Source organism: Scyliorhinus torazame, chromosome 13 (assembly GCF_047496885.1).
Source record: "Scyliorhinus torazame isolate Kashiwa2021f chromosome 13, sScyTor2.1, whole genome shotgun sequence".
Classification (NCBI taxonomy): Eukaryota; Metazoa; Chordata; class Chondrichthyes; order Carcharhiniformes; family Scyliorhinidae; genus Scyliorhinus; species Scyliorhinus torazame.
Window position 1 is genome coordinate 85,271,512 of NC_092719.1, and position 243,793 is coordinate 85,515,304.

A 243,793-nucleotide genomic window follows, 5' to 3' on the forward strand; every position below is an offset into this window, starting at 1 on the left:
AGGGAGTCTCTGGGAGTGGGGCAGTCTCTGGGAGTAGGGAGTCTCCGGGAGTGGGGGAGTCTCTGGGACTGGGGGAGTCGCTGGGAGTGGGGGGTCTCTGGGAGTGGGGGAGTCTCTGGGAGTGGGGGAGTCTCTGGGAGTGGGGGAGTCTCTGGGAGTGGGGGAGTCGCTGGGAGTGGGGGAGTCGCTGGGAGTGGCGGGTCTCTGGGAGTGGGGGAGTCTCTGGGAGTGGGGGAGTCTCTGGGTGTGGGGGAGTCGCTGGGAGTGGGGGAGTCGCTGGGAGTGGGGGAGTCTCTGGGAGTAGGGAGTCTCTGGGAGTGGGGGAGTCTCTGGGAGTGGGGGTGTCTCCAGGAGTGGGCTGTCTCCGGGAGTGGGGAGTCTCCAGGAGTGGGGGATTCACTCGGAGTGGGGGAGTCGCTGGGAGTGGGGGAGTCTCCGGGAGTGGGGGAATCGCTGGGAGTGGGGGAGTCGCTGGGAGTGGGGGAGTCTCTGGGGTGGGGAAGTCGCTGGGAGTGGAGGAGTCGCTGGGAGTGGGGGATTCACTGGGAGTGGGGGAGTCTCTGGGAGTGGGGGAGTCTCTGGGAGTGGGGGAGTCGCTGGGAGTGGGGGAGTCGCTGGGAGTGGGGGAGTCGCTGGGAGTGGGGGAGTCGCTGGGAGTGGGGGAGTCTCTGGGAGTGGGGGAGTCTCTGGGAGTGGGGGAGTCTCTGGGAGTGGGGGAGTCGCTGGGAGTGGGGTAGTCGCTGGGAGTGGGGGAGTCTCTGGGAGTGGGGGAGTCTCTGGGAGTGGGGGAGTCTCTGGGAGTGGGGGAGTCGCTGGGAGTGGGGGAGTCTCTGGGGTGGGGAAGTCGCTGGGAGTGGAGGAGTCGCTGGGAGTGGGGGAGTCACTGGGAGTGGGGGAGTCTCTGGGAGTGGGGGAGTCGCTGCGAGTGGGGGAGTCTCTGGGAGTGGGGGAGTCGCTGGGAGTGGGGGAGTCGCTGGGAGTGGGGGAGTCGCTGGGAGTGGGGGAGTCTCTGGGAGTGGGGGAGTCTCTGGGAGTGGGGGAGTCTCTGGGAGTGGGGGAGTCTCTGGGAGTGGGGGAGTCGCTGGGAGTGGGGTAGTCGCTGGGAGTGGGGGAGTCTCTGGGAGTGGGGCAGTCTCTGGGAGTAGGGAGTCTCCGGGAGTGGGGGAGTCTCTGGGAGTGGGGGAGTCTCTGGGAGTGGGGAGTCTCTGGGAGTGGGAGAGTCGCTGGGAGTGGGAGAGTCGCTGGGAGTGGGGGAGTCGCTGGGAGTGGGGAGTCGCTGGGAGTGGGGAGTTTCCAGGAGTGGGGGAGTCGATGGGAGTGGGGGAGTCTCTGGGAGTGGGGAGTCTCCAGGAGTGGGGAGTCTCCAGGAGTGGGGGAGTCGATGGGAGTGGGGGAGTCGCTGGGAGTCGGGTGTCTCTGGGAGTGGGGCAGTCTCTGGGAGTGGGGGAGTCTCTGGGAGTGGGGGAGTCTCTGGGAGTGGGGGAGTCTCTGGGAGTGGGGGAGTCGCTGGGAGTGGGGGAGTCGCTGGGAGTGGGGGGTCTCTGGGAGTGGGGGAGTCTCTGGGAGTAGGGAGTCTCTGGGAGTGGGGCAGTCTCTGGGAGTAGGGAGTCTCCGGGAGTGGGGGAGTCTCTGGGAGTGGGGGAGTCGCTGGGAGTGGGGGGTCTCTGGGAGTGGGGGAGTCTCTGGGAGTGGGGGAGTCTCTGGGAGTGGGGGAGTCTCGGGGAGTGGGGGAGTCGCTGGGAGTGGGGGAGTCGCTGGGAGTGGCGGGTCTCTGGGAGTGGGGGAGTCTCTGGGAGTGGGGGAGTCTCTGGGTGTGGGGGAGTCGCTGGGAGTGGGGGAGTCGCTGGGAGTGGGGGAGTCTCTGGGAGTAGGGAGTCTCTGGGAGTGGGGGAGTCTCTGGGAGTGGGGGTGTCTCCAGGAGTGGGCTGTCTCCGGGAGTGGGGAGTCTCCAGGAGTGGGGGATTCACTCGGAGTGGGGGAGTCGCTGGGAGTGGGGGAGTCTCCGGGAGTGGGGGAATCGCTGGGAGTGGGGGAGTCGCTGGGAGTGGGGGAGTCTCTGGGGTGGGGAAGTCGCTGGGAGTGGAGGAGTCGCTGGGAGTGGGGGATTCACTGGGAGTGGGGGAGTCTCTGGGAGTGGGGGAGTCTCTGGGAGTGGGGGAGTCGCTGGGAGTGGGGGAGTCGCTGGGAGTGGGGGAGTCGCTGGGAGTGGGGGAGTCGCTGGGAGTGGGGGAGTCTCTGGGAGTGGGGGAGTCTCTGGGAGTGGGGGAGTCTCTGGGAGTGGGGGAGTCGCTGGGAGTGGGGTAGTCGCTGGGAGTGGGGGAGTCTCTGGGAGTGGGGGAGTCTCTGGGAGTGGGGGAGTCTCTGGGAGTGGGGGAGTCGCTGGGAGTGGGGGAGTCTCTGGGGTGGGGAAGTCGCTGGGAGTGGAGGAGTCGCTGGGAGTGGGGGAGTCACTGGGAGTGGGGGAGTCTCTGGGAGTGGGGGAGTCGCTGCGAGTGGGGGAGTCTCTGGGAGTGGGGGAGTCGCTGGGAGTGGGGGAGTCGCTGGGAGTGGGGGAGTCGCTGGGAGTGGGGGAGTCTCTGGGAGTGGGGGAGTCTCTGGGAGTGGGGGAGTCTCTGGGAGTGGGGGAGTCTCTGGGAGTGGGGGAGTCGCTGGGAGTGGGGTAGTCGCTGGGAGTGGGGGAGTCTCTGGGAGTGGGGGAGTCTCTGGGAGTGGGGGAGTCTCTGGGAGTGGGGGAGTCTCTGGGAGTGGGGGAGTCTCTGGGAGTGGGGGAGTCGCTGGGAGTGGGCTGTCTCCGGGCGTGGGGGTGTCACTGGGAGTGGGGGAGTCGCTGGGAGTGGGGGAGTCGCTGGGAATGGGGGAGTCTCTGGGAGTGGGGGAGTCGCTGGGAGTGGGGGAGTCTCTGGGAGTGGGGGAGTCGCTGGGAGTGGGGGAGTCGCTGGGAGTGGGGGAGTCGCTGGGAGTGGGGGAGTCGCTGGGAGTGGGGGAGTCGCTGGGAGTGGGGGAGTCGCTGGGAGTGGGGGAGTCGCTGGGTGTGGGCTGTCTCTGGGAGTGGGGGAGTCTCTGGGAGTGGGGGAGTCTCTGGGAGTGGGGGAGTCTCTGGGAGTGGGGGAGTCACTGGGAGTGGGGGAGTCACTGGGAGTGGGGTGTCTCTGGGAGTGGGGGGTCTCCAGGAGTGGGGGAGTCTCTAGGAGTGGAGGAGTCGCTGGGAGTCGGGGAGTCGCTGGGAGTGGCGGAGTCACTGGGAGTGGGGTGTCTCTGGGAGTGGGGGGTCTCTGGGAGTGGGGGAGTCTCTGGGAGTGGGGGGTCTCTGGGAGTGGGGCAGTCTCTGGGAGTGGGGGAGCCGCTGGGAGTGGGGGGTCTCTGGGAGTGGGGTAGTCTCTGGGAGTAGGGAGTCTCTGGGAGTGAGGCAGTCTCTGGGAGTAGGGAGTCTCCGGGAGTGGGGGAGTCTCTGGAAGTGGGGGAGTCGCTGGGAGTGGGGGGTCTCTGGGAGTGGGGGAGTCTCTCGGAGTGGGGCAGTCTCTGGGAGTGGGGGAGTCTCTGGGAGTGGGGGTGTCTCCAGGAGTGGGCTGTCTCCGGGAGTGGGGAGTCTCCAGGAGTGGGGGAGTCACTGGGAGTGGGGGAGTCGCTGGGAGTGGGGGTGTCGCTGGGAGTGGGGGGTCTCCGGGAGTGGGGGAGTCGCTGGGAGTGGGGTGTCTCTGGGAGTGGGGGAGGCTCTGGGAGTGGGGGTGTCTCCGGGAGTGGGCTGTCTCCGGGAGAGGGGGAGTCTCCAGGAGTGGAGGAGTCTCTGGGAGTGGGGGAGTCTCTGGGAGTGGGGGAGTCGCAGGGAGTGGGGGATCTCTGGGAGTGGGGGAGTCTCTGGGAGTGGGGAGTCTATGGGAGTGGGGGAGTCTCTGGGAGTGGGGAGTCTCCAGGAGTGGGGGAGTCTCTGGGAGTGGGGGAGTCTCTGGGAGTGGGGGAGTCGCTGGGAGTCGGGGAGTCTCCGGGAGTGGGCGAGTCGCTGGGAGTAGGGAGTCTCTGGGAGTGGGGGAGTCTCTGGGAGTGGGGGAATCTCTGGGAGTGGGGGAGTCTCTGGGAGTGGGCGAGTCGCTGGGAGTGGGGGAGTCTCTGGGAGTGGGGGAGTCGCTGGGAGTGGGGGGTCTCTGGGAGTAGGGAGTCTCTGGGAGTAGGGAGTCTCCGGGAGTGGGGGAGTCTCTGGGAGTGGGGGAGTCTCTGGGAGTGGGGAGTCGCTGGGAGTGGGGCAGTCTCTGGGAGTGGGGAGTCTCTGGGAGTGGGGGAGTCTCTGGGAGTGGGGGAGTCTCTGGGAGTGGGGAGTCTCTGGGAGTGGGGGAGTCGCTGGGAGTGGGGGAGTCTCCGGGAGTGGGGGAGTCGCTGGGAGTGGGGGAGTCTCTGGGAGTGGGGGAGTCGCTGGGAATGGGGGAGTCGCTGGGAGTGGGGGAGTCTCCGGGAGTGGGGGAGTCGCTGGGAGTGGGGGAGTCGCTGGGAGTGGGGGAGTCGCTGGGAGTGGGAGAGTCGCTGGGAGTGGGGGAGTCGCTGGGAGTGGGGGAGTCGCTGGGAGTGGGGGAGTCTCCGGGAGTGGGGGAGTCGCTGGGAGTGGGGGAGTCTCTGGGAGTGGGGGAGTCGATAGGAGTGGGGTGTCTCTGGGAGTGGGGGAGTCTCCGGGAGTGGGGGAGTCGATAGGAGTGGGGGAGTCGATAGGAGTGTGGGAGTCGCTGGGAGTGGGGGAGTCGCTGGGAGTGGGGGAGTCGCTGGGAGTGGGGGAGTCTCTGGGAGTGGGGGAGTCTCTGGGAGTGGGGCAGTCTCTGGGAGTGGGGAGTCTCTGGGAGTGGGGGAGTCTCTGGGAGTGGGGAGTCTCTGGGAGTGGGGGAGTCTCTGGGAGTGGGGAGTCTCTGGGAGTGGGGCAGTCTCTGGGAGTGGGCAGTCTCTGGGAGTGGGGGAGTCTCTGGGAGTGGGAGAGTCGCTGGGAGTGGCGGAGTCTCTGGGAGTGGGGCAGTCTCTGGGAGTGGGCAGTCTCTGGGAGTGGGGGAGTCGCTGGGAGTGGGGGAGTCTCTGGGAGTGGGGGAGTCTCCAGGAGTGGGGGATTCGCTGGGAGTGGGGGAGTCTCTGGGAGTGGGGAGTCTCTGGGAGTGGGCGAGTCTCTGGGAGTAGGGTGTCTCTGGGAGTGGGCAGTCTCTGGGAGTGGGGGAGTCGCTGGGAGTGGGGGAGTCTCCAGGAGTGGGGGAGTCGCTGGGAGTGGGGGAGTCTCTGGGAGTGGGGGAGTCGCTGGGAGTGGGCTGTCTCTGGGAGTGGGGGAGTCGCTGGGAGTGGGGGAGTCTCTGGGAGTGGGGAGTCTCTGGGAGTGGGGAGTCTCTGGGAGTGGGGAGTCTCTGGGAGTGGGGGTGTCTCTGAGATTGGGGGAGTCTCCGGTAGTGGGGGTGTCTGGGAGTGGGGGTCTCTCCGGGAGTGGGGGAGTCTTTGGGAGGGGGGGAGTCTCTGGAAGTGGGGGAGTCACTGGGAGTGGGGAGTCTCTGGGAGTGGGGGAGTCTCTGGGAGTGGGGGAGTCACTGGGAGTGGGGAGTCTCTGGGAGTGGGGGAGTCACTGGGAGTGGGGGAGTCTCTGGGAGTGGGGGAGTCTCTGGGAGTGGGGAGTCTCTGGGAGTGGGGGAGTCTCCGGGAGTGGGGGAGTCGCTGGGAGTGGGGAGTCTCTGGGAGTGGGGGAGTCACTGGGAGTGGGGGAGTCTCTGGGAGTGGGGGAGTCTCTGGGAGTGGGGGAGTCACTGGGAGTGGGGGTGGGGCGCTGGGAGTGGGGGAGTCTCCGGGAGTGGGCTGTCTCCGGGAGTGGGGGAATCTCTGGGAGTGGGGGAGTCACTGGGAGTGGGGGAGTGGCTGGGAGTGGGCTGTCTCCGGGTGTGGGGAGTCTCCAGGAGTGGGGGAGTCTCTGGGAGTGGGGGAGTCTCTGGGAGTGGGCGAGTCGCTGGGAGTGGGGGTGTCTCCAGGAGTGGGGGAGTCCCTGGGAGTGAGGGAGTCTCTGGGAGTGGGGGAGTCTCTGGGAGTGGGGGTCTCTCCGGGAGTGGGGGAGTCTCTAGGAGTGGAGGAGTCGCTGGGAGTCGGGGAGTCGCTGGGAGTGTGGGAGTCACTGGGAGTGGGGTGTCTCTGGGAGTGGGGGGTCTCTGGGAGTGGGGGAGTCTCTGGGAGTGGGGGGTCTCTGGGAGTGGGGCAGTCTCTGGGAGTGGGGGAGCCGCTGGGAGTGGAGGGTCTCTGGGAGTGGCGGAGTCTCTGGGAGTAGGGAGTCTCTGGGAGTGGGGCAGTCTCTGGGAGTAGGGAGTCTCCGGGAGTGGGGGAGTCTCTGGGAGTGGGGTAGTCGCTGGGAGTGGGGGGTCTCTGGGAGTGGGGGAGTCTCTGGGAGTGGGGGAGTCGCTGGGAGTGGGGTGTCTCTGGGAGTGGGGGAGTCTCTGGGAGTGGGGCAGTCTCTGGGAGTGGGGGAGTCTCTGGGAGTGGGGGTGTCTCCAGGAGTGGGCTGTCTCCGGGAGTGGGGAGTCTCCAGGAGTGGGGGAGTCACTGGGAGTGGGGGAGTCGCTGGGAGTGGGGGAGTCGCTGGGAGTGGGGGGTCTCCGGGAGTGGGGGAGTCGCTGGGAGTGGGGTGTCTCTGGGAGTGGGGGAGGCTCTGGGAGTGGGGGTGTCTCCGGGAGTGGACTGTCTCCGGGAGTGGGGGAGTCTCCAGGAGTGGAGGAGTCTCTGGGAGTGGGGGAGTCGCAGGGAGTGGGGGAGTCTCTGGGAGTGGGGGAGTCTCTGGGAGTGGGGGAGTCTCTGGGAGTGGGGGAGTCGCTGGGTGTGGGGAGTCTCTGGGAGTGGGGGAGTCTCTGGGAGTGGGGGAGTCGCAGGGAGTGGGGGAGTCTCTGGGAGTGGGGGAGTCTCTGGGAGTGGGGGAGTCGCTGGGAGTCGGGGAGTCTCCGGGAGTGGGCGAGTCGCTGGGAGTAGGGAGTCTCTGGGAGTGGGGGAGTCTCTGGGAGTGGGGGAATCTCTGGGAGTGGGGGAGTCTCTGGGAGTGGGCGAGTCGCTGGGAGTGGGGGAGTCTCTGGGAGTGGGGGAGTCGCTGGGAGTGGGGGGTCTCTGGGAGTAGGGAGTCTCTGGGAGTAGGGAGTCTCCGGGAGTGGGGGAGTCTCTGGGAATGTGGGAGTCGCTGGGAGTGGGGGAGTCGCTGGGAGTGGGGCAGTCTCTGGGAGTGGGGAGTCTCTGGGAGTGGGGGAGTCTCTGGGAGTGGGGAGTCTCTGGGAGTGGGGGAGTCTCTGGGAGTGGGGAGTCTCTGGGATTGGGGCAGTCTCTGGGAGTGGGCAGTCTCTGGGAGTGGGAGAGTCGCTGGGAGTGGGGGAGTCTCTGGGAGTGGGGGAGTCTCCGGGAGTGGGGAGTCTCTGGGAGTGGGGAGTCTCCGGGAGTGGGGAGTCTCCGGGAGTGGGGGAGTCGCTGGGAGTGGGAGAGTCGCTGGGAGTGGGGGAGTCTCTGGGAGTGGGGGAGTCGCTGGGAGTGGGGGAGTCGCTGGGAGTGGGGGATTCGCTGGGAGTGGGGGAGTCTCTGGGAGTGGGGGAGTCTCCAGGAGTGGGGGAGTCGCTGGGAGTGGGGGAGTCGCTGGGAGTGGGGGAGTCGCTGGGAGTGGGGAGTCTCCAGGAGTGGGGGAGTCGCTGGGAGTGGGGTAGTCGCTGGGAGTGAGGGAGTCTTCGGGAGTGGGGGAGTCGCTGGGAGTGGGGGAGTCGCTGGGAGTGGGGGAGTCTCCGGGAGTGGGGGAGTCGCTGGGAGTGGGGGAGTCGCTGGGAGTGGGGGAGTCGCTGGGAGTGGGGGAGTCTCTGGGAGTCGGGGAGTCTCTGGGAGTGGGGCAGTCTCTGGGAGTGGGGAGTCTCTGGGAGTGGGGGAGTCTCTGGGAGTGGGGAGTCTCTGGGAGTGGGGGTGTCTCTGGGAGTGGGGAGTCTCTGGGAGTGGGGCAGTCTCTGGGAGTGGGAGAGTCGCTGGGAGTGGGGGGTCTCTGGGAGTGGGAGAGTCGCTGGGAGTGGGGGTGTCTCTGGGAGTGGGGGAGTCGCTGGGAGTGGGGGTGTCTCTGGGAGTGGGGGAGTCTCTGGGAGTGGGGGAGTCTCTGGGAGTGGGGGAGTCTCTGGGAGTGGGCGAGTCGCTGGGAGTGGGGGTGTCTCCAGGAGTGGGGGAGTCTCTGGGAGTGGGGGAGTCTCTGGGAGTGGGGGAGTCTCTGGGAGTGGGCGAGTCGCTGCGAGTGGGGGAGTCGCTGGGAGTGGGGGAATCTCTGGGAGTGGGGGAGTCCCTGGGAGTGAGGGAGTCTCTGGGAGTGGGGGAGTCTCTGGGAGTGGGGGTCTCTCCGGGAGTGGGGGAGTCTCTGGGAGTGAGGGAGTCTCTGGGAGTGGGGGATTCGCTGGGACTGGGGGGTCTCAGGGAGTGGGGGAGTCTCTGGGAGTGGGGGAATCTCCGGGAGTGAGGGAATCTCTGGGTGTGGGGTGTCTCTGGGAGTGGGGGAGTTGCTGGGAGTGGGGAGTCTCTGGGAGTGGGGGTGTCTCTGGGAGTGGGGGAGTCTCTGGGAGTGGGGGAGTCTCTGTGAGTGGGGGAGTCGCTGGGACTGGGGGGGTCTCTGGGAGTGGGGGAGTCTCTAGGAGTGGGAGTGTCTCCGGGAGTGGGCTGTCTCCGGGAGTGGGGAGTCTCCAGGAGTGGGTGAGTCTCTGGGAGTGTGTGAGTCTCTGGGAGTGGGGGAGTCTCTGGGAGTGGGGGAATCTCTGGAAGTGGGTGAGTCTCTGGGAGTGGGGGAGTCCCTGGGAGTGAGGGAGTCTCTGGGAGTGGGGGTGTCTCTGGGAGTGGGGGTGTCTCTGGGAGTGGGGGAGTCTCTGGGAGTGGGGGAGTCTCTGGGAGTAGGGAGTCGCTGGGACTGGGGGGGTCTCTGGGAGTGGGGGAGTCTCTAGGAGTGGGGGTGTCTCCGGGAGTGGGCTGTCTCCGGGAGTGGGGAGTCTCCAGGAGTGGGTGAGTCTCTGGGAGTGGGGGAGTCTCTGGGAGTGGGGGAGTCGCTGGGAGTGGGGGTGTCTCTGGGAGTGGGGGTGTCTCTGGGAGTGGGGGAGTCTCTGGGAGTGGGGGAATCTCTGGGAGTGGGGGAGTCTCTGGGAGTGGGGTGTCTCTGGGAGTGGGGGAGTCTCTGGGAGTGGGGGAATCTCTGGGAGTGGGGGTGTCTCTGGAAGTGGGGGTGTCTCTGGGAGTGGGGGAGTCTCTGGGAGTGGGGGAATCTCCGGGAGTGAGGGAGTCTCTGGGAGTGGGGTGTCTCTGGGAGTGGGGGAGTTGCTGGGAATGGGGGAAATCGCTGGGAGTGGTCTGTCTCTGGGAGTGGGGGAATCTCTGGGAGTGGGGGTGTCTCTGGAAGTGGGGGTGTCTCTGGAAGTGGGGGTGTCTCTGGGAGTGGGGGTGTCTCTGGAAGTGGGGGAGTCTCTGGGAGTGGGGGTGTCTCCGGGAGTGGGGGAGTCGCTAGGTATGGGGCGGTCTCTGGGAGTGGGGGAGTCGCTGGGAGTGCGGGAGTCTCTGGGAGTGGGGGAGTCTCAGGGTAGGGGTGTGTCTGGGAGTTGGGGAGTCACCGGGATTGGGGGAGTCTCTGGGAGTGGGGGAGTTTCTGGGAGTGGGAGAGTCTCTGGGACTGGGGGGGGGCAGTCTCTGGGAGTGGGGTGGTCTCTGGGAGTGGGGGTGCTGAGGATGTGGGAAAGCCTCGACGAGTGGGGGAATTTCTGGGAATGGTGGAGAATTACAATCCCGGATCAGACCCCTTCAGTTGCTTGGATACTGGACAGAAACTTAATTTTGTAAGACTGTGAGGAAAGGAAACAACGCTTCAAGAGTGATTGCACAAAGAATAGTGTTCAATTCTAGTCGCCACACTACCAGAAGGATGTGGAGGCTTTAGAGAGGGTGCAGAAGAGATTCACCAGAATGTTGTCTGGTATGGAGGGCATTAGCTATGAGGGGCGGTTGAATAAACTCGGTTTGTTCTCACTGGAACGACGGAGGTTGAGGGGCGACTTGATAGAGGTCTACAAAATTATGAGGGGCATAGACAGAGTGGATAGTCAGAGGCTTTTCCCCAGGGTCGAGGGGTCAATTACTGGGGGGCGTAGGTTTAACATGCGAGGGGCAAGGTTTAGAGTAGATGTACGAGGCAAGTTTTTTACACAGAGGGTAGTGGGTGCCTGGAACCCGCTGCCGGAGGAGGTGGTGGAAGCAGGGACGATAGTGACATTTAAGGGGCATCTTGACAAATACATGAATAGGATGGGAATAGAGGGATACAGACCCAGTATAGCCACTTAAAATGGCCAACTCCCGATTCAAAATGGCGAATGGCAAAGGCTGATGGGAAAGTCAGCCAACAGGAGAAAAATGAGCAGCTGCAGGTTGACTGTGCATTTACCTCTGGAAAGGCCAGACAAGATCGATACCAGCAACCATCAGCATAACAAAACACCAGCCATCTGCATACTAATGAGCAATCCCCGGGAACAATGAGCAACATTTAGACACATAAAGCAAAACCAGACTCTTCGCCGCCAGCAGAAGCCTACACAAAGGGAGGTGAACGAGCACCTCAAGACCGCCCATCGATCAGGGAACCTCTCCAGCAGTGGAGAGATTCGAACCAAGTGATTGGGACAAAGTCCAATCACTTGGACCAGGTACAGGGTCCGCCCCAAAAGGCGGGAAGCCCCTGGGGACTATAAGAATTGAGCCCCAAGTTCAAGGCTCTCACTTCCACCGCTTCCAGCTCTTCCTCAGCTCCAGCTCTTCACCACCGCTTCGCCAGCTCTTCAGCAGCTGGTCGAAAACTGTAAGTCTTACTTCAACGCTCGCTACGAGATAGGCACTCCTAGCTATCAATCTGTACCAACTTCGAATCCCGCAGGCTCAGAACCCGAACAAAAGGCCATTCGTTTCCCTGACCTGGTGGGCCAGTTCCAAGTTAAGTATAGGCCTGTTAGTTATAAGAAGTAGCTTAGACGTAGACTTTGTGCATGAGTAGTGATTACTCTGTATAGTAAATGTGCTTTGATTTAAAGCTTACTAATCGGTGTATCGGATTATTGATCATTACTTGGACTTGAACCACGTGGCGGTATCATAAATATACCTGGCGACTCAAGAGCAAAGGTAATAAAACAGCAATTAAACTAAGGCAAAAGTTAGCAACACCAGGAAGTGTAGAAGATTGTAGTTGAGTCGGGCAGCATGGTCTGCACGGGCTTGGAGGGCCGAAGGGCCTGTTCCTGTGCTGTATTTTTCTTTGTTCTTTGTTCTTTGTAAATAGAGATATGGTGGGCTGGATTCTCCTTCCCGCCAGATTTCTGGGGCGAGATTCTCTGACCCCCCGCCGGGTCGGAGAATCGCAGGGGGCTGGCGTGAATCCCGCCCCCGCCGGTTGCCGAATTCTCCGGCACCGGATATTTGGCGGGGGCGGGAATTGCGCCGCGCCGGTTGGCGCCCCCCCCCCCCCCGCGATTCTCCGGCCTGGATGGGCCGAAGTCCCGCTGCTAGAATGCCTGTCCCGCCGGCGTAGATTAAACCACCTACCTTACCGGCGGGACAAGGCGGCGCGGGCGGGCTCCGGGGTCCTGGGGGGGGCGCGGGGCGATCTGGCCCCAGGGGGTGCCCCCACGGTGGCCTGGCCCGCGATCGGGGCCCACCGATCCGCGGGCGGGCCTGTGCCGTGTGGGCACTATATTCCTTCCGCCTTCGCCACGCCCTCCACAGCGCATGCGCGGGTATGCCGTGAGCGGCCGTTAATGCTCCCGCGCATGCGCCGCCCAGAGATGTCATTTCCGCGCCAGCTGGTGGGGCACCAAAGGCCTTTTCCACCAGCTGGCGGGGCGGAAATTAGTCCGGCGCGGGCCGAGCCCCAACCTTAAGGTTTCCGCACCTTTGGGGCGGCGCGATGCCCGACTGATTTGCGCCGTTTTGGGCGCCGGTCGGCGGACATTGCGCCGATACTGGAGAATTTCGCCCCTGGTTCAGCACGCCAGCGGGATGCTCCGTTTCGTCGGCTGGTCAATGGGGTTTCTCAATGTGGGGCAGCCCCACGCCATCGGGAAACCCCCGGGCTCTGGCAAAATGGAGCATTCCGACAGTGGAGAATCTAGCCCAATATATTTAAAACAAACTTTTTTTATATATAAATTTAGAGTATCCAATTCTTTTATTCCCAATTAAGGGGCAATTTAGCGTGGCCAATTCACCTACCCTGCACATCTATTTGGGTTGTGGAGGTGAGACCCACGTAGACACGGGGAGAATGTGCAAACTCCATATGGACAATGACCTGAGCCGGGATCGAATCTGAGTCCTCAGCGCCGTGAGGCAGCAGTGCTAGCCACTGCACCATCATACCGCTCTATATTCAAACAAACTTTATTACCAATACAGTATTAAAATATTTAACATTACACCAGAAAATAGCTTAGAATTATCCCTTAAACAATGCTAATCAATACAGCAGCACCACAACCCTTAACTGCTATCTTTATTCCCACTCAAAAAAAAGCACCCCTGTTCTGAATCCACCCCGCGATGCTCCGTTGCCGACCGGACTCAGTCCGGGGCCACCACAGTCGGGGGAGGGCCAATCGGAGGGCACGGGGGGCTTCATTCGGGGCTAGGGGAAATAAGACCATAAGACATAGGAGCAGAATTAGGCCACATCGAGTCTTCTCCGCCATTCAATCATGGCTGATATTTTCTCATCCCCATTCTCCTGCCTTCCCCGCATAACCCCTGATCTCCTTATTAATCAAGAACCTATCTATCTCTGCCTTAAAGACACTCAGTGATTTGACCTCCACAGCCTTTTGCGGCAAAGACTTCTACAGATTCACCACCCTCTGGCTGAAGAAATTCCTCCTCGTCTCTATGTTAAAGGAGTGCCTTGAATCTGAGATTGTATCCTCTGGTGCTAGTTTCTCCTACAAATTAAAACATCCTCTACACAGCCACTCTAGCCAGGCCTCGCAGTATCCTGTAAGTTTAAATAAGATCCCCCTCATCCTTCTAAACTCCAACGAGTACAGACCCAGAGCCCTCAACCGCTCCTCAGAGGACAAGCTCTTCCTTCCAGCGATCATTCTTGTGAACCTCCTCTGGATCCTTTCCAAGGCTAGCACATCCTTCCTTACATACGGGGCCCAAAACTACTCACAATTGTGGGCTGGCAGTCCGGAGCATGCGAGCGGCCGATGAGAGGCACTACTTTGCCCATCCAGGTCCACGGGCTGAGTCCACCATGGAGCACAGTGTGGCCGCTGCCGTGCGCATGCTCGGCCTCTGACCCAGAAGTGCTGGGGGCCGTATCGACAGCTAGAGCTGCGAGATCCTGCTAGCCCCCAGCAAAACCTAGTGGGCAGCACGGTAGCATTGTGGATAGCACAATTGCTTCACAGCTCCAGGGTCCCATGTTCGATTCCGGCTTGGGTCACTGTCTGTGTGGAGTCTGCACGTTCGCCCCGTGTGTGCGTGGGTTTCCTCCGGGTGCTCCGGTTTCCTCCCACAGTCCAAAGATGTGCAGGTTAGGTGGATTGGCCATGATAAATTGCCCTTAGTGTCCAAAATTGCCCTTAGTGTTGGGTGGGGTTACTGGGTTATGGGGCTAGGGTGGAGGCGTGGACCTTGGTAGGGTGCTCTTTCCAAGAGCCGGTGCAGACTCGATGGGCCGAATGGCCTCCTTCTGCGCTGTAAATTCTATGAAAACGGGGAATCTGTGGCCTTTTGATGCCAGTCCCAAAAACGGAGAATCTCGCCCAAGGTTTCAGGACTATGTCAGAGACTTACCCTACAACTGCCCTTTATTTTTTTAAACAACAACCGGGGGAGGGTAGGGGGGGTGGGGAGGAGATGTGATGGACTATGCACCAGCTGTAGCAGCCTTATTCATGTTAAAAACAATATAAATAGTTTTGTGTTGTGAGCCTGTTCAATTTGCATGTTGTAAAATAGCTTGCATTCAGTGACTGTTCGTGCACATTATTCCATCTCAGTATCACTGGTTGTCCTAACTTCAAAGGAGAAGATGTGGACTGAGTGGTCACAGGGATACCGTGATGGCTTGGCTCCTTCAGGGGTCTTGTGCCGGGAGTGTGGTAGTTGTCCCAGAGTTTGGGCAGAGTTACAGCAGGTAACAGCTGCTCAAGGTATTTAATAAACTGTTGTTGATATAAGTCCTTGGCCGCCAGTCATTAGAACCCAGCACTTCTCCAAGAATAATGAATAAAAATCTAATTTAAAAAGAAGTTCCAGGCACAGTGACCCTCCTCAATTTTTAAATGCAATTTCAGAATATGTGTTTTGTTGACAAGGTCAATCATTGATTTTATTGATTAGATGCTATTTTACAGTTTGCTACAACCGCCTGTCTTAGTCTGTCACTACTGAACGCAACTGTGAATCAACGACATTGCTGTGGGTCTGGAGTCACATTCCAGAAGGAAACGACAGCTGCATGAACCAGACAAAGTAAGAACGGCAGATTTCCTTCCCAAAAGGACATTTGTGAAGCAGATGGGTTTTTACAATAATTAATGACAGTTCCATGATAACCATTACTGAGACTAACTTTATATTCCAGATTTATTAATTGAATTTAAATTACACCATCTGCCTGGGTGGGATTTGAACCTGTGCCTCACAGCTTTAACCTGGGCCTGTGGATTAGTAACATTACCACAATGCCCCAGAATCAGAGTCGATGTGGCCAGCAGATTTGCTTCTCGAGGACATTTGGGTTTTTATAATAATCTACTGTCACATTTTACCGAGAAGAATTTTTTAAAATTTTCAGGTTTGTGAAACATTTCAATCTCTTAAACTTCACCAGTAGAATTTGAACTCGACTCCAATAGCATGACCAGTGTGGCATCAAGGAGCCCTAGCAAAACTGGGGTTATGGAATCAGGGGAAAACTCTCCACTGGTTGGAGTCATACCTGGCACAAAGGAAGATGGTTGTGGTGGTTGGAGGTCAATCATCTCAGATCCAGGACATCACTGCAGGAGTTCCTCAGGGTAGTGTCCTGGGCCCAACCATCTTCAGTTGCTTCATCAATGACCTTCCTTCCATCATAAGGTCATAAGTGAGGATATTCGCAGATGACTGCATAATATTTAGCACCATTCGCAACTCCTCAGATAATTAAGCAGCCCATGCCCAAATATCCAGGCTTGTGCTGACAAGTGGCAAGTAACGTTTGTGCCACACAAGTGCAAGTCAATGACCATCTCCTACAAGAGAGGATCTAACCATCGGCCCTTGACATTCAATGGCATTACCATCACTGAATTCCCCACAATCAACATCCTGGGGGTTACCATTGATTAAAAACTGAACTGGACTAGCCACATTAATACTGTGGTTACCAGGGCAGGTCGAAGGCTAGGAATCCTATGGCAAGTAATTCACCTCCTGACCCCCAAAGCCTGTCCACCATCTAGAAGGCACAAGTCAGGAGTGTAATGGAATACTCTCCACTTACCTGGATGAGTGCAGCACCAACAACACTCAAGAAGCTTAAGACCATCCAGGTCAAAGCAGCCCGCTTGATTGCTCCCCCTTCCATAAACATTCAAACCATCCACCGATGAACAGTAGCAGCCGTGTGTACCATCTATAAGATGCACTGCAATAACCCATCAAGGTTCCTTAGACAGCACCTTCCAAACCCACAACCACTACCATCCCGAAAGCCAAGAGCAGCAGATAACTGGGAACCCACCACCTGGAGGTTCCCCTCCAAGTCACTCACCACCCCGACTTGGAAATATATCGCAGTTCCTTCACTGTTGTGGGTTCCCTCCCTAACAGCACTTTGGGTGTACCTACATCTCAGGAACTGCAATGGCTCAAGAAATCAGCTCACCACCACCTTCTGAAGGGTAATTAGGGATGGGCAACAAATGCTGGGAGCCAGCAACGGCCACATCCTGTAAATTAATTTTAAAATATCTTAGAGAGTAGGAAATTCTTATCAGCGCCCACTTTTTAAACATTCCAAATAAATAAATAGAATGAATCAGGAAGATGTTGAAAGTTTTACTATTTGATTGTTTTATTTCCTGCCTTGCAATAAGATTCATTTCAAACAGCTTCTGGATTTACATCAGAAAGTTTGCTCCAAGTGTCATTGTTGGCTTCGTTGTTTACAAAAGGCCGCAATTTCTTCTTGTTAAGTAACACTTTGTAATAAAAACATTTTTGGATGTAGTTACGATACCTCAGTCTGTTGAAAAATAATGAATCTGAGGTCCAAAACATCAAAGTTTTACTGCCCAGAGGTTTAGAAGAATGAATGGATATAGCAGCAAGTTATACTTGCCAATTTCACTTACACCCAAGGATATCCAAAGGAAGAGGATGGCTGATTGAATCCCCAGCATTGTTCCTTTGTTATTGTTGCTTTGTCCCATTCTTTTGTGGCAATATAGAAAAGGATGAGGAAGTTCAGAGTTAATCTGGAAATCAAGGGAGGATCTTGTTGACATATGCGACAAGGGAATAGAAAGAAGGAAAGAAATCATCACTGCAAGTTATATTGGCAGGCAACTAATACACAACAACCCAATTTTCATTAGGTCAGGAATGATTAAAAAAGTCATAAATGTGCAAAATACTTTGTATGATAATAGTAAGAAAATAAAATATAATTGTTCCTAACCACAGCTGACATTCAATCTTTGTGTACACGTGGACGGCAGGGTGGCACAGTGGTTAGCACTGTTGCCTCACATCTCCCCAGCGACCCGGGTTTGATTCCAACCTCAGGTGATTGTGCGGAGTTTGTACGTTCTCCTCATGTCTGCATGGGTTTCCTCCGGGTGCTCCGGGTTCCTTCCACAGTCTAAAGATGTGCAGGTTAGGTGGCTTGGCCATGCTAAATTGCCCCTTCGGGTGGGGTTGCAGGAAAAGTGTGAGGGTTTGGACCTGGGTAGAGTGGTCTTTCGAAGGGTCGGGGCAGACATGATGGGCCGAATGGCCTCCTTCGGCACAGTAGGGATTCTATGATTCCATGATGATTCTATGATACATGTGGAATTCAAAAAGATTTCTTTGGAAAGACGTATCAGAGAGATTGTGTGACCTGTGACCCCACAATTTCAGTGAGGTCTATATGCAAGCTTTATGTTAACAATATTCATAATCCACAGCGCTCAATCACCCATTTTGACTGCTGAGTCAAAAGATAAATCGATCCACCTGGCAATGCTCATCATCCCCATGCAACATAGAAGGAGGTTATTCAGCCCCTGTGTCTGTGAAAGAGTTATCAAGTTAGTGCCACTCACTTTCCCTCCCGTGCGAGGGAGATGGTGGTGCAATGGTAATATCACTATCCTAGTGCCATGGGGTTGATTCCCACCATGGCGAAATTAAATTCAATTGATAAAATCTGGAATGTAGTCTCAGTATTGATGACATTGAAACAATCATCGATTGTTGTAAAAACCCAACTGGTTCACGAGTGTTTTTAGGAAAGGAAATCTGCTGTCCTTAGCCTGTCTGGCTGACATGTAACTCCAGACCCACAGTGATGTGGTTGACTCTGAAATGGCCGAGTAAGCCATTCAGTTCAAGGGCAATTAAGGATGGGAAACAAATGCTGGCCCAGCCAGTGACTCCCACAACCCACGATGGAAAAGGAAATGATTCTTTCAAAGTATCAAAATTAAATTGTTAAACCTGCACTAAATATTTTCAGCATTTGGACTTTATCACTTCAGTGGTTAAAACAACAAATTTGTTGTTTCAAGCTGTGCTGAGCAATATCCAGAATTAAATCTATATTTTTTTATACTTTAGTGAGGTGTGAGCACTGTTAAGGCCAACATTTATTCCCGTCCCTAATTAGCCTTGAGAAAGTGATGCTAAACCACCTGGGAAGGTAAGTGATTTTTATTTTTATTTTTATTTTTATTACCTTTTCAAATTGTGTGGGGGGGGGGAACTGAAGTGACATCACAGTAAAGCTGTGACCTGATTGGCTGGTTGGGAATCTACACTAAATTTAAAAATTAAACATTGTTAAACTAGTTAAACATAATTATTTAATTATAATTTAGAAGGGTATCTAAGCCAGAGATCAGAGAGTACAGTATTTAGCTTTCACATTTATAGTAGAAATCTAGTGCTCGGAAACATATAGTTAACAGTAACGTGTTAAAAAACATTTTAAAAAATTTAATTTACTAATTAATTAACGCAATGTCAATTATAGGGGTGCAGTGCTCTGACTGTGAGATGTGGCAGGTCCAGGAGGCTTCCAGCGCCCCGGATGGCTTCATCTGCAGAAAGTGCACCCAACTAGAGCTCCTCACAGGCCGCATGGTTCGGTTGGAGCAGCAGTTGGATGCACTTAGGAGCATGCAGGTGGCGGAAAGCGTCATAGATAGCAGTTATATAAATGTGGTCACACCCAAGGTGCAGGCAGAGAAATGGGTGACCACCAGAAGGGGCAGGCAGTCAGTGCAGGAATCTGTGGTTGTCCACCTCTCGAACAGGTATACCCCTTTGGATACTGTCGGGGGGGATAGCCTATCAGGGGAAAACAGCAGCAGCCAGAGCAGTGGCACCACGGCTGGCTCTGATGTTCAGCAGGGAGGGTCAAAGCGCAGAAGAGTAATAGTCATAGGGGACTCTATAGTCAGGGGCACAGATAGGCGCTTATGTGGACGTGAAAGAGACTCCAGGATGGTATGTTGCCTTCCTGGTGCCAGGGTCCAGGAAGTCTCAGAACGGGTAGCGGGCATCCTGAAAGGGAGGGCAAACAGGCAGAGGTCGTGTACATATTGGTACTAACGACATCGGCAGGAAGGGGCATGAGGTCCTGCAGCAGGAGTTCAGGGAGTTAAGCAGAAAGTTAAAAGACAGGACCTCTAGGGTTGTAATCTCGGGATTACGCCTTGGGCCACGAGGCAATGAGGCTAGAAATAGGAAGGTAGAGCAGCTAAACACGTGGCTAAACAGCTGGTGTAGGAGGGAGGGTTTCCATTATCTGGACCACTGGGAGCTCTTCCGGGGCAGGTGTGACCTTTATAAGAAGGACTGGTTGCATCTAAACTGGAGAGGCATAAATATCCTGGCCGCGAGGTTTGCTAGTGTCACACGGGAGGGTTTAAACTAGTATGGCAGGGGGGTGGGTACCGGAGCAATAGGTCAGAAGGTGACAGCATTGAGGGAGAACTAAGGAATAGGGCCAGTATGGCTCTGAGGCAGAGCAGACAGGGAGAAGTTGCTGAAAACAGTGGCCTGAAGTGCATATGTTTTAATGCAAGAAGTATTACGGGTAAGGCAGATGAACTTAGAGCTTGGATTAGTACTTGGAACTATGATGTTGTTGCCATTACAGAGACCTGGTTGAGGGAAGGACAGGATTGGCAGCAAAACGTTCCAGGATTTAGATGTTTCAGGCAGGATAGAGGGGGATGTAAAAGGGGTGGCGGAGTTGCGCTACTGGGTAGGGAGAATATCACAGCTGTACTACGGGAGGACACCTCAGAGGGCAGCGAGGCTATATGGGTAGAGATCAGGAATAAGAAGGGTGCAGTCACAATGTTGGGGGTTTACTACAGGCCTCCCAACAGCCAGCGGGAGATAGAGGAGCAGATAGGTAGACAGATTTTGGAAACGAGTAGAAACAAGGTTGTTGTGATGGGAGACTTCAACTTCCCCAATATTGACTGGGACTCACTTAGTGCTGGGGGCTTAGACGGGGCAGAGTTTGTAAGGAGCATCCAGGAGGGCTTCTTAAAACAAAATGTAGATAGTCCAACTAGGGAAGGGGCTGTACTGGACCTGGTATTGGGGCATGAACCCGCCAGGTGGTAGATGTTTCAGTAGGGGAGCATTTCGGGAACAGTGACCACAATTCAGTAAGTTTTAAAGTGCTGGTGGACAAGGATAAGAGTGGTCCTAGGGTGAATGCGCTAAATTGGGGGAAGGCTAATTATAACAATATTAGGCAGGCATTGAAGAACCTAGATTGGGGGCAGATGTTTGAGGGTAAATCAACATCTGACATGTGGGAGGCTTTCAAATGTCAGTTGAAAGGAATTCAGGACCGGCATGGTCCTGTGTGGAAGAAGGATAAATACGGCAAATTTTGGGAACCTTGAATAACGAGAGATATTGTAGGCCTCGTCAAAAAGAAAAAGGAGGCATTTGTCAAGGCTAGAAGGCTGGGAACAGACAAAGCCTGTGTGGAATATGTGGAAAGTAGGAAGGAACTTAAGCAAGTGGTCAGGAGGGCTAGACGGGGTCACGAAAAGTCATTGGCAAATAGGGTTAAGGAAAATCCCAAGGCTATCTACACGTACATAAAAAGCAAGAGGGTAGCCAGGGAAAGAGTTGGCCCACTGAAGGACGGAGGGAATCTATGTGTGGAGCTAGAGGAAATGGGTGAGATACTAAATGAATACTTTGCATCAGTATTCACCAAAGAGAAGGAATTGGTGGATGTTGAGCCTGGAGAAGGGTGTGTAGATAGCCTGGGTCACATTGAGATCCAAAAAGACGAGGTGTTGGGCGTCTTGAAAGATATTAAGGTAGATAAGTCCCCAGGGCCTGATGGGATCTACCCCAGAATACTGAAGGAGGCTAGAGAGGAAATTGCTGAGGCCTTGACAGAAATCTTTGGATTCTCACTGTCTTCAGGTGATGTCCCAGAGGACTGGAGAATAGCCAATGTTGTTCTTTGTTTAAGAAGGGTAGCAAGGATAATCCAGGGAACTACAGACCGGTGAGCCTTACGTCAGTGGTAGGGAAATTACTGGAGAGAATTCTTCGAGACAGGATCTACACCCATTTGGAAGCAAATGGACGTATTAGCGAGAGGCAGCACGGTTTTGTGAAGGGGAGGTCGAGTCGCACTAACTTGATAGAGGTTTTTGAAGAGGTCACAAAGATGATTGATGCAGGTAGGGCAGTGGATGTTGTCTACATGGACTTCAGTCAAGGTCCCTCATGGTCGACTGGTACAAAAGGTGAAGTCACACGGGATCAGGGCTGAGCTGGCAAGATGGATACAGAACTGGCTTGGTCATAGAAGGCAGAGAGTAGCAATGGAAGGGTGCTTTTCTAATTGGAGGGCTGTGACTAGTGGTGTTCCGCAGGGATCAGTGCTGGGACCTTTGCTGTTCGTAGTATATATAAATGATTTGGAGGAAAATGTAACTGGTCTGACTAGTAAGTTTGCAGACGACACAAAGGTTGGTGGAATTGCGGATAGCGATGAGGACTGTCAGAGGATACGGCAGGATTTAGATCATTTGGAGACTTGGGCGGAGAGATGGCAGATGGAGTTTAATCCAGACAAATGTGCGGTAATGCATTTTGGAAGGTCTAATGCAGGTAGGGAATATACAGTGATTGGTAGAACCCTCAAGAGTATTGAAAGTCAGAGAGATCTAGGTGTACAGATCCACAGGTCACTGAAAGGGGCAACACAGGTGGAGAAGGTAGTCAATAAGGCATACAGCATGCTTGCCTTCATTGGCCGGGGCATTGAGTATAAAAATTGGTAAGTCATGTTGCAGCTGTATAGAACCTTAGTTAGGCCACACTTGGAGTATAGTGTTCAATTCTGGTCGCCACACTACCAGAAGGATGCGAGGCTTTAGAGAGGGTGCAGGAGAGATTTACCAGGATGTTGCCTGGTATGAAGGGCATTAGCTATGAGGAGCGGTTGAATAAACTCGGTTTGTTCTCACTGGAATGACGGAGGTTGAGGGGCGACCTGATAGAGGTCTACAAAATTATGAGGGGCATAGACAGAGTGGATAGTCAGAGACTTTTTCCTATGGTAGAGGGATCAATTACTAGGGGGCATAGGTTTAAGGTGCGAGGGGCAAGGTTTAGAGGAGATGTACGAGGCAAGGTTTTTACACAGAGGGTAGTGGGTGCCTGGGACTCACTACCGGAGGAGGTAGTGGAAGCAGGGACGATAGTGACGTTTAAGGGGCATCTTGACAAATACATGAATAGGATGGGAATAGAGGGATACGGACCCAGGAAGTGTAGAAGATTTTAGTTTAAATGGGCAGCATGGTCCGCACGGGCTTGGAGGGCCGAAGGGCCTGTTCCTGTGCTGTACTTTTCTTTGTTCTTTGTTTTTGTTCTTATTGAGTGGATTGGTAGGTTGTTAAGAATTGACTCCATTGCTACGTTAGTTAAAAATATTGCTCAAGGACACAGTACGAATGAGAAACAAACTTTGCAGCCCACCCAAATTACTCGAACTAAAATTCCTGTTGTGGCGCTAAGTTTCAGATTCTGCTCCCCACCCTATCTCCAATGCTGTATCCTTCCTCTCCTTCCTTAATCAGGATCACATCCGTTTCCTTCTCAGCTCGTTCAAATGCCTTTGTCCCCATGTTGTGTAGAAGCTGTGACAAAGCTACACCTCAAATCACACACTGCTCACGACACACCAAATCAAATCGATTCTGTTTCTCCATAAAACTCTTTCCATACTTCTGTGCTGTGTTTGTGATTATTTTTTGATAGTTGTTGATTAATCAAGAATAAATTAAGCTGTTAGAATCCTTCCCAAATCAGAGAATAGCTGGGAAGGGTTTTGATTCCCTCCCTTCCTCCCTCCCTCTCTCCCAAGAAAGGATGGGTTGGAGACGAGCAGTTGGTTGAAATAAGTAATTTTTAGATTGTGACTACTGTTCCCCTCCAACTTGCTTACTTCCAGTTTCACATCGCATTGGGTGCCTGCTGAATTTGGGGTTTTAATTCATGCAAGTGGGCAACAACTGAATGATCCTTCTCCAGCAGGACTGCAATGCAGTGACAGTCTGCTAGCTCTGCCTGTGAGAGCATATCACATTAACCACATCTGTTCTTACTGGCGATACACAGTACACATCTGCCCAGTGGCCCCATCCAAAGACCGTGGCTCCCCTTCCCTCTTTTCCAGTTTTGCCTTTAAGGAATGGAAGCTCACACACCTGGAATCATGGTTCCACATTTCCAATGTAATAACCTAGCTCGGCCTTCATAGCACAGGGCAGGAAAATGGTGTTGATGGGCAGCCATGATCTTATTGTATGGGAGCACTAACTGGCCTACTGCTGCTCCTATTTCTCCTATGTTCTTGTGACAGACACCACTGGAAAAAATCTGCATGGGATGAACACAATGGCGTTGCATGCTTGCAGCTGAGGGTTTGCGGATGATTCTGTACGGCTGGCGTTTGAGCTATGACTGTATGAGCTGCATTCAAAGGATGGCAGGTTATAGCTGTGCCTCAGTTTGCAACACTCTGAGCTGGAATATAGTGGATTCAAACTTAAAAGCAGGAACAGACTAATGAGTTGGATGATCAGCCATGACCACAATGAATGGTGGAACAGGCTGGATGGGCTGAATGGCCTCCTCCTCCTCCTATATTTCCACTCCAGAGACTTAACACAAAATCCAGTCTCACTCTCCAGTGCAGTACAGAAAGAGTATTGCACTGTCGAATGTGCCACCAATCAGATGAGTCATTAAACTGCTTTTTCCTTAACTAATATCATTAAAATTAATAACTGATTATTATTATACTGTGGAATCTTGCTCTGCACACGTTGGTTGCTAAATTTGCTGCATTAAAATAGTGACTGCGCTTGAAGAGTTTAGGGACATGCTAATTCTCTTTTTGATATATAACCCAGATTCAGGAAGAAATCAGGGAGACATTTTTTATTTATAGAATCATCATGAGACTGCCTCAGGAAAGGATGTGGACAAAGCTCCAAAACCTGAATGGATGACTCAGTCACAATGATCGACAGCTGTCTGTCAATCACAGCCTACACGCCATGCAGAGAAACCTTGGGATTCAGAAAAGGTTTGCATGTTCTAGAACATATGAACATAGAACATACAGTGCAGAAGGAAGCCGTTCGGCCCATCGAGTCTGCACCAACCCACTTAAGCCCTCACATCAACTCTATCCCCTTACCCCAATAACTCCACCTAACCTTCTTTTTTGGACACTAAGGGCAATTTAGTTTGGCCAATCACCTAACCTGCACGTCTTTGGACTGTGGGAGGAAACCGGAGCACCCAGAGGAAACCCACGCAGACACAGAAGAATGTGCAGATTGCACAGACAGTGACCCAGCAGGGAATCGAACCTGGGACCCTGTGAAGCCATGATGCTAACCACTGTGCTACCGTGCTGCCCACAAAATGTTTTGCATGAATTTCACATCCTTGTAACAATGTCAGTCGCAGTTAAGTGAAGATCATTGAGCTGCTAATTACACTGATGTGTTAGCCAGGATTATGTATTCAGGCCTCTCAAGTGGGACTTGCAACAGGGAGTTACCATTGAGGGCATTGCTAACAATGCTGGATTTGGGGCGATTGAGCAGTCTAGCCCCTTCTGTTTGTCCAAATGTGTCTGTTCCTTGTTCTCCTCCTGCAGAATGATGAGGTTTTGAGTTAGTGAACTAAACCATGGACAGAGATGTCAACAAATCATAGAATGGTTACAACACAGGGTACAATTCAGGCCATCATGTTTGTGTGGGCCCTTTGCAGGAGCAAATCTGCCAGTCCTGTGGTGATGTGCACATATGCATACCTGTATATAACTGTACATAATTGTGCAAATGTATAAAGCTGATCATCAGTACATGTATTGACAATTATGACCTCCAGCCAGTAGGTGTAGTCAGATGTACATCAGGCAACTGATGAGACGTAGCAGTTGGTAGCAGGACGGTGTCATTTTACAGTGGCTCTCAAGTAACTTAGATATCATTGTCTGTACGTAGGTTTGTTGGTTACCTTAACACATCTTTAATAATAAATACCTGTTATAGCTAAACACACATGTTCTATGCGTGTCTTCATGATCAGGGGAACCAGAGAACACAACAAGTCCCACTCCCCTGTAGCCCTGGAAACCTTTACTCTTCAGACAATTATGCAATTTCCTTTTAAAAGCCTGGATTAAATCTGCCCACACCACCCTCTCAGGCAGTGTATTCCAGATCCAACCACTGGCTGCACTAAAAACGTTTTCGTCACATCACTCTTGTTTCTTTGGCCTTAAATCTGCGTCCTCTGCTTCATGATTTTTGCACCTTGCACGGTTTTGAAGGCCTCTATCAAATCTCTTCTTGATCTTTCCTTCTCCAAAGGGACATCCACAACTTTTCAACATCTATCTATGCAACGGAAGCTCCTCATCTTTGGAACACCCATCGAGAGGGTGCAGCAAAGATGTTTCCATGGAGGAGGTTACATCACATGAATAGGCTGATGAAACTGGGCCATTTCTTTCTGAGGACTGGAAAGTTGAGGGGATTTGGTAGAAATGGTCAAAATCATGATGGGTCTGGACAGAATAGATCAAAATAAGCTGTTCCCATTGGTGAAAAGGTCAGGAACCAGAGGGCACAGAATTGAGGTGATTGGCAAAAGAATTAAAAGCAACATGAGGTAAAAAAAATTTACGCTGTGAATAGTTAGGATCTGCATTGCCCGAGTGCGGTGGAGGTAGGTCGGTCATGACTTTCTAAAGGGAATCAGATAATTATCTAAAGAGCAAAGATTTGCAGAGCTACAGGGAAAAGGTAGGGCAGTGGGACCAGCGAAGGTGCTCTCACAGAGAACTGGCATGGACATGACAGTTTGAATGGTCTCCTTCTGTGTTATTACCACTCTATATTTCTATAGAATCCCTACAGTGCAAGGCAAGTCTGCATTGATCCTCCGAAAGAGCACCCTACCTAGGACCACTCCCCCTGCCCTATCTCCGTAACCGACTTAACCTGCACATCTTTGGGCACTAAGGGGCAATCCTCCCAACCTAAGTGGCTCTTTGTGCACCTCATCAGTTATGGAGCCTTTGGCATTTGGCTGGGCCTTCGAGGGTCCAATATTCCATTGGATGAGCAACTCCAAGATGCCACAATAAGACACAAATGTTCAACACGCTCATTTCACTGCTGGTGTCTGGCTGAGCTTCGAGAGCCTACAGGGTCTTCATAATATGTGGGTTGTACTTGATAAAAACATCAGGAACAATTTAATATTTGCAACAAGAATACTTTACAGTTTCAGTTGCTCTCTTTCTGGGGCTCCAAGGTTTACTGGCATTGCTGGAACATATATTATCCCATTAACAAGGTGCCTAGAACATTAGAAACATGGGAAAGGCGTAGACATTTAGCCAAATGAACCTGTTCCATCACTCAATAGGATCATGCCTGATAGGGGAGACGGTGGCATAATGGTATTGTCACTAAACCAGAGACCCAGAGTAATGCTCGGGGGTCCCAGGTTCAAAGCCTGCAACTGCAGATGGTGAGATTTGAATTCAATAAAAATCTGGAATGAAAAGTCTAATCATAGAATTTACAGTGCAGAAGGAGGCCATTCGGCCCATCAAGTCTGCACCAGCTCTTTGAAAGAGCACCCTACCCAAGCCCACACCTCCATCCTATCCCCATAACCCAGTAACCCCACCCAACACTAAGGGCAATTTTAGACACTATGGGCAATTTAGCATGGCCAATGACCATGAAACCATTGTCAATTGTCGTAAAAAAACATCTGGTTCACTAATATCCTTTAGGGAAGGAAATCTGTCATCCTTACCTGGTCTGGCCGACATGTGACTCCAGACCCACAGCAATGTGGTTGACTCTTAACTGCCTCAAGGGCAATTAGGGATGGGCAATAAATGCTGGCGCAGCCAGCGACGCCCAACACCCAGGAACAAATTTGAAAAAAGGATCTGCTCCATAAACCTATCTTTGTTCCATATGTCCTGTGTACCTTAGGTAACAAGAATCTATCAATCTCACATTTAGAATTAACAACTGATCTAACAAACTTCTCCCACAGTTTGTGGACAGACATTTTTCCGAATTTCACTCCTGAAAATTCTGGCTCTAATTTATACGCTATTCCCCCTAGTCCTGGAATCTACAACCAGCAAAATTAGTTTTTCTCTCTCTACCCTGTCTGTTCCTCTTCATATCTTTGATCAAATCCCTCACTAGCCTTCCATATTCATAGCTTGTGTAATTTCTCTTCGTACGTTAACCCAGGGAACATTCTGGTAAATTTATGCTGGACTCCCTCCACGGTCAATATATCCTTCCTAAGGTCAGACGCCCAGAACTGCTCACAATGCCTTCAGGTATAACTTACCCAGGGCTTTGTTTGGCTGAAGTATGACTCCTACATCCTTGTACTCTAGTCCTCTTGATATAAAGGGCAGAATTCTATTAATCTTTTTGATGATTTTAAGTATCTATCTGTGCCATTTTAATGATCTATATATCTGCATGTCCAGGTTTTCGAATCTCCAATAGCTTTTCTCCATTTGGAAAATACTCTGTTCTCTCCATTTTAGGCCCAAAGTGGATGGCCACATATTTGCATACGTGGTATTCCATTTGCCACCGTTTTGCTTATTCATTTAATTTATCAACTTCTCTTTGCAATCTTACTCTTCATCTATACTTCCCACAACATGTGGCTTTCTATCACATTATCTGTTATTTATAAATATGGTGAATAATTGAGGCCCCAACACAGATCCTTGTAAGACACCGCTAATAATAATAATAATCTTTATTAGTGTCACAAGTAAGCTTACATTAACAGTGCAGTTAAGTTACTGTGAAAATCCCCTAGTCGCCACACTATGGCACCTGTTCGGGTACACAGAGGAAGAATTCAGAATGTCCAATTCACCTAGCAAGCATGCCTGTCAGGATTTTGTGCGAGGAAATGGGAGCACCCGGAGGAAACCCATGCAGACACAGGGAGAACATGCAGACTCCGCATAGTGACCCAAGCCGGGAATTGAACCTAGGTCCCTGGCGCTGTGAAGCAACAGTGCTAACCACTGTGCTACAGTGCGCACGATTCAGTGACCTTGTTGTGCCCAATGCGGAACCGGGTGTAGCGGGTGACTAGCGGGAGAGGCCAAAATCAAGATTTGTGTTGGGCACAAACCATTTTGAAATTCACCCAGCCCGCTCCCAATGGCAAGTTCCAGATCTCGCCCCAAAATGACGAGATATCATTAACCCTAATTTGTATTCATTTCAATCTCAAAAATGAGATTGAAATCAAATGCAGAGGCCTCCCGGGGATTACCCAACTCCCGAGGGGAAAGTCACGCGGGCATCATTTAGTACCCCTTTTCAGAAACGGGGACCTGCCGCAATGCCGACTGAGGGGTGATCTGTTAAGGAAGTTGGTTCAACGTTGACTGCAACTGGATGCAGTGAAACTAGAAACAGGTTTCTGACACAGGAGATGGTCCAACACTGTTTTATTGAACTTCCTGATTGCTGTACATAGTCTGCTGTGAGTTGACACTCTATCAATCTAACTGATAACCTCCTACTGGCTTGACCAGACTAACTCTCTACCTCATGGTGATAGTGCTCACTGGCTTGTGCACTCTTACTATCTCAGTAGCTGTGTCCTGTAGAGAGAGGGAGGGTCTAAATGCCCTGTGTGCTTTATAGTGGTGGTGTCCTGTCTGGTGATTGGTTGTTTTGTGTCGTGTGTGTTCATTGGTTATCCTGTGTGTCAATCACTGCCTGTCTGCATCTCATTATATACACGAGTGGATATTATGACATCTCCCCTTTTTGAAGTAAATTTTGGAACGTGGCGATCTCTTCATGCATGATTACATACAAGGGGTGAGTGAATGAACATATGTACATGGGAAGGTGTCTATCGTGCAGATACAGAGCAAACTGAACAAAATTTACAAGATTTAAGTCTATAGATTCAGTCTTTGTGGCGGGCGATGAATTCTTGTTGATCGCCTCAGAGGTGGAGGGGGGGACGCCGGCACTTGGACAGGCGGGTTTGCTGCCATGTCGGTTGCCTCATGGAGAGGCGGGATCACTGCCAGATCGATGGCCTCGTGCTGCGAGATGTCCGGAGGAGGCATGATGACATGCGGAGAAGTGCGGCCAGGCGGTGGGCAGGGAACTTTTTGTGGTGCCCTCCTGTTGCACCGTAGAATGGAGCCATCAGCCATTTGGACAACGAAGGACCTGGGGGTAGCCTGCCTGCGACAATAGCTGGGGCTGACCAACCTCCCTCAGGCAACTGGACGCGAACAACATCGTCTGGGGCCATCGCAGGTAGATCCTTGGCATGAGCATCATACGTGATCTTCTGCTGGTCCCTGGATCGCTGCACTTTCTGCAGCACCCTGAGGCGGTCAAGGTCTGGAACATGGATGGCTGGAAGAGTCGTCCTCAGGTTGCGGTTCAGGAGCAGCTGCGCCGGAGACAAACCAGTCGACAGAGGGGTTGCCCTGTATGCCAACAGCGCCAGGTTGAAGTCCGAGGCTGAGTCTGCAGCCTTGCACAGCAACCGCTTGACAATATGGACCCCTTTTTCGGCCTTCCCATTTGATTGCAGGTAATGGGGATTGGATGTGATGTGACTGAACATAGAACATAGAACAGTACAGCACAGAACAGGCCCTTCGGCCCTCGATGTTGTGCCGAGCCTTGTCCGAAACCAAGGTCAAGCTATCCCACTCCCTGTCATTCTGGTTTAGCACAGAGCTAAATCGCTGGCTTTGAAAGCAGACCAAGGCAGGCCAGCAGCACGGTTCAATTCCCGTACCAGCTCCCCGAACAGGCACCGCAAGTGGTAGGATCATGCAAAGTCGGACCACTCTTGGCTGTAGAAACATGGACCGTTGTCACTCATTACTGTCAGTGGTATCCCGTGCCTGGCAAATGTCTATTTGCAGGCTTTAATCACTGACTTGGACGTGAGGTCCGACAGTTTCACCACTTCCAGGTAGCTGGAGAAGTAGTCGACCAAGAACACGTAATCACGCCCATTTGCATGAAAGAGGTCTGTCCCCACCTTGGACCACGGAGAAGTCACGATCTTGTGCTGTTGCAGTGTTTCCTTGGGCTGAGTTGGTTGAAACTTTTGGCATGTTGTGCAGTTGAGGACCGTGTTGGCAACGTCCTGGCTGATGCCAGGCCAGTAGACTGCCTGCCGAGCTCTGTGTCGGCATTTTCCGACCCCAAGGTGACCCTCATGGATCTGTCTGAGCACCATGGCTTGCATGCTTCGGGGAATGATGATTCTATCTAGTTTAAGAAGGATCCCCTCAATAACCGTTAACTCGCCCTTAACGTTTAAGAACTGGGGCACTGCCCCTTTTGCTAGCCGAGGGCAAGGTGTTGCGTCACGCGCTGCAGTAAAGGATCTTTGGCAGTTTCTTCGCGTATCTGGACAACTCGTTCATCAGTGGCTGGAAGGTTGCTGGCACACAACTGCACCTGTGCCTCGATGTGGCAAATGAAGTCGCCCGGTTCACACGGTATGGTGATGGATCGGGATAGGGCATTCGCGACGATCAGCTCCTTGCCTAGTGTATAGACGAGTTCGAAGTCATATCGGCGGAGACGAAGGAGAATTTGCTGCAGCCGAGGTGTCATGTCATTTAAATCCTTCTGGATTATGTGGACTAAAGGCCTGTGGTCTGTTTCCACCGTGTACTTTGGCAGACCGTATACGTAGTCATGAAACTTGACTATTCCTGTCAGGAGACCCAGACACTCCTTTTCGATCTGGGCATACCGTTGTTCGGTCGGAGTCATGGCCCTGGAGGCATATGCCACTGGAGCCCAGGACGAGGAATCGTCTCGCTGGAGGAGCACCGCCCCAATGCCGTCCTGGCTTGCGTCTGTGGATATCTTGGTATCCTTGGTTGGGTCAAAGAACGCCAGTACTGGGGCTGTGGGAGCTTCGCCTTCAGCTCAAGCCACTCCGCTTGATGTGCGGGAAGCCACTGGAACACTATCGACTTTTTAACGAGATGCCGGAGGGCCGTGGTGTGGGATGCCATGTTGGGAATGAATGAATTTTCCGAGAAAATTTACCATCCTGAGGAAGCGGAGGACCGCCGTTTTGTCCTCTGGTGTCTTCATGGCATTGATTGCCAACACCTTGTCGGCGTCAGGTTGCACACCTTGCTGTGAAATGTGGTCACATAAAAACTTGATAACGGACCGCCCAAACGAGCATTTGGCCCTGTTGAGCTGGAGGCCATTTTCATGAATCCTCTGGAAAACCTGTTTGAGGCGAGCAATGTGATCCTCGGGCGTCGTGGACCAGATGATCACGTCGTCCACATAGACCCGCAGCCCCTTAATGCCCTCCATCATTTGCTCCATTATGCGATGAAATACTTCGGAAGCTGATATGATACCAAAAGGCATGCGGTTGTAGCAATACCTGCCGAACGGAGTGTTAAAAGTGCACAGCTTCCGACTGGACTCGTCCAGCTGAATTTGCCAGAAGCCACGGGAGGCGTTGCGCTTGGTAAAGAATTTGGCGTGAGCCATCTCACAGGTCAATTCTTCACGCTTCGGGATCGGGTAATGCTCTCGCATGATGTTGCGATTCAGGTCTTTGGGATCAATGCAAATGCGGAGTTCGCCAGAGAGTTTCTTGACGCAGACCATGGAGCTGACCCAGTCTGTGGGTTCCGTGACCTTTGAGATGATGCCCTGGTCTTGGAGCTCTCGTAGCTGTGTTTTCAGACGATCCTTGAGAGGAGCCGGCACCCGGCGTGGTGCATGGATGACTGGGTTGGCATTCGGCCTGAGCTATATCTTGCAGCAATATGGGAGTGTGCCCATCCCATCAAACACACTGTAGTATTGTGTGAGAATGTTGTCTATCTCAGCCTGGAGATTCGCATTGGGTGAGGCCGTCGCCGGTGTCGAGGACATAGCATGAACTCGCTGTCACAGATTTAGGAGTTTGCATGTGCGAGCACCGAGCAGGGATGCCTTGTCAGGCCGGACGATCTCGAATCTCAACGTCACCTTGATTGCCTTGTGAGACACCTAGCTGACACGACCCACTGGCAACTATGGCATTACCATTGTAGTCAATGAGCTGGCAGGCTGGTGTAAGAATGCTAGGTTGGTGTTGGATGCTGTCGAGGTCCGACTGTGATATGAGGTTCGCAGACTCGCCAGTGTCCAATTTAAATCGGATGCGAGACTGGTTGACCGTGATGATGGCACACCACTCGTCGTCAGGATCCACACTGAGGATCGAAAGGCAGTTGGCAGGCACGGTAGAGACCAACTCGCGTATGGTGATGATGCCCACCCGATATGGAGACTTGAGGCAGTCAACATCGGGGTCCATTGTGCTGTCTGGATCAGAATCCTGCATGCCTTGTTGTACGCAGCGGACACGTCTGCGCTGCAGCTGGGATCGCTGGCTGTTGTTCGGTGGAGCGGACCTGCAGAAGTGGCCAGGCTTTCCACACTGTAGACATCGCCTGCCTTTGGCTGGACATTGCCGCTTTAAATGGGCGGAGCCACAATTCGGAGACGTCATGAGCACGTTCTGTGCGCCATCGCGCACGCGCAGTGCGGGCGGCTGACGTTCGCGCATGCGCCTCAGGGTCTTCGGCCTCATCGTCAACCCGGTGGTGGCGCGCATGCGTGGGGACCCGAGAAAAGCGTGCAAAACGGCCACTCTCCTCGATGCTCAGGCCTTGCATTTTCGCTATGGCCTGCACCCTTTCTGCCTCATGGGAGGCCAGTTTTGCAGTTCTGCCGCCCTGATGCGGGAGTAGCGATTTCTGGTATGCTCATGGACAACGCACATTTCGATGGCGACGGAGAGGGTCAACTGTTTGATTTTGAGGAGCTGCTCCCACAGGGAGTCGGACTGGATCCCGAAAACGACCTGATCCCGAATCATGGAATCAGTCGTTGAGTCATAATTACATGACTGCGCTAGGATGCGGAGATGGGTCAAGAAGGACTGAAAAGGTTCATCCTTACCCTGAAGCCTCTGTTGGAAGATGGACCGTTCAAAGCTCTCATTCACCACAATGTCGCAGTGGCTGTCGAATTTCAGCAGAACTGTCTTGAACTTTGTCTTGTCTTCGCCATCGGCAAATGTTCGTGAGTTGTAGATGTGGATGGCGTGATCCCCGCAGTCTACAGGAACAGCGCGATCTTTCTGGCATCCGATGCTGCCTCGAGGTCGGAGGCCTCAATGTACAGAAGGAACTTTTGTTTGAAGACTTTCTAGTTGGCGCCGAGGTTGCCGGAGATCCGGAGTTGCGAAGGAGGCTGGATCCTTTCCATGTCACTGGATGGCTGCTTGCTGGTCGTTGCAGATGCACTCGAGGTAGGTTCGTTAGAATTAATAGCACTCTGGTACCATGATATGTTAAGTAAGTTGGTTCAACGTTGACTGCAACTGGATGCTGTGAAACTAGAAACAGGTTTCTGACACAGGAGATGGTCCAACACTGTTTTATTGAACTTCCTGATTGCTGTACATAGTCTGCTGTGAGTTGACACTATCAATCTAACTGATAACCTCCTACTGGCTTGACCAGACTAAATCTGTACCTCATGGTGATAGTGCTCACTGGCTTGTGCACTCTTACTATCTCAGTAGCTGTGTCCTGTAGAGAGAGGGAGAGTCTTGATGACCTGTGTGCTTTATAGTGGTGGTGACCTGTCTGGCGATTGGTTGTTATGTGTCGTGTATATTCATTGGTTGACCTGTGTGACAATCACTGCCTGTCTGCATCTCATTATATACATGAGTGGATATTATGACAAGGGGAAGTGAGGAGGGGGGAGGGAATGTGGGGCCTTAGTCCTTGGCCCTTGGCCCTTTGGGGGGAGTTGAGCTTGGTCAGGGGGGGCTAGAGCGTTCCAGGTCGGGGGTCGCCCCTTGGTCGCAGGGTGAGGAGCTTTGAGTCTGCGAGGCCTTCAAGCCATTTTTATATATTGTGGAGACCCATAACAGAGGCAGCCTTAGCTGCAGAATGTCTGTCCTACCAAACATTTCGAGGACAAAGTCCTGCTGCGGCTTCTATCCTGAAATTCAATTTCACCCCCTTTGACTGTGAGCAGCCTGAGAATTCACAGCAGAAGGCTATTTCAGAAGAGAAATTAGCCTTGTTAGTCATGGGAGCACTTCACATTCCCGAACTCTCAAGTGCCTCCTCGAAGGCATATGTGCCATGTCTGAGAGGATGATTAGTGGACTGGATCTCCTGCAACCTTTGATGCCTGAGCAGTGTGCCTGAACTCTCGGAGCATCAGCACGAAAGAGGCAGCTGCCAACAATCAAACACTAAAGAGCAGGACTTCACCACTGAGGATCCTCTTGTGACCAAAGGGCAAGTGCTTGGGTGAGTAGAGAGCAGCTGAGCATGACCTCCCTAATGTTCCTGGCAGGGATTTGGGGTTTAGGGACTCCTGACGTGGCCGAGGATGAGTTTGCAGAGCCAGGTTTGCCAACACAACTAGCTAGCTGGATGGCACTCTGAGAGAAGGTGGGACAGTCATGGTAAGGGATGGAGGGGGCTTGGGGGATTGGAGGGTGCTGGGATGGAATCCCTGACTTCAATTCCTTCCAGATGAGACAATGTTTGCTGGTGTGGATCCCACGGAGTCTGCCCTCACTGTGCTTGTGGCAGCCGAGGCGGGCAGCAACGCCAAGCGAGGCTGGAGGCATCACCCCATGTGTAGGGGGCCACCGCATACCCTGAATACCCAGCTCGGCGAGGGAGCCAGAAGGGGAGGCCCACGACGGCCTAAGGTGTACAGGCTTCGTTGTTCATTCCATGAGCCGACAGACAGCATAAGCTGCAGAAGACTCTGTCTCAGCAGAGAGACAGCGCGGCACCTGTGCCACGTCCTCACAGACATGACATCCCGTGGAAGAGGAGGACACCCCTCCACGGTGGCCATAAAGATCATTACAGCCGTAAACATTTATGCCACCAGGCCATTTCAGGGCTCGAGCATGGACCTGTGCAGTATATCCCAATCTTCCGCCCACAGGTGCACCTTCAACCTGGACCAAACCACCAAGATGCCTGGCTGCAGGATATGCTGCGATCACCGGGATGCCCCAAGTCCAGGGGGAGATAAATGACATATATGTCGCCCTGTGACCACCGGTGCATCATTGCCCTATATTAACAGGAAGGGGTTCCACTTACTGAATGTTCAGATCGTGTGTGACCATTACTTGAGGATCATGCATATGTGTGCCCGCTACCCAGGGACCGTGCAAGGCAGCTCCATCCTGGACATTGGCAGATCCTGGTGTTTTTGAGGACCACTCCGGATTGATGGGTTGGCTCATGGGTGACAAGGAATACCCGCTGAGGACATGGCTGATGACGTTGGTGCGGAGGCCTGCGACCAAGGCTGAGACCCACATTGCCACCCGTGCTGACATGGAGTGGTGCATTGGGCTGCTCAAGATGCGGTTCCGATGCCTTGACCACTCTGGCAGTGCTCTGCAGTACATCTCCCAGAGGATGTCCCACTTTGTGGTGATCTGCTGTGCCTTCCACAACCTGGCACAGCAGCGGGGCAACATGCTAGAGAAGGAGGAGGCAGAGGGACATGCAGCCTTTCTGAGGAGGAGGTGAACGACGAGGGGCTGAAGGATTACCCTGAGGAGGGGCTACAGGACGGAGGGCAGGCTTTGGCAAGGGTCTGAAATGCCAAAAGGTCCAGGGAGGCTCTCATCGTCTCCAGATTCTCCTTAGGATGAGGCTGTGTCCATCAGCTCAAACCCTCCCCCACCCCATTCCTCCCCCTATTTCCCCCCAATTTCCTACACCCCATTTACATCCGTAAATCCCTCCTTTTCCCCATCATTCAACCCCCCATTTCTCTCCATCCTCTCCCCAACCCCTCCCCCATCACACCGCTGCCTCCCCAACCACCCTGATCCCCCCCCTCCAAGGATCTGTGTAGCATCACTCCATGGTGATGGGCCTGCGGGTCAAGGCAGTAAGAACATAAGAACATAAGATAAGAACATAAGAACATAAGAACTAGAAGCAGGAGTAGGCCATCTGGCCCCTCGAGCCTGCTCCACCATTCAATGAGATCATAGCTGATCTTTTGTGGACTCAGCTCCACTTTCCGGCCCGAACACCATAACCCTTAATCCCTTTATTCTTCAAAAAACTATCTATCTTTATCTTAAAAACATTTAATGAAGGAGCCTCAACTGCTTCACTGGGCAAGGAATTCCATAGATTCACAACCCTTTAGGTGCAGACGTTCTTCCTAAACTCAGTCCTAAATCTACTTCCCCTTATTTTGAGGCTATGCCCCCTAGTTCTGCTTTCTCCCGCCAGTGGAAACAACCTGCCCGCATCTATCCTATCTATTCCCTTCATAATTTTATATGTTTCTATAAGATCCCCCCTCATCCTTCTAAATTCCAACGAGTACAGTCCCAGTCTACTCAACCTCTCCTCGTAATCCAACCCCTTCAGCTCTGGGATTAACCTAGTGAATCTCCTCTGCACACCCTTCAGCGCCAGTACGTCCTTTCTCAGGTAAGGAGACCAAAACTGAACACAATATTCCAGGTGTGGCCTCACTAACACCTGATACAATTGCAGCATAATCTCCCTAGTCTTAAACTCCATCCCTCTAGCAATGAAGGACAAAATTCCATTTGCCTTCTTAATCACCTGTTGCACCTGTAAACCAACTTTTTGAGACTCATGCACTAGCACACCCAGGTCTCTCTGCACAGCAGCATGTTTTAATATTTTATCATTTAAATAATAATCCCTTTTGCTGTTATTCCTACCAAAATGGATAACCTCACATTTGTCAACATTGTATTCCATCTGCCATACCCTAGCCCATTCACTTAACCTATCCAAATCCCTCTGCAGACTTCCAGTATCCTCTGCACTTTTTGCTTTACCACTCATCTTAGTGTTGTCTGCAAACCTGGACACATTGCCCTTGGTCCCCAACTCCAAATCATCTATGTAAATTATGAACAATTGTGGGCCCAACACTGATCCCTGAGGGACACCACTAACTACTGATTGCCAACCATAGAAACACCCATTAATTCCCACTCTTTGCTTTCTATTAATTAACCAATCCTCTATCCATGCTACGACTTTCCCCTTAATGCCATGCATCTTTATCTTATGCAGCAACCTTTTGTGTGGCACCTTGTTAAAGGCTTTCTGGAAATTCAGATATACCACATCCATTGGCTCCCCGTTATCTACTGCAATGGTAATGTCCTCAAACAATTCCACTAAATTAGTTAGGCACGACCTGCCCTTTATGAACCCATGCTGCGTCTGCCCAATGGGACAATTTCCATCCAGATGCCTCGTTATTTCTTCCTTGATGATAGATTCCAGTAGTGTGATGATAACTCACTGTGAGGTAAGCTCTGGTGCTCCTCAGTTTATGCCAAAGTCTGACTCCTGTCTTTCTGCTGACAGCGCGTCCACACCCATCCTCTGCATGCAGCCCAGCCCAGCCATCCCTCACACCCTTCAGACAGAGCACTGAGGCAGATCGGAACGTTGATCAACAGGTGTTTATTCTGATATGTACAAGTATTGTGCCCTGGCCTCTATTACTAACCTATGTGCTTCACCCGTGCCAATTTAACTGGTGTCTAACTTCCTAGCCCTATGTGTCCTGACGCTCCTTCTAGGTGGGTCCCCGGCCCCATTACCTCCTCCTCCCTTCGGGTGTCCGATGAGCCCAGGCCTACTCCTTGGGGCGGGGGTGCTGCTGGAGTAAACTTTGGAGGCTTCCCCACCACCTGGCACTACCAGTTCTGGAGGCCCACTCTCATCCCAACCATGGGATCAATGCTCACGACCATGGAGCACAGGGACTGTACCACATCTCTATGGGACTGGGCCACGTCATTCAATGACTGTGCAGGTCCATCTGTGACTGGCTCAGGTCAGCCAGTGCCAGGCCAATGCTCTCTATGCCTGTAGCCATGGCCCGTTGTGACTGGACCAAGCTCTGGAGCGCTGCAGCAATGTCCATGTGGCTCTGATACATGGCTGCCTGTGACATGGCCGCCCTGTCCTGTGCCTCGGCCACCGCCCGCACAGAGTGCCCCAGGACATCCTGAGCCATGGCTGATACCGTCATATCCAAGGCCACCATCGCAGACGTCACCCGTGCGGTGTTGGCCTGGGTGGCACGCATGGTCAGCACTGCCTCCTGCCCCTGCAGGCGTTTGGACTCCTCCAACTGCACCTGCAGATGCTGGATGATTTCTGACAACCCTTCATGTCGTCCCCAGCATTGGACCTGCATCTCCAACATCGATGGGACCACCATTTCCAGAAGCCCGAGACCCATCTGGACAGCAGCTAGTCCCTGGGTCGGGCTGCCCTCCGACCAAACGCCCTCTCAGCGGTTCCTACAGCTGGTACCGCTGCATGTGTGTGATGCAGATCAGTGCCCCAGGAGCCTTTTCATAACATGTCCAATCGAGGAATCGTGGAGGGTGCCGGTGACAGCAGTGACGAAAAGTCGGTGTCATCCCTGGATGAGTGTTCCAGGGTGCCGTGGGGCTGCGGCTGGGGGCGCAGGTTACCAGCACGTCTAGCCTCGTCACTGGATGGGTCGCAGGGTTGCAGCTGGGAACGGAGGACCCCAGATGGACCTGCATCGTTGCCAGGTGAGCCTGAAAGATTTAACGCAAGACACATGGTTAAACCATGGGTGGGGGTGGTGGGGTGGGGGGAAGGGGTGCGGGGTGGGGATGCCACATGTGCCATAGGGACATCGCTATTCACTGTGGGCTTGATGCCAAACTTCGCCTTGGCAACTGCCAGCTCTCTGACCTCACCGACCAGGTCCAATACCCTCTGCTCTGTGATGGTGAGGGGCCGCAGGTCCGGCGGGCACCCTCCGGTCTTTTCTCTCTCCCAGTGGCTGTGGGCCATCTTCTCCTGGGGGGACAGACAATGCACAGTGTGAGACACCTGGATGCGGGCAGAAGACCGGGTCCGTGGGTCGTGGTCTGTGTGTGCAGGGCACCTGGCCATGGTGGGCGTTAGGGGTGTTGGCTTGCAGTGCAGAGTAGGGCGTGTGCACTGACAGCGGCTGGGGTTCAATCAGCCTCTAGGTTACAGGGGGGGTGCTATGGATGGCGTTGGCGCCAGGGGCACAGCGGTGGAGGTGATATACTCTGGTTGGCCTGGGGGGGTTGCTCACCCTAGCCCAGTGCTGCCTACCGGTCCACCTGGTGAGGGCTGCATGGTGGGGTGGGGGGGGGGGGGGTTGATGGAGGTGGGGGATGTGGGGGGGGGGGGGGGGTTGGTGCCAGGGGCACAGTGATGGTGAGTCACCCTGGCCACCCTGAGGAGGTTGTGCAGCTTCTTTCTGCATGCTAGACAGACCTGGCGTGGGGCCCACGGCATTCAGCCTCTGTTACCTGTGCCCAGGCCCAGTTTTTTAAGTGATGGGTTAAGAGACATTGCAATTAGTTGTCTCATTTATGTTAAGTATCCATTAATTGACACTGATATGTAAAGGGGCTTCAGGTGGCCTCTATCAGGTGGTGTGTTGTTTAGAGTTTTGTGCAGAGGCTGTGGAAGTGAAATAAATGGTGTTTGGTGAAAAGGAACAAGAACTTGAGACTCTTCATTTCACAGCAACTAAAACGTCTAACAATTGGTAGCAGAGGATGGTTGCTGTGTAAATGTGAAGGTTTGAAAGATACAACTTTTCCTGATCAAACCAAGGAGAGAGTGAGAAGGAAAAAAAAAAAGATACATGGCTGAACCCAGGATAAAGATGGCTGGATATGACTATCCTCTCTTATTTTCTGAAAGGGAATTGTACGACCAATGGAGAAGTGCAGTAGTTATGTGGACTAAAGTAACTGCTTTGGGAAAGAGAAAACAAGGTACGGCATTGGCTCGTTCTCTACCATATGGCAGTAAAATCCGAAATAAAGTGCTTTCTGAGCTGGAATTGGAAGAGTTAGACTCAGAAGAAGGTCTGGAGACTTTATTACATTATATGGATAAGATTTATAAGAAAGATGACTTGTTAAGTGCGTATGAAGCATGGTCGGATTTTGATAAGTTCCGGAAAATGGAGGATATCTCCATGGAAGACTATATAATGGAATTTGGCAGACTATATAAAAGGCTGCAGAAACACAATCTGGAATTTCCACAGTCTGTGTTAGCCTTTAAATTACTTGACTGTGCTAGAGTGAGCAACATGGATAGGCTCCTGGTTTTGACAGGAGTTCAGTTTACTGATAAGGATACCTTATTCGAACAAATGACAAAAGCTTCACAAACGTTTCTGGGGAAACATTTGATTCCGATGGCTCTGATGACCCAAATAGGTCAGCCTGCAATAAGGCAGAATATGGAAGATACACTAGTAACAGGATGGCGAAATCGTATGGCTACGAACAGGGCTCAAGACTATAGACGCAGACCGAGACAAGGAAATTATGAAGACAGAAACCCAGTTAGAACCTACAATAGGAAGATGAACCCAGAAATGCACGGGGCATGATAAATCGATGTTTTTGATGTGACTCTCAATACCATCATGCTTTCAACTGTCCAACTCGTTATGATAGAGTGTTTGAAGTGAGAGATGACACGGAAGAGTCAGAAGAGGAAAATGATAGTGACCAGAAAGAAGTCATTGTCCCATTGACAAGCATTTTTACGCCGGTAATGAGGGTCTTGGTTGCAGAATCCTTCAACTGTGCTGTATTGGACAGTGGCTGCACATCTACTGTGTGTGGAATTGACTGGTTAAAATGTTACCTGGACTCTTTGAATGCTGAAAATCGTAACAAGGTTAAGGAATTTGAAAGTTCCACAAGTTTCAGGTTTGGGGATGATAATACTCTGAAGTCGCTGAAAAGAGTGGTGATCCCTTGCAATATTGCCAGAGTGAATCATTTCATTAGCATGGATGTTGTATCAAGTGAGATACCTTTGCTTCTGAGCAGACCATGGATGAAGAAAGCACACATGAAACTGGATATGGAACAGGATAAGGCAACAGTTTTTGGAAAGACGATGGACTTACAATTTACACAGTCGGGACACTATTGGGTTCCATTACTGACAAATAATTTTTCAAGTAGAGTGGTTAAGGATGTGTTAATGGCAGTTGAAAATGGGACTTTAGCTGATAAAAAGCTTGTGGTATTAAAACTGCAGAGGCAATTTGCACATCCGTCTCCTCGGAGGCTGAAAAATGTATTAAAGGATGCAGGGGTAAGGGATGACGGCTATACTAAACTGATAGAACAGGTTAGTGACCGCTGTGAAGTTTGTAGGATGTACAGAAGGACACCAGCACGACCGATAGTAACCCTACCTTTGGCCAGGGATTTTAACGACATTGTGGCCATGGACCTTAAGATCTGGGATAAAGCAAATAATATATTTATTTTGCATTTTGTAAATTTAGCAACCAGATTTAGTCAATCAACGATTGTACGAAATAAAGAAAAGAGAGTAATTCTGGATCAAATCGTGGAAAAATGGATAGGGACAGGAATGGGTCCACCGGCAAAAATTCCTTACGGACAATGGGGAGAATTTGCTAATGATGAGTGTAGGGATATGTGTGAAAACATGAATATCAGAGTTATGAATACGGCTGCAGAAAGCCTATTTAGTAATGGTGTCTGTGAAATAAATCATGCTGTCATCGATGACATGCTTCGGAAAATTTTGGCAGATCGACCAATTTGCAGGCTAAATTCAGCTTTAGCATGGGCAGTACATGCAAAGAATTCATTGCAGATGGTTGGGGGCTATAGACCTTATCAATTAGTGTTTGGTAGAAATCCTAAAATTCCGTCCATTTTGGATGACCAGCCTCCCGCTTGGGAGGGGACTACAATTAGCTCTGGTTTTGCTGAACATTTAAATGCATTACATAGCAGTAGAAAAGCTTTTTTGGAAGCAGAAGTCTCTGAAAGAATTCGCAGAGCTTTAAGACATAACGTACGGCCATCAGATGCCGTTTTTCAGCAAGGAGGCATGGTATACTATAAGAGAGACAATTCTAATGAATGGAAAGGCCCAGGGAAGATCATAGGCATAGATGGCAAAACAATTATTTTGCAACATGGTAATCAAACTGTTAGGGTCCATTCATCAAGGATAATGGGTACAGATTACAAATTTTCAAATTTAGACAGAGCAGACAGACATGACGAGGAACCAGAGTCATCTGGGACGCATGTGTTACAGAACTATGTGGACCAATTAACTGATATAGACAGGGTTTCTGTGGAGGAACACAACACTTCTGGTGAATTAAAACAGGCCATTTTTCCAAAAGGGCAACTGCCAAAAGTTGGTACAAAAGTGACATACTTGCCTGAAGGGTCTAGTCAATGGAAGGATGCAACTGCTATTAGTAGAGCAGGGAAGGCCACTGGAAAGTATAAACATTGGTTGAATGTACAGCATTCAGGGGAAGGAGTCAAGACAATGGATTGGGAAAAGGAAGTTCAAAAATGGAGGGCACAGAAATGCAGTGCCAGTTCAGATAGTACATTGGATAGTGAACAGGTCCACAGGAAAAGGTCGAGAACTATTGAAAGGACATCCCACAGCAGAAGGGAAAGATCAAGCAGTAGCAGTACAGAACGAGATACCAGGCGGGAGAGGGGACGTAGTTTGTCAAGATCTCGGAACATGAATAAGACTACGAATACAAATAGGAGTAGAAGCCCACATGCACGTGAGATTTTGGTGGCTTCAAATAAATTAGATGAAAAAGTTATTAAAGAAGCTAAACAGCAAGAATTGCATAGTTGGAGTGAATTTGGGATATACACGGAAGTACCGGATAGGGGACAAAGAGCTCTATCACACAGATGGATTTGCACGGAAAAGGTTCTTCCGGATGGAACTTATAAGGCAAAGGCCAGGCTTGTGGCAAGGGGATTTGAAGAAAACTTAGAAGATCAGGATTTAAGGATAGATTCATCTACAGCAGGAAAGGTTATTTTAAAGATCTGCTTGGCTCTATTGGCCACAAAGGCATGGGAATGCAAATCTATAGATATAAAAGCTGCCTTTTTGGAGGGGCATCAGCGCCAGAGAGACATTTTTCTCCGTCCTGCTAAAGAAGCAGCTAACACAGAAGGGGTATTCTGGAAGTTGAACAAATGTGTATATGGATTAAATGATGTATCTAGAGTCTGGTATTTTTCGGTAAGGTCAGTTTTGTTAAAGTTAGGCTGTTGCCAGTTGAAAGCATATCCTGCAATGTTTTACTGGCACTATAAAGGACATCTTTCTGGCATTTCTATGATGCATGTCGATGATTTTTTGTGGGGTGGGACTAGTGATTTTGAAGCTATTGTAATCTCTGGTTTGAGGAAAGAATTCAGGGTTGGAAGTCAGGCTTCCGGTGCATTTAAATATATTGGACTGGAAATTGGACAGACTAAGTTAGGGGCAACTTTACGTCAGCAATCTTATTTGGAAAGCATCACCCCCATAGCAATTAGTCATGGCCGAGTTTCACAAAAAGACGCAATGGTTTCAAAGATAGAAAAAGAGCAACTGCAAAGTTTAATTGGGCAACTGAACTGTTAGGTAGACAGACTAGACCGGACGTGAGTTTTGATGTCTTAGAGTTGAGTACAAAAATGAATGATCCCAAAGTGGAAGACATAATAAGAGCAAATAAAGTGATGGCCACAATGTAAATGATAGATGCAACTAAAACAGGTTCCATTGATTTCTCAATGACCCACAAAAACGTTTGTCCCACTGTGAGTCTACCAATCTCACTGAAACTTTGTCTTTCTCGTGAGGGTTTCCAATTTCCACCTTTGAAAATTTCTCCTTGGAATTCTCACTCACACTTGGACTACTTCAATGACTGCTCACTCCCAGGGTTTCAGTTTTATCTCCTCTGGATTCCAGAGTCTGCACTTTAGCCTCTACTTACTCAGGTAATTTCAGGACTTAGCTAGACAGCTTCACTGAGCTGGCACTGCCCCAGAGTTTTCCCCATATTTCTGTCTCCATGTTGTACCCAGTTATAGATGTCTCCCAGGGCTTCTTCTGAGCCCTAACCCTTTTCAGCACAAGGCCACTGACCTTCTGCCACTAGAATCATAGAATTTATAGTGCAGATGGAGCCCACTTGGCCCATTGCGTCTGCACTGGCTCTTGGAAAGAGCACCCCACTTAAGCCCAACCTCTACCGCATTCTCGCAGCTTCCCTGGATTTCTCTGAGCCCTAACTGCCTGAAGTCTGCTAACATCAGCCTTTCTCTTGCCTGGAGTCTTTTCTTCTGCTGCCACACACTTTGTCCTGTGGGCTTTCTTGTGCCCCAAGTCTCAGCTGCACTAAGCTATCAATAGCTCCCAAGGCTTCTCCTAAGTCTGAAGTCTCTCTCAGTAGCATTAGACTAGCAGATATCCCCAGGTGCTTCTTCTTAGCCCCAACTGCACGGATTACAAGATGGTTCCTAGGCCTTCACTGAGTCCCCAACTCAGCTCCTCAAAGCTAAAAGCAGCACTTTGGCTGAATGAAGCTTCTGGACTTCTCCTGAGACCATTTTACTTACAATCTGCTAACTACAGCCCTTTTCATGGGTTTTAATGACTGGGATCTGTTCCTGTCCCCTATCTCTGTGATGCATGCAGGTTGACTCCCCAAAACTGACTGACTCTGAATTGTTGAATTGATCTGCTGTCCTATCGCAGCACTCCCAGAGTGTCCCACCTTGTTACTCGGCAGGAACCAATGTAACAAGCTTTCAAATATTCTACATACTAAATATTAGGTTGTTCATTTTGGAAGGGAGAACCAAAGAACAGTACTATATAAATGCAGTAAAACTGCAGAAAGCTGCAACACAAAGGGACTTGGGGATACTTGTGCACGAAACACAGAAAGCTAGCACACAGGTGCAGCAGGTAATCAGAAGGTTAATGGAATGTTGGCCGTTATTTCAAGGGGGTTGGAGTATAAGAGGAGGGAGTCTTGCTGCAGCTGTACAAGGCACGAGTGAAACCACATCTGGAGAACTGTGAGCAGTTTTAACTCCTTATTTAAGGAAAGATATTGGGCGAAATTCTCCGGAAACGGCGCGATGTCCGCCGACTGGCGCCCAAAACGGCGCAAATCAGTCGGGCATCGCGCCGCCCCAAAGGTGCGGAATGCTCCGCATCTTTGGGGGCTGAGCCCCAACCTTAAGGGGCTAGGTCGGCGCCGGACGAATTTCCGCCCCGCCAGCTGGCGGAAAGGACCTTTGGTGCCCCGCCAGCTGGCGCGGAAATGACATCTCCGGGCAGCGCATGCGCGGGAGCATCAGCGGCCGCTGACGGCATTCCCGCGCATGCACATTGGAGGGAGTCTCTTCTGCCTCCGCCATGGTGGAGACCGTGGCGGAGGCGGAAGGGAAAAAGTGCCCCCACGGCACAGGCCCACCCGCGGATCGGTGGGCCCCGATCGCGGGCCAGGCCACCGTGGGGGCACCCCCCCTGCCATCCGGAGGGCGTCTGAACCCATCACCTGGCATCACATGCCAGCATCCATACCAGCCACCACGGGCAGGTGCCCTGCCCACTAAAGCTGCCCGCCCCCTGGATTTTCTAACATTGACCATTTTCTGTCCCTCCAAACACCCCCCCCCCCCCCCCCCCCCCCACCGCCGGTCTCACCCCCCAGGAGAAGGCTGCACACAAATGCCGGCAGCGGGAGAAGACTGGAGATGGACTGTCGGACCTGCAGAGTGCGCTGCACGTGGTCGTTGGGCCTGAGGAAAGGGCAGTGACTGGGGCGGGGGTCAGCATCGGGTGAGGAAGTCAAACCCGCTGAGTTGCAGTTTCCCAGGGCACCCGTCTCACCCACCCGACCCTCCCCCACCCCCCCACCCCCACATCCCAGCTACCCCCAACCCCCACATCCCCCCTATCCCCCACCTCCACGTCCCCGCTCCCCCCCACACCCCCACCAACCCCCCCACACCCCCCTCCCACCCCCCACCTCCACATCCCCGATCTCCCCCCACCTCCACATCCCCGCTCCCCCCCTCCACATCCCCGCTCCCCCCCCACCTCCACATCCCCGCTCCCCCCACCCCCCACCTCCACATCCCCGTGCCCTCCCCACCCCCACCTCACCCCCCCCACCCTCACATCCCCTCCCAACCCCCCCCCACCCCGCCACACCCACGCCACCTCCACATCCCCTCCCACCCCCCACCTCCACATCCCCGCCACAGCCCACGATACAATCATGCATCTTGCCTTGTGTCTTGCTGGAGCTGCTGGTGATGGGATGTGTGGGCCCTTCTGGTGTCCCCCACCCCCAACCCCAGTCACAGCCAGAACCCCATGTGTCAACCAGTGGAAATTAGGAGACCGACACCGTCAGGAGCCTGTAACCCGCACCCCGAGACACCCCGAAACTCGAGTCTTGAGTTGATACTGACTTCCCATCACAGCTGTCACCCTCCACCATCCCAGAGACACTCACTTCGGCTGGGTACTTTAGTGAAGAGGCTCCTGGGGCACTATCTGGTGCACATCACACACATGCTCTGGTACAGCAGGTGGAGGTAGGAACACCTGAGGGGATGGATGGTGAGAGGTCGACCGACCCTGGGGACTAGCGATGGTCCAGTCGAGTTTCGGGCTTCTGGAACGGATGGTCCCATCAAGAGTGGAGATGCAGTTGCAGAGCCAGGGAGTACATGAGGGGATGTCGACGAGGTGCAGTTGGAGGAGTCCAACCGCGTGCAGGAGCAGGAAGTGGTGCTGACCATGTATGCCACCCGGGCTAACACCGCACGGGCGGTGTCCGTGGTGGAGGCCTTGCGGGGCGAGGGTTTCAGCCATAGATCAGCATGTCCAAGGCCTGGGGCACTCTGTGCAGATGGTGGCCGAGGCCCAGGGCTGGGCTGCCGTCTCACAGGCAGCCATATGCCAGAGCCACCTGGACATTGCAGTGGCGCTCCTGAGCGTGGCCCAGTCACAGCGGGCCATGGCTGAAAGTGTCGGTGTCATTGCCCAGGTACTGGTCTATGTGGCACACACCCAGAGGGAGGTGGCCCAATCCCAGTCGCAGATGGCGCAGTCAATGGCTGATGTGGCACAGACCCAGCAGGTGATGGCACAGTCACAGCGTGATGTGGCGCAGTCCTAGATGGAGGTGGTCCACTCCCTGTGCTCCATGGCCACGAGCATACAGACCCTGGTCGAGAGGCGAGCAGTCCTCCAGGTCTGGCAGTGCCAGGTGGAGGGGGAGCTTCAGGGGTTAGGTCCGCTCACACCCCATTCGATGGAGTAGTCCAGGGGCCACTGGGCACCCAGTGGAAGGAGGAGGGGATGGGGCCCGTGCCAGTGACTCCCACAGTGGAGGTGCTGGAACACTGCAGCACCTCGGACTCCCCCCTCCTGGTGCATGCATCACATGGGCAGTAGGCAGAACATGGCAGCACCACGCCACCTGCGACACCCGAGCAGCAGCAGGGCCCATCCAGGCCCGCTCGCCTCAGAAGACAGCCGCCGACTTCCGGGTGCGGCGATGACCAGCTGAGTCGCACGTTTCGGCAGCTCCCGGTGAAACGGACTTTTGGGCTCTTGATAGGAGCCCCAACGGCAATTTTGACGGCTAAAAACACTGTGCGGTAAACCAGAAGGGAATCCCCCCTGGATACGGATGAAAAAAGGAGGAGAAAGTGGCCGGATTGCAGTGGATCCTTTAGAACAGCGGCAAGGAAGGCAAGCAAAAACCAAGATGGCGTCGGAAGGTGGCAGTTTAACATGGGGCCCTGAACAACAAGAGTTCCTGAAATGCTGTGTGGAAGAGCTCAAAAAGGAAATGAAGAAAGAGCTGTTGGCCCCGATACTACAGGCGATCGAAGGGCTAAAGGAGGAACAAAAGACCCAGGAGCGGGAGCTTCGGGTCGTGAAGGCAAAGGCAGCCGAGAATGAGGACGACATACAGGGCCTGGTGGTGAAGACGGAGATGCATGAGGCACATCAGAAACGATGTGTGGAAAGGTTGGAGGCACTGGAGAACAACGCAAGGAGGAACAACCTGAGGATTCTTGGTCTTCCTGAAGGTGCGGAGGGAGCGGACGTCGGGGCATATGTGAGCACGATGCTGCACTCGTTAATGGGAGCGGAGGCCCCGGCGGGTCCGTTGGAGGTGGAGGGAGCATACCGAGTGATGGCGCGAGGACCGAGAGCAGGAGAAATTCCCAGAGCCATAGTGGTGAGATTCCTCCGTTTTAAGGATAGAGAAATGGTCCTTAGATGGGCAAAGAAAACTCGGAGCAGTAAATGGGAGAACGCGGTGATCCGCGTTTATCAAGACTGGAGTGCGGAGGTGGCGAGAAGGAGGGCGAGCTTTAATCGGGCCAAGGCGGTGCTTCATAAAAAGAAGATAAAATTTGAAATGCTGCAACCGGCAAGACTGTGGGTCACATATCGAGGAAGGCACCACTACTTTGAGACGGCGGATGAAGCGTGGACTTTTATTGTGGAAGAAAAACTGGAATGAGCGGGTTATTAAAAAGAACGTTTGAACAAAGTGGTGGGGCGAATGTGGGGGGCGAAGAGGGGGGTTAAAAAGGGGGGAAAGGGGAGTTTTATGTACTAATCCTGCGATGTGGTAACTTTTCTCTCTTCCACAGGTGGTGATGGGGGAGGAGGGGAGGTGGAGGAGATGGGGCGTTGGCCATTGGGGGCGGGGCCAAGGGAGAAGCGCGGGCTTGGTTCCCGCGCTATGATAATCATGGCGGGAATAGAGAAGCAGGAAGGAGGGGGCGTCGCACGGTGCGAGCCGAGGTCACGGGGGGAAGCCGAGGTCGGCCAGAGTTTGCTGACTTCTGGGAGCAACATGGGGGGAGTAATTACGCTAGCGGGGGATCTAGCGGGGGGGGTGTTGGAAGGGGGAATTACTGGGTTGCTGCTGCTGGGGAGAGGGGGGAGCTGGTATGGGAGGGGATGGGCGGGGGGGCACCGCCTGGGGGAGATACAGCTGCGTGGGAACCGGGTGAGGAGCTGGAAAAAGGGGATGGCTAATCGACAAGGGGGGGTGGGGGGGGTAGGAAGCCCCCCAACCCGGCTGATCACGTGGAACGTGAGAGGGCTGAACGGGCCGATAAAGAGGGCACGGGTACTCGCACACCTTAAGAAACTTAAGGCAGATGTGGTTATGTTACAGGAAACGCACCTGAAACTGATAGACCAGGTTAGGCTACGCAAAGGATGGGTGGGGCAGGTGTTCCATTCGGGGCTAGATGCGAAAAACAGGGGGGTGGCTATATTAGTGGGGAAGCGGGTAATGTTCGAGGCAAAGACTATAGTGGCGGATAACGGGGGCAGATACGTGATGGTGAGTGGCAAACTACAGGGGGGAGACGGTGGTTTTGGTAAACGTATATGCCCCGAACTGGGATGATGCCAATTTTATGAGGCGGATGCTAGGACGCATTCCAGACCTAGAGATGGGAAAGCTGATAATGGGGGGAGATTTTAATACGGTGTTGGAACCAGGGCTGGATAGGTCGAAGTCCAGGACTGGAAGGAGGCCGGCAGCAGCCAAGGTACATAAAGATTTTATGGAGCAGATGGGAGGTGTAGACCCGTGGAGATTTAGCAGACCTAGGAGTAAGGAGTTCTCGTTTTTCTCCTATGTCCATAAAGTCTACTCGCGAATAGACTTTTTTGTGCTGGGAAGGGCGTTGATCCCGAAGGTGAGGGGAACGGAGTATACGGCTATAGCCATTTCGGATCACGCTCCACACTGGGTAGACTTGGAGATAGGGGAGGAAACAGGAGGGCGCCCACCCTGGAGAATGGACATGGGATTAATGGCAGATGAGGGGGGGGTGTCGAAGGGTGAGGGGGTGCATTGAAAAGTACTTGGTAATGGGGAGGTCCAGGTGGGAGTGGTCTGGGAGGCGTTGAAGGCGGTGGTTAGAGGGGAGCTGATATCAATAAGGGCACATAAAGGGAAGCAGGAGAGTAAGGAACGGGAGCGGTTGCTGCAAGAACTTTTTTTTTTTATAAATATTTTATTGAAAATTTTTGGTCAAAAAACACAGTACATTGTGCATCCTTTACACAATATTACAACAACACAAATAACAATGACCTATTTTATAAACAAAAAATGAATAAATAATAAATAACAAAAATCAAAACTAACCCTAATTGGCAACTGCCTTATCACAAGTAACACTCTCCAAAAATATAATTTAACAGTCCAATATATAATTATCTGTCGCAACGACCTATACATATTATACAGTATATATCAACAACCCTGAGAGTCCTTCTGGTTCCTCCCCCCCCCCTCCATCCCCTCCCCCCCCTCCCCCCCTCCCCTCCTCATCCCTCACTCCCCCTATTTCCCTCGCTGCTCCCCTTTTCCTCAATTGGTGTGCCAGCAACCTGCTCGCCTTCTCCCCATATCCGTACTGGTGGCCTTCCTCCATTGTGCCTCTGCAGTGCCCGTAGTCAGCAAGTCAAATTCTACATGTAGCCTTTGCCTTTCCCTGTACAGTCCCTCCTCCGGTGCTTCCGCATATTGTCTGTCCACCCTCAAAAGTTCTTGCAGCGACTTCCGGGTGCGGCGATGACCAGCTGAGTCGCACGTTTCGGCAGCTCCCGGTGAAACGGACTTTTGGGCTCTTGATAGGAGCCCCAACGGCAATTTTGACGGCTAAAAACACTGTGCGGTAAACCAGAAGGGAATCCCCCCTGGATACGGATGAAAAAAGGAGGAGAAAGTGGCCGGATTGCAGTGGATCCTTTAGAACAGCGGCAAGGAAGGCAAGCAAAAACCAAGATGGCGTCGGAAGGTGGCAGTTTAACATGGGGCCCTGAACAACAAGAGTTCTTGAAATGCTGTGTGGAAGAGCTCAAAAAGGAAATGAAGAAAGAGCTGTTGGCCCCGATACTACAGGCGATCGAAGGGCTAAAGGAGGAACAAAAGACCCAGGAGCGGGAGCTTCGGGTCGTGAAGGCAAAGGCAGCCAAGAATGAGGACGACATACAGGGCCTGGTGGTGAAGACGGAGACGCATGAGGCACATCAGAAACGATGTGTGGAAAGGTTGGAGGCACTGGAGAACAACGCAAGGAGGAACAACCTGAGGATTCTTGGTCTTCCTGAAGGTGCGGAGGGAGCGGACGTCGGGGCATATGTGAGCATGATGCTGCACTCGTTAATGGGAGCGGAGGCCCCGGCGGGTCCGTTGGAGGTGGAGGGAGCATACCGAGTGATGGCGCGAGGACCGAGAGCAGGAGAAATTCCCAGAGCCATAGTGGTGAGATTCCTCCGTTTTAAGGATAGAGAAATGGTCCTTAGATGGGCAAAGAAAACTCGGAGCAGTAAATGGGAGAACGCGGTGATCCGCGTTTATCAAGACTGGAGTGCGGAGGTGGCGAGAAGGAGGGCGAGCTTTAATCGGGCCAAGGCGGTGCTTCATAAAAAGAAGATAAAATTTGGAATGCTGCAACCGGCAAGACTGTGGGTCACATATCAAGGGAGGCACCACTACTTTGAGACGGCGGATGAAGCGTGGACTTTTATTGTGGAAGAAAAACTGGAATGAGCGGGTTATTAAAAAGAACGTTTGAACAAAGTGGTGGGGCGAATGTGGGGGGCGAAGAGGGGGGTTAAAAAGGGGGGAAAGAGGAGTTTTATGTACTAATCCTGCGATGTGGTAACTTTTCTCTCTTCCACAGGTGGTGATGGGGGGAGGAGGGGAGGTGGAGGAGATGGGGCGTTGGCCATTGGGGCGGGGCCAAGGGAGAAGCGCGGGCTTGGTTCCCGCGCTATGAAAATCATGGCGGGAATAGAGAAGCAGGAAGGAGGGGGCGTCGCACGGTGCGAGCCGAGGTCACGGGGGGAAGCCGAGGTCGGCCAGAGTTTGCTGACTTCTGGGAGCAACATGGGGGGAGTAATTACGCTAGCGGGGGATCTAGCGGGGGGGGGGGGGGGTGGGAGGGGGGAATTACTGGGTTGCTGCTGCTGGGGAGAGGGGGGAGCTGGTATGGGAGGGGATGGGCGGGGGGGCACCGCCTGGGGGAGATACAACTGCGTGGGAACCGGGTGAGGAGCTGGAAAAAGGGGATGGCTAATCGACAAGGGGGGGGTAGGAAGCCCCCCAACCCGGCTGATCACGTGGAACGTGAGAGGGCTGAATGGGCCGATAAAGAGGGCACGGGTACTCGCACACCTTAAGAAACTTAAGGCAGATGTGGTTATGTTACAGGAAACGCACCTGAAACTGATAGACCAGGTTAGGCTACGCAAAGGATGGGTGGGGCAGGTGTTCCATTCGGGGCTAGATGCGAAAAACAGGGGGGTGGCTATATTAGTGGGGAAGCGGGTAATGTTCGAGGCAAAGACTATAGTGGCGGATAATGGGGGCAGATACGTGATGGTGAGTGGCAAACTACAGGGGGAGACGGTGGTTTTGGTAAACGTATATGCCCCGAACTGGGATGATGCCAATTTTATGAGGCGGATGCTAGGATGCATTCCGGATCTAGAGATGGGAAAGCTGATAATGGCTGGAGATTTTAATACGGTGTTGGAACCAGGGCTGGATAGGTCGAAGTCCAGGACTGGAAGGAGGCCGGCAGCAGCCAAGGTACATAAAGATTTTATGGAGCAGATGGGAGGTGTAGACCCGTGGAGATTTAGGAGACCAAGGAGTAAGGAGTTCTCGTTTTTCTCCTATGTCCATAAAGTCTACTCGCGAATAGACTTTTTTGTGCTGGGAAGGGCGTTGATCCCGAAGGTGAGGGGAACGGAGTATACGGCTATAGCCATTTCGGATCACGCTCCACACTGGGTAGACTTGGAGATAGGGGAGGAAACAGGAGGGCGCCCACCCTGGAGAATGGACATGGGACTAATGGCAGATGAGGGGAGGTGTCTAAGGGTGAGGGGGTGCATTGAAAAGTACTTGGAACTCAATGATAATGGGGAGGTCCAGGTGGGAGTGGTCTGGGAGGCGTTGAAGGCGGTGGTTAGAGGGGAGCTGATATCAATAAGGGCACATAAAGGGAAGCAGGAGAGTAAGGAACGGGAGCGGTTGCTGCAAGAACCTTTGAGGGTGGACAGACAATATGCGGAAGCACCGGAGGAGGGACTGTACAGGGAAAGGCAAAGGCTACATGTAGAATTTGACTTGCTGACTACGGGCACTGCAGAGGCACAATGGAGGAAGGCACAGGGTGTACAGTACGGATATGGGGAGAAGGCGAGCAGGTTGCTGGCACATCAATTGGGGAAAAGGGGAGCAGCAAGGGAAATAGGGGGAGTGAGGGATGAGGAAGGAGAGATGGAGCGGGGAGCAGAGAGAGTGAATGGAGTGTTCAAGACATTTTATAAAAAATTATATGAAGTACAACCCCTGGATGGGAGGGAGAGAATGATGGGCTTCTTGGATCGGCTGGAATTTCGCAAGGTGGAAGAGCAGGAAAGGGTGGGACTGGGAGCACAGATCGAGGTAGAAGAAGTGGTGAAAGGAATTAGGAGTATGCAGGCGGGAAAGGCCCCGGGACCGGATGGATTCCCAGTCGAATTCTATAGAAAATATGTGGACTTGCTCGCCCCGGTATTGACGAGGACCTTTAATGAGGCAAAGGAAAGGGGACAACTGCCCCCGACTATGTCTGAAGCAACGATATCGCTTCTCTTAAAGAAGGAAAAGGACCCGCTACAATGCGGGTCCTATAGACCTATTTCCCTCCTAAATGTAGATGCCAAGATCCTGGCCAAGGTAATGGCAATGAGAATAGAGGAATGTGTCCCGGGGGTGGTCCACGAGGACCAAACTGGGTTTGTGAAGGGGAGACAGCTGAACACGAATATACGGAGGCTGTTAGGGGTAATGATGATGGCCCCACCAGAGGGGGAAACGGAGATAGTAGTGGCGATGGATGCCGAGAAAGCATTTGATAGAGTGGAGTGGGATAATTTGTGGGAGGTGTTGAGGAGATTTGGTTTTGGAGAGGGGTATGTTAGATGGGTGCAGCTGTTGTATAGGGCCCCGATGGCGAGCGTGGTCACGAATGGACGGGGATCTGCATATTTTCGGCTCCATAGAGGGACAAGGCAGGGATGCCCTCTGTCCCCATTATTGTTTGTACTGGCGATTGAGCCCCTGGCGATAGCGTTGAGGGGTTCCAAGAAGTGGAGGGGAGTACTTAGAGGAGGAGAAGAGCACCGGGTATCTTTGTATGCGGACGATTTGCTACTATACGTGGCAGACCCGGCGGAGGGGATGCCAGAAATAATGCGGATACTTGGGGAGTTTGGGGATTTTTCAGGGTATAAATTGAACATGGGGAAAAGTGAGTTGTTTGTGGTGCATCCAGGGGAGCAGAGTAGAGAAATAGAGGACCTACCGTTGAGGAAGGTAACAAGGGACTTTCGTTACCTGGGGATCCAGATAGCCAAGAATTGGGGCACATTGCATAGGTTAAATTTAACGCGGTTGGTGGAACAAATGGAGGAGGATTTCAAGAGATGGGATATGGTATCCCTGTCACTGGCAGGGAGGGTGCAGGCGGTTAAGATGGTGGTCCTCCCGAGATTCGTCTTTGTGTTTCAGTGCATCCCGGTGGTGATCACGAAGGCTTTTTTTAAAAGGATTGAAAAGAGCATCATGGGTTTTGTGTGGGCCGGGAAGACCCCGAGAGTGAGGAAGGGATTCTTACAGCGTAGCAGGGATAGGGGGGGGCTGGCACTACCGAGCCTAAGTGAGTATTATTGGGCCGCTAATATTTCAATGGTGAGCAAGTGGATGGGAGAGGAGGAGGGAGCGGCGTGGAAGAGATTAGAGAGGGCGTCCTGTAGGGGGACTAGCCTACAGGCTATGGTGACAGCCCCATTGCCGTTCTCACCGAGGAACTACACCACAAGCCCGGTGGTGATGGCTACACTGAAGATTTGGGGACAGTGGAGACGGCATAGGGGAAAGACTGGAGCCTTGGGGGGGTCCCCGATAAGAAACAACTATAGGTTTGCCCCGGGAGTGAATGGATGGGGGATATGGAATGTGGCAAAGAGCAGGAATAACGCAACTGAAAGATCTGTTTGTGGATGGGAAGTTCGCGAGTCTGGAAGCGCTGACCGAGAAATATGGGTTGCCCCAAGGGAATGCATTCAGGTATATGCAACTGAGGGCTTTTGCGAGGCAACAGGTGAGGGAATTCCCGCAGCTCCCGACACAAGAGGTGCAGGACAGAGTGATCTCAAAGACATGGGTGGGGGATGGTAAGGTGTTAGATATATATAGGGAAATAAGGGACGAAGGGGAGACTATGGTAGATGAACTAAAAGGGAAATGGGAAGAAGAGCTGGGGGAGGAGATCGAGGAGGGGCTGTGGGCAGATGCCCTAAGCAGGGTAAACTCGTCGTCCTCGTGTGCCAGGCTAAGCCTGATTCAGTTTAAGGTATTACACAGGGCGCATATGACTGGAGCACGGCTCAGTAAATTTTTTGGGGTGGAGGATAGGTGTGCGAGGTGCTCGAGAAGCCCAGCGAATCATACCCATATGTTTTGGTCATGCCCGGCACTTACAGGGGTTTTGGATGGGGGTGACAAAGGTGCTTTCAAAAGTAGTGGGGGTCCGGGTCGAACCAAGCTGAGGGTTGGCTATATTTGGGGTTGCACAAGAGCCGGGAGTGCAGGAGGCGAGAGAGGCCGATGTTTTGGCCTTTGCGTCCCTAGTAGCCCGGCGCAGGATATTGCTAATGTGGAAAGAAGCCAAGCCCCCGGGGGTGAAGACCTGGATAAATGACATGGCAGGGTTTATAAAGCTAGAGCGGATTAAGTTCATTCTAAGGGGGTCGGCTCAAGGGTTCACCAGGCGGTGGCAACCGTTCGTCGAATAACTCGCAGAAAGATAGAGGGAATGGAAAAAAGAAGGCAGCAGCAGCCCAGGATCGGGGGGGTAGGGGTTGGGGTGGGGGGGGGGGGGGGGGGGTTGGTGGGGGGGGGGTGGGAGGGGGGGGAACCAGAAGGACTCTCAGGGTTGTTAATATATACTGTATAATATGTATAGGTCGTTGCGACAGATAATTATATATTGGACTGTTAAATTATATTTTTGGAGAGTGTTACTTGTGACAAGCCGTTGCCAATTCGGGTTAGTCTTCATTTTTGTTATTTATTATTTATTCATTTTTTGTTCATAAAATAGGTCATTGTTATTTGTGTTGTTATAATATTGTGTAAAGGATGCACAATGTACTGTGTTGGTTGACCAAAAATTTTCAATAAAATATTTATTAAAAAAAAAAGAAGACAGCCGCCAAAGGGGACCCAGGTCACAGGGTGGGAATCACAGCAGTCCGCCTCCACTCCTGATGTACCACCTGAGGATCCACCGAGGCGTAGTGTTAGGGCCCATAAGGCCAAAAAAATAGACACCAGTTAAGTTGGCACACTGCAGGGCACAGTATAGTGTTAGGGGCTAGGGCACAAACGTGTATATATTTGTTCACATTAAACACCTGTGCACAACGTTATAACCTGCCTCGGTGCTCTGTCAGAAGGGTGAGAGGGGTGGGCTGGTATGGGCTGTCAGCAGGGGGGGTGGGGGGAATGGCGGACTGGGCCCAGGGACCATAGTTCAGCCAAAGCACACCGCTCTGGTGTCCCATCCCTACCCTCACCGTCCCGTCTATATCTTTCTGTAACCCAATACACTCAACCTCACTGATAGCCCCGCTGCCAATCTTGGGCGGGGAGGGGAGGGTGATATTTGTGGAGGTGGGATCCAATGTCCATGCCCCTGGCCAATCCAACCCTAGTCAGTAAACCGGGAGGAAATTAGAGCGACCCTTGCGGGCCGAACCTCAGACGCACACATTTTGCGGCTCTCTGTGCCTGCCTGGGCCCTGTGACCTGCCCATCCTTGCCGTCCCCCACATCCCCCTCGTCGGACGAGAACTGCCATTCATCCTCCTCCTCCAGCACGTCGGCCCTCTGCTGCGCGATGTTGTGGAGGACGCAGCAGGCCACCACGATGTGGGTGATCTTCCCAGTGCTATACTGGAGGGCCCCTCCAGAGCAGTCCAAGCGCCTAAACCATATCTTCAGGATCACGCACCTGGTCGCGGCATGGGCGTTGTATCGGGTCTCCGCGTCGGTCTGCGGCCTCCGGATAGGTGTCATAAGCCACGACCGCAGCAAATAACCCCTTTCACCCAGGAGACAAACCTCCTGCCGGGGGTGCACCTCGAAGAAACTGGGAATCGTTGAGTGTGTCAGGATGAAGGCATCCTGCACACTGCTCGCGTATCGGGTGTAGACGTGCAGGATGCACATCTCGTGGTCACACACCAACTGCACTTTCATCGAGTGGAACCCCTTTTGGTTTGTATACAGTGGTCTGTCATCTGCAGGTGCTCGCAGGGCGACATACATCCTGTCGGTCACCCCCTGGACATCCAGCGAACCCCGCTGCCCGGGCATCCTGGTGGACTCGGTCCACATTGAAATGGATGTATTGTGCTGACTGAGCATACAGGGCCTCCGTGATGGCGGGAATGCACCTATGCACCGAGCTCTGTGTGATCCCGGAGAAGTCCTCACTCAGCGCCTATAAGGACCCCGTAGCTAAATGTTCAGAGAGACCGTCGCCTTGACAGTCACCGGGAGCGGGTCACCCCCCCCCCCCCCCGCCATGCCAGGTGTGCCATGATCTGGCAGGTATGTCACACTGTCGCCCTGCTCAGCTGGAGCCTTCGACGGCATGTCCAGTCCAGCACTTGATTGAATGACAGGCGCTGCCGGTACACACAAGGCCTCATGCGGCGCCTCTTCCCACCTCCTCCTCCTCGGCCTGTTGGGCGGCCAGCTCTCCATCTTCACTGGCTGCCTCCTGTTCCTCTGGGGCAGGCTCCGCTGTTGCAGCCTCTTCCTCCTCGAGCTGCTGCAGCTTGTACAGTCTCAAAATTCCCCAAGGGCTGCGGCGACTAGGAGGAAGACCACCATTGCTGGTTGTATTCCAGTATCCATTGTCTGCAGGGGGTGAAAGGCCGACATGGTAGAATGGTGTGTATTCTTGTGCCCAAACAGGTCCACCGGGCTACACGGTGGCCCCGGCTGGCACTGCAGACCCTGCCCCCTCATGTGTCCCACCCCCCATTCCGCACCCTGGCCCCCATCAGTGCCCGGCACCATGGCCTCTGGCCCTGGTCCCTGTCCCTGTTACCAAGGGTACCCTTGGCTACTGTGGCCGTTACCCTAGGGTGGTCTGTCGGCAGCTGGCAGTCAGTAGAAAGTGGACATGAGGAATGTCGAATCAGCCATGATCCTACTGAATGATGGAGTAGGCTCAAGGGGCCAAATGGCTCACGCCTGTTCCTAATTCCTATGATCTTAAGTTCCACAACTGACAATGTAGCGCACAGGGACACAGAATTACTTGATTTTGTGACACTATGACATTCATTCCTACATGGACCATGACAACTGGATCTCACCCCTCCCACGCTGGGTTCATCTCCAGCCAGGAGGAGATGTCCTTAACCCTGGCCAGGGCAGGCAATCCAACTTTAGAGCTGCAAGGAACATTATCTATTCTGCTGACTATACTGTCCCCGAACGCTATCACATTCCTTTTTGCTCCCCCACTTGGTTGGCATCCAGCACCATGGTGCCCTGGCCAAATTGTTCATCACTCCTTTAGAGTACCCAATTCATTTTTTCCTATTAAGGGGCAATTTAGTGTGGCCAATCCACCTAACCTGCACATCTTTTGGTTGTGGGGGCGAAACCCATGCAAACACATGTGCAAACTCCACACGGATAGTGACCCAGGGCCGGGATCGAACCTGGGACCTCGGCGCCATGAGGCAGCAGCACTAACCACTAAAATAATCATACGTTAGCCTCCCAGCTTGCAGTCAAAGATAGAACACTCACCAGTTACTGGAGGTTGAAAAAAGGCATTAAAAAACAGCATCCGGAATTCTCTGGCCATTGGGATTCACTTTTCCCACCAGCAGCACACTCCCACCAGCAGGTTTCCCAGTGGCATGGGGTGACTTCAATGGGAAATCCCATTGATAAGCAGCGGAAAGGGATAATCCCACCATCAGCGAATGGCACATGGCCAAGAGACACACAGCTGCGGAACTGGAGAATCCAGCCCAGCATCTCTTTCCCCCCTCTACACCTGAATTTGCACTCATTTGATAAAGCATTCTGCCCTCGGTCCTTGCAACACTTTATGTTTCCTCACTCTGATACTGAATGGTGCTGAACATGGTGTGATCATTTGAAAACATCCCCATTTCTGACCGCATGATGGAAGGAAGGTCACTGATGAAGCAGCTAAAGATGGTTGGGCCTAGGACACTACCCTGAGAACCTCCTGCAGTGATGTCCTGAGACTGAGGTGATTGGCCTCCAACAACCATCACCATCTTCCTTTTGGCTAGGTATGACTGCAATCAGTGGAGAATTTTCCCCCTGATTTCTGGTGACTTTGGTTTTATTGCCATTCCTCTATGTGAAAACGTGGTCAAATGCTCCTGTACTATCAAGACCATTCACTTTCACTACATCTTTGGAATTCAGCTTTTTAATCAGTGTATGGACCGAGACTGAAATGAGGTCAGGAGCTGAGTGGTGCTGGGGTTGCCCAGATTGAGCTTTGATGAGCCAGTTATTGTGCAGTAAGAGTTGTTTGATAGCATTGTCAAAAACACCTTCCATCACTTTGCTGATGATTCAGAGTAGACGGATGGCGTGTTATTGGTCAGGTTGTACTTGCCTTGCTTTTTGGGAATAGGATGATTTTCTGCCACTGGAAACGTTTGTGAATTCAAATGGGAGAAATTGAATATCCTACTGTGTTCGATATATGTAACTGGGGTTGTTCCAGTCCATAACAGGGCATTTCCCATTTTGGGTTGTTATATAGGTGTTACATACAACAGATGGTTGTGTAGTGGTAATGTCAACGAGCTATGATTGACAGTTCATGACCACATCAAAAAATTAAGTGTTTTCTGCTGAGAAAAAGAGGAAGTGTAAGCACTTAATTCCTAGATGTTTATAAAAATTGTGGTTAGCTTCACATCAGGGTACTTGAATCCATTCAAGCGTGAAGGGAAATGAAAATAATCTATCCAGACATCTGGCTATCTGGAAGCTGTCAATTACAGGCTACTAAAAGCTATTTCTCTTTGAAGTGAATACAAGCCTTCCAGATCAAAGGATCTGAGGATTTTTACAGCCCTAATCCAAGTGCTTCTTTTCAGAACTGTTCCTGGGACTGGCCAAGGTGATCGTCCATGGGTCCAAGCAGGAGGTGGTTAAGAGGGTCTGTTCTGCGGTTGCGGTTATATTCAGACCAGGTGTCCCTGGACATGGAACTCACAGTGCTCACTGGTGCAATTGAGGCCTTGTGTGAGCTGTGGAAACCAGGGAACTGCTTCATTCCCATCCAGAATTGAACTTCAATTTAAATCTCCTTTTTTTTTCTTTTGAACAATTTTTTAGTGGTGCTCCTTAAAGCAAGTGTTGCTAACTTTTGGTTGGTTCAATTGGCTCTGTTTTCTAACCTTTGCTCTAGAGCCGCCAGGTATCTTTATGATACCGCCACAAGGTTCAAGTTCAAGTAATGATCACTAGCTCAACACACCAATTAGTAAGATTCAAATCAAAGCACATTTATTACACACAGTAAATCACTACTCATGCATAAACTCTACTTTCTAAGCTATTTCTATCACTAACAGGCCTATACTTAGCTTTGGACTGGCCCACCAGGTCAGGGGAACAAATGGCCTTTCGTTCAGGTCCTGAGTCTGCGGGATTCAAAGCTGGTATGGACTGGTAGCTAGGAGCGCCTATCTCGTAGCGAGCGTTGACTTGAGACTTAGTTCCTTGGAGGTCGCTGGACAGTTCACTCTCAGGGGTTGCTTCGCATTGCTGAGTGACCCTGTCAAGAAGAACGATTTGAACTTGGGGGCTATACTTTATAGTCCCCAGGGGCTTCCCGCCCTTCGGGGCGGACCCCGTACCTAGTTTCAAGTGATTGGACTTTGTTCCGGACAAATCCGGACAAATGTGAGGTAATGCATTTTGGAAGGTCTAATGCAGGTAGGGAATATACAGTGAATGGTAGAACCCGCAAGAGTATTGAAAGTCAGAGAGATCTAGGTGTACAGGTCCACAGGTCACTGAAAGGTGCAACACAGGTGGAGAAGGTAGTCAAGAAGGCATACGGCATGCTTGCCTTCATTGGCCGGGGCATTGAGTATAAGAATTGGCAAGTCATGTTGCAGATGTATAGAACCGTAGTTAGGCCACACTTGGAGTATAGTGTTCAATTCTGGTCGCCACACTACCAGAAGAATGTGGAGGCTTTAGAGAGGATGCAGAAGAGATTTACCAGAATGTTGCCTGGTATGGAGGGCATTAGCTATGAGGAGCGGTTGAATAAACTCGGTTTGTTCTCACGGGAACGAAGGAGGTTGAGGGGCGACCTGATAGAGGTCTACAAAATTATGAGGGGCATAGACAGAGTGGATAGTCAGAGGCTTTTCCCCGGGGTAGAGGGGTCAATTACTAGGGGGCATAGGTTTAAGGTGAGAGGGGCAAGGTTTGGAGTAGATGTACGAGGCAAGTTTTTTACGCAGAGGGTAGTGGGTGCCTGGAACTCGCTACCGGAGGAGGTGGTGGAAGCAGGGACGATAGTGACATTTAAGGGGCATCTTGACAAATACATGAATAGGATGGGAATAGAGGGATACGGACCCAGGAAGTGTAGAAGATTGTAGTTTAGTCGGGCAGCATGGTCGGCACGGGCTTGGAGGGCCGAAGGGCCTATTCCTGTGCTATACATTTCTTTGTTCTTTGTTCTAATCACTTGGTTCGATTTCTCCAATGCTGGAGCGGTTCCCTGATCGTTGGGCGGTCTTTTAAAAAATATATATATTTTATTAAAGTTTTCAAACACAATTTTTCCCCCTTACAAATCAACAAAAACGGTAACATGATAACTGATAGATAACATTGTTTAAATAAAATAGTGAACTAACAAAATAACACAAAATAGTGCTCCCCCCACCCCTTCACCCCATCTAGAATAAAAACAATTTACCCCTCCCCACCTTCCCTCCCTCCCCCCCCCCTCTGAGCTGCTGCTGCTGGCTATCTATTTTCCCCTAACGTTCCGCTAGATAGTCGAGGAACGGTTGCCACCGCCTGGTGAACCCCTGAGCCGATCCTCTCAGCGCAAACTTCATCCGCTCCAGTTTTATGAACCCTGCCATATCGTTTATCTAGGCCTCCACGCCGGGGGGTTTCGCTTCCTTCCACATGAGTAAAATCCTACGCCGGGCTACTAGGGACGCAAAGGCCAAAATATCGGCCTCTTTCGCCTCCTGCACTCCCGGCTCATCCGCTACCCCAAATATAGCTAACCCCCAGCTTGGCTTGACCGGACCTTCACCACCTTCGAGATCACTCCCGCCACTCCCCTCCAATACCCCTCCAGTGCCGGACACGACCAAGACATATGTGTGTGGTTCGCCGGGCTTCCCCCGCACCTCCCGCACCTGTCCTCCACTCCGAAGAACCTGCTCAACCTCGCTCCCGTTATGTGTGCTCTATGTAGCACCTTAAATTGGATCAGGCTAAGCCTGGCACGCGAGGAAGAGGAATTTACCCTACTTAGGGCATCAGCCCACAAGCCCTCCTCAATCTCCTCCCCGAGCTCTTCTTCACATTTTCCTTTCAGCTCTTCTACCAGCTCCTCCCCCTCTTCTCTCATCTCCCGGTATATTTTGGACACTTTGCCCTCCCCGACCCACACCCCCGAAAGCACCCTGTCCTGGATCCCCTGTGTCGGGAGCAGCGGAAATTCCCTCACCTGCTGTCTCGTAAACGCCCTCACCTGCATATACCTAAAGATGTTCCCCGGAGGCAGCTCGTACTTGTCCTCTAGCGCTCCCAAGCTCGCAAACGTCCCATCTATAAATACGTCTCCCACTCTCCTAATTCCTGCCCGGTGCCAGCTCTGGAACCCTCCGTCCAACATCCCTGGGGCAAACCTGTGGTTGTTCCTGATCGGGGACCACACCGAGGCTCCCAACACACCCCTCTGTCGCCTCCATTGCCCCCAGATACTTAGTGTTGCCGCCACCACTGGATTTGTGGTAAACCTTTTCGGGGAGAACGGTAGTGGCGCCGTCACCAGCACTTTTAAGCTTGTTCCTTTACAGGATGCCATCTCCAGCCTTTTCCACGCCGCCCCCTCTCCCTCTATCATCCACTTACGGATCGTCGCCACATTGGCGGCCCAGTAATAGTCGCCCAAATTCGGCAACGCCAGTCCCCCTCTGTCCCTGCTACGTTGCAGGAACCCCCTCCTTACCCTCGGGGCCTTCCCTGCCCACACGAAGCTCATGATGCTCCTATCTATTTTCTTGAAAAAGGCCTTAGTGATCAATATAGGGAGACATTGAAACACAAAGAAGAACCTCGGGAGGACCATCATCTTAATCGCCTGCACTCTGCCTGCCAGTGACAGCGGCTGCATATCCCACCTTTTGAAATCCTCTTCCATTTGCTCCATCAGCCGAGTCAGATTGAGTCTGTGTAGGGTTCCCCAGCTCCTGGCTATCTGAATCCCCAGGTATCGGAAGTTTCTTTCCACTCTCCTTAGCGATAGGCCATCTATCCCTCTACTCTGGTTCCCAGGGTGTATTACGAAAAGCTCACTCTTTCCCATGTTAAGCCTATATCCCAAGAAATCTCCAAACTCCCTCAATATCTGCATAACCTCTGTCATCCCTCCCACTGGATCCGCCACATACAGCAGTAAGTCATCTGCGTAGAGTGACACTCGGTGTTCCTCTCCCCCTCTGACCACCCCTCTCCATTTCCTGGAGTCTCTCAGCGCTATGGCCAGTGGTTCAATTGCCAGCGCGAACAGTAATGGGGACAGAGGGCACCCCTGTCTTGTTCCCCTATGTAGTCGAAAATACTCCAATCTTTGCCGATTTGTGACTACACTTGCCATTGGGGCCCCATAGAGGAATTGAACCCAGCTGACAAATCCCTCCCCGAACCCAAACGTCCTCAGCACCTCCCATAAATACTCCCACTCTACCCTATCAAATGCCTTCTCTGCATCCATTGCCGCCACCCTCTGCCTCCCCCTCTGCTGGAGGCATCATTATCACCCCCAATAGCCGTCGCACGTTGCCATTCAATTGTCTCCCCTTTACAAACCCTGTCTGATCTTCGTGCACCACCCCCGGGACACAATCCTCTATCCTCATTGTCAGCACTTTTGCCAACAACTTGGCGTCCACATTCAGGAGCGAGATAGGCCTATAAGACCCGCATTGCAGCGGGTCTTTATCTCGCTTCAGGATTAGTGATATCATTGCCTCCGACATTGTCGGGGGTAGGGTCCCTCCTTCTCTGGCCTCGTTAAAGGTTCTTACCAGCAGCGGGGCCAACAAGTCCACGTATTTCCTGTAAAATTCCACCGGGAACCCGTCAGGTCCCGGGGCCTTCCCTGCCTGCATGTTCCCCAGCCCTTGGTAACCTCGTCCACCCCAATTGGCGCCCCCAGGCCTGCCACCTCCTGCTCCTCCACCCTTGGGAACCTTAGTTGGTCCATAAACTGCTGCATCCCCTCTTTTCCCTCCGGGGGTTGGGACCTATATAACCTCTCATAAAAGGTCTTGAACACCTCATTTACCTTCCCTGCTCTCCGCACCGTGGCTCCCGTTTCATCCCTAACTCCCCCTATTTCCCTCGCCGCTGTCCTCTTACGAAGCTGGTGGGCCAACAGGCGACTCGCCTTTTCCTCATATTCATATCTCATCCCCTGTGCCTTCCTCCACTGTGCCTCTGCCCTCCCTGTGGTCAGCAGGTCAAACTCCATCTGGAGTCGTCGCCTCTCCCTATATAGTCCTTTGTCCGGGGCCTCCGCATATTTTTTATCCACACTCAAAATCTCCCCCAGTAATCTTTCCCTCTCTTTGGCCTCTATTTTCCACTTTGTGAGCCCAGATGGAGATCAACTCTCCCCTGACCACCGCCTTCAGCGCTTCCCATACTACCCCCACTCGGACCTCCCCATCATCATTGGCCTCCAGGTACCTTTCGATACATCCCCGCACCCTTCCGCAGACTCCCTCATCTGCCAATAATCCCACATCCAGTCGCCAGAGTGGACGCTGTTCCCTCTCCTCTCCTAGTTCCAGATCCACCCAATGTGGGGCATGGTCTGAAACAGCTATGGCCGAGTACTCCGTTCCTTCCACACTCGAAATCAGTGACCTTGCCAAAACGAAGAAATCTATCCGGGAATATACCTTATGGACATGGGAGAAAAAGGAGAACTCTTTGGCCAGCGGCCTAGCAAATCTCCACGGATCCACTCCCCCCATTTGGTCCATAAACCCCCTAAGCACCTTGGCCGCTGCCGGCCTTCTTCCGGTCCTGGATCTAGATCTATCTAACCCTGGGTCTAGCACGGTGTAGAAGTCCCCCCCCATTACCAGGTTTCCTACCTCCAGGTCCGGGATGCGTCCCAGCATCCGCTTCATAAATCCCGCATCATCCCAGTTCGGGGCATATACGTTGACCAGCACGACCTCCATTCCCTGTAGTCTGCCACTTACCATCACATATCTGCCCCCGCTGTCCGCTACAATGTTCCTAGCCTCGAACGACACCCGTTTCCCCACCAATATGGCCACCCCTCTATTCTTTGCATCCAGCCCTGAGTAGAACACCTGTCCCACCGATCCTTTCCTTAACCTAACCTGGTCCGCCACCTTCAGATGCGTCTCTTGAAGCATGGCCACGTCTGCCTTCAGTCCTTTTAAGTGCGCGAACGCTCGGGCCCTCTTAATCGGCCCATTTAGGCCTCTCACGTTCCACGTGATCAGCCGGACTGGGGGGCTGCCCGCCCCCCTCCCCTGTCGACTAGCCATCACCCTCTCTGGGCCAGTCCCACGTCCCAGTTCCGCGCACCCACCCGTCCCCCAGGCGACGCATTCCCGCCTCGACCACCTTTTCTCTTACCAGCTCCCTTTCGATCTCAGCAGCAGCAACCCAGTTGTCCCCCCCTCCCTCGCCCCCTGCCCCCCCCCGCTAGATCCCCATCTAGCATGGTTACTCCCCCCATATTGCTTCTGAAAGTCAGCTGACTTCAACTGACCCCGGCTTCTCCCGCCCTCTCCTTGACCCCCTCGTGTGAGGAACTCCCATCCTCCTTGCGCCTATCTTCCCGCCATCATCTCTCTGGCGTGGGAAAAGAAAAAGAAACCCCGCGCTTTCTAGAACCATCCCGCCCCCCATGGCGCAGCTCCCCCTACCGCCCTGTTCCCATTCCCCATCCCCCGCCTGTGTCTCTTTTTCCCCCCCACCGGCACCCACATTTCTCAGTGTCCCCCCCTCCCCAATTTACACCTCTATACATCAGCGTTGTCATTTCCCCTCCAGCATCAGTCCCTCAGTTCTGGTCCAGTTTCTCTTTTTGAATGAAGGTCCATGCTTCTTCCGACGTTTCAAAATACTAATGTCTATCCTGATGCGTGACCTATAATCGCGCCGGCTGCAACATCCCGAACTTCACTTTCTTCTTATGCAGCACCTCCTTGGCTCGATTGAAACTCGCCCTCCTTCTCGCCACCTCCGCACTCCAATCCTGATACACTCGTATCACCGCATTCTCCCATCTGCTACTTCGTACCTTCTTGGCCCATCTCAGAACAACCTCTCTGTCGGTGAAGCGGTGCAATGGCACGATCATCGCCCTAGGTGGTTCTCCAGCCTTTGGTCTCCTCGCAGGGACCCGGTGGGCCCCTTCCACTTCCAAGGGGCCCGAGGGGGCCTCAGCTCCCATTAGCGAGCGTAGCATCGTGCTCGCATAAGCCCCGCCGTCAGCTCCTTCCACTCCCTCGGGGAGACCCAGGATCCGGAGGTTCTTTCTCCTTGATCTATTTTCCAGGACTTCAATTCTTTCAATGCACTTCTTATGGAGCGCCTCTTGCGTCTGAATTTTGACCGCTAGGCCCAGGATCTCGTCCTCGTTGTCAGTTACCTTCTGCTCCACCACACGGAGCTCTGTCTCCTGGGCCTTTTGTGTCTCTTTAAGCCCCTCGATTGCCTGTAGCATCGGGGCCAGCACCTCCTTTTTTAGCAGCTCCACACACCATCTTAAAAATTCATCCTGGTCCGGTCCCCATGTCGCCTGGGCTCCCTCCGACGCCATCTTGTTCCTTTCTTTCCTCTGCCGCTGCCTTCGAGGATTCTCCGAGATCTGGCCGCCGCCGTCGATCTTTTTCTTTCCCACTGTGGGGGACTCCCTGTTGCTTCACCCCACACCGGGTTTCGTCGAAAAACAATTCCCGTTGGGGCTCTTAAAAGAGCCCGGAGGTCCTTCGAAGCTGGAGCTGCCGAAATGTGCGGCTTAGCTGGTCATCGCCGCAACCGGAAGTCGTTGGGCGGTCTTTAAGTGTCCGTTAACCTCTTTTGTGTTGGCTCCTGCTGGCGCCGAGGAGTCTGGCTTGGCTTTGTTTACCTTAAAATGTTTTGATTGTTCCCAGGGATCGCTCATTACTATGTAGATGGCTGCTACATTACTATGCAGATGGCTGCTTGTATCGATGCTGTCTGGGTTTCTGCAGAGTCTCATACACAGTAAACCTGCACCTGCTAGTTTTTGCCTGTGTTGGCTGAATTTCCCTTCAGCCTTTGCGGTTCTCCATTTTAAGTCGGGAAGTGGCCAACTCAGGTGGCTACACAGGGAGCACCCATCACTACTTAATTAGTATTTAGATAACAGTGGTAGAAAAGAGTTGCCTAGAAAGCAGTTTGAGGCTGAACCAAACTGTTTGCAAACTTGGTGTTATTTTTAAACAGAGGTAAATTCCCGGCATCTTTAAGATCAGCTACTTCTACCTCTATTTCCAACTCCATCACAATTACCTCGACTATTCTAATACACTCCTGGCCAGTCTCCCATATTCCATCCTCTATAAACTTGAGGTTCTCCAACATTCTGCTGCCAACTTCTTTATACACTGTATGTGTGGCAAGGCGGCACTGCTGCATCACAGCGCCAGGGACCCGCATTCAATTCCGGCCTTGGGTGACTGTTTAAAGTTTGCACATTCTCCCCGTGTCTACGTGGGTTTCCTCCAGATACTCCCGTTTCCTCCCACAGTCCAAAGATATGTAGGTTATATGGAATGGCCATGATAAATTGCCCCTCAGTGTCTGAGGATGTGTAGGTTAAGTGCGGTTACAGGGATAGTGTAGGGGAGTGGGTGCTCTTTCAGAGGGTCGGTGCAGACTCGATGGGCTGAATGGCCTCCTGTAGAGACTCTATGTCCTGTTCATCCATAACCCTGGCATTCACTCAGCGACATTACTTAACCAGGAGACAATGCCCCCATTTTCTTCCATCCTCACAACAATCTGAGATTCCTGCACTGGTCTAATTCTGGCCTCTTGAGCATCCCTGGTTTTAATCACATCTACCAAACCTGCAACCTCTACTGGCGGAAGGCAGATCTCTTGCAGGTAGGTCTAAGAAGTGCTAGTATGCAACCACTCCTGGTATCATGATGTGTTGGGTGTTCTGGATCACACACAGGTCACCAATACTTGAAGTAGTGCAACACTATTTTATTAAAAGGTTAACTATTTAAACATACTTGAACTGTGGGTAAATACGATACTAGCTTTAACTAAAGACCTTTGCCTTGTCCTAACCAGTTGATGCACTCGGCACATGGTGATTGTCTGTGTTGCAGGCTGTGAACTCTGTGCTCCTAGCTAGCTGCTACTCGAATGAGCGGGAACTCTGATGCCCCCTGTCTTTATAGTGCGTGTGCTCTCACTGGTGATTGGCTGCGGTGTTGTGTATGTTGATTGGTCCCACCGTGTGTCCATCAGTGTGTGTCTGCACCATGATATACTGGTGTATATTATGACAGAAGGTGAGCCCGGAAACTTACACCCTCATTGAGGATGCAGAAGACTTCGATGCGGCAATAGAGCTGGTAAAAGGACATTATATCCGCCCAGTAAACCAGGTCTACGCCCGACATCTGCTAGCAACGAAGCGACAAATACCTGGGGAATCGCTGGAAGAATTCTACCGTGCACTCTTGGTGTTGGGGAGAAACTGCAGCTGCCCGCAAGTTTCGGCGAGCGACAACACAGAACTCTTGATCCGAGACGCTTTCGTGGCAGGTATGCTGTCCTTCCAGATCCGCCAGCGATTGCTGGAAAAAGACACCCTAGGCCTCAAGGAGGCATGGGCCCTTGCCGGATCCCTGGACGTGGCCTCCAGAAACGCCCGCGCTTACGTTCCCGACCGCGCGGCAGTCCCCTGGGCAGCATGGAACCCCTCCGCAGCCAACCCCGAGACATCCCCCATCCCCCCACAAGCTTGTGCTGCAAGGCGGCCTGACAACCCCGGGGGCCCCCGCTGCTACTTTTGCGGGCAGGCCAAGCATCCCCGCCAGCGCTGCCCAACCCCCGCATCCACCTGCAAGGGATGCGGTAAAAAGGGCCATTTTGTGGTGGTATGCCAGGCCCGTGCGGTTGCCGCGGTCTCTGGCGTGAATGCGGACCGCCACCACAAACATCTCCACGGTCCCCGTGCAGCCAGCGGGCGCCGCCATCTTCCTACTCCAGGGCCACGTGCGGCCCCTGGGCGCCGCCATCATGTCCCGTGGACGCCACGTTAGATGGATGGGCGCCACCATTTTGTGCACCCCCAGCCATGTGCGACCAATGGGAGCCGCCATCTTGGATGGACTCCCAGGACCCCAGCTCGGCTGACCACACACCGCCCGAAGAGAACACTCAACTGCTGCGATTAGCCTCGGTGACTCTGGATCAGACCCGGCCTCGAACACTCTCAACTGCTACAACGACTGTACTTATCATCGGGCACGCGACGTCCTGCTTAATCGACTCTCAGAGCACGGAGAGCTTCATACACCCTGACACGGTAAGGTGCTGTTCTCTCCTCGTCCACCCCGTTAATCAAGAAATCTCCCTGGCCTCCAGTTCCCACTCAGTCGAGTTAAAGGGGTTTTGTGTAGCAAACCTCACGGTCCAGGGAAGGGAGTTTAAAAATTACCGGCTCTACGTCCTTCCCCACCTCTGCGCGGCCAAACTCCGAGGTTTAGACTTCCAGTGTAATCTCCAAAGTCTAACTTTCAAATTTGGCGGCCCTATACCCCCCCCCTCACTGTCTGCGGCCTCGCGATCCTCAAAGTCGACCCGCCTTCCCTGTTTGCGAACCTCACCCCGGATTGCAAACCCGTCGCCACCAGGAGCAGACGATACAGTGCCCAGGATTGGATCTTTATTAGGTCAGAGGTCCAAAGGCTACTGAGGGAAGGAATCACTGAAGCTAGGAACAGTCCCTGGAGGGCTCAAATAGTGGTGGTAAAGACCAGGGAGAAGCATAGGATGGTCATCGACTACAGTCAGACCATCAACAGGTTTACACAGCTGGACGCGTACCCTCTCCCCCACATATCCGACCTGGTAAACAGGATCGCGCATTACAAGGTCTTCTCCGCGGTGGATCTTAAGTCCGCCTACCACCAGCTCCCCATCCGCACTAGTGACCGCAAATACACTGCCTTCGAGGCAGATGGGTGGCTCTATGACTTCTTAAGGGTTCCCTTCGGTGTCACCAAGGGGGTCTCGGCCTTCCAGAGCGAGATGGACCGAATGGTTGACCGGTACGGTTTAGTGGCAACATTCCCATATCTCGATAATGTCACCATCTGCGGCCACGACCAGCAGGACCACGACACCAACCTCCGAAAATTCCTCCAGACCGCAAAGATCCTTAACCTTACATACAACAAGGATAAATACGTGTTTAGCACCAGCCACCTAGCCATCCTCGGCTACGTAGTGCGAAATGGAGTTAGAGGCCCCGACCCTGAGCGCATGCGCCCCCTTATGGAGTACCCCCTCCCTCACTGCTCCAAGGCCCTGAAGCGCTGCATAGGGTTTTTCAGTTACTACGCCCAGTGGGTCCCCAACTATGCGGACAAGGCCCGTCCCGTGATCCAATCCACAGCTTTTCCCCTGTCGATAGAGGCCCGCCAGGCCTTCAGCCACATCAAAACGAACATTGCAAAGACCATGATGCATGCCATCGATGAGTCCCTCCCCTTCCAGGTCGAGAGCGACGCGTGAGGCCACCCTCAACCAAGCGGGCAGACCCGTGGCCTTCTTCTCACGTACCCTCCATGCCTCCGAAATCCACCACTCCTCAGTCGAAAAGGAGGCCCAGGCCATAGTAGAAGCTGTGCGACATTGGAGGCATTACCTGGCCAGCAGGAGATTCACTCTCCTCACTGACCACTGGTCAGTTGCTTTCATGTTCGATAATGCACATCGGGGCAAGATACAAAACAATAAGATCTTGCGGTGGAGGATCGAACTCTCCACCTACAACTACGAGATCTTGTATCGCCCCGGGAAGCTAACGAGCCTCCTGATGCCCTGTCCCGCGCCACATGTGCCACCGCAAAAGTGGACCGCCTCCAAGCCCTCCACAAGAACCTCTGCCACCCGGGGGTCACTCGCTTTTTCCACTTTATCAAGACCCGCAACCTGCCCTACTCCATCGAGGAGGTCAGGACAGCCACCAGGGACTGCCAAATCTGCGCGGCGTGCAAACCACACTTCTACCGGCCAGAGAAAGCGCACCTGATAAAGGCTTCCCGTCCCTTTGAATGCCTCAGCATGGACTTCAAAGGCCCCCTCCCCTCCACCGACCGCAACACGTACTTCCTGAACATGATTGACGAGTACTCCCGGTTCCCATTCGCCATCCCCTGCCCCGACATGACCGCAACCACCGTCATCAAGGCCCTCCATAGCATCTTTGCACTGTTCGGGTTCCCCGCTTACATACATAGTGATAGGGGGTCCTCCTTTATGAGCGACGAACTGCGTCAATTCCTGTTCAGCAAGGGCATCGCCTCGAGCAGGACGACCAGTTACAACCCCCGGGGTAACGGACAGGTAGAGACGGAGAACGGAATGGTCTGGAAGACCGTCCTACTGGCCCTAAGGTCCAGGAATCTCCCGGTCTACCGCTGGCATGAAGTCCTCCCGGATGCCATCCACTCCATCCGGTCACTGCTTTGCACCACAAACAACCAGACACCTCACGAACGTCTCCTTGTCTTCCCCAGGAAGTCCTCATCTGGGACCTCGCTCCCGACCTGGCTGGCAGCTCCTGGACCCATCTTGCTCCGAAAACACGTGCGGGCGCCCAAGTTGGACCCTTTGGTCGAGAGGGTCCATCTTCTCCACGCTAACCCTCAGTACGCCTAGGTGGCGTACCCCGACGGCCGACAAGATACGGTCTCCCTACGAGACCTGGCACTCGCCGGAGCCCCACGCACACCCCAGCCACCAGTCCCACCCTCCCTCCCATCAGTGCACCTTACAGGAGGATCGGTCCTTCCGCCGGCCCCGTCTAGGCCCCCCCACCTACCGACGCACCCCGCAGACACACCCTTCCCAGGTCAACCGTTTTCCCCACCAGCGCCGTCTAGGGGTGTCGAAACTGCCACAGAGATCGAGGCCACGCTCCCTGAGTCACAGACGCCCGAGCCTCCACCAGAGTCACCACCGAAGCCCCGACGATCACAGAGGACGACCAGGGCCCCCGATCGACTGCTTCATTTTAAATTGTAAATTTAAATCATAAATTGTAAATAGTTAATAGAATTGTAAATAGTTACAAAACGCTGTACGGAGGTATTACGGTACCTCCATAACTAATTCTACCACGTTACCATGTTTGTAGTATCAGGCCACCACCCTCGCCGGACTCCTTTTTAACAGGGGGTGAATGTGGTAGTCTGTGTAGAGGTATTACGGTACCTGGTAATGCTGGAACACCATTGGTAGATGTTGTATGCTTACTATTGGTCAAGCTGTATGGTAGCTCCGCCCTGTTAGGCAGGGTATAAGAGCCCGTGCCGCCCCAGCAGCCTTCATTCTGTACCTGAGCTGCTGGGGGAAATATCTAGCTTATTAAAGCCTTCAGTTGGACTACAACCTCGCTTTAGTGGTCATTGATCATGCATCACTTTGCCTGTGCTTTTGCTGCAGCAATGTTTTCTGGAAAGTGTTTTACTTCCTTTTCCTCTCCTTGGAGACAGTACCAAGATGGCGCCGGAGCGAGGCGACTCTCTGCGAGCCCTCCCCAACAGATCCACATTTTACTTAATCTTTTCAAATTTAATTCTAAGACTAACATTATTACTAACCTCTATCTTTTATCTTTTCTTGCAGGCTTGAACATCCTCTGAGGCCCGTGGAGACTTTTTGACCCAACCTGACCTGGCCTCCACGACCTGTAAGTGGATCGGGCCCAAACTGGAAGTGAAACCCCGACCTCGATTTGGAGCCAACCCGGACCTCGGAGCTTCCAACCCGCCCTAACAACCGGCTCCAGCCCCCGGATCGCCTGGCCCAGTCCCTGGAGCTCCCGACCTGACCCCCGACGACGAGACCCGGCCTAACTAGACCCCGAAAGACCCACCCAGCAACCCGACCTACGTGGAGATGGAAGAAAGAAAAATCCACGTGGAGGCCCGACTGGGCCTACTTCAAATCTTGACCCACGGAGGGAACAGACCACGGGACTCAGCCCAACCTGCCTCAGGAAGCCCCTGCCCACGACCCAGGACCCCCAAAATGGCGGAGACTGCACGTGAGGACCCGAACGCGCTGCAAGGTATTCCCGTGCCCGCAGAATGCCGGGACCCATCCGAATCGCAAACATGCCCCCCTAGCAACCCCTCTACCTCAACCAGCATCCGGGACCCTGCCAGACGCGACCCCGGCAACGTAACCAGTGCCCTGGTCCCCGCCAGCGCCCTGGACCCCGTCAAATGCAACCACCTACCTTCCACAAGGGCTGACATCTCCCATCGGATCCCAGCACCGTCCAGCCACAGCCGCCGTCCGAGGAAGCGAGGGATACGCGGCGGTCTGTAGGTTAGACTGAAGCGACGCGGTTTCAAGACCCCTCTCCCCAGCATACTCCTGGCAAACGTCCAAGCGATCAAAAACAAGCTGGATGAACTTAACGCCAGACTTACCTCTCAGAGGGAAGTAAGAGACTGCTGTGTGCTCTGTTTCACAGAGACATGGCTCACCCCCGCCTCACCAGACTGTGCCATACAACCTGAAGGCTTCTCAATTCACCGGGCGGACCGCACGGCATCATCAGGCAAAGCGAAGGGTGGAGGGGTTTGCCTCCTCATCAACTCCTCCTGGTGCTTGGATGTGGCGACCCTGGCGACCTACTGCTCCCCGGACCTGGAATACCTGACCGTGAAGTGCCGCCCATACTATCTTCCACGTGAGTTCACTTCAGCCATTATCACAGCGGTCTACATCCCACCCCAGGCAGAAGTGAGGAAGGCGCTGGACGAACTATACACAGTAATAAACAACTATGAAACAGAACACCCGGAGGCCTTGTTCATTGTGGCTGGAGACTTCAACAAGGCCAACCTCAAGAGCGTACTGCCAAAATTCCACCAGCACATCTCCTGTCCCACCAAAGACGATAACACTCTTGACCACTGCTACTCAAAAATCAAGGGCGCCTACCGTTCCATCCCCCGACCGCACTTTGGGAAATCAGACCATAAGATGGTGCTCCTTCTTCCGGCATACAAGCAGAAACTCAAGCGGGAGAATCCATCTAAGAAGGTCGTGCAGTGCTGGTCCGAGGAAACAGAAGAGCTGTTACGTGACTGCTTAGAGACAGTGGACTGGTCCATATTTAAGGATTCAGCGACCAATTTGAATGACTATGCCACCACCATCACAGACTTCATCAGCAAATGTGTGGACGACTGCGTGCCAAAGAAAGCAGTACATACGTTCCCCAACCGGAAACCATGGCTCAATCGCGAGATTGACTCCCTACTGAAGGACAGATCTGAGGCGTTCAAGTCAGACGACCCTGCCCTATACAAGAAATCCAGGTACGACCTCCGCAAAGCCATCCGGAATGCCAAGAGAGAATATCAAACCAAGCTGGAGTCACAGACAGACTCTCGGCGGTTGTGGCAAGGACTAAACAACATAACGGGCTACAAAGCGAAGACGAACAGTATCTCTGGCAGCAGCGCACCTCTCCCCGATGAACTGAATGCATTCTATGCTCGGTTCGAGTAGGTAACCAACAATCCGCTGTTGAGTGCCCCAGCAGCCCATAATTCACCCATACCCACCATCACAGCTTCCAAAGTCAGATCGGCCTTCCTGAAAGTGAACCCTCAGAAAGCGACGGGCCCGGATGGGATCCCTGGTCGTGCACTCAGAGCCTGCGTGGACCAGCTGGCAGAGGTGTGCGCGGACATATTTTTAAAAAAAATGTTTTATTAAAGTTTTTCCAATAAGCGTTTTTATGTAACAAAAATAGAAATCCAAATAGTAATAAAAAATAACAATAAACATGTCCCAAAGCTTACAATGAAACTACTTACACAACAGAATTTTTTTTTAAAAAACAGAACAAGGTGGGTTTTGTCTCCATGCCCAACTCACATTATATCTACAGTACCCCCACCTGAACCACACACCCTCCCCCCCAGGATGCTGCTGCTGCTGCTGACACTTCCTGCTCCCCTAGAAAGTCAAGGAAAGGTTGCCACCGCCGGGAGAACCCCATCAAGGACCCTCTCAAGGCGAACTTTATTTGCTCCAGGCTGAGCAACCCAGCCATATCGCTAACCCAGGTCTCCACACCCGGGGGTTTCGAGTCCCTCCACATTAACAAGATCCGTCTCCGGGCTACCAGGGAGGCAAAGGCCAGTACCTCGGCCTCTGTCGCTTCCTGCACTCCCGGATTCTCCGCCACCCCAAATATCGCTACCGCTGGGCTCGCCTTCACCCGAGCGTCCAAAACCCTAGACATCACCCTTGCAAACCGCTGCCAGAATCCTTTAAGCGCCGGGCATGCCCAAAACATATGGGCATAGTTCGCCGGACTTCCCGCACACCTCGGACACCTGTCCTCCACCCCAAAAAACCTACTCATTCTTGCCGCCGTTATATGCGCCCGATGCACCACCTTAAACTGGATTAATCCGAGCCTGGCACATGATGAGGAGAAGTTCGCCCTGCCCAGGGCATCGGCCCACAGGCCCTCATCCAGCTCCTCGCCCAGCTCCTCCTCCCACTTATCCTTCAACTCCCCCACTGAGGCTTCCTCTACCTCCTGCAGCTCCTGATATATGTCCGACACCTTCCACTCCCCTACCCAGACGCCAGACACCACCCTACCCTGGATCCTACGTGGGGGCAGCCGCGGGAATGTCCCCACCTGTTTTCTAAGAAAGTCCCGAACCTGAAGGTACCTGAACGCATTCCCCGGGGGCAGGCCGAGCCTCTCCTCCAGTGCCTGCTTGCTAGGGAAAGTCCCGTCTATAAACAGGTCCCCCATCCTCCTAATACCTGCTAATCCCCCATCCAACCTACCCGGAGCAAATCTGTGGTTATTCCATATCAGGGTCCACACCGAGGTCCACACTGAGGCCCCCTCCTCTCCCCTGTGTCTCCTCCACTGCTCCCAGATCCTCAGTGCCGCCGTCACCACCGGACTAGTGGTGTATCGTGCCGGCGAGAACAGCAGCGGGTTCGCGGACATCTTTAACCTCTCCCTACTCCACTCCAAGGTCCCCACTTGGTTCAAGAAGACCACCATCATACCGGTGCCAAAGAAGAACCAGGCAACGTGCCTCAATGACAACCGTCCGGTGGCCCTGACTTCAGTCGTAATGAAGTGCTTCGAGAGGTCGATCATGAAGCGCATCACCTCCATACTCCCAGAACGTCTTGATCCACTGCAATTCGCATACCATCGCAACCGGTCCACAGCAGACACCATTTCCCTGGCCCTGCACTCATCCCTAGAGCATCTCGAAAACAAGGACTCCTACATTAGACTCCTATTTATTGACTACAGCTCCACCTTCAACACCATAATCCCAGCCAAGCACATATCAAAGCTCAAAAACCTAGGACTTGGCTCCCCACTCTGCAACTGGATCCTCGATTTTCTGACCAACAGACCACAATCAGTAAGAATGAACAACAACACCTCCTCCACAATAGTCCTCAACACCGGCGCCCCGCAAGGCTGCGTACTTAGCCCCCTACTCTACTCCCTGTACACACACGACTGCGTTGCAAAATTTGGTTCCAACTCCATCTACAAGCTTGCTGACGATACGACCATAGTGGGTCGGATCTCGAACAACGACGAGTCAGAATACAGGAGGGAGATGGAGAACCTAGCGGAGTGGTGTATCGACAACAATCTCTCCCTCAATGCCAGCAAAACTAAAGAGCTGGTAATTGACTTCAGGAAGCAAAGTACTGTACACACCCCTGTCAGCGTCAACGGGGCCGAGGTGGAGATGGTTAGCAGTTTCAAATTCCTAGGGGTGCACATCTCCAAAAATCTGTCCTGGTCCACCCACATCGACGCTACCACCAAGAAAGCACAACAGCGCCTATACTTCCTCAGGAAACTCAGGAAATTCGGCATGTCCACATTAACTCTTACCAACTTTTACAGATGCACCATAGAAAGCATCCTATCAGGCTGCATCACAGCCTGGTATGGAAACTGCTCGGCCCAGGACCGCAAGAAACTTCAGAGAGTTGTGAACACCGCCCAGTCCATCACACAAACCTGCATCCCATCCATTGACTCCATCTACACCTCCCGCTGCCTGGGAAAAGCGGGCAGCATAATCAAAGACCCCTCCCACCCGGCTTACTCACTCTTCCAACTTCGTCCATCGGGCAGGAGGTACAGAAGTCTGAGAACACGCACGAACAGACTCAAAAACAGCTTCTTCCCCACTGTCACCAGACTCCTAAATGACCATCTTATGGACTGACCTCATTAACACTACACCCTGTATGCTTCATCCGATGCCGGTGTGTATGTAGTTACATTGTATACCTTGTGTTGCCCTATTATGTATTTTCTTTTATTCCCTTTTCTTCCCATGTACTTAATGATCTGTTGAGCTGCTCGCAGAAAAATACTTTTCACTGTACCTCGGTACACGTGACAATAAACAAATCCAATCCAATTCCTCAGAAGCTGCGCCAGGCTCAGTGAGCTGCTGAGTATGTTCCCCCTGAGCTTTCATTCAAATGGCAGGAAATTTGCATGAATAGCGTAGCCACAGAAATACCTAATGAGACGAGCAGGATGGATCTTAATTGAGCGTGACATTCCAATCAACTCTGTTAGTATTCAAATTCATTCACTCACACTTCCATTCACACTTAACAACTGGATTTATGTAACGCCTCTAACGTAATAAAAATGTCACAAGATGCTCACATAAGCGTCATTAGATAATATACAACATAATCCCTAAGAAGGAGATTTTCAGATAGGTTTCCAGGAGCTTCTTAAAGAAGTAGAGAGGGTGGAAAGGTTGAATAGTTTAGGGAGGGAATTCCAGAACTGAGGTTCTTAATGGATGAAGGCATGGTCACGGATGGTGCAGTGAAATGAGTGAGGGTGGTGATTGGGTGAGAGCTCAAGCATTGTCAGTTCTGTCATTGTTAGTAACCCTCCGACACAGGCCATGATGGTAATCAGACACGGATTGGGCACAGAGAAGTGTGTTAGTCCCTAAATATTTAAAACATTTACTTTTTATTCATGTACAGGATGTGGGCATTGCTGTCTAGGTTAGCATGTATTGCTCACCTCTCGTTGCCCTTGAGAAGGTGCTGGTGAGCTGTCTTCTTGAACCGTTACAGTCTCTGTGGTGTAGTTATACCAACTGTGCTGTTAGGGCGGGAGTTCCAGGATGTTGCCCCAGCGACAGTGAAGGAACGGCAATATATTTCCAAGTCAGGATGGTGAGTGACTTGGAGGGGACCCTCCAGATGGTGGGGTTCCCAGATGCCCTTGTCTTTTTAGACGGTAGTGGTCACTTGGTTTTGAAAGTGCTGCCAAAAGAGCCTGCGTGAGCTCCTGCTTTGCAACTTATAGATGTATACATGGCTGCTACGCTACGGCAGCGTTGGGGGGAGAGAATGTTTGTGGAAGGGGTGCCAATCGAGCGAGCTGCTTTGTCCTGGATAGTGTTGAGCTTCGTGAGTGCTGTTGGAGCGGCACTCACCCAGGCAAGCAGAGAGTATTCCATCACACTCCTGACTTGTGCCGTGTAGATGGTGGACAAGCTTTGGGGAGTCAAGAGGTGAGTTACTCGCTGCAAGATTGCTAGACTTTGACCTGCTCATTTAGCCACAGTATTTTATGGCTAGTCCAGTTCAGTTTCTGGTCAATGGTAACCCCCAGGATGTTGATAGTGGTGAATTCAGTGATGGTAATGTCATTGAATGGATAGGGTTGACGGTTTGATTCTCTCTTATTGGAGATGGTAATTACCTGACACTTGTATAGCGTGAATGTTACTTGCCAATTGTCAGCCCAAGTCTAGATATTGTCCAGGTCTTGCTGCATTTGCACATGAACTGTTTCAGTATCTGAATGGTTGTGACTGGTGCTGAACATTGTGCAGTCATCAGTGAACATCTCCACTTCTGACTTTCTGAAGGAAGCAGCTGTAGATGGTTGAGCCTAGGACATTACCCTGAGGAACTCCTGCAGTGATGTCCTGGGATTGAAATGATTGACCTCCAACTACCACAACCATCTTCCTTTGTGCCATGTATGACTCCAACCAGCAGAGGCTTTCTCCCCTTTCCCCATTGACTCCAGTTTGGCTATGATTCCTTGATGCCATACTTGAGTCAAATGCTGCCTTAATATCAAGGTTACGCACTCTTAACTCACCTCTGGAGTTCAGTTTTTTTGTCCATTGTTGTAATGGGATCAGAAGCTGAGTGATCCTAGCAGAACCCAAACAGTGCCCGTGAGCAGGTTATTGCTAAGCAAGTGCCTCTTGATGACCTCTTCCATCACTTTACTGACAATCGAAAATAGACTGACGAGGGGGTAATTGGCCAGGTTTGATTTGTCCTCTTTCTTATGTATAGGACATACCAGGGCAATTTTCCACATTGCTGGGTAGATGGCAGTGTTATAGCTGTACTGGAACAGCTTGGTTATGGGCTCGGCAAGGTCGGGAACACATTCATAGAATTTTTTTTCATAGAATTTACAGTGCAGAAGGAGGCCATTCGGCCCATCAAGTCTGCACCGGCCCCAGGAAAGAACACCCCATTGAAGCCCACACATCTAACCCAACTAAACTTTTTGGACTCGAAGGGCAATTTTAGCATGGCCAATCCACCTAACCTGTACATCTTTGGACTGTGGGAGGAAACCGGAGCACTCGGCGGAAACCCACGCAGACACAGGAAGAACGTGCAGACTCCGCACAGACAGTGGCCCAAGCCAGGAATCGAACCTGGGACCCTGGAGTTGTGAAGCAACTGTGCTAACCACTGTGCTACCATGCTGCCATGTCTTCAGTATTATTGCCAGTATTGTTGCCCATGGCCTTTGCAGTATCCAGTGCCTTCAGCTGTTTCTTGATATCACGTGGAGTGAATCAAATTGACTGAAGATTGACATCTGTGAAGTTGGGGACCTCTGGAGGAAGCCGAGATGGATCATCCACTTGACACTTGTGACTGAAGATTGTTTCAAGTACTTCAGCTTTGTCGTTTGCACTGATCTTCTGGACTCCTCCATCATTGAGAATGGGGATATTTGTGGAGCCTCCTTGTTATAACCTGCCTACTTACCATTGGCTGGGGACTAATGACAATCCCACAATGAGGGGGGGCGGAGAAACCATTAGTAAACTCCAAGTATAAATAAAGCTGGCCAGTTTGGAAACAGCAGAAAGGAGTGTGCAGCAAGGGAAGTTGCTGCTGCTGTTATATATATATATGTTATTGTAAATAAATGTTATTACTTTGTATCCTTAAAACTCGTGCTGGATTCTTCGTGGCCCTCACAAAACTGGCGACGAAGGTTAAAGTGAATAGCTGTCTACACTGCTGAAGCCACCTCCCTGGATTTTTGTTGGATACAGGTTGGAAGTTGTTTTCTATTATACCATGCCTCTGTACGGATGTTTGGATGTTTTTGATGCTGCGCTGGAAAGCTGGAACCAGTACACACAACGGATGCTTTACTATTTCCGGGCCCGCATACATTTGGGGTAATTAGGAGCCTTACGTACCCAGCGTCGCCGGACGCCAAAACGTTTGATGAACTTGTGAATATAGTGGGGCAACATTTTAACCCAACCCTGTCCACAATACTCCAGTGTTGCCGGTTTAATACCGCTGAGAGGACCCCTGGAGAATCGCTTGCCGATTTTCTATCCAGGCTACGCAGGATTGCGGAGTACTGTGACTATGGTGAGACCTTGTCAGAAATGTTACGCGACCGTTTGGTTTGCGGTATTAACAAAGCGGCCACCCAGAGAAAGTTGTTAGCTGAGCCAACATTGACTTTTCAACAGGCCATTCAAATAGTATTGCCCCGAGAGAGCACAGAACGAGGAGTGCAGGAGCTACAGGGAATGGAAGTGCATGCTTTGGGGCGCAACCCCTTCCGTCCGAAAATGTCCCCCCGCACTCCTGCGGTACCTTGGGCGAGGCAACGTCCGGACCGACGCCAGTGGCTGTCGGACATTCCTCCCCGAAGGGAGCCTTCTCCAGAACCAATGGATGAGGAGCCATGTCCGTGTCAGACTTGTAGGCGCCGACCCCGTCGCGGACGGCGGTCCTGGGGGCGCCAGAGGCGGCGTCGTTCCGACCGAAACTGGGACCAGCCCAGGGGCCGTAACTGGGACCAGCCCAGGGGCCATACCTTCCATGTGGATGAATCTGCGGCGACTACTCCTGAGGACGTGGAGACGGAGGACGACTGCCTGCAGTTGCATTGTGTGGCAGCTCCCCGTGTGGCCCCCATTAAGGTGACAGTACGGGTCAATGGCCACCCGCTTGAGATGGAGTTGGACACTGGCGCAGCGGTCTCCGTGATCGCCCAGAGGACATTCGACCGCATCAAGCAGGGTATACAGACCCTTACATTAACCGACTCACAGGCCAGGTTGGCCACCGACACGGGGGAACCACTGGACATTGCAGGAACTACAACGACCCCTGTTGTTTATGGACGCCAGGAGGGCGTTTCCCACTTATCGTGGTGCGCGGCCATGGGCCCAGCCTGTTGGGTCTGGACTGGTTGCGCCATTTGCGGTTGCAATGGCAGCACATCCTCCAAACAGTTTCTGAAGGGTTGACTGAGGTGCTAGGACGATACCCAAATGTATTCCAGCCTGGTTTGGGGAAAATAAAAGGGGCCGTAGCCCGTATCCAAGTCGAACCAGGAGCCACGCCACGCTATTTCTGGGCGCGCCCGGTGCTTTACGCCTTGCTCGAGAAGGTAGAAGGGGAGCTCACTCGTTTGGAGAGTTTGGGTATTATCAGGCCCGTCCGTTTTGCTGACTGGGCAGCACCAATTGTACCTGTAATGAAGCCAGATGCCACAGTTCACTTGTGTGGCGACTATAAACTTACAGTGAATACGGCTTCCCGACTCGACCGATATCCAATGCCTCGCATAGAGGATCTCTACGCGAAGCTTGCAGGTGGACTCTCGTTCACAAAATTAGATATGAGTCACGCCTACCTGCAGTTGGAGCTGGACCCTGCCTCCCGACCATATGTAACGATTAATACACACCGGGGCCTGTATGAATATACACGGTTGTCCTTTGGAGTATCCTCTACCTGCGCAATTTTTCAACGTGTTATGGAGGGCATTTTGAGAGGTTTACCACGTATTGCTGTCTACTTAGATGACGTTTTGATTACAGGGATGTCGGAGCAGGAACATTTGGAAAATCTGGAGGCTGTCCTTAGACGCCTTTCGGAGGCTGGAGTCCGTTTACGTCGCACAAAGTGCGTATTTCAGGCAAAGGAAGTAGTCTACCTAGGTTATCGGGTGGACCGTGAAGGTTTGCACCTCGTCGCAGAGAAGGTCCCCTATTCAACAGGCCCCCGCCCCGACTGACACTTCGCATCTTCGTTCTTTTCTCGGTCTCGTAAACTATTACGGGAAGTTCCTCCCCGATCTGGCAACTACGCTGGCCCCTTTGCACCTCCTGCTAAAGAAAAATCACACTTGGGTTGGGGTCAGCCGCAAGAAACCGCTTTCCGGCGGGTAAAGCAACAATTGTCGTCGTCTGGGTTACTAACCATTATGATCCTGGGAAGCCTTTGCTCGTCACATGTGATGCATCCCCGTATGGTATTGGGGCCGTCCTGTCCTACAAGATGGAGAACGGGGCCGAGCGACCGATAGCTTTCGCCTCCCGCACATTGACTGCAGTGGAGAAAAGGTACGCGCAGATCGAGAAGGAGGGCCTGGCAGTGGTTTTTGCGGTGAAACGCTTCCACCAGTATGTGTATGGCCGCCATTTCACTATCGTGACTGATCATGAGCCTCTGCTGGGACTTTTCAGAGAGAATAAGCCAATACCGCCCATTGCTTCCGCACGGATCCAGCGCTGGACTTTGTTGCTTGCTGCATACAGGTATTCTCTGGAGCACAAACCAGGTACGCAGATAGCAAATGCTGACGCACTGAGCCGATTGCCTTTATCGACCGGCCCCATGTCGACCCCCACGACCAGTGAGATGGTTGCAACCCTAAATTTTATGGACACCTTGCCTGTCACGGCATCACAGATCCGTGAGTGGGCCCAGATGGAGCCAGCCCTGTCAAAGGTTCGGCACATAGTCCTGTATGGTGGGCAGCATAGACAGCTCCCAGGCGAGTTGCGGGCATTTTCCTCCAAGCTGTCAGAATTCAACGTGGAAGACGGCATCCTCTTGTGGGGGACGCGTGTGATTGTCCCGGAAGAAGGCCAGGAGCTGATACTAACAGACTTGCACAATGGGCATCCAGGTGTGACCAAAATGAAAATGTTGGCCCGGAGTTATGTCTGGTGGCCAGGCCTCGACACCGACATTGAGAAGGTGGCCCAAAACTGCTCCATTTGCCAGGAGCATCAGAAGCTTCCGCCGGCCGCGCCCCAACATCACTGGAAATGGCCAGGGTGGCCTTGGGCACGCTTACATGCAGATTTCGCAGGCCCTTTTCAAGGATCCATGTTCCTTCTATTAATTGACGCCTAGTCTAAATGGCTAGAGGTGCATAAAATGCAGGGGACAACGTCCTGCGCAACAATTGAAAAGATGCGTTTGTCGTTTAGTACGCATGGCCTCCCCGAGGTGCTGGTCACGGATAACGCCACTCCATTCACGAGTGAGGAGTTTGCGAGGTTCACAAAGATGAACGGCATACGCCATATCCGCACTGCCCCTTACCACCCGGCTTCAAATGGGTTGGCAGAGCGCGCAGTGCAGACATTCAAAAGAGGCCTAAAGAAGCAGTCTTCCGGATCAATGGACACAAGACTGGCTCGCTTTTTGTTTACGTCTAGGACCACCCCCCCATGCGGTGACTGGGGTAGCTCCCGCAGAACTCCTAATGGGCCGGAGACTTCGCACCCGCCTTAGTATGGTTTTCCCGGACATTGGCGCAAAAGTACGGCGCACACAAAAACGGCAGGGACAGGGATTTTCTCGGCATTGGCCGATTCGGCAGTTTGCGCCCGGTGACCCAGTGTTCGTTCGGAATTTTGCTGGTGGTGCCCAGTGGGTTCCTGGTGTAATCTTTCGCCAAACGGGCCCTATATCCTACCAGGTGCAAGCCCAAGGTCGTCTCCAGCGCAAACATGTAGACCACGTTCGGTCCAGAAGACTATCCCCTCAAAAGATTCCCCGCCCCCGGAGCTCATTTCTACAGCCGCAGAGACCAGAGACAAGGGAAGGTAGTCCTCACAATCTTCCTCTGGTGCCTCACTCAAAGCCTGCGCAGGTTGTTACAGAACCGAATGGAGATAGAGACGCTGACATAACGGAGGCAGCAGACTCTGACTCCGAGATGGAGACACAGGACGCATCAGAGGGGGAATCCTCGGGTCCACGGGCCGTGGATGTACAACTGTTGCGCCGTTCATCACGGAAGCGCCGGTCTCCGTCTCGTTACACGCCGCCTGATCCAGCACCGCGTGCAAATGGTGTCCGGCCTGTGGCAAAACGAGTCCGACGCCCTCCTTCGCCAGGGTCTTCGGTGGATTCCTTGGACTTTGGGGGGGGAGGGATGTTATAACCTGCCTACTTACCATTGGCTGGGGACTAATGACACTCCCACAATCCTGTGGGAGTATTAGCTTCCCCAATGAGGGGCGCGGAGAAACCATTAGTAAACTCCTAGTATAAATAAAGCTGGCCAGTTTAGGAACCAGCAAGAAGGAGTGTGCAGCAAGGGAAGTTGCTGCTGTTGTTATATATATCTGTTATTGTAAATAAATGTTATTACTTTGTACCCTTAAAACTCGTGCTGGATTCTTCGTGGCCCTCACAAAACTCCTCCTCCGGTGAGTTGTTTAATTGTCCGCCACCATATCATGTACTGCTGAGTCTTTGGCCCCAGATTTGTTCCTTTCTTAGGTTTTAACCTCCGATGTGCTTTCACAATAAGGTATTCTTCCTTATTTGCTGATGTACAAATGGTTGATGCAGTCGAAGGTGACCAGGTTGGGTAAATGTCGACTGACCAAACTCGCAGAGAGAGCTTAGCTGTGAGTTCACTGACCACCTCCAATATCTAGTCCCAACAGTACTTTTCCCAAACTCAGGAAAAACAACACGTGAAAAACATTTGCCCTGTTTATAATCCCTGAAGCAACGGACCACAAACCCTGGGCGGGATTCTCCACTCCCGTGCCGAAGTGCCCACGCCATCGTGAATGCCGTCGAGGTTCACGACGGCACGAAACGGCCCCTAGTGGTTTGCACTGCTGCCACACAGCACCAGGGACCCGAGTTCGACTCCAGCCTTGGATGACTGTCTGTGTGAAGTTTGCACATTCTCCCTGTGCCGGCGTGGGTCTCCTCCGGGTGCTCCGGTTTCCTCCCACAGTGCGACGCTGGCAACAGCAGAACGAAAGTACGGCCAAATCGAAATGGAAGGACTGGCTGTGATCTTCGCGGTGACGAAATTCACTATAATTACAGACCACAAGCCATGGCTGGGTTTGTTGAAAGAAGACAAAGCAATACCACCAATAGCTTTGGCCCGGATCCAACACTGGGCTCTACTACTGGCGGCGTACCCGTATCAACTGGAGCATCGGCCAGGAATCCGGGTGGCAAACGCCGATGCACCAAGCAGGCTGCCATTTCCGGACACCCCGCTATTAGTACCCAGAATAGAGGAAACTGTGATGACGTTACATTTCCTGGACACCCTTCTAGTGGCCGCACAAAACATTCGTTTGTGGACCCAAAGGGACCCGGTTTTATAAAAAATAAAACACATGGGGCGGGATTCTCCACTCCCACGCCGAAGTGGCCGCGCCGTCGTGAATGCCGTCGAGGTTCACGACGGCGCGAAACGGCCCCGATCCCGAACGATTCAGGTCCTGACAATGGGCTAGGATCGGGGCCGCATCATCTACACGCGCCAGGCCTTGTCGCCCGCGTAAAGGCGGCGCCGCATACATGACGCGGCCGGCACCGCATAACTGGCGTCATCCGCGCATGCGTGGTTGCCGTCCTCTCTAAGTCCGCCCCGCAAGAAGATGGCGGACGGATCTTGCGGGGCCGCGGAAGGAAGGAGGTCCTCCTTCAGAGAGGACGGCCCGACGATCGGTGGGCACTGATCGCGGGCCAGCCCACATTTGAGGTACCCCCCCGATGCAGGATCCTCCCTCCCCCCCCCCCCCGCAGGCCGCCCCCCCCAGCGTACCCGCGCTGTTTCCGATGGCAGCGACCAGGTGGCCCAATCAGGGAACCCTTTTCTGTGTATATAACAGGGAGTGTCAGATCCTCTGCACTCCCGGTGTAGACAGTGTAGCCACCTAAAATGGCTGATTCCCTATTAATTTGGCCAAAACCCGATTTAAAATGGATAACCGAAAAGGCTGATGGGAAAAGCAGCCAACAGGGCACAAACGGACAGCTGCAGACAGAATAGCGTATTCGGCTCTGGGGAAGTCGGCCCAGATCGATACTCAAGACTATTAGCAGCACATCAACCCAGTCATCTGCAGTTTAATCGGCTATCCCCGGGAACAATTGCAACATATTAGCAATTGAATGCCGGACCAGACCTGTTGGCGCCTGCAGTGGCCGAAACAAAGACAGGTGAACGACCACCCCCTGATCGAGGAATCGCCCCATTATTGGACGTATCGAACCCAGTGATTGGGAACAAGTCCAATCACTTGGGACTCAGGGTCAAGGGCCGCCCCGAGAGGCGGGAAGCCCCTGAGCCCTATAAAGTGAGGGGCCAAGCTCAGCTCTCTCACTCTCTCCCTTCTTCTCCTGCTCGAGACCTTCGCAAGAACATCGACCAGAAACTGTAAGTTTGACTCCAGCGATCGCTACCCGATAAAGACTCCTAGCCATCGACCCGTATCAGCCTTTTTGAATCCCGCGGGCCAGATCCGATTCGATAAGCCCTTCGTTTCCCTGACCTGGTGGGCCCTTCCTAAAGTTAAGTATTGGCCAGTAGTGGTAGGTTTCGATATAGATAGTAGGATTATTGTGTAAGCATTAATTGTTGCACATAAAAAATGACCGTTGATTTCAATCTTACTAAGCGGTGTGCTGACTTAATAATCATAACTCGAGCTTGAACCACGTGGCGGTATCAGAAAGATACCTGGCGACTCGTGAGCAAAGGTGACATAATCAGAGGTAATAAAACTAAGGCTAAAATGAGCAACAACAGCAGACTGAATGCTCATGGTTGTTCAGCTGTTGGGTTTGTAAATAAAAGGAATTCTGGTGACGGGACTTCTGTCTCCGTGGACTTATGACAGTAATGAACTAGAAGCTGAACTCATGATTGGAATCAGACCAGAGTGCCCTGAGGGTAGCCATGATGTGGAGATGCCGGCGTTGGACTTGGGTGAGCACAGTAAGAAGTCTTGCAACACCAGGTTAAAGTCCAACAGGTTTGTTTCGAATCACCAGCTTTTGGAGCACTGCTCCTTCCTCAGGTCACCTAGGAATAGGCTAGTGAGACACTGGACCCTTTGAGCTGTATATGTGATCATCCCTTTCAGCCAGAAACCAGGACGACCTGGGAATCTCCAAGATACGAACATAACAAATCACAAGCTAGGAGAGCAAAACTCAATAAGTGGGAAGCCCAGCTGAGGTAGCCCAAGATAGCACCCAGCATTCTTTCGCTTTGTTTCTGAATGAAACAAATGAAGAAAATACCACTACTTGAGGCCTTCCGGTGGTGGCCATGGAGTGAGTGGTCGCACATCAGGTGGCTCTCCCTCGAGGTGGAATTGCTTGGTCCTTTTTCGCCCTATTTAAGGGGTGTTTGCTGGTGTGAGGTGAATGAGCACTGAGAAGTAGTTGTGCTCCATCAGCGGGGCTGGTTTATGGCTTACCAGACAAGGAGTATAAAAAGTAGGAGACAGCAGCCCGGCCGAGAAGTTATTCAAGGTGCGAAAAGAAAAATATGGAAGAGGGTTCTAGGGTGGTGTTGACCGCCCAATGGTCTACTGAGCAACTGGTGGACATTCTGAATGCTAAATTCCAGCAGCAGAGGCAGGAGGCTTCAGAGGACCTGGTGAAGGTGGTGGAGCCGCTTAGGGCGGCTATCAAGAGAGAGGAGTAGCAGCTGGAGGTACAGAGTCTAGCACTTCAGAAGGTGGAGGAGTCGGTGGGTGAGCATGAGGACTGGCTGGCCTTGTTGGAGGCAGAGATAGTGCTTCTGGCAGAGAGCCAGAAGAAGTGGCTGGAGAAAGTGGAGGACCTGGAGAATCGTTCCTGGAGGCAGAATCTTTGGATTGTGGGGTTGCTTGAAGGGATTGAGGGAACGCAGGGCACAGAGTACGTGGCAAATATGTTCGAGAGCTTAAACCAAAAGAGAAAATGCTGGAAAATCTCAGCAGGTCTGGCAACATCTGTAGGGAGAGAAAAGAGCTGACGTTTCGAGTCCAGATGACCCTTTGTTAGACGGACCTGTGGCGGTTTGAGAGGCCGAGGGTGAAGGAGTTTTCGTATTTCTTGCATGTGCACTGGGTGTACTCCCAGATTGATTTCTTTGTCTTAGATAAGGCCCTATTGGCAGGGTGATTGGATCAGAGTATTCTGCGATTGTGGTCTCTGGGTGGGGGGGGGGGGGTTAGTGCAGCCGGGGAAGGCCCCAGCTCCAGATCAGTTCCAAGTCAGGTTCTATAAGAAGTTTGGGTTGGAGCTGGGGCCTCTGCTAGTGGAGATGTATAATGAGTCAATGGAGAGGGTAGTTTCACCTCACACTGCCTCAGGCTTTGATATCGCTTATTTTAAAGAAGGTCAAGGACCAGGATCAATGTGCATCGTACCATGATCTCGCTGTTGAATGTAGATGCAAAATTGTTGGTGAAGGTGCTGGTGACGCGGATAGATTGTGTGCTAGGGGTGATAGGTGCTTTAGCGCCTAAGGAAAATGTTTGGATGAATAAGGTCAGTTCGGATTATTTTGAGTTGCACAGGGGGACAAGGCAAAGATATCCATTCTCTCCTCTGCTCTTTGCCTTGGCGCTTGAGCTTCTGGCAATGGCGCTTAGGGGGTCGAGGGAGTGGAGGGGTATTGAGCTGGGGGAGGCGGTCAAGCACCGAGTTTCTTTGTATGCAGATGAAATCCTGCTGTATATTTCAGACTCGGTCGAGAGCTTTGATAGGGTCATGGGATTTTGGGAGAGTTTGGCCACTTTTTGAGCTATCAGCTTAATCTGGGGAAAAGCGAAGTATTCCCAATTAATGCATGGGGACAGGAGAGGAGGTTGGGGAAACTGTCACTCCGGTGGTGGGAGCGCGTTTTCACTACCTTGGGCCTTGGGACACAGGTGGCGCGGACAGTAAAGATGATGGTGTTGCCAAAGTTTTTGTTTGTGTTCCAAAAACTCCCGATTTTGGTGCCCAAGTCCTTCTTTAGGAAGGTCAATGGGATGATCTTGAAGTTTGTGAGAGCGGAAAAGGCTTCAAGGGTGTTTTTGGAGAGGGATCAACGCGAGGGTGGGGGGGGGGGGGGAGGGGGCGGGGGGTAGCATTGCCGAGCTTGTCAAACTACTACTGGGACAGATAATATTGCAATGGTTAGGAAATGGGCAGTGGAGGAATGGTCAGTTCGGGGCGGATGGAGGTGGCGCGCAAAAGGTGACCAGCCTGAGGGCACTGCTGATATCAGCACTGAGGATCTTGAACCAGTGTCGGCAGCACTTTGGATTGGAAGGCATGCCTTTGTGGGCACTGATTTGCGATAATCACAGGTTGTTCTGGGGGTTGGATGCGAGGTTCCGGGAGTGGCGGCAGGTGGGGATAGAATATTTTAGGGATTTGTTTGTGGGAGGGAAGTTTGCAGGTCTGGAGTAGTTGGAGGGGACATATCAGTTGCCGAAGGGGAATGGGTTCAGGTATCTGCAGGTTAGGGACTGAGAAAGGAGGCGCTGTTATTTCCGATGTTGCCGACCCCGGGGCTGCAGGATACGCTTCTGTCCAAGGATGAAATGGGGAGGGCAGGGATGTGGACATGTATGAGGAGCTGTTGAAGATGGAGTGTGCCCCCGTAGAGGAGGTTAGGCATAAGTGAAATGAAATGAAATGAAAATGAAAAATGAAAATGAAAATCACTTATTGTCACAAGTAGGCTTCAATGAAGTTACTGTGAAAAGCCCCTAAGTCGCCACATTCCGGCACCTGTTCAGGGAGGCTGTTACGGGAATTGAACCGTGCTGCTGGCCTGCCTTCAAAGCCAGCGATTTAGCCCAGTGCGCTAAACAGCCCCTTGTGAAATGAAATGAAAATCGCTTATTGTCACGAGTCGGCTTCAATTAAGTTACTGTGAAAAGCCCCTAGTCGCCACATTCCGGCACCTGTTCAGGGAGGCTGGCATGGGAATTGAACCGTGCTGCTGGCCTGCCTTGGTCTGCTTTAAAAGCCAGCGATTTAGCCCAGTGAGCTAAACCAGCCCCAAGTGGGAGGAGGAGTTGGGTGGGTGGTGGGGCCGGAGTATGGAGTGAAGCTCTGCCGAGGGTGAATGCATCCCCATCGTGTGCAAGACTAGGCAGTATCCAATTTAAGGTGGTGCACCGGATGAGTAGGTTCTTTACAGGGATGGAGGATAGGTGCGGGTGGTGTGCATGGAGGCTGGTGAATCATATGTATATGCTTTGGACGTGTCCGAGGTTGAGGGGATTTTGGAAGGGATTTTCAAACGTAATATCATAAATATTGGGGGTAGAGATAGCTCCGAGTCCAGGGGTGGCGATATTTGGAGTGTCATAGGATCCGGGAATGCAGGTGGGGAGAGAGGCCTTTGCCTCCCTGATAGCTCAGAGATGGATTTTGCTGTGCTAGCAAGACACGGAGCCGCTGAGTGCAGGGAGGCGCTGAGATATGGATGAGCGATTTGGCAGAGTTCCTGCATTTGGAAAAGATAAAGTGTGCCATTTGAGGTTCGGAGGAGGGGTTCACCTCGAGGTGGAAGCCGTACATCGATTTCTTTAAGGACTATCGAGTCATCAGCAGGGGGTGGGGGGGTATTTTTTTGCCTGGGTGGGGTGAAAAATTGGAAAAGGGGGCAAGCACCATGGTGTCAGCGGGGTGAGTGGGGGTTGTATGTTGAGGGGTGCAGGGAGGGAGGGGCTTGTTTCCTGTTACCGCGGTCGGCTTTTGTACTGCTTGGTTATGCCTTCAATAAAATGATTTTAAAAAAAAGAAAGTACCATTACACAGCAAGTAAATGAGGTAATGGACAATCGACTGGGATCCGCAGAATAGGCCCAAAGCAATAAAGGGACACCTGTGTCAGGCAGTGCTGGTGACAATGAGGGGGGCGGTGGGGGAGGGGGGGGGGCACAGCAGCCTCAATCTGCTCTCTCCAACACGTACCAGATATCTCCAGTATTCAGTGTGATTTTAACATGGATTCATAATTACATTCCCATTCAGGATGGTTACATTGACCAATTCAGCGCGCCAAACAATAACTTGCATTTCAACAGCGCCTGTAACATTGTAAAGATGTTCCTAGATGCTTTGCAGGATTGTCAGCTGGTAAAATTTGAGCCATTTAAGTAGATATTGTTTCACACAGGTAGGTTTTAATGAGAGAGAGGTCGAGAGATTGGAGGGTGGGGGGAGGGTTCCAGAGCTTAGGGCTGAGGTGGCTGAAGGTACAACCACTGGTGGCGGGTCAATGGAAGCGGGGGACACTCAATAAGCCAGAATTGGAGGAACATAGAAATTTCAGAAGGTTATTGGGTTGGGGGAGTCACAGAGGATGATAGGATGAAGGTCACAGAAGAGTTTTAAACATGGGAAATTACAGTTGTAATGTTGAGGCACTGCCAGATTGGCAGCGGCAATGGGTGAATGGGACTCACACAGCAGCAGAAGGATTTCACTCGCACGTCCCTGTTTCTTTAATCAGAGTGAAAGTTTCTCACAGTTTGTGTGTGATTTATCAAGGCTGCTGGGGGTTGATTCATAATGGGTTGGTGTTTGACCCAGTTTTTGTGACATCTGCTGTCTGAGGCTGGGATTTCTTCAGCTGCACTCAGGCAGTGGATGCAGACCATGGGGCACCTGAAGAGTTGTGTTCCCACCCTGCCTTTGTCTTCCCCAGGATGTCAAAAGGATGAAAACATATCTTACAACTCAGTGAGGTCTGCCATTGAGATGAATTTTTTGAGGTGAATGGGAATTCTCTCCACACTGTGTGTGTGTGTATGTTACTAACACAAGGGTGTCAGTGCAGACAGGGAACATGTTGCACTGTCTGGCGCTTGTTTAAAGTCTTTGGTGACTGGGAGGACCTTCTGAGGTGGCATAAACTCCTCCCTCGTGATGTTGAGCCTGAGTGCTGAGGTCCTGACGTCGAGTAGAGGTGGGAGCGTTGAGTGTGGACACTGGGCAGAGAGAAGGGGGGGAGAGACTTGTTTACACAGACTGCAGAGAGCCTGGGGAATAATGCGGAAAGGAAGTAATCCGGACCTCTTGTCTGCCTGATCCAGCTTCCTGCTCAGGAGGATCCAGTTACAGCAGCAGAAACATTTCAGACGTGTGTCAGCATGGAAAAAAGAAGCAGTTTGCATCGCTGAGCGGATCGGAGGGGCAACTCGGCCACCACACACAATAACAAAAAGGCTGCGACTCTCGGGTATGTGATCAGCACAACCTCAACCCCCAAACCCTGTCACTGAACTCGTCTCGGCAGCTGCGAGAGAGAGAGAGAGGCCGGATGTCCGAGACAAAGTTAGAGCGGGGGAGAAGTGTTAGTGTCTGGCTGAATGTCTCAGTCTGTCTCTCTCTGAAAGTTTGTTTGCTGCAAGTGAGGGTGGGATCTGGGCCTGGGGAGAAATGTCCAGATAGGAATTTGGACCGTGGGGGGACGGTGGTGAGATTTAGTCAAAGTTTCACTTTGCATGTTTGTCTACAATCATCATAGGGGGAAGGGGAACCCCTGAGAGAATCCTAGTTCGATGTGAGGGGTGTTTGGCGTTGAGGGAGCCAGGTATTTGAGGCTGGGAAATGGAGTCCCAATATGAGGGGGGGTTGTGGTTGTGGAGTTTGTGTGTGGGGTTTAAAGGCGGGGTTTGGGTATGTATGTTTGGTGTGGGCCTTGGGGCTGTGGGATTAGGCCGCTGTGGGATTGCTGTACGTTGGATCTTATGTACTTGAGGTGTGTGTACTTTTGAAGTGTGTGTACTTTGGGATGTGGGGTTGGGGCATTTAGGTTTGAGGGTGTGGAGCTTGAGGGGTACATCAGGTTTGAGGAAGGTGTGTGGGATTGAAGTGTGTGGTTGGGGAAGCTGCTTTCTGAATGTTCTTCGCCTGTCTAGAAACAGCAAAGACTTAATTGCTTTGAGCTTCCGGTTTAAAACTGGCAGCAACATACTGGGAGTGAGTCACTGGTGGAAACAAAGAGTCTCTTGGTCTCCAAGAGCAAGGGGCAGTGAGGTTAACTCTTTGCTCACCAGCTCCTGTCTGCTGCCCAAGGGCTGTGGTTGGGGGGAGTTTGACTAACATGTGTAGTCTGTATGTAATGCGATGCTCCACGCAGGATGTGAGTGGCGTTCCCTGAATTTTCCATTTGCATTAGAGAGTAGATTTAGTCACGATTTAGCAATGTCTGCACATACAGTACCTAAATCTCATTAAACTCTTTCCACTCTACAAGACTGTACTGTTTTGTACGGTTGGTAGAGAATATGTATGTCAGAAAATAAATGATGTTGGGCTTCCCCCTGGTCTGTTTGTTATTTGTGAAAGGTTGATGGCTACCAGACCCAGACTGGCCTGAACAACCATTCAGCCCCTCCGGCCTGTTGCACCATTTAATCATGATGGATATGTCGTTACCTTTCCCAATATTTCAGCAGAGGGTTGTTGCTGACCGATACTGCCACTCACAGAGTCGCTTTCTGTTCCATCTTGATCTTTACATTGCCTTGCGACCAATCGGACCCCTAGAGGTTGGCGCCTCCCAAATAGTAACAGCTTCCTGCTGTGTGATGGGAAAGTGGAGCTCTGCGTTTGTATTTTCACAGCTAGCCACAAGTGTTGATGATACATCAAGATATACTGAGCAGTATTCTCTGTAATATTTAAATTGGTACGTAAAAGAGAATGTGCATTTATATACCACCTTGCACATCCTTCGGACATTCCAAAGAACTTCATAGCCAATGAAATACTTACAAAGTGCGCTGTAATGTGGAAAATGTGGATTTACATATCGCCAGGAAGGGTTATTGGACCATTGAGGGGCACTGAGTGGATTTTAGCCTCTACTCTGGGCAGGCTAAAATCCTCTCGATCTCAGGCACAGTGTTATTGCAGGGCCGGTCGGTCTGAGTCTTTCCTGGTGCGAGGGTCACGCAGACTCTCCAGTTACGCAGTCAAGAACATGTACCTGGAACCCCTGCAAGGCAAAACTCTGCCCTCTGCGCAGCAAGATCCCACAACCAGCAATATAATCATGAACAGAGCATCTGTTTGGGTGATAGATGTTGGCCAGGACACCAGTAAAGGTATACTTGCAACAAATTTGAATCAGTGTTCGCTCAGACTCAGGATTGCCTGAATTGAACATTAGAAAGTGATCAGGTTGAGCCGTTCCTTGGCAGTGCTGTGCGCTGTTTTGGTTAACTCTGTGTTAAGCATCACCTGGTGTGTCTCAGGAAGCCTGCTCTGATCTAGCAATCGCTGCTGCATTTACTGCACAGGAAGACAGTGGGCTGAGAAGGTGCACGGTTCAGGTTCACTACAAGGGGTTTGAAATATGACATCTTTGCTCTAATCCAAACCTTATATAAACACCCACTGAGACGCAACTCTAAGTTTCTAACTGACTCTGACCCGAAATAGCCCGAAGACCACTGAGTGAGTTGATGAAAGAGTGCGAGCAACGTGAACCTTTTGAAATTTAGTTTGCACAAAATGATTTCTCCTATTTTCTGCAACTTTCCTGTGCAGTGCTGTGAAGTATAATGAAAGGAAGTCCACAGTTAGGCAGTTTCACAGCTTATTAAGCTACTGAACAGGCTGCAATCTGCAGGAAATGCTTTCAGGAAACTACTACCTAAATCCTGTTAATGACAAAACATGCAAAGAAATCAAAAAATCATTAACAATTTTTTCTAACAGAACATGTAGTTCTCAAATTATTTTATTAAATTTGCACACAAGAAATTAAAAATCAAATGACTGGGTAATTATACTAATATATGTGAATAATTCAGTATTGGACATGTTTTGTAAATTTACAAGTGTTGATGGCTTATATCCATATCTGTCTGGCATATATTGTAAGTCTTGTGTCTGTACACATTCCTGTCAACTTTTTCCACTATGAAATCCAGTATCACCTTTATAATAGACAATACGGTCTATGTATGGACGGCACAGTAGCACAGTGGTTAGCACTGTTGCTAACTGTTTCACAGCGCCAGGGGCCTGGGTTCAATTCCCGGCATCGGTCACTGTCTGTGTGGAGTCTGCACGTTCTCCCCGTGTCTGCGTGGGTTTCCTCCAGGCGCTCCGGTTTCCTCCCGAAAGACGTGAATTGGACATTCTGAATTCTCCATCAATGTACCCGAACAGGCGCTGGAGTGTGGCGACTTGGGGATTTTCACAATAACTTAATTGCAGTGTTAATGTAAACCTATTTGTGACATTAATAAAGATTATTATTATTTTAACATATCACACTGTCATTACATCTTCCTGCCAATGGTGGCATTGTAGTCCCACTGAGCACTGAAATTGTGCTAATCTTCTTGCAGGTAACACACATGTGCGTGTGTGTGTGGGGGGGGGGGGGGGGGGGAGTAATATTAACAACATAGAATGAGGCACAAACATTGAACCTTATTACTCTTTATGATGATTTTTGGTCATTTATTTTCATCAACATTTTCCACTTATTCCTGTTGTCAAATGTCACAACCTGATGCAGGTTCCACTCATCAGGTGGCTCCATGGAGCTGTGCCAATTTTGCACCTTACAGAAAAAAGTTGTATTCATAACTGACCTGTCAATGCCAGAGGCACTGTACTAATTATACAAACTGGAAATGTTTGAAGAACAGACTGGAGGGAACTTTACATGAGACTGAAAACACACAGGGAGGCCTCCTGCTGATTTAGTGTCCATTCGAAGCAAGAGACTGATCTGCTTTTCCTTCCCTGCCAACTTTTTCTCTGGAGCTATTTTCTGTTTCATCCATCGCCACCCTGTCTCTCCCTAGCTTGGAGGAGTTACTAAACCCAGGTTTATTCGGAGTTCAAGGTTTGTGGGTGAATTCAGAGTTATCTGCTCTGATAGCTGCATACCTGGCTTTGGACACTCGATATGGAGGTTGTACAGGAGGAAGGTTTTGAACTTCCAAATAGGATATTTTCCCCTAACCCCTTGTATATATAGTCAACTTTCAGTGCTCCAACCCACCAGTCAAATGCAAGCTGTTTAATTCTTTCAAATTCAAGGAAGATCTTTTTGTTTTATTCATTCAAGATATGGGCAGCATGGTAGCACAGTGGTTGGCTACCAGGGTCAGTGCCAGGGTCCCAGGTTCGATTCCCTGCTGGGTCACTGTCTGTGCGCAGTCTGCACGTTCTCCCCGTGTCTGCGTGGGTTTCCTCCGGGTGCTCCAGTTTCCTCCCACAGTCCAAAGCCGTGCAGGTTAGGTGGATTGGTCATGCTAAATTGCCCTTAGTGTCCAAAAGGGTTAGGACGGGTTATTGGGTCAGGGGGATAGGGTGGAAGTGAGGGCTTAAGTGCAAACTTGATGGGTTGAATGGCCTCCTTCTGCAGTGTATGTTCTATGTTAAGGTAGACCAGCATTTATAGCCCATCCCTAATTGCCCTTGAGAAGATGGTGGTGAGGTGTCTTCTTGAACCACTGCAGTCCATGTGGTGTAGGTTATCCACTGTGCAGTTAGGGAGGGAGTTCCAAGATTTTGACCCAGCGACAGCGAAGTAACGATGATATATTTTCAAGTCAGAATGGTGAGTGACTTGAAGGGGAACTTCTAGGTGGTGGGGTTCCCAGGTATCTGCTGCCTTTGTTCTCCTTCTAGATGGTAGTGGTCGTGCGTTTGGAAGATGCTGCCTAAGGAGCCTTGGTGAGTTCCTGAGTGGGCTTTTTACACAAATTCCTAGATTTCTGGCACTGAATTGTCAGCACTCATCATAGCACTTTTCACCGCTTCATAGCTTATAGATCGGAAGCATGGAATATACCTGTGGATTTCCCCTATGTAATAACTTTGCATTCGGAGAGTGCAAGACTCTGCTGGCCACTTTAACTGATTTGCCAGTTTCTCAAAGACTGTGAAGAAGGTTTCCACATCATCTTCAAATTTGGGGACTAATTGGGAACACCTTAAGAAATTAAAGCTTGGTTCTGATCTGGGGACAGTTGAATTCTAAGTGACATCTCCACTAGGGAAAGATAAGTTCTTCCTCACTGCTTTAACCTGCCTTAGTTCCCTACCCTTTTGTGCTTTTAATTCAATCTCAAGCTCCTCCAGTTGGAAGGCTCACTCCTCCTTTTGATTGTGGAATACGTTCTCCTTCCATTGCTAATGGGTCTCATAGAATCATAGAATCCCACCAATGCAGAAGGAGGTCATTCGGCACATTGACTCTGCACCGACCCTCCGAAAAGAGCACCTTACCTAGGCCACTCCTTTGCCCCATACCTGCATTGATCATGGCCAACCCACCCAACCTACACATCCTTGGACACATAAGGGACAATTTAGCATAGCAAATCCACCTAACCTGCACAACATCTTCTCCCTTTTTCTCCTGAAACTCTAACTATAGCCCCTGCTGTTCTGGGAGAAGTTTGTAAAAGGTAACCAGGGGCTGGATTCTCCGCCGGCAGGATGCTGTTTTGCTGCCAGCCCGGGGGTTTCCCGACAGCGTGGGACTGCCCCACAATGGGAAACCCCATTGACCGACCGGCGTAACAGAGCTTCCCGCCGGGGGGTGAAACAGAAATGTGGTGCGGCGGGGCGGAGAATCCAGCCCCAGGTCTATTTCAGGTTCTATAACTTCTGCCCATTCTATGTCTGGGGTGAGGCCCAAGATGTCAGACAGCATCGTTAGTACCTCGGGGCTTCTGTGCTTTATGACATATATTAAGTTATACCTTCTTAGCTTTGGCTTTCAGCAAGTCTGTGATTAGGGCTAATTTAGCCAATGTTAAATCCTGTTGCTTGAATGGTTTTACATTGAAATCATACATCTTACTTTATATTGTTCGTATTCACAAAGCTTGCTGCTATAATTTGTTTTGTGTTTATTTCAACAATTATCGTTAGGTCATGTTCTAACATCAAATGATCCTTTAAAGTCAGATTTGGCTTGTTTGCTGCAACGGATTTATATGCCGCTTGCAGCCAATTTAGTCTTTTCTTATCCTTTCAGTGAGTAGTCTAATTCATTTTTTCAGCAGCAAGCTTTCATGAGTTTAAAAATATAGAAGGTTACTTATTCTCACACTCATTTCCAGAATTATGCAGTATCATACGCTCAGTCTCACATGCAAGCACATGCACATGTGTGTATCTCACACACACACACATAAAGATTGAATGCATGTAAAGGCAGTGCACTTTTACAGATTGTAGTTACTTCAGTACTTGATTTCTGGTGTCCCAGGCGGCAGGCCTATGGTTGTGTGAATGAATTTGATGATTTAAAGTTGAAGTGAGAGTCTTGTAACAGGTTTACAGCAGATTGCAAGGTTTCTTGTTGTTGAATATTCATGAGGTTAGTTCTCAGGTGAACTTTTAAACTGGAACACGTTTGCAGCTAGTTTTAGAATAGGTTCTGAGGCTGACTGAAAATTGATGGTTCTGATCGATCTGCTGGGTACTGGGGTAGTAAAGCTGCAGACCGCTGGGTTAACACTTCTGAAGCCTACCCAGTATAGATTGAATGGGGGGAGAGCATTGTGATAAAATGGGAAGTTGATAGTGGTCATCTTCAGTTTCGTCTGGTGATAAACATGGAGACAGGCATTCTGGAGTAGAGAATTTCAAAGATTCAGAACTTTTCAAACAAAGATTTTTCTCCTCATTTCTGTTCTAAATGATTGATTTCTTATCCTGAAGCTGTGCCCCTGTGTTCTAAATTCCCAACCAGGAGGAAAGAATGTCTTCACCTCAGCCAATCCCTTACAGAATCCTGTGTGTTTCAGTGATGTCACTTCTCCTTCTAAACTTCTGAGAATATAGAACTTATTTACTCAGCTCTCATCATAGGGACCAATCTAGTGAACCTTTGCTGTTCTGCCTCCAATCCAAGTATATCCAAAACTGGAGACCAAAACTGCACATAGCACTACGAGTGTAGTCTCAACAAATTCCTGCAACATGTTAGCTAGACTCTTGTACTCCCCTTACAATAAAGGCCAACACTCCTTCCTAATTGCATTTTGTCCCTACATGCTAACATTGGCTGGAATTCTCCGGATGTTGCGATTCACTTTTCCTGCTGGCAATGCACTCCTGCCCACGGGTTTCCTGGCGGCGAGGGGTAGCTTCAATGGGAAATCCCATTGACAAGCGGGGGGGAAGACAGAATCCCGTCGCCAGCGAACGGCACTGCTGGGAAAAAGGCGGCTGGGGAATCGCAGAATTCTGCCCATTGTGTTCCTTATACCAATAAGTACTAAGTCTCTCTGAACATCAACACTCACAGGTTTCTACATTCTCCCCGTGTTTGAATGGGTTTCGCCCCCACAACCCAAAGATGTGCAAGGTAGGTGGATTGAACACGCTAAATTGCCCCTTAATTAGAAAAGAAAATGAATTGGGTACACTAAATTTATTAAAAAAGACACTCATAGGTTTCATGCCCTTTAAGAAATATTCTACTTTTCTATACTTGATAACCAAAGTAAACAACCTCACATGTCCCCTCATTATACTCCATTTGCCATCTTGTTGCCCGTTCACTTAATCTGTCGCTATGTCTTTGCAGCCTCTCAGTGCCCTCCTCACAGCTTACATTCCCACATTGCTTTCTATTATCAGAAAACTTGGATAGGTGAGTGGGCCAAAATTTAGCAGATGGAGTTTAACGTGTGAGGTTACCCATTTTGGTCAGAAAAATGGAAAGGCAACTTATTATCTAAATGGAGGGAAACGTCAGAGCGCTTTGGTGCAGAGGGATCTGGGTGACCTTGTGCATGAATCTCAGAAAACTAGTATGCAGATACAGCAGGAATAAGGAAGGCAAATGGAATTTTGGCATTTAAAACTAAAAGAATAGAGTATAAAAGTAGGGAAGTGTTGCTGCAGCTGTACAAGGCATTAGTGAGACCGCACCTGCAGTTTGGTCCCCTTATTTAAAGAGGGATAGCGGATTAATAATAATCTTCTTTACTGCCTCAAGTAGGCTTACATTAACACTGTAATGAAGTTACTGTGAAAAGCCACCACATGCCGGCGCCTGTTCAGGTGCACAGAGGTAGAATTCAGAATTCTCAGCTGGTACAGGAATTGAACCCGTGCTGCTGGCCTTGTTCTGCATCACAAACCAGCTGTCTAGCCCACTGAGCTAAGGCAGTTCAGAGGAGGTTCACTAGGTGGATTCCAGAGATGAGGGTTTTTTCTTATGAGGAGAGATTGAGCAGTTTAGGCCTATACTCTCTCACGCCTATTCTCAGAGGAGATCTAATTGAGACCTAATATAAGATGATAAAAGGCATTGACAAAGTCGATGTCAAGCGGATGCTTCCTCATGTGGGGTAATCTAGAACGAGAGGTCATAGATTTATGATAAGGGTAGCAGATTTAAAACAGAGATGAAGAAATTACTTCTCTCAAAGGGTTGTGGAATTCACTACCCCAGAGTGTAGTGCATGCCGGGACTTTGAGTAAATTTGAGGAGATGGACATTTTTAATTAGGAATGGGTTGAAGGATAATGGAGAACAGGCAGGAAAGTGGAGTTGAGATCAAGAGGCAATCAGCCATGATTGTATTGAATGGTAGAGCGAGCTCAAGAGGCTGAATTGCCTACTCCTAGTTCTTATGTTCTTAGTTGGTTTCACAACAAAATGCTCCCGGGAACTGTCATGGACTGTTTATTCTTTCATGGAATTTTGGTGTCAGTAGGAAGGCCTGCATTTGTTGCCCGTGAACTGACTGGCTTCTAAGCTAGAGGACAGTTAAAAATCAACCACATCACTGTGGGTCTGGAGCCACATTCAGGCCAGACCAGGAAATTATGGCATATTTTCTTTGCAAAAGAATTTTAGTGAACAGATGGGTTTTTACAACATTTGATGGGAGTTATCATAGTGTAGTTTTATATTACAGATTTTATTAATTGAATTTAAATTCCACCAGCTGCCATGCTGGGATTTGAACCCACATCCCCAGAACATTAGCCTGGGTGTCTGGATTACTAACCCAAATCTCTATCGTCCCCATACTCATTGCCTAGATCACCTTTATCAATCCGATTGCCCCAGTCTATTGAAGTTAAAACCCCCACAGTTATACATTCGGGAGGGTCTTGAGGTGCAGTGGTAGGGTTCCAGTCCCACTCCAGGACTTGATGGCCAAGGAAGGTCATTCATAATGCGGTGAAACGGGTTGATTATCAACCTATAAATCCTTCCAACACACACCAATGGCAGGTGGAAAGAGTTGGTTGCATAGATACATAGAAGATAGGAGCAGGAGGAAGCCTTTTGGCCCTTCGAGCCTGCTCCGCCATTCATCCCGATCATGGCTGATCTTCCAACTCAATAGCCTAATCCTGCTTTCTCCCCATAGCCTTTGATCCCATTCTCCCCAAGTGCTATATCCAGTCGCCTCTTGAATATATTCAAAGTTTTAGCATCAACTACTTCCTGTGATAATGAATTCCACAGGCTCACCACTCTTTGTGTGAAGAAGTGTCTCCTTATCACTGTCCAAAATGGTTTACCCTGAATCCTCAGGCTGTGACCCCTGGTTCTGGACACACCTATCATTGGTAACATCTACCCTGCATCTACCCTGTCTAGTCCTGTTAGAATTTTCTAAGTCTCTAAGAGATTCCCCCCCTCATTCTTCTGAACTCCAGCAAGAACAATCCCAACCTCTCCTTATCAATCTCTCCTTATATGACAGTCCCGCCATCCCTGGAATCAGTCTGGTAAACCTTTGCTGTACTCCCTCGAGAGCAAGAACATCCTTCCTCAGTGAAGGAGACCAAAACTGTATATAATACTCCACGTTTGGCCTCACCAAGGCCCTGTACAATTGCAGCAACATATCCCTGCTTCTATACTCAAAACCTCTTGCAATGAAGGCCAACATACCATTAGCCTTCTTTACCACCTGCTGCACCTGCATGCTTACCTTCAGCGAATGGTGCACAAGGCCACCCAGGTCCCGCTGCACACTCCCCTCTCCCAATTTACAACCATTCAGGTAGTAATCTGCCTTCCTGTTTTTGCTTCCAAAGTGAATAACCTCACACTTATCCAAATTATACTGTTGGATTGGTGTTGTGGATCACATTGGTGCGAGCTCCATTCCGGCTGGGGTGGACTTAGGGGACCCGCCTCTTTGCCCTACAGCTGGTGGAGATGACAGGGCTGTTGGTCAGACCTGCTTTCAGGCAGAGAACTGAAGCATTATTATTATCTTACCTTTGTTACAAGCTCCAATAATGTTTTGTTGAATGCTCTGTCCAATAGTATAACAACTGATAGGGGGGCTGTAAACTACTACCACCAAAGTTTTCTGACTCTTGCTATTCCTAACCTCCACCCATTCTGAATCTACTTCCTGATTTTCTGAGCTATGATACTTCTTCACTAATGTCCTTAGGTTATCCCTTATTATCAGGGCTACCTCCCTTCCCTCTCCTTTCTCCCTCTTCCTTCCCCCCCTTCTTTCCCTTCCATCCCTACCCTCCTCTTCAATTCTGCCTGTCTTTTTGAAATGTTGAGTTGTCAGGAATGTTTATTTCCCAACCTGGTAAACATGAGGGAGGACTCACTCGCCATTCCGAGATTTGGCATGTAATGCGCTTGGTCTCAAACTCCCACTGCCATTAATGCTCACTTGTCTTCAACCTGGCCAGGCACAGTTCTGCAGTGACCAGAGGCGATACTGCCCGGGCATGACTGCCCCCCCCCCCCCTCTCCTCCCGGGGCTGTACTCACCTTAAAGACCTGATAATGATATTTAACTTGATGAAAATTTGGATCCTGACTTATTCCCGTTACTTCATTGGTGGGCTGTGGGAAAAATCGATTGGGAAATCCCACTGGGTCAATAGCCATTTTGGGACTCCTGCGCTATTCTCTGACATTCCCACCCCCCAAAAACAGGAGGGGAAAATTCCGCTCTGAAAAGGTGCTTGGGTTTTCCCCATAAAGGAAGAAGGAGAGTCATTAAACGGCATTCTGGAGACAATCACAGGGCTCCCCCAGTGTTCTATACGGTCAGTCTGACCTGCTTCAAGCCCAAGCCAGCCAGGAAGATTTGTGTTGACTGGTCTCATCAAGGCTGTAGTTTGTGTTAATCCTGAATGAGAATTCCCAGATCTGTTAGTATCACAAAATGATCACAATGAGAATTGGAATTTTCTCTGGGGCCTCCAGGATTCCAAATGCTTCCACCTGGGCAGTGACAGAGGCAAAAGTTCAGACACCCTGTTATAGCAGGAAAAGACACCTTCAAGTCTTGCATGTAATTATTTGTAAATATATACATTGAAATGAAATGAAAATCACCACAATCCCCAAGGTCCATTGGGGAAGAGCTGACTGGTGGTGATTGAGAAGTTGGAGCTTTCATGAATAACCTCAGTTAATATGGGAATTGAACCCATGCTCTTGGCAACACTCTGCATCACAAAATAGCCATCTAACCAACTGAGCTAAACCAGCCATCATATATGTAGCAATGTATAGGTGGGTATATAACCCTCCAGAAATCTCTCCTGTTTGTTCCAGAGTGAAAACCTCGCCTCTCCCACTGGAGGTAATAAACACATGACTGAGAAACTCCTTCTGTTTTAAACACTAGAGAGAACACTGTACTCAGGAAGCTCACATCATCATGAAACACTACCTGGAGTGCAAATTCTCTTGCTTAATGTCACGGGCTGGCCTTTAGAATGTTTTGTCAAAATTTGCCATTGATGAATCATAGCCTGCGTACACTTTTCAACAGCTTCTCAAAGTACATATGTGTTCAGCTTCCTCCTCACAGCCTGAACACATCATCACCCGAGAGTTGCCATGGTGACTCACTGCCCCCTCACGCAGTGTCATACTCACCACTCTGGACTTTTCAGTTTGCTGAAAACAGTTTTCCCAACCAATGTCCCATCCATGCTGGATATCGATTAAAGGGAGAGTTAGGCAGTGTCATAACCCCCACGAGGACGCAGGGGAAACTATTATTGATATCCTCATGGGATTCTTGGAGTACGAGCTTAGAACATAGAACACCAGTTAGTTAGTTCAAGGTCAAGGGTACTTTATTTACATACAATCAGTGATGCAACATAAACACTACTAGGCAACTACACCTATTACTAAGACAACCTGTACTTAACTTCGGGCACCCGGTTTAGGTCAGGAAACAGTGGCCGCTGTTCAATTCTGGATCTCTCGGGTTTGAAGGGGTAACAGCTGCTCAACTGGGCTCATCCGTCTGGTAGTGGGCGTTGAACTCGAACTTGCTTCTGGTGTTGCTGCAGTTGGCAATGGCCGTGACCGGGGTACCAAGGCCAAAAGCGAGTGGACATATGGCAAACTCTTTTATATTCGGGGGGGGGGGGGGTCGGGGGGTCGTGCTCTTTTGGGCGGTCCTTCGATTTGAGCCTTACTAATTGGGTGATCCCTGATCACTCTTTTCGATTCCTTAGCCAATAAGTGGGCGGGGATCTGGATGGCTGGGTGTGTCCCAAGCAGTCATTGACCCCGTTGTTTGCGTTTCCCTTGGATAGGGAGTGGCGCCGAAATGTCTGGGACTGTCCCGGTTGCTGGAGTACCAGTCCTTTGTTTTGGGGAAAATGGGCCATCATCTGCTAATCGGCCTGATTGACATGCTAATGGGACGGAGTTTCGATGACGTCTGGACTTTGCTGACAAATATGCATTTCAGGCTCTGAGCCTGCCTGATTCTTGACTTGTCCATTTTACCCATCAGTCTTGCGAGTTGCTCTGTACCTAGTTGGAAGTGGCCATCCCAGATGGTTACACTCCGTCCTCTTGATCCTCAACACGAAGCGTGAAGGATCACAATACTGGGTCTTCTTTGTTCTCTTGGGATGCCGGGTACCCTAAACCGAGGACAGGTTCTACTCTACTCTGTCCTATGGGTCCAAAAACATTTACCTAATTTCCCTAAACAACACATGTCTAAGAATTTCTTGGGGGCCATTTAACATTCAGTAAAAGGGGAACTTCTACCTGTCTCTAACGAGACTACACTCATGTTGCTATTTGCAATCAAAGAACTTATCTTACAATACAAAACATATCCGATAGCAGCAACACATTTCTTCCTATCACTGACATTTACATACACAGAAAATAAACTTTATTAACAAAAACAACAACCGCGGAATTTATTAAAGAAAAAAGTTCAGAAGGAGTGTGGGGTTTGCTGGAGTCCAAGGAACTTGGCTCTAAATGTATATACTGGGGGGCGGGAGGCTCTCCGTCTCCATTTCCGCAATCTAATTGCCTGAATGGTTATTACTAGTAAGGCTTCCACTGTGTAGTGTTGCTGATTTTCTCCTTGGTTCAATTGCTCTGTTTTATTACCTTTGCTCTCGAGTCGCCAGGTATCTTTATGATACCGTCACGAGGTTCAAGTCCGAGTAATGATCAATAACTCAATACACCGATTAGTAAGATTTAAATCAAAGCACATTTATTATACACAGTAATCGCTACTCATGCACAAAGTCTACGTCTAAGCTACTTCTGCAACTAACAGGCCTATACTTAACTTTGGACTGGCCCACCAGGTCAGGGAAACAAATGGTCTTTCGTTCGGGTTCTGAGTCTGCGGGATTCGAAGTTGGTACGGATTGGTAGCTAGGAGCGCCTATCTCGTAGCGAGCGTTGAGTTAAGACTTACGGGTTTCGGTGATCACTGGAGTCACTGCACCGGTCACGGTCAATGTTGGTTCGTGTTGCTGGGTGACCCGGGCAGGAAGAAGAGAGCGATTTGAAATTGGGGCTCAACTCTTATAGTCCCCAGGGGCTTCCCGCCTTTCGGGGCGGACCCTTGTACCTGGTCCCAAGTGATTGGACTTTGTCCCAATCGCTTGGTTCGATTTTCTCCAATACTGGAGCGGTTGCCTGATCGATGGGCGATCTTGAGGTGCTCGTTCACCTCCTTTGTGTTGGCTCCTGCTGGTGCCGAGGAGTCTGGCTTAGCTTTGTGTGTCAAAAATGTTACTTATTGTTCCCGGGGATTGCTCATCAGTATGCAGATGGCTGTTACATTGTTATGCTGATGGTCGCTGGTATCGATGGTGTCTGGTTTTTGCAGCGGTAAATACACAGCAAACCTGCAGCCGCTGGTGTTGCTCTTATTAGCCTTAGTTTTATTAGCTCTAATTCTGTCACCTTTGCTCACGAGTCGCCAGGTATCTTTCTGATACCGCCACGTGGTTCAAGTCCAAGTAATGATTAATAATGCAGCACACCGCTTAGTAAAAGTTAAATCAACGATCATTTATTATATACAGCAATAAATACTTATACAATAATACTACCTCTAGACTATTACCTACCACTAAAGGCCAATACTTAACTTTGGTGATGGCCCACCAGGTCAGGGAAACAAATGGCTTATCGAATTGGGTCTGGCCTGCGGGATTCAAAAATGGCTGGTACGGGTCGATAGTCTGGAACACCTATCTGGTAGCGATCGCTGGGGTTAGACTTATTTGTTCTTTCGTCGAAGGGTCTCGAAGGTTGCGAGTAGGAGAAGAAGGGTCGATCTGAACTTGGCCCCTATCTTTATAGTTCCCAGGGGCTTCCCGCCTCTCGGGGCGGATCTTGACCCTGGTCCCAAGTGATTGGACTTGGTCCCAATCACTGGGTTCGATATGCTCCAATAATGGGGCGATTCCTTGATCGGGTGGTGGTCGTTCACCTTTCTTTGTCTCGGCCACTGCTGGCGCCGAGAGGTCTGGATCGGCTTTCAATTGCTAATTTGTAGCAATTGTTCCCGGGGATAGCCGATTAAACTGCAGATGACTGGGTTGATGTGCTGTTAATGGTTGCAGGTATCGGTCTGGGCCGACTTCCCCAGAGCCGAATACACTGCTCTGTCTGCAGCTGTCCGTTTGAGTCCTGTTGGCTGATTTTCCCATCAGCCTTTGCAGTTCGCCATTTTACATCGGGGTTTGGCCAAATTGATCGGGAATCAGCCATTTTAGGTGGCTACACTGGTTTCTGTCTTGTTGGCTGACTTTCCCATCAGCCTTTGCCGTTCGCCATTTTGAATCGGGAGTTGGCCACTTTAGGTGGCTACATTACCTCCTTGTGATCCTAACGCGAAGCGTGAAGGACCACATAACTATGTTGCTTTCCATTCCCTGACCTGGGGGGCACTTCTTTCATGGCCTCTACACTGACCATAACTATGCAAACATTTTTTAACTGACAATTCTAAGGGGCGCTATGTCAAACAGGGACATGCATTACAAAACAATAAAAATGGAAACCTCTAATTATCCTTAATACACTAACACTCACTTAAACATTTCATCATTCTACCTTCCTCAACAATACAAACAAAATCATAGCAGTTTATACACATTTTTCCTGGCTTGGCAGTCAAGCTCAGGATCGTACAATTTGCTCATGAACAGTTCTTTACATTTCTCTATTCACAATAAAACCGCAAATGAATGCTCTTTATTATAGATCGCGGGGGTTGGGGGTCTGGTCGTATCCGAAAATAGGGGATCTGATCCTAGATACCGGGGTTCGAGCGCGGTAGGCTCTCCTTCTCCATTTCCTTAGACGCATAGTCTGCACAATGCAGCAGAGTATCGCCAATACTAGTAAGGTTTCTATTACATATGACAGAGAGTATCAGGTTATAAACTTGGCACACCAAGATGGTGTGGTGTCGCTGGTGACTGGGCTCTGGGTGCTGTGGGGAAGTGAAATATTAACGGCTGGGGAGCTTGAAGTCATGGGGTTAACTTTCACGGGCAACCAAATGTCCATTAAGATACGCAATCCGGAGGATGTCTTCCTGGTGCTTGTTCTTTTCTTTCCTTCTCTTCTCCGGTCCTGGAGCTTCTGGAGTTCTGTGGAAACAAGCATAGTGTCTGTAACTATCTTGGTTTAACATCTCGTACGATAGTCTGTCTGTCCTTTAGTGCCAATTACTCCCTTTATGATTGGTCACTCTGTGTGACTCCCTCATTTTCTTTTTTTACAAAAACCGAATTTTAGGACAAGACACACTTCCAACTAATGAACCAGTGCGAGCCGTCTCGCAGACTGTGCAATTTACCATCCAAATGTTTCAGGATGTAAATAGCGTGTGGGCTGTTTAGCACACTGGGCTAAATCGCTGGCTTTTAAAGCAGGCCAGCAGCACGGTTCAATTCCCATATCAGCCTCCCCGAACAGGTGCTGGAATGAGGCGACTAGGGGCTTTTCACAGTAACTTCATTTGAAGCCTACTTGTGACAATAAGTGATTTTCATTTCATTTCATGTGGTTGGCAACCTAAGGGTTACCTGAAACAAAACAAAACTTTTTGAACTAAAATTTCCAAAATGAGGTGCGTATGGGCCGCGACGGGTAAGAGTTGGATGGAGTCCCCAGGTAGGACGGTAACCAATGCCGTGTCTCCCCTACCCGAGCGTAGTTGACCAGAGGGGGGTTCCCAGGCAGGGCGGGTCCCAAGCCGTTTCTCCACTACCTGAGCAACCGACAAGAACGGACAAGAAATGTAGTCATGGTGATGGGACTGCCGTAGTGGTTCTTTCCTTGAACCAGAAGAGCAGTTACGAACGGGCGTCTGGTACCGTAACAAGTCTCTGCAGACAAACTAGTTCCGCTGAACTAGTGTCTGGCAATAGCAAGTCTCTGTGGGCAAGTCCTCAGAGGTTTCGGCCGAAAAGGCGTGGGGCCGTGAAAATTTTTTGCGGTCTGACAAACAACATTTAACAAACTTACAAACAACATAAAACTGCTGCAGGTTCCATCAGAAAGGACGCCACTTCTCCCAAGCGGTTCCTTTTAAAACATCGGGTGAAATTCTCCGGAATCGGCGTGATGTCCGCCGACTGGCGCCAAAAACGCCGCAAATCAGTCGGGCATCGCGCCGCCCCAAAGGTGCGGAATCCTCCACATCTTGGGGGGCCGAGCCCCAACCTTGAGGGGCTAGGCCCGCGCCGGACTGATTTCCGCCCCGCCAGCTGGCGCGGAAATGACATTGCTGGGCCGCGCATGCGCGGGAGCATTAGCGGCCGCTCACGGCATCCCCGCACATGCGCAGTGGAGGGAGTCTCTTCCGCCTCTGCCATGGTGGAGACCGTGGCGAAGGCGGAAGTAAAAGAATGCCCCCACGGCACAGGCCCGCCCGCGGATCGGTGGGCCCCGATCGCGGGCCAGGCCACCGTGGGGGTACCCCCCGGGGCCAGATCGCCCCGCGCCCCCCCAGGACCCCGGAGCCCGCCCGCGCCGCCTTGTCCCGCCGGTCAGGTAGGTGGTTTAATCCACGCCGGCGGGACAGGCGTCCTAGCAGCGGGACTTTGGCCCATACGGGCCGGAGAATCGCGGAGGGGGGCTGCCAACCGGCGCGGCGCGATTCCCGCCCCCACCGAATCTCCGGTGCCGGAGAATTTGGCAACCGGCGGGGGCAGGATTCACGCCAGCCCCCGGCGATTCTCCGACCCGGCGGGGGATCGGAGAATCTCGCCCATCATCTGGACACCTCAGTTCTCGGTTGCGAATAGGGTCGCAAAGAGGTTCTCGGTTTGGGAGTCAAACCCAAGGTCGTCATCTTCTCCCGGGTGCCAAACTCTTGAGTGTATCAGGGCTGAAAGGGCTGCATGGTGTGAGGTGGGGTCGCTCTTGTCGTTGCGGACGAGTCGGAACGAGTTATCTCGGTGCCAATAGGTGGTGTCTAGTTGTGTGGGGACGGAATCGGGGTCGTCATGGTAGTTTGGTGGTCAGTGGTGGGGTTTGTTTAGGAAAGTGATCATGAAGGGATCAGTCGGATCGTGGCCGGATTCGCTGGGTGTGGGTCCTTTTGCATGGGGATAGTAGGGAGGTGTGCTGTGGCTATCGTCTGAGTCACAGTCGCTGTCTCTGCTGCTGCAGTCTGTGGGCGTTCCGGGGCGGAGTGTATATTTCGGGGGTGGAGTCGAGGTCGAGTCCGTGGCTGGGCTGGACGTGTTGGGGGAGGGTGGGGTTACGTTGGCTGTGGGCGGGGTGTGGTGTGCTGCGTCAAGCATGACGTGGTGTGCGTGGTTAGACTGTGTTCCATCTGCCTTCAGCTGGTTGATATGGAACCACGCAGTCTTACCGTTGGGGTACTTTATTTTATATTCGGAAGAGCTTACTTTGTCCGCAATGGAGTACGGACCCGAGTATTTTGGTGACAGGAATGTGCTGGGGTTATATACGGAGAGCATGACTTGCTGTCCTACACTGTACTCAGTCGCATGCACTGTCTTGTCGAAACAAGCCTTGCTCTGTTTCTTCCTTGTGCCCAATTTTACTGCGGCTGCTAGCTGAGCCGCTTTAACATTTTCAACTAATTGCTCTACTGCTTTCTCGTGTGTGAGGGCCGTCACCTCGGGGCTCGTCAAGTCTAAACCTAATAAATATTCTGTGCCTTTCATGGGGCGTCCGGTCATGAGAGTGTGTGGGGTGTAACCTGTGGAAGTAGAAATTGTATTACGCAGAAACATCAGCGCAAAAGGGAGGACTGAGTCCCAAGTGGTGTTGTTCTGCTGGACCATTTTTCTGAGGGTGGATTTTAGGGTCCGATTCATGCGCTCCACGATACCACTCGACTGTGGGTGGTATGCTATGTGGAATTTTTGGGTGATGCCAAATATCGTGAGGACGTTCTGCATGACATGTCCCATAAAATGGGAACCTTGGTCCGATTCAATACTGCGGGGGAGTCCCCACCTTGTAAAGATGTGGTGGGTCAAAACCTTGGCTGTGGTTTTTGCAGTGTTTGTGCGGGCTGGGAATGCTTCCACCCATTTCGTAAATGTGTCAATTACCACGAGTACATATTTATAGCCATTCCTGCAAGGGGGCAATGGTCCTATAAAATCGATCTGGAGGTTAGTCCAGGGGCCATTAACGGGTCGGGTGTGGCTGAGTTGAGCCTTTCTGGCCTATCTGTCCGGATTATTCTGGGCACAGATAAGACAATTCTCGATGTAGTGGTTTACATCGTCCTTTAAATTCGGCCACCAACAAAGCTGCTTGAGATTTGCTGTAGTGGGATCGATTCCCTGATGTCCATGACCGTCATGGAACAAACAAATCAGTTGATTCCTGTCCTGTTCAGGAACCACATAAAGGGTGTCTTTTAAAACCACACCATCATGTGTGGTCAGTGCATTTTTGAACCTCTCATAGGGGGCTGGATAGTTTCCTTTTACAATCTCGCTGAGATTGCTGTCCTGCTTCTGGGCCTCCACTAGATCCTCGATCTTTGTCTGTGAGACCTGAACTGCACTCACTGGTGCGCTTTCGGGGGGTGTCCAAAAATATCCATGTCTGGAACCTGCTTTAGCCAGTGCGTCGGCTTTCACATTTCCGGGGGGGAGGAACGATGGTGGCTGCGGACTTTGATTATCCCAAAAGTCCTGTTCTGGGCTCTCTCTAAAATGTGACGGAGCAATGGGGCTGAGGGGAGGGGTTTTCCGTCTTATGGAAACAATTCCTCTTGCTTTCCACAGGGGCAGAAATTCCGTGAGGCTGTTGCAGACATAGAGGCTGTCCGAGTATATGTCTGCTGGGCTGGGGAAGGAATCTGGGTGTTCCACTATATATGCGATGGCCGCAAGTTCTGCTGCCTACGCGCCTAAGTGGCCTGGCAGTTTTATTGAAATTTCCTCGAGGGCGCGTCCCTGCGCATCCTCGACATAGATACCGCAACCTGTTATGCGCTTCCCATCCAAGACTGTGGAAGATCCATCCACATAGATCTTTATGGGCTCACACGTGTCTGTGTGCTGGGGGCTCTGGGTTGAACTACCTATCTTTCTGGGGGTGTTTTAGCAATAAAGGGGCCTGTGTTGTGGTGTGGAGAGATAATTTCACATTCATGGGGGGTTCCGGGGTACTGTAAGTTGTCGGCTAAATAGGTGTGCGTCTTTGTCCGTTTAACAGTGATGTCCCGGCCCTGCAAGAGAAGGGTCCATCTCGCTGCACTAATCTGGCTAACTGTACCGTCCTTGAGTCGTCCGTCCAGTAAAAGTTGGGTGGGGGTGTGTTCAGTGAGAATTGTACTGGGGTTCGGTCCGGTAATATATGAAAAATTCTGCACTGCCCAAAATACTGCGAGCAGGTGCCTCTCACAGGCTGAAAATCCCTGCTCCACAGCATCTAAAATTCTGGAGGCGTAAGCTACGGGCCTTAACTGGTTGTGCCGTTCCTGGAGGAGCACGGCCGAAAGGGTGCGGTCTGTGGTCGCTACCTCTATGGCGTAAGGGTCTGGAACTTGTAGTGCGGGGGCTGCTACGAGTGCTCTTTTCAAAGAGTCCACAGCATCCGTATGCTGCGGAAGCCATTCCCAGGGGGCTCCCTTCTTTAGGAGGTCTGAGAGGGGTGCTGCCTTGCGGGCGAAACCGTCAATGTGGTTTCGGCAGTAGCCAACCAGTCCTAAAAACGACTGGAGTACTGAAACGTTCTGGGGAAGGGGCAATTTAGCAATTGAGTCAATCCTTTTATGCTCGATCTCGCGTTTACCATGTGTGATAATTGTTCCCAAATATATCACCTTATCTTCCAAATTCTGGGCCTTTTTGGGGTTGATTTTACAACCGATTGAGTGTAAGAGTTCCAGGAGTTCGGACAGAAGCTCGATGTGCTCTTCCTTGGCGTCTGTCTGAAGTAGTAGGTCGTCTAGGTACTGTACCAGACATTCGGGGCGAGAGAATTTGGCTAAACCATTTGCCAGCTGTCGGTGGAAAATGGAGGGGGAGTTGTGGAAGCCTTGTGGCAGGCATGTCCACGTGTACTGCTGTGCTTTAAATGTGAAGGCAAATTTGTACTGGCACGCCTTTGCCAATGGAATGGACCAGAATCCATTTCTGACATCCAAAACCGTAAAGAATCGGGAATTGAGTCCCTGCTTGAGCATGGTCTCGGGACTTGTTGCTACTGTGGGGGCTGCTGTGGGGGTGATTCTGTTGAGTTCCCAGTAATCGATGGTCAGTCGCCATGATCCATCGGGCTTTCTCACTGGCCAAATCGGGGCATTATTAGTGGTGGAGGCTACTGATCTAAGTACGCCCTGCTCTAATAAGCTTTCTATTACCGTGGAGATTTCTCCCTCTGCCTCTCGGGGAAATCCATACTGTTTTGGGGGTCTAGGGTCAGGTCCTGTTATTTGTACGGAGCCAGTCATCCGTCCACAGTCGTGCTTGTGGGTTGAGAATGCTGCCCTGTTCTTTTGCAGAACTGCCCTAACCTGCTTGTCCATACTAAGCGTGGTCGGGTTGAACCAAAACCCGCCTACTGTGCTAATTTTGTTCGCGTACTCTCCTATGTTGAGCGTTGCGGGGGCTCTTGCGGATTTTGCCATCTTCCAGACACACTGGTTGACTGGATCAAATGAAAGATTATGGGAATTCATGAAATCGATTCCCAGAATGTGTTCAGCTGTGTGGGGTAGGTCAACTAAAACTACGGGGTGCTTGGTGGTGATGTTACCAATTTGAATGGGTACAGGGGCTGTGATGTGTCCCTGCTGTGAGTGGCCTGTAAAGCCGCTGAGGGTGATAGTGGCTGTAGTGGGCCACGTGTCTTTTTGAAACAGGGTGGAGGAATTTATTGTGGTGCGGGACCCTCCTGTATCCCAGAGAAATTCGATGGGCTGTCCCCGAATTTTCACTGCAACTACCGGTCGTCCGGACCTATCCCAAAGGGTGTTGCAGACCCAACTGGGGGAGCCCGTACACCGTCAGTCCATTCCGGTCAAGTCCGTCTGATCTGAACGGGCGCTGATGCTATGAATGGGCTCTGTCTTTTTCTTACTCAGAGTGCCCGTCTGCTGGGCTCTCTGTGGCTTTTTAGGGGCAATGCACTCTCTTGCGAAGTGTCCCAATTGTCCACAGTTGTAACACTCCTGTGACTTGGGTGGGGGGCTGTTCTTTCCTTCATTTACCCATGCGGGGTTCTGGTGCGTTGTAACTGCCTGTATATCTGCGGCGGCCTGCTTTTCCTCGGGATTCTTGACTGCGGGTTTACTTTGTATAGATTGCTCCCAAGTGCGGGACAATCTTTTCACGACCCACTTCTCGTTATGGGCCTCCTCTGAGGGATCATAACTCGCGCAAGCTTTCTGTCCTGTTTCTGTGGCACGGGTGCGGGTCCATTTGGGCATGTTGTCTGGGGACAAATGGGCATGGTCTAAGTCTCCAAAGACTGCTGCAAAGTGGATCCACAGGCGTCCAGCAAACGCTGTGGGGTGCTCGGATTTCTTTTGCCTACATTTGTTGAGGCCATCTACGGGGTCACCCCGGTTATACCCGATCGCATCTAGGATCGGGGTATGCATTTCTGCAAGGGTGCCTCCTCCTACATTCTGTGGATCGGGAAGGGCTGCTGCTACTGAAGGATCTAAACTTAAAACGGTGAGCTTTACATGCTCTCGCTCATCCAGGCCGTACATGTTCGCCTGATGCTTGACTGTGGCAAAGAAATGGTGGGGGTCTGAGGTGGGAGGAATGGTGTGATCTTATTGCACGCGTCCCGTAATTGGGTCACTGTTAAGGGGGTGGAGTATAGAAATTCCGCATCGTCCGATGTGGCTGTGCGGAGGGTGGTTACAGGGTTCATTGGAGCTTGAACTATCTGCTGTGTGGGGGGTGGGGGTGCTTTCCTCTTTTGTGGCTTTCCCTGCGCACATGTTCCCTGAACATATTTCTGCACTGTTTCATTCAATTCTTCCCAATCAGGGCCATCTTCCTGATCTAATTTCGCTCCAAAGGTTTCCTGGAAGCCTTTCTGAACTGAAAGCAGCGACTGCAGCTCTGCAATCTGCTTCCGGCACTTTGCGTGATCTAGCGTGCTTTGTCTTTGTTCTGTGGTGGCAGCATGAAGTGCTCTTAATGCTGCCTTTAGGTCACTACACTGTCTCTGCAATGCCTCTACCTGCTTTTCTGTGTCTTCACGTACCAGGACTGCACGTTGCGTGTCCTGATAGGCCTTTTCATATTGAGACTGGAAGCTGCTTAGGTGCGCCAGACAAGACTGGTGTGCCCTTTTGGCATCCTCCACCTCTCCATCTTTTGCTGCCAACTTCCTTCTCAATTCCAAATTCTCCTTTTCTACCTCGCTTACATCAACCGTACTCATTCGATGTATGCCCTCAACTTCTTTCCGGAGCGTCCTAACGACCTCCTCTGTGCCTCGCAATTGTGCCAAGCAGGACACGATTACCATTGGCTTGCGAGCTTTCCCTAAGCTCTTTTTGTGGATCTCGTTCAGGTTCTCCCACCAAGTATGTCCTATACTCCCGGGGCCTGACTCCTCGTTGTCACAGAATTCATTCCAAAGGGGCCATCCTTTCCCTTTGAGATATTTCCTGATCTCTTCCTCCCAAATGGGACATTGTCCCACTCTACTGCTGCTGGTCGCTGCGACCGCAAATTCCTCTGGGTTCATTAGGCTCTGCATTGCCTTCTTTCCTATCCGAATGCTGCTCTTCAAATTTGGGACAGGAGTATTAAGGCGGTGCTGTAAATACGGGTACGGCTTTCGCTACTTTCCGATCTACAAACATCCGACAGTTTTGTCGCAACAAAAAAATCTATCAGTTTTACCTTATCGCCCTGTTAGTTACGCATGCATACACACACTTCCGAATTTATGAGTATTGATCAGAACTGCTTGAACACTTGTGGTTTTCTGTTTCCAATTGGATCTCTAATTCAAATTCTGGGTTCTCCCGGAGTGGTTTTCCACTTCTAGATCGGGTCCCGTCAGGATGTCGCCAAATAATGTTGCTGATTTTCTCCTTGGTTCAATTGCTCTGTTTTATGACCTTTGCTCTCAAGTCGCCAGGTATCTTTATGATACCGCCACGAGGTTCAAGTCCGAGTAATGATCAATAACCCAATACACCGATTAGTAAGATTTAAATCAAAGCACATTTATTATACACAGTAATCGCTACTCATGCACAAATTCTACGTCTAAGCTACTTCTACAACTAACAGGCCTATACTTAACTTTGGACTGGCCCACCAGGTCAGGGGAACAAATGGCCTTTCGTTCGGGTTCTGAGTCTGCGGGATTCGAAGTTGGTATGGATTGGTAGCTAGGAGCGCCTATCTCGTAGCGAGCGTTGAGTTAAGACTTACAGGTTTCGGTGATCACTGGAGTCACTGCACCGGTCACGGTCAATGTTGGTTCGTGTTGCTGGGTGACCCGGGCAGGAAGAAGAGCGATTTGAACTTAGGGCTCAACTCTTATAGTCCCCAGGGGCCTCCCGCCTTTCGGGGCGGACCCTGTACCTGGTCCCAAGTGATTGGACTTTGTCCCAATCGCTTGGTTCGATTTTCTCCAATACTGGAGCGATTCCCTGATCGATGGGCGGTCTTGAGGTGCTTGTTCACCTCCTTTGTGTTGGCTCCTGCTGCGCCGAGGAGTCTGGCTTTGCTTTGTGTGTCAAAAATGTTACTTATTGTTCCCGGTGATTGCTCATCAGTATGCAGATAGCTGTTACTTGGTTATGCTGATGGTCACTGGTATCGATGTTGTCTGGTTTTTGCAGAGGTAAATACACAGCAAACTGCAGCCGCTGGTTTCTGTCTTGCTGGCTGACTTTCCCATCAGGCTTTGCCGTTCGCCATTTTGAATCGGGAGTTGGCCACTTTACGTGGCTACATTAGGACAGTGAATACCACTTGATGAGGTTCTCACACCACAGAACATAGAACAGTACAGCACAGAACAGGCTCTTCGGCCCTCGATGTTGTGCCGAGCATTGTCCGAAACAAAGATCAAGCTATCCCACTCCCTGTCATTCTGGTGTGCTCCATGTGCCTATCCAATAACCGCTTGAAAGTTCCTAAAGTGTCTGACTCCACTATTACAGGAGGCAGTCCATTCCACACCTTAACGACTCTCTGAGTAAAGAATCTACCTCGGACATCCATCCTATCTCCCACCCTGAATCTTATAGTTATGCCCCCTTGTAACAGCTACATCCACCCGAGGAAATAGTCTCTTAACGTCCACTCTATCTATCTATCCCCCTCATCATCTTATAAACCTCTATTAAGTCGCCTCTCATCCTCCTCCGCTCCAAAGAGAAAAGCCCTAGCTCCCTCAATCTTTCCTCATAAGACCTATCCTGCAAACCAGGCAGCATCCTGGTAAATCTCCTTTGCACCCTTTCCAATGCTCCCACATCCTTCCTATAATGAGGTGACCAGAACTGCACACAATACTCCAAATGTGGTCTCACCAGGGTCATGTATAGTTGCAGCATAACCCTGCGGCTCTTAAACTCAAGCCCCCAATTAATAAATGCTAACACACTATAAGACTTCTTCATGGCTCTATCCACTTGAGTGGCAACCTTCAGAGATCTGTGGACATGAACCCCAAGATCTCTCTGTTCCTCCACATTCCTCAGAACCCTGCCGTTGACCCTGTAATCCGCATTCAAATTTTTGCTACCAAAATGAATCACCTCGCACTTATCAGGGTTAAACTCCATCTGCATTTTTCGGCCCAGCTCTGCATCCTATCAATGTCTCTTTGAGGCCTACAACAGCCCTCCACCTCATCCATTACTCCACCAATCTTGGTGTCATCAGCAAATTTACTGACCCACCCTTCAGACCCCTCCTCCAAGTCATTGATAAAAATCACAAATAGCAGAGAACCCAGCACTGATCCCTGTGGTACACCGCTGGTAACTGGTCTCCAGTCTGAAACTTTTCCATCCACCACCACCCTCTGTCTTCTATGTGATAGCCAGTTATTTATCCAATTGGCCAAATTTGCCTCTATCCCACACCTCCTTACTTTCTTCATGAGTTGACTATGGGGAACCTTATCAAACGCCTTACTGAAATACATGTATACAACATCAACTGCTCTACCTTCATCTACACACTTAGTTACCTCCTCAAAGGGCAGCACGGTAGCATTGTGGATAGCACAATTGCTTCACAGTTCCAGGGTCCCACGTTCGATTCCTGGTTTGTGTCACTGTCTGTGCGGAGTCTGCACATTCTCCCCGTGTCTGCGTGGGTTTCCTCCGGGTGCTCCGGTTTCCTCCCACAGTCCAAAGATGTGCAGGTTAGGTGGATTGGCCATGATAAATTGCCCATAATGTCCAAAATTGCCCTTAGTGTTGGGTGGGGTTACTGGGTTATGGGGATAGGGTGGAGGTGTGGACCTTGGGTAGGGTGCTCTTTCCAAGAGCCGGTGCAGACTTGATGGGCCGAATGGCCTCCTTCTGCACTGTAAATTCTATGAAACAAAGAATTCAATCAAATTTATGAGGCAAGACTTACCCTTCACGAATCCGTGTTGACTATCCCGGATTAAGCTGCATCTTTCGAAATGGAACTTATAGCCAAGGAACTTATAGCCAAGTTCCGCACACATGAGTGCGGCCTCAACCGGGACCTGGGATTCATGTCGCATTACATTCATCCCCCACCATCTGGCCTGCGAAATCCTACCAACTGTCCTGGCTTGATGCAATTCACACCTCTTTAACCTTGGCTTTGATCTTTGGGTCCTCACTGTCCACGGGGATAGTGCCAGAGGACTGGAGAGTGGCGAATGTTGTTCCTCTGTTTAAGAAAGGGAATAGGAATGACCCTGGTAACTATAGGCCTTTAACCTGGGGTCACCCCATCTCTGGATCTGTAAAGATTTAATCACCTGCTAATGGTCGCATTCCAAGCATTGTTTGGCATCTTTGAATTTGTCTATATATGTGTTTCTGGAACATACCTCTTCATTCACCTGAGGAAGGAGCAGCGCTCCGAAAGCTAGTGACATCGAAACAAACCTGTTGGACTTTAACCTGGTGTTGTAAGACCTCTTACTGTGCTCACCCCAGTCCAACGCCGGCATCTCCACATCTTTCGAAATGGTCATAAATCCTATCCTTCAGGACCTTTTCCATTAACTTACTGACCACCGAAGTAAGACTAACTGGCTTATAGTTACCAGGGTCATTCCTATTCCCTTTCTTAAACAGAGGAACAACATTCGCCACTCTCCAGTCCTCTGGCACTATCCCCGTGGACAGTGAGGACCCAAAGATCAAAGCCAAAGGCTCTGCAATCTCATCCCTTGCCTCCCAAAGAATCCTTGGATATATCCCATCAGGCTCAGGGGACTTGACGACCCTCAGGCTTTTCAAAATTGCGAATACATCTTCCCTCAGAACAGCTACCTCCTCCAGCCTACCCACCTGCATCACACTCTCATCCTCAAAAACATAGCCCCTCTCCTTGCTGAACACTGAAGAAAAGTATTCATTCAACGCCTCTCCTATTTCTTCTGACTCCATGCACAAGTTCCCACTACTGTCCTTGACCCACCCTACCCTCACCCTGGTCATTCTTTTATTTCTCACATAAGAGTAAAAAGCCTTGGGGTTTTCCTTGATCCGGCCCACTCATGCCCCCTCCTAGCTCTCCTAAGCCCCTTTTTTAAGCTCATTCCTTGCTACCTTGTAACCCTCAAGCAACCCAACTGAACCTTGTTTTCTCATCCTTACATACTCTTCCTTTTTCCTCTTGACAAGACATTCAACCTCTTTTGTGAACCATGGTTCCCACACATGGCCATTTCCTCCCTGCCTGACAGGGACATACCTAGCAAGGACACGCAGTATTTGTTCCTTGAACAAGCTCCACTTTTCATTTGTGCCTTTCCCTGACAGTTTCTGTTCCCATCTTATGCTCCCTAATTCTTGCCTAATCACATCATAATTACCCCTCCCCCAATTATAAACCTTGCCCTGCCGTATGGCCCTATCCCTCTCCATTGCAATAGTGAAAGTCACCGAATTGTGGTCACTATCTCCAAAGTGCTCTCCCACAAACAAATCTGACACTTGGCCCGGTTCATTACCCAGTACCAAATCCAATGTGGTCTCCCCTCTTGTCGGCCTATACACATATTGTGTCAGGAAACCCTCCTGCATACACTGTGCAAAAACTGCCCCATCCGAACTGTTCGACCTATAGAGGTTCCAATCAACATTTGGAAAGTTAAAATCACCCATGACAACGACCCTGAGACCTCCACACCTATCCATAATCAGTTTTGCAATTTCTTCCTCCACATCTCTATTACTATTTGGGGGCCTATAGAAAACTCCTAACAATGTGACTTCTCCTTTCCTATTTCTAACTTCAGCCCATATTACCTAAGTAGGCAGATCCCCTTCGAACTGCCTTTCTGCAGCCGTTAAACTATCCTTGATTAACAATGCTACTCCTCCACCTCTTTTACCACCTTCCCTACTCTTACCGAAACATCTATACCCCGGAACGTCCAATAACCATTCTTGTCCCTGTTCTAACCTAATCCACGCTCCAAGTTCATCTACCTTATTCCGGATGCTCCTTGCATTGAAGTAGATACACTTCAACCCACCTTTCTGTCTGCCAGTACACTCCTGCGACCTTGATACCCTCCTCAGTACCTCACTACTCTCGACACTGGCTTCTGGACTACAGCTCATTTTCCCGGCCCCCTGACAAATTAGTTTAAACCCCCCCGAAGAGCTGTAGCAAATTTCCCTCCCAGGATATTGGTGCCCCTCTGGTTTAGGTGCAACCCGTCCTGTCTGTACAGGTCCCACCTTCCCCAGAATGTGCTCCAATTATCCACGTACCTGAAACCCTCCCTCCTACACCATCCCTGCAGCCACGTGTTTATCTGCACTCTCTCCCTGTTCCTCACCTCACCGGCAAGGTGGGTGCCGGCAACAAACCAGAGATGACAACATGGTTTGTCCTGGCTCTCAGCTTCCACCCTAGCTCCCTAAATTCCTGTTTTAAATCCCCGTCCCTTCTCTTACCTATGTCGTTGGTACCGATGTGTACCATGACTTGTGACTGTTCCCCCTCCCCCTTAAGGATTCTGAAAACACGGTCCGAGACATCACGGACCCTGGCACCCGGGAGGCAACATACCATCCGTGAGTCTCTTTCGCTGCCACTGAACCGTCTATCTGTCCCTCTAACTATCGAATCCCCAATAACTATTGCTCTCCTGCTCTCCCTCCGTCCCTTCTGAGCCACAGGGACCGATTCAGTGCTGGAGGTCCGTTCACCAGGGCTTACCCCTGGTAGGTCGTCCCCCTCAACACTATCCAAAACGGTATACTTGTTACTGAGGGGAACCACCACAGAGGATCCCTGCACTGACTGCTTCCTCCCAGCCCCTCTCACCGTCACCCATCTATCTTGATTCTTCAGAGTAACTACATCCCTGAAGCAACTATCTATGACCACCTCTGCCTGCCGAATGATCCGAAGTTCATCCAGCTCCAGCTCCAGTTCCCTAACGCGGTTTCTGAGGAGCTGGAGATAGGTGCACTTCCCACAGGTGAAATCAACAAGGACACTGATGGCGTCCTTCACCTCATATATTCTGCAGGAGGAACATTGCACTGCCTTCCCTACCATTCCCTCTGGATAAAACAAGAAAAAGAAAGAAGGAGCTCACCTGTTATTCACTCTACCCCTTAGGTTAAAGGAGGTGGAAGGGTGGATGACACTGCAAGTGTCTTGACAACAGCTCCTCCACAAACCACCTTCAAGATACGGTGACAGCAATGCACTGATGCAAATTTTCTCCGCAACAGCCAATCAGAGCTTCCCAGATAGGGTACGGAGGCCACCCAGCAGGGGCACGTTATGATCGAAGATCAAAGCCAGCCCAAAGCAGGGCCTGGTGTGGTTAGTTCTCCCAGCAAGGACTGCACTGAGAGCGATATGCTGCCTTGAGCAGAACTTTGTAAATAGTTAAATAAAACTGTGCTCATTTACCGCCAGCTGCCTCTGAGTTACTAAACTGTCAACAGGGATTAAAGGAAACTCCGGACTCACTAGTAGATTTGCCTAGTTGTTGGACGTTCGCTGTGTGGGATGTAATGTTGTAGCAATTTAAGATGCCGTTATTTGGAATGTTGGAAGCCTTTGGCGCAGGCCTGGAAGATTGGAACCAGTATGCGGAGCACATGAGGCACTTTTTCTAGTGTCATGGGAATGTCACTTTAAGAAATGTTTGTCTGCTCAAGTGGCTGCAGTGATGTCAGTGTGAGTGGAGCTGAGCTCTGGCTCTGCTTTTTAGTTTCACTTTGAGGAAAAGCTTGGGTGTGTCTGTTTTTTTTGGTTTTTTAGCGTTGGAGCTGAAGCCAACCAAAGAAGGTGTAATTTTGATCTCTCTGCAATCTAAAGACTATCTCTAGATCATTAGGTGAATTCAGAGATATAACTGCTCTCAGTAGAGAATTTAAACCTGATGTGCTTCTGTAAAAAGGATTTTTGTCTTCTGGATGTTAAAAGGAAAGTTTCAGGATAACTTGGAGTGTTCTTTGGGGGGGGGTGTATTTGAATTGATGGTTGCTAAGATGTTCACTGTATGTTTTTAAAAGGTTAACTGAGTTCATAGAATAAACATTGCTTTAAAAATTACTTTCAAATTTCTGCTGCACCACACCTGTAGAGTGGGCCGTGTGCTCCCCAAACCACGATCTAGTAAAAGTCGTGGGTCAGGTGAACTCCATGATACACTTTTGGGTTCTCTAAACCCTGGCCCATAACAAAGCTCGAGGTGGATAAAAGTCTATCTATTGGATTGGCTTAGTGAACTTAAAGACAGTGATGGGTGAGCATATTGTGGGTGCTTTCCAGGTGTGGTATTTTAGTTTAAATAGGGAGTGTGTTGTGGACAATGGCTCTTTCAGAGGCTCTGAAGTTTTTGGGGGTGGAGCCGGTCACATGCAGTACCTTACCGGCCGGGACTAAAGCAGGTTTTTAGATTTGGCAAAAAAGTATTGCAGTTAATGTTACCTGACAAAATGTGAAACGATGAGGTAATTATGGTGGTGGCTAAGCATTTAAAATTGCCAGAGATACAGTTTGACTCGTTGGAAATGGCAAAAATTCAGTTGCAAATTGAACAAATGGAACATGATAAAGAATTAAAGCAGCTTGAATACGAAAGAGAGAGAGCGGAAAAAGAAAGAGAAAGAGAGAGAGAGGAAAAAGAAAAGGAGAGAGAAGAAAGGAAAACAGAAAGAATAGCCCTAGTAGAACAAAAAGAAAGAGAAAGGGAGATACAGATCAGGGAAAAAGATAAAGAGAGAGAGTTTGAACTTCAGAAAATGGCCATGAAATATGACAGTCAGTTAAAATTGGCGGACGTAAAGGGAAACATACAGTTGGAGGATAGTGATGAGGATAGTGAGAAAGAGCGTCATAATCGAAGGCTTGGTGGGGATCTATTTAATATGTCCACGCAGTGCCAAGGTTTGATGAGTAGGAGGTAGAAGCCTCTTTCATTTCATTTGAGAAGGTAGCTAAACAAATGAAATGACCACAGGACATGTGGGTATTACTGATTCAAACAAAGCTGGTAGGTAGGGCTAGTGAAGTGTTTGCCTCACTATCGGTGGCGGTCTCTGGGACGTATGAGGAAGTGAAAAAATCCATCTTAGGTGCATTGAACTAGTGCCTGAAGCCTACAGACAAAGGTTTAGAAATTTAAGGAAAGAATTTGGTCAAACATACATGGAGTTTGAAAGGATCAAACAGAGTAATTTTGATAGGTGGATAAGGGCTTTGAAAATAGACCAAACGTATAAAGCTCTCAGAGAAACTATACTTTTGGAGGAGTTTAAAAATTCAATTCCTTATGTAGTGAGAACTCATATGGAAGAGCAGAGGGTTAAAACTGCGAGGTTAGCAACAGAAATGGCAGATGATTATGAATTAGTTCATAAATCAAAACTTGGTTTCCGACATCAGTTTCAGCCTGTGAGGGATAGAAACTGGGGACATGAGAAATACTCACGTGGTAGAGGCAAAGGTGATCTGATGGGAGATAATAAGGAGAGTGTACCTCAGATTAAAAAAGGAATCCAGGAGGGTGATAGAGAAATGAAAAGTTTCAAATGTTTTCACTGTAATAAACTAGGCCATGTAAAGTCAGTGTTGGTGGTGGAAGAAAAGCACTGGGAAGGCTGATGTGGTAAAACAGGATAAGACAATGGGGTTTGTTAAAGTGTTTTTTTTTGGTTTTGTTTTAGTGTTGGAGCTGAAGCCAGCCAAAGAAGGAGTAATTTCGACCTCTCTGCAATCTAAAGACTACCTCTAGATCATTTGATGAATTCAGAGATATAACTGCTCTCAGTAGAGAATTTATACCTGATGTGCTTCTGTAAAAAGGATTTTTGTCTTCTGGATGTTAAAAGGAAAGTTTAAGGAGTACTTCGAGTGTTGCATTCTTTGGGGGGGTGTATTTGAATTGATGGTTGCTAAGATGTTCACTGTATATTTTTAAAAGGTTAACTGAGTTGAGAGAATAAACATTGTTTTGCTTTAAAAATTAGTTTTAAATTTCTGCTGCATCACACCTGTAGAGTGGGCCATGTGCTCCCCAAATCACAATCTAGTAAAAGTCATGGGTCAGGTGAACTCATGATACATTTGGGGTTCTCTAAACCCTGGCCCATAACACTAGGCAAACGGGATTTGGGGCAAAGACCGGCAGAAGGTCCACCTCTCGACCGCCTGCGGGACCCAGACGTTTGGGATCATAAAGAGTCTGACTTACCCGGCTGCACTAGACTCCAATTCTTTTGATTTTGGAACACTATGACTCAAAATCCTCCGTAATTAAGCAACGCTATCGTTTTAATATGGCACTGCGGTCTTCAATGGTTTAGCGGAAGGAACGGCCCAGACCTTCAAAATAGGATTGACAAAGCAATCCACTGGGTCCATGGACATGAGGCTGGCACAGTTCCTTTTTAGCTATTGCATGACATTACATGTGACAATGGGAATTGCCCGCGCGGAGCTGTAGATGGGCCGAAGTGTTCAAGAGTTGGCTGAGTCTGACAGTAGCGATGATGCAGAAGAGGCACCACAATTTGAGGGTGCCATGAAGGTCATTCCGTGCCGGAGATCAGACCCATGTTCGCAATTTTGGTTTGTCGCTCCCAGGAGTAGTGCTGGAACAAAAGGGTCTGATTTTGTATGAAGTCTAGGTTCAGGAGAAAGTCCACAAAAAGGACTTGAACCACATGCAAAAGCGAGAACCTGTACTTTCGAACACTCAACAGGCAGTAGTAGCACCTCCACCACACCTGGCACCACCCCGCAGCCTGGGGACCCAGCTGTCCAGGTCACAGCGGCTGGTCCAACAAGAGGAGGGTGACTCCGAATCCGAGATGGGCGCAGAAGAATCTTTGCCGGCGGACGAAGATGTTTCCAGAACCGAGATCCTGGCTGTGACTTTTGACAGTTGGCCAGGAAAACAGCGATCAGCACACAGATACACTCCACTCGACCTGCCCGATACAGAGCCGCCCCACAGGCGGAAATACAGCCACGCACGAAGTGGCGCAGAAAGCCCCCATCTCTGGTGGCTGAAGGTAGACTTTCGGATTTGGGGGGGGGGGGGGGGGGGGGGGAGGTGTCATAACACCCACCAGGACCAAGGGGAAACCATCATTGATATCCCCGTGGAATTGGTGGTGTATGATCTTCCCAGCTCGGGGGCGGGGGTCACCCATCTGGGGCTCATTATGATCTGAGCTAAAAACCAGCCCAAAGCAGAGCCTGGTGTGGTTAGTTCTTCCTGCAAGGACTGTACTGGGAGTGGTATGCTGCCTTGAGCAGAACTCTGTAAATAGTTAAATAAACAAATGTTAATTTACCACCAGCTTCCTTTGAGTCATTAAAGTCGGTATTGTACTGGGGGGGGGGGGGGGAGAGGGGAGGGGAAGGGGGTGGCTGTGGAGATTGGGGGTGAGGGGGAAAGCATTAGAAGGCGGATTTGTGGGCGAGACGGGGCTGTGCCTGAGTCCTGGTGAATTTCAACAGCATTCTGCAGCCTTTTATAAGGAGTCACTTTACTTTTGTCTTTACAGAGCCGGTGACCTGAGAGTTTCAGCTGAACAGTGAATTCACACTGCGCGGTGCATTGTGTGGTTCTTGTGTATCCCACCAGATTTTACACTTATTTGTTTCATTGGAACGACAGTCCCTGGGAGAGTTGGCGACGTCCAGAATTTCACCCCGCACTCGGTGCAGTTAATGCTTTAATACCCAGAACATCAACCCCAGTGGGTTTCAACTCCCAACCTCAAGGTGCATCACTGTCTGTTGCAGTACTAACTGTCTACTGGTAACTACAGGCACTGAATAAGGTCCCAATTTAGTGCTAAAAGTTGCGATACTTTTAAGGACTATTTTACAATGGCCTTTGTGATTTTCTGCTTTCGTAACCTCACTGGAATAAAAATGGATAGGGATGTAAAATATGCAGTAAATTAATTTTCACCCATTTTATGCAAAGTCAAGATCCACCATCCCCTCCCAGGAGGGCGGGGAAAAAGACTCCAAAATCATTTAATCTCAGACTCTTATAACTAGCCTCATCTGGAGGAGATTCAAACCCAGCAATTTATCTGTGTAAACTCAGGTGAAAAAAAATGGCTTTTCCCGCCATATTTTTTGACACATAGTTAAAAGATATTCAGGAGGTGGGTCCCGTAGCATCAGGCTGGCTAGGTGGGCTCTGAATGAACCCGTCCCGCCAGCAACCTTGGCTTTCAAGATATTGGGGTGCCATTTTAAAGGGAGCTGTGATCTAAAAAATAATTTAAAACAGAGCCTCCCACAGACACAGAAACCCCTCCCCCTACGGCAGACTCAGGACCCCCCTCCCCATGGACAGAAGGAACCCTCTTTCCCTCACTGATGCAGGGCCCCTACAGACACAGGGACCCCTCCCCCACTGAGGCAGGATCCCTCACGGACAGAAGGGAACACCCCTTCCCCAAAGACACAGGGAACTCCCCCATGGACCTCTCTAGTGTAAGCCCCCTCCCCCAGCAGAGTTCCCAGCTTTGCCCCCTCGCATTGCTCCCTGCTAGGAGACATTGCCTAGGCATGATCCCCCCATGTCTTCTGGGGGGCTGTACTTACCCCGTACACCCCCAGTGGATTCTCTGCGCCTGCTCCCCATCTGTCAGGACCTGTTGCAAACCTTGCCGATATGACGTCATGCAGAAGCGGGGGAGGGGGGATGTACATATGTGGGGGGACAATACAACGGGGAAATCTGCTACTTAAATGCAAATGTACAGTAATTGTGTTCCTGATATTTCATGGTGAGAACCCCATTGTCATTGGCGGAGAGGTAGGGACACTCTGAATAGGAAATCCCGTTGCTGTAAGAGCCGTTTGGGGTTTCCCATTGCATTCTCTGACCCCACCAACGTTCCCACCCACCAAACACAGGGTGGGGGGGGTGGGGTATCCTGGCCCAAGGAGTGTGCTTACTCAACTCTCCACTCCTCTACTGAGCAATTCCCTTATTTTTTGATGCGTACTCAATTTTTTCCAATATTTTCCATTACTTTCCTCACTCTCAACAGTTTTTGCAGGAATTGTCGCAGTTATTCTGTTGAACTGCCTGGACCCGAGGTGTGTAAGATGTTTGTTTTATTGGGAGTGACTGTAGGGAAACGGTGGGAGTTGGGCAATAGGCTGCAGGGCCACTGAGTGCCTCTCTTATATAGGTGTTAGAAATTGGTTAGATTCAGGATTCCATTTTGCATGTGCCATAAAGCCTATTAAAAATAAATACTCTAAAATCTTCAGGAGTCCTGAGACGGTTCCACAAACAAAGGTTTATTTGGTAAACAAAAGTAAAGGCCGCAATGCGGTATACAACACAGAAGTCCCAGCCGGGACTACCCCTCTTGCTGGTTCCAATCCAGGTCGGCTTTTAAGCACTCGATTCACGAGCCCCAGCTGCTAGGCCTCTGCCCCTCAGCGGGGAGCTCGTATTCCACGAACCTCCATGGGGAGGTCAATTGGGTCATTCCTGTGGTTTTCATGAGGGTTATTAGAAATACATTCAGATTGCAGTTACACCGTCAGATTTGTCTCGCTATCAAATGGTGTTTTTGAGCATCATCACATGACCCTCCAAAACAGATTTACCGTTTTGGAAACTGTTGGGGGAGATGGCTCACCAGGGGAAGGTGGCAGCAGCCAGGTTCATGGCACCGTGGCTGGCTCTGCTGCACAGAAGGGCGGGAAAAAGAGTGGCAGAGCTATAGTGATAGGGGATTCAATTGTAAGGGGAATAGACAGGCGTTTCTGTCGACGCAAACGAGAATCCAGGTTGGTATGTTGCCTCCCTGGTGCAAGGGTCAAGGATGTCTTGGAGCGGCTGCAGGGCATTCTGGAGGGGGGAGGGTGATCAGCCAGCTGTCGTGGTGCATATAGGCACCAACGATATAGGTAAAAAACGGGATGAGGTCCTACAAGCTGAATTTAGGGAGTTAGGAGTTAAACTAAAAAGTAGGACCTCAAAGGTAGTAATCTCAGGATTGCTACCAGTGCCACGTGATAGTCAGAGTAGGAATGACAGGATAGCTAGGATGAATACGTGGCTTGAGAGATGGTGCAAGAGGGAGGGTTACAAATTCCTGGGACATTGGGACCGGTTCTGGGGGAGGTGGGACCTGTACAAATCGGATGGTCTGCATCTGGGTGGGACCGGAACCAATGTTCTCGGGGGTGTGTTTGCTAGTGCAGTTGGGGAGGGTTTAAACTAATGTGGCAGGGGGATGGGAACCGATGTAGGAAGTCAGTGGGGACAGAAACAAAAGGCAGGAAGGGAGAGTGTGTAAAGCATGATCAGAGAAAGCAGGGCAGAGAGCAAGGAAGGTCTACATTAAACTGTATTTATTTCAATGCAAGGGGCCTGACGGGCAAAGCGGATGAACTCAGGGCATGGACGGGCACATGGGACTGGGATATTATAGCTATGACTGAAACATGGCTAAGGGAGGGGCAGGACTGGCAGCTCAATGTTCCGGGGTACAGATGCTATAGAAAGGATAGAACAGGAGGTAAGAGAGGAGGGGGAGTGGCGTTTTTGATTAGGGAGAACATCACGGCAGTACTTAGAGGGGATATATCCGAGGGTTCGCCCACTGAGTCTATATGGGTGGAACTGAAAAATAAGAAGGGAGAGATCATCTTGGTAGGACTGTACTACAGGCCCCCAAATAGTCAGCGGGAAATTGAGGAGCAAATATGTAAGGAGATTACAGATAGCTGCAAGATTAATAGGGTGGTAGTAGTAGGGGACTTTAACTTTCCCAACATTGACTGGGACAGCCATAGCATTAGGGGCTTGGATGGAGGGAAATTTGTTGAGTGTATTCAGGAGGAATTTCTCATTCAGTATGTGGATGGACCGACTAGAGAGGGGGCAAAACTTGACCTTGTCTTGGGAAATAAGGAAGGGCAAGTGACAGAAGTGCTAGTGAGAGATCACTTTGGGACAAGTGACCATAACTCCATTATGTGGAGATGCCGGCGTTGGACTGGGGTGAGCACAGTACGAAGTCTTACAACACCAGGTTAAAGTCCAACAGGTTTGTTTCGATGTCACTTGATGTGCATAACTCCATTAGTTTTAAGATAGCTATGGAGAATGATAGGTCTGGCCCAAGAGTTAAAATTCTTAATTGGGGCAAGGCCAATTTTGATGGTATCAGACAGGAACTTGCAGAGGTAGATTGGGGGAGACTGTTGGCAGGCAAAGGGACGGCTGGTAAATGGGAGGCTTTTAAAAATGTGTTAACCAGGGTGCAGGGTAAGCACATTCCCTTTAGAGTGAAGGGCAAGGCTGGTAGAAGTAGGGAACCCTGGATGACTCGAGATATTGAGACTCTGGTCAAAAAGAAGAAGGAGGCATATGACGTACATAAGCAACTGGGATCAAGTGGATCCCTTGAAGAGTATAGAGATTGTCGAAATAGAGTTAAGAGGGAAATCAGGAGGGCAAAAAGGGGACATGAAATTGCTTTGGCAAATAATGCAAGGGAGAATCCAAAGAGATTCTACAAATACATAAAGGGGAAAAGAGTAACTAGGGACAGAGTAGGGCCTCTTAAGGATCAACAAGGGCATCTATGTGCAGAGCCACAAGAGTTGGGTGAGATCCTGAATGAATATTTCTCATCGGTATTCACGGTGGAGAAAGGCATGGATGTTAGGAAACTAAGGGAAATAAATAGTGATGTCTTGAGAAGTGTGCATATTACAGAGGAGGAGGTGCTGGAAGTCTTAAAGCGCATCAAGGTAGATAAATCCCCGGGACCTGATGAAATGTATCCCAGGATGTTGTGGGAGGCTAGGGAGGAAATTGCGGGTCCCCTAACCGAGATATTTGAATCATCGGCAGCCACAGGTGAGGTGCCTGAAGATTGGAGAGTGGCGAATGTTGTGCCCTTGTTTAAGAAGGGCAGCAGGGAAAAGCCTGGGAACTACAGACCGGTGAGCCTAACGTCTGTAGTAGGTAAGTTGCTAGAAGGTATTCTGAGAGAGCGGATCTACAAGCATTTAGAGAGGCAAGGACTGATTCGGGGCAGTCAGCATGGCTTTGTGCGTGGAAAATCATGTCTCACAAATTTGATTGAGTTTTTTGAGGGGGTGACCAAGAAGGTAGATGAGGGCAGTGCAGTAGACGTTGTCTACATGGACTTTAGCAAAGCCTTTGACAAGGTACCGCATGGTAGGTTGTTGCAGAAGGTTAAAGCTCACGGGATCCAGGGTGATGTTGCCAATTGGATTCAAAATTGGCTGGACGACAGAAGGCAGAGGGTGGTTGTCGAGGGTTGTTTTTCAAACTGGAGGCCTGTGACCAGTGGTGTGCCTCAGGGATCGGTGCTGGGTCCACTGTTATTTGTGATTTATATTAATGATTTGGATGAGAATTTAGGAGGCATGGTTAGTAAGTTTGCAGATGACACCAAGATTGGTGGCACAGTGGATAGTAAAGAAGGTTATCTAGGATTGCAACGGGATGTTGATCAATTAGGCCAGTGGGCCGACGAATGGCAGATGGAGTTTAATTTAGATAAATGTGAGGTGATGCATTTTGGCAGATCGAATCAGGCCAGGACCTACTCAGTTAATGGTATGGCGTTGGGGAGAGTTATAGAACAAAGAGATCTAGGAGTACAGGTTCATAGCTCCTTGAAGGTGGAGTCGCAGGTGGACAGGGTGGTGAAGAAAGCATTCGGCATGCTTGGTTTCATTGGTCAGAACATTGAATACAGGAGTTGGGACGTCTTGTTGAAGGTGTACAAGACATTGGTACGGCCACACTTGGAATACTGTGTGCAGTTCTGGTCACCCTATTATAGAAAGGATATTATTAAACTGGAAAGAGTGCAGAAAAGATTTACTAGGATGTTGCCGGGACTTGATGGTTTGAGTTATAAGGAGAGGCTGGATAGACTGGGACTTTTTTCCTTGGAGCGTAGGAGGCTTAGGGGTGATCTTATAGAGGTCTATAAAATAATGAGGGGCGTAGATAAGGTAGATAGTCAACATCTTTTCCCAAAGGTAGGGGAGTCTAAAACTAGAGGGCATAGGTTTAAGGTGAGAGGGGAAAGATTCAGAAGGGCCCAGAGGGGCAATTTCTTCACTCAGAGGGTAGTGAGTGTCTGGAATGGGCTGCCAGAGGTAGTAGTAGAGGCGGGTACAATTGTGTCTTTTAAAAACATTTAGATAGTTACATGGGTAAGATGGGTATAGAGGGTTATGGGCCAAGTGCGGGCAACTGGGACTAGCTTAATGGTAAAAACTGGGCGGCATGGACTGGTTGGGCCGAAGGGCCTGTTTCCATGCTGTAAACTTCTATGATTCTATGATTCTATGACTGACCGCGTGACCCAAAAAATGCCGTCATTCTCTGAAAGCTAACTGCGTATTCACCTGCCACTGGCCTAATGTACAACAACTTGCATTTATATAATGCCTTTAACATACTAAAACATCCCAAGACACTTCACAGGAGTGTTATCAGACATAATTTGAACTGAGTCACATAAGGAGATATTAGAACAGGCAGCTGAAAACTTGTTCAGAGGTAGGTTTTAAGGGGCGGCATGGTGACACTGCTGCCTCACGGCACTGAGGTCCCGGGTTTGATCCTGGCCCTGGGTCACTGTCTGTGTGGAGTTTGCACATTCTCCCTGTGTCTGAGTGGGTCTCACCCCCACAACCCAAAGATGTGCAGGGTAGGTGGATTGGCCACGCTAAATTGCCCCTTAATTGGGAAAAAAGAATTGGGTACTCTAAATTAATTTTTAAAAAAGGAGTAGGTTTAAAGCAAGCATGTTGAAAAAGAAGCGAAAGAGAGGCAGAGAGGTTTAGGGAGACAATACTTTCACTCCCTTTTCCCGCCATTGACAGCAGGGCCTTCACCTCCATGATCTGGAATTTCCTCTGTAAACCCCTCTCCCTCTCCAATTCTCTCTCTCCTCAGTTAGGATCCTCCTTCTTTGCCCATCCCCTTAATATCCTCCTTCTTGGGTTCGGCATCCATTTATTTCCTGGTATTCCCGTGAAGGACTTGGTTTTGTTTTATATGTTAAGGGCTCTTTATAAATGCAAGTTTTTGTTGGAAGTCAAGCTTTGAGATTCCCTGCAAGAGGGGACTTCATACAACTTGAACTTGGCACCAGGATCCTGTATAACTCAAGTCTGCCATGAAACCCAAGTTTTAGTGTTCAAGTGATGCTAGGCACTTTCTAAACTTAGTACGGAGTCTTTCTAATGGTAAGAGAAAGCAGATGCTGCGATCTGATCTTTCCTAACATTAAAACCAGCTGGTGGAGATAGGGAGTAACAGACGTAAACTGAGGCCCCTTGTGGACGAGCAGAGCGGGTGGTGAAGTCCACAATGCAGACTTTAGATTCTTACTGATTCTGCTCTGCCGTCTCAAATTACCACTGTTAGATGTGTGGTGTAGTATAACTCTCATCCCAGCTAATGAGGCCGCATCTCTGTCCGTACTAATCTCCCTCACTCTCACCAATCCTGCAATGAAGTATAAATCTTGTGGTTACTGTGTGCTTTATTAGGAGGTGAAATTTGGTAAAAGTCTTAAAAAAATAATAATTGCATTTATATAGATCCTTAGGAACATAGGAAAGCCATTCAGCCTCTTGAGCCTGTTTTGCCATTCAGTTAGATATTAGCTGACCCTAATGGAGCTACCGTCATTCCAGAACCCTTACCATATTTATCAATCCCATTTCCACCCGTGCTGACCCCCCCTCCCCCTCCGGCTGGGGGTGAGAGTGTTCCAGATTTCTCTTGCACAGTGGTTAGCACTGTTGCTTCACAATGCCAGGGTCCCTTGTTCAATTTCCGTCTGTGTAGTCTGCATGTTCTCCCCGTGTCTGTGTGGGTTTCCTCTGAGTGATCCGGTTTCCTCCCACAAGTCCCGAAAGTTGTGGGGGGTGATTCTCCGCAGGCGGGATTCTCTGTTTTGCCGACGCCCGGGGGTTTCCCGACGGCATGGGGCTGCCCCGCAAAGGGAAACCCCATTGACCGGCCGGCGTAACGGAGAATCCCGCTGGCGGGTCGGGGCAGAAATGTGGCGGGGCGGAGAATCCAGCCGGTGCTGTTAGGTGAATTGGACATTCTGAATTCTCTCTCTGTGAACCTGAACAGGCGCCGGAATGTGGCGACTAGGGGATTTTCACAGCAACTTCATTGCAGTGTTAATTTTTAGCCTACTTGTGACACTGATAAAGATTATTATTATTGTGAAGAAGTTTTTAATGACATCACCCTGAATGGCCTGGCTGTCATTTGAAGGCACTGCCCACTTTCTCCCAGACTCCCAAACACCAGTGAAAATGGTTTCTCTTTATCTACCCGATCAACTCCTTTAATCATCTGAAACACCACAATTAGATCATCCCATAATCTTCTACATGCAAGGAAATGCAAACCTACTGTATGCAACCTGTCTTCATAATTTAACCCTTTTTAGCCCTGATAATGTGCTACGTCCCATCCAAGGCTAGTATTATTTTTCCTGAGATGCCATGACCAGAACTGAATGCAGTTACACAGATCGGGTCTAATCGGAGATCTGTACAACTGTAACGTAACTTTTACTCCTTTGTATCGATCTGCCTTGTGATGAAGGCCAACATTCCTTTAGTCTTTTAAGCTATTTTTGTAACTGTCTACCAGCTTTCATGATTTTTCTACCTGGATCTCAATCTCTCTGCGCTTCCACTCGATATTTAGAAAATGTTCTGATTTATCTGTCTTAGGACCAAAGTGGGTGACCTCATGCTTCTCCACATTGAATTCCAACTGGTACACTTATCCCCATTCACATAATCAATCAATGTCCCTTTGAAACTTACTGCTCCCAACTACACTATTTACCTTGCCACACGGTAGCACAATGGTTAGCACTGTTCCTTCACAGCGCCAAGGTCCCAGGTTCGATTCCTGGCATGGGTCACTGTCTCTGCGGAGTCTGCACGTTCTCCCTGTGTCTGCGTGGGTTTCTTCCGGGTGCTCCGGTTTCCTCCCACAAGTCTCGAAAGACGTGCTGTTAGGTAATTTGGACATTCTGAATTCTCCCTCTGTGTGTCCGAACAGGTGCCGGAATGTGGCGACTAGGGGATTTTCACAGTAACTTCATTGCAATGTTAAATCAGTGGCGTCAGGAAGCTTGGAGACACATTCTATTCCTTCATCCAAGTCATTTATTTATTTTTTTAAATAAATTTAAAATACCCAATTTTTTCTTTCTAATTAAGGGGCAATTTAGAGTGGCCAATCCACCTATCCTGCACATCTTTGGGTTGTGGGGGTGAGACTTATGCAAACACTGGGAGAATGTGCAAACTCCACACGGACAGTGACTCGGGGCTGGGATCGAACTCAAGCAATGCTAACCACTGTGCTACCATGCCGCCTCTATCCAAGTCATTTATAAATTATAATGAAGGGCTGGTATAGATGCCCAGCAGACACATCTGTCAGTTTGAGTATATCCCTTTATCCCTACTTTCTCCGAACCAGTTCTCCATCCCAGCCAATTGGTCACCTCCAATTCTCTGTTCCAGCCAATTGGCCATCTCCAATTCTCAGTTCCAGACAATTGGTCACCCCAGTTCCACACACTCTCATGTTTAATTGAAAGTCTCTTATGTAGAATCTTGTCAAATACCTTCAGGAGGTTCAGCTACCTCCTCAAAAAAATCAACTAATATAATTGGCCCTCGCTTACTCCTTTACAAATCCATGTTTCAGCTCTGATCAGTTCATAGTTGTTCAAATGCTCAATCACTCAGTCCCTAATAACAGCTTCTCATAACTTCCCTGACCTAATCAACTTATAATTTCCTTATCTGTTCCGCATACCCTTCGTAAATGATGGAGTGATAGCGGCATGTTTACAATCCATGGAGATAATTCCTGAATTGAGAGAGTTTTGAAAGATCATGACTAACACATCAACAATGTGTACCAGAGCAGCACAGACGCACAGTGGTTAGCACAGTTGCTTCACAGCTCCAGGGTCCCAGGTTCGATTCCCGGCTTGGTCTGTGTGGAGTCTACATGTTCTCCCCATGTCTGCGTGGGTTTCCTCCGGGTGCTCCGGTTTCCTCCCACAGTCCAAAGATGTGCAGGTTAGGTGGATTGGCCATGATAATTTGCCCTGAGTGTCTAAAAAGGTTAGGTGAGGTTACTGGGATGGGTTGGAGGCATGGGCTTAGGTGGGGTGCTCTTTCCTGGGGTCGGTTCAGACTTGATGGGCCAAATGGCCTCCTTCTGTACTGTAAATTCTATGAATTTCCCCACCTTTTAATACTCTGGAGTGAGAACCATAGGTCCTGGGGATTTGTCTATCTTTAATCTCATCAGTTTCCCATTATTTAATTTACATTGAATCTAGTTAATTCCTTCCAGATTTATTTTAGTTTGCCTTGTATTCCTTTTATTTTATCCTGCTCCTCTGTGAGGATGAAGATGTGAAGATCGATACGGAATTAGTATTAAGTCTGCCATTTCCTGATTTACATTCACAATATCATCATAAGGTCAGAAGTGGTCAGTTTGTCTTTATTCATTTACGGGATGTGGACGTCGCTGGTTAGGCCAGCATATATTGCCAATCCCTAGTTGTCCTTTAGAAGGTGGTGGTGAGTTGCCTTCTTGAACTGCTGCAGTCCCTGGGTGTAGATACATCCACTGTGCTGTTAGGGAGAGAGTTCCAGGATTTTGCCCCAGCAACAGTGAAGGAACGGCGATATATTTCCAAGTCCGGGTGGTGAGTGACTTGGAGGGGAATCTCCAGCTGGCGGGGCTCCCAGGTATCTGCTGCTCTTCTCCTTCTAGATGGTAGTGGTCGTGGGTTTGGAAGGTGTTTTCTAAGGAACCTTGGTGAGTTACTGCAGTGCATCTTGTAGATGGTACACATGACTGCCACTGTTCATCGCTGGTGGAGGGTTTGAATGTTTGTGGAAGGAGGAGCAATTAAGCGGACTGCTTTATCCTGGACGGTGTCAAACCTCTGAGTGTTGTTGGAGCTGCACTCATCCAGGCAAGTGGAGAGTGTTTCATTACACTCCAGACTTGTGCCATGTAGATGGTGGACAGGCTTTGGCGGGGGTCAGGAGGTGAGTTATTCGGCGTAGGATTCCTAGCCTTTGACCTGCCCTCGTAGCCACAGTATTAATATGGCTAGTCCAGTTCGTTTTCTGATCAATGGGTAACCCCCAGGATGTTGTTTGTGGGGGTTTCAGTGATGGTAATGCCAAGGGGTGATGGTTAGATATTCTCTTGTAGGAGATGTTCGTTGCCTGGCACTTGTGTGGCATGAATGTAACTGGCCACTTGTCAGCCCAAGCCTGGATATTGTCCAGGTCTTGCTGCATTTGGACATGAACTGCTTCATTATCTGAGGAGTCGTGAATGGTTCTGAACTTTGTGCAGTCATCCGCAAACATCCCCACTTCTGACCTTATGATGGAAGGGAGGTTGTTGATGAAGCAGCTGAAGATGGCCTGTTAATATATTTGTAAAAAAAAACTTTAGTAGTGTCCATGAAATCCCGTGCAAGTTGTTTTCTCGTATTTCTTTTTGAAGCTCTTGCGATCTTCATTTCAGATCTTTCTTTTTTGTCCCAGTCCGTAGAAATTGTGTTCTTTGCACATTTCATAAGCCATTTGATTTAGTTTAATACTGTCTCTCACATACCTTGTTGGAAAAGGTTGTGGAGTTCTTGTCCTTTAGGGATATTGGACTGGATTTGTTTATTGTCAGGTGTACTGAGGTACAGTGAAAAGTATTGTTCTGCGTACAGTCCAGACAGATCATTCCATACATGAAAAAAACATAGGGCGTACATAAATACATAAAAGTAAATACATAGACACAGGCATCGAGTGTAGCATACATGAGTGTAGTACTACTCAGAAGAGAGGATGTGTGAAGAGATCAGATGAGTCCATAAGAGGGTCGTTTAGGAGTCTGGTAACAGCGAGGAAGAAGCTGTTTTTTAATCTGTCAGTGCACGTTCTCAGACTTTTGTATCTCCTGCCCGATGGAAGAAGTTGGAAGAGTGAGTAAGCCGGGTGGGAGGGGTCTTTGATTCTGCTGCTCGCTTTCTCAAGGCAGCGGGAGATGTAGATGGAGTCAATGGATGGGAGGTGGGTTCGCGTGATGGACGCCGCTGTGTTCACGACTCTGAAGTTTCTCATGGTCTTGGGCCAAGCAGTTGCCATACCAGGCTGTGATGCAGCCAGAAAGGATGCTTTCCATGGTGCATTTGTAAAAATTGGTAAGAGTTAATGTGGACATGCCGAATTTCCTTAGTTTCCTGAGGAAGTATAGGTGTTGTTGTGCTTTCTTGGTCGTAGCATCGACGTGGGTGGACCAGTACAGATTGTTGGTGAAGTGCACACCTAGGAATTTGAAGCTGTTAACCATCTCCACCTTGGCCCCGTTGATGCAGACAGGGGTGTGTACCATAATTTGCTTCCTGAAGTCAATGACCAGCTCTTTAGTTTTGCTGACATTGAGGGATAGATTGTTGTCGTTGCACCACTCCACTAGGTTAGGAAATGTAGGGGTGTACCTTTAGGGATATCTAGAGATATGCCTTTTGGGATAATTAGGAGTATGTCTTTAAGGATATGTGGAGGTATGCCTTTTGGGATTTGTAGGGGTGAATCTTTAGGGATATGTAGGGCTATTTCTTGAGGAATATGTAAGGATAAATAGGGATATGTCGGGGTATATCTTGAGGGCTATGTATAGGTATATCTTTAGAGATATGTAGGGGTATACTGTAGGGATATTTAGTGGTATATCATTAAGGAATTGTAGGGGTATATCAATAGAAATATGTTCAGATCTTGTACTCTACCAAGTATTTTCTTGAATACCTCTCCCACTGTTCATGCATATTGTTAATTGTTAATTGTTCCGTCCAATATCTGCAGTCAAATTCTGCCTTAACACTCCAAGTAAATTTCTGTAGATTTAAAATCTCACTTTGTGATTCAACTGTCTCCTTCTGAATTTCTGACATTGGATTCTACATTACGGTCACTGTTAGTTAGATGTTCCCTTTCTGATAGATTATTGAGCTCATTACAAAATCTAAGATGGCTCTTTCTCCTGTTGGTTCAAAACCAACCTCAGGACATCAAAGCACTTTACAACCAGGGAAGTATCCTTATTTAAGGAATGATATCTTTGCATTGCATACAGTTCAGAGGAGCTTGACTGGGCTGATTCCTGGAATGAAGGAGTTTGCCTTTTGAGGAAAGACTAAACTAGGAGCACTGTTTCAGAATAAAGGGTCTCCCGTTTAAGACACAGATAAGGAGGAAGTTCCTTTCTCAGAAGGTCGTTAGTCTGTGGGATTCATTATACCAAAGGGCAGTGGAGGCTGGCTCATTGAATATATTCCAGGGTATTAGAGGAAGGCAGAAAGCACAGTTGAGGCCACAGTCAGATCAGCCATGATGTTATTGAATGGTGGAGCAGGCTTGATGGCTCGAATGGCCTATCCCTGCTCCTATTTCTGTCATTATGTTCTTGTACAAATACTTTTGAAGTGTAGTAACTGTTATAATGTAGATAATTTGTAGCAACCAATTTGTACACAGCAAGATCCCACAAACAACACTATGATAAGGATCAGACAATCTGTTTTTGAGAAGATTGTTGAGGGATAAATAGTGTGCAGGATACTGTTATGACACCCTGGGAAAGGGCTCAGTCAATCCAGCCCCGCGTACCCCAGGGTCACAACACAAGTGAATTAATTAATAATTCTTATAAAAGTTCCCAAAATCTTTGGCCCTTGGCTGCCCAAGAATTATAGTCACCAGGGGCTGGCAGAGGGATTCTGCCACTTATCAATGGGATTTCCCATTGAAGCCACCCCATGCTGCTGGGAAACCCATGGGCGGGGATGCGTGGCTGGCATGAACAGAGAATCGTGACGGCGGAGAATTCCAGGTTTGTAAGTTTAAACATAATTACTGTTGACTTGTAACTGGAACAAACACAAAGTATGCAGATAATAATGTTGGTTAAATATCCTTCAACACTCAACTCCCCCTTAACTGCCCATCCTCTACCCACACATACACACACACACAAGACAGGCAAACACAGAAGGGAAGGAAAAGGGTGAAAAATAATCTGGATAAAGTCAAAAGACTTTGCTTCATTTGGTAAGTTCTTTAGTAGCTTTGCTTCAATCCTGGCCTTCTGTTCCAGGCTTTTCTTGTGGATTCATTCAGGTACCTGTGGTTTCATAAATAAACTCAGTCTCCCTGGAGAAAAAGTAAAACTTTGTCTTTGTCTTCAGCCCAAGATAACTTTCCTGCAGATTGATTTAGTCAGTGTTTCTGTGGTTTCAAGAATGCAGTACTCACCACTTTCACAGTTTTTCCGAGAGAGTTATATTAGGCTCTTGTCTCTCCAAAGGTGAAGCTAAAATGGAACCTTATGGCTTTGAGAAACATTCCAGAAGGATAATATCCAACCTCCACATGTTACCGGGCACAGCACTGCATTTTAGGCCCGTTCATTGGCCAACAATCACATCAATCAATCTGAGTCATCACTGATGTCAGTCTAAAACAGCTTGGCCTTCTGGATTTTCTTGTTTGAATTAAAAGCACAGGCCACTTTGCCTTAAGGTCACAAGTCCATTAAACATCCATGGATCAAAAATGCAACAGCAGAAATAAAGAAAGAGGAAATACGGGAATAAACAGGAAGGATCCTTCCAACACTGGGGAGGACTGTTGACACTGCTTTCGATTGCATCGTGTGATCTTTTACATCAACCTGACAGTTTAACATCTCACCTGACAGATGGCACCTCGAACACTGCAGCATCCCCTCAGTACAACACTGAGAAACTGTATGATTGGCTTTAAAAAGTGCTTTGCGACATCTTGAGGGTATGAAAAGCTGTATATAAATTATTTATTTTTCTCTTGGTACTGTTAAATTAGATTATGAGCTTGAGTACCCAGGTAGTGGGATTTGAACTGTCTGATGTTGAGATGGGTGTCATGGCGGCACAGTGGTTGGCACTCCTGCCTCACAGCATCAGGGACCCGCGTTCGATTCCGACCTCGAGTGACTGCGTGTGGAGTTTGGACGTTGTTCCCGTATCTGCATGGGTTTCCTTCGGGTGCTCCGGTTTCCTCCCACAGCCCAAAGATGTGCAGGCTAAGTGGATTGGCCATGCTAAGTTGCCCCTTAATGTCCAAAAGGTTAGGTGGAGTGTGGGGATGGGGCGGGGGATTAAGCCGAGGTAGGGTGCTAGTTCGGAGGGTCGGTGCAGACTCGATGCACCAAATGACTTCCTTCTGTACAGTAGGGATTTTTTGGAGAGTACTACAAGCACAAATGATACCAAGCTCGGGAGAATAATGAATTGTGAGGAAGACGCTGAGCGACTTCAGAGGGACATTGATAAGTTGGCCAAATGGGCAAACACCTGGCAGATAAACTTCAACGCAGAGAAATGTGAGGTAATGCATTTTGGTAAAAGAAACATGGGGGGACAATATAGGCTCAATGGTATAACTTTGAGGGGCGTACAGAAGCAGAGGGACCTTGAGGTTCATTTTTTTTTACATTATAGAGTACCCAATTATTTTCTTTTCCAGTTAAGGAGCAATCTAGTGTGGCCAATCCTGCACATCTTTGGATTGTAGGGGTGAGACCTACGCAGACACAGGGAGAATGTGCAAACCCCACATGGGCAGTTACCTGGGGCCAGGATTGAACCTGATTCCCTGGCATTCGGAAGCAGCAGTACTAACCACTGCACCACCATGCCGCCCCGGGACCTCTGAAGGTGGCCAAGCAAGATGAAACAGTTGTTAAGAAGGCTTATAGGATCCTTGGGTGTATAAATAGAGGCATAGAGTATGAAAACAAGGAAGTGATACTACACCTCTACAAATCATTGGTCAGACCACATTATAAGTATTGTGCTCAGTTCTGGGCACAACTTATTTAAGGAAGGATGTTCAAGGCCTAGAGAAAGTGCAGAGGAGATTTACTAGAATTATACCAGGAATGAGGAATTTTAGATGCAAGGCAAGATTGGAGAAATTGGGCTTGGAGCAGAGGAGATTAAGAGGTGACCTTATTGAGGTGTTCAGAATTGTGAACAGTTTAGACATGGTAAAGAAGGATATTCTGATTCTACAATTGGTAAGTCAGTGAGTGGGAGTCACAATTTCAGGAGAGCTAGGAGTGAGATGAGGAGAAACGTCTTTACGCTAGATTTAATAAGAGGTGATTTATTTATGTATTAGAATAATAATGTCAACAGTCTGGCAAGAAACTATTGGTAGTTCATCCAAAACTTACATATTGAGTGTACAAACATGTGGCTTTGTGGATCCATTTGTCTATTGGTTTACTGGTGTGTACTGGGAGACAAACTGTTCCCAGACAGGGGGAGAGTGGGAAGGAGAGAGGAGAGATGAGCTGGATGGGAGTGGGAAAGGAGGGAACAGTATAAGGGGAGAGGGGATCTCTCGGACGGGGGATTGATGTTGTCAGGTCTGATGGGCGTTCAGGTACAGTGAATACCTCTAACAAATCTTCTCTCAATCTTCTGTTCTCCAAGGAAAACTGCCCCAACTTCTCCAATCTACTAATGTAACTGATGTTCCTGATCCCAAGGACCATTCTGGTGAATCTTTTCTTTATTGTGTTTCCGTCCGAGGCACGACTGTCTTTGATAAGCCTACAGCTTTCCTCCAACCCTCTAAAAGACTCATTGAAGTTCTTGTTGCTGGTTCATTCTGAACAGCAAACCCACTATCTCGACAGACATCCTGGCACTTTCACCAGGGGCTCATTTTGCCAATCTCCCTCCTTAACCTTCCTCCTGCTGGCCCTGTGGATTCTTGGAGCGGAACAGCTCCCCATTGCAACCCCCCCCCCCCCCACCCTCCCCCCCCCTCCACATTTCTCCTCCCTCCACTATGTTCACTTGCCATCAATGTTATTGTGGATGATTGAATTGGCATCACTGCCTTGACTAGAAACCTGGTTGGGGGGTGATGACACTCTTCCCCCCCTAAGTGAAGTCTCCCCACCAGACTATATTTTCCATCAAGCGCCTTGCCCAGACCGTCACCATGGTGATGTGGCTCTTAACACCAAATGACACCGTGACCTGGTCCTTGCCCCTAGCTTTTCGATTGAGAATCTCACCTGTTCCACTCCCTCTCTTTCAAAATCTTAATTCTCTGTTACCTACCCAAGTGGGATAAAAACATTCTCATCGACACATCTTCACTTTTTTTCCCTCAACATCTGCAACAAGTGACTTCACATCCTCAGCTAGTCCAACCTCCATCTCGCCCTTTAGTTCACTGCTCTCTTACCCTTCCTATATTTCCCTGCATGTAAACTCACCACCCCCATTATGGTCCTCTTTGACCTGACCATCTCACATGACCTCAGTACTCCCTTCATATTAATTCCAGATGAGGCCATTAATGATCACTGTTTTAACCTACCAGACTACTTTAACCTACTTTTAACCTACCAGACTACTCAGAACCTCCTCTCTGTCGATGTTAATTTCTTAAATTTTATCACAGTCCTTCTTCCTGATCTCGATACCCACACTGTCCCTCTCACGAGTGAACATTCCACAAAGTATTCATTTAGAACACTACCTACATCCTCTGGCTCCACCTCAAATTACCACTGTGGTCCTGAATGGGCCCTACTCTTTCCCTAGTTATCTAGTTATCCTTTTACCCTTAATGTTCTAGTGTAACAACTGAGGATTTTCCTTTACTTTACCTGCCAGTATCCTTGTATGTTCCCTCTTTGCTCTTCCAATTTCTTTTTTAAGTTCCCTCTGTCTCCTCGAGGGCTTCTGCTGTTTTGAGCCCTTGATAGCTGCCATAAGCCTCCCTTTTTCTCCTTATCCAATGTTGTATATCCCTTGATACCCTTTTTCTTGATTGGTACATGTTGGCCCTGCACTCTCCCCATTTGTTTCTTGAATGCATCCCATTCTTTATCACAGATTTACCCTAAAGTGCCCGGTCCCACTCCACTCTGGTCAAATCATATCTGATTATATTAAAATCTGTCTGCCCCCCCCATTTAGAACTTTGATCTCAGGCTCATCCTTGTCCTTTTCTATAATAATCTTGAATCTAATGGAGTTATGATCACGGTCTCCCACTGATATTTCAACCACTTGCCCAGCTTTACTACCTAAAATTAAGTCTGGGACCGCCTCACTTGTACGACCTTCTACGTACTAGCTTAAAATGTTCTCTTGCATGAATTTTAAGAAATCCTCTCCTTCTAAACCTTTCACACTATGACTACCCCAGTTAATTATAATAATATAATAATCTTTATTATTGTCACAAGTGGGCTTACATTAACACTACAATGAAGTTACTGTGAAAATCCCCTTGTCGCCACATTCCGGCGCCTGTTCAGGTACACTGGGGCGGGGTGGGGGAGAAATGAGAACGTCCAATTCACCTAACAGCATGTCTTTCGGGACTTGTGCGAGGAAACCGGAGCACCCGGAGGAAACCCCCACAGACACTGGGAGAACGTGCAGACTCCACACAGACAGTGACCCAAGCAGGGAATCGAACCCGGGTGCTTGGCGCGGTGAAGCAACAGTGCTAACCACTGTGCTACCGTATGCAAGTTGAGGGTCGGTGGAGTTGGGGGTAATATATCAATATGGATAGAGGATTAGTTAACAGAGAGTAGGGATAAACATAATCAATTTTTTAGTGGGTGATTAGTGGCGGGCCACAAATATTAGTACTGAGGCCTCTCCTTTTTTAAAATCCATATTAAACACACAGATGAGTAATCTATCAAAGTTTGCTGAAGATAGAAAGTTGAGTAGAAATGTAAGCTATGAGAAGGACACAGAGAGACTGCAAAGAGATATATGCAGGTTAAATGAGTGGGCAACAAGCTGGCAAATGGATTAGAATGTGGGGAAGTGTGAAGTTATTCACTTTGGTCATAAGAATAAAAACAGAATAATTTTTCAAAGGTGCAAAGCCTTTAAATGTTGATGTCCAGAGAGACTCGCGTGTACTTGCAAAACGAGCACAGTAAGTTGGCTTGCTGGTACAACACGCAATTAGGAGGGAGAAATGACACGTTGGCTTTTACAGCGCAGGGACTAGATTACAAAATAAAGAAGTCTTGCTACAGTGGGTTAGTGGCTCCAGAAGAGTCCAAACATAAGGCGTAAAGAAAACTTGTTTATTACAAAGCAAACTATATACACAGGACACTTCAGGTCCCAGCCGGGACAACACATGCTCGGCTCACATCTGGGCCGGTTTTTATGCTAGAGTCCATTTACTCCCCGCCCTCAATGGGGAAGCTCGTATTCAATGAGACTCACAGGGAGGCTAATTGGTCTGTTCCCGTAGGTGTCATTCGGGTTATAACAAGTTGTATAGGGATTTGCTGAGACCACAGCTGGAGTATGCTCCAATATTCTGCAAGTGAAATTTTGGCCTCCATAAATCAGGAAGGATGTATTTACATTGGAGGCTGTAGAGTGGAAATGGTTAATTAGATTGGACCCTGGGATGTGAGAGGGATGTCCTACAGGTTGAGGAAATTGGGCCTATATTCTCTGGAGTTTAGCGGTGATCTCATCGAAACATAAAGGTTCTGAAGGTGTTTGACAGGTTGGACACAGAGATTGTTTCTGCTGATCGGGGGAATCTAGAACCCGGGGGAAATCTCAGGATGAGGGGTGAATTGTTCAGGACTGAGATGAAGAGAAGTTTCTTCAATTAGAAGGTTGTGAATCTTTGGACTCCTCTACCCCAAGGTTTGCGGATGCTCCATCATTGAACATCTTTAAGACTGTGATTGATATATTTTTAATCTCTCAGTGAATCAAGGAGGAAATCACTGGCAGGAGATTGGAGCCGAGGCAGGAGGTCAGCCCTGACCATTTTGAACAGTGGAAGAGAATCAGAGGCAGAATGGTCGACTCCTGTTCCCATTTCCTATTCTTAAGCTCCCAAGAATGTTTCTGGGTTGCAGTGAATTGGTATGTATTTCAGAGGAGGAGGAAGTTTTGTGGGTCAAAGGTTTCTTCATCATGCCTGGGCTATCCAGGAGGCAACAAGGAGAGGTCAGAGGTAAACAGTAAGCAAAGCAGGTGGCTTATCAGGTGATTGTCATACACATTTGACGGTAAATTGGAAGGTGACAAGAGCAGAGACCTAGTTACAGGTTTCCTGTCTATTTTCTACCAGGGTTGAAGGATGAAACAGGCCGGAAACTAAATTAGCGTGAGACAACTCTCAATGAATCACCAGAATGTATTTAATGGAACAACTCGCACTTCCTGAGTGATTTTGGCCCAGCTGTAGTAAGTATCCACAAACAAGGTGGCCAATAGGAGAAATGAAGGTCGGAATTCTCTGGCCTCCCAGCCGCGTGTGTCTCGCCGGCGGGAGGAGCCTCGCTGTTCACTGGTGGCCGGATTCTCTCTTCCTGCCGCGTGTTCCTCGCCGGCGGGAGGAGGCTCGCTGTTCACTGGTGGCCGGATTCTGTCTTCCTGCCGCGTGTTCCTCGCCAGCGGGAGGAGGCTCGCTGTTCACTGGTGGCCGGATTCCCTCTTCTTCCCGCGTGTCTCGCCGGTGGGAGGAGGCTCGCTGTTCGCTGGGGGCTGGATTCTCTCTTCCTGCCGCGTGTGTCTCGCCGGCGGGAGGAGACTCGCTGTTCACTGGTGGCCGGATTCTCTCTTCCTGCCGCGTGTGTCTCGCCGGCGGGAGGAGCCTCGCTGTTCACTGGTGGCCGGATTCTCTCTTCCTGCCGCGTGTTCCTCGCCGGCGGGAGGAGGCTCGCTGTTCACTGGTGGCCGGATTCTCTCTTCCTGCCGCGTGTGTCTCGCCGGCGGGAGGAGCCTCGCTGTTCACTGGTGGCCGGATTCTCTCTTCCTGCCGCGTGTGTCTCGCCGGCGGGAGGAGCCTCGCTGTTCACTGGTGGCCGGATTCTCTCTTCCTGCCGCGTGTGTCTCGCCGGCGGGAGGAGGCTCGCTGTTCACTGGGGGCCGGATTCTCTCTTCCTGCCGCGTGTTCCTCGCCGGCGGGAGGAGCCTCGCTGTTCACTGGTGGCCGGATTCTCTCTTCCTGCCGCGTGTGTCTCGCCGGCGGGAGGAGCCTCGCTGTTCACTGGGGGCCGGATTCTCTCTTCCTGCCGCGTGTTCCTCGCCGGCGGGAGGAGACTCGCTGTTCACTGGGGGCCGGATTCTCTCTTCCTGCCGCGTGTGTCTCGCCGGCGGGAGGAGCCTCGCTGTTCACTGGTGGCCGGATTCTCTCTTCCTGCCGCGTGTTCCTCGCCGGCGGGAGGAGCCTCGCTGTTCACTGGTGGCCGGATTCTCTCTTCCTGCCGCGTGTGTCTCGCCGGCGGGAGGAGGCTCGCTGTTCACTGGTGGCCGGATTCTCTCTTCCTGCCGCGTGTGTCTCGCCGGCGGGAGGAGCCTCGCTGTTCACTGGGGGCCGGATTCTCTCTCCCAGCCGCGTGTTTCCCGCCGGCGGGAGGAGGCTCGCTGTTCACTGGTGGCCGGATTCTCTCTTCCTGCCGCGTGTGTCTCGCCGGCGGGAGGAGCCTCGCTGTTCACTGGGGGCCGGATTCTCTCTTCCTGCCGCATGTGTCTCGCCGGCGGGAGGAGCCTCGCTGTTCACTGGTGGCCGGATTCTCTCTTCCTGCCGCGTGTGTCTCGCCGGCGGGAGGAGGCTCGCTGTTCAATGGGGGCCGGATTCTCTCTTCCTGCCGCGTGTTCCTCGCCGGCGGGAGGAGGCTCGCTGTTCACTGGTGGCCGGATTCTCTCTTCCTGCTGCGTGTGTCTCGCCGGCGGGAGGCGGCTCGCTGTTCACTGGTGGCCGGATTCTCTCTTCCTGCCGCGTGTGTCTCGCCGGCGGGAGGAGCCTCGCTGTTCACTGGGGGCCGGATTCTCTCTTCCTGCCGCGTGTGTCTCACCGGGGGGAGGAGCCTCGCTGTTCACTGGGGGCCGGATTCTCTCTTCCTGCCGCGTGTGACTCGCCGGCGGGAGGAGGCTCGCTGTTCACTGGTGGCCGGATTCCCTCTTCCTGCCGCGTGTGTCTCGCCGGCGGGAGGAGCCTCGCTGTTCACTGGTGGCCGGATTCCCTCTTCCTGCCGCGTGTGTCTCGCCGGCGGGAGGAGCCTCGCTGTTCACTGGGGGCCGGATTCTCTCTTCCTGCCGCGTGTTCCTCGCCGGCGGGAGGAGCCTCGCTGTTCACTGGGGGCCGGATTCTCTCTTCCTGCCGCGTGTGTCTCGCCGGCGGGAGGAGCCTCGCTGTTCACTGGTGGCCGGATTCTCTCTTCCTGCCGCGTGTTCCTCGCCGGCGGGAGGAGCCTCGCTGTTCACTGGGGGCCGGATTCTCTCTTCCTGCCGCGTGTGTCTCGCCGGCGGGAGGAGGCTCGCTGTTCACTGGGGGCCGGATTCTCTCTTCCTGCCGCGTGTGTCTCGCCGGCGGGAGGAGCCTCGCTGTTCACTGGGGGCCGGATTCTCTCTTCCTGCCGCGTGTTCCTCGCCGGCGGGAGGAGGCTCGCTGTTCACTGGGGGCCGGATTCTCTCTTCCTGCCGCGTGTTCCTCGCCAGCGGGAGGAGGCTCGCTGTTCACTGGTGGCCGGATTCTCTCTTCCTGCCGCGTGTGTCTCGCCGGCGGGAGGAGCCTCGCTGTTCACTGGGGGCCGGATTCTCTCTTCCTGCCGCGTGTGTCTCGCCGGCGGGAGGAGACTCGCTGTTCACTGGGGGCCGGATTCTCTCTTCCTGCCGCGTGTGTCTCGCCGGCGGGAGGAGCCTCGCTGTTCACTGGGGGCCGGATTCTCTCTTCCTGCCGCGTGTGTCTCGCCGGCGGGAGGAGGCTCGCTGTTCACTGGGGGCCGGATTCTCTGTTCCTGCCGCGTGTGTCTCGCCGGCGGGAGGAGCCTCGCTGTTCACTGGTGGCCGGATTCTCTCTTCCTGCCGCGTGTGTCTCGCCGGCGGGAGGCGGCTCGCTGTTCACTGGGGGCCGGATTCTCTCTTCCTGCCGCGTGTGTCTCGCTGGCGGGAGGCGGCTCGCTGTTCACTGGGGGCCGGATTCTCTCTTCCTGCCGCGTGTGTCTCGCCGGCGGGAGGAGGCTCGCTGTTCACTGGTGGCCGGATTCTCTCTTCCTGCCGCGTGTGTCTCGCCGGCGGGAGGAGGCTCGCTGTTCACTGGTGGCCGGATTCTCTCTACCTGCCGCGTGTGTCTCGCCGGCGGGAGGAGACTCGCTGTTCACTGGTGGCCGGATTCTCTCTACCTGCCGCGTGTGTCTCGCCGGCGGGAGGAGACTCGCTGTTCACTGGGGGCCGGATTCTCTCTTCCTGCCGCGTGTGTCTCGCCAGCGGGAGGAGGCTCGCTGTTCGCTGGGGGCTGGATTCTCTCTTCCTGCCGCGTGTGTCTCGCCGGCGGGAGGAGGCTCGCTGTTCACTGGTAGCCGGATTCTCTCTTCCTGCCGCGTGTGTCTCGCCGGCGGGAGGAGGCTCGCTGTTCACTGGTAGCCGGATTCTCTCTTCCTGCCGCGTGTTCCTCGCCGGCGGGAGGAGGCTCGCTGTTCACTGGTGGCCGGATTCTCTCTTCCTGCCGCGTGTGTCTCGCCGGCGGGAGGAGCCTCGCTGTTCACTGGGGGCCGGATTCTCTCTTCCTGCCGCGTGTGTCTCGCCGGCGGGAGGAGGCTCGCTGTTCACTGGGGGCCGGATTCTCTCTTCCTGCTCCGTGTTCCTCGCCGGCGGGAGGAGGCTCGCTGTTCACTGGGGGCCGGATTCTCTCTTCCTGCCGCGTGTGTCTCGCCGGCGGGAGTTGGCTCGCTGTTCAATGGGGGCCGGATTCTCTCTTCCTGCCGCGTGTGTCTCGCCGGCGGGAGGCGGCTCGCTGTTCACGGGGGGCCGGATTCTCTCTTCCTGCCGCGTGTGTCTCGCCGGCGGGAGGAGGCTCGCTGTTCACGGGGGGCCGGATTCTCTCTTCCTGCCGCGTGTGTCTCGCCGGCGGGAGGAGGCTCGCTGTTCACTGGTGGCCGGATTCTCTCTTCCTGCCGCGTGTGTCTCGCCGGCGGGAGGAGCCTCGCTGTTCACTGGTGGCCGGATTCTCTCTTCCTGCCGCGTGTGTCTCGCCGGCGGGAGGAGGCTCGCTGTTCACTGGGGGCCGGATTCTCTCTTCCTGCCGCGTGTGTCTCGCCGGCGTGAGGAGCCTCGCTGTTCACTGGGGGCCGGATTCTCTCTTCCTGCCGCGTGTGTCTCGCCGGCGGGAGGAGGCTCGCTGTTCACTGGTAGCCGGATTCTCTCTTCCTGCCGCGTGTGTCTCGCCGGCGGGAGGAGGCTCGCTGTTCACTGGGGGCCGGATTCTCTCTTCCTCCCGCGTGTGTCTCGCCGGCGGGAGGAGCCTCGCTGTTCACTGGGGGCCGGATTCTCTCTTCCTGCCGCGTGTGTCTCGCCGGCGGGAGGAGGCTCGCTGTTCACTGGGGGCCGGATTCTCTCTTCCTGCCGCGTGTGTCTCGCCGGCGGGAGGAGCCTCGCTGTTCACTGGTGGCCGGATTCCCTCTTCCTGCCGCGTGTGTCTCGCCGGCGGGAGGCGGCTCGCTGTTCACTGGTGGCCGGATTCCCTCTTCCTGCCGCGTGTGTCTCGCCGGCGGGAGGAGGCTCGCTGTTCACTGGTGGCCGGATTCTCTCTTCCTGCCGCGTGTTCCTCGCCGGCGGGAGGAGCCTCGCTGTTCACTGGTGGCCGGATTCTCTCTTCCTGCCGCGTGTGTCTCGCCGGCGGGAGGAGCCTCGCTGTTCACTGGTGGCCGGATTCTCTCTTCCTGCCGCGTGTGTCTCGCCGGCGGGAGGAGGCTCGCTGTTCACTGGGGGCCGGATTCTCTCTTCCTGCCGCGTGTGTCTCGCCGGCGGGAGGAGGCTCGCTGTTCACTGGTGGCCGGATTCTCTCTTCCTGCCGCGTGTGTCTCGCTGGCGGGAGGAGCCTCGCTGTTCGCTGGGGGCTGGATTCTCTCTTCCTGCCGCGTGTTCCTCGCCGGCGGGAGGAGGCTCGCTGTTCACTGGGGGCCGGATTCTCTCTTCCTGCCGCGTGTGTCTCGCCGGCGGGAGGAGGCTCGCTGTTCACTGGTAGCCGGATTCTCTCTTCCTGCCGCGTGTGTCTCGCCGGCGGGAGGAGGCTCGCTGTTCACTGGGGGCCGGATTCTCTCTTCCTCCCGCGTGTGTCTCGCCGGCGGGAGGAGCCTCGCTGTTCACTGGGGGCCGGATTCTCTCTTCCTGCCGCGTGTGTCTCGCCGGCGGGAGGAGGCTCGCTGTTCACTGGTGGCCGGATTCTCTCTTCCTGCCGCGTGTGTCTCGCCGGCGGGAGGAGGCTCGCTGTTCACTGGTGGCCGGATTCTCTCTTCCTGCCGCGTGTGTCTCGCCGGCGGGAGGAGCCTCGCTGTTCACTGGGGGCCGGATTCTCTCTTCCTGCCGCGTGTGTCTCGCCGGCGGGAGGAGCCTCGCTGTTCACTGGGGGCCGGATTCTCTCTTCCTGCCGCGTGTTCCTCGCCGGCGGGAGGAGGCTCGCTGTTCACTGGGGGCCGGATTCTCTCTTCCTGCCGCGTGTTCCTCGCCAGCGGGAGGAGGCTCGCTGTTCACTGGTGGCCGGATTCTCTCTTCCTGCCGCGTGTGTCTCGCCAGCGGGAGGAGGCTCGCTGTTCACGGGGGGCCGGATTCTCTCTTCCTGCCGCGTGTTCCTCGCCAGCGGGAGTCGGCTCGCTGTTCACTGGGGGCCGGATTCTCTCTTCCTGCCGCGTGTGTCTCGCCGGCGGGAGGAGCCTCGCTGTTCACTGGTGGCCGGATTCTCTCTTCCTGCCGCGTGTGTCTCGCCGGCGGGAGGAGGCTCGCTGTTCACTGGGGGCCGGATTCTCTCTTCCTGCCGCGTGTGTCTCGCCGGCGGGAGGAGCCTCGCTGTTCACTGGTGGCCGGATTCTCTCTTCCTGCCGCGTGTGTCTCGCCGGCGGGAGGACGCTCGCTGTTCACTGGTGGCCGGATTCTCTCTTCCTCCCGCGTGTGTCTCGCTGGCGGGAGGAGGCTCGCTGTTCACTGGGGGCCGGATTCTCTCTTCCTGCCGCGTGTTCCTCGCCGGCGGGAGGAGACTCGCTGTTCACTGGGGGCCGGATTCTCTCTTCCTGCCGCGTGTGTCTCGCCGGCGGGAGGCGGCTCGCTGTTCACTGGGGGCCGGATTCTCTCTTCCTGCCGCGTGTGTCTCGCCGGCGGGAGGAGGCTCGCTGTTCACTGGTGGCCGGATTCCCTCTTCCTGCCGCGTGTTCCTCGCCGGCGGGAGGAGGCTCGCTGTTCACTGGGGGCCGGATTCTCTCTTCCTGCCGCGTGTGTCTCGCCGGCGGGAGGAGGCTCGCTGTTCACTGGTGGCCGGATTCTCTCTTCCTGCCGCGTGTGTCTCGCCGGCGGGAGGAGACTCGCTGTTCACTGGGGGCCGGATTCTCTCTTCCTGCCGCGTGTGTTTCGCCAGCGGGAGGAGGCTCGCTGTTCGCTGGGGGCTGGATTCTCTCTTCCTGCCGCGTGTGTCTCGCCGGCGGGAGGAGGCTCGCTGTTCACTGGTAGCCGGATTCTCTCTTCCTGCCGCGTGTGTCTCGCCGGCGGGAGGAGGCTCGCTGTTCACTGGTAGCCGGATTCTCTCTTCCTGCCGCGTGTTCCTCGCCGGCGGGAGGAGGCTCGCTGTTCACTGGTGGCCGGATTCTCTCTTCCTGCCGCGTGTGTCTCGCCGGCGGGAGGAGCCTCGCTGTTCACTGGGGGCCGGATTCTCTCTTCCTGCCGCGTGTGTCTCGCCGGCGGGAGGAGGCTCGCTGTTCACTGGTAGCCGGATTCTCTCTTCCTGCCGCGTGTGTCTCGCCGGCGGGAGGAGGCTCGCTGTTCACTGGTAGCCGGATTCTCTCTTCCTGCCGCGTGTGTCTCGCCGGCGGGAGGAGGCTCGCTGTTCACTGGGGGCCGGATTCTCTCTTCCTCCCGCGTGTGTCTCGCCGGCGGGAGGAGGCTCGCTGTTCACTGGTGGCCGGATTCTCTCTTCCTGCCGCGTGTGTCTCGCCGGCGGGAGGAGCCTCGCTGTTCACTGGGGGCCGGATTCTCTCTTCCTGCCGCGTGTGTCTCGCCGGCGGGAGGAGGCTCGCTGTTCACTGGGGGCCGGATTCTCTCTTCCTGCTCCGTGTTCCTCGCCGGCGGGAGTCGGCTCGCTGTTCACTGGGGGCCGGATTCTCTCTTCCTGCCGCGTGTGTCTCGCCGGCGGGAGGCGGCTCGCTGTTCACGGGGGGCCGGATTCTCTCTTCCTGCCGCGTGTGTCTCGCCGGCGGGAGGAGGCTCGCTGTTCACTGGTGTCCGGACTCTCTCTTCCTGCCGCGTGTGTCTCGCCGGCGGGAGGAGCCTCGCTGTTCACTGGTGGCCGGATTCTCTCTTCCTGCCGCGTGTTCCTCGCCGGCGGGAGGAGACTCGCTGTTCACTGGGGGCCGGATTCTCTCTTCCTGCCGCGTGTGTCTCGCCGGCGGGAGGAGGCTCGCTGTTCACTGGTGGCCGGATTCTCTCTTCCTGCCGCGTGTTCCTCGCCGGCGGGAGGAGGCTCGCTGTTCACTGGTGGCCGGATTCTCTCTTCCTGCCGCGTTTGTCTCGCCGGCGGGAGGAGGCTCGCTGTTCACTGGTGGCCGGATTCTCTCTTCCTGCCGCGTGTGTCTCGCCGGCGGGAGGAGCCTCGCTGTTCACTGGGGGCCGGATTCTCTCTTCCTGCCGCGTGTGTCTCGCCGGCGGGAGGAGACTCGCTGTTCACTGGGGGCCGGATTCTCTCTTCCTGCCGCGTGTTCCTCGCCGGCGGGAGGAGGCTCGCTGTTCACTGGTGGCCGGATTCTCTCTTCCTGCCGCGTGTGTCTCGCTGGCGGGAGGAGCCTCGCTGTTCACTGGGGGCCGGATTCTCTCTTCCTGCCGCGTGTGTCTCGCCGGCGGGAGGAGGCTCGCTGTTCACTGGTAGCCGGATTCTCTCTTCCTGCCGCGTGTCTCTCGCCGGCGGGAGGAGGCTCGCTGTTCACTGGGGGCCGGATTCTCTCTTCCTCCCGCGTGTGTCTCGCCGGCGGGAGGAGCCTCGCTGTTCACTGGGGGCCGGATTCTCTCTTCCTGCCGCGTGTGTCTCGCCGGCGGGAGGAGGCTCGCTGTTCAATGGGGGCCGGATTCTCTCTTCCTGCCGCGTGTTCCTCGCCGGCGGGAGGAGGCTCGCTGTTCACTGGGGGCCGGATTCTCTCTTCCTGCCGCGTGTGTCTCGCCGGCGGGAGGAGCCTCGCTGTTCACTGGTGGCCGGATTCTCTCTTCCTGCCGCGTGTGTCTCGCCGGCGGGAGGAGCCTCGCTGTTCACTGGGGGCCGGATTCTCTCTTCCTGCCGCGTGTGTCTCGCCGGCGGGAGGAGCCTCGCTGTTCACTGGTGGCCGGATTCTCTCTTCCTGCCGCGTGTGTCTCGCCGGCGGGAGGAGCCTCGCTGTTCACTGGTGGCCGGATTCTCTCTTCCTGCCGCGTGTGTCTCGCCGGCGGGAGGAGACTCGCTGTTCACTGGGGGCCGGATTCTCTCTTCCTGCCGCGTGTGTCTCGCCGGCGGGAGGAGCCTCGCTGTTCACTGGTGGCCGGATTCTCTCTTCCTGCCGCGTGTTTCTTGCCGGCGAGAGGACGCTCGCTGTTCACTGGTGGCCGGATTTTCTGGCCTCCCAGTCAGGTGTTTCTCGCAGGGCGAGATCAACGGGAAGGCGGGGGGAGCCGGGGTCAGCAGAGATCAGCTGACTCACGGAAGTAATCTGGGGGGAGCAAAAGTGCTAGATGTGGATCTAGCGGGGGGGGGGGGGGGGGGATTCTAGGGTTGCTGCTGCACTGTCCGAGGGGGAACTGAAAATGGAAGAGGTGGTCGGGGCGGGGGTTCCCCGCCTGGGGGACTGGAGGGAGTGGGAGAGGGCCCGAGTGTTCGCGCACCTAATGGGACTGAAGGCAGACGTGGCCATGCTTCAGGAGACACATCTGAAGGTGGCGCATCAGGTCAGATGAAGGAAGGGATGGGTGGGACAGGTGTTTCATTCGGGGCTGGATGCGAAGAATAGAGGGGTGGCAATACTGGTGGGAAAGCGGGTGTCGTTTGAGGCCAAGAACATCGTAGCGGATAAGGGAGGCAGATACGTGATGGTGAGCGGTAGGTTGCAGGGGACGGAGGTGGTACTGGTGAATGTATACGCCCCGAACTGGGACGATGCTGGACTCATTAAACGGATGTTGGGGCGTATTCCAGACCTGGAGGTAGGAAGCTTGATAATGGGTGGGGATTTTAACACGATGCTGGACCCAGCATTAGATCGCTCCAGATCTGGGATGGGGAGGAGGCCAGCTGCAGCCAACGTGCTTAGGGGGTCTATGGATCAGATGGGGGGAGTAGATCCATGTAGATTTGCCAGGCCTTTGGCCAAAGAATTTTCTTTCTTCTCCCACGTACATAAGGCCTACTCCCGGATAGATTTTTTTGTTCTGGGCAGGGCATTGATCCCGAAAGTGGAGGGAACGGAGTATTCGGCCATAGCCATTTCAGACCACGCCCCGCACTGGGTGGAGCTGGAGCTGGGGGAGGAGAGGGACCAACGCCCGTTGTGGCGGTTGGATGTGGGACTGCTGGCAGACGAGAAAGTGTGCGGGAGGGTGCGGGGGTGTATTGAAAGATATCTGGAGGCTAACGACAATGGGGAGGTGCAGGTGGGAGTAGTATGGGAGGCTCTGAAGGCGGTGGTCAGGGGAGAGTTAATCTCCATCAGGGCTCACAGGGTGAAGAGCGAGGGCAGGGAAAGGGAGAGGTTAGTGGGGGAGATTTTAAGGGTGGACAGGAGCTATGCAGAGGCTCCGGATGAGGGACTACTCAGGGAGAGATGAAGTCTCCCGGCGGAGTTCGACCTGTTGACCACAGGGAAGGCAGAGGCACAGTGGAGGAAGGCACAGGGGGCGATATATGAATATGGGGAGAAGGCGAGTCGGATGCTGGCACACCAGCTCCGTAAGAGGATGGCAGCGAGGGAAATAGGTGGAGTCAAAGATGGAAGGGGAACTACGGTACGGAGTGCTGGGAAAGTGAATGAGGCTTTTAAGGCCTTTTACGAGGAACTGTATAGGTCCCAGCCCCTAGGGGGAAAAGAGGGGATGTGGCGATTCTTGGATCAGTTGAGGTTCCCAAGGGTGGAGGTGCAGGAGGTGGCTGGTCTGGGGGTGCCAATTGGGGTGGAGGAGCTGGTTAAAGGACGGGGAGCCTGCAGGCAGGGAAGGCCCCAGGGCCGGATGGGTTCCTGGTGGAGTTCTACAGGAAGTATGTAGACCTGTTAGCCCCTTTGCTGGTAAGGACCTTCAATGAATCAAGGGAGGGAGGGACCCTGCCCCCGACAATGTCGGAGGCGACGATCTCTTTGATCTTAAAGCGGGATAAGGACCCACTGCAATGGGAGTCATATAGACCGATCTCGCTCCTTAATGTAGATGCTAAGTTGCTGGCAAGAATGTTGGCCATGAGGATTGAGGACTGTGTTCCGGGGGTGATTCACAAGGACCAGACGGGATTCGTAAAGGGTAGGCAGCTAAACACCAATGTGCGAAGGCTCTTAAATGTGATAATGGTGCCATCGGTGGAGGGCGAAGCGGAGATAGTGACAGCCATGGATGCGGAGAAAGCTTTTGATCGGGTAGAGTGGGAGTATCTCTGGGAAGTGTTGAGGAGGTTTGGGTTCGGGGGAGGGTTTATTAGTAGGGTTAAGCTCCTGTATAAAGCACCGGTGGCGAGTGTGGTCACGAACCGGCGGAGGTCGGAGTATTTCCGGCTGTATCGAGGGACGAGGCAGGGGTGCCCCCTGTCCCCTCTGCTGTTCGCATTAGCAATTGAACCTTTGGCCATGGCGTTAAGGGAGTCGGGGAAATGGAAGGGGGTGGTCCGAGGGGGAGAGGAACATCGAGTGTCGCTGTACGCAGACGACCTGTTGCTGTATGTGACGGATCCAGTGGAGGGGATGGTTGAGGTAATGCAGATCCTACGGGAGTTTGGAGACTTTTCGGGCTATAAGCTCAATGTGGGAAAGAGTGAGCTCTTTGTGATCCATCCGGGGGACCAGGGAAGAGGGATAGAGGACCTACCGTTGAGGAGGGCGGAAAGGAGCTTTCGATATTTGGGGATTCAGGTAGCTAGGAGTTGGGGGGCACTGCATAAACTCAATTTGACGCGATTGGTGAAACAGATGGAGGAGGATTTTAAAAGGTGGGACATGTTGCCACTCTCGCTGGCGGGTAGGGTACAGTCGGTTAAAATGGTGGTCCTCCCGAGATTTATTTTTGTATTCCAATGCCTCCCAATTGTGATTACTAAGGCCTTTTTTAAGAGGGTAAGCAGGAGCATTACGGGATTTGTGTGGGCGAGCAAGACCCCGTGGGTAAGGAGGGGGTTCTCGGAGCGTAGCAGAGATAGAGGAGGGTTGGTATTGCCGAATCTGGGTGGTTATTATTGGGCAGCCAACGTGGCAATGATCCGTAAGTGGGTGATGGAGGGAGAAGGGGCGGCGTGGAAGAGGTTGGAGATGGCGTCCTGCAAAGGAACGAGCCTGGGGGCGCTGGTGACGGCACCGCTGCCGCTCTCGCCGACAAGGTATACCACAAGCCTGGTGGTGGCGGCAACGCTAAAGATCTGGGGGCAGTGGAGACGGCACAGGGGTGCAACGGGAGCCTCGGTGTGGTCCCCGATCAGAGACAACCATCGGTTTGTCCCAGGAAGGATGGACGGGGGATTTCAGAGCTGGCATCGGGTAGGGATTAGAAGAATGGGGGACCTGTTCATTGACGGGACGTTTACGAGCTTAGGGGCGCTGGAGGAGAAGTTTGGGCTACCCCCGGGGAACGCTTTCAGGTACATGCAAGTGAGGGCGTTTGTGAGGCGGCAGGTGAAGGAATTTCCGCTACTCCCGGCACAGGGGATTCAAGATAGGGTGTTCTCGGGAGTATGGGTCGGGGAGGGCAAGGTGTCGCCGATATACCAGGAGATGAAAGAAGAGGGGGAGGCTTTGGTAGAGGAGCTGAAGGCTAAATGGGAGGAGGAGTTGGGGGTGGAGATTGAGGAGTGGCTATGGGCTGATGCCCTAAGTAGGGTTAATTCCTCTTCCTCGTGTGCCAGGCTTAGCCTGATACAATTTAAGGTGGTTCATAGAGCGCATATGATGGGGGCGAGGCTGAGTAGGTTCTTTGGGGTGGAGGACAGATGTGGGAGGCTCAGGGAGTCCGGCGAACCATGTCCATATGTTTTGGTCATGCCCAGCACTGGAGGGGTTCTGGAGGGGAGTGGCGGGAACAATATCTAAGGTGGTGAAAGTCCGGGTCAAGCCAAGCTGGGGGCTAGCAATATTTGGAGTAGTGGACGAGCCGGGAGTGCAGGAGGCGAAAGAGGCCGGCATTCTGGCCTTTGCGTCCCCAGTAGCCCGGCGAAGGATCTTGCTAATGTGGAAGGAGGCGAAGCCCCCCAGCGTGGAGGCCTGGATAAATGATATGGCTGGGTTTATCAAGTTGGAAAGGATAAAGTTTGCCTTGAGAGGGTCTGCGCAGGGGTTCTACAGGCAGTGGCAACCGTTCCTAGATCATCTCGCGGCGCGTTAGATGAAGGTCGGACAGCAGCAACAGCAACCCTTGTTACGGGGTGGGGGGGGGTTGTTTGTAAGGTGGAAAATATTGTTACTGAAAAATTCTTAATAAAAATATATATTTTTTTAAAAAGGGAAGGACATTTGCTGTACACTCCTGGTCTGGCCTGCATGTGACTCCAGATCCACAGCAATGCATAGAACCATTGAATTCCTATAGTGTAGAAGGAGGCCAATCAGCCCATCGAGTCTTCACCAACCCTCTGAAACAGAACCTTAAATTTCTCAACCTTTGTCTGTAAGCTTCAGGCAATCGCTCATATGCATTTAAGATGGATTTCTTCACCTCCTCATACGTTCCAGATACCTCCTTTGGTAGTGATGCAAACACTTCACTAGCTCTACCTACCAGCTTTGTTTGAATCAGTAATACCCACATGTCCTGTGGCCATTTCATTTGTTTAGCTACCTTCTCAAATGAAATGAAAAAGGCTTCCACTTCCTTCTCGTCAAACCTTGGCAATGCTTGGACATATTTAAATAGATTCCCACCAAGCCTTCGACTATGATGCTCTTTCTCACTATCCTCATCACTATCATCCAACTGTACATTTCTCTTTACGTCTGCCAACTTTAACTGATTGTCATGTTTCATGGCCATTTTCTGAAGTTGAAACTCCCTCTCTTTATCTTTTTCCCTGTTCTGCTAGGGCTATTCTTTCTTTTCTCCTTTCTTCTCTCTCCTTTTCTTTTTCCTCTCTCTCTCTTTCTCTTTCTTTTTCCGCTCTCTCTCTTTCGTATTCAAGGGAAGAAAGTGCAAACTTCACATTCACAGTTACCCAAGGCAGGAATTGAACTTAGGTCCTTGGCACTCTGAGGCAGCAGCACTAACCACTGTGCCACCATGCCACTGCTGCAGTTGAGTATTAATTGCCCCTTAAATGGCCTAGCAAGCCATTCAGTTCTAGGATAATTAGGATTGGGCTGGACTTATCAGTGACATCCATATCCCATGAAAGAATAAAGAAAAAAAAACTAGTATAAGTGACTCAGAAGTACAAATTATTATTCAGTTGTGCTGATGTGTGTTTGTATTTCCAGATTTAACAATGTAGATGGTGATTGAAGGGGTTATTGTACTTGTCTGTTGCAGATATGGAAAGTGCCATCACACTGTGGCAGTTCCTGCTGCAATTACTGCTCGACCAAAAGCACGAACACCTGATCTGTTGGACATCCAATGATGGGGAATTCAAGCTCCTTAAAGCAGAAGAAGTTGCTAAACTCTGGGGACTAAGGAAAAACAAAACCAACATGAACTATGATAAACTGAGCCGAGCACTCCGATATTATTATGATAAGGTACTGCTCCTTCAGTGAACAGCAAAATGTGAAAACTATTGTCCAATACTGGTTCTTAATGAAACAAAATATACTGAAATAGAATGTGAAAGAAATGAATTAGAGGATTTCCAAACTAAATCTATCTCACAAAGGAACTTAAAGGAAAAGTTTGAGGCAAATACATGAGGCACTGAGTTGAGGAAAAGGATTTTGAGGATGGGGTACAGTGTATTAGGAATAGAGTACTGTGTATTGGGAGGAGTTACAGTGCATTGGGATGGTGGTACAATATACTGGGGATGTGGTACAGTCAATCGAGTATAGGGTACAGTATATTGGGGATGTGGTATAGTCCATAGAGTATAGGGTACAGTATATTAGAATAGGGTACAGTATATTGGGGACATGGTATAGTTTAGCGAGTATAGGGTACAGTATATTAGAATGGGGTACAATAACCGGAATCGAAAGAGGTCCCTGAAGCTGTGAGGCAGATATGCTAATCATTGTGGTACTGTGCTACCCCTTATACTGGGTATGTGGGATCACTATTTTGAGGATGGGCTAAAGTATATTGGAGATTTAGATTCAGTATATTGGGAATGAGATACAGTATCGAGTGTAGGGTACAGTATATTGGGAATGTGGTACAGTCTATCAAGTATAGGGTACAGTATATTGAAATGAGGTACAGTCTACCGGGTGTAGGAGACAGTATATTAGGGATAGAGTGCAGTATATTGGGGATGAGGTACAGTATCAAGTATAGGGTATAGTATATTGGGAGTGTGGTAAAGTCTATTGAGTAAAGGATACAGTATATTGGGATGGGGTACAGTCTATCGGGTGTGGGGTACAGTCTATCGGGTGTGGGTTACAGTATATTGGGGATGGAGTGCCATATATTGGGGATGAGGTACAGTGTATTGGGGCTGGTTTAGCACAACGGGCTAAATATCTGGCTTGCAATGCAGAACAATGCCAGCAGCGCGGGTTCAATTCCCGTACCGGCCTCCCCGAATAGGAATGTGGCGACTCGGGGCTTTTCACAGAAACTTCATTGAAGCCTACTTGTGACAATAAGCGATTATTATTATATTATTATAAAATGTACAGTATATTGGGGAAAATGTACAGTATATTGGGGATTTGAGTGCAGTATATTGGGGATGGATTATAGTATATTGGGGGCAGGGATTCAGTAGATTGGGATGGGGTATAGTATATTGGAGGTGGCGTTCAGTATTTTGGGTAAGGGGTCCAGCATGTTGGGGATGGAGTGCAGTATATTGGGGATGGGTACAGTATATTGGGGATGGGTACAGTATATTGGGGATAGGGGTTTAGTATATTGGGATGGGGTGCAGTATTTTGCGGATTGGTACAGTATAAAACCCCTACAGTGCAGAAGTGGGCCATTCAGCCCAACGGGTCTGCACCGACCCTCTGCATTGATCATGGCCAATCCACCTAACTTGCACATGTTTGGACTGTGGGAGGAGCACCTGGAGGAAACACATGCAGACACAGGGAAATCATGCAAACTCAACACAGACAGTCACCCAGAGCCGGAATCGAAAGGGGTCCCTGATGCTGTGAGGCAGAAATGCTAATCATTGTGGTACTGTGCTACCCCTTATACTGGGTATGTGGGATCACTATTTTGAGGATGGGCTGAAGTAGATTGGAGATTTAGATTCAGTATATTGGGAATGAGGTACAGTATAATATGATGGGTTGCAATATATTGGGATGGGGTAAAATACTTTGGGAAAATGGGTTCAGTATATTGAGGATGGGATACAGTATAATGGGAATGTGGGTGCAATATATCTCGGATGGGGTTTAGTGTATTGGGAATGTGTTCATTATATTGGGGATAGGTGACCAGTACATTGGGGATGTGCTATAGAATATTGGGATGGGGTTCAGTATATTTGGGATGGGTTGCAGTATATTGGGGATGGGGTGCAGTATATTAGGGAAAGAGTACAGTATATTGGGGATGAGAGTACAGTATATTGGGGATGGGTTGCAGTATATTGGGGATGGGAGTACAGTATATTAGGGATGGGGTACGGTATATTGCAGATGGGGTAGGGTATACTGGGGTGGGGTACAGTATATTGGGGAATGGGTACTGTATATCGTGGATGGGATGCAGTATATTATGGATGGGGTGTATTATATAATAATAATAATCTTTATTATTGTTTCAAGTAGGCTTACGTTATCAACACAATGAAGTTACTGTGAATATCCCCTAGTAGCCACAGTCCGGAGCCTGTTCGGGTACACAGAGGGAGAATTCAGAATGTCCAATTCACCTAACAGCACGTTTTTCGGGACTTGAGGGGGGAAACCGGAGCACCCAGAGGAAACCCACGCAGACACAGGGAGAACGTGCAGACTCTGCACAGACAGTGACCCAAGCGGGAATCGAACTTGGGACCCTGGCGCTGTGAAGCAACAGCGTTGACCACTGTGCTACCGTGCCGCCCCGATGGGATACAGTACATAGAACATACAGTGCAGAGGGAGGCCATTCAGCCTATCGAGTCTGCACTGACCCACTTAAGCCCTCACTTCCATCTTATTTCCGTAACCCAATAACCCCATCTAAACTTTTTGGACACTCAGAGCAATTTAGCATAGTCAATACACTTAACCTGCACGTCTTTGGACTGTGGGAGGAAACCGGAGCACCCAGAGGAAACCCACGCAGACACGGGGAGAACGTGCATACTCCGCACAGATTCCCAGCGGGGAATCGAACCTGAGACCCTGGTGTTGTGAACCCACAGTGCTAGCCACTTGTGCTACAGTGCTGCCCTACATTGGGGAAAGGGTACAGTATATTGAGGCTGAGGTGCAGTATATTGGAGATGGGGTGCAGTATATTATGGGATCGGTACAGCATATTGTGGATGGGATACAATATATTATAGCTATGATACAGTATATTGTGGATGGGTACAGTATATTGGAGATGGGGTACAGTATATTGGGGATGGGTACAGCATATTGTGGATGGGATACAATACATTATAGTTAGGATACAGTATATTGTGGATGGGTACACTATATTGCGGTGGGGATACAGTATATTGGGGATGGGGTACAGTATATTGGGGATGGGATAAAATATATTGGGGATGGCGTACAGTATATTGGGGATGGAGTAGAGTATATTGCGGTGGGGATACAATATATTGGGTTAGGGTACAGTATATTGGGGATGGGGTGTAATGTATTCAGGATGGGGGTATATTAGAATAGAAGGTTATTCATGAAAACAGGCCCTTCGGCCCAACTTGTCCATGCCGCCCAGTTTTGACCACTAAGCTAGTCCCAATTGCCCGCATTTGACCCATATCTCTCGATACCCATCTTTCCCATATAACTGTTTAAATGCTTTTTAAAAGACAAAATTAAAAGCCTCTACGACTGCCTCTGGCAACTCGATCCAGACACTCACCACCCTCTGTGTGACAAAATTGCCCCTCTGTACCCTTTTGTATCTCTCCCCTCTCACCTTAAACCTATGCCCTCTAGTTTTGGACTCCTCTACTTTTGGGAAAAGATGTTGACCTTATCTATACCCCTCATTATTTTATAGACCTTTATAAGATCACCCCGAAGCCTCCTAAGCACCAGGGGAAAAAGTTCCAGTCTGTCCAGCCTCTCCTTATAACTCAAAGCATCAAGCCCCGGTAGCATCCTAGTCAATATTTTCTGCACTCTTTCTAGTTTAATATCCTTTCTATAATAGGGTGACCAGAACTATACACAGTATTCCCCAAGTGTGGCCTTACAACTTCAGCAAGGCGTCCCAACTCCTGTATTCAATGTTGTGACCAACGAAACCAAGCCTGTTGAATGCCTTCTTCACCACCCTGTCCACTTGTGACTCCACTTTCAAGGAGCTATGAACCTGTACCCCTAGATCTCTTTGTTCTATAACTCTCCCCGACTCCCCACCATTAACTGAGTTGGTCTTGCCCCGTTTCGATCTACCAAAATGCATCACCTCACATTTATCTAAATTAAACTCTATTTGCCATTCATCGGCCCACTGGCCCAATTGGTCAAGATCCTGTTCCAACTCATGTAACCTTCTTCACTATCCACTATGCGACCAATCTTGGTGTCATCTGCAAACTTACTAATCATGCCTCCTAAATTCTCATCCAAATCTTTAATATAAATAACAAATAAAAGTGGACCCAGTACTGATCCCTAAGGCACATCGCGGGTCACAGGCCTCCAGTTTGAAAAACGACCCTCTACAACCACCCTGTCTTCTGTCGTCAAGCCAATTTTGTATCCAATTGGCTACCTCACCCTGGACCCCGTGAGATTTAACTTTTTTTTTTAAACAAACGATTTTATTGAGGTATTGTTTGGCATTATAAACAGTTACAGATAACAGAAATGTGCAAACATCAATATAAAACCAATACTTCAATCAAACCATACTGCACATGCTCTCTCCTCTCCCATAGACACTAGCCGCCTATTTATCCCTCCTACTCTACTCTAATCTCCCCCTCCCCCCCTCCCCCCCCCCCCTACCCCCGCTGACGTTCACTCCCGCGAAGAAGTCGATGAATGGTTGCCACCTTCGGGTGAACCCCAGTACAGATCCACTCAACGCGAACTTAATTTTTTCCATGTTTTCAGCACCTGGGACATGACCCCCGCAAATCCCTCCCAGTACCCCCTAAGCTTAGGACATGCCCAAAACCTGTGAACGTGGTTCGCTGGTCCTCCCACGCATCTAGCGCACTTGTCCTCTACCCCAAAGAATTTGCTCATCCGAGCTACTGTCATGTGGGCCCCGTGAACGACCTTAAATTGAATCAGGCCTAGCCTGGCACATGTTGCGGTTGAGTTTACCCTACTCAGGGCTTCCGCCCACAGCCCGTCCTCCATCTCCCCGCCAAGCTCCTCCCATTTGAGTTTCAGTTCCTCCGTCTGGGACTCTTCCCCCTTCATGAGCACCTTGTAGATATCATCATAGAATTTACAGTGCAGAAGGAGGCCATTTAGCCCATCGAGTCTGCACCGGCTCTTGGAAAGAGCACCCTACCCAAGGTCAACACCGCCACCCTATCCCCATAACCCAGTAACCCCACCCAACACTAAGGGCAATTTTGGACACTAAGGGCAATTTATCATGGCCAATCCACCTAACCTGCACATCTTTGGACTGTGGGAGGAAACCGGAGCACCCGGAGGAAACCCACGCACACATGGGGAGGATGTGCAGACTCCGCACAGACAGTGACCCAAGCCAGAATCGAACCTGGGACCCTGGAGCTGTGAAGCAATTGTGCTATCCACAAGGCTACCGTGCTGCCCATATCCGAGACTCTACCCTCTCCTCCTTCTCCTCGAGAGACTATTCTGTCCTGGGTCCCTATTGGCGGGAGGCGTGGGAAGGATGGGACCTGTCTGCGTATAAAGTCCCGCATCTGTAAGTACCTAAAGTCAGTTCCCCTCACCAGCCCAAATTTCTCCTCCAAGCCCCTCAAACTCGCAAAGCTCCCCTCCAGGAACATATCACCCACCCTCCCCACCCCCACCCGCCGCCATGTTCAAAACCCTCCATCCATGTTCCCATGGACAAATCGATGGTTATCACATGTTGGAGCCCAGACAGACGCACCCACCTCCCCTACATGCCTCCTCCACTGGCCCCATATCCGCAGGGCAGCCCCCACTACCGGGCTGGTGGAGTACCTGGCTGGCAAGTGAGATTTAATCTTATGCAACAACCTACCATGCGGTACCTTGTCAAAGGACTTGCTAAAGTCCATGAAGACAGTGTTGACTGCATTGCATCTACCTTCTTGGTTACCCTTCAAAAAACTCAAATTCGTGAGACATGATTTTCTACTCACAAAGCCACGCTGTGTCCCTAATCAGTCCTTGCCTCTCTAAATGCCTTTGATCCTGTCTCTCAGAATACCTTCTCACAACTTACCCACCACAGATGTTAGGCTCACCGGTCTGTAGTTCCCAGGCTTTTCCCTGTGGTCCTTCTTAAACAAAGGCACAACATTCGCTACCCTCCAATCTTCAGGCACTTCACCTGTGGCTGTCGACGATTTAAATATCTCTGCTAGGGCACCCGCAATTTCCTCCCTAGCCTCCCAAAATGTCCTAGGATACATTTCATCAGGTCCCGGGGATTTATCTACCCTGATGCGCTTTAATACCTCCAGCACCTCCTTCTCTGTAATATGTACACTCCTCAAGACATCACTATTTATTGGCCCAAGTTCCCAAACATCCATGCCTTTCTCAACTGTAAATCCCGATGAGAAATATTCATTTAGGGTCTCATCCATCTCTTGTGGATTCACACATAGATGACCTTGTAGATCCTTAAGAGGCCCTACTCTCTCCCTATTTACTCTTTTGCCCGTTATGTATTTGTAGAAGCTCTTTGGATTCTCCTTTGCCTTATCTGCAAAAGCAATCTCATGTCCCCTTCTTGCCCTCCTGATTTCTCTCTTAACTCTACTCTGACAACCTCTATACTCTTCAAGGGATCCACTTGATCCCAGCAGCCTATGCATGCCTTCTTTTTGACCAGGGCCTCAATATTCTGAGTCATCCATGGTTCCCTACTTCTACCAGTCTTGCTTTTCGCTCTAAAAGGAATGTGCTTACCCTGAACCCCGGTTAACACATTTTGAAAGCCTCCCACTTACCAACTGTCCCTTTGTCTGCTAACAGACCCCCCCAATTAACTTTTGAAAGTTCCTGTCTAATACCATGAAAATTGGCCGTGCCCCAATTTAGAATTTTAACTTTTGGGCCAGACCGATCATTCTCCATAGCTATCGTAAAACTAATGGAATTATGGTCACTGGTCCCAAAGTGATCCCTTACCAACACTCCTGTCACCTGCCCGTCCTTATCTCCCAAGAGGAGGTCAAGTTTTGCCCCCTCTCCAGTTGGACCATCCACATACTGAATGAGAAATTCCTTCTGAATACACTCCACAAAATTCTCTCCATCTGAGCCCCTAATGCTTTCCCAGTAAATGTTGGGAAAGTTAAAGTCCCCAACTATACCACCCTATTTTTCTTGCAGCTATCTGTAAATTCCTTACATATTTGCTCCTCAATTTCTCGCTGACTATTTGGGGGCCTGTAGTACAATCCTATCAAAGTGATCTCTCCCTTCTTATTTTTCAGTTCTACCCCACGGATATATCCCCTCTCAGTACTGCCGTGATATTCTCCCTAATTAAAAACGTAACTCCCCCTCCTCTCTTACCTCCTGTTCGATCTTTCGCATAGCATCTGTACCCTGGAACATTAAGCTGCCAAACCTACCCCTCCTGGTGGGAGGCACAGTCTATTGGGGATGGGGTACAGTATATCGGAGAAGGGGTACAGTATATTGGGGGTGGGGTGCAGTATGTTGAGTTAGGGTACAGTATATTGGGGATGGGGTAAAGTGTATTGGGGATAGGGTACAATATATTGGGGATGGGACACAGCATATTGGGGATGAGTACAGTAAATTGACAACGGGTATAGTATACTGGGGATGGGGTAGAGTATAATGCGTTGGGGATATAGTATATTGGAACAGGGTACAGTATATTGGGGATGGGGTACAGTATATTGGGTTAGGGTACACTGCATTGGGGATGGGACAGTATATTGGGGATGGGTACAGTATATTGGGAATGGGTACAGTATATTTTTTTAATAAATACTTTTATTCTTCTTTTTCACATTTTAATCATATTTACAACAAATAATCAACAATAACAACAAATACAATGTCAATCCCCCAGCCAACAATCCCCTCATCCCGCCCACCCTCAAACAGCTCCCAACATTTTGAATACAAAACACCAATGATAAAGAATCATCATTAATTTATACATTCCAACCCCCCCCCGCAACCCACCCCCTGATGTTTGATGTCATCCAATTTGTGAAAATGTACGATGAACAAGGCCCATGAGCTGTTGAGCCCTTCCATCCTCCCCCTCAACTCGCACGTTACTTTCTCGAGCGTTAATCATAGAATCTACAATGCAGAAGGAGGCCATTCAGCCCATCGAGTCTGCACCAGCCCTTGGAAAGAACACCCTACCCAATCCCACGCCTCCGCCCTATCCCCGTCACCCACCACCTAACTTTTTTTTGGACAGTAAGAGCAATTTAGCATGGCCAATCCACCTAACCTGCACATCTTTGGACTGTGGGAGGAAACCGGAGCACCCGGAGGAAACCCACGCACACACTGGGAGAACGCGCAGACTCCGCACAAACAGTGACCCAGCGGGGAATCGAACCTGGGACCCTGGAGCTGTGAAGCAACTGTGCTAACCACTGTCCCGCCGTGCCACCCAGAATAGCCCCTAAATGGGGTCCCCGCCAGGCCCGTGGCACCGGTCACTTTTTGAGTCACACCCTTGTTGGGTGTGAACCAGATTTGCATATTTAAATGAGGTATTAAACTCATCTCCAGGTTCCACTTCGTCTCCATGCTCATGGAAGGTACCCCCGTGTCTGGTGGAGCTGGTGCACTGCTTTTCCCAGTGGAGAGCAGGTTGAAGTCCATTTGCAATTATTTCCTCTCCGCCAGCAGTTCCACTATTGGGGCGGTGGAGTATCGCCTATCCACCTCCAGTATGGAGTCGACCAGTTGTTGCCTGGCCGCCCTCTCCTCCCTGTCTTTGTGCGCCTTGAATGCAATAATTTGCCCCGTGATCACCGCCTTCAGCGCCTCCCAGAATGCGGAGGGTGAAACCTCTCTATTCTGTTTTTGGTTACATACCCATCTATGGCCTGTGATACCCGATCGCAAAATGCTTTGTTGGCGAGGAGGGCCATATCCAGCCTCCATGGGGGGGCATTGAATCCGGCCCATCTCCAACCTCACACCCACATAGTGTGGAATATGATCGGAGATTATATTTGCGGAGTATTCCGTTCCCACTACCCTTGGAAACACCGAATTCTCCACTACAAAGAAGTCAATCCTCGAGAAGACTCTGTGGACCTGGGAGAAGAAGAAGATCTCTCTCCTCCCTGAGTGCGTGAACTTCTAAGTGTCCACTGCACCCATCTGCTCCTTGAAGGTGTTCAGTTCCTTAGTTAGTCATAAGTTTTTCCAATTTAGAGTTGGATCTGTCTGTCCGTGGGTCCTCCTGCGCAGTTAAAGTCCCCCCCCCCCCTCCCCCCACACACACACACGAGGAGTCGAGTGCGTCTATGTTGGGGATTTCTGCCATGGTTTTCTTTATGAAATCCATGTCATCCCAGTTGGGGAGGGTACAGGTTTACCAGGACTACTGGTGCCTCTTCTATGACATCATTAACCATGACACAGCACCCCTCTGGGTACATAACCGTCTTTATTGCCGTGAAGGCTGCCATCTTGTTCAGTAGTATGGCCACTCTCCCAGCCCTCATGCAATAGCACAATTGGCAGGTCTAACCCACCCAGCTCTTCTTTACCTGCAGTCGGTCCTTCTCCCTCAGTTGTGTCTCCTGGAGGAAGATAACATCGGCCGTTGAATTTTCAGATGGATGAAGACTCTGGACTTTTTCATTGGGCCATTGATGTTCTAGGTGGCTTTCGTGATTGGGGGGGTTTGGTCCCCCCCTTCCGTACTTAATTCGTGGCTGCAACCCTGCACTCCGGGGTTTTCCTTTGTTTGGCGGTCATTCAGGGTGGCCACGTTCACCGTACTTTCCACATGGCAGCACCCCTACACTTTTCCCTGGACCTAAGGGTTTCCCTTTGTCCAGTGGCTATCCAAGATGGCCGTCTTTGTCATTCACTTCATGTGGCTGAGTCCCGGCACTCCGTGGTTTCCCTTTGCTTCGGTGTCCACCAAGATGCCCGCTCTTGGTGCCGCTGTTTCTGTTGCCACCATATGCGACTTGTTGTAGCCACCATTGTGAAAGGCAATAGCAAAAAAATGCTTGTTTTGCTCAGCCCCGGTAATCCTCCAGAATGCTGACAGTCTCATGGACCTGTGATGTGTTTTTAATGTGCTGCCATAGGTGAGGCACAGAAGTTCAGTCTCTTCATTTGGCGTCAGCTGGAGTCTCGAACTCAAAAGGATTTTTCACCCACCTCTTCTCTTTCAAAATCTGAAACTTCTCTTCTGGAAAGTAGTGACAAAAACTGTTGATCATCGCAGCTGTGTGCGACTGAATAAGGCTTGCCAATCTATTGACAGTTCCCTTACTAACACTGTTTACTTAGCAGTGTTGGGAACATGAAGTAGTTTTGGCTTTGTATTTACACTTGGCAAACTTTTAATGACTTTTGGAAAGTATCAAATTCTTCACAGTACCTAAAGCATTCTTCACCGTTTCCTTGCAATCCATGGTTCAGTTCGTTTAGAATTGAAAAGATGCCTGCAAAGTCAGACATAGTTAGCATCCAACTCTCATTTTCCAGTACTTCCCTGCATATAACACACACAAGCTTTGCATCCTGATTTGCATTGGCCCAATTGACTAAGCCATATCTCAAGAAATCACCTTTCTGCTGCTGTTCTGGATTTAAGTTTCTACTTCAGCTGTTCCGGAGCTCTGTATACAGCTCACATTAACACTGGTTTGTCCTGCCATGGACTCTCCTGAGCATCTCACATTGCCTTGTCCTTCCATGGACTATCCTGAGCAGCTCGCACTAGCACTGCTTTGTCCTGCCGTGGACTCTCCTGCGCAGCTCTGCCCAGCTGGCACAGTTGTGAGATCCTGACCTGTTTGTGTCTCTGGCCCCCTCTTTATAACAAAACAATCCATCTCAGTTCTTCACAGTTCTGTTGTCTTGCATGCCGGTAGCTAGAAAGTGGAGGAATCTCTCCTCTGATTTTGCGGCAAAAGCATGGTCACGCAGAGCGCGTGATGTCAGTGTATGTGCCAGGCATGTGACCTGCTGTCGCTTCTGGCGGGAAGACTGCATCGTTCGCATTTAAAAGCTGGTCGCGGCCAGGATTCTTAAAAGCCAATCACAGACATTGGGCGCTTCTCCACCGATTGGGAATATTGCGACTGATTGTACCGCAAACCGCCCGTGACCCAACCGTGGGGTGTGACCTGCAGTTTGAAAAACCTTGAGGTACAGTATATGGCATACAGTATATTGTGGATGGGTTACAGTATATTGGGTTACAATATATTGGGGATGGTATACAGTATATTGGGGAAAGGATACAATATATTGTGGCTGAGATACAGTATATTGTGGTTAGGGTACAGTATACAGGGGATGGGGTTCAGTATATTGGGATTGGGTACAGTATATCAGGGATGGTATACAGTATATTGGGGATAGGATACAGTATATTTTGGATGAAGTACAGTATATTATCAATAGGGTACAGTATATTATGGATGGGATACAATATATTGTGCTTAGGGTATAGTATATTGGGAATGGGTCTCAATACATTGGGGGTGGCTTACAGTGAATTGGGGATGAGGTGCAGTATATTGGGGATGAGGTGCAGTATATTGGGGATGAGGTGCAGTATATTGGGGGTGGGGTTCAGCATATTGGGGATGGGGTTCAATATATTGGGGATGGGTACAGTATATTGGGAATGGGGTTAAAGTACATTGAGAATGGGTTACAGTATATTAGGAATGCGTACAGTATATTGGGAATGGGGTACAGCATATTGGCAATCAGATGCAGTAATTTGGGGATGGGATGCGGTATATTGGGGATGGGGTGCAGTTTATTGGGGATGGGGTGCAGTATATTGGGGATGGGGTGCAGTACATTGGAGGTGGGGATGCATTATATTGGGGATGGGGTGTAGTATATTGGGGATGGGGTGCAGTATATTGGGGATGGGGTGCAGTATATTGGTGATGGGGTGCAGTATATTGGGGATGGGATGCAGTATATTGGGGATGGGGTGCAGTATATTGGGGATGGGGTGCAGAATATTGGGGATGGGATGCAGTATATTGGGGATGAGGTTGCAGTATATTGGGGGTGAGGTTGCAGTATATTGAGGATGGGGTGCAGTATATTGGGGGTGAGGTTGCAGTATATTGGGGATGGGGTGCAGTATATTGGGGATAGGGTTGCAGTATATTGGGGATGGGGTGCAGTATATTGGGGATGGGGTGCAGTATATTGGGGATGAGGTGCAGTATATTGGGGATGGGGTGCAGTATATTGGGGTGAGGTTGCAGTATATTGGGGATAGGGTTGCAGTATATTGGGGATGGGGTGCAGTATATTGGGGATGGGATGCAGTATAATGGGGTGAGGTTGCAATATATTATAGATGGGGTGCAGTATATTGGGGATGGGGTGCAGTATATTGGGGATGGGGTGCAGTATATTGGGGATAGGGTTGCAGTATATTGGGGATAGGGTTGCAGTATATTGGGGATGGGGTGCAGTATATTGGGGATGGGGTGCAGTATATTGGGGATAGGCTTGCAGTATATTGGGGATGGGGTGCAGTATATTGGGGATGGTGTGCAGTATATTGGGGATGGGATGCAGTATATTGGGGGTGAGGTTGCAGTATGTTGGGGGTAGGATTGCAGTATATTGGGGATGGGGTGCAGTACATTGGAGATGTGGAGCAGTATATTGGGGATGGGGTGCAGTATATTGGGTGTGAGGTTGCAGTATATTGGGGGTGAGGTTGCAGTATATTGGGGATGGGGTGCAGTATATTGGGGATGGGGTGCAGTATATTGGGGATAGGGTTGCAGTATATTGGGGATGGGGTGCAGTATATTGGGGATGGTGTGCAGTATATTGGGGATGGGGTGCAGTATATTGGGGATGGGATGCAGTATATTGGGGGTGAGGTTGCAGTATGTTGGGGATAGGGTTGCAGTATATTGGGGATAGGGTTGCAGTATATTGGGGATAGGGTTGCAGTATATTGGGGATGGGGTGCAGTATATTGGGGATGGTGTGCAGTATATTGGGGATGGGGTGCAGTATATTGGGGATGGGATGCAGTATATTGGGGGTGAGGTTGCAGTATGTTGGGGATAGGGTTGCAGTATATTGGGGATGGGGTGCAGTATATTGGTATGTGGAGCAGTATATTGGGGATGGGGTGCAGTATATTGGGGGTGAGGTTGCAGTATATTGGGGATGGGGTGCAGTATATTGGGGATGGGATGCAGTATATTGGGGATGGGGTGCAGTACATTGGGGATGGGGTTCAGTATATTGGGGATGGGGTGCAGTATATTGGGGATGGGGTGCAGTATATTGGGGATGGGGTGCAGTATATTGGGGATGGGGTGCAGTATATTGGGGATGGGGTTGCAGTATATTGGGGATGGGGTGCAGTATATTGGGGATGGGGTGCAGTATATTGGGGATAGGGTGCAGTATATTGGGGATGGGGTGCAGTGTATTGGGGATGGGGTGCAGTGTATTGGGGATGGGGTGCAGTATATTGGAGATGGGGATGCAGTATATTGGAGATGGGGTGCAGTATATTGGGGATGGGGTGCAGCATATTGGGGATGGGGTGCAGTATATTGGGGATGGGGTGCAGTATATTGGGGATGGGGTGCAGTATATTGGAGAAGGGGTGCAGTACATTGGAGATGGGGTTGCAGTATATTGAGGATGGGGATGCAGTATATTGGAGATGGGGTGCAGTATATTGGGGATGGGGTTCAGTATATTGGGGATGGGGTGCAGTATATTGGGGATGGGGTGCAGTATATTGGGGATGGGGTGCAGTATATTGGAGATGGGGTGCAGTACATTGGAGATGGGGTTGCAGTATATTGGGGATGGGGTGCAGTATATTGGGGATGGGGTGCAGTATATTGGGGATGGGGTGCAGTATATTGGGGATGGGGTGCAGTATATTGGGGATGGGGTGCAGTATATTCGGGATGGGGTGCGGTATATTGAGGATGGGGTGCAGTATATTGGGGATGGGATGCAGTATATTGGGGATGGGGTGCAGTATATTGGGGATGGGGTAGCAGTATATTGGGGATGAGATGCAGTATATTGGGGATGGGGTGCTGCATATTGGGGACGGGGTGCAGTAGATTGGGGATGGGGTGCAGTAGATTGGGGATGGGGTGCAGTATAGTGGGGATGGGGTAGCAGTATATTGGGGATGAGATGCAGTATATTGGGGATGGGGTGCAGCATATTGGGGACGGGGTGCAGTAGATTGGGGATGGGGTGCAGTAGATTGGGGATGGGGTGCAGTAGATTGGGGATGGGGTGCAGTATATTGGGGATGGGGTGCAGTATATTGGGGATGGGATGCAGTATATTGGGGATGGGGTGCAGTATATTGAGGATGGGGTGCAGTATATTGGGGATAGGGTTGCAGTATATTGGGGATGGGGTGCAGTATATTGGGGATGGGGTGCCGTATATTGGGGATGGGGTGCAGTATATTGGGGATGGGGTGCAGTATATTGAGGATGGGGTGCAGTATATTGGGGATAGGGTTGCAGTATGTTGGGGATGGGGTGCAGTATATTGGGGATGGGGTGCAGTATATTGGGGATGGGGTGCAGTATATTGGGGATGGGATGCAGTATATTGGGGATGAGGTTGCAGTATATTGGGGATAGGGTTGCAGTATATTGGGGATGGGGTGCAGTACATTGGGGATGTGGAGCAGTATATTGGGGATGGGATGCAGTACAATGGGGTGAGGTTGCAGTATATTGGAGATGTGGTGCAGTATATTGGGGATGGGTTGCAGTATATTGGGGATGGGGTGCAGTATATTGGGGATGGGGTGCAGTATATTGGGGATGGGGTGCAGTATATTGGGGATGGGGTGCAGTATATTGGGGATGGGGTGCAGTATATTGGAGATGGGGTGCAGTACATTGGAGATGGGGTTGCAGTATATTGGGGATGGGGTGCAGTATATTGGGGATGGGGTGCAGTATATTGGGAATGGGGTGCAGTATATTGGGGATGGGGTGCAGTATATTGGGGATGGGGTGCAGTATATTCGGGATGGGGTGCGGTATATTGAGGATGGGGTGCGGTATATTGAGGATGGGGTGCAGTATATTGGGGATGGGATGCAGTATATTGGGGATGGGGTGCAGTATATTGGGGATTGGGAGCAGTACATTGAGGATGGGGTGCAGTATATTGGGGATGGGGTGCAGTATATTGGGGATGGGGTGCAGTATATTGGGGATGGGGTGCAGTATATTGGGGATGGGATGCAGTATATTGGGGATGGAGTGCAGTATATTGGAGATGGGGATGCAGTATATTGGGGATGGGGATGCAGTATATTGGGGATGGGGTGCAGTATATTGGGGATGGGGTGCAGTATAGTGGGGATGGGGTGCAGTATAGTGGGGATGGGGTAGCAGTATATTGGGGATGAGATGCAGTATATTGGGGATAGGGTTGCAGTATACTGGGGATGGGGTGCAGTATATTGGGGATGGGGTGCAGTATATTGGGGATGGGGTGCAGAATATTGGGGATGGGATGCAGTATATTGGGGATGAGGTTGCAGTATATTGGGGGTGAGGTTGCAGTATATTGGGGATGGGGTGCAGTATATTGGGGGTGAGGTTGCAGTATATTGGGGATAGGGTGCAGTATATTGGGGATAGGGTTGCAGTATATTGGGGATGGGGTGCAGTATATTGGGGATGGGGTGCAGTATATTGGGGATGGGATGCAGTATATTGGGGTGAGGTTGCAGTATATTGGGGATAGGGTTGCAGTATATTGGGGATGGGGTGCAGTATATTGGGGTGAGGTTGCAGTATATTGGGGATAGGGTTGCAGTATATTGGGGATGGGGTGCAGTATATTGGGGATGGGATGCAGTATAATGGGGTGAGGTTGCAGTATATTGGAGATGGGGTGCAGTATATTGGGGATAGGGTTGCAGTATATTGGGGATGGGGTGCAGTATATTGGGGATGGGGTGCAGTATATTGGGGATGGGATGCAGTATATTGGGGTGAGGTTGCAGTATATTGGGGATAGGGTTGCAGTATATTGGGGATGGGGTGCAGTATATTGGGGTGAGGTTGCAGTATATTGGGGATAGGGTTGCAGTATATTGGGGATGGGGTGCAGTATATTGGGGATGGGATGCAGTATAATGGGGTGAGGTTGCAGTATATTGGAGATGGGGTGCAGTATATTGGGGATGGGGTGCAGAATATTGGGGATGGGATGCAGTATATTGGGGATGAGGTTGCAGTATATTGGGGTGAGTTTGCAGTATATTGAGGATGGGGTGCAGTATATTGGGGGTGAGGTTGCAGTATATTGGGGATGGGGTGCGGTATATTGGGGATAGGGTTGCAGTATATTGGGGATGGGGTGCAGTATATTGGGGATGGGGTGCAGTATATTGGGGATGAGGTGCAGTATATTGGGGTAGGGATGCAGTATATTGGAGTGAGGTTGCAGTATATTGGGGATAGGGTTGCAGTATATTGGGGATGGGGTAGCAGTATATTGGGGATGAGATGCAGTATATTGGGGATGGGGTGCAGCATATTGGGGATGGGGTGCAGTATATTGGAGATGGGGTGCAGTACATTGGAGATGGGGTTGCAGTATATTGGGGATGGGGTGCAGTATATTGGGGATTGGGTGCAGTATATTGGGGATGGGGTGCAGTATATTGGGAATAGGGTGCAGTATATTGGGGATCGGGTGCAGTATATTGGGGATGGGATGCAGTAGATTGGGGATGGGGTGCAGTAGATTGGGGATGGGGTGCAGTATATTGGGGATGGGGTGCAGTATATTGGGTGCAGTATATTGGGGATGGGGTGCAGTATATTGGGAATAGGGTGCAGTATATTGGGGATCGGGTGCAGTATATTGGGGATGGGATGCAGTATATTGGGGATGGGGTGCAGTATATTGAGGATGGGGTGCAGTATATTGGGGATAGGGTTGCAGTATATTGGGGATGGGGTGCAGTATATTGGGGATGGAGTGCAGTACATTGGGGATGTGGAGCAGTATATTGGGGATGGGATGCAGTACAATGGGGTGAGGTTGCAGTATATTGGAGATGGGGTGCAGTATATTGGGGATGGGGTGCAGTATATTGGGGATAGGGTTGCAGTATATTGGGGATAGGGTTGCAGTATATTGGGGATGGGGTGCAGTATATTGGGGATAGGGTTGCAGTATATTGGGGATGGGGTGCAGTATATCGGGGATGGGGTGCAGTATATTGGGGATGGGGTGCAGTATATTGGAAATGGGGTGCAGTATATTGGGGATGGGATGCTGTATATTGGGGTGAGGTTGCAGTATGTTGGGGATAGGGTTGCAGTATATTGGGGATGGTGTGCAGTACATTGGGGATGTGGAGCAGTATATTGGGGATGGGGTGCAGTATATTGGGGGTGAGGTTGCAGTATATTGGGGGTGAGGTTGCAGTATATTGGGGATGGGGTGCAGTATATTGGGGATGGGGTGCAGTATATTGGGGATAGGGTTGCAGTATATTGGGGATGGGGTGCAGTATAATGGGGATGGTGTGCAGTATATTGAGGATGGGGTGCAGTATATTGGGGATGGGGTGCAGTATATTGGGGATAGGGTTGCAGTATACTGGGGATGGGGTGCAGTATATTGGGGATGGGTGCAGTATATTGGGGATGGGGTGCAGAATATTGGGGATGGGATGCAGTATATTGGGGATGAGGTTGCAGTATATTGGGGGTGAGGTTGCAGTATATTGGGGATGGGGTGCAGTATATTGGGGGTGAGGTTGCAGTATATTGGGGATAGGGTGCAGTATATTGGGGATAGGGTTGCAGTATATTGGGGATGGGGTGCAGTATATTGGGGATGGGGTGCAGTATATTGGGGATGGGATGCAGTATATTGGGGTGAGGTTGCAGTATATTGGGGATAGGGTTGCAGTATATTGGGGATGGGGTGCAGTATATTGGGGTGAGGTTGCAGTATATTGGGGATAGGGTTGCAGTATATTGGGGATGGGGTGCAGTATATTGGGGATGGGATGCAGTATAATGGGGTGAGGTTGCAGTATATTGGAGATGGGGTGCAGTATATTGGGGATGGGGTGCAGAATATTGGGGATGGGATGCAGTATATTGGGGATGAGGTTGCAGTATATTGGGGTGAGTTTGCAGTATATTGAGGATGGGGTGCAGTATATTGGGGGTGAGGTTGCAGTATATTGGGGATGGGGTGCGGTATATTGGGGATAGGGTTGCAGTATATTGGGGATGGGGTGCAGTATATTGAGGATGGGGTGCAGTATATTGGGGATGAGGTGCAGTATATTGGGGATGGGATGCAGTATATTGGAGTGAGGTTGCAGTATATTGGGGATAGGGTTGCAGTATATTGGGGATGGGGTGCAGTATATTGGGGATAGGGTTGCAGTATATTGGGGATGGGGTGCAGTATATTGGGGATGGGATACAGTATAATGGGGTGAGGTTGCAGTATATTGGAGATGGGGTGCAGTATATTGGGGATGGGGTGCAGTATATTGGGGATGGGATGCAGTATATTGGAGTGAGGTTGCAGTATATTGGGGATAGGGTTGCAGTATATTGGGGATGGGGTGCAGTATATTGGGGATAGGGTTGCAGTATATTGGGGATGGGGTGCAGTATATTGGGGATGGGGTGCAGTATATTGGGGATGGGGTGCAGTATATTGGGGATAGGCTTGCAGTATATTGGGGATGGGGTGCAGTATATTGGGGATGGTGTGCAGTATATTGGGGATGGGATGCAGTATATTGGGGATGGGGTGCAGTATATTGGGGGTGAGGTTGCAGTATATTGGGGATAGGGTGCAGTATATTGGGGATAGGGTTGCAGTATATTGGGGATGGGGTGCAGTATATTGGGGATGGGGTGCAGTATATTGGGGATGGGATGCAGTATATTGGGGTGAGGTTGCAGTATATTGGGGATAGGGTTGCAGTATATTGGGGATGGGGTGCAGTATATTGGGGTGAGGTTGCAGTATATTGGGGATAGGGTTGCAGTATATTGGGGATGGGGTGCAGTATATTGGGGATGGGATGCAGTATAATGGGGTGAGGTTGCAGTATATTGGAGATGGGGTGCAGTATATTGGGGATGGGGTGCAGAATATTGGGGATGGGATGCAGTATATTGGGGATGAGGTTGCAGTATATTGGGGTGAGTTTGCAGTATATTGAGGATGGGGTGCAGTATATTGGGGGTGAGGTTGCAGTATATTGGGGATGGGGTGCGGTATATTGGGGATAGGGTTGCAGTATATTGGGGATGGGGTGCAGTATATTGAGGATGGGGTGCAGTATATTGGGGATGAGGTGCAGTATATTGGGGATGGGATGCAGTATATTGGAGTGAGGTTGCAGTATATTGGGGATAGGGTTGCAGTATATTGGGGATGGGGTGCAGTATATTGGGGATGGGATGCAGTATAATGGGGTGAGGTTGCAGTATATTGGAGATGGGGTGCAGTATATTGGGGATGGGGTGCAGTATATTGGGGATGGGATGCAGTATAATGGGGTGAGGTTGCAGTATATTGGAGATGGGGTGCAGTATATTGGGGATGGGGTGCAGAATATTGGGGATGGGATGCAGTATATTGGGGATGAGGTTGCAGTATATTGGGGTGAGTTTGCAGTATATTGAGGATGGGGTGCAGTATATTGGGGGTGAGGTTGCAGTATATTGGGGATGGGGTGCGGTATATTGGGGATAGGGTTGCAGTATATTGGGGATGGGGTGCAGTATATTGAGGATGGGGTGCAGTATATTGGGGATGAGGTGCAGTATATTGGGGATGGGATGCAGTATATTGGAGTGAGGTTGCAGTATATTGGGGATAGGGTTGCAGTATATTGGGGATGGGGTGCAGTATATTGGGGATAGGGTTGCAGTATATTGGGGATGGGGTGCAGTATATTGGGGATGGGATGCAGTATAATGGGGTGAGGTTGCAGTATATTGGAGATGGGGTGCAGTATATTGGGGATGGGGTGCAGTATATTGGGGATGGGATGCAGTATATTGGAGTGAGGTTGCAGTATATTGGGGATAGGGTTGCAGTATATTGGGGATGGGGTGCAGTCAATTGGGGATAGGGTTGCAGTATATTGGGGATAGGGTTGCAGTATATTGGGGATGGGGTGCAGTATATTGGGGATGGGGTGCAGTATATTGGGGATAGGCTTGCAGTATATTGGGGATGGGGTGCAGTATATTGGGGATGGTGTGCAGTATATTGGGGATGGGATGCAGTATATTGGGGATGGGGTGCAGTATATTGGGGGTGAGGTTGCAGTATATTGGGGATAGGGTGCAGTATATTGGGGATAGGGTTGCAGTATATTGGGGATGGGGTGCAGTATATTGGGGATGGGGTGCAGTATATTGGGGATGGGATGCAGTATATTGGGGTGAGGTTGCAGTATATTGGGGATAGGGTTGCAGTATATTGGGGATGGGGTGCAGTATATTGGGGTGAGGTTGCAGTATATTGGGGATAGGGTTGCAGTATATTGGGGATGGGGTGCAGTATATTGGGGATGGGATGCAGTATAATGGGGTGAGGTTGCAGTATATTGGAGATGGGGTGCAGTATATTGGGGATGGGGTGCAGAATATTGGGGATGGGATGCAGTATATTGGGGATGAGGTTGCAGTATATTGGGGTGAGTTTGCAGTATATTGAGGATGGGGTGCAGTATATTGGGGATGGGGTGCGGTATATTGGGGATGGGGTGCGGTATATTGGGGATAGGGTTGCAGTATATTGGGGATGGGGTGCAGTATATTGAGGATGGGGTGCAGTATATTGGGGATGAGGTGCAGTATATTGGGGATGGGATGCAGTATATTGGAGTGAGGTTGCAGTATATTGGGGATAGGGTTGCAGTATATTGGGGATGGGGTGCAGTATATTGGGGATAGGGTTGCAGTATATTGGGGATGGGGTGCAGTATATTGGGGATGGGATGCAGTATAATGGGGTGAGGTTGCAGTATATTGGAGATGGGGTGCAGTATATTGGGGATGGGGTGCAGTATATTGGGGATGGGATGCAGTATATTGGAGTGAGGTTGCAGTATATTGGGGATAGGGTTGCAGTATATTGGGGATGGGGTGCAGTATATTGGGGATAGGGTTGCAGTATATTGGGGATAGGGTTGCAGTATATTGGGGATGGGGTGCAGTATATTGGGGATGGGGTGCAGTATATTGGGGATAGGCTTGCAGTATATTGGGGATGGGGTGCAGTATATTGGGGATGGTGTGCAGTATATTGGGGATGGGATGCAGTATATTGGGGGTGAGGTTGCAGTATGTTGGGGGTACGATTGCAGTATATTGGGGATGGGGTGCAGTACATTGGAGATGTGGAGCAGTATATTGGGGATGGGGTGCAGTATATTGGGGATGAGGTTGCAGTATATTGGGGGTGAGGTTGCAGTATATTGGGGATGGGGTGCAGTATATTGGGGATGGGGTGCAGTATATTGGGGATAGGGTTGCAGTATATTGGGGATGGGGTGCAGTATATTGGGGATGGTGTGCAGTATATTGGGGATGGGGTGCAGTATATTGGGGATGGGATGCAGTATATTGGGGGTGAGGTTGCTGTATGTTGGGGGATAGGGTTGCAGTATATTGGGGATAGGGTTGCAGTATATTGGGGATGGGATGCAGTATATTGGGGATAGGGTTGCAGTATATTGGGGATGGGGTGCAGTGTATTGGGGATGGGGTGCAGTATATTGGGGATGGGGTGCAGTATATTGGGGATGGGGTGCAGTATATTGGGGATGGGGTTGCAGTATATTGAGGATGGTGTGCAGTATATTGGGGATGGGGTGCAGTATATTGGGGATGGGTTTGCAGTATATTGAGGATGGGGTGCAGTATATTGGGGATGGGGTGCAGTATATTGGGGATGGGGTGCAGTATATTGGGGATGGGGTGCAGTGTATTGGGGATGGGGTGCAGTATATTGAGGATGGTGTGCAGTATATTGGGGATGGGTTGCAGTATATTGGGGATGGGTTGCAGTATATTGGGGATGGGGTGCAGTATATTGGGGATGGGTTGCAGTACATTGAGGATGGAGTGCTGTATATTGGGGATGGGGTGCAGTACTTTGTGGATGGAGTGCAGAATATTGCGGATTTGGTCATGTAGAATGTGGCTGTGCCAACGGCAGAGGAGTCCGTTGTGATATTCCGGTAAGTTTCTGATCTCTGCATCCTGCTGATGTGATTCCCCGCAAAGAGGGAGGCAGAAAGGAAAGGGGGTGTTCTTTCCGGATCAGCTGTTCACATTTCATCCTGTTTGGGAGATTGAGTTCAGATTAACAACTTTCCTGTCAGTCACACAAGGTGCCAGGAGATTCAACAAAGGGAGAGGAAGGAAACATCTCTAAGGTGGAGTCTGAAAGCAGGAGCTGGTCAGTCTCTGACAGACATTGTCAGGATTGAAGAACATCAGAATATAAGAATGAGGAGGGTCAATAAGCCCCTCGAGCCTGCAAAAGCCATTCTGCAAGATCATTCCTTAATTGTATCTCAACTACACAATGTGCCTTATCCGCATACCATACCCCTTCATTCTTTAAATATCCAACAATCTATTGATGTCTGTCTTAAATATAATCAATGACTGAGCTCTCTGGGTTGAAAATTCCAAAGTTTCACATCCCTTTGAATGAAGAAATTTATCCGTGAAGAACATTTTTCTCTGCTCAGTTGGAAATGATCATCCTTTATTCTGAAACAAGAACAAAGGGCACTGGAAAAATCGCAGCAGGTCTGCCAACATCTACCACAACAGAAAGAGAATCAATGTTTCGAGTCCACAGACTTTTTGTCAGAATCTTTTACTCTGCGATGTGATGCCAGGTTCTCGGTTCTCCAGTCAGGGTACATAATCTCTCCATGTTTACCCTGTTCTACCCACAAAGATTTTAATGTTTCTGTGAGGTTTGCTGCCCTCTACTGACAATAGTCAGTATCTCACTGTCCAGACAAAACATAGAACATAGAACATTACAGCGCAGTACAGGCCCTTCGGCCCTCAATGTTGCGCCGACCTGTGAAACCACTCTAAAGCCCAAAACACTGTACATGAGCTGAGGTGAGCACCTGGATTCTCCGCCAGGCGCCACCGGTAGCAGGCGTCGGCGGCGCCATCGGATTACGATGCTCCTACCCATACTAGAGGCAGGATCGGGGTTCATGTCGGCGTGCCAGCTGGAGGATGTAAATTAATGCAAATAGGTCTTAATGACCCATTTGCATCCATTTAGTGGGCCGGGTGCACTATTCTCCAGCCCTCCGTGCTGGGAATCACGGGGGTGGGGATTACTGCAGGTACCATCAAACATGAACCTGATGTAGACCTTGTGGTGGGCCAAAGGGGTAGCGCCTTGGGGAGCTGCATCAGAGGGCCACCCGAGTCCATCCGAGGGCCCCCCTCCCTAATGCATGACCGACCACCCCTCTACCAGACCCTCCTCTCAACTCCCCCTCCAGGGATCCCCTCAATAGGACAGCTCCCCCCCACCCCCAGAGATCCCCTCAACAGAGAGACCCCCCACCCCCAGGATCACCTCAAAAGAGAGACCCCCCACCCCCAGGATCACCTCAAAAGAGAGACCCCCCCCCAAGGATCCCCTCAATAGAGAGACTCCCCCAGGGATCCCCTCAATAGGGAACCTCCCCCCAGGTATTCTTTCAATAGGGAGACCCACCCCCAGGGATCCCCTCAATAGAGAGACCCCCAGGGATCCCCTCAATAGAGAGACCCCCCAGGGATCCCATCAATAGGGAACCCCCCCCCCACCCCCACCCACAGATCCCCTCATGAGAGAGGTCCCCAGGGATCCACTCAATAGTGAGACCCTCCCCCAGGGATCCCCTCAATAGAGAAACCCGCCCGGGGGAAGGTAAATCAGTTACAATTTTCCCCCGGCGGGAAAACAGTATCCCAAATGGAGAATCTCGCCCGAGATCTTTCAGCAAGTTTTTTTAAAAATCGCTACGTGCATCTTTTAAACCACATTCGAACAGAAATCTTTCTTCAAGTGAGGTTGTTTAACCTCTAACTAAATAGAAAAGATTATACAAAGTAATTTGCTGCCAAAGGCTTATATATTAAGGTATTGATGATGGTAAGTTTGAATTACATTTATTTAAGTTTCAATCATTTATGGAATGAAGTAAACTGAAAACAACAATCTAAAGAAACATTTCACAACTCAGAGTTTGGAACATATTTTATTCACTCTTCGGTTGTGGCCGGTGCTGGCTTGGCCAACATTTATTGTCCATCCCTAATTGCCCTTCAGAAGATGCCTTGTTGAACTGTTGCAGTCCATGTGGTGTAGGTACAGCAACAGTGCTGTTAGTGGGGGAGTTGCAGGATTTTGACCCAGCGACAGTGTAGGAACGGCGATATATTTCCAAGTGAGGATGGTGTGTGGCTTGGAGGGAAACTTGCAGATGGTGCAGTTCCCAGGTATCTGCTGCCCTTGTCCTTCCAGATGGTGGAGATCGGGGGTTTGAAAGGTGCTGTCCAAGGAAACTTGGTGAGTTCTTGTGTACATCTTGAAGATGGTACACATGGCTGCTACAGTACATCAGTGGTGGTGGAGGGGTTGAATGTTTGTGGAAGGGAGAGCAATCAAGCGGGCTGCTTTGTCCTGGATGGTGGCAAGCTCCTTGAGTGTTGTTCGAGCTGCACTCATCCAGGCAAATGGCGAGTATTCCATTACACTCCTGACTTGTGTCTTGTAAATGGTGGACAGTCTTTTTGGAGTCAGGAGGTGAGTTACTCACTTCCTAGCCCCTGACCTGCTCTTGTAACCACAGTATTTATATGGCTGGTCCAGTTCAGTTTCTGGTCCAGGGTAACCCCAGGATGTTGATTGTGGGGGATTCAGTGATGGTAATGCCACTTAATATCAAGCGGAGATGGTTAAATCATCTCTTGTTTGAGATGGTCATTGTCTGGCACTTGTGTGGCACAAATGCTACTTATCACTTGTCTGCCCAAGCCTGGATATTGTCCAGGTATTGCTCTATTTAAAAATGACTGCTTCGGTATCTGAGTCATCGCGAATGGTGTTGAATATTGTGAAATCATCAGCAACCCCCTTTCTGACCTTCCTTATGATGGAAGGGAGGTCATTGATAAAGCAGCTGAAGATGTTTGGGCCTAGGACACTACCCTGAGGAACTCTGCAGTTATGTCCTGGAGCTGAGATGACTACCCTCCAAAAACCACAACCATCTTCCTTTGTGTCCAGGTATGAATCCAACCAACAGAGGGTTTCCCCCCTAATTCCCATTGACTCCAGTTTAGCTTAGGGCTCCTTGATGCCATACACGGTCAAATGCTGCCTTGATGTCAAGGGCAGTCACTCTCGCATCACCTCTAGCGTTCAACTCTTTTGTCCATGTTTTAACCAAGGTTGTAATGAGGTCAGGAGCTGAGTGACCCTGACAAATCGAAACCGAGAGTCAGTGAGCAGGTTATTATTAAGCAAATACTGCTTGATAAAACTGTTAATGACAACTTCCACCACTTTAACTGATGATCAAGAGTAGACTGATGGGTTGGTAATTGGCTGGGTTGGATTTGTCCTTCTTTTTATTACAATCCCAGCTGATGTTACTACTGGACAAGTCAGATCCCAGGATGGAACAACACTTCTCTCGGATGTTTTCACCTAGGTCCACCTCCAAGGTTTCAACCTCTCCTTCTGATATTCCATCCTGGGATCACCATGTGCATTCCATTCTGGGACACTACCCTGAGGAACTCTGCACAGTAGCACAAGTGGATAGCACTGTGGCTTCCCAGCGCCAGGGTCCCAGGTTCGATTCCCCGCTGGGTCACTGTCTGTGCGGAGTCTGCACGTTCTCCCCGTGTCTGCGTGGGTTTCCTCCGGGTGCTCTGGTTTCCTCCCACAGTCCAAAGATGTGCAGGTTAGGTGGATTGGCTATGATAAATTGCCCTTAGTGACCAAAAAGGTTAGGAGGGGGTTATGGGGATAAGGTGGAAGTGGGGGCTGAAGTGGGTTGGTGCAGACTCGATGGGCCGAATGGCCTCCTTCTGCACTGCACTCTACATTCATTCAAGCAGCACATTTTGTACTCCCTCTCAGATACCCAGCCATTCTAACAGAACACCACTACTTCACAGGCCTGCAATAAGGATTCACCAACCTTCTGGTCGTGTTAGATCTTTGGTTTCTCGCAAGCCGACATCTCAGTTCTGCACCTTGCAGCCCTATCTTTACCTGGGAGTCTCACTGCTCCTCACTCTCAACTTAACCGAACAGAACCTTTTTTCCAGATTCCTGTTCTTTGTTCCTTTGACCAGAGGTTCTTCTTGGAATTTGCTCTTCCTTCTCTGGTTTCTGGCACTTTTTTCTTGGGTTTCTGGGACTTGCTTTTTGAACCTCCGTGCTGTACTGCCCGTGCAGGCAATGTCTGTGGAATCCTGCTTCCTACTGTACTGAAGTCCCTCAGCTGAACTAACTGCTCCTACTTTTGTGTGTGGGCCCCTGTTACTCAGCAACATCCCAGTTTTTTATGGTCTTCAAAACTTTATTTCAATGCAAGCATGTAAACACCCACAGATGCAGGGGCTGTTTAGCACAGGGCTAAATCGCTGGCTTTGAAAGCAGACCAAGGCAGGCCAGCAGCACGGTTCGATTCCTGTACCATCCTCCCCGAACAGGTGCCGGAATGTGGTGACTAGGGGCTTTTCACAGTAACTTCATTTGAAGCCTACTTGTGACAATAAGCAATTTTCATTTCATTTCATTTACAGGCAACTTTAAAAATGAGGAAATGTAGCTTAAGCTTAAATTTAAAGCTATGCCTTATTCCGAACATACATAAATACAAACAAAATTACTCAAGATTATTTCCTAACACAGCACATGCATGAGCAATTTTCCACATTGCTGGGTAGATACAGTGTTGGAGCTGTGCTGATACAGTTTGTCCAAGGGCGCAACAAGTTCTGGAGTCTTCAGTGCTATTGCCAGAATATTGTCAGGGCCCATAGCCTTTATCCTAACAGTAGTAGGGATTGGTCGAGTCTATTATAAAGGATGTGTTAATGGGACATTTAGAAAATATCAACAGGATTAGTCAGTGACAACATGGATGTATGAAAAGGAAATCATGTTTCATAAACTTTCTGGAGTTTATTTGAGGATGTAACTAGTAGAATTGATAAGGGTGAACCAGTGGATATGGTGCATTTGGATTTTCAGAAGGCTCCTGATAATGTTCCACATAAGAGGTTAGTGGGCAAAAAGTGTATATTTTTATTCAATCAAAATTTTCATAATAAACACAATACTGCAACAAATCCCAACATCATATTATTCTCGAAGTGCACCAGTCTCCCCAATCCCCTCTCCCCTCCCTACAAAGAAAACAAAACCTTATACAAACTAAAAAGACAACCCTCAGCTGACAGTAATTAGTTCCCTGAAAAAGGAGATGAAGACTGTCACCTCGAGTAGAATCCTTCCACCGATCCCCTCATGGTACACTTGATCTTCTCCAGGTGCAAAAATTCCATCAGGTTCCCCAACCAAGCTGAGGCTTTTGGTGGGAATGGGGACCTCCACCCACGCAAAACTCCCCTTCGGACTATTAGTGAGATGAAGGGTAGGACATCTGTCCTCAAGTCCAATACTCCAAAAATGGCCACCAACAGGCACAGCTCCACTGAACACCCAAAATCCATGACATTGTATCAGAAAAGGAGACCCAGAAACTAACAAGCTTGGGGCAAGAGCAAAACATGTGCGTATGATTTGCCATCCCCCTAGAGCACCGCTCACTCCTATCCTCCACCTATGAGAAGAACCGACTCACATGAACCCTAGTCAGGTGCACCCTGTGTCCCACCTTGAACAGGATCAGCCTTAACCTCACACAGGAGGATGTAAAGTTGACCGTGTGAAGAGCCTCTGTCCACACTCCCCCACAAAGACCAAACCCAGCTCCCCTCCCACTTCCTTTAACGATGCCTGCTCCGTTGACAACATCTGCCCAACCCGGCAAAGGACAGGACCCTGTCCATCATCGAAGGCGACGATACTAGGGGAAATGAAGGCAGCTCTTTGTATAAATAATTGCACACCTGAAAACATTCCCTCGCAGGAGCTGGAACTTCTCTAACAACCCATCTAGACCGGGGAACCTCCAGAAATATGTCTCTAAACCTGTCCAACCCCTCCCTCTCACATACCCTAAACGATGTATCTGAGCCAGACAGCACAAACCTATGGTTGCTGCAAATCAGAGCCAGCAGTGACACAGAACACAGTTTAAAGTGCTGCTCAAACTGATTCCAAACCCTCAAAGTAGCTATTATCACCGGGCTCGAAGAAAATCTAGCAGGGGAGAACGGGAGTGGTGCAGTAACCAAGGCCCTCAGACCCGACCCAATGCATGAAATCTCATCTATCCATCCCCATAGAGAGTCAAGATCCTTGAACCACCCACACCTCATCAATATTTGCCACCTGGAAACAGCATAACAGATTATGTAATACCAATGCCCCCCCCCCCCCCCCCCCACCTGACTGCCTATCCCTTTGCAAAAACATCCTATGAACCAGAGGAGTATTACCAGCTCAAACATAAGTACAAAGAACAAAGAAATGTACAGCACAGGAACAGGCCCTTCGGCCCTCCAAGCCCGTGCCGACCATGCTGCCCAACTAAACTACAATCTTCTCCACTTCCTGGATCCGTATCCCTCTATTCCCATCCTATTCATGTATTTGTCAAGATGCCCCTTAAATGTCACTATCGTCCCTGCTTCCACCACCACCTCCGGTAGGTAGTTCCAGGCACCCACTACCCTCTGTGTAAAAACACTTGCCTCGTACATCTACTCTAAACCTTGCCCCTCTCACCTTAAACCTTTGCCCCCTAGTAATTGACCCCTCTACCCTGGGGAAAAGCCTCTGACTATCCACTCTGTCTATGCCCCTCATAATTTTGTAGACCTCTATCAGGTCTCCCCTCAACCTCCTTCGTTCCAGTGAGAACAAACCGAGTTTATTTAACCTCTCATCATAGCTAATGCCCTCCATACCAGGCAACATTCTGGTAAATCTCTTCTGCACCCTCTCTAAAGCCTCCACATCCTTCTGGTAGTGTGGCGACCAGAATTGAACACTATACTCCAAGTGTGGCCCAACTAAGATTCTATACAGCTGCAACATGACTTGCCAATTCTTATACTCAATGCCCCGGCCAATGAAGGCAAGCATGCCGTATGCCTTCTTGACTACCTACTCCACCTGTGTTGCCCCTTTCAATGACCTGTGGACCTGTACTCCTAGATCTCTTTGACTTTCAATACTCTTGAGGGTTCTACCATTCCCTGTATATTCCCTACCTGTATTAGACCTTCCAAAATGCATTACCTCACATTTGTCCGGATTAAAATACATCTGCCATCTCTCCGCCCAAGTCTTCAAACAATCTAAATCCTGCTGTATCCTCTGACAGTCCTCATCGCTATCCGCAATTCCACCAACCTTTGTGTCGTCTGCAAACTTACTCATCAGACTAGTTACATTTTCCTCCAAATCATTTATATATACTACAAAGAGCAAAGGTCCCAGCACTGATCCCTGTGGAACACCACTGGTCACAGCCCTCCAATTAGAAAAGCATCCTTCCATTGCTACTCTCTGCCTTCTATGACCTAGCCAGTTCTGTATCCACCTTGCCAGCTCACCCCTGATCCCGTGTGACTTCACCTTTTGTACTAGTCTACCATGAGGGACCTTGTCAAAGGCTTAACTGAAGTCCATATAGACAACATCCACTGCCCTACCTGCAGCAATCATCTTAGTGACCTCCTCGAAAAACTCTATCAAGTTAGTGAGACACGACCTTCCCTTCACAAAACCGTGCTGCCTCTCACTAATACGTCCATTTGCTTCCAAATGGGAGTAGGTCCTGTCCCGAAGAATTCTCTCCAGTAATTTCCCTACCACTGAACTAAGGCTCACCGGCCTGTAGTTCCCGGGATTATCCTTGCTACCCTTCTTAAACAGAGGAACAACATTGGCTATTCTCCAGTCCTCCGGGACATCCCCTGAAGACAGTGAGGATCCAAAGATTTCTGTCAAGGCCTCAGCAATTTCCTCTCCAGCCTCCTTCAGTATTCTGGGGTAGATCCCATCAGGCCCTGGGGACTTATCTACCTTAATATTTTTTAAGACACCCAACACCTCGTCTTTTTGGATCTCAATGTGACCCAGGCTATCTACACACCCTTCTCCAGACTCAACATCTACCAATTTCTTCTCTTTGGTGAATACTGATGCAAAGTATTCATTTAGTACCTCGCCCATTTCCTCTGGCTCCACACATAGATTCCCTTGCCTATCCTTCAGTGGGCCAACCCTTTCCCTGGCTACCCTCTTGCTTTTTATGTACGTGTAAAAAGCCTTGGGATTTTCCTTAACCCTATTTGCCAATGACTTTTCGTGACCCCTTCTAGCCCTCCTGACTCTTTGCTTAAGTTCCTCCCTACTTTCCTTATATTCCACGCAGGCTTCGTCTGTTCCCAGCCTTTTAGCCCTGACAAATGCCTCCTTTTTCTTTTTGACGAGGCCTACAATATCTCTCGTTATCCAAGGTTCCCAAAAATTGCCGTATTTATCCTTCTTCCTCACAGGAACATGCCGGTCCTGAATTCCTTTCACTGACACTTGAAAGCCTCCCACATGTCAGATGTTGATTTGCCCTCAAACATCCGCCCCCAATCTATGTTCTTCAGTTCCCGCCTAATATTGTTATAATTAGCCTTCCCCCAATTTTGCACATCATCCTAGGACCACTCTTATCCTTTTCCACCAGTACTTTAAAACTTACTGAATTGTGGTCACTGTTACCAAAATGCTCCCCTACTGAAACATCTACCACCTGGCCGGGCTCATTCCCCAATACCAGGTCCAGTACCGCCCCTTCTCTAGTTGGACTGTCTACATATTGTTTTAAGAAGCCCTCCTGGATGCTCCTTACAAACCCCGCCCCGTCTAAGCCCCTGGCACTAAGTGAGTCCCAGTCAATATTGGGGAAGTTGAAGTCTCCCATCACCACAACCCTGTTGTTTTTACTCTTTTCCAAAATCTGTCTACCTATCTGCTCCTCTATCTCCCGCTGGCTGTTGGGAGGCCTGTAATAAACCCCCAACATTGTGACTGCACCCTTCTTATTCCTGATCTCTACCCATATAGCCTCACTTCCCTCTGAGGTGTCCTCCCCCCGCAGTACAGCTGTGATATTCTCCCGAACCAGTAGCGCAACTCCGCCTCCCCTTTTACATCCCCCTCTATCCCGCCTGAAACATCTAAATCCTGGAACGTTTAGCTGCCAATCCTGCCCTTCCCTCAACCAGGTCTCTGTAATGGCAACAACATCATAGTTCCAAGTACTAATCCAAGCTCTAAGTTCATCTGCCTTACCCGTAATACTTCTTGCATTAAAACATATGCACTTCAGGCCACCAGACCCGCTGTGTTCAGCAACTTCTCCCTGTCTGCTCTGCCTCAGAGCCACACTGTCCCTATTCCCTAGTTCTCCCTCAATGCTCTCACCTTCTGACCTATTGCTCCCGTGCCCACCCCCCTGCCATACTAGTTTAAACCCTCCCGAGTAGATACCACTTTATTAACCTTGCAAAGGAAAGCCTTGGGAAGAAAGACTGGGAGACACTGAAACAAAAACAAAAACCTCAGGAAAATATTCACCTTCACCATCTGTTCCCTTGCCCATAAGGTCAGTGCGAGCAGATCCCACCGTTTCAAATTGGCCATTACCCCAATCACCAGGCCAGAAAGTTTAAGTTTCAGTTCAGGTTTATGAAGCGTAGTCCCGTCTTGGGCCACCCCAAAACTCAGATTCCGGAAGCTAGTCTTGACCTGACAAAACGGCAGCCTCTCCAGATCGGCTCCCCTCCCCGGGTGTGTCACCAGAAAATGTACACTCTTGCCCAAATTCAGCTTGTACCCCGAAAAGGAGCCAAATTTCCTGAGCAGCTCCATTATCTCCCCCACATTGGAGAGAGGGTCCATAGTATATACCAACAGATCATCCGCCTATAGGAATGTAGGAATTAGGAGCAGGAGTAAGCAATTCGGCCCTTCAGGCAAACTCCGCATTTCAATCAGATCATGGCTGATCTGTTCCTGGTCTTAAATCCACCTCCTTGCCTGTTCCCCAAAACCCTTTAACCCGTTCTAAAAATCAGAAATATTTCCTTCTTGAGACTATTTAAAGATTCAGACTCCACCGCACTATGGGGAAGCGAGTTTCACAAATTCACCACCCTCTGCGAGAAGTAGTTCCTCCTTATCTCAGTTTTAAATCTACCATCTCTCAACCTATATCTGTGACCTCTTGTTCTAGATTGCCCCACAAGGGGGAATATTTGGTTAACGTTTACTTTTATCAATCCTTCTTAGTATTTTTTATACTTCGATCAGATCCCCTCTCAATCTTCTAAACTCCAGCGAGTATAAGCCCAAGCTGTTCAATCTCTCCTCATACGTCAATCCTTTCTTCCCCGGAATCAATCTAGTGAACCATCTCTGAACTGCCTCCAATGCCATCACATTCTTCCCCAAATAAGGAGATCAGATGTGGTCTCACCAACACCCTATACAATTACAACAACACTGCTCTACTTTAATACTCCAGTCCTTTTCCAATAAACACTAAAATTCCATTTGCCTTTTTTGTTACATGCTGTACTTGCAAACCGACTTTCTGCGATTCATGAACAAAGATACCCAGAGCCTCTGTCCAGATACATCTCGAATCTGCCCTCCATTTAGATAATAACTTGCTTTTTCATTTTTTGGCCAAAATGGATAACCTCACACATACCACATTGAACTCCATCTGCCAAATTTTGGCCTATTCGCCTAACCTTTTATATAAGACTGTAAACCCTTTACCTCCTTTTCACTGCCTACTTTTCAACCTATTTTAGTATCATCTGCAAATTTTGCTATGTTACACTCTGTCCCTGCTTGCAGATCATTTAGATTGTAAACAGTTGATCAGAGGACTGAAGCCTGCGGCACTCCACTGGTTAGAGTTCACCAGCCAAAGAAGGATCGATCCATTTATCCCGACCCTCTGCTTTCTGTCAGTCAGCCAATCCTCAATCCATTCTAGTACTCTACCCCCAAACCCCTGAGATCTCACCTTCTGGCTCAGTCTTTTATATGGCACCTTGTCAAACGCCTTCTGGAAGTCCAGATAGACCACATCCACAGGTTCTCCATTATGCACCTTGCTGGTTACGTCCTCAAAGAACTCAAGCAGGTTTGTCAAACAAGACTTTCTAACATCATGCTGACAATGGTGGATTGAGTTTTGGGCAGCACGGTAGCATAGTGGTCAGCACTATTGGCTTCACAGTGCCAAGGTCTCAGGTTCAATTCCCAGCTTGGGTCACTACCTGTGTGGAGTCTGCACATTCTCCATGTGCCTGCGTGGGTTTCCTCCGGGTGCTCCGGTTTCCTCCCACAAGTCCCGAAAGACGTGCTATTAGGTAATTTGGACATTCTGAATTCTCCCTCTGTGTGCCCGAACAGGCGGCAGAATGTGACGACTAAGGGCTTTTCACAGTAACTTCATTGCAGTGTTAATGTAAGCCTACTTGTGACTATAAAGATTATTATTATTATTTGTCTTTCCAAATGTTCAGTTATCTCCTCCTTAATGATTGATTCCAGCAAGTTCCCCACCACAGATGTCAAGCTAACCGGCCTATAGTTTCCTACTTTTTGCCACTCTCCCTTTTTGAATAGAGGCATCACATTAATGTGTTTTCAATCCACCGGGACCTTTCCAGAATCCAGGATATTTTGAAATATCTTAACCAATGCATCCACTATCTCTGCTACCACCTTCTTTAATACCCGAGGGTGCAGGCCACAGGTCCCGGAGACTAATCTGCCTTTAATCCCATTAGTTTATTCAATATAAGAACATAAGAACTAGGAGCAGGAGTAGGCCATCTGGCCCCTCGAGCCTGCTCCGCCATTCAATGAGATCATGGCTGATCTTGTGTGGACTCAGCTCCACTTTCCGGCCCGAACACCATAACCCTTAATCCCGTTATTCTTCAAAAAACTATCTATCTTAAAAACATTTAATGAAGGAACCTCAACTGCTTCACTGGGCAAGGAATTCCATAGATTCACAACCCTTTGGGTGAAGACGTTCCTCCTAAGATCAGCCCTAAATCTACTTCCCCTTATTTTGAGGCTATGCCCCCTAGTTCTGCTTTCACCCGCCAGTGCCCACCTGCCCGCATCTATCCTATCTATTCCCTTCATAATTTTATACATTTCTATAAGATCCCCCCCGCATCCTTCTAAATTCCAACGAGTACAGTCCCAGTCTACTCAACCTATCCTCGTAATACAACTTCTTCAGCTCTGGGATTAACCTAGTGAATCTCCTCTGCACACCCTCCAGCGCCAGTACGTCCTTTCTCAGGTAATGAGACCAAAACTGAACACAATACTCCAGGTGTGGCCTCACTAACACCTTATACAATTGCAGCAGAACCTCCCTAGTCTTAAACTCCATCCCTCTAGCAATGAAGGACAAAATTCCATTTTCCATCCAGATGCCTCGCTATTTTTTCCTTGATGATAGATTCCAGCATCTTCCCTGCTACCGAAGTTAAGCTAACTGGCCTATAATTACCCGCTTTCTGCCAACCTCCTTTTTAAACAGTGGTGTTACGTTTGCTAATTTCCAATCCGCCGGGACCACCCCAGAGTCTAGTGAATTTTGGTAAATTATCACTAGTGCATTTGCAATTTCCCTAGCCAGCTCTTTTAGCACTCTGGGGTACATTCCATCAGGGCCAGGAGACTTGTCTACCTTTAGCCCCATTAGCTTGCCCATCACTACTTCCTTAGTGACAACAATCATCTCAAGATCCTCAGCTGTCATAGCCTGATTTCCATCAGTCACTGGCATGTTATTTGTGTCTTCCACTGTGAAGACCGACCCAAAAAACCTGTTCAGTTCCTCAGCCATTTCCTCATCTCCCATTATTAAATCTCCCTTCTCACCCCCGAAAGGACCAATATTTACCTTAGCCACTCTTTTTTGTTTTACATATTTGTAGAAATTTTTACTGTCTGTTTTTATATTCTGAGCAAGTTTACTCTCATAATCTATCTTACTCTTCTTTATAGCTTTTTTAGTAGCTTTCTGTTGCCCCCTAAAGATTTCCCAGTCCTCTAGTCTCCCACTAATCTTTGCCACTTTGTATGCTTTTTCCTTCAATTTGATACTCTCCCTTATTTCCTTAGATATCCACGGTCGATTTTCCCTCTTTCTACCGTCCTTCATTTTTGTTGGTATAAACCTTTGCTGAGCACTGTAAAAAAATCGCTTGGAAGGTTCTGCACTGTTCCTCAACTGTTTCACCATAAAGTCTTTGCTCCCAGTCTACCTTAGCTAGCTCGTCTCTCATCCCATTGTAATCTCCTTTGTATAAGCACAAAACACGAGTGTTTGATTTTACCTTCTCACCCTCCATCTATATTTAAAATTCCACCATATTATGATCGCTCCTTCCGAGAGGATCCCTAACTATGAGATCATTAATCAATCCTGTCTCATTACACAGGACCAGATCTAGGACCGCTTGCTCCCTCGTAGGTTCTATTACATACTGTTCTAGGAAACTATCGCGGATACATTCTATAAACTCCTCCTCAAGGCTGACTTGACCGACCTGGTTAAACCAATCGACATGTAGATTATAATCCCCCATGATAACTGCTGTACCATTTCTACATGCATCAGTTATTTCTTTATTTATTGCCTGCCCCACCATAATGTTACTATTTGGTGGCCCAGAGACTACTCCTATCAGTGACTTTTTCGCCTTACTAGTCCTGATTTCCACCCAAATGGATTCAACCTTATCCTCCATAGCACCGATGTCATCCCTTACTATTGCCCGGATGTCATCCTTAAATAACAGAGCTACACCACCTCCTTTACCATCCACTCTGTCGTTCCCGTGGATATTTAACTCCCAGTCCTGACCATCCTTTCACCATGTTTCAGTAATGGCCACTAAATCATAGTCATTCACGATGATTTGCGCCATCAACTCAATTACCTTATAATGAATACTACGAGCATTAAGGTGAAGTACACTTATGTTGGCTTTTATACCTCTGTTTTGAATCTTAACACAGTATTGTGGTGGCAGAAAGGACGTTTGATGAGGACTCGTCTACTGAGGTAGTATGGGCTAAGGTTAGAAACAGGAAAGGAGAGGTCACCCTGTTGGGAGTTTTCTATAGGCCTCCAAAAAGTTCCAGAGATGTAGAGGAAAGGATTGCAAAGATGATTCTGGATAGGAGCGAAAGTAACAGGTAGTTGTTATGGGGGACTTTAACTTTCCAAATATTGACTGGAAACGCTATAGTTTGAGTACTTTAGATGGGTCTGTTTTTGTCCAGTGTGTGCAAGAGGGTTTCCTGACAGAGTATGTAGATAAGCCAATAAGAGGCGAGGCCACATTGAATTTAGTACTGGGTAATGAACCAGGCCAGGTGTTGGATTTTGAGGTGGGTGAGCACTTTGGTGATAGTGACCACAATTCGGTTACATTTACTTTAGCGATGGAAAGGGATAGGTATATACCGCAGCGCAAGAGTTATAGCTGTGGGAAAGGCAATTATGATGCGATGACTTAGGATGCATAGGATGGGGAAGGAAACTGCAGGGGATGGGCACAATTGAAATGTGGAGCTTGTTCAAGGAACAGCTACTGCGTGTCCTTGATAAGTATGTACCTGTCAGGCAGGGAGGAAGTGGTCGTGCGAGGGAACCGTGGTTTACTAAAGTAGTTGAATCACTTATCAAGAGGAAGAAGGAGGCTCATGTAAAGATGAGACGTGAAGGTTCAGTTAGGACGCTCGAGAGTTACAAGTTAGCTAGGAAGGACCTAAAGAGAGAGCTAAGAAGAGCCAGGAGGGGACATGAGAAGTCTTTGGTAGGTAGGATCAAGGATAACCCTAAAGCTTTCTATAGGTATGTGAGGAATAAAAGAATGACTAGGGTAAGAATAGGGCCAGTTAAGGACAGTAGTGGGAAGTTGTGCATGGAGTCCGAGGAGATAGGAGAGGTGATAAATGAATATTTTTCGGCAGTATTCACACAGGAAAAAGACAAATTTGTCGAGGAGAACACTGAGATACAGCCTACTAAACTAGACGGGCTTGAGGTTCATAAGGAGGAGGTGTTAGCAATTCTGGAAAGTGTGAAAATAGATAAGTCCCCATGGCCGGATGGGATTTATCCTAGGATTCTCTGGGAAGCTAGGGAGGAGATTGCTGAGCCTTTGGCTTTGATCTTTGTGTGTCATTGTCGACAGAAATAGTGCCAGAAGACTGGAGGATAGCAAATGTTGTCCCCTTGTTCAAGAAGGGTAGTAGAGACAACCCCGGTAACTATAGACCAGTGAGCCTTACTTCTGTTGTGGGCAAAGTCTTGAAAAGGTTTATAAGAGATAGGATTTATAATCATCTAGAAAGGAATAATTTGATTAGAGATAGTCAACATGGTTTTGTGAAGGGTAGGTTGTGCCTCACAAACCTTATTGAGTTCTTTGAGAAGGTGACTAAACAGTTAGACGAGGGTAAAGCAGTTGATGTGGCGTATATGGATTTCAGTAAAGCATTTGATAAAGTTCCCCATGGTAGGCTATTGCAGAAAATACGGAGGCATGGGATTCAGGGTGATTTAGCAGTTTGGATCAGAAATTGGCTAGCTGTAAGAAGTTAGAGGGTGGTGGTTGATGGGCAATGTTCAGCCTGGAGTTGAGTTACTAGTGGTGTACCACAAGGATCTGTTTTGGGGCCACTGCTGTTTGTCATTTTTATAAATTACCTGGAGGAGGGCGTAGAAGGATGGGTGAGTAAATTTGCAGATGACTCTAAAGTCGGTGGAGTTGTGGACAGTGCGGAAGGATGTTGCAGGTTACAGAGAAACATAGATAAGTTGCAGAGCTGGGCTGAGAGGTGGCAAATGGCGTTTGATGCAGAAAAATGTGAGGTGATTCATTTTGGAAGGAGTAACAGGAATGCAGAGTACTGGGCTAATGGTAAGATTCTTGGTAGTGTGGATGAGCAGAGAGATCTCGGTGTCCATGTACATAGATCCCTGAAAGTTGCCACCCAGGCTGATTGTTAAGATGGCGTACGGTGTGTTAGGTTTTATTGGTAGAGGGATTGAGTTTCGGATCCATGAGGTCATGTTGCAGGTGTACAAAACTCTGGTGCGGCCGCATTTGGACTATTCGTGCAGTTCTGTTCGCCGCATTATAGGAAGGATGTGAAAGCATTGGAAAGGGTGCAGAGGAGATTTACCAGGATGTTGCCTGGTATGGAGGGAAGATCTTATGAGGAAAGGCTGAGCGACTTAAGGCTGTTTTCGTTAGAGAGAAGAAGGTTAAGAGGTGACTTAATTGAAGCATACAAGATGATCAAAGGATTAGATAGGGTGGACAGTGAGAGCCTTTTTCCTCAGATGGTGATGGCTAGCACAATGGGACATAGCTTTAAATTGAGGGGAGATAGATATAGGACAGGTGTCAGTGGTAGGTTCTTTACTCAGAGAGTAGTGGGGTGTGGAATGCCCTGCCTGCAACAGTCGTGGACTCGCCAACACTAAGGGCATTTAAATGGTCATTGGATAAAAATATGGATGATAATGGAATACTGTAGATAGGCTTTAGATTAGTTTCACAGGTCGGCGCAACATCGAGGGCCGAAGGGTCTGTACTGCGCTGTAATGTTCCATGTTCTATGATCAGTAACCTCTCCTAAGTTATTTTTCCTCTTAATGTTTCTCCTAATTTTCCTTGTCGTTGAACCCATATCTTCATGTAACATCCTGCCGCGTCGCTTTCCATTTATTTTTTTACTTCCCGTTTTATTCCTTTTAGTATTACTGGGCCTATTCACCGAGCTCCCCTCAGTCACTGTACCTTGTACTGTCGCCCGTTTTGATTTTTGACTATGGCCTCTCTGCCTTACATTTTCGCCCTTACTGCCATTTGTTTCTGCCCTTGTTTTACTACCTTTCGACTTCCTGCATCGTTTCCCATCCCCCTGCCACATTAATTTCAACACTCCCCAACCGCTCTAGCAAATACCCCCCCGAGGATATCAGTTCCAGTCCTGCCCAGGTGTAACCCGTCCAGTTTGTACAGATCCCACCTCCCCCATAACTGATCCCAATGCCCCAGGAATCTGAAACCCTCCCCCAGAAATCATCCTTTCAGCCATGTATTCATCCTATATATCCTGTCATATCTACTCTGACTAGCACGTGGCACTGGTAGTAATCCTGAGATCACTACTTTCGAGGTCCGATTTCTTAACTGCCTTCCTAGCTCCCTTTATTCTGCTTTTAGGACCTCATCCCTTTTTTTACCTATGTCGTTTGTACCGATGTGTACCATGACCACTGGCTGTTCACCCTCCCCCTCCAGAATGTCCTGTACCCGCTTCGAGACATCCTTGATCCTAGCACCAGGGAGGCAACATACCATCCTGGAGTCTCGTTTGCGGCCATTGAAACGCCTGTCTATTCCCCTTACAATTGAATCCCCTATAACTATTGCACTGTCACACTTATCACCCCTCCCCTCTGCAGCAGAACCAACCGTGGTGCCACAAGTTTGGCTGTTGCTGTTTTCCCCTGAGAGGCCATTCCCCTCAACAGTATCCAAAGCGGTATATCTGTTCAGTAGGGGAATGGCCACAGGAGATTCCAGCACTACCTGCCTCGTTCTCTTTCTCTGTCTGGTGGTCATCCATTCCCTTCCTGCCAGCGGAGCCTGAGCCTGCGGTGTGACCACCTCTCTATATGTGCTATCCACGATGCTCTCCGACTCACTGATGCTCCACACTGTCTCCAGCTGTCGCTCCAGCTCTGAAACGTGAGCTTCCAGGAGCTGTAACTGGACACACTTTCTGCACACATGCTGACCCTGGGGACTGGAACTGTCCCCAGCCTGCCACATCGAGCAGGAGGAGCAGACCACACCTTGGAGCTGTCCTGCCATGAATCTTTCCTTTAAATTAAACCTGTAAAATTAAACTTAAAATGTTTTTGTGTCAGATTAAATCCAATCTCCGTGTACTATTTAATTAGCTTTATCCCTGAGTATTTATCTTGCTTGATCTTACAACAAATTAAATAGTTATTTAATTGAAATTAAAATGTTATTTAATTGAAATTTAAAAAGTTATTTAATTAAAATTTTAAAAGTTATTTAAATCAACTTAAAAATAGTAATTTAAATCAACCCAAAATAGTTATTTAAGTGAGATTTAAGGACAACCTATGATCCCTCCCCCCATGCTATATTCCCCTCCATCTGGTAGACGACCTCAACACAATGGCCAGTGGCTCGATTTCTAAGGCAAACAAAAGCGGAAACAATGGGCACCCCTGTCTTGTAACCCTGTTCAGTTGGAAATAACCCAAGCTCAGGGCATTAGTACGTCCACCCTCGATGGGGGCCCTGTGTGTGTGCAAAATTAAAGCACATGGGATTGGAGGTAATATAATAATAAAACAGAGTAGGAATAAATGTTTTTTTTCCAGACTGGCAGACGGTAATTAGTGTGGTCCCAAAGGGATCAGTGTTTGGGCCCCAGCTATTCGCATATATCGATGATTTGGATGAGGGAAGCAAATGTAATATTTCCAAGTTTGCTGACGACTCAAATTTGGTGGGACTGTGAGTGCTGAGGAGGAAGAAAAGAAGCTTCATGGTGATTTAGACAAGTTGAGTGGGTGGGCAAATACATGGCACATGCAGTACAATGTGGATAAAGTGTGAGGTTATCCACTGTGGGAGGAAGAAGATAATGGCAGAGTGTTATTAAAATGGCCATAGATTGGGAAATGTTAACGTACAATGTTCCTCTTTCCAAGGGCTGGTGCCGACTCGCTACTCCTGGCATGCCCTCCTGCACTCTTCAATTAACTAGCGCTGAATCCCTAACTTGCTGGTAATGGTAGAGTGGGGGACATATTGGGAAATGAGTATAATTCTGTTGCAACTGACGGCCCACAGTGCTTCATGGCTGCCCAGTCTTGAGTGGGTAGTGCCACACAACCCGATGGAGGGTATGCTCAATGTGAAGATGGGACTTCGTATCCACAGGACTCTGCGGTGGAAACTCATACCCTTACTGTCATGGACAGATGAATCTGCGGCAGGCAGGTTGGTGAAGATGAGGTCAGGTATGTTTTTCTCTCTTGTTGGTGCCCTCACCACCTGCCACAGACCCAGCCGAGCAGTTATGTCCTTTAGGACTCGGTCAGCTCGACCAGCAGTGATGGTACCGAGCCACTCTTGGCCAAGGACATTGATGTCTCCCACCCAGAGTAAAACTGAGTGGTTTGCCCAGCCATTTCAGAGGAGCAGTTAAATTAACCACATTGCTGTGTATCTGGAGTTACATGTCGGCCAGACTGGGTAAGGATTGCAGATGTCCTTCCCTAAAGGACATTAGTGAACCAGATAGGGTTTTACAACAATTGGTACTTACATGGTGACCATTTTCTAATCTGGACTATGAAATTATTCTATATGCGGTTAGCTTAGATGGGCTTTTTGGTTGGTATGGACCAGTTTGAGCTGAAGGGCCTCTGTTTCCGTGCCGTAGATTCTATGATATGATTCTATGAATTATTTAATTAATTACATGTAAATTTCCCCCATGCTGCTTGGTGAGATCTGAATTCATGGTCAGGATTCTCCCTTAGCGGATGCCAAAATTTGGCAAGGGCGGAGAATCAGTTTTGATGCCGAAATCGTGACGGACGCCGGTTTCATGCCAAATCGCAATTCTCCAGTGCCAATCGATCCACTTTGCATGTACAGTAAACGCCGTTTGCATATGATTAGTGAGCCTGACCCGGTTTTCTCCGGGGCCACTGCAATTCTCTGCTTCCACTGGGAGGAATTCTGACAGCGAGGTTCACTTGTGCTTTTAAAAATCAAGAAACAGGTGCCATGGCTGATGAGGGAGAGGACATGGAGCGGCGGACCGTGGGCTGCCGGTCCTGACACTTGCCGGGCTGGCTGGGTAGGACCCTGCCGGGGATGCCCCCATGGGACTGGGGCGGTGTCCAGGTATGGAGGGCCCTCCAGTATAGAGCTGGGAGGGTTGCATCGTGGTAGCCTGCTGCGTCCTGCACAACATCACGCAGCAGAGGGGCGATGTGCTGGAGGAGGAGGATTAACGGCAGGCCTCGTCCGATGAGGAGGATGTGTGGAGGATAGGCAGGACATGGGGCCTGGGCAGGCACGGGAGGCCGCACATGTGCGCCAGGGTCAACATGGACGGGAAACTGATCGCCTCCAGGTTCACCGACTGGAATGGGGGGAACTGGCCAGGGGCATGGACACCGCAATCCCCCCCCCCCCCCCCCCCCCCCCCCCCCGCCCCCCCCCCCCCAGTCTGCAACCCCCTCCGTGATACATATTGGACGCACTGGGCCCTGGGTTGGCAGTAACAGTGGGTATGGCTGATGGGAGGAAGGATGATGACAACTGGTCTGCAATGTGCTCCGGTGTCCCGCATTGTTTGACAACACCTGACTCCTGCCCACAGTAGCACTTTCCACTGTTCACCTGGGTGTTCCCTGCATGCAAGCTGGCCATTCCATCACACGGTTCCACCGAATTCCTGGGTTTCATTGAGAGTTCTCCTGCTCTGCAGTTGGTGGTGACCTGGGATGGGATTCTCCCCAAACCGGCGGGGCGAGCCGTACCGGCGCCGAGGAGTGGCGTGAACGACTCCTCCGCACCTTCAGCGGCTAGGCCAGCAGCGAAGGGCTTGGCATCGCGCCAGCCGGTGCCGAAGGGCTTCCGCCGGCCAGCGCGAGTTGGCGCATGCACGGGAGCGCCAGCGTGTGCTGGCGTCATCCCAGCACATGCGCAGGCGGGTTCTTCTCCGCGCCGGCCATGGCGGATCGTTAAACTGGCTGGCACGGAGGGAAAGAGTACTCCCACAGCACAGGCCCCCCCGCGGATCGGTAGACCCCGATCGCGGGCCAGGCCACCATGGGGGCCCCTCCCCCCCGGGGCCAGATCCCCCCGCGCCCCCCCCGAGGACGCCGCAGGCCGCCCGCAGAGCCAAGTGCCGCCAGTACGGACCTGGTGTACTTTACGCCGGCGGGACCCACCGAATACGGGCGGCCACTCGGCCCATCGTGGCCCGTAGAATCGCCGGGGGGGGGGGGGGGGGGGGGGGGGCGCGGCCAACGGCCCCCAACTGGAGTGGCCCGATTCCCGCCACTGCTGGAAAACCGGCGCTGGGGTGGGATTCACGCCGCCTCCCCCCCCCCCCACCCCAGTGATTCTACGGCCCGGCGGAGGATGGGAGAATCCCGCTCCTGGTTTCTCCTTGAGAACAGAGTTACTCTGGTGGAGTGGGAGAACCTGGAGAAAATCTCTGCGATTTGGCTCTTCCTCCATCATTTTATGTACTTCAGTCGATTGGTTTTTCTACCAGACACGAGTGGTTTAAATATCATACCAAGTGATTCAAAATTGAATAAGTTATTCTTTCCTTTCCCTCCACAGAATATTATTAAGAAGGTGATTGGGCAGAAGTTTGTTTACAAATTCGTCTCATTTCCAGACATTTTAAAAATGGATCCCCACTCACTGGAATCCAGTCGGGAAAGCGGTTTGCTCGGGGATAGTGACACCCAGTCTATTTCAGAGAGCAGAGACCATCAGCAAATCACATTGTCTACCAGCAGAAGTCCCAGTCGCAATGATTATATCCACTCTGGGTTATATACTTCTTTCACTATTAACTCTTTGCAGAACAGGTCAGACTTTTTCAAGTCAATCAAAATGGAAAAGCCAGAAGAGAAAGTTGCAAGGAAACCTACCCCTGAGGAGGTCAGGACTGTTATAAGATTTGTAACAAATAAAAGTGAGAGGCCTGTTACCATGCCCATTGTCTCAGTTCCTTCGTCACATTCTCCTTCACCAGAAGCCATGGTTGCGTCGACTTTCTTCACAGCTCTCACCTCGAAAACTTCGCCCCCTTTATCATCACATCCATCTCCTGTTGCTTCATCATCTTCAAATAGCACTGCCTCATCAGGATACCAGAAGGCTTGCATTATCGAACTTGACGCCTATGATTCAGAACAGCCTATTCAGCCCCTAAACCTCTCGTCAGGGTCAAAGGCCAAATCGCCTTGTCTGGCTGAGCAGAGACAGATTCATCTTCCAAAGGCTAAGAAACCTAAAGGCCTGGAGATTCCGGCCCCACCTTTAATCATTACCAACACTGATGCCGGTTCCATTGCCCTCAACAGCCCAGCACTTCCTTCAGGGTCCCTGACTCCTGCTTTCTTCACTGCACAGGTCAGTCCATTAAATTACATTGTGTTTTAAGTAAATTAAACTTTCAATACAAAAAGTCTTGACTTCAACAGATTAATATATGTGCTGTGTAATTGTGTTCGATCTTGGCAATCAAATCCAAAACTGTACCAGTTGATAGAATTTTCTATTCACTAGATTCAAATATTTATCTTCATCAAAATGGACTGTGAATACAATCCTAAAATGACATTTTAAAGAACCATAGAAAAGTTACAGCACAGAAGGAGGCCATTCGGCCCATCTTGTCCATGCCAGCCCAAGTTTACCCAGGTGCCCTTTCTAATTCCACCTTCCTGCACCCATTCCATAGCCCTGTAGCTTACAGCACTTTTTAAAAAGCGTTCAGGGTTTCGGCCTCTACCACCAACTTGGGCAGCGAATTCCAGACTCCCATTACCCTCTGCGTAAAAACGTTTTTCCACCCGATCATAGATTTTTTTTTCTTCAAATTATGACATTTTCTCCAACTCTTAGTTCTAAGGATTGAAAGAGTGCATTTTCCACGCTTATTGTCACCAACAGGAGTTCCAAGGTTAGCTGGAACGCGATTAGATACAGAATCGAGCTGCTCCTACTCCACCCGAACAACATGCTCCTGGCAAAACCACAAAAGATCATTGCAAACTGCATCAGTTGGACATTTTTGACCCCACATATTGTTGCCTCTAAGAGAAAGAGTGCAAGCTTCTCCCAGTTGCTCATTTGTTTCAAGTTACTTTTGTAGATGCGTTTTATATATAACCTCACATTTCTCCCTCTCTGAAGAAGTCAGCCAGACTCGAAACGTTCACTCTGTCTCTCCCTCCACAGATGCTCAGTAAGAAGTCTTACAACACCAGGTTAAAGTCCAACAAGTTTGTTTCAAATCACTAGCTTTCGGAGCACTGCCCCTTCCTCAGGTGAATTAAGAGGTAGGTTCCAGGAACATTTATATAGACAGAGTCAAAGATGCAAGACGATACTTTGAATGCGAGCATTTGAAGGTAATTAAGTCTTTACAGAGTCAGAGAGATGGGTAACCCCAGGTTAAAGAGGTGTGAATTGTCTCAAGCCAGGACAATTGTTAGGATTTCCCAAACCCAGGCCAGATGGTGGGGGGTGAATGTAATGCGACATAAATCCCAGGTCCCGGTTGAGGCCGCACTCATGTGTGTGGAACTTGGCTATAAGTTTCTGCTCGGCGATTCTGCGTTGTCGTGCGTCCTGAAGGCTGCCTTGAAGAACTCTTACCCAGAGATCAGAGGCTGAATGCTTTTGACTGCTGAAGTGTTCTCCGACTGGAAAGGAACATTCCTACCTGGCGATTGTTGCGTGATGTCCGTTCATCCATTGTTGCAGCATCTGCATGGTCTCGCCAATGTACCACGCTTCGGGACATCTTTTCCTGCAGCGTATGAGGTAGACAACGTTGGCCGAGTCGCACGAGTATGTACCGCGTACCTTGTGGGTGGTGTTCTTACGTGCAATGGTGGTACCCATCTCAATAAGAGATCATCAACATGGGTACCACCATTACACGTGAGAACACTACCCACCAGGTACGCGGTACATACTCGTGCGACTCGGTCAACGCTGTCTTCCTCATAGGCTGCAGGAAAGGATGTCCCGAAGTGCGATACATTGCCGAGACCATAGAACATAGAACATAGAACAATACAGCGCAGTCCAGGCCCTTCGGCCCACGATGTTGCACCGAAACAAAAGCCATCTAACCTACACTATGCCATTATCATCCATATGTTTATCCAATAAACTTTTAAATGCCCTCAATGTTGGCGAGTTCACTACTGTAGCAGGTAGGGCATTCCACGGCCTCACTACTCTTTGCGTAAAGAACCTACCTCTGACCTCTGTCCTATATCTATTACCCCTCAGTTTAAAGTTATGTCCCCTCGTGCCAGCCATATCCATCCGCGGGAGAAGGCTCTCACTGTCCACCCTATCCAACCCCCTGATCATTTTGTATGCCTCTATTAAGTCTCCTCTTAACCTTCTTCTCTCCAACGAAAACAACCTCAAGTCCATCAGCCTTTCCTCATAAGATTTTCCCTCCATACCAGGCAACATCCTGGTAAATCTCCTCTGCACCCGCTCCAAAGCCTCCACGTCCTTCCTATAATGCGGTGACCAGAACTGCATGCAATACTCCAAATGCGGCCGTACCAGAGTTCTGTACAGCTGCAACGTGACCTCCCGACTCCGGAACTCAATCCCTCTACCAATAAAGGCCAACACTCCATAGGCCTTCTTCACAACCCTATCAACCTGGGTGGCAACTTTCAGGGATCTATGTACATGGACACCTAGATCCCTCTGCTCATCCACACTTTCAAGAACTTTACCATTAGCCAAATGTTCCGCATTCCTGTTATTCCTTCCAAAGTGAATCACCTCACACTTCTCTACATTAAACTCCATTTGCCACCTCTCAGCCCAGCTCTGCAGCTTATCTATATCCCTCTGTAACCTGCTACATCCTTCCACACTATCGACAACACCACCGACTTTAGTATCGTCTGCAAATTTACTCACCCACCCTTCTGCGCCTTCCTCTAGGTCATTGATAAAAATGACAAACAGCAACGGCCCCAGAACAGATCCTTGTGGTACTCCACTTGTGACTGTACTCCATTCTGAACATTTCCCATCAACCACCACCCTCTGTCTTCTTTCAGCTAGCCAATTTCTGATCCACATCTCTAAATCACCCTCAATCCCCAGCCTCCGTATTTTTTGCAATAGCCTACCATGGGGAACCTTATCAAACGCTTTGCTGAAATCCATATACACCACATCAACTGCTCTACCCTCGTCTACCTGTTCAGTCACCTTCTCAAAGAACTCAATAAGGTTTGTGAGGCATGACCTACCCTTCACAAAGCCATGCTGACTATCCCTGATCATATTATTCCTATCTAGATGATTATAAATCTTGTCTCTTATAATCCCCTCCAAGACTTTACCCACAACAGACGTGAGGCTCACCGGTCTATAGTTGCCGGGGTTGTCTCTGCTCCCCTTTTTGAACAACGGGACCACATTTGCTGTCCTCCAGTCCTCTGGCACTATTCCTGTAGCCAATGATGACATAAAAATCAAAGCCAAAGGTCCAGCAATCTCTTCCCTGGCCTCCCAGAGAATCCTAGGATAAATCCCATCAGGTCCCGGGGACTTATCTATTTTCAGCCTGTCCAGAATTGCCAACACCTCTTCCCTACGTACCTCAATGCCATCTATTCTATTAGCCTGGGGCTCAGCATTCTCCTCCACAACATTATCTTTTTCCTGAGTGAATACTGACGAAAAATATTCATTTAGTATCTCGCCTATCTCTTCAGACTCCACACACAATTTCCCATCCCTGTCCTTGACTGGTCCTACTCTTTCCCGAGTCATTCGCTTATTCCTGACATACCTATAGAAAGCTTTTGGGTTTTCCTTGATCCTTCCTGCCAAATACTTCTCATGTCCCCTCCTTGCTCGTCTTAGCTCTCTCTTTCGATCCTTCCTCGCTACCTTGTAACTATCCAACGCCCCAACCGAAACTTCACACTTCATCTTCACATAGGCCTCCTTCTTCCTCTTAACAAGAGATTCCACTTCCTTGGTAAACCACGGTTCCCTCGCTCGACGCCTTCCTCCCTGTTTGACCGGTACATACTTATCAAGAACACGCAGTAGCTGATCCTTGAACAAGCCCCACTTATCCAGTGTGCCCAACACTTGCAGCCTACTTCTCCACCTTATCCCCCCCAAGTCACGTCTAATGGCATCATAATTGCCCTTCCCCCAGCTATAACTCTTGCCCTGCGGTGTATACTTATCCCTTTCCATCATTAACGTAAACGTCACCGAATTGTGGTCACTGTCCCCAAAGTGCTCTCCTACCTCCAAATCCAACACCTGGCCTGGTTCATTACCCAAAACCAAATCCAACGTGGCCTCACCTCTTGTTGGCCTGTCAACATATTGTTTCAGGAAACCCTCCTGCACACACTGTACAAAAAACGACCCATCTATTGTACTCGAACTATATCTTTTCCAGTCAATATTTGGAAAGTTAAAGTCTCCCATAATAACTACCCTGTTACTTTCGCTCATATCCAGAATCATCTTCGCCATCCTTTCCTCTACATCCCTAGAACTATTAGGAGGCCTATAAAAAACTCCCAACAGGGTGACCTCTCCTTTCCTGTTTCTAACTTCAGCCCATACTACCTCGGAAGAAGAGTCCCCATCTAGCATCCTCTCCGCCACCGTAATACTGCTCTTGACTAGCAGCACCACACCTCCCCCTCTTTTGCCTCCTTCTCTGAGCTTACTAAAACACCTAAACCCCGGAACCTGCAACATCCATTCCTGTCCCTGCTCTATCCATGTCTCCGAAATGGCCACAACATCGAAGTCCCAGGTACCAACCCATGCTGCCAGTTTCCCTACCTTGTTTCGTATACTCCTGGCATTGAAGTAGACACACTTCAAACCACCTACCTGAACACTGGCCCCCTCCTGCGACGTCAAATCTGTGCTCCTGACCTCTATACTCTCATTCTCCCTTACCCTAAAACTACAATCCAGGTTCCCATGCCCCTGCTGCATTAGTTTAAACCCCCCCAAAGAGCACTAACAAATCTCCCCCCCAGGATATTTGTGCCCCTCAGGTTCAGATGTAGACCATCCTGTCTGTAGAGGTCCCACCTTCCCCAGAAAGAGCCCCAGTTATCCAGAAATCTGAATCCCTCCCGCCTGCACCATCCCTGTAGCCACGTGTTTAAATGCTCTCTCTCCCTATTCCTCATCTCACTATCACGTGGCACGGGCAACAACCCAGAGATAACAACTCTGTTTGTTCTAGTTCTGAGCTTCCATCCTAGCTCCCTGAAAGCCTGCCTGACATCCTTGTCCCCTTTCCTACCTATGTCATTAGTGCCAATGTGGACCACGACTTGGGGCTGCTCCCCCTCCCCCTAAGGACCCGGAAAACACGATCCGAGACATCGCGTACCCTTGCACCTGGGAGGCAACATACCAAACGTGAGTCTCTCACGCTCCTACAAAATCTCCTATCTGTGCCCCTGACTATAGAGCCCCCAATTACTAATGCTCTGCTCCTCTCCCCCCTTCCCTTCTGAGCAACAGGGACAGACTCCGTGCCAGAGGTCCGTACCCCATGGCTTACCCCTGGTAAGTCCCCCCCCCCACAAGTATCCAAAGCGGTATACTTGTTTCTCAGGGGAACGACCGCAGGGGATCCCTGCACTGACTGCTTTTTCCCAGTCCCTCTTACAGTTACCCACCTATCTCCAATGTTTGGTGTAACTAATTCCCTGAAGCTGCTATCTATGACCCCTTCTGCCTCCCGAATGATCCGAAGTTCTTCCAACTCCAGCTCCAGTTCCCTAACTCGGTCTTGGAGAAGCTGGAGATGGCAGCACTTCCTGCAGGTAAAATCAGCAGGGACACTAACTGCATCCCTCACCTCAAACATCCTGCAGGAGGAACATTGCACTCCCTTCCCTGCCATTCCTCTAACTTTCTACCAAGATCTGGCTAACAACTAAATTAAATTTTTATAAAAAATAATAATAATATAATAAAATATGGTACTTACCTCAGACCAATGGGTTTTCTCTCCACCAGAATTTATTGGTGAGGGTCTTCCCAGACGTCCGCGGGTCGACTTCCTGTTCCCGCCTAAAAAACTAATTTAAAAAAAAGAAAAATTCTCAGCTCCTGCTGAAATTGACTAACCAGCCAGCTCCACTCCCGCCGAAATCGACTGGCCTGCCCCTGCAAAGACAAGTGCTTTTAAAGGTTGACTTACCTCCCAGCAGCCACTTCCGCAATGCTCCTGCTGAAACTGACTCACCAGCTGTTCTCCCGCCGAAATCGACTGGCCTGCCCCTGCAAAGACAAGTGCTTTTAAAGAACAGACTTACCTCCCAGCAACCACTTCCGCAATGCTCCCGCTGAAACTGACTCACCAGCTGTTCTCCCGCCGAAATCGCCGCTGCGACAACGAATGAACGGACATCGCGCAACAATCGCCAGGCAGGAATATTCCCTTCCAGTCGGGGAACACTTCAGCAGTCAAGGGCATTCAGCCTCTGACCTTCGGGTAAGCGTTCTCCAAGGCAGCCTTCAGGACGCGCGACAACGCAGAATCGCTGAACAGACACTTATAGCCATGTTCCGCACATATGAGTACGGCTTCACCCGGGACCTTGGATTCATGTTGCATTACAGTCACCCCTCACCATCTGGCCTGGGCTTGCGAAATCCTACCAATTGTCCTGGCTTGAGACAATTCACATCTCTTTAACCTGGGGTTACCCCTCTCTCTGACTCTGTAAAGACTTAATTACCTACAAATGCTCGCATTCAAAGCATTGTCTAGCATCTTTGACTTTGTCTATATAAATGTTTCTGGAACCGACCTCTTCATTCACCTGAGGAAGGAGCAGTGCTCCGAAAGCTAGTGATTTGAAACAAACCTGTTGGACTTTAACCTGGTGTTGTAAAACTTCTTACTGTGCTCACCCCAGTCCAACAACAGCATCTCCACATCATGACTTCCACAGATGCTGCCAGACCTACTGAGGTTTTCCAGCATTTTCTGATTTTATTTCAGATTTTCAGCATCCCCAGTATTTTGCTTTTATATATAACTACCGTGTGTATAAACAGGTTTAAATGTGCCATTCCAGACACTTCAGCATGTAATCCAGACTGATAGTTCAATGCAGTGCTGAGTGAGTGCCACACTGTTGGAGATGCCGTTTTCAGGTGAGATTTTAAACCAACGCCTCCTCTCACAGATGGATGTAAAAGATCCCATGGTATTATTTGAAGGTCAACATTTTTTCCTTCAATCTCATTAAACTGATCATAGAGTCAGAGAATGCCTACATGACAGAAGGGGGCCATTTGGTCCATCCAGCCTGTGCGGCCTCTCTGCATGGGCAGTTTAGCTAAGCACCATTGCCTTGCCCTATCCCTGCACTTTATAGCCCTTCAGGTATTTACCCAATTCCCTTTAAAAACCACAATTAAATTTGCCTCCTCCATCCATTCAGGATGTCCTCTGATTCTCACCCTTCCATCAATGGGAACAGTCTGTCCCTATCCACTCTGTCCAGACCCCTCATCATTTTGATCTATCAAATCTCCTCTCAATCTTCTCTTTACCAAGAACACACCCAACTTCTCCAGTCTATCAAAGTAGCTGAAGTTGCTCTTCCCTGGAACCATTCTCATACATCTTTCTGCAGCCTGTCTAACGCCTTCACATTATTCCTAAAGTGAACTGCCTGGAGTTGCACAGCTGCTCCGGCTGAAGTCAAACCAATGTTTAATGATTCATTATAACTTCCTTGTTTTTGTATTCTGTGCCTAAAGCTCAGGGTGTTTGCTCGATTAACCGCTCTCTCAATTTGCCCTGCTGCCTTCAACAATTTGCACAAATATACCCCCAGGTCTCTCTGCTCCTGCACCGTTAGAATTATACTCTTAATTTTATATTGCCTCGCTTAATTTTCCTACCAAAATGCATCACTTTGCATTTCTCTGTGTTGAACTTAAGCTGTCAGTGTTGGTACCATTCCACCAGCCTGCCCTCGTCCTCTCCAAGTCTATCACAATCTCCTTCACGGTTCACAATGCTCACAGGATTTGTGTCGTCCGCAGACTTTGAAATTATGTCCTGTGCAGCCCAATGTAAGTCGCTAATAAATATCACAAAAAAGCTGTGGTCGTAATGCCGGCCTCTGGAGGAGCGTGACTTCCAAAAAACAACCTTTCACCGCTGCTGTCCAAAGGAGACTTTGGATTCCCTTTCTTGTTAGCTGACAGCCTATTTTCAGACTCTGATCTTTGCCCAACTCATTTCTCTCCTCACTTCACCTCGAAACTTTCTGTACCCAGCCCAATTTTCACCTGTATTATCAACCAGACATTTGGAATACATCCACTTTTTCTGCTACATCTTTCGATCTCTTTCAGCATCTAGGGTACTCTGGTTCTGGTTGCTGCCTATTTCCCTTCATGGGAATGTACATTAGCTGGACTTAAACTCTTACATCCTAAAAGCAGCCATTGCTCGATTCCACAGTCTTCCAGCTCATGTACTTCAGTGCTGTTTGTGGGGCCTTGCTATTTGTCTGCTGAATTTCTCTACATTATTATAGCAATGATACTTCATGTTATTTATTTGGTTGTAAAGTGTTTTGCGTTATCTTGAGGTTGTGAATGGCACTATACAACGTACATTCTTTGTTCTCTGTTCGTTTAAACAAGTCATAATAAATAATTACATTTTTATTTTTTACATCCAGTCCCAGTCCAAAATTAGACACGCAGAGCTGACCCAAGCTCCGACAAATCCAGAGTCTCATTACTTTGTGCAGTGATAGAGAATTCATCCAACTACATTATTTGTTTAGTGCAGCTGACCATAATGGATATGATTGATGCATTATATAATTTGGCTTAACTTAAAGAAACAAAATACTTATATTACGATAGCGGCTTACACAACCTCAGGACATCTTAAAATACTTCACAGCCAAGGAGTGACTGTTGGAATTTATCACAGCACCCATTTTACAGGCAGCAAGATCCCACAATGTGATAATGATCATGGTATCTTTTACATCCAGCTCAGAGAGGAGAAGTACCTCAATTTAACTTCTCATCCAAAAGACAGCAACTCTAACAGAGAACAGCTCTCGCTCAATACTGACCCTCTGACAGTGCAGCTCTCCCTGATTACTTACCCTCTGACAGAGCAGCACACCCTCAGTACTGACCCTCTGACAGAGCAGCACTCCCTCAATACTGACCCTCTGACAGTACAGCACTCCCTCAATACTGACCCTCTGACAGAGCAGCGCACCCTCAGTACTGTCCCTCTGACAGAGCAGCACTCCCTCAATACTGACCCTCTGACAGTGCAGATCTCCCTCATTACTGACCCTCTGACAGTGCAGCACACCTCAGTACTGATCCTCTGACAATGCAGCACTCCCTCACTACTGACCCTCTGACAGTGCAGCACCCACTCATTACTGACCCGCAGACAGTGCAGCACTCGCTCATTACTGACCCTCTGACAGTGCAGCTCTCTCTCAATACTGACCCGTTGACAGTGCAGCTCTCCCTCAGTACTGACCGTTCAACAGTGCAGCACCCACTCATCACTGATGCTCTGACAGTGCAGCACTCCCTCATTACTGAAACTCTGACAGTGCAGCACACCCTCAGTACTGACCCTCCGACAGTGCAGCACCCACTCATTACTGACCCTCTGACAGTGCAGCTCTCTCTCAATACTGACCCGTTGACAGTGCAGCTCTCCCTCAGTACTGACCGTTCAACAGTGCAGCACCCACTCATCACTGACGCTCTGACAGTGCAGCTCTCCCTCAATACTGCCCCTCTGACAGTGCAGCACCCCCTCAGTACTGACCCTCTGACAATGCAGCACTCCCTCAATACTGACCCTCTGACAGAGCAGCACACCCTCAGTTCTGACCCTCTGACAGTGCAGCACTCCCTCAATACTGAAACTCTGACAGTGCAGCACACCCTCAGTACTGACCCTCCGACAGTGCAGCACCCACTCATTACTGACCCTCTGACAGTGCAGCTCTCTCTCAATACTGACCCGTTGACAGTGCAGCTCTCCCTCAGTACTGACCGTTCAACAGTGCAGCACCCACTCATCACTGACGCTCTGACAGTGCAGCTCTCCCTCAATACTGCCCCTCTGACAGTGCAGCACCCCCTCAGTACTGACTCTCTGACAATGCAGCACTCCCTCAATACTGACCCGCTGACAGAGCAGCACACCCTCAGTTCTGACCCTCTGACAGTGCAGCACTCCCTCAATACTGACCCTCTGATAATGCAGCACACCCTCAGTACTGACCCTCTGACAGTACAGCACTCCCTCAATACTGACCCTCTGACAGTGCAGCACTCCCTCAGTACTGACCCTCTGACAGTGCAGCACTCCCTCAATACTGACCCTCTGATAATGCAGCACACCCTCAGTACTGACCCTCTGACAGGACAGCATTCCCTCAATACTAACCCTCTGACAGTGCGGGACTCCCTCAGTATTTAACCTCTGACAGTGCAGCACTCCCTCAGTACTCACCATCTGACAATACGGTGGTCCCTCGGACAGTGCAGCGCTCCCCCAGTACTGACCCTTTGACTGTGCATCACTCCCTCAACACTGAACCTGTGACAGTGCAGTACTCCCTTAGCACTGATCCTCTGATGCAGCAGTCCCTCAGTACTGACCCTCTGACAGTACAGCACACCCTCAGTACTGACCCTCTGACAGTGCAGCAGTCCCTCAGTACTGACCTTCTGCAGCACAGAACTGACCTTCCGACAGTGCAGCACTCCCTCAGTACTGACCCTCTGACAGTGCAGCACTCCCTCAGTACTGGCCCTCTGACAGTGCAGCATTCCCTCAGTACTGACCCTCTGACAGTGCAGCACTCCCTCAGTACTGACCCTCTGACTGTACAGTGTTCTCTCAGTACTGACCCTCTGACAGTACAGTGCTCCCTCAGTACTGACCCTCTGACAGTGCAGCACCCTCAGTACTGACCCTCTGACTGTACAGTGTTCTCTCAGTACTGACCCTCTGACAGTGCAGCACTCCCTCAATACTGACCCTCTGACAGTGCAGCACCCCCTCAGTACTGACCCTCTGACAGGGCATCACCCCCTCAATACCGACCCTCTGACAGCGCAGCACACCCTCAATACTGACCCTCTAACAGTGCAGCACTCCCTCAATACTGATCCTCTGACAGAGCAGTTCTGCCTCAGTATTGCCCCTCTGATAGTGCAGCACTCCCTCAGTACTGACCCTCTAACAATGCAGCACTCCCTCAATACTGATCCTCTGACAATACAGAACTCACTCAGTACTGACCCTCCAACAGTGCGGGACTCCCTCAGTATTTAACCTCTGACAGTGCAGCACTCCCTCAGTACTCACCATCTGACAATACGGTTGTCCCTCGGACAGTGCAGCGCTCCCCCAGTACTGACCCTTTGACTGTGCAGCACTCCCTCAACACTGAACCTGTGACAGTGCAGTACTCCCTTAGCACTGATCCTCTGATGCAGCAGTCCCTCAGTACTGACCCTCTGACAGTACAGCACACCCTCAGTACTGACCCTCTGACAGTGCAGCAGTCCCTCAGTACTGACCTTCTGCAGCACAGAACTGACCTTCCGACAGTGCAGCACTCCCTCAGTACTGACCCTCTGACAGTGCAGCACTCCCTCAGTACTGGCCCTCTGACAGTGCAGCATTCCCTCAGTACTGACCCTCTGACAGTGCAGCACTCCCTCAGTACTGACCCTCTGACTGTACAGTGTTCTCTCAGTACTGACCCTCTGACAGTACAGTGCTCCCTCAGTACTGACCCTCTGACAGTGCAGCACCCTCAGTACTGACCCTCTGACTGTACAGTGTTCTCTCAGTACTGACCCTCTGACAGTGCAGCACTCCCTCAATACTGACCCTCTGACAGTGCAGCACCCCCTCAGTACTGACCCTCTGACAGGGCATCACCCCCTCAATACCGACCCTCTGACAGCGCAGCACACCCTCAATACTGACCCTCTAACAGTGCAGCACTCCCTCAATACTGATCCTCTGACAGAGCAGTTCTGCCTCAGTATTGCCCCTCTGATAGTGCAGCACTCCCTCAGTACTGACCCTCTAACAATGCAGCACTCCCTCAATACTGATCCTCTGACAATACAGAACTCACTCAGTACTGACCCTCCAACAGTGCGGGACTCCCTCAGTATTTAACCTCTGACAGTGCAGCACTCCCTCAGTACTCACCATCTGACAATACGGTTGTCCCTCGGACAGTGCAGCGCTCCCCCAGTACTGACCCTTTGACTGTGCAGCACTCCCTCAACACTGAACCTGTGACAGTGCAGTACTCCCTTAGCACTGATCCTCTGATGCAGCAGTCCCTCAGTACTGACCCTCTGACAGTACAGCACACCCTCAGTACTGAACCTCTGACAGTGCAGCAGTCCCTCAGTACTGACCCTCTGCAGCACAGAACTGACCTTCCGACAGTGCAGCACTCCCTCAGTACTGGTCCTCTGACAGTGCAGCATTCCCTCAGTACTGACCCTCTGACAGTGCAGCACTCCCTCAGTACTGACCCTCTGACTGTACAGTGTTCCCTCAGTACTGACCCTCTGACAGTACAGTGCTCCCTCAGTACTGACCCTCTGACAGTGCAGCACCCTCAGTACTGACCCTCTGACTGTACAGTGTTCTCTCAGTACTGACCCTCTGACAGTGCAGCACTCCCTCAATACTGACCCTGACAATGCAGCACCCCCTCAGTACTGACCCTCTGACTGTACAGTGTTCTCTCAGTACTGACCCTCTGATAGTACAGTGCTCCCTCAGTACTGACCCTCTGACTGTACAGTGTTCTCTCAGTACTGACCCGCCGACAGTGCAGCACCCCCTCAATACTGACCCTCTGACAGTGCAGCACCCCCTCAGTACTGACCCTCTGACAGTGCAGTGTTCTCTCAGTACTGACCCTCTGACAGTTTAGTGTTCTCTCAGTACTGACCCTCTGACAGTGCAGCACCCTCAGTACTGACCCTCTGACTGTACAGTGTTCTCTCAGTACTGACCCTCTGACAGTGCAGCACTCCCTCAGCCCTGCATTGGAATGTCGATTTCTGTGCTCAGATCTCTGCAGTGGGACTACACCCAAAGCCCCCTGACTCAGTGTTGAACAACCCCATAACCCCAGCTGCAAGGCTAATTAATGATTAGGCTAATGACTTTTTTTTGCCGTTATAGACACCCAATGGGATTTTGTTGACACCAAGCCCCTTACTGTCCAGTATTCATTTCTGGAGTACATTAAGTCCAGTGGCTCCCTTGAGTCCGGCCAGACTACAGGGCTCAGGGTCTTTGTTTCAGGTATGTGCCCATTGTTAAACATTAATATCAGAACCATCACCTCAAACAGTTTAACTAACTGTGCCTACTATATGTTAATTGTAAGAAATAACATCGGTGGATGTACAGGTGTACAGTGTTGCCGATTATAGATTATAGATTTGCAAATCATCTGTTGCCAATTTTGCTTCAAAATGTCTACGAGCTGAACTTTATATGACCCTTGGATGAGCATGGAAGTACTGGATGAGCATGGAAGGCGGCAGGCTGACAAAATGGGAATGCGTTGGAGGATGCCTATCATCTTCTCCCCACCATCCCATTTTGCTCAGGCTAGTGGGTACGATGACAGACATGTTGTCCACCAGGATCCCAATTGGCTAATTAAGGGTTTCTTCGCACTTTTACCATCTGCTGGAGGTGTGGCCCACCAGGGAGACCACCACGGCAGCCTCCCAGTGGGCTCCAGCGGGCACTTTGAGCATTCCTTTGCCCACATAGGGGCCCTGCGGTAGCAGTGGTGATCCCCTTCCCTCACTGGTCATGCCCTCTCACCCCCAGCTAACTGGCCCCAGTACCCCACTCACCTGTTTGTGAAGGTGCTGTCCAACAATGTGCCCTCATCCTCCAGATGCAGCCCCAGCAATATCCACAGCCAGCGATGGAGCTGCTGAGCTGGCTGTCCTGTGATTGGGCCTGAACAACTTGTGGGCAGCGGACATCTTTAATAGGAATTGCCGCCCATAAAATGTGGCCCCAGTCCCTCTGCCCTGCTGGAGTAGAGTCATCCACCTGGAAAACCTTTTACCATTCAGAACCTGGGTTGGAAATGTATAATTTGTCCCAAGAGTAATAACTCTCATTTCACAGCCACATCATTTAAATGCATGACTGTCTGACATTGAAGCAGTTTTGTTTGTATATCCTCACTTTCCTCTCCGCTTTTGGGGAATAGTTGGTTAATGGTGGAAGGATTCATGAACATCTTTCCGACCTAACAAGTTCTGAAGTGGGACTTGAACTGGGAGCTTTGGGCCCACTGCGGCATAAGATGTCTCATGCTGCTGTATAATATGATGACTTGTATCAGTTCTTGGTAAAGTTGCTAACTCCCGATACTTGCTCGAGTTAAGGGGAATTGTACAGAAGGCAACAGCTCAAGAATCAGAATCTACTTGTCAACATTTGAATTGTATCAATTTACTGTGCCAGGTCACACTGTTTTCAATGTTAGAATATAGCAGGTAACTATTATTCAAATATTTATCTTGTTTACTGACTAATTATCACAAACATTAATTGACAACTTCAAGGAGGGATTATTCTACCAAATATAATACAATACAAAATATTGATGTCTGGGGGTGTTTGTGCATGAATTATTGAAGGTGAGAAGGCAGGATGAGAAAGTGGTTAAAAAGGATCTTGGACGTCACAAAAAGAGGCGTAGGGTGGAATAATCCCGATGGGATCTTCCGGTCCCGTCAAAATCAACGGCCATTTGATTGGCTCGCCACATCCACCACTGGAGAACCTGCTTTGGCAGGGCCAGAACATCCTGGACATAGAGAGCAAAAAAAAGCAACGAGGCTATGGTGAATCTTGATAAAACACATGATCGTCCTTGACTGAAATATTGCATCTAATTCTATGCACCACAGGTCAAAAAATATGTGAAGGCATTAGAGAGGATACAGAAGGATTTTGTGAGAATGGCTCCAGGGATGAGGGAGTTGAGTTTTCGTGGATAGATTGGAGAAGCTGGGGCTGTTCTCCTTAGAAAAATGAAGATTGAGGGGAGATTTGATAGGTGTTCAAAATCCTGAGGTGTTTAGACAGAATACAGAGAAAAGCAGAAGACCCTGATTACAGTTCTGACAAGGAATACACTGCCCGGGAATGTGGCAGAGGCACATGACTTCAATCATGACTTTCGAAAAGGAATTCGACAAACTCCCAAAGAGGGAAAAGAAATTAGGGCTACAAGGAAAAGATGGGGAGTGGGACCAGGTGAGATGCTCTTGCAAAGAGCTGGCATGGACTCAAAAGGATGAATTCTTTGATTCTATGATACAAACAAAAATAGTCATCAGCAAAAAAAATCTGCAGATTATAAACATCAATCATTGACATTTTCATCAAAGTTAATGCTTCATAAAGTGTACAAAATGATAAAATTACCACAAGGCAGCTGTAGGTTAGCAACGTTTACATCTAATTTCCAACCTTGCCTCAGTCGTATAAAGTCCACTTATGAATCTTTCCACAACTTCTCTATCTCCATTTTAGGGGATAGGCAGTCAGACAATATCTCTGAAAAGGTAACGATTCCCATAGCCATCTCGATTACTCTTCTTCCCAACCTAACTCATTTAAAGACTGCATTTCATTCTCACAGTTCCTTTGTATCTGTTGTACCTGTTCTGATGGTGCCTTCTTCCATACCAATAGTTTCCGATATATCTTCCTTTTTCCTCAGACGAGGAATCTCCTTCACCATGGTTCGTAGGCGCTCAACAATGTCCATCCATTTCCTGTGCTTCTGTGCTCAGCTCCCTCCCTCAACAACCACAAGAGAGTTCCCCCTCTCCTCACATTTCACCCCACCAGCCTACATATTCAGTGGATCATTTTCTGCCATTTCCACTTCCTTCTGCAGGCAAACACATCTTGCCCTTTCAGGGTTCTGAAGGGATCTTTCTCTCCAAGACACCACAGTCCACTTGTCAATCACTCCCAGCCCCCTTTCCATGTAACTGCAAGGTTTTACTGTCTCTCTGTCCAGATTTACTTATACGGCTTTTAATTTACTATACTTTTTTATCATTATTCTTTCATTGGATGTGGGCATCAGCTTGCAAAGCCAGCAGTTGTTGCCCATTCCTAATTGTTCTTGAACTGAGTGGCTTACTAGGCCATTGCAGAGGGCAGTTCAGAAAAGTCAGTCTAGAGTCACATGTAGGCCAGACCAGGTAAGGACGTTAGTGATCCAGATAGGGCTTTTTACAACAATGGTCACCATTATTAAGACTAGCTTTTAATTCCAGGTTTATTAATTGAATTTAAACTTCACCAGCTGTCATGGGATTTGAACCCATGTCTACTTTTTTGAGTTTTTGGAGCAAAGATGATTGATATGGGGAGGGTGGTGGATTTTCTTGACATGGATGTCAGTAAAGCTTGTGACAAGGTGTCTCATGGCAGACTGGTACAAAAGGTGAAGTCACACGGGATCAGAGGTGAGATGGTAAGATGGATACAAAACTGGCTCGGTCACAGGAGACAAAGGGTAACAGTAGAAGGGTGTTTTTCTGAATGGAAGGTTGTGACTCATGGTGTTCCACGGGGATCTGTGCTGGGGCTTCTTGTTTGTAGTATACATGAACGATTTGGAGGAAAATGTAGCTGGTCTGATTAGTAAGTTCATGGATGACGCCAAGATTGGTGGAGTGGCAGATAGTGTTGAGGATTGTCAGATGATACAGCAGGACATAGATAGATTGGAGACTTGGGCAGAGAAATGGCGAATGGAGTTTAATCTGGACAAATGTGAGGAAATGCACTTTGGTAAGTCTAACATAGAGCGGAAATATACCATAAATGGCAAAACTCTTAGGAATATGGAAAGTCAGAGAGATCTGAGCGTGCAGGTCCACAGATCTTTAAAAGTGGCAACACAAGTGGACAGGGCAGTCAAGACAGCATAAGGAATGCTTGCCTTCATTGGGCAGCGCATTGAGTATAAAAACCGGCAAGTCATGCTACAATTTTATAGAACCCTGGTAAGAATGCACTTGGAATGTTGCGCACAATTCAGGTCGCCACACTACCAGAAGGATGTGGAGGCTTTGGAGAGGGTGCCGAGGAGGTTTACCAGGATGTTGCCTGGTCTGGAGGGTGTTATTTGTGTGGAGACGCTGAATAGACTCGGACTGTTTTAATTAGAAAGACTGAGGTTGAGGGGGTGACCTGATAGAGGTCTACAAGATTATGAGGGGCACGGATAGAATGAATGGGCAGGCACTCTTTCCAAGGATGGAGAGGTCAGTCACCAGGGGCATAGGTTTAAGGTCCTTGTTTAGAGGAGGTGTGCGAGACAGATATTTTATGCAGAGGGTGGTGAGTGCCTGGAATGCGTGGCCAGGGTAGGTTGTGGAAGCAGATACATTAATGGTGTTCAAAAGGCATCTTGACAAACACAAGGATTGGATGGGTATAGAGGGATACGGCACAAGGAAGTGCTGAGGGTTTTGGCAAAGGTTGGTATCATGACCGCTACTGGCTTGAAGGGCCGAAGGGCCTGTTCCTCTGCTGTCTTGTTCTTTGTTCCCCAGAGCATTAGCCTGGACCTCTGGATTACTAGTCGTGATATTACCATTACACCATCTCTCTCATAAACTGTATTTGCTGCTCAAAATGCAGCCTCCTCCACATTGGAACAGAGCAGGAGGCTGAGGACATGGGAGGTTAGTGTGGGAGTGGATCAGGGAATTAAGATGAAAGGTGACCAGAAGCTCAGGGTGACGGTTGTGGATCGAACGAGCTCATCAGCAAATAAACTATCCAATCAGTGTCTGGGTCTCCCTAATTAGAGGCCTACATTGTGAGCAGTGAATATAGTACAGTAATTTCAAAGAAGTACAATTGCTGTTTTACCTGGAAGGAGTGTTTTGAGGTTCTGAATGATGAAAAGCAAGGACGTGCAGTGGAAGGGGCGTGGGGAGTGTTGAAGGTGATAAAAAAGGGGACCAAGGTGTCACAGTCCCTTTGGAATGCTGAAAGTGTAGGGAAAGGAGAAGATGCGTCTGGTGGTGGAATTACACTGAAGTGGTGGAGATTGATCTGTCGAATGAGGAGGCTGGTAGAATGCAAAACAAGATCTAGGGCAATCTTCTTATGGTTCTGGGAGGGTAGGGGTGAGGACAGAAACACAGGAAAAGGGCCAGACTCGGTTAAGAATCTTGTCAACCATGGTGGCAGGGAATTCACAGTTGAGGAAAAGGAAGACATTTCGGAAACACAGGTATGGAAGATTACATGGTCAGAACGGATGCAAAGAAGATAGATATTCGTAGATTGGAATAGAGTTCTTGCGGGAAGTGGGTGTGAGGAAGTGTAGTCAAGATAGATGTGGGAGGCACAACATTAGGAGGAGATATTATTGATTGACATCCTATTCTTAGAAATGGAAATAGAGAAGTCCAAGTAAAGAAAGGGAAGATTCAGAGATGTATCATGGGAAGATGAATGGGGGGGTGGAAATCTGAAGGTAAGTTGAGTTTTCCAGTTTGGTGCGAGAGCAGGGACAGCGATACATCCATCAATATACCAGAAAAAGAGTTGAGGAAAGAATCTCGAGTGGGATTGGACCAAAGAATTTTGTATATATCCCATGAAAAGGCAAGCACAGCAGGACCTTTACAGATTCCCATAGCAACAGACTTTCGGCATAACTAGGGCCCATATGGGTTCCCATAGCAACACTGTTTCCTTTGTAAGTTGCAGTGAATTTCATCACTATATTTGTGGAGCAAACAGCAGGAATTTATTTAAAGGCAGATTCCTTCCGTCACCTAGTTTGAATTCAGAATTATTTCAAACAAAAAGGGAGTGTCTATACCTGCTGCAAATTACTTTGGATGTACCATGTGTAATTCTTGAAAAGGGCACAATCTTTTTGACGATGTTCAAATTTGTTTGAGTAACGAGAGGGTGGGCAGTTGATGTATATGAACTTTCAAAAATATGTTTTTTTTAACAAACATTTTATTAAGGCATTTATGGTTTTATAACAACAGAAGGTACAAATACAAATGTAAACATAATTCAGTAAGTAACAACCCCCCCAACCAACAACTATACCCAGCCAACATAGCTTACACACACAATTCCCAAGTCCCTCCATCTCCTCTCGCTGATCCTGCCTAAACTAAACTAACGCCCCCTACCCCCCTCATTCCCTAACCGCCCCCCTTATTGTATCTGCTAACAGTTTAGTTTGCCCCGAAGAAGTCAATAAACGGCTGCCACCTCCGGACGAACCCTAACATTAATCCTCTCAGGATGAACTTGATTTTCTCAAGCCTGAGAAACCCGGCCATGTCGCGAACCCAGATGCCTGATTTCGGAGTCCCTCCACGCTAAGAAGATCCGTCTCCAGGCTACCAAGGAGGCAAAGGCCAAAAAGCCAGCCTATCTCGCCCCCTGGCCTCCAGGGTCTTCCGGCACTCCAAAAATCGCCACCTCTGGACTCGGCACCACCCTCGTTTTTAGCACTGTGGACTTGACATCGGCAAATCTTTGCCAGAATCCCCTAAGCTTCGGACATGCCCAAAACATGTTGACATGATTTGCGGGCCCTCCTGCACACTTCACACACCTGCCACCTACCCCAAAAAACCTGCTCATCCGGCCCACCATCATGTGTGCCCGGTGAACCACCTTGAACTGTATCAGGCTGAGCCTGGCACATGATGAGGACGTGTTGACTCTGCTCAGAGCATCCTCCCACAGACCTGCCTCTAGCTCCTTACATAGCTCAGCTTCCCACTTGCGCTTTACCTCCCCTATCTGGGTTCCCTCCCACTCCATAAGTTCTTTATAAATTTCCGAGACCTTCCCCTCCCCCGTTTTTGAAACTACCGTATGCTGTATCCCCTGTGGCAGTAGAAGATCGAAACCTGTCTTCGTACAAAGTCCCTCACCTGCAGATAGTGAAACCCATTCACACCCGGCAATTTGAACTCCTCCTCCAAATTCTCCAAACAAGGAAAGCTCCCGTCGATAAACAGATACCCCAACCTCTCAATACCTGCTCTCTTCCACCTCCGAAAACTCCCATCCAACCTCCCCGGGACAAACCGGTGATTACCACAAATTGGAGCCCACAGCGACTCTCCCTCCACGCCCATATGCTTCCGCCACTGCCCCTAAACTCTCAGAGCCACCGGACTTGTGGAGTACCGAGGTGGCGAGAACGGCAGGAGAGGTGGCGTTACCAGTGCCCCTACATGATGCCGCCTCCACCTGCTTCCATACTGACACCTCCCCCACTACCCATTTCCCGATCATGGCTATATTTGCCGCCCAATCGTAATTCCTAAAGTTCGGCAGGGTCAACCCCCCCCTCCCCCCAGCTCCGCTCCAACAGCACTGTCCTTACTCGTGGGGTTTCCCCGCCCACACAAACCCAGAGATCACCGTATTCACCCACTTTAAAAAAGGCCTTTGGTATAAAAATAGGGAGGCACTGGAAACCAAACAAAAATCTTAGGAGAACCGTCATCTTTACGGTCTGTACCCTTCCCGCCAGTGACAACGGGAGCATGTCCCACCTCCGAAAGTCCTCCTTCATTTGCTCAACTAACCGGGCCTAATTTAATTTATGTAACTGCTCCCAACCCCGTGCCACCTGAATTCCGAAGTATTGGAAACTCCCTCCTACCACTTTAAATGGCAACTCCCCCAGCCTCCTCTCCTGCCCCCTCTCCTGGATCACAAAAACCTCACTTTTACCCATATTCAATTTGTACCCCAAATTCTCCCAAGATCCACATAATCTCTCCCATCCCTGCTAATGGGTCGTATATATATAGGAGTAGGTCGTCCGCAGACAACGAGATCCTGTGTTTCACCGCCCCCCCCCACGGACTAGCCTCTTCCATTCCCTTGACGCTCTCAGCACCATCGTCAATGGCTCCATAGCCAAGGAAAACAACAGCGGGGAGAGTGGGCATCCCTGCCTCGTCCCCCGGCTCAGTCTGAAATAGTCAGAGCTCACTCGGTTCGTCCTCACACTCGCCACAGGCGCCTGATACAACAACCGGACTCAGTCTACAAAACCCTGCCCAAATCCAAACCGCCCCAGGACCTCCCACAAATACTTCCACTCCACCAGGTCGAAGGTCTTCTCCATAGCGACCACCACCTCCACCTCCCTCCCCTCGGAGGGCATCATGATGACATCCAAGAGCCTTCTAACGTTGGCCGTTAATTGCTTCCCTTTGACAAATCCCGTCTGGTCCTCTCCTATCATCCCCCGGAACACAATCCTCTATCCTCGAGGCCAAAATCTTGGACAGCAATTTGGCGTCTACATTTAGTAGGGAGATTGTTCTGTATGACCCACATTGCTCTGGGTCCTTCTCCCGCCTCAGAATCAATGAGATCGAAGCCTGTGACATTGTTTGGGGAAGAACACCCCGCTCCCTAGCCTCATTCCCTCACCAACGATGGACCCAGCACCCCAGAAACTTCTTATAGAATTTCCCGGGGCCATGCCCGACTGCATGTCCTCCAATCCCTCCACTACATCAACAATCCCTATCGGGGCTCCCAGCCCCTCCACCAACCCTTCCTCCACCGTCGGAAACTCCAAACCCTCCAAACATTGCCTCATCCCCAGCTGGGGGGTCCAACTCGTACAGCCGACTGTAAAATTCCTTGAACACCCCGTTCACCTCCGTTGGATCCAAAATCGTGTTCCCCCCTCTATCCTTCACTCTTCCTATCTCCCTGGCCGCCTCCTGTTTCCCGAGCTGGTGTGCTGACATCCTACTGGCCTTCTCCCTAAATTCATAACCGCCCCTCTCCCCATCCTCAACTGCCCCACCACCTTCCCTGTGGATGTCAGACCGAACTCCACCTGCAGCTTCTGCCGCTCCTTCAACAACCCCGCCTCCGGGACCTCCGAGTACCTTCTATCCACCTGGAGGATCTCCCTAACCAGCCTATCCATCTCTGCCTGCTCCACCTTCTCCCTATGAGCCCGTACCGAAATCAGCTCCCCCCTAACTACTGCCTTCAGTGCCTCCCACACCATTGCTGCCGAAACCTCCCCGGTGTCATTTATCTCCAAATAATTCTGGATGGCCTCCCTCACCCGCACACATACCTCCTCATCCGCTAACAATCCTACATCCAATCTCCATTGCGGGCGCTGACCCCCCTTCTTACTCACCCATAGGTCCACCCAGCGTGGGGCGTGGTCCGGCACAACAATTGCCGAATACTCGGCATCTACCACCCCCGCCAGCAAGGCCCTGTCCAAAACGATCAAATCAATCCGGGAGCACGCTTTGTGAACATGGGAGAAAAAAAACCTCCTTCGCTCTTGGCCGTCCGAACCTCCACGGATCTACATCTGTTCCATAAACCCCTTTAGCTCCTTCGCGGCTGGCACCCTCCCTGTCCTTGAACTCGACCGATCCAACCTCGGATCAACGACCGTATTAAAGTCCCCCACCCCATGATCAGCCTATGTGAGTCCAGGTCCGGGATCTTCCCCAATACCCGTCTCATAAACTCCACGTCATCCCAGTTTGGTGCGTAAATATTCACCAATACCACCGGCATCCCTTCCAGCTTCCCACTCGCCATAACGTACCTTACCCCCCCCCCCCCCCGAGTCCACCACTATGCTCCCCACCCCAGCCTGGTTGCCCCCCACTCCCACACACCGTCATTGACGCCCCAATTTGTCTCCAAGCGCCAGTCCCTCCCCTGTCAGCAGATCAATACCCCTTCCCTGCCCCCTCCCTCCCCCCAATAACAACATAACAATCCTAAACCCCCTCAACAAACTGATCACCTGCTCGCCCCCCACTGCGCTTCCGTGAGCAAGCCCGCCTAACTAGCCCATGGTGCCAAGCATCCTATCCCCCCCACTGACCCCCCCCCCCTCCCCCCGGCTCGAACATACATATGCAAACATTACAATCCCCAACAAACACAAAGAAGAAAATTCCACCCACCGTCCCCCATTAAGAACAAAGTTAACCCACAAACAAAACTGAGCAACGGCCCCAAACTTAGTGCAAAACAATACATACAGAGCCCAAAGAGAAAAGAAAGTATCAAGAACACAACTACTCGCCCCCAAGTTCAATATCCCCCATCACCTGCCAGTCCCCTGTCCTTACCAATGTTCATCGCCTCATCTGGCAATCCGAAATAAAGTTTCTGGCCCTCATCAGAGACCCACAAACGCGCTGGGTACAGCATGCCGAACTTCACCCCCTTCGTAAAGAGGGCCAATCTCACCTTGTTGAAACTCGCCCTTCTTTTGGCCAGTTCCGCACCCAAGTCCTGGTAAATACGCAGCTTGTTGCCTTCCCATATGCAGCTCCTCGTCTGCCTGGCCCACCTGAAGATCTGTTCCTTGTCCAGGAACCGGTGCATTCGTATCACCATCGCTCTCGGCGGCTCATTCTTCAACGGCTTCCTCATCAGCACTCTGTGCGCTCTGCCCACCTCCAAGGGCCGAGTAAACGCACCTTCCCCCAGCAGCTTCTCGAACATACGCGCCACATATGTCCCTGCGTCCGATCCCTCGCTGCCCTCCGGGAGGCAACAATCCTCAGGTTCTGCCTGTGCGACCTGGAGAAAGGCCACCACATATTCCGTTGACCACGGGGCTGGCAGTTTCAGTCCCTGTCCCTCCACCATATTCTCCTGTGCTGCAGACTCCATCTTCGAACAACGATCTCTCCTTTTCAGACCACTTCTGGTCCACAAATCCATACACTGGTGGGGGATCCTTCTCCACTACTTCACCAGTCTCCTGTTTTGTCGATCAAATCGTGGAAAAAGGTCCCAAAGGTCCACCACGAGCAGGCGCTACCTAATAAGTGACCACTCACTCCATGGCCGCCACCGGAAGTTTTCAAAAAGATGTTTTTGTGAGGGCCACGAAGAATCCAGCACGAGTTTTAAGGATACAAAGTAATAACATTTATTTACAATAACATATATGTATAACAGCAGCAGGAACTTCCCTTGCTGCACAGTCCTTTCTGCTGTTTCCAAACTGGCCAGCTTTATTTATACTAGGAGGTTACTAATGGTTTCTCTGCCCCCCTCATTGGGGAAGCTCATACTCCCACAGGATTGTGGGATTGTCATTAGTCCCCAACCAATGGTAAGTAGGCAGGTTATAACATCCCTCCCCCCCAAAGTCCAAGGAATCCACCGAAGACCCTGGTGAAGGAGGGCGTCGGACTCGTTTTGCCGCTGGCCGGGCACCATTTGCACGCGGCGCTGGATCAGGCGGCGTGTAACGAGACGGAGACCGGCGCTTCCGTGATGAATGGCGTAACGGTTGTACATCCACGGCCCGTGGACCCGAGGATTCCCCCTCTGATGCGTCCTGTGTCTCCATCTCGGAGTCAGAGTCTGCTGCCTCCGTTATGTCAGCGTCTCTATCTCCATTCGGTTCTGTAACGACCTGCGCAGGCTTCGAGTGAGGCACCAGTGGAAAATTGTGAGGACTACCTTCCCTTGTCTCTGCGGCTGTAGAAATGAGCTCCGGGGGTGGGGAATCTTTTGAGGGGATAGTCTTCTGGACTGAACATGGTCTACATGTTTGCGCTGGAGACGACCCTGGGCTTGCACCTGGTAAGATATAGTGCCCGTTTGGCGAAAGATTACACCAGGAGCCCACTGGGCACCACCAGCAAAATTCCGAACGAACACTGGGTCACCGGGCGCAAACTGCCGAATCGGCCGATGCCGAGAAAATCCCTGTCCCTGCCATTCTTGTGTGCGGCGTACTTTTGCGCCAATGTCCGGGAAAACCATACTAAGGCGGATGCAAAGTCTCCGGCCCATTAGGAGTTCTGCGGGAGCTACCCCAGTCACCGCATGGGGGGGGGGGTGGTCCTATACGTAAACAAAAAGCAAGCCAGTCTCGTGTCCATTGATCCGGAAGACTGCTTCTTTAGGCCTCTTTTGAATGTCTGCACTGCGCGCTCTGCCAACCCATTTGAAGCCGGGTGGTAAGGGGCAGTGCGGATATGGCGTATGCCGTTCATCTTCGTGAACCTCACAAACTCCTCACTCGTGAATGGAGTGCCGTTATCCGTGACCAGCACCTCGGGGAGGCCATGCGTACTAAACGACAAACGCATCTTTTCAATTGTTGCGCAGGACGTTGTCCCCTGCATCTTATGCACCTCTAGCCATTTAGACTGGGCGTCAATTAATAGAAGGAACATGGATCCTTGAAAAGGGCCTGCGAAATCTGCATGCAAGCGTGCCCAAGGCCGCCCTGGCCATTCCCAGTGATGTGGGGGCGCGGCCGGCGGAAGCTTCTGATGCTCCTGGCAAATGGAGCAGTTTTGGGCCACCTTCTCAATGTCGGTGTCGAGGCCTGGCCACCAGACATAACTCCGGGCCAACATTTTCATTTTGGTCACACCTGGATGCCCATTGTGCAAGTCTGTTAGTATCAGCTCCTGGCCTTTTTCCGGGACAATCACACGCGTCCCCCACAAGAGGATGCCGTCTTCCACGCTGAATTCTGACAGCTTGGAGGAAAACGCCCGCAACTCGCCTGGGAGCTGTCTATGCTGCCCACCATACAGGACTATGTGCCAAACCTTTGACAGGATTGTCTCCGTCTGGGTCCACTCACGGATCTGTGATGCCGTGACAGGCAAGGTGTCCATAAAATTTATGGTTGCAACCACCTCACCGTGGGGGTCGACATGGGGCCGGTCGATAAAGGCAATCGGCTCAGTGCGCCGGCATTTGCTATCTGCGTACCTGGTTTGTGCTCCAGAGAATACTCCTATGCAGCGAGCAACAAAGCCCAGCGCTGGATCCGTGCGGAGGCAATGGGCGGTATTGGCTTATCCTCTCTGAAAAGTCCCAGCAGAGGCTTATGATCAGTCACGATAGTGAAATGGCGGCCATACACGTACTGGTGGAAGCGTTTCACCGCGAAAACCACTGCCAGGCCCTCCTTCTCGATCTGCGCGTACTTTGTCTCCGCTGCAGTCAATGTGCTTGAGGCGAAAGCTATCGGTCGCTCGGCCCCGTTCCCCATCTTGTGGGACAGGACGGCCCCAATACCATACGGGGATGCATCACATGTGACGAGCAAAGGCTTTCCAGGATCATAATGGGTTAGTAACCCAGACAACGACAATTGTTGCTTTACCCGCCGGAAAGCGGTTTCTTGCGGCTGACCCCAAACCCAGGTGTGATTTTTCTTTAGCAGAAGGTGCAAAGGGGCCAGCGTAGTTGCCAGATTGGGGAGGAACTTCCCGTAATAGTTTACGAGACCGAGAAAAGAACGAAGATGCGAAGTGTCAGTCGGGGGACTGTTGAATTGCACGCACCTTCTCTGCAACGGGGTGCAAACCTTCGCGGTCCACTCGATAACCTAGGTAGACTACTTCCTTTGCCTGAAATACGCACTTTGTGCGACGTAAACGGACTCCAGCCTCCGAAAGGCGTCGAAGGACAGCCTCCAGATTTTCCAAATGTTCCTGCTCCGACGTCCCTGTAATCAAAACGTCATCTAAGTAGACAGCAACATGTGGTAAACCTCTCAAAATGCCCTCCATAACACGTTGAAAAATTGCGCAGGCAGAGGATACTCCAAAGGGCAACCGTGTATATTCATACAGGCCCCGGTGTGTATTAATCGTTACATATGGTCGGGAGGCAGGGTCCTGCTCCAACTGCAGGTCGGCATGACTCATATCTAATTTTATGAACGAGAGTCCACCTGCAAGCTTCGCGTAGAGATCCTCTATGCGAGGCATTGGATATCGGTCGAGTCGGGAAGCCGTATTCATTGTAAGTTTATAGTCGCCACACAAGCGAACTGTGGCATCTGGCTTCATTACAGGTGCAATTGGTGCTGCCCAGTCAGCAAAACGGACGGGCCTGATAATACCCAAACTCTCCTTCTACCTTCTCGAGCAAGGCGTAAGGCACCGGGCGCGCCCGGAAATAGCGCGGCGTGGCTCCTGGTTCGACTTGGATACGGGCTACGGCCCCTTTCATTTTCCCCAAACCAGGCTGGAATACATCTGGGTATCGTCCTAGCATCTCAGTCAACCCTTCAGAAACTGTTTGGAGGATGTGCTGCCATTGCAACCACAAATGGCGCAACCAGTCCCGACCCAACAGGCTGGGCCCATGGCTGCGCACCACGATGAGTGGGAAACGCCCCTCCTGGCATCCATAAACAACAGGGGTCATTGTAGTTCCTGCAATGTCCAGTGGTTCCCCCGTGTAGGTGGCCAACCTGGCCTGTGAGTCGGTTAATGTAAGAGTCTGTATACCCTGCTTGATGCGGTCGAATGTCCTCTGGGCGATCACGGAGACCGCTGCGCCAGTGTCCAACTCCATCTCAAGCGGGTGGCCATTGACCCGTACTGTCACCTTAATGGGGGCCACACGGGGAGCTGCCACACAATGCAGCTGCAGGCAGTCGTCCTCCGTCTCCACGTCCTCAGGAGTAGTCGCCACAGGTTCATCCACATGGAAGGTACGGCCCTTGGGCTGGTCCCAGTTACAGCCCCTGGGCTGGTCCCAGTTTCGGTCGGAACGACGCGCCTCTGGCGCCCCCAGGACCGCCGTCCGCGACGGGGTCGGCGCCTACAAGTCTGACACGGACATGGCTCCTCATCCATTAGTTCTGGAGAAGGCTCCCCTCGGGGAGGAATGTCCGACGGCCACTGGCGTCAGTCCGGATGTTGCCTCGCCTAAGGTACCGCAGGAGTGCGGGGGGACGTTTCCGGACAGAAGGGGTTGCGCCCCAAGGCATGCGCTTCCATTCCCTGTAGCTCCTGCACTTCTCGTTCTGCGCTCTCTCGGGACAATACTATTTGAATGGCCTGTTGAAAAGTCAATGTTGGCTCAGCTAACAACGTTCTCTGGGTGGCCGCATTGTTAATACCGCAAACCAAACGGTCGCGTAACATTTCTGACAAGGTCTCACCATAGTCACAGTACTCCGCAATCCTGCGTAGCCTGGATAGAAAATCGGCAAGGGATTCTCCAGGGGTCCTCTCAGCGGTATTAAACCGGTAACGCTGGACTATCGTGGACGGGGTTGGGTTAAAATGTTGCCCCACTATATTCACAAGTTCATCAAACGTTATGGTGTCCGGCGCAGCTGGGTACGTAAGGCTCCTAATCACCCCAAACGTATGCGGTCCGCAGGCGGTGAGCAATATGACCACATGGCGCTCGTTTTCGGTGATATTGTTTGCCCGGAAATAGTAACGCATCCGTTGTGTGTACTGGTTCCAGCTTTCCAGCGCAGCATCAAAAACATCCAAACGTCCATACAGAGGCATGGTATAATAGAAAACAACTTCCAACCTGTGTCCAACAAAAATCCAGGGAGGTGGCTTCAGCAGTGTAGACAGCTATTCACTTTAACCTTCGTAGCCAGTTTTGTGAGGGCTACGAAAAATCCAGCACGAGTTTTAAGGATACAAAGTAATAACATTTATTTACAATAGTGTGTATATATATATATATATTATATATATATATATATATATATATAACAGCAGCAACTTCCCTTGCTGCACACTCCTTTCTGCTGTTTCCAAACTGGCCAGCTTTATTTATACTTGGAGTTTACTGATGGTTTCTCCGCCCCCCTCATTGGGGAAGCTCATACTCCCACAGGATTGTGGGATTGTCATTAGTCCCCAGCCAATGGTAAGTAGGCAGGTTATAACAGATGTTTAATTATATAATAGACTGGCTAGCAAAATTAAAAGGCAGCAGCAGCAGCCTCATGGATACAAAATTGAATAAGGGATAAGGTAAGCAGAAATTAGTGTTTATATTATTTCAGACTGGAGGGAAGTATACAATAGTGACCCCCAGAGGTCAGTATTGGGATCACTGCTCTTTGAGATATATTAGTCGAACATGCAATAACATAGACTTGTGTATATAGGCATCATTTCAAAGTTGATGACTCAAAGCTTGGAAATGTAGCAGATAATGGGGATGATAATAATACCCACAGTATTATTGTGAAGTATTTTCATAGACACTGGTGAAATGGGCAGATTCATAGCAGGTGAAATGTAATGCTGGTTGAATCTGACTCCATGATTCATTTCAGTATGAAGAATGAGGTGGGGCAATACAAACAAAATTATACAATTTTAAAGGGGCAGAGGAACAGAGAGACGTGCGAGGGTGAGTTGAGAAGACATGTTAAAAAGGCCTGTTCATGTGTATTGTCTTTTCTGTGGCAAAACATTGAGTATTTGGCTGTTTACTTGCTACTGTAAAGTCATTTTAATATTTCCCCATTTTTTGTCTCTAGTGTGTGACCCTAGTGAATGGACACATGCCAATTCCCTTGCATTTCTAAGTAGAGGCATAGAGTACAAAAGCAAGGAGGTTATGCTACAGCTTTAGGAAATGTTGGTTAGGCCTCAGTTAAAGCAATGTGTTCAGTTATGCCCACCACACTTTGGAAAATATATATTTAGGTAGAGTACTGGGGAGGATTTACTGAAGAAAAGAAGGGCTACAGCTAAATAGATAGACTGGTATTGTTCTCTTAACAGTAGAGAAGGTTAAGAGGAGATTTGATAAGGTGTTAAATTAAAAGTCTCACAGCACCAGGTTAAAGTCCAACTGGCTTATTTGAAATCACAGCACATGTGTGGAGTCTGCACGTTCTCCCCGTGTGTGCGTGGGTTTCCTCCGGGTGCTCTGGTTTCCTCCCACAGTCCAAAGATGTGCAGGTTAGGTGGATTGGCCATGCTAAATTGCCCTTAGTGTCCAAAAAGGTTGGGTGGGGTGACTGGGGTGGGCTTAAGTGGGGTGCTATTTCCAAGGGTCGGTGCAGACTCGATGGGCCGAATGGCCTCCTACTGCCCTGTAAATTCTATGTTCTATATTGGATTGTGAATCTGCCTCCACTTCACCTGATGAAGGAGCAGCGCTTCGAAAACTGGTGATTTCAAATAAACCTGTTAAGACTTTATTTAAAAAAATATATATTTTATTCAAGTTTTTTGACCAAACATAACAATACGTAGTGTTTCTTTTACACAACAATAAAGCAATATAAATAACCGTGGCCAGTTTTAAACAAATAAATAAGTAATATATAAATAAAAACCAAAAACAAAACTAAATGGCAACTGCCTTGTCCAAAATAAATACTCTCCAAAAATACAATCCAACAATCCAATATACAATTACATATACCAAATACCTATACATATACAATAACATCCCTGAGAGTCCGTCCGATTCCTCCCCCCCGCCCTCCCCCCACCCCTGGGTTGCTGCTGTTGTCTACTTCTTTGCCATTCCCTCTATCTTTCTGTGAGGTAGTCGACGAACGGTTGCCACCGCCTGGTGAACCCCTGAGCCGAACCGCTTAACACAAACTTAATCCGTTCTAACTCTATAAACCCTGCCATATCGTTTATCCAGGTCTCCACACCCGGGGGTTTGGCTTCCTTCCACATTAACAATATCCTGCGCCGGGCTACAAGGGACGCAAAGGCCAACACGTCAGCCTCTCTCGCCTTCTGCACTCCCGGCTCTTCTGCAACCCCAAATATAGCCAACCCCAAGCTTGGTTCGATCCGGACCCCCACCACCTTCGAAAGCACCTTTGCCACCCCCACCCAGAACCCCTGTAGTGCCGGGCATGACCAGAACATGTGGGTGTGATTCGCTGGGCCTCTCGAGCATCTCGCACACCTATCCTCTACCCCCAAAAATTTACTAAGCCGTGCTCCAGTCATATGCGCCCTGTGTAGCACCTTAAATTGTATCAGGCTTAGCCTGGCACACGAGGACGATGAGTTTACCTTACGTAGGGCATCAGCCCACAGCCCCTCCTCAATCTCCTCCCCCAGTTCTTCTTCCCATTTCCCTTTCAGCTCATCTACCATGATCTCCCCCTCGTCCCTCATCTCCCTGTATATGTCCGCCACCTTACCGTCCCCCACCCATGTCTCTGAGATCACTCTATCCTGCACTTCCTGCGTCGGGAGCTGCGGGAATTCCCTCACCTGTTGCCTCGCAAAAGCCCTCAATTGCATATACCAAAATGCATTCCCTTGGGGCAACCCATATTTCTCCGTCAGCGCTCCCAGACTCGCAAACGTCCCATCTACAAATAGATCACGTAGTTGTACTACCCCAGCTCTTTGCCATGCTCCAAATCCCCCATCCATTCTCCCCGGAATGAACCTATGATTGTTTCTTATCGGGGACCGCACCGAAGCTCCCGTCCCTCCCCTATGCCGTCTCCACTGCCCCCAAATTTTCAATGTAGCCACCACCACCGAGCTTGTGGTGTATTTCTTTGGTGAGAACGGCAACGGCGCCGTCACCATTGCTTGCCGGCTAGTTCCCCTGCAGGACGCCCTCTACAAGCTCTTCCACGCCGCTTCCTCCCCTTCTCCCATCCACTTACACACCATTGAAACATTGGCGGCCCAGTAGTACTCACTTAGGCTCGGTAGTGCCAGCCCCCCCCCCCTGTCCCTACCCCGCCTCACTCTCGGGGTCTTCCCAGCCCACACAAAACTCATAATGCTCTTCTCAATTCTTTTGAAAAAAGCCTTCGTGATCACCACCGGGAGGCACTGGAACACAAAAAGGAATCTCGGGAGGACCACCATTTTAACCGCCTGCACCCTACCTGCCAATGACAGGGACACCATGTCCCATCTCTTGAAATCCTCCTCCATCTGTTCCACAAACCGTGTTAAATTAAGCCTATGTAATGTACCCCAATTCTTGGCTATCTGGATCCCCAGGTACCGGAAGTCCCTTGTTACCTTCCTCAACGGTAAATCCTCTATCTCTCTGCTCTGCTCCCCCGGATGCAGCACAAATAACTCACTTTTCCCCATGTTCAGTTTATACCCTGAAAAATCCCCAAACTCCCCAAGTATCCGCATTATCTCTGGCATCCCCTCCGCCGGGTCCGCCACATATAGCAACAAATCATCCGCATACAGAGATACCCGGTGTTCTTCTCCCCCCTAAGTACTCCCCTCCACTTCCTGGAACCCCTCAGTGCTATGGCCAGGGGTTCAATCGCCAATGCAAACAATAACGGGGACAGAGGACATCCCTGCCTCGTCCCTCTATGGAGCCAAAAATAGTCAGACCCCCGTCCATTCGTGACCACGCTCGCCATCGGGGCCCTATACAGCAACTGTACCCACCTGATATACCCGTCCCCAAAGCCAAATCTCCTCAACACCTCCCACAAATAATCCCACTCCACTCTATCAAATGCTTTCTCGGCATCCATCGCCACCACTATCTCCGCTTCCCCCTCTGGTGGGGGCATCATCATTACCCCTAGCAGCCTCCGTATATTTGTATTTAGCTGTCTCCCCTTCACAAACCCAGTTTGGTCCTCATGGACCACCCCCGGGGCACAATCCTCTATCCTCATTGCCATTACCTTGGCCAGAATCTTAGCATCCACATTCAGGAGGGAAATGGGCCTGTATGACCCGCATTGCAGCGGGTCTTTTTTCCTTCTTTAGGAGGAGCGATATCGTTGCCTCTGACATAGTCGGGGGCAGCTGCCCCCTTTCCCTCGCCTCATTAAAGGTTCTCATCAGTAGCGGGGCCAGCAAGTCCAAATATTTCTTATAGAATTCAACTGGGAATCCGCCTGGTCCCGGGGCCTTCCCCGCCTGCATGCTCCCAATCCCTTTCACTACTTCCTCCGTCTCAATCTGTGCTCCCAGCCCCGCTCTCTCCTGTTCCTCCACCTTAGGAAATTCCAGCTGATCCAGAAAGCACATCATACTCTCCTTCCCGTCCGGGGGCTGCGCTTCATATAATCTTTCATAAAATGCCTTGAACACTCCATTCACTCTCTCCGCTCCCCGCTCCATCTCTCCCTCCTCATCTCTCACCCCCCCTATCTCCCTCGCTGCTCCCCTTTTCCTCAGTTGGTGGGCCAACAACCTACTCGCCTTCTCCCCATATTCGTACTGTACACCCTGTGCCTTCCTCCATTGTGCCTCTGCATTACCCGTAGTCAACAAGTCAAATTCTACATGTAGCCTTTGCCTTTCCCTGTACAGTCTCTCCTCCGGTGCCTCCGCGTATTGTCTGTCCACCTCAGAAGTTCTTTCAACAACCGCTCCCTTTCCCTACCCTCCTGCTTTCCTTTATGTGCCCTAATAGATATCAGCTCCCCTCTAACCACTGCCTTCAGTGCCTCCCAGACCACTCCCACCTGTACCTCCCCATTATCATTAAGTTCCAAGTATCTTTCAATACACCCCCTCACCCTTAAACACCCCCCCTCATCTGCCAATAATCCCATGTCCATTCTCCAGGGTGGAAGCTGTTGTTTTTCTTCCCCTATCTCCAGGTCCACCCAGTGTGGAGCATGATCCGAGATGGCTATACCCGTGTACTCCGTCCCCGTCACCTTTGGGATCAGTGCCCTTCCCAAAACAAAAAAAATCTATTCGTGAAAATACTTTGTGTACATAGGAGAAAAACGAAAACTCCTTACTCCTAGGTCTACTAAATCTCCAGGGATCTACTCCTCCCATCTGCTCCATAAAATCCTTAAGCACCCTAGCTGCAGCCGGCCTCCTTCCGGTCCTGGACCTCTGTCCAGCCCTGGGTCCAGCACCGTATTAAAGTCTCCACCCATTACCAACTTCCCCACTTCTAGATCCGGGATTCGTCCTAACATACGCCTCATAAAATTGGCATCATCCCAGTTCGGGGCATACACGTTCACTAATACCACTGCCTCCCCTTGCAGTTTGCCACTCACCATCACGTATCTGCCCCCACTATCCGCCACTATAGTCTTTGCCTCAAACATTACCCGCTTCCCCACTAGTATGGCCACCCCCCTGTTTTTTGCATCTAGCCCCGAATGAAACACCTGCCACACCCATCCTTTGCGAAGTCTAACCTGGTCTATCAGCTTCAGATGCGTCTCCTGAAGCATAACCACATCTGCCTTAAGTTTCTTTAGGTGTGCGAGTACCCGTGCCCTCTTAATCGGCCCGTTCAGCCCTCTCACATTCCACGTGATCAACCGGGTTGGGGGGCTCTATACCCCCCCCCCCACCCCTTGACGACTAGCCATTTCCTTTTTCAATCCAGCTCCTCACCCGGTTCCCACGTAGCTGTATCCCCCCCAGGCGGCGCCCCCCCGCCCCGACCCCCCCCTCGCATACCAGCTCCCCCTTCTCCCCAGCAGCAGCAACCCAGTTAACCCCCCCCCCCCCCCCCCGCTAGATCCCCAGCTAGCGTAATTGCACCCCCCGTGTTGCTCCCAGAAGTCAGCAAACTCTGGCTGACCTCGGCTTCCCCCCGTGACCTCGGCTCACACTGTGCGAGGCCCCCTCCTTCCTGCTTCCCTGTTCCCGCCATGATTACCATAGCGCGGGAACAAAGCCCGCGCTTCCCTTTTGGCCCCGCCCCCAATGGCCGGCGCCCTCAGCTCCTCATCCTCCCTCACCCCCTCCCCCACGACATGGGGAAGAGAGAGAAGTTACAGGGTCGCAGGTTTAACAACTTGGGAAGTCCTCTCTTCCCCCTTTTCCCCCCTTCATCCCACAAATTCACCCCCCCCACTTTTGTCCCAAACGTTCTTTTTCTGGCCCGCTCACTCCAGCTTCTCCTCGACAATAAACGTACACGCCTCATCTGCCGTTTCGAAGTAGTGGTGTTTCCCTAGATGTGTGACCCACAGTCTTGCCGTTGCAGCATTCCAAATTTGACCTTCCTTTTATGCAACACCGCCTTGGCCCGATTAAAGCTTGCCCTCCTTCTCGCCACCTCCGCACTCCAATCTTGATATACGCGGATCAGCGAATTCTCCCACCTACTGCTCCGAGTTTTCTTTGCCCATCAGAGGACCATCTCTCTGTCCTTATATCGGAAAAATCTCACCACTATTGCTCGAGGAATTTCTCCAGCCCTCGGTCTTCACGCCATAACCCGATAGGCTCCCTCCACCTCCAGCGGACCCGTCGGGGCCTCCGATCCCATTAACGAGTGCAGCATCGTGCTCACATATGCCCCGACGTCCGCCCCTTCTGCACCTTCGGGAAGACCAAGAATCCTTAGGTTCTTCCTCATCGCATTATTCTCCAGCACCTCCAGCCTTTCCACACATCTTTTGTGTTGTGCCTCGTGGATCTCCGTTTTCATCACCAGGCCCTGTATGTCGTCCTCATTCTCAGCAGCCTTTGCCTTCACGACCCGAAGCTCCTGTTCCTGGGTCTTTTGCTCCTCCTTTAGCCCCTCAATCGCTTGTAATATCGGGGCCAACAGCTCCTCCTTCATCTCCTTTTTGAGTTCATCTACGCAACGCCGCAGGAACTCTTGTTGGTCAGGGCCCCATATTAAACTGCCTCCTTCCGACGCCATCTTGCTTTGTGCCTGCCTACCTGGCCGCTGCTCTAGAGGATCCACCGCAATCCGGCTACTTTCCTCTCTTTTTTCCATCCGTGTCCAGGGGGGATTCCCTTCTGGATTACCGTACAGTGTTATTTGCCGTTAAAATTGCCGATGGGGCTCCTATTAAGAGCCCAAAAGTCCGTTCCACCGGGAGCTGCCGAAACGTGCGACTCAGCTGGTCATCGCCGCACCCGGAAGTCACCTGTTAAGACTTCAATCTGGTGTTGTGAGACTTCTTACTGGGCCCACCCTAATCCAGCACCGGTATCGCCGCAAGAATGCTTTTGACAGAGTAAATAAGGAGAAACTGCAGGGACAGGTTTGCTACCAGAGGACACAGATGTAAGGTAATTTTCAAAAACATTGGGCAGCATGGTAGTACAGTGGTTAGCGCTGTCGCTTCACAGCTCCAGGGTGCCAGGTTCAATTCCCGCTTGGGTCACTGTCTGTGCGGAGTCTGTACGTTCTTCCTGAGTCTGTGAGGGTATCCTCCGGGTGCCCCGGTTTCCTCCCACAGTCGAAGGATGTACTGCTAGGTAATTTGGACATGCTGAATGTGTACCCGAATAAGCATCGGAGTCTGGCGACTCGGGGCTTTTCACAGTGTTAATGTAAGCCTACTTAATAATAATCTTTTTTGTCACAAATATGTCTTTCGGGACTTGTGGGAGGAAACCAGAGCACCCAGAGGAAACCCATGCAGACACGGGGAGAATGTGCAGACTCCGCGCAGACAGTGACTCAAGCCGGGAATCGAACCTGTGACCCTGGTGTTGTGAAGCCACAGTGCCAACCACTATGCTACCATACGTGTGACACTAATAAAGATTATTATTAAAAGAACCAGAGCCATTAAGGCAAAGTTGCTATGATCTGGGAGACAGGACATTAAGAGAAAGTTGCTATGATCTGGGATACAGGACATTAAGGGAAAGTTGCTATGATCTGGGATACAGGGGGCGGGATTCTCCGCTCCCGCGCCGATTGGGAGAATCGCCTGGATCGCCAAAATTTCCCGCAACGCCGATCCGACGCCCTCCCGCGATTCTCCCAAGCGGCAAGAACGGCCCCGTCGAGTTCCGCGCTGTGCAGGCCGGAGAATCGCCCGAGACACCCAAAATGGCGATTCTCCGGCACCCCTGCTATTCTCAGGCCCGGATGGGCCGAGCGACCAGGCCAAAACGGCGGGTTCCCCCCGCGCCGTCCACACCTGGTCGCTGCCGGCGGGAACAGCGCGGGAACGCTGGGGGGGGGGGGGGGGCTCCTGCCACCCGGGGGGGGGGGGGTGCTCAAATGGGGTCTGGCCTGCGATTGGTGCCCACCGATCGTCGGCCCGTCCTCTCTGAAGGAGAACCTCCTTTCTTCCGCAGCCCCGCAAGATCTGTCTGACATCTTCTTGCGGGGCGGACTCGGAGAGGACGGCAACCACGCATGCGTGGGTTGGCGCCGGCCAACCCGCGCATGCGCGGTGACGCCAGTTATGCGGCGCCGGCCGCGTCATGTATGCGGCGCCGCCTTTACGTGGCGACAAGCCTGGCGCGTGTAAATGACGCGGCCCCGCTCCTAGCCCATTATCGGGCCCTGATCAGTCGGGATAGGGGCCGTTTCGCGCCATCGTGAACCTCAACGGCGTTCACGACGGCATGGGCACTTCGGCGCGGGAGCGGAGAATCCCAGGACATTAAGGGAAGGTTGTTCTGATTTGGTCCAGGACATGAAGGCAAAGTTGCTATGATCTGGGATACAGGGCATTAAGGGAAAGTAGCTATAACCTGTGTTACAGGACATTATGGGGTGGTGGAAGCAAATGCAATGATTTTCAAAAGGAATTTATGTCATTACCTGACACAAGGAAACGTGCAGATCTATGGGGAAAGAGGAGGGGGGGAAAGAGGAGGGGGAGAAAGAGGAGTGGAGTTGGACTCATAGGATATCTCTTTCTAACAATACACAGAGCTATGAGGAGTTGAATGGCCTATTTCTGTGCTGTACAATAATCTAATAAATTCTTTATTATTGCAGTGCAGGAAAATTAAATAATTCAAAACATTAGTGGAGGAATTAGTGGACAAAAAATGCAAGTCACAGATATTTACTTTTGTTCTCTCATGGTGTTGCACAAAGAGAGTTGATACCAAGTGCAATCTATAGATGGAGGATCTATAGATAATTAAGCAGGATAATTAGACGATGGTGAGTCGATGTAATTCATTTTAAAGTCATGCATTATGTCCATTTGAAATATTTCTGTTCACGTATGTAATAGAAAATGCCTATGTAAAGTGTTGAAATTACCCTCTTGCCAATGGTGGAACTGCAGCATTTCTATGAAAAGTTTTTTTCATCTTTACGTTTAAACCATTATGCTTGCTGGATTTAGTAGCAACAGGTTGGTTGGAGCTATGCTAAGCTAGCATTAGCTTTTTGTTTACCACATTATTAAACAAGCAACTAGTAAGAATGAATCACTTCCAGATTATATGGTTGCTGGGCAGGGGTGGGGAAAGGGACAAAAGTAAAGTATGGAATGGAATGGTCAGACCTCGTGGAGCAGCTGGTCCTTCCCCGGTGGCTTGTTCTGTATATTTGTGTGTATTTCATTTTCTGTTACTCAATTATTGAGCTGTTCATTTGCTCCTGCAAAGTAATTTTAATTTTGTTGCATTTTTTCTGTCTCCAGTTTCCGACCCTAGTGAATGGACACATGCCAATTCCAATCTCTAGTTTGGATGGGGTTTCTCCCTTCCTGATTTCATCCAATTCCCAGAAATCATGATACTGCCTTATTGAAGGAGCAAAAGGGACCAATTAAATGCCAAAATGTAGGACAATGTTCGAATTTTAATTTTTATCGGTGATCTTGCAGCATTGATACGAAGTTGTCAGTCATATTATGAAGTATGGATTAAACACCCTTTTATGTGTGCTTTTGATTAGTTTTCTTCTTGTCGATAGTTTTCTCCTCGTTATTTTATAATGAAGTTGGCAATAAATATATAACCTTTTCCTGAACCTTGCGTTTTATGCACTGTGCTTTTCATGAATGTTAACCAGCTGTGCCTACTTATGCTTTAATGTTTTATGTAACTTGTAAATTAACTGTAAACCTGTTGTAATGGCAGATTATTAGCATTATTAAATAATTGAAACTTTGTACCAGTTTTCAATTATTGGCTGTTAAAGGACATGATACTATGTATTAGCAAGTAAGATTGATGTTATTTTCAGTGTAAGTTTTTTTTAAATAAAAAGCATTGCAGTTTATATGTATTATAGGCAGGTTTGCCATGTATTTGTACTTTGGCTACAAGTTTGTACTTGACGTAATTCAATAAATGCTCAATTCTCAGCAATCCTTTTTCAAATCATTTTTCAAGACACCAGGATAAAATGAAACAATTCTTCGAAGTTACCATTCTCACAAACGAGGGTAAGGAACAGCAGTGCAATGGATGACATTTTAAAATGTCCTCCTTTGTATATCATCAACATTCTATAGAAGGGTCAGTGGACTCGAAACGTTAACCCTTGTTTCTCTTTTCACAGATGCTGCCAGACATGAGTTTATTTTGTGTTTTTATTTCAGATTTCCAGCATCTGCAGTATTTTGCTTTGATATTAATAAATC

General features: G+C 50.3%; 1 protein-coding gene across 2 annotated transcripts; it reads left to right on the top strand.

The window, feature by feature from the left end:
* The first annotated feature begins 92,848 nt into the window (after positions 1–92,848).
* elk3 (ETS transcription factor ELK3) lies at positions 92,849–243,518 on the top strand. Of its 2 annotated transcripts, XM_072471932.1 has the most exons (5): positions 92,867–93,195; positions 160,253–160,461; positions 204,165–204,965; positions 217,864–217,986; positions 242,846–243,518. In XM_072471932.1, exons 2-5 carry the CDS (start codon positions 160,255–160,257, stop codon positions 242,939–242,941), a joined length of 1,227 nt encoding a protein of 408 aa, XP_072328033.1. In that variant the 5' UTR covers positions 92,867–93,195; positions 160,253–160,254; the 3' UTR covers positions 242,942–243,518. The 2 variants fall into 2 exon arrangements, with proteins under 2 accessions (XP_072328034.1, XP_072328033.1); XM_072471933.1 differs by lacking the exon at positions 217,864–217,986 and having other exon boundaries at positions 92,849–93,195.
* Positions 243,519–243,793: the final 275 nt, after the last annotated feature.

Excerpts from the sequence above, each read along its gene's own strand:
- elk3 (XM_072471932.1), top strand. The coding sequence starts at position 160,255 with ATGGAAAGTGCCATCACACTGTGGCAGTTCCTGCTGCAATTACTGCTC. Across the intron at positions 160,462-204,164 it reads TCCGATATTATTATGATAAG|AATATTATTAAGAAGGTGAT; the intron begins GTACTGCTCCTT and ends TTCCCTCCACAG. Across the intron at positions 204,966-217,863 it reads CTGCTTTCTTCACTGCACAG|ACACCCAATGGGATTTTGTT; the intron begins GTCAGTCCATTA and ends TTGCCGTTATAG.